Source organism: Hyperolius riggenbachi, chromosome 2 (genome assembly GCF_040937935.1).
Source record: "Hyperolius riggenbachi isolate aHypRig1 chromosome 2, aHypRig1.pri, whole genome shotgun sequence".
Classification (NCBI taxonomy): Eukaryota; Metazoa; Chordata; class Amphibia; order Anura; family Hyperoliidae; genus Hyperolius; species Hyperolius riggenbachi.
In genome coordinates this window covers 226387308-226604520 of record NC_090647.1, presented here as the reverse complement: position 1 = coordinate 226604520, position 217213 = coordinate 226387308, and the positions used below count along the sequence as shown (strand labels likewise).

At 44.1% G+C, this 217213-nt stretch overlaps 2 protein-coding genes across 6 annotated transcripts; one reads left to right on the top strand and one right to left on the bottom strand.

The window, feature by feature from the left end:
* Positions 1–22465: 22465 nt before the first annotated feature.
* Positions 22466–152417, top strand: LOC137546166 (sodium/hydrogen exchanger 2-like). The gene is made up of 12 exons (XM_068268247.1): positions 22466–22908; positions 54401–54864; positions 116365–116615; positions 129324–129541; positions 133067–133272; positions 135550–135639; positions 138283–138353; positions 140969–141127; positions 144420–144516; positions 145305–145439; positions 147875–147965; positions 151746–152417. The coding sequence occupies exons 1-12, from the start codon at positions 22680–22682 to the stop codon at positions 152105–152107; spliced, it is 2373 nt and encodes a 790-aa protein (XP_068124348.1). The 5' UTR covers positions 22466–22679; the 3' UTR covers positions 152108–152417.
* A 30960-nt stretch (positions 152418–183377) lies between these two features.
* MFSD9 (major facilitator superfamily domain containing 9) lies at positions 183378–203848 on the bottom strand. Of its 5 annotated transcripts, none has more exons than XM_068268242.1 (6): positions 203708–203848; positions 195538–195625; positions 192266–192309; positions 190184–190313; positions 189660–189869; positions 183378–188167 (listed from the first exon to the last, which is right to left on the bottom strand). In XM_068268242.1, the coding sequence occupies exons 1-6, from the start codon at positions 203777–203779 to the stop codon at positions 187377–187379; spliced, it is 1335 nt and encodes a 444-aa protein (XP_068124343.1). In that variant the 5' UTR covers positions 203780–203848; the 3' UTR covers positions 183378–187376. The 5 variants fall into 5 exon arrangements, with proteins under 5 accessions (XP_068124343.1, XP_068124344.1, XP_068124347.1 ...); XM_068268243.1 differs by lacking the exon at positions 203708–203848 and adding an exon at positions 197614–197661; XM_068268246.1 differs by lacking the exon at positions 203708–203848 and adding an exon at positions 197610–197630.
* Positions 203849–217213: the final 13365 nt, after the last annotated feature.

Genomic DNA, 217213 nt, shown 5'->3' with positions numbered 1-217213 from the left:
AGTCTAGTATTGACTAGCATGTGTACCTAGCTTAAAACATTTAACCTAGGCCATATCAGATTATAATGAGGGTTGCTGGGTGGTTTGTGAACTAACTGTATGATTGCAGCTGCATGCAGCATCTGCAGCAATTAAATAAATAACGGACTGCCTGGGTATATAGGAAAAAAATCTCAGTGAGTGTCTATTTGAGACTGAAATCAAACAGTCACTAAATGATACTACTAATTTACTACTATTTCAGCAACCCCTACTATGCTTCAATATAATCCAGGCCCACAACTGTTCACCGCACAAGAGCAAACAATATTAAATCAATCAAGTTGTCAGAAAAAAATGTGTTGTTTAACTTATATACATTTTCTTCTTTTTCATGTCAGAAAGTGCAAGGGTCACTTTAAATTTAACCTCCCTGGCGTTTAGTCCATAATAGTCATGGTCATGAAAAAGAAGATCAAAGCGGTATGGCCTAGGTTAAACGTTTTAAGCTAGGTACACATGCTAGTCAATACTAGACTGAGGCTGCCCATTAGGACAGCCTCAGTCAAGAAACTAGCTTATATACTGCACAGTTTTCGCCAGAAAGTGTCTAAAGAGTCTGTATTCTGCATTCATGCATGCAGTTATCAACATACTGTACTTCAACTGCATCACACATTTCAGTAACAAGTGTATGCACGTCCTTAATCCTTTAGTAATATTAAACCACAATCACTCTAATCAAGATACAAATAGTCATAGTGCAGTGGAAAGAGCTTGTGTTTAGCTGACCAGTCCATGACGTAGTGGTCAGGTAAATATATTTACAAAGCTTTGATATGATCATGAAATGAGGAAATGTTCTACCACTCTCATTATGCCTATCTAACATGCCATTGCTCATTAAGTGAAACTCAAACAGGTTTTTCTAGATATGTTGCAGATTGAAATATCTGTACTTTCAACGTAGTTAAAGTATACTGAGCACCTGGGTGCTACGAAGTGCAAAAAAGTTTGCAAATCTCTCTCTAAGGGCTGGTGCACACTGCAAGAGCTTTTCTAAGCACTTTGTGATTTTAAAAGCTCTTGGTAATGTTATCCTATGTGTGTGTTCACACACTGGAGCGATGTGATTTTGAAAAAAATCCCGCATAGCATTGCATTAGCGAGAGATTTTCAAAATCACTAGTGCTTAAAAAGCTTTTGCAATGTGCACCAGCCCTAAGGGAGGTGTGTTAATTGTGTGGGCTTTTGCGGGCAGCGTGCATTTACTCACCTATGGGGGGGGGGGGGGGGGCTGCTCCATAGCCCCTGTCTATATGAAATTCTCCGTCTTCTGTGTCTCTGAGCCAAAGATTCCCACAAGGTAGTCCAGAGTCCCTTGCTTTTGCATTGCATGCAGAGGGCGCATGATGCATGCCGGAAGATGTACAGTAGTTCATTGATGTGGTAACTCCCAGCCAGGAGATGTATTCACATTAATGGAAACTACATCTCCCGGCATGCATCAGGTTTCCTCAGCATAACCCACTACACAAAGAATTGAATGTGTACATTAAACACCAAGTGAAAACCTGACATATCTGGCTAAGCAAATTTGGCCTAATTGGCTATTCATGAGGCAGTGCTCATGCAAATATGCATTCGCTTTCGCATGCCAACTTATGCAGGGTCAAAAACCAATGCCGCAAAGCGGTCGCCCTGCGGGAATTAGTTCATGCTGCAACAGCACTATCCAGGAGCGCCACGGGGAGGCTTCCCAATGCCCCCATACAACCGGGGGGACCGCGAGGTCCCAGGCGCTCTCACTGCCTGGGAACCACAGCGGCACCCCGGAGGGGGAGGCTGGGTGGCGCAGGCGACCCCCCTTCCCCCCCTCCTCAGCATGAATCAGATAAGAAGGACACCAGAGGTGCCCTGATAAAAAGGGTGGTGCCATAGAGATAAATGAAAATTACCGCCATTAGTGGGTATGATCAGTAAAAAGGGTGCCAGCCAGAGCCCAATAAAATAGCAGGCGGTATGGTTACAAATAGCTTGTAGCCAAACTTTGCATATCGACAAACCACGGCACTGTTTTTACCGGTCATAGCTGTGAATTGCGGCCATTTACTTTAAACTCTGTAGTGGGTATAGCGGCGCCCACTGTGTAAAGGTATCAATATGTTACTATCAACATTACCCAGTGCCCTTTTTAACAGGCGCCTTTTTAAAATGTATTTTCCCCAACATGCATTGCGCTGACCAGAGACTCAGGGAATCATCACAAAACCTGTGTTTTTTAGGCACAGGGACTTATCAAATGGAGGCCTCCATATAGATGGGAGGCAACTGAGCAGCCCTCCGTATTCAAGTAAACACCTGCTGCACCCTAAAAATAGGGTAATGATGGCTGCATTTGCTATATGAGGGTAATGATGGCTGCACTTGTTATATGAGGGTAATGATGGATGCACCTGTTACATGAGGGTAATGATGGCTGCACCTGTTACATGAGGGTAATGATGCATGAGGATAACGATGTCTGCACTTGCTATATGAGGGTAATTATGGTTGCACTTGCTATATGAGGGTAATGATGGCTGCACTTGTTATATGAAGGTAATGATGGATGCACCTGTTACATGAGGGTAATGATGGCTGCACCTGTTACATGAGGGTAATGATGGCTGCACTTGTTATATGAGGGTAATGATGGATGCACCTGTTACATGAGGGTAACGATGCATGAGGATAACGATGTCTGCACTTGCTATATGAGGGTAATGATGGTTGCACTTGCTATATGAGGGTAATGATGGCTGCACTTGTTATATGATGATGATGATGATGGCTGCACTTTCTATATGAGGGTAATAATGGCTTAATTTACCATAAAAGAGGTGGTGTGGGGAGTAATGGTTGCATGTTTATTTCATTTGTCATTTGGGCTAACAACTGCTGCATTGTTATTTGATTGAGGGCCCTTTCATACTCACTGTGCTGCATCACGGTACTCTCCCCGTGCCACAGCCCATCGCAGTGGCCATGAAAGCCTATGAGACAGGTCACAGTACCCGTGGTGCGACTCAGTGGAAGCGACCTGCCCAACACAGAAGCTTGCAGAGCATTGCTGAGAGGTGCAGGTCATACCAAGCAATGCACAACTCCATTAGTATTATTATTATTATTATTATAATCCCATGACTCCATGGGAGTCAATGACATTGAGAACAATTTGATCACTGTATTTGTTATTTCAGGGTGATCAGGCTTATACCAACACCCAGAGCAGGGACAAGGTCCTCCAGCACCCAAGGCTGAGACACCAAAGTGCGCCCCTCCACCCTTCCCACCCCAGCTGCCACTCACTGATTGCTGTTAGACTAAGAGGGCCACAGGGCCCACAACCTCCCCAACACCTTAATCTCTAGTTATCTGGCTTGCAGTCACTGCTATGTATCCCCTTTTCTTATTTCTCTCTGCTTCATACACAATTAGGAATGACAGCTGAATGAATTGTGCGCTCCCTCCTACACTGCGCCCTGAGGCTGGAGCCTCTCCAGCCTATGCCTCGGCCCGGCCCTGCCAACACCAAAATATGCTGCTCAACTGCTATTTATTTGCATATGCTGGTGTTGTTCTTTACAATTAGCTTCTTTGCCACCAGCGCTTGCAACTGCAATACGCACACATTTATTTATAACAAGTGCCTGGCCTACAAATCTGAGAACAAGTCCTGCCCAACCTACATCTCTGAGCTCGTCCACAGATATATACTTGCCCGTCACCTCCGGTTCTCCAATGATCTCCCCACACATTTCTTACTCCCATGCCCGCCTACAGAACTTCTCAAGAGCCGCTCCCACCCTATGAAACTACCCCCCGCCCCTCAGACTCGCTCCTTCCTTCAACACCTTCAAGCAAGCCCTCAAAACACATTTCTTTAAAATAGCCTACCTTTCATCTACTACACTTTAACTCTCTCAGTTGAGAGCACCTTTTCCACAGCCCTACCCTATGTGTTACTCCCCCACCCTTGAGATTGCATGCCTTTGGCATGATGTTATAACCCCGGCTATGACACCCTTCCCAATGACTAACTCGGACTTGAATTGCTGCTGGGTCTCTGTAAAATCACATGATCGTGCATTTTATACCCGGTTTGCATGGACGACCTTGTGCTATGTTGTTAAACTGTTTGCTACCTCTCTGTCTGTCACCTCTTGTTTACACTGTATATATCCCTATTTATGGTCCAGTGCTGTGTAATATGTTGGTGCTTTATAAATACATTAAATACTATAACGTCTTCATAGGTTTCTGTAACCAGACTACAGTAATAATATGTTGGGCACAAGAAACATATGTACAAGACATTTTCAATATACTATATGTACAATTTAACAACCAAAGAAATGTGAGAGGATCCCGAAGGCCTCGTTCACATCTGCTGCGCTGAAAAACGTGTTAAAGCGCATGGTAAAAAACGCATGCGCTTGTGCGCGCTCTAGTCCGCGTTTCTATGCGTTGCGCTGCGCTTCTTTAAAGCACGTTTTGCTTACTGTAGCAGCAGCAGTTGTCAATAAAACTTTGTTTTTGTATGTAAATGTATTTTTTTCTCCAATTAGGGGTAAAAAACGCATGCGCTTCTATGCGCTTGTACGCGCTTCTATGCGCTAAAAAAGCGGACCCATTCACTTGCATTGCTGTGCGCTTTACAGCTCAGCGCACAGAAATGCATGCAACCCTACGTTTCTGTAACGCTGCTCAGCGCAGCGCATAGATGTGAACCAGCTACATTTAGTTACATGGGAAAATCAATACCTTGCTGATCGCACAGGGCAGTGCGCTGTGGAAAGCGCACAGAAACGGCCCTGATGTGAACGAGGCCGAAAACCTAATCATTTTCAGGATTCCTCCAAGGAATAAAAGGCTGCTCTAGTTTCCCTCCATTGCAGCTTGACACATTCCAAAACTAAAGCATCACTGCCATCTAGTGTCCAAAATAGAGAAGGCAGCTGTTTTGGAACGTCTGTTTTACTGTAGTGATCATACAAGTATTTTCAGAGCACTGGGAGTGTTTTATATTTTTATATGTAAAACTCTATGTTTTGCTGGAATTGGATATTACATTTTTGTATGTTGCAGTTTTTTTGTATGTCCATATTGGTAAGTATAACCAGTTTATCATATTTTCCTTTTTTGGTAAATGAAAAATCTTTTTTTTCTGGGATATACAAATTATTATACCAATGTTCTATAAATTGATGGCAATAACATATGAGAATTGTCCAGAAAGTTAGTTTTTCAAAAAAAATTAAGAAATTAAGGAAATGTTTTATTTATGTCACACTGTATCTTCAAGCATGTATCATATTTTTTAGAAGGTTTTTAGTCTTTTTGTTATAGTAACAGCACACGCCTCTTCTATGGGTTAAAGGTATGGGGGGGGGGGGGGGGGGGCTTCATGTTACTGGTTTTCTGCATTCACTTGACAAGCAGTGCAAGGAAGTGAAAAGGTTGACTTGACAGCTACACGTTAAATTACACAGAAAAGATACCTCACATGGCAGACACAAGCAAATGTCTGTTACTCTCTGGACTACCCTTGTTTATTAACTTTCTGTCAAAGGAAGATAATAGCATATCATGACCTTGATTTACAAAGAATACAGGATACTGGCAAGCCTGTGTGATTGAGAAATCCTACATTTGGTTCTTATAAAATTGGGTGGAAAATGTTTTAATCAGTTTATAGTCAGGATTGCTCAGAGGTTAGTAAAATAGCAGTCAGGGAAGTAAAGACAGGATCTGCAGTGAAAACTTTTCATAATATATTCAGGATTCAGGACTACACAAATTCACTGGAAAAATGTTGCACTATACATGTAGCAAGTGTTTAATCTTTTTTTTGACTGTCATTCTACTAACCTTTTAGCAATCCTCGCTATGATATGAAGTCATATGACACAGCAGATCAGAGTTGTCAATATTTTGCCACCTGATAGCATATAATTGTGAAAGAATACAGTTTGGTTTAATGCATCACTGCACTGTCTCCTCACTGCTCACCATTATTAAATCATAGCCCATATTCCTAACACAAAGTGGATTGGGTGTGTGAGCAGCCTGGAGCAAAAGATACAAGAGAAAAAACGGGAGCCCAATTGTGAAATATGTCCAAGTTACACAATTTGTGGAAAGAATTAGGCAAAAGGTCTACTCACAAAGGTGGGTTGCTAGGGGCAACCGACTACTGACAGCAGGTGGAGACAATCAAATCTGTTGATCATCATAGAGGTAGTATGATTGGCCAATCATTGGCCAATCAAAATTGAAGGTACAGCCAAAGAGATTAGCAGTGCTGCCAGGCAACCAGTATTGTTTAAAAGGAAATACCGTAAATATGGCAGCCTTCATATCCCTCTCAGTGTGTACTTTAATGCAGTGGCTGCAGGCCCGTTTCTAGGGCCGTGCGGCCGCACTGAGCGCTGAGGGAGGGTGGGCGCTGTATATGTTAGATTAGGTGGGTGCCCCCCAGTATAGGTTAGATAGTTAGCTGCCACCCAGTATAGGTTAGATTAGGTAGGTGCCCCCCAGTATAGGCTAGATAGGTTGCTGCCACCCAGTATAGGTTAAATTAGGTAGCTGAACCCAGTATAGGTGAGGTAGGTACGTAGGTAGGTTGGTAGCCCCCCCCCCCCATAATGGAGGGGGGAGCCACAGCCGCAGGGAGGGCAGCCCGACCTCTCCCTCCTTTCCTCTCCCCGGGCCACCCTCCGTGTCCCCCCCTCAGATGCAGAGTGATTGCAGCAGAAAGCGCTGTATACAACTCACCTCCCTCCGTTCCAATTGCCGATCACTCGCTGCCGGTCTCCTCCTCGGCATAGCCGCTGATACACATACTGCTTCCTGCTAAACAGGAAGCAGCGTGTGTATGCTGGCTATCCAGAGCCGGAGTCCAGCGGCAAGGGGGGGCAGCTACCTATCTAACCTACACTGGGGGCAGCTACCTATCTAACCTACACTGGGGGCAGCTACCTAATCTAACCTATACTGGGGGCAGCTACCTATCTAACCTATACTGGGGGGCTCCTACCTAATCTAACCTATACTGGGGGGCAGCTACCTATCTAACCTATACTGAGGGCACCTACCTAATCTAACCTATACTAGGGGCACCTACTTATCTAACCTGTATTGGGGGCACCTACCTACCTAGCTAGCCTATACTGGTGGCAACTATACTGGCTACCTATATTGGAGGCACCTACCTAACTAACATATACCGGGGGCACCTACCTATCTAACCTGTGCTGGGGGCAACTATTCTGGCTACCTATATTAGAGGCACCCACCTAACTAACCTGTACTGGGGGCACCTACCTATCTAACTTATACTGGGGGCACCTTCCTATCTAACCTATACTGGGGGCAACTATACCTGCTATCTATACTGGAGGCACCTACCTGGCTAACCTATACTGGGTGCAACTATACTGAGGCACCTAAGCCTGGCTACCTATACTGGGGGGACCTATAGCTGGCTACCTATACTGGAGCACCTATTCCTGGCTACCTATACTGATTGCAACTAGACCTGGCTTACCTATACTGCGGGCACCAATACCAGGCTCTGCGGGGGGAGGGGCAATTTTTACACCCTCGCCCTGGGTGCATTTTAGCCTAGAAACTGCCCTGAGTACATTACCTGGAATTACATATAGGATACTTTTTATCTCCATAACCCATAAGAGGGCAGAGACAAATACAAATTTCACTGGGAAAATGTAAACTGCAGCCATTCTTACACTGTTTATGGTTGGGTTCTCAAACTTTGCACAGTTGGTCACTGGGTGACTGGGATTCATATTTAGAAAAGTGGGTGGAGCCTACAAAAGCCAATCAAAATTCACCTATTGATTTTCAAGGGGAATATTTAATTGCTGCCATTCTTGCACTGTCAATGGCACAAGCCTCAAACCTGGTACAGTTGGTCATTGGGTGACTAGGGTTCAAATTCAGAAAAGGGGATGGAGCCACGGCCAATCAGATTTATTTAATTTCAATGCAAATTATTGATGTCAAAGACTGCAGAGCTCACAAACTAGATCATTGAGTAATTGAGCAATTATGTGTTAGGGTTAGAAAAAGGGGGCGGAGCCAACACCAGCCAAATACATACCCAGGCAACACCGGGCCATAAGCTAGTAATATATATATATATATATATATATATATAGAGAGAGAGAGAGAGAGAGAGAGAGAGAGAGAGAGAGAGAGAGAGAGAGAGAGAGAGAGAGATTAGCAATGACATAATCTGCAGTGCTTTACAGAGTATTTAGATATGACTCTAAGTAGTAGTAAAATTTGTTTGAAATCAAGCTAGATACCGTATATACTCGGAGATTCGGAGATAAGTTGACTTTGTGTATAAGTCAACCCCAGTATTTGACCCTTTTAAGCTGGCTTAACAGAAGGAGGCACAGGGAGACAGAAGGAGGCACAGGGGGACAGAAGGAGGCACAGGGAGACAGAAGGAGGCACAGGGGGACAGAAGGAGGTACAGGGGGACAGAGGTGGCAGAAAGGGACACAGTGCCGGCTGCCTGCAACTTACCCCATCGGGATGCAGCAGAAGCAGCTGATAGAACACCTGGGGGGCGGAGCTGGCACTCCAGGCAATAGGTTTGATTTGAATATAAGGCGACCCCTATGTTTTGCCTTAGTGAATTAGACCTAAATTTTTGACTTATAGCCGAGCATATACGGTATGTGTGCTTCATTTCATAAAATTTTTTTTGCAGTCTGTTTCTTTGTATTATTACTTATGTAACTGGGTGAGAGTCTCGCCCTATTTAAGGGGCTGTACTGTACTTCCTAATGTTAGTTCTTCCTTCCTGATGCCCTATCCTGTATGCCTGTTAATAGCTATTTAGAAAGGTGTGTGTGTGTGGTGGTGGGTGGTGGCATACTCTTCTTCTCCTCGAGGTGTGGCTCAGTAGCAGCAGTGACTGCGTTGCCATTACCAGTAGCTACAGCTAGACGACATATATTTTAATGGATTCGATTGGAGCAGTAATTAGCCGCTAGCACTAATGAATAGTTGTTGTGACCAGGTGATAGTGCACTGGTTTACTCAAACCAGCTAATTGCTATGCTTAGTTGGTACGACTGTGACTAGTTGTTCTAAGGGCTCGCTCACACTAGAGGCATTTTTGGCCAAATTTAAGCAATCGTGGAGGTTTTTTCTAAAACGCCCTGAAAGCGGCTACACCATGCTTCTGTATGGTGTAGTTTAAATTGGAGCTTTCCATCCGCGTTCCGCTAAGAAAAGCGATGCATGGGCCATTTTTTAGGCTATTTTGCCTCAATGGAAGGTATAGGAAAAACGCAAACATTCACAAAATCGCTTTGTGCAGAGATTGCATTTGCATTTTTAAGAATACATACATTGTATTTATTCTTTTCCGGATCAAAGAGTTCACTTCCTGACTGACGTCAGGAAGTGAAAAATCACAATTGCTTTACAAAAACGTGTCAAAAAACGCCAAACGCGCACGGACCCGCGGACGGAACGCAATGTGAACAAGGTCTCAGTGCCTCTATTTACACATGGTTGTATTGTAAGCACAGCAAAAGGGAGGTCAACAGGTATACATACACCATGGCTTCGGCACAGTAATTTTTTTTTTTAAATAAAAAATGCTATTAATTTGTTTTTTAATGGATAATGGTCTCTGTTATGCCTCACACTGCTCCTCATGCAGGATTCACTCAGAATCTATCAAACTAATCAAAGCATTAGAGTAATGCTTTAAGTAAAAGTAAAGGCTTATAAGTAAACACTAACCTCCAAGATGTTGATTGGGCACTAATACAACACTTTGTTTTGTGATAAAACCCACTTCTTCGCGTCAGTTTTGGAAAAAGACGCAGCACCCGTGCTGATGCCAATTCACATCTGAAATGCTATAGCTATATGGCAAGGCTATGGTGATTCGGATGTGATCTGTGGAAATCTTCAGCATGCATAGCTTTTTTCTCCCAAATGCAATTCGGATGCAGCCTACTGATTACGAATTCTGCATGCAGCGAGAATAACACAGAGATGTGAACAGTCCCATAAAATTATGGGCAGTGAGTTCACATGCAGAATTATTCACTGGTGCAATGTGAACTAGCCTAAGGCCTGGAACCCACCAGCAGTGCTTTTCTAAGCTTTTTCTGAGGACTTGTGATTTGAAAAGCTCTTGCTAATGTAATGCTACGGGTGTGATCCCACTTGAGCTATGTGATTTTATAAAAATCCCACATAGTATTGCATTAGCAAGAGCTTTTCTAATCTCTAGCGCTTAGAAAAGGCTGCTACTGGGTTTGAGCCCTTAGGCTGGATTTCTAGTGGTGCATTAAAATGTGTGTGAACTGCAATGAAGACTGGACATAGATGTTAATTCAGAGCCTGCATGCGTAGAATAACGTGATCCATTACAATGCAGAGATGTGAATAGAATTGTATGGGCAGTGAGTTTATATGCAGAATTATTCTGCAACACAACTGAGCACTGTGAACTATCCCTGAGGCTGGGTTCATATATGACATAGCGTGAAAAAGTAGCATTTTAGGATGGTGCGTTTGCGAATCTCTGTTGCATTTTTATTGCATTTTTGGTGTGTTTTGCATTTGCCTTTGTTGCCATAGACTTTCAATAAGTGCGTTTTGGCAGCCATACTGCATAATATGCAACACTACCAGCATTTGCGAAACACATACTGTAAAAACGCAGTGCAACGCAGCTTCTTCTGCATCCCATAGACTAACATTGCTGCATAAAAAGCAGCATTTTACACTACGCTAGCGTTTCTGCTATGTGTGCACCCAGCCTGAGCCTGGAACCCACTAGCAGTGCTTTTTTAAGCGCTTGCGATTTGACTCCTGCTAATGTAATGCTATGGGCGTGATCCTACCTGAGGGATGAGATTAGCAAGCTCTTTTCAGATGACAAGAGCTTAGAAAAGCGCTGCTAGTGGGTCCCAGGCCTCAGAGCTAGAGCCCTGACACACCAAACAACATTTTTGGAGTTGTTTTCATTTAAAAAAAAGGCCTCCATTGACTTACATTAAAATCGCGGTAAAATCACATTTTTAAAAAAAATCGCAATCGACGCAATTTTGCAGCGATTGTACCACGGTTTTACTGAAAATCAATGGAGGCATTTTTAAAAAAACAAACAAACCGACCCCAAAAACGCTATTTGGTGTGACAGGGCCCTTAGAGCAGAGGTCCTCAAACTAAGGCCCGCGGGCCGAATGTGGCCCCTGATGCTTTTTTACCGGCCCTCCACACACAGTCAGCTACATCTTTAAATATTGGTGGTCCGCATACAGAATTGTTGCTGGCACCACCTATCCACATGGAAGCAAGAAAACAGAAATTTGCTGGTTTCTAATCACATTCCACATCAGGTGACACTGCTATCCAACTGGACTGCAGGTTGTCACCTGGGTATGCTTCACTGCCTGGCCCGCAAAGACTTCTACATCATTTTATGTATACTCTGGCTCCCCAGCAGTCTGAAGTATGTTGACCCGGCCCTCGACCCAAAACGTTTGGGGACCCCTGCCTTAGAGGATCCATGTTTTTTCTCTCTCTCTTTTTAGGTCTTTTTTTTTCAATCTGCAAGTTAATAAGGCAAAGGGCTGAGCCCCCTCCAAAAATAATAATTTCCCCAGGTGAAGGAGTGGTTGAAAGCAAACCTGTCAAGAGCTGAGGAAAATAGAGACTCATTATACTTTGAGAAAACGCACAACCAGTAAGCTTATGCAGATCACCCTAAATTGGTTTGTAATTAGCAGTTTCACTTTCATTCATGAATTAAATATAAAAGATAAGAAATATAATAAAGAGAACAGACTGTAAAGTTCTATAGGCGAGGCTCTCTGCCTAATAAGATAGAGCAATACTAATTAGGTTCATTTATGATATCTGTGCATGATCTGGCCCAGCCACAACAGTACCTGCCTACTATTATTTCCTCATTTTATCTCCCTTGCCAAATGACACAGGCTTTATGTGATCACATGAGGTAAAGCAACTCTAGTATGGTGCCTTTCCAAACACTATTATTATTATTAAGTATTTATATAGCGCCGACATCTTCCGCAGCACTGTATATAGTATATATTGTCTTGTCACTAACTGTCCCTCAGAGGAGCTCACAATCTAGTCCCTACCATAGTCATATGTCCTATGTGTATGTATCATGTAGTGTATGTGTTGTAGTCTAGGGCCAATTTTAGGGTGAAGTCAATTAACTTATCTGTATGTTTTTGGGATGTGGGAGGAAACCGGACTGCCCGGAGGAAACCCACACAGACACGGGGAGAACATACAAACTCCTTGCAGATGTTGACCTGGCTGGGATTCGAACCGGGGACCCAGCAGTGCAAGGCGAGAGTGCTAACCACTATGCCACCGTGCTGCCCACTAAGGCCCAGTGCACACCAAAAACCTCTAGAAGATCCGCAAAACGCTAGAGGTTTTTAAGGGAAAATTTCAGAGCGATTCTAGGCATTTTTTCTAAACATGCCTAGCGTTTTCTGGAGCGTTTTTGTGTAGCAGATGTCATATATTATTACAGTAAAGCTGTTACTGAACAGCTACTGTAACAAAAACCCTGGAAACCCGCTCTGATCGAGCGTTTTTCAGAGCGGTTTTCCACTTTCCTATCCTTTAACATTGAGTCAGAAATCCAAAAAATGCTGCGGCCCGGGAGTTTGCATTTCTGAAAAAAACTATCCGCTCTGTTGTGCACCATCCCATTCACTTTCATTAGCCAAGCGTTTTTCCCCCTGCAAGCGTTTTAAAAAAGGCTCCAAAACCGCTCTGGTGTGCACCAGCCCTAAAACAGAAGGGCAGAAGTTGTTACTGCAGTTAAAGTGACATAGGCCTCGATTCATAAAGCATTACCGCATTCTGTAATATTGAAAACAGCTGACTTTACTGAGCACTTAGGAAAATGTCAATCCATAAAGGCTGTTACAGCATGGCAAGCAGAAATTACTGAGCAGTGAGGTAACTTATCGACTTGTGTGGTAAATACATCAAAAATGTCAGCAAATGTCAGTAAATGTCAATTCATAAAGGATAGATCATGCAGTAAAAGCCTGACATTTTACTGGCACCTCTGGTGTGGCGAAATGAGCGCGGAGACTGTGCGATACTGTGGGGAGCCAGAGTGACTCAGATGATAAGAGAGAGATAAGCTATGACTAAAAGGAGCAAAAGCCAATAGAAACAGCCCCTGTCTCCTGCACGTCGGGATGATGCATTTTGATTGGATCCATAGGCTTCTCCGGCGGGTCTAGGTTTCTACCCCCAGGCAGTGTGCAGAGAGACGGAACAAAAGCGATTCCCCTGCCTTTAATCGCTTAGGTTCCTGTTTGAAGATGCAGAGTAGCTACCGGGGAACTCACCTAAGCATGGCACGTGTAATGTCTCCTGGAAGTTCATCTAAGCTGTCCCACTAGTTCTGCCGAAGCTGCCAAGGGACTTTTTTAATTGTTTTTAATGTTTAGTTGGCTATGAATAAAGATTCTTTCATTTTGATCCTATTGTCTCAGGCTTCAGTCTTTTTTAATTGTTGCTTTATAGCTATTTACTTATGATTAATGAGGGGGATCTCTGTTCTTTCATGCTTTTTAGTCTGTATAGTTGGAAACCGATGACCTCTTTCCCCCTGCTTATTTAACCTATTTAGGTATTTAAGGTAATTATTGTTGCCTGAGTATGTCTGCTCGTTTGTTTTTGTGCTAGCAAGTAATTTTTTGACCGGAAACAAGATAAGTGTTTCCCAACAGATAATAAGATGATGTACAAGAGGCATTATTGAGTGAGGACCTGCGGCTGCGCATTGTGGCTGCTCACAAGTCAGGAAAGGGCAACAAGGCCATTTCTAAATGTTTTCACGTTACAGTGGCTACAGTGCAAAGTATTATTAAAAAAATACAAGATGTTCCTCACTGTTGAAAATGTCAGAGGACGTGGTTGGAAGCCATTTGGCATTAAAAAGGAGAAGCCTTCAACCTGTGGCGTAGCTAAGAAGCTGTGGGCCCCAGTGCAAGTTTTGCATTGGCGCCCCCCAAGCTCTCTAAACATAACAATTGATACGACACACCAAAACAAAACCAATCAAGGACAACCACTGTGTCAGAGGTGCAAGAAAGGGATGGGAAACAGTGTGTTAATGATCACTGCTATTCTAATCATCTATAGACGTGAATATTATCAGCATAGGACCAATAAAGAGCTAATACTGTGGTTGAGGGTGGGCCTCTCGGGGCCCCTCTATCCCAAGGGCCCCCGATGCAGTGGCTACCTCTGCACCCCCATTGCTACGCCCCTGCCTTCAACCCAAAGAACACCATCCCCACTGTCAAATTTGGTGGTGGGAACCTAATGCTTTGGTGGTATTTAATAGCCAATGGACCAGGGAACCTAATCACAGTAAATGGTACCATGAAAAAAAAACAATACATGAGGATTCTCAATGACAACATCAGGCAGTCTGCAGAGAAACTTGGCCTTGGGCACCAGTGGACATTTCAGCATGACAATGACCCAAAACACACAGCAAGAGTGGTGAAGAAATGGTTAGCAGACAACATCATTAACGTTTTGGAGTGGCCCAGTCAGAGTCCTGACTTGAATCCAATTGAAAATCGGTAGAGGGAGCTAAAAATTGGGGTGTGGCAAGAAGACTCTCCTACCTGAAAGATTTGGAGCTCATTGCTAAAGATGAATGGGCAAAAATACCTGTGGAGACAGGCAAAAAGCTGGTCTGCAATTATAGGAAGCGTTAGATTGCTGTAATAGCCAATAAAGGCTTTTCTATTGATTATTAAGAAGGATATGAATAAAAGTAACTTTAAATCAAAATGTTCTGGGGGTATGAATAATTATGGGCATCACTGTATATAGTAAAAGCCACACTCAGTTACAAGGAGAACTATTTACTCGATATTCCAGACAGATGATGATATGTGGTGCAAAAGTACCAGACTGTCTAAAGAGGAGCTGTCAGCCATACTATCTCAGACAAAAAAAAACAAACCAAGAAGTTTTAAATCAGGATGATACCATTTATTGGCTAACTAAAAAGAATAAGAATAAGCAAGCTTTCGGCTTTGCAGCCTTCGTCTGGCTTATATATAAGTAGATAAATACTTGCTTTACTTACATAACATATGTATTGCACTGTCCATGTTTTGATTTTAGTGATTTTTCTATAGTAAATAAAAGAGAAAATCCTTTTTAGGATTCTCCATATTAACTGTGTCTATCTTGAAGCCAATCCTGATGGCATTTCCTCCCTTACTCTCCTCTGCCTGATTGTGTGTGCATTGTCCGCCCTCCTCCCAGTCTTCAGGCTCTCCCACCCAGTTCTGCAATAGAAAGTACATTGTCTCAGCATGAGAAATATTGGCCAATCAGAGAGGAACAGAGATGTGGGAGGGGAAAACAGGAGTGGAAGGGGCTTCAGCCAATCAGGCTGCATTAGTTAAGTCTGAGGGGAAAGTAAAGAAGCAAAAAAAGACAACCCTGCATGCCCTGCAACCAGGCATGGGCTTAAATTCGGATTCGGGTGATCCGGATAGTTACTATCCGGATTTCACCCAGTAATGCTGTGCGGGCTGGGCGGGGGGTCAAGCTTACCTATCTGACGTCTTCTTCGCTCGTCCCTCGGCACCTCCCACGATGCGTTCCAATCCGCCGTCACGTGACTACAAACACTTCCTCCTTCAACCCGGAAGGAGGAAGTGTTTGTAGTCACGTGAACGCATCGTGGGAGGCGCCGAGGGACGAGCGAAGAAGACGTCAGATAGGTAAGCTTGACTCCCCCCCCCCCCCCCCCACCGCCCAGCCCGCACAGCATTACTGGGTAAAATCCGGATAGTAACTATCCGTGCCTGCCCATGCCTGCCTGCAACTTTCTCTGTGCAGCAATGTACCAAATAAGAGTCAGGTAAACTGGGGAATGAGCATTTATCAACAAGAAAAGTAATAGTGACTTTTGGATTGCCTGGTTAGCATCCGTAGTACTTTACTAGCAGGGATGCGCAATGGATGAATTCTGAATAGTTTTTATTAGGAATTCATCCAGGTAATTAGCACACCTGAGCCGGGCATGGAGGGGGGGGGTCGTGGGAGGGTTAAACTTACCCAGGAGCCTTCTGCTTTAATCCGTCCCACAGCGCATCCCACGCTGCGTTCCAATTTATGTTCACGTGACAACTGCACTTCCTTCTTCAACCTGAAAGGAGGAAGTGCGGTAGTCACGTGACCGTAAATTGGAACGCAGCGTGGGACGCGCCGTGGGACGGATTAAAGCAGAAGGCTCCTGGGTAAGTTTAACCCTCCCGCGCACCCCTAGGTTTAGTGGACAAAAACCAGGGGAAAAAATATATACTAAACCTTGTGTATCTTGTGGAGTATGCCCCCTTTGTACCTCATGCCCCCTTGTACCTCTTGTGTCTCCCTGTGTCCTCATCTATGCCCCTTTGTGTCCCTGTGTCCTCCTCTTCATGGGCACAGTATAGGGAATCCCCAACATTGTGGCGGGTTGGAGGTTCATATTGGCAGGCGTTCACACGTCAACAGCTCCCTGCATTTGGACTATAAGACGCAGTGACTTTTTCCCCACTTTTGGGGATAAAAAGTGCATCTTATAGTCCAAAAAATACAGTAGATATATTTATTTGAATGTTATTTTAGAATTATGGGGCTGTATTGGCTACAGCAGTAGTGTATTGACTACAACAGTAATGTACTGGCTACAAACTGTTGTATAACTCATGAATGCATTGCTTACTTCATTTGAACCTTGCTTGAACTTGCAACAAAAGCCAATATGTACCATTAACTTTAATGTTGCTGTTGTGAACTGTGCAATGATATTAAATTGCATCTAGAATATCCTAAGGAATCCTCACCAGTTTAATAACCTCTTTATTTTCCTGAGGTGCAAAAGTACTTCTTAGGTACTCAGGTATATCACTGCCTTGGGCTTGTGCAATGCGATCCTAATTATCACAGTTATACCTGGCATTGCACTACATGGTGCTTACAAAACAGGATAATAAAATGAATATGACTATTGGGGCATCTCACGTGCATTATGCTTTATTGAAGTTTTATTTTAGGTTTAGTATTGAGCAAACATGTTTGTAAAGCATCCAGAACAACCGCGTCATTTACTAACTACATTGTATGTCATTTTGTTGGACTCGATTCAATAACCTTGTCTAAAAGCATTACATTATTCACTATATGCACAGCCTGTAACTAGGGTAGACTGGACGCTTCTATGTAAAAAGTGCTCCCAGGAAATTTGGACGCACGGTGAAGCCGGTAGTAGAATATTGGCAATGTTAATGATATTCCACTATTGGGTGCTGCACAGAGATGGATTAAGATGTAATTGGGTCCCAGGCAAGATAATAGATTTGGGGCCCCCTTGTGGTCCTTTTACCAAGCTTAAGTGGAGAGAGGCCCCTTGACACCCACTAGGCCCCCAATCACCTGCCTAAGTTGCCTTGTGGATGATCCTGCTCTGGTGCTGCATAATTACGATACCTAACCTTAGTATCACACTAACCCTCCCTTTATCCACTCCTAACACTATCCTACTGCTATTCAAGCCTAACACTAACCTACACCTGCTTACGCCTAACACTAACCTACCTGTATCTAAGCCTAACACTAATCTCCCTTGCCTCCTCCTAACGCTAATCTACCACTATCTAAGCCTAACACTAACATACCCTACTTACTCCTAACACTAATGTACACCTACACACTCACACCTGGTAACTTACCCTGCCACCCCTATCTCCCCCACAATCCCCGTTACATGGCACTTTGGCTATATACGGTGACTCTGACGTCCAAATTATCCAGTGAGCACTGCTATAGCTGCAGTCTGTATTGTGGTCTATGGGGCCTAAGTTTCCAAACTGCCACATGTGCCCAAATTTCCTGTATGTAAACAGAACGCCGGGACATTCATTATTACTATTATTATTATGTATTTATATAGAGCTCAAGCTGCTCATAAGAAATGACAATGCAAGGTGATTGGACAAGGAGAGAGACAACTACGTTCCTTAATACGTACATATTAATAAGGTGCTAATAATTCTACAAATTCTACACAAATTATTGAAGATATAATACTCGCTCACATGTCTTATGTGATACACCTTTCCTCTATGCTTGAAAATAAAAACAGACCCTGCTGTCTAATGATTGAACAATGCAAGCGGCACAAGTCACAAATAAAATCCACTGGGGAACAAAAAAATCCCACCACTCTGCCATGTCCTATATAGAGATGGCTCGAACGGCTCGCACACGAACTTATTCGCGCGAACTTCGGAGGTTCGCGTTCATGGTGAACCGCAAACTATATGCGAGTTCGACCCGCCCCTATATTACATCATTAGGGTCAACTTTGACCCTCTACATCACAGTCAGCAGACACAGGGTAGCCAAGCAGGCTACACTCCCTCCTGGAGCCCCCCCCCCCCTTATAAATCGCAGGCAGCGTCAGCCTTTTCACTCACTCGTGTGGCTGCAGTAATTAGAGAGGGGAGAGAACCTGCTGACATAAGGAAAGCTTAGTTAGGCTCTTGTGTTAGGCTTGTTAGCTTGCTCCTTGCTGATACTTATTGCTAAAAAGCACTCCTCATCCTCAACAGCTCTTTTGAGAGCTAATGTTGTTCTTGTGATCTATTTTTGTGTGTGTCCCACAGACACTTGTGTTGCATATACAGCCCTGTCAGTTAGTCGCAACTGCTGGACCTTGGCCCCTTGGTAATTCCTACTGTGCCACTGCCAGGCCCAGAACATTCAGTGACTACCTGTGTGTGTGACAGCTGCACATTTGTAATACCAATCCCTGCATACCTGTTCAGTAGTGCACCTACCTACGTGGCCGCAAGCTGTGTTATATTATATACCAGTCAGTCACTGCACCTGTTCACGGTACCTGTGTGTGTGACAGCTGCACATTTGTAATACCAATCACTGCATACCTACCTGCTCAGTGCACCTACCTATGTGAGCGTACGCAGTGTTAAATACCACCAGTCACTGCACCTGTTCACGGTACCTGTGTGTGTCTGCATACGGGCATAAGCATCCGCATACACTACGCTTCGTACTATGCGTAATTGCGTATTTTATTTAAGTTAAAATTTTAAAGTAATGTAAAAAAAAAAAACAGCTCTGAATCATAGGCATAAATAGAGCTTTTCACTTTTAGGGCTCTTTCACAGTGCAACATTAAAGTTGTTCATTATTAAATACTTTAACACAGAGCAACGCACAGCAATGAAAAGTCTGTGCGACATTCACAGTGCACACATTGCGTTAGTGTGTAATGTGTAGCGTTATTAAAAAGTGCTGCATGCTGTGCGTTTAGTAATGAATCTGCTGCAACTTGTGTTGCACATGCTCAGTAATATATTTTTTCCTTTTTGAAAATGTGCTGCATGCGCCATTTTTGTTCCATAGTAAATACATGTTCTAACGTGCGACTTTAACGTTGCACTGTAAGTGTATATGCATTGGGTTAGGGCCGCGTTGTGCGATCTTAACGTCGCATCAAACGCAACATCCTACTGTGTAAGTAGCCTAAGGGTCCTTTCCCACTGCATTATTTGCCTGCTGTTGGAACGGACAATATAATTGCATCATGAATGCAATTATATTTCAATGGTATGTTCACATTGGCGCATCAGCGGTGTGGTGCAACGGTTTCTGGTGGGAGTAGGCGCAGCATGCCATGCATTTACCGGACAGTGTGAGTATTTACATTGGCAGTGAAGCATAATTAAATGTACTGTACTGTATGTTTCACTGTATCCGTCACATTGCATTACGTACAATGCGACTTTTCCTCACCGTTGCAATCCTAGCGCAACACAACGTGCATATTGTGTAAGCTGCTTAAACTTGGGAATGCTAATCGACGATTTATAAAGCAGCAATCAGCTGACTGCTTCTTTACGATCGGTAGAAAATTGGCGGTTTCTGTATTCTGCAAACAGGCAAATCATTTGTAACTAATGATGATTAGTTAGTGATTGTTATATATAAATAGAGTGGACTGTAGATCTCCAAAAAATGCATTTGTAGAGAAATAACATCATTCATCTGGCGAAATGCTGACCACCATCTGTGCCTTCTCACACTATTTACATCCCATTGTAGATTGTTTTCCAGAACTTGTACGTCTGTTCTCGTCTTTCTCTGAAATCTTAAATTGAACAGCATTCTGCCCCTTACTTCAAAATTATGTGTGCACTCGTAATTATAATGTATTCCGCTGCATCCAAACATTGAAAACAAAATGCGTAAAATTGTGTGAGGGAAAACACCTTAGCAATAGATCATGATTGACTCCACATAAAAAAGCCAATATTCCCTAAAAAGCATAGCAAGCTGCATTTGTATTCAAGGGCGGTGTGGTGAAATTTTTTGCAACTTTATCAGATTTTGCAACCGGTTGCATTTATTTATAGGTATAGCTATCAGAAAGTGCAACCTAACCATTGCCTTTAACCTATCTGTATCAGAAAATGCAACCCAACCAAACCCTATTCTCACACAGAACCCTCCCCTCTTGCTCAACTAATAACCCCCCTGGAGGGAACAATCCCCCCTCTTGCTCAACTAATAACCCCCCCCCCCCCCCCCCAGGGAACAATCCCCCTTCTAGCTCAACTAATAACCCCCCCTGGAGGGAACAATCCCCCTTCTAGCTAAATGGGATCTGTGGTTGCAAAAATTTACAGGCGTGTTAACAGAGAGGAGCCACGCCTACACAGTCATACACTGTCCTCTATGGCAAGTTGCAAAATATGATAGGTAGCAAAATTTTTCACTACAGCGGTCCACCCATGAAGCCACCTAAATGACGTGCGTCCTAAATCCGCCCACCTCCCACCCCAGCCGCCGCTCATTTACCTTGTAAATCGGCGGCCGTCTCCTCCATACAGTCCTTGGTTCCCTTTGCCTTTCTATTACTAGACTTCAGACTCGCGGTGACTTGCAGCGCTGCAGTGATCTGAGGTCTATTAGTAGCGGGGGGGGGGGGGGGGGGGGACCAGGGACAGTGTGGAGGAGGTAGCCGCCGACTCGTAAGGTAAATAAGCAGCGGGCTGGGAGGGGGGGATAGTTTGGCTATCTACTGGGGACACCTACCTGGCTGACCTATACTGGGGGCAACTATACTGTCTACCTATACAAAGGGCAAATATACTGGCTACCTATACTGGGGGCAACTATACTGGCTACCTATGCTGGAGGCAACTATACTGGCTACCTATGCTGGGGGCAACTATACTGGCGGTAACTATACCTGGCTACCTGTACTGGGGTAAAGATATCTGGCTATCTATACTGTGGGCAAATATACCTTGCTACCTATACTGTGGGTAACTATACCTGGCTGTGTATACTGGGGGCAACTTTACCTGGCTACCTATACTGGGGCACGTATACCTGGCTACCTATACTGGGAGAACCTATACCTGGCTAACCTATAATGTGGGCAACTATACCTGGCTACCTATACTGGGGGCAACTATACCTGGCTACCTATCCTTGGGGCAACTATACCTGGCTACCTATAATGGGGGCACCTATACCTGGCTAGCCTATACTGTGGGCAACTATACCTGGCTACCTATACTGGGGCACATAAGTCTACTTATACTGGGGGCACCTAAACCTGGCTAACCAATACCGGGGGCAACTATACCTGGCTACCTATCCTTGGGGCAACTATACCTGGCTAACCTATATTGTGGGCAACTATACCTGGCTAACCTATACTGGGGGCACCTATACCTGGCTACCTATACTGGGGGCACTTATACCTGGCTACCTATACTGGGGGCATCTATACCTGGCTTCCTATACAGGGGCCACCTATACCTGGGCATCTACCTATATTGAGGATTTTTTTTCATATTGCAGCTATAATGTGTGGTGCAAATTGTCAAGTGTTGTGTGATCATTCCAATTACAGGTTGCAACATTTTTCATTACACCTGCTGTCCTGTTTGTATTTGATTTTTTGTTTTTTTGCTGTGCAAAATGTACTACATTGTAAAGTACATGACCAGCCCTGCAATTTATAGTGTGAATAATAAATAAAATGTGTAGATCTACATGATGTTTTTCATAAGAATAATTATCCCAGATGCAGGTTTTGCTGATTGCAAAGGATTAGACAGTGGTTGTGTGCTCCTGTATGAAATACAGTGTCTGTGCTTGAATGGAACGGAGAACTCAGAATAACCTAGAGCAGAATAGCTGGCACAGGCTGAGGACATGCAGGCAGAGTGGAAGCCACTGACACCAGAGCCTGAATCTCCCTGGAAGGAGGAGTGCAGGGCTGACTCAGGAATCGGATTAGTAGGCGGCTCCTGCACAAGGCACCTGTTCTCTTGCTGTGACTCGGGAGACAAGGCAGGAAGTCAAAAGGTCTCTAGAATCCGAGAGTGACAGAGAAAGTGACTCTGGCTGCAATGCGATGCCTGCTACAGCATGACAGTAAGGTGGAAAGGTACAGCCTGCACGACCTTCCGCTGGATCTACACTATTATACAGGGCAGATCTTTCTGTAACTCCATACGAGGGACTCAAGCATGATGCACCTTACTTCCAGGACTAGGCTGTACAGCCTGATGATCTGCCTTGCCGCTTTCTCATCCATAGTCTCCTCTTCTCTATCCAGCAGTAACACGGAGCCTCATAGTACCACTCATGTCACTCCTACTGAAACACGTCTGTCAGTCTTCACCCTGGACTACCCACATGTCCAAATTCCCTTTGAGATCACACTTTGGATCTTGTTGGCTTCTCTGGCTAAAATTGGTGAGTAGTTTTGAATTATAAGCAATACATTGTTCAAGATTTATTCAACCAAGATATTCGTTTCTCAGATCAATATGATATTATACAACCTTGCACCACGTGATATTGATTCGATTTTAGCAGACATCTGGATAAATATGGATTAAGGTTCACAATTTGGTGAACAATCATTTACAAACCATTGTTTGTATGAACGTTTGGAAATTATCGTTTGGGACGGCTAATGGACGAAAATCTCCTAACCATTCCGATCAGATTAATACAATCAATCCAATTTTTGGATCAATCCCATCAATTTGATCAGAATGATTAAAGGTAGCCATACACTTATAGATTTACAGCAGATTCGACCATCAGATAGATTTATGTCAGATGTCTAATCTGACAGGAATCTGATGGGTGCCACACACTAGGAACAGATTTCCAATAGATTTCTGAATGAAATCTATTGAAAATCAATCTAGATGCATTATTGGACCATTAGATCCAATTCAACTCTATGGGCCATCAATTTGCTGCCAGCAGCAGATCGACCTAGATTTTCCATCATGTCAGATAGATCAAATCCATCGAAATCGTCCGCAAATTGATCGATGTATTGGCCCCTTAAGAGATTTTTGTCTGTTAGTGGTCCCAAACGTTTATTTCCGATCGTTCGTAGGAATAATCCTTATTAAACGATTGATCAAAAAATTGTATCGTTAGTGGCCACCTTCAGGATGCCGCCACCATCATTAGCTTTGTGCCTCTCAATGCAGTTGAAGGTTAAGGGTGCCCCTTAATGGTACATTTGTTGCCTTACATCTTACCAAATCAGTAGAAGGGTAAACTGGGTGAATATACTTTGAATGGATACGGAAGTCCCTCATTTTATGTACAAGGGGTAAGATTGTACAATCAATATTGTATCATTAATTGGCACCTTGAGCAGACGTTGATGGTATACCTCTCACTCCCCCATCCTGTGTCCCATTTGTAAAAGCACAGCCTTTCATCTAGGTGTTTGTTTGGTGCAATGATTCATTGAATTGAATGTCAGATCTATTTAAAACATTGCATAGTGTATGCGCACCTATAGAAAAAAATGCCTGTCCCCATTCACGTTTTGTTATAAGAGACATAATGCGCCATCTACAAAGGTGCTTGTGTAGAAGATTATCAGGAGAAGATTATCAGGAGTGACACAGCTTGTGGATGTGCGTTCCAGTTTAGCAGCAAACCAGCTGAGTACTGCTGTATAATAATAATATGTTATGTCATGTTTAATTTTAGCCGGTACACATGGGTTACATTGACACAACTTGTGAGACTAGCTTCAGGTGCAGCCGTGCAATCAACGAGTACACAGCAGTATATACAGTATGTTGTCATCATGAAAATGTCTGGCTCATGCATGCTCTTCTTACCAAGATAGGAGTGCCCACGGGGGCAGTTTGCCATGACGTTTATCTTAGTAGAATCAGTGTCTATACCTAATGTATTGCTATATTATGCTATAATACGTTGCAAGTTTAGGTTCATCTTTTAAATGTAAAGTGGAACTCCAGCTAAATTTTTTTAGCTTCTGGGTGGGGAAGGATTTGAATGTCAGGTTTTTAGTATTGTCTGTATTCGGTGAAGGGGGGAGGTCCCCTCATTTATTTATTATTTATTTATAAAGCACCAACATATTACGCAGCGCCTTATTTCCTGTCCAGATACAACAGGAAGTAAAAGGAAATCCAGTGACTGTTGTCACTGGAACAAGCTGCATCTGAGCAGCCATGCTTCACTCTCTGTCACTTCCTACTGTTTACAGTTCATTTAAGGGGGGCTCCACAGCTTCCCCTTTTTTTCCTCATACATAACTCTCAGTGCAAGGCTGCCAGACTATGATCACTTCTACCCAGAGAGAGCAAGCACAAATGGAAGGTGTGGGACAGTGAGAGCAGCATCAGGCATGAGAGCAGAATATGGGACCCTGGTGGGCATTACATCACTTTAGCTTGGCTACTCTCAAGTCTCTCAGTGGCAACAGCAGCCAGACACAGAGCAATCCAGGAGGAACCATCAGGCCCAGATCTACCTCACTGGAGCCTATAGGCACAGATGCCCTGGTTTTGCCCTCCATGAACCTACAACCACCCACCAAACTGCACCGCAAGTGTGCTGGCTACTTCTCCCCTTGCCTGTCATAGGTAGCTACAGGTGCCCCTTAGCATTAGGTAGCCAGAGGTACCCTCAATATTAAGTAGCTAAAGGTGCCCCCAAGTATTAGATAAACAGAGGAACCTCAGTATTAAGTAGCTAGAGGTGACCCTGACAAAAGGGAGATACCATCAGCGGAATGTTGAGAGCAGAGTGAGCAACCTCTCAGGACTCTGCATAGGAAAGGAGGCAGAAAGGCACATGGGGAGCTGAGTGAGCAGCCTTTCCATCATCAGGCACCTGTAGGCACGCGCCTACAGTGCCTAATAGTAAATCTGGCCCTGGGAACCACAGAGGTATTTTGCCTTTATTAGGTAAGCATGTGGGGCTTTTCTCTAGGTTTGCTACATTTTACTTGTAATCATGCTATTAAAGTTTGCCATACACTAATACAGTGATGTGAAAAACTACTTCCTGATTTCTTATTCTTTTGCATGTTTGTCACACTTAAATGTTTCTGCTCATCAAAAACCGGTAACTATTAGTCAAAGATAACATAATTGAACACAAACTGCAGTTTTAAATGATGGTTTTTATTATTTAGTGAGAAAAAAACCTCAAAACCTACATGGTCCTGTGTGAAAAAGAAATTGCCACCTGAACCTAATACTGTAACTGGTTGGGCCACCCTTAGCAGCAATAACTGCAATCAAGCGTTTGCGATAACTTGCAACGAGTCTTTTACAGCGCTCTGGAGCAATTTTGGCCCACTCATCTTTGCAGAATTGTTGTAATTCAGCTTTATTTGAGGGTTTTCTAGCATGAACCGCCTTTTTAAGGTCATGCCACAACATCTCAATAGGATTCAGGTCAGGACTTTGACTAGGCCACTCCAAAGTCTTCATTTTTGTTTTTCTTCAGCCATTCAGAGGTGTATTTGCTGGCGTGTTTTGGGTCATTGTCCTGCTGCAGCACCCATGATCGCTTCAGCTTGAGTTGACGAACAGATGGCCGGACATTCTCCTTCAGGATTTTTTTGTAGACAGTAGAATTCATGGTTCCATCTATCACAGCAAGCCTTCCAGGTCCTAAAGCAGCAAAACAACCCCAGACCATCACACTACCACCACCATATTTTACTGTTGGTATGATGTTCTTTTGCTGAAATGCTGTGTTACTTCTACGCCAGATGTAACGGGACACGCACCTTCCAAAAAGTTCAACTTTTGTCTCGTCGGTCCACAAGGTATTTTCCCAAAAGTCTTGGCAATCATTGAGATGTTTTTTTTAGCAAAATTGAGACGAGCCTTAATGTTCTTTTTGCTTAAAAGTGGTTTGCGCCTTGGATATCTGCCATGCAGGCCGTTTTTGCCCAGTCTCTTTCTTATGGTGGAGTCGTGAACACTGACCTCAATTCAGGCAAGTGAGGCTTGCAGTTCTTTAGATGCTGTCCTGGGGTCTTTTGTGGCCTCTCGGATGAGATTTCTTTGCGCTCTTGGGGTAATTTTGGTCGGCCAGCCAACCCTGGGAAGGTTCATCACTGTTCTATGTTTTTGCCATTTGTGGATAATGGCTCTCACTGTGGTTCGCTGAAGTCCCAAAGCTTTAGAAATGGCTTTATAACCTTTACCAGACTAATAGATCTCAATTACTTTTGTTCTCATTTGTTCCTGAATTTCTTTGGATCTTGGCATGATGTCTAGCTTTTGAGGTGCTTTTGGTCTACTTCTCTGTGTCAGATAGCTCCTATTTAAGTGATTTCTTGATTGAAACAGGTGTGGCAGTAATCAGGCCTGAGGGTGACTGACTACAGAAATTGAACTCAGGTGTGATAAACCACAGTTAAGTTATTTTTTTAACAAGGGGGCAATCACTTTTTCACACAGGGCAATGTAGATTTGGAGTTTTTTTTCTCACTAAATAATAAAAACCATCATTTAAAACTGCATTTTGTGTTCAATTATGTTATCTTTGACTAATAGTTAACGGTTTTTGATGAGCAGAAACATTTAAGTGTGACAAACATGCAAAAGAAAAAGAAATCAGGAAGGGGGCAAATAGTTTTTCACATCACTGTAGATGGCCATTAGATTTGACCATCAGATAGATCCCTCTCAGACCAAGTCTGATCTGAGAGGGATTGAATCTTTCAACACACTGTACACTAATTTTCAGATCTGTGGAGGCACGCACTGCCTGCCGGGCACCCTAGGTCTCCACTATGTACTTCTCCACCCAGCCCTCCCTTCGCTGGCGTATGTTTTTTCTCCATTGCCACCAGGCACTCCTCCCTGTCTCATCTCACCATTGCTTGTGCCCCGTGACAAACACTAGAGGCCCAGTGGCACGTACCTTACTAGTATTTGTCACACAGGCGATGGAGAGAAGAGCCAGGGAGGAGCGCCTGGCGGCAATGGAGAGAAGACACGCACCGGCAGACAGCTGGTTGTAAGCTCTGCTGCCAACCAGGGCCGGATTTACCATAAGGCACCGTAGGCTTGTGCCTACAGGCGCCTGATGATTGAGGGGCGGCTCACTTCCCTCTCTTAACGCCTCCCTCCTTCCCTATCCAGAGTCCTGATGAGAGTGTAAATGAGAGGTTACTCACCCTGCTCTCAGCATTCCACTGACGAGATCTCCCTTCAGTCAGGGACACCTCTAGCTACGCAATACTGAGAGTACTTCTGGCTACCTATTCAATTCAATTCACTTTATTGTCATTGTGTAACACAACGAAATTACTTTTCTTGACAACCCCACGGTGCATATAGGGAACATAGTGATAGTAACAAGGAAGAGAAGAAATTATACAAGTATGCCAGGCATTACAGATGTTTAAACAATTTGTACACAGTGTTAATTATTTCAGAGAGGATTCAGAGTTCATCAAGTTTATGGCGGATGGGAAAAAGCTGTCTTTCAGTCTGCTTGTGTGTGTGCGGATTGATCTAAAACGTTTACCTGATGGAAGGAGCTCAAACAAGGCATTTCCAGGGTGAGTGTTGTCTTTGATAATGTTTTGGCCCTTCTCACGCTGCGAGTTTTATACAAAAGTTCCAGTGATGGTAGTTCAGTGCCAATAATGGCTTCTGCTGTTTTAACAACTCGCTGCAGGGCGTCTCTAGCAGCGTTGGTGCAGCTGTTGTACCAGGCCGTCATGCAATTGGTCAGAACGCTTTCTATAGTGCATCTGTAGAAATTAACCAGCAGCTTCTGTGGGAGGTTAGCGCTCCTTAGTTTTCTCAGAAAGTAGAGACGTTGTTGTGCTTTGCCAGTTAGAGCTAAAGCATTGTCAGCCCAGGACAGGTTCTCTGCGATGGTGACTCCCAAAAATTTGAAGCTGGAAACTCTCTCCACAGCCTCTGCATTGATCATTAGCGGTAGGTGAGTGGTCTTTTTGGTGGTCCTAAAGTCCAGAATAATTTTTTTGGTCTTCTTTGTATTTAATAACAGGTTGTTAATGTCGCACCATGCAGTCAGGTTCCTAACTTCTTCACTGTATGCAGCTTCCTCATTATACCTAATACTAAAGGGCACCTGTACCTACCTATGACAGGCAAGGGAAGTAAGGGAGAAGTACCAGCTGGGACAGCCAGCACACTTGTGGTGTAGTTTAATGGGGGGTTTGTAGGTTCATGGAGGGCGATGTCTAAGGTCCTAGGACATCAGTGCCTATAGGCTCCTGTCAGGTAAATCCGGGCCTGCTGCCAACACTGCAAGTCGGTCATCTCAAAATCAAATGCCTCTACCGCTGCACTCCTGACCTGCCACTGATCCAGCGAAATCTTCAGTCTGGTGCGATCAACCAAGGCATTGATTTCTAGCAGATTCAGTCAGAGTGAATGCATCTGCTGGATAGTGATGGGAAAAATCATTCAGTGTATAGCCATCTTTACTTTTCAATAAGGGCAAGTAAGCGATATGAGTACACCATACACCAGGGAAGCCATATGGGGGAGTGAGGGGGACAGCACTAGACACCTAAGAACTGAATAAGGAAGTGAGGGGGCCACTAGAAACAAGGGAAATATATAGGGGAGGGAGGGAACCTCCGTATTACCTTAAAGCACACCTGAACTGACATGTGACATGGGGCAAATCCACAAAAAATGTACTTGTGCACACAGAAAAGTTTATTGACATTCATGCAAACTGTGTATCAGGCATTGCGTAAATAGTAAACATGCACTATACAAGCTGCTACAAGCTGTATTATACAAGCTGCTTACATGTTATGCACATAACGCTGTTTGCATAAACACCAGTAAATTTTTCTGTGTGTGAATGACAGTTTAACCATTGGTTCCGGAATCGGCCCCCCAGTCATTTCAGTTTAGTTTGGCCCGTTTTACACTTGCATAGGTCCATTCCCGGATCGGATAGTGTACATACGAAGGGATGTGAATGGATCCAATGTTAACCTATGGAACCGTTCACATGCCTACGTTTGAACGGATCCGTTTCCGCACGATTCGCTGAATGGACAACAATTTTGCTGCAGCACCTATTTTTCCATACCGCTGACCCCAGTGGACCGGAACATGAAGCCCTGCATTGGGGGCAATGAGGGAATGGAACGTTTCTCCACACTAGTGAAGAAAAGGACCATTAAGGGCAAAATCCACTGGAGGTGGGGGTCTAGGGGGATGTAGGGACGCAACCCGGAAGTAGAAAGCATGGTAGTCACATGACATGATGTAGGACGCAGTACAAAGTGAAAGAAGACGGAAGCCTGGAACCCTCCCTCACCCGCCTGGCTGCTGCATCCTCCCCTCACCTGATGGGCTGCTGTGGTAACTAAGTGAAAACGGATCCAATCGACTGGTAATCAGATCAGTTTTCACAGATTCGTTTGCCAGTGTGAACCAAGTTTTACGGATCCGGTGAAGCAGAAACCGGATCCATTTTACCGGATCCGTTTGGCTGAAAATGCCAGTGTGAAACGCTTCTACCAGCTTGCCTGTGTTCATGTTCTATTCTTTACACTGATAGAGTTGATAGAACAGTGTGGTTTTCTATGCAAATGAGGCAGACCAATAGCATCTAATGGGGCTCTCCTGGATTGCAAATAGAAGACAATTTATTATTTAGTATTTATATAGCGCCGACATATTATGCAGCGCTGTACAATGTATATATATATATATCTTGTCACTAACTGTCCCTCAAAGGAGCTCACAATCTATTCCCTACCATTGCCATATGTCTATATTATGTAGTGTAAGTACTGTAGTCTAGGGCCAATTTTAGGGGGAGCCAATTAACTTATCCGTATGTTTTTGGAATGTGGGAGGAAAACGGAGTACCCGGAGGAAACCCACGCAGACACGGAGAGAACATACAAACTCTTTGCAAATAGTGCCCTGGCTGGGATTCGAACCAGGGACCCAGCGCTGCAAGGCGAGAGAGCTAACCACTACGCCACCGTGCTGCCCGATGCACTAAGACTCCTGATAAGGACCTATTGCAGAAAATTCAAATGGTAATTATGTCCCCTAATGCTGGATCCACACAATGCAATTTTTCGGCCAATTTACCTGGCCGATCGATCATATCCAGCATGTCTGATCTGAGAATCGAACGATTTTTTTAGTGATTTTATGACCGATTTCCATTCGTTTCGGACATGCTGGAAATAATCAGCCAGGTAAATTGGGCGAAAAATTGTATGGTGTGGATCCAGCATAATGCTGGGCATACACAGCTCGATACCCCCTTATCAATCGAGCCGCTGATGGCTCGATTGATAATATCCGCCATGTCCGATCACCGCGGGGATCGATTCCGCGCTCCATTCCCGCAGGCGGACAATAGCGCGAATCGAACGGGTGATAAGAAGCGCCGGCGGGGACGAGCAGGAATCGATCCGCGCGCAAGCAGCTCAAGTCAATCCAACAGTTGGATTGATTTGAGCTGTGTCTTATCAGTCGTTGGCCGCCTCTTATCAGTGATAACGCCTTGTCGTTTGCAAGTCTTTTACTAGACAAAAGTTGTCCTACTTCTTCAAGTTGTTAAAGATAACCTAAAGTAAAAAAAAAAAAATGAGATCAACTCACCTGGGGCTTCCCTCAGCCCCCTGCAGACGATCGGTGCCCTCGCAGCTCCGCTCCGATGGCCCAGGACCCGCCGGCGATGATTTCCGGTTTCGCCGTCACCGGCCGACAGGCATGGGAACGCGAGTGATTGTTTGCGTTCCCAGCCTGTATATCGCCCCCTATGCTGCTATTGCGGCCAGGAGCAATAGTATGGCTGACAGGTAATCTTTAATTACAGTTAGAGACAGGTTTTGAGTTTTATAATGCACAAAAATTACCAAGCTTGCGTTATATACCATGCAAAGCATATAGACATGTAAACCCTGCTGTTATCTTGTTTTCATTTGCACTGAAATCTTCTGTTAATTAATAGTAGTTGGTCGTGTGATCCAAGATGCAGGTAAGCAAGAGGGGAAAAATCCTTTTTACAGCAATCCTTCCGTTCAGCACAATGGAAATGTTTGCTGGCAGGTATTTAGCCATAAATAATTGAGAAGTACTTTTATGCAAGTCAACAATAGCAAAAAAAAAAAATTAAAAAGGCCTGTAATTGCATTCATTTGGCAGTTCCCCGGATGTCAGATCATTAGTGAAATGTTGCCATTCCGAAAATATTTCAGATTGTGCTTCGGCAGGAAATCTGTATATTTTAGTCCTGTGATCACACATATAACACTTGAAGAAAGCATTCAGCAAGAAGTGTTTTCCTACACATTATACAAAACAAACTCAACAGTGAAAAAAGTCTAACTCCATAGGATATCACATGAGAACTGGGATGCAGGTAATACATTTTTTAAATCTGATAATTACACTTACTTCTTGGCTAAGGCGGAACAATTACTCTTCCGTCTTGGCCTTGAAAAATGTATAATTATTTTATTTTACTGTATGTGTGTCAACTGTATTCCAATTCTTACGTGATACCTGTAACGATTGGTGTTGGCACGCAGAGAGAATCTGATTATTGGTGATCTGCAGTATCACCAAGAATGCAGATATATACCCGTTTATTGATGATCTGCAGAATCACAGATAATACAGATATATTACTAACCTCTGGACACCTTTTGGTATGTGAGTGTTTGGTGCAACAGTAGTACTTTGAGCAATGCACATGCAGTGCTGGAATACTGCTCGGGAAGGCACAGGAACCTTTCAGCAGCCTGAGGCTCTCCAAGGGGAGGAGTCAGGCTGGAGGTAGGAAGGACCAGGGAGGGAGTGACACCCGAAGGTGGATGTCACTATCTGGTCTGGAGACTATCTCTTAAGGGGAGAAATAGCTCTCGAGGTCGGGCACGCCTGGTCGGTAACACACTAACAGATAAAGTACAAAGACAGAAGGCTGATTCGGTATCCAAGGCAAGCAGGGTCTGGCAACGGTATATCAGATATGCGAGGTACCGAATCAGAAGACAGAGGAGTAGTCAGAAAAGCAATAAGTCATAACAGATCTCAAACAATGCCTAGTCTGAGTGCGAGGTCCTTGATCTCAGCACCCTGGAACTAGTCTGAATAATAACACAGATTAACAGTACAAGAAAACTGGCTAAGTGTGAATTCCCAGGTCCACCTGGTTCTAACACACTGTAGGATCTGACTAAAGGTCTGAGTGCTTCCACGCAGTGATCGCAACGGCAGACAACCAGCAACTGACAAGCAAGCTGTATATATAGTTGCAGGACTCTGCCGCCCCGCCCGAACCACTCAGCCAATCAGGAGTCCAGCAGGAATCAGCTGATCATCCTGATCAGCTGACACATCTCCTGCTGGCATAAAGGTCCTGACTTCTGGCGCGCGCGTGCGTAGCCCTAAACCTGTGTGAACTAACAGGCTCAGCCACACTAGCTGCAGCCCTGCTGCGTGCAAACCGCCGCGCTGGACGCGGAATCAGCCGCCTGACTGTTGTTGCATGCGGCGGCTTTTCCGCGTTCCGCTCTGCCGCCAGACACACGCTTCCGCGTGCAAATCGCTGCACTGGACGCGGAATCAGCCGCCTGCTCAGTAATACTCGCGGCGGCTTTTCCGCGATCTCTCACAGTACCCCCCGAGGAGTGGACTCCGGACATCTCCTGCCAGGCTTCTCAGGATGTAAGTTATGAAACTCCTTTTTCAACTCCTCTGCGTGCAAACGAGCTAAGTCCAGCATGCAGAAAAAGAGGCTTTGCACATCCCTAAGTAAAACTTTTTGATTTATTTGAAAAAGATTAAAAGGCATACATTACAAATCCCAAAGGTATAATGGAGAGAGGTACAGGCAGGTGGGGAGTTCGACAGCCATTTCGCGCCGTCACAACTGCGTGCATGCGACATTCTGGCACCCAAGTTCTCTCCTCAATGCTATACCCTTTCCGATGCACTAAATACTGCACGGAGTTCTGCACAAGCCGGGAGCCTAGAATCTTCTCAAATTCATACTCAGGTTGGTTATCAATCAACACAGGGGGGGGGGGGGGGGCGGAATCCACGTGCACTGCCGGCTTGAGCAAGGACACATGGAATGATCTCACACCTCGCATGCTGGTAGGGAGATCGATGGCATAAGTGACATCATTGATTTTCCTGATCACAGGAAACAGACCCACAAATCTGGGACCTAACTTGGGAGACAGTTGCTTCAGAGCCAAATGTCGTGTGGACACCCAAACCAAGTCACCTGGAAGGAATTCCCATTCTATGGAACGTCTCTTATCAGCCTGTTTCTTCTGACTCTGAAAAGCCCTCCTCAGATTTTGTTCTACCATTCCCCAAATCTGCTTCAAGGATCTCTACCAATCTTCCAGGGCTGGAAACGGGGTGGCAGCCACTGGTAATGGGGTGAACTTAGGTGACCTTCCTGTTACCACCTGTAATGGAGAAAAACCTGAGGAGGAGCTCTTCAAGTTGTTGTGTGCAAATTCTGCAAATGGCAGGAATTTGACCCAGTCAGTTTGAACGTCTGCCACATAACATCTCAGAAACTGTTCCAGAGACTGATTGCTTCTCTCGGTCTGGCCATCGGTCTGTGGGTGGTAGCCTGATGAGAAAGATAGCTCCATGTCTAACTGATGGCAGAATGCCCTCCAAAATTTTGAAACAAATTGAACTCCCCGATCTGACACTATATTTTCCGGAATACCATGCAGCCGGAAAATATGTTGGATGAAGAGCTCAGCCAATTCCTGAGCCGAGGGGAGTCCTTTCAAGGGGACAAAATGGGCCATCTTGCTAAAACGATCGACTACCACCCAAATGACCGTCATGCCCTCAGACCTGGGGAGTTCGCCCACAAAATCCATGGACAGATGGGTCCATGGTTCACTCGGGACTCGCAATGATTGCATTGTCCCAACAGGTGCCTGACGGGAGGGTTTGCTCCTAGCACACACTGCACATTCTCTTACATATTCCTTGCAGTCAGTTGCCAATGACGGCCACCAGGCACATCTCGCAACGAGGTCCTGAGTTCTGGTGGCCCCAGGATGCACAGCATTCTTGTGGGAATGGAACAACTGCAGTATTTGTAAACGAAAAGGCAATGGTACAAACATGACCCCTTCAGGCTTTCCCTCAGGTACATCCTGTTGGAACGGACTCAACGTTTTTGTCCAGTCCCTCCAGGTCTCAGTGGCGGCTAGAACCACTTTCTGAGGAAGAATGGTTTCTGGGTCTGAGGGCTGTGCTGTCTCGGGTTCAAAGCATCTGGACAAAGCATCAGCTTTGGTGTTCTTACTACCAGGGGTATACGTGATTACAAATCTGAATCTTGAGAAAAATAATGACCACCGGGCCTGTCGGGGGCTAAGTCTCTTAGCGCCCTCAATGTACTCCAAATTCTTGTGGTCAGTATAGACAGTAATGGTGTGTTCTGCACCCTCTAGCCAATGTCGCCATTCCTCAAAGGCCAACTTAATGGCTAGAAGTTCCCTATTGCCTATATTGTAGTTCTTCTCTGCGGGTGAAAACCTACGTGAAAAATAGGAACAGGGGTGTAACTTTCCTTGCAACCCAGAACGCTGAGACAGCACAGCCCCTACCCCTACCTCTGAGGCATCTACCTCCACGATAAAGGGGAAGGTTGTGTCGACATGTCTCAAAATGGGTGCAGTACAGAACAATTTCTTTAGAGTGGAGAAAGCAGCATGGGCCTCAGGGGACCAGTGGTGAGTATCTGCCCCTTTCTTTGTGAGACTGGTGAGAGGAGAGATAACCGTGGAGTACCCCTTTATGAACCTCCTATAGTAGTTAGCGAACCCCAGGAACCTCTGGAGAGCCTTCAATCCCACAGGTTGAGGCCACTCCAAAACAGCTGAAACCTTTCCTGGGCCCATAGAGAGGCCAGAGGTTGAAATTATGTACCCCAGAAAGGCAACAGAGGTCACTTCGAAAATGCATTTTTCCAGCTTAGCGTACAGCATGTTTTGTCTCAACTTCCATAACACAAACTTAACATGATTTCTGTGGTCTGAGAGGTTGGACGAAAAGATTAGTATGTCGTCTAGGTATACTAAGACGAATTTGCCCAACACCTCTCTAAAGACTTTGTTAATCAGCTCTTGAAAGACAGCCGGGGCATTACACAACCCGAAGGGCATCACTAGGTACTCGTAGTGCCCGTCGGGAGTGTTAAAGGCCGTCTTCCATTCATCACCGTCCCTGATCCGCACAAGGTTGTAAGCACCCCTCAAATCCAGTTTGGAGAAAATCTTAGCATTGGTGACTTGAGTAAATAAATCATCTATTAAAGGCAAAGGATAGCGATTTTTTACTGTAATTTTATTTAGACCCCGATAATCAATGCAGGGCCGTAGGCCTCCATCTTTCTTTTTCACAAAAAAGAACCCTGCCCCTGCCGGGGATCGAGAAGGGCGAATAAAACCTTTAGCTAAGTTTTCTCGGATGTACTCCTGCATAGCCAACTTCTCTGGCCCAGATAAATTATAGAGATGACCTCTAGGGGGCATACAACCCGACCTAAGATCAATGGGGCAATCAAAGGGACGGTGTGGAGGAAGTTTATCTGCTGACTTGGGACAGAACAGGTCTGCAAATTCTGAATACTGATCTGGTAATTCCTCCATGTGAATCTTGGTTTTACCAAAGGTTACTTTCGCTAGACAATGATGATAGCAATGGGCAGACCAGCTCGTTAGCTGACCCGTAGCCCAATTGATCTGAGGCGAGTGTATTTGTAACCATGGCATGCCAAGAATGATCGTGGCGGTTGCCATTCGTAACACAAAAAATGATAAACTTTCTTTATGCAACACCCCTATTGTGACCCCCAAGTCTGGGGTCTGAGAAAGAGGGTGATTACTCTGCAGAGAGGAATCGTCCACCGCAGTGACCCGAATCTGTTGTTTTAGTGGAGAGATCGTAATCCCCAATTTCTTAGCAAATTCATAATCCATAAAATTAGCTGCTGAGCCAGAATCTATGAAGGCCTCAGTAGTCTCAGTCTTATCCTGCCAGGATATAGTGCAAGGGAGAAGGAAACGTTTATCATCTAGAAGTAATGACTGCGCGCCTAGGATATTACCTCCGACTACACCCAGGCGGCAGCGTTTCCCAACTTTTTGGGACAATTCTGCACTTTATGACCCCCCTCTGCACAGTACAGACAGGGCTGCTCTGTTTATCTGCGTCTCCGCTCCACCCGAGACAATCTTGACCGACCAATTTGCATTGGTTCCGGTGGAGGTGAAGCAGGTGGAGGTGGAACAGAAGGAGACGCTGCAAAGGTCAAGTATCTCATATTGTTCCTACCCCGAGTCTGTCTTTGGTATCGTACACGACGATCGATTCTGATGGCCAATGAAATGGCCTCATCGAGGGATTTGGGCTCAGGATGGCTCAACATCAACTCTGAGACCGCGTCTGACAGCCCTGATAAAAAACAGTCTAATAATGCAAATGAGTCCCATCTAGCTGAAACTGCCCATTTTCTGAACTCAGCTGCGTAATTTTCAACCGGATCTCTGCCCTGCAGCAATGTCTTGAGCTTCCGCTCTGTGGTCGAGGAAATATCTGGATCATCGTAAATTATGGCCATAGCTTCAAAGAACGCCTCAACAGACACTAACGCGCCATCACCTGGCTGAAGACTATATGCCCAAGTCTGGGAATCTCCTGATAATAGTGCCTTGATAAACGTAATTCTCTGAGCTACAGTTCCTGAAGTACTAGGTCTAAACTCAAAGTATGACAACACTCGGTTTTTAAAGTTTCGAAAGTCAGATCTGTGACCAGAAAACCTTTCAGGTACAGACATACGTATGTCTGTGCTAGGAGGAGATCGCACGGTATCCACAGCCGTCTGATAAACTTGTACAGTCCCAGATAAAGCGTTGATTTGAGTCTGGTGACTGTCTAGCACTCGGATGAAAGTTTCCACCAAGGTGGTGAGTGCATTAAGACGGCTGTGAAGTGCGTCCATTTGGGTTTGGTCTGCCATTCTGTAACGATTGGTGTCAGCACGCAGAGAGAATCTGATTATTGGTGATCTGCAGTATCACCAAGAATGCAGATATATACCCGATTATTGATGATCTGCAGAATCACAGATAATACAGATATATTGCTAACCTCTGGACACCTTTTGGTATGTGAGTTTTTGGTGCAACAGTAGTACTTTGAGCAATGCACATGCAGTGCTGGAATACTGCTCGGGAAGGCACAGGAACCTTTCAGCAGCCTGAGGCTCTCCAAGGGGAGGAGTCAGGCTGGAGGTAGGAAGGACCAGGGAGGGAGTGACACCCGAAGGTGGATGTCACTATCTGGTCTGGAGACTATCTCTTAAGGGGAGAAATAGCTCTCGAGGTCGGGCACGCCTGGTCAGTAACACACTGGCAGATAAAGTACAAAGACAGAAGGCTGATTCGGTATCCAAGGCAAGCAGGGTCTGGCAACGGTATATCAGATATGCGAGGTACCGAATCAGAAGACAGAGGAGTAGTCAGAAAAGCAATAAGTCATAACAGATATCAAACAATGCCTAGTCTGAGTGCGAGGTCCTTGGTCTCAGCACCCTGGAACTAGTCTGAATAATAACACAGATTAACAGTACACGAAAACTGGCTAAGTGTGAATTCCCAGGTCCACCTGGTTCTAACACACTGTAGGATCTGACTAAAGGTCTGAGTGCTTCCACGTAGTGATCGCAACGGCAGACAACCAGCAACTGACAAGCAAGCTGTATATATAGTTGCAGGACTCTGCCGCCCCGCCCGAACCACTCAGCCAATCAGGAGTCCAGCAGGAATCAGCTGATCATCCTGATCAGCTGACACATCTCCTGCTGGCATAAAGGTCCTGACTTCTGGCGCGCGCGTGCGTAGCCCTAAACCTGTGTGAACTAACAGGCTCAGCCACACCAGCTGCACGCTGCTGCGTGCAAACCGCCGCACTGGACGCGGAATCAGCCGCCTGCTCAGTAATACTCGCGGCGGCTTTTCCGCGATTTCTCACAATACCCAATAAACTTTTGGAGTTTTATACTTTTTCACTGTTCCTATAAACACCATTGATGATTTTGATATCTGTTTTGTACATTTTATTCGGAGGTGGAGCTATTTTTTTTCATATATTGTATCTTGCTCATTTGCAACAGCAAGGTTCTCTGCTAAGATCTGTCAGTCTTCCATATATTTACCTATGCATGTCTACGACAGTCTTGACGGGCAGTTAAGGATAATCACAAGTTAGAATAATTACTTTTCATCCTACAATGCCGGTCCCATGGTTTGTTGTTGTTACACAATCCTAGTGACAGAACCACTTTTGTCCTGGAATTTACAGGAAGGCTTGTTTTCAGAGCTGGCAGGTGTCATACTACCTCATTCATTAAGTCGCCATAATGCTGGCCATGGACGCATAGATAGTAATGCAATATTTCATTTCAAAATGATTGTAAAAAAAATGTAAAAGGTTAGCTCGAATGTTTTAAAATGATTTATTAAATTAATTTAGGTGAAGTTTTCTGTCCTTTGACACTGAACCCTCTGGCAGCCTCCAGCTATGCATTTTCTTTACTGAAAACTCAGACACAGTTCTGTGTAAAAGTCCTTATTAAAGCGGGATTGTCACCATAAAAATCAAAATTTCAACAGCAACTGGTCTGAGTGTATTAAGTGATAAAGATGCGAATCCTGCATTCAAAACTTTCAAAACTTATTCTGCTGTTATGATTTGGAGTTATCACATACTTAACCACCCTGGCGTTCTGATTAAATCGCCAGGGTGGCTGCGGGAGGGTTTTTTTTAAATAAAAAAAAAACTATTTCATGCAGCCAACTGAAAGTTGGCTGCATGAAAGCCCACTAGAGGGCGCTCCGGAGGCGATCTTCCGATCGCCTCCGGCGCCCAGAATAAACAAGGAAGGCCGCAATGAGCGGCCTTCCTTGTTTTGCTTATATCGTCGCCATAGCGACGAGCGGAGTGACGTCATCGACGTCAGCCGACGTCCTGACGTCAGCCGCCTCCGATCCAGCCCTTAGCGCTGGCCGGAACTTTTTGTTCCGGCTACGCTGGGCTCAGGCGGCTGGGGGGACCCTCTTTCGCCGCTGCTCGCGGCGAATCGCCGCAGAGCGGCGGCGATCAGGCAGCACACGCGGCTGGCAAAGTGCCGGCTGCGTGTGCTGCTTTTTATTTCATTAAAATCGGCCCAGCAGGGCCTGAGCGGCAGCCGCTGGCGGTGTTGGACGAGCTGAGCTCGCCCAGACCGCTCAGCTGGTTAAGGAGCACTGGCCCTTTAGTAGTCAGTGCCAAACAGTTGCATGCTGGGGGTTATTTTATCTATAATGTATTCCTCCTCTTCCATTTATTTCCCTGCCTAGCTGCTTATCTGAAACACAATCCACTGCTCACTTGTGTTTACAAGCACGGCTGAGGTGACTCAGCGATTGGAGGAGAAAAGAAAAAAGAGTAAAGGGCAGAAATAACATCAGGATTTAGTCTAAACTGTGGGCAAAAGACATGGTTCCCACCAGGAACATAATTTTCTTCATTTACTATATAACATTCACTGAAATCAAAATGTGGACAGTATAATACATGTGTTATGTAAGCAGATCAAGTATTTATCTACTTATATATGTGTTTTTTCCCCCTGGCATAGTATGGCTAATCCTACTGCTTTAACCACTTAAGCCCAACTGGATGAGATTTCTCGTCCAGTTGGGCTGCGCGCACTCCCGCAGGTCGCGCGCGCGCCCGCGGGCCCCCCCGTGCACGCCCCCGCTGCTGGCCGCTAGCCCACCGATCAGTGAAAGGGATTATAAATCCCTTTCGCTGATCGGACCCCCCCCCCCCCCCCCCCCCCCGGAGAAAAGCCGACAGCGTCTCTTCAGACGCTGCGGCTTTTCTGAGCTCTGGTCTCCTTTCTTCTGCCTGGGAGCGAGATCGATCGCTCCCAGGACTTTTTGATTCTGGCCATCTTGTGGCCAAATAGCAAATTACACCTTAAAAAAAAAGTTTTAAGAATAAACCTATAAATATATAAAAAAAAAACCTGTTTACCTTCCACACCAAAAAATACCCACATACAAGTTTAAATTAAAAAAAAAAAAAATTACAATAATAAAAAAAAAAAAAAACATAAATAGTTACTTAAGGGTCTGAACTTTTTAAATATTCATGTCAAAGGAGTATATCAATATGATTTAATAAATTATGGGCTTCTAAACAGTGATGGACGCAAAACGGAAAAAATGCACCTTTATTTCCAAATAAAATATTGTCGCCATATATTGTGATAGGGACATAATTTTAACGGTGAAATACCCGGGGCATATGGGCAAATACAATACGTGAGTTTTAATTATGGAGGCATGTATTATTTTAAAACTATAATGGCTGAAAACTGAGAAATAATGAATTTTTTCCATTTTTTTCTTATTCTTCCTGTTAAAATGCATTTACAGTAAAGTGGCTCTTAGCAAAATATACCACCCACAGAAAGCCTAATTGGTGGCGGAAAAAACAAGATATAGATCAATTAATTGTAATGAGTAGTGATAAAGTTATTGGCAAATGAATGGGGGGTGAAAGTTGCTCGGATGTAAAAAAATTTCAACCCTTCGGGCTTAAGTGGTTAATGATGCAATTTTATGAAGAAACCGTGTAAATAATAAAAATGAAAAGCAAGATGCTATAGCAGAAGACAGACTTTTTCGGAAGCAATTTGTTTTAGAAAATGTTATTCATTTTTACTATTGTCTGATTTGGATTGGTCTTATCACTTAGATCAGATTGCTAATTACTGAGTCATGACTAGGTGGTGGACAACTTGTGTGCTAATGCAGTTCTAATTTCATATTGAGTAGGTGTGATGGGAATTTCTGCCACAATGACTGCATCTGCACATGTATGGGCCCAGCATTTAGGAGTGCTGATCGTATCAGTGTGATCACATATGAGCATTATCTATGTGGGAATATGCACAAGAGCAGCTCAGAATTTGTATTCAATTCAAAAAACATATTAATGAAAATGTGTTTTTATGCTCTAGTGGGTACCCTTAACTTTTACTAGTGGGAGCACATATTGTGCTTGTACTCACTTTTTACTACGGTAATTTCTTTGTGGGGTAAGGGTTTTTCAAGCCCATTCTTTTGAACAGGGGCTCAAAAGTATAACTGGGTATCAGTTTGGCCAGCTCAATGCCATTTCATACTAGGAGAGGCAACAGTAAGGCCCCGTTCACATCACAAATGCAGATGGCCATGCGTGCGGAACGCAACGCATGCCAACGCACGCCATCCGCGTTTGTGTGCGTTGCGTGGCTGATCCCATCACTGAAAAGTGAATGGGACAGCCACGCGTTTTTGCTAAAAATGCATGCAGCATGCGTTCCCGGACTGCACAGGTCCGGAACGCATGCAGTGTGAACATCAGACAGTGCACTCTATGCACTGTCTGATGTCGTGCGTGTCGGCCACCTGCACGCGTTTCCAAAACGCGGCTGGAAACGTGTGCAGTGTGAACGTACCCTCACTCTTTCTCCAAGTCAGAGGTTTAAAACAATAGTCAAAACTTCATATCTGTGCCAATAGATTACAACTACTAAGAAGAGATTCCTGTTTAAAAAACAGGAACTCAACCCACTTTCGCTTATCATGTGATTGTGTCACCATTTATTGTTTGATGTAGGAGAGGAGATAAGGTTGTATTTCCTAAGCAGACGTGAAGATAGGCAGGTACACTGATTATAATCAGCAGGGTGTTTTTGTTTTGCTTTGCATTCTCCTGACTGAGCTGGATATGACATAAACATGCAACATGGCAGCCTTCTTTATTCAGTGGACTGAATGGGAATGGGCTGTGTGAGAAGGCGTAGAATTACAATACTTTGAGACAAAGGCAAGTAGGAAAATTATGTGGGCAATAAGAACAGATTTTTTTGTATGTCATTCCAGACTTTAAAATACACCTGAAGCCTTAAAGAGGAACTCCAGTGAAAATAATGTAATAAAAAAGTCCTTCATTTTTACAATACTTATTTATAAATGATTTAGTCAATATTTGCCCTTTGTAAAATCTTTCCTCTCCCTGATTTACATTCTGATATTTATCATGTGGTGGCATTTTTACTGCTGACAGGTGTGTCAGTGTAAGGAAATGATGCTTGCTTTTTTTGAAGTTGGAAACAGCTGTAAACAGCTGTTATAATCCACAATGTAACAAGGCTCCCACAGTGTGATCATCCATACAGAGCCCCCTGATGATCTGTTTGTGAAAATGTGAAAAGGAAAAGATTTCTAATGGGAAAGGGGGTATCAGCTACTGATAGGGATGCTTTGGTTACGGTTTCTGTTTAAAATGATAAATTTACATACTTACCTCAGCAGTAGGAAGCTGTCACGGACGATTGCGGGGACGCAGGCGCGTCCTGGAACCGCCCGTGAAGAAAAGAACGATCGCACTCGATTCCTGCATCGATTGCGCTTCAGATCAATAGAACCAAGATTTGATGTGTAGTATTCCTCTGCCTAGGAACAGCTGGGGGATCTGTCTTAGCTGAAGTGACAGCCTGGGGGGAAGGTGTTAATTAGCTTGGACATATTCCCTGTGGAAGGCACAATTTCCCTTTTGGTTCTGGGAACCAGGTGACACTTAGCTGATCTCATGGAGATGTTAATTAACCAAAGGATGCCTAGGTGCAGCCAAGCAGGCTACGAATCCATGGGAGGTCTTGACACTTTGCTCCCTAGTAAAGATCAAAGGAAAGTCAGCTGTTAGCAGCTAGAACACAACCTCAGTCTCATGGCATAATCCATAACTTCCCAGATCTGTCATATTTCTGGGGTTCCTGAGATGGCAGCTTCGCCAAACGTGGGGGAAGTGTAGCATGAGCCCCGGTGCTGGTTCTGAGGAAGTTTCAGAACATTCTGAGGTAAGGACTGCCAGTTAGGCAGTTTGAAAATGCCCTGATGATACCACAGGGGTCCCACCCCTCATGTCTGGGATCAGGGCGCTGGGTAAATCGAGACAGACCTGAAAATGTTAATAAATCTGCCCTGACCTGTACGGTTCTGTGAGATAGAGCCCATATATGGGTAGATATGATTTCTAGCCCCAGTACAAGGGGAGGGCTCATCTCATCTTTGAAGGGGGTGTATGGCTCCCCGCCCTCACTCCCTCCTACTGAAGCAGGGGCATAAGAATGGCTGAGGACCCAAACTCAGTGTCCTCCACACTGAACCATCTTGCACTCATCAGATGCCAGCTTGAGGATATGCTGGCATCCACCTGGTCTGAACTCTGAACTCTGAACTCAAATTGAAAACCCAGAACTCTGTTTTCCCACAAAAAGGACATCTTTCCAGGAACTAAGTATTTTTCTCCCTTCTTTTATTTTTTATACTGGCTATTACTGTTTTAATAATTGTTGATTTTAATAATTGTCTGTATATATTAATTATTTATATTGCTGTGAATAAAAGACTTCCTCCAAGTCATTCACTGTCTGCTACCCTGCTTATCAGCACACACAGAACTGATCCCGGGTCTCTGAAGATACGCTACTGTTTGTTTGTTGTTGGCTAGACAGAATATCGTGTGTTTAACCGTTTTATCCGCAGGATTAGTCAGTCAGTTAGTGGGCCCCACGGTCCCATGATAACCGCGGTGGTGGCAGTTTACTCTGAACCAGTGGGTGAAGTGGTAATCACCCGTGTCTCACAGGCTCCCTTCTGAGTTGTCTGCGGCTAATTCTTAACGGTTCCTGCGCATTGACTGCGACCAGAGTTCGCACGATCTGTGCGCTGGCACCGTTTAGAAGGCTAAGTGCGGTCAGCCACTAGGGCTCTTGTGACAGAAGCCTTTGGACATCCTTGCAGCCCACCAATCCAGGACATGGACCCTCATTACTGTGTTTTCCAGCCAAGTGCATCCTTATTGGGCATGCATGAGTAAGGTCTGCGCATGCCCAGTAGAATGAAGTGCTCATGCATAGAAGACAAAAGTCATGCACGAGCAGCTTCATTCTACTGGGTGGAGCTTACTCGTATATGTCCAGTATGGGTGTGCTCCTCCACAGCCGGAAGCACAACTGAAAGAAACATTTGTTTACCTGAGGTAAGTTTATTGCTACAGGTGTACTTTAACGCCTGTGTGATTAAATCTGTACTTTTAAAGTATTCCTGAACTGAAAAAGAAAATGTTCATCAAATTCCTAGTAAACAGCTGACACCATAAGATTCCAGCTGTGCCACAACCCTCCTTGTTCCTGTATTACATTTCCACAGTCTCTAACTCACATATGCTAATTTAGAAACACTGGGGGAGATTTATCAATGCATTACTGACAGTGTTTTCTTCTTAATCTGTTCTAACCAGCAAGAAGAACAGTTCTGCATGATAGTAAGAACCTTCTTAAATCCTAGGTAATAGTGGCAATTTAGCATGAATTTCTAGAGCTGCACTACAGTTAAGAAAAGTGCAAATCCATCCCTAAACTGGCACAGATTAAGAAGTGTTTGATAGCAGTTCTACAGATGTAGAACTGCAAGCTAGACATGATTGCAGAGTGCAGGCTAGACATGATTTGTGATGTGCTCCTCCCCCCTGCTGAATTCCGCCTCAGAGCCTGCTGCTCTCAATAGAGCAGGTGTGTTGATTACCTCAGCAACAGCAATTCTCCTCACACACTGCACTGTCTGAGAGACCTTCCTAGCTCCTCCTATTTTACAACAGTTTTAGAAGGAATCTGCACTATCTAATGATTTCTTAAGATGCCTCAGACAGTTGTGTATGGATTTCTAAAAACCTACCAATATTTTGTCTCAGACACTCTTGATAAATCTGGCCCACTGGCCCTTCCTGTCCACCCCTGTACCACTTAAGTATGGGGTGCCCCAGGGCTCAATACTCTCTCCTCTGCTTTTCACGATTTACATGTTACCGCTTGGAAAACGAATCCAAAAACATGGCCTGACATACCACTGCTATGCGGACGACACCCAACTTTATCTTTCCTTCAAGCCTGGTGTGACAGACCCAACTCTAACTATAAACGTCTGCTTACGTGAACTACAGCAATGGATGAATGACAACTGGCTGAAACTGAATGTAAACAAAACTGAAGTCCTTCTGATCGGAGGGCAGTGCATGACAACAAAACAACTTAACGTACAGTCTTCACCACTGGGAATAGGAGGCACAGTTCTACGCAGCTCTGATCATGTGCGTAGCCTGGGAGTTCTAATTGATGGGGATTTAAACTTCAGAACTCAAATCTCTGCTGTGGTGAAATCATCCTATTTTCACCTGAAGAACATTGCAAAAATCAAGCACCTCATCCCCGAGAAGATCTGCCAACCTTAGTCCATGCCTTCATCACATCCCGTTGGACTACTGTAATGCTCTCTACACTGGCCTTCCAAAAAAGGTCTTGTACCACCTACAGCTGATACAGAATACTGCTGCCAGACTGCTAACCAACCAACCCCGTCACTACCACATAATACCAGTCCTGCACTCCCTTCACCGGCTACCTATAGAATGGAGGGTCCTATTCAAGATCGGCCTACTGACATTTAAATCCCTGAATAATCAGGGGCCTGGATACATGAAAGATATGTTGCAGCTGCATAGCAATCCCCGCATTCTCAGATCCACAGGTTCTAATAATCTAGTCATACCCAGAGTCCACTTAGAAACTTGTGGTCCCAGAGCCTTCTGTCATGCTGCCCCTACGTTTTGGAACTCCTTACCTCAGCAGATCAGGACAGCTCCATCCCTGGACGTGTTTAAATCCAGACTGAAAACCCACCTGTTCAGTTTGGCATTTGCAATAATATAACTTTTGTTGTGTGAATACTTCATCCTATATACTGAATCTGAGAGAGCCTAAGCGCTTTGAGTCCTATGGGAGAAAAGCGCTATAGAAATGTTATTGTATTGTATTGTAAGTTTTCTATATAATTCATGACCCCCCATGATCATGCACCAGCAGATAACTAGAAAGAGCTTGATTACGCATAACTAGTGTCACACTCGGATATCACTGCCACCTCCTCCTCATCAACATCAGCATCACCAGATTGAAGCTCACAGTAAGTACCAGGAATTGGCACACCCATTTACTCAATGTCCTTTCTTCCCTGCAGCATGGGAGGTAGAGGAGGAAGATGCAGTATATAGAGGTAGTTAAGTGAGCCAGCTGTTTTTTTCTTCATAGTCAGATGGGGCCTTAGCTGTGTGGTTTCCCATAACTGCTTGGATTGTGACTGTGTGGGTTAACACTGTGTGCATTGCATAACGTGTGCATTAGTAGTTACAGCTATTAAAATAAAAGCAACAGTACTGTTCAGTGTTTTCTGAAATATACTTGCAATAATATAATAAATCCCACTGACATCTGAAAGAAAGGATAATAATGCTGATGATTGCTTTACAAAATAGCTCCATATTGAAGCCCCTGGCTAACACAAAGTCAGCCTGTTGTAAGTTCTAAATATTCTTCAAAAAAAGACAAGCTCCTCATTTACCACATCAGATATAATCCTCCTTCCCCCTCCAAATCATCCTAGCTGGCTAAATGTGGGTATACACGATACAAGCAATATGTTTGAACTTCCCATTCTTCAATTAAAAAAGTTTGGTCGTGTACAAAAACTGAATGTGTTAATTTTTTTTCGATCAATAAAATCTAAGTTTATAAACCCAACCATTTTTGGGGGAAGTTTTTGATCAAACATGAGTGTGATACATTGGTCAGTTTTTTTTAAAAATTACAATCAACTGGAAAAATCGATCGTAATTCTTAAGCCAAAAAGTGTATAAAACATTGTATTGTGTGGCATCCTTTATACAGATTGTCAATGAGATGCTAATACTGTAATTTGTATTTTAATGCAAATGTTATGTTAATTGTACATGTAATGTAGCTTTGAACTAGCACATTAATATTTTGATTGGTCTAAATCCAACGAAAATACATTTGTATAAAATGAATATAAGATTTGCATCAGCTGAAATTATTAACACCTCATTGACCATCTGTACTTGTGAACTGTGTTCTCAGTAGTAGGGATGTTCTTCTGAGTAGCTACCTACTCGTAGCTACTCGGAATTGAAAAGTTAATTACAGCAGCTGTAGGTGAGGGACACTTACCCATGCTGCTGTCTGTTGTAATGCGTTCCAATCGCATCGCACGTTGTGTTCCAAGATGCATTCCAGTCACTCCTTCAACCCGGAATGGGGAAGTGTAGTGACGTGGAACGTGACTTGGAATGCAATGTACGATGTGATTGCAGCGCTTTGGAACAGACGGCAGCATGGGTAATTTTCCCTCACCCGCCCCCACAGCCAGAGCTGGATAAAGACCACACAGGGCCCCAATAAATTTAGGCCCCACCCCCCCTCCTCAGCCACCCTGTTGAAAGGATGTCCCCCCAGTATAGGTGGCCGGATGTCTATGCAGTATAGGTAGTTGGATGTCCCCCTACTATAGGTAGTAGCCAGATGTCCACCCAGAATAGATAGCAAGACAATCCCCCAGTATAGGTAGCCAGATGTTCCCCCACTATAGGTAGCAAAGTGATCCCCCTCCACCATAGGTAGCCAGATGACCCCCCCGTATATTTAGCCAGCTGTCGACCCCCAGTATAGGTAGCCAGATGTCCCCCCACCCAGGCAGCTTGCTATATTTCCACAGTATAGGTAGCCAGATACCCCCTCAGTATGGATAGCCAGACAACCCCCCCCAGTAGAGGTAACCAGATCCAAATTTCTCCCAGCCAGTGTCTCACAGGTGGGTCACATGATAAGAAACCCTAGCTGTCGCTATGGAGAACAGACAATAAAAAGCACTGAGGAGAATCTGCAACAAAGATGTGGCACAGGAACTTGGAGAGGTAATAGACACTTTACTCCTCTCTACTCACACTCTGCGAATTGCATCTTGTTTGCTGTTGGGTAATGCCACAACGTGTCAAACTAACAAGATTCACGTCTGAGCATGGCTGTGTCCACGCTCAGGTATAGCTCGGGTGATAAAACTAAGGCTAATTAGCTCAGCAATGACAGGAACCAATGGTAAACATCACAAACAGAACTCTAGACTAGGAGCACACTTGTCTGTGTTTTCTGCACAGGAAAACTGAGAACCAATGTAAATCAATGGTGGGGCCAGTGCACACTTCAAGGTGTTTTTCCTTTACAGAAAAAAAAACCTGACAGCAGTGAAGCACAGTGTGGATTTTCTATATCAATTAAAGTAGCTTCTGTGAAAAGTTTTGCCACGTACAGACACATGGTGTGTAAAAAACGCATGCAGAAAAGCGCACACAGAAAACAGACAAGTGGTTCTCCCAGCCAAAGGCTTTTTAGCAGAGCAGTTTGTCTAAATGACGATGCCATCATGGAAGAAACGTTAACTTAAGATGTACCTGAAGCCTTCCTGGCTAGCAAGTAGCTTCTGCTGTTTGAACACTGGACAGATATCAAACAGATAACATTAGTCTGTCTGACTACTAGCTAAACTATGGTGAGGGGGGAGGATGCAGGAGGGAGAAAAACGCTGTCTGTATGTGTCTTATCTGTGTTACAGAGAGCTTTCCTACAGACTTTCTTTTTAACTGACCATAAAGAGTTACTTGAACAAATGCAATAAATGTTTATTGGGGTGGCCGGGGCCCCTGACCTTTCACTAGATCAAAGCACTTGCCTCTGTTGCCTGGTGGATAATCCGGCTCTGCCCACAGCTGCTGTAATTAACATTTCGATTCCGAGTAGCTATGAGTAGGTAACTACTCAGAAGAGCATCACTACTCAGTAGCAAAACTCCGTGAGGATAATTTACTAAGCTTAAAGGGAACCTGAAGTGAAAGGGCTATAGAGGCTGCCATATTTATTTCCTTTTAAACAAGACCAGTTTCCTAGCAAACCTGCTGATCATTCTGGCATCAGTAGTTTCTGAATCACACACCCGAAACAAGCATGTAGAAAATCTTGTCAGATTTTTGTCAGAAACATCTGATGTGCATGCTTGTTGAGGGTATATGGCTAAAAGTATTAGAGAAGAGTAAGAGCAGGACTGCCAGGCAACTGGTATTGTTTAAAATCAAATAAATATGTCCGCTTCCAAATCCCTCTCACGTAAGATTCCCTTTAAAGTGGTATGAAATTCAGCATTTCTTATTCACTCTAAGGGCTGGTGCACACCGAGCGGCTTTTTCAGCGTTTCTGCAGCCGCTTGCGGCTGCGGATCCGCTTGGTCAATGTATCTCAATGGGGTGGTGCACACCAGAGCGGGAGGCATTTTGCAGAAACGAAAAATGCCTGGGTGAGGCATTTTTTGGATTTCGGATGCGTTTCTGCCTCAATGTTAAGTATAGGAAAAACGCAAACCGCTCTAAAAAACGGCACTTCAGAGCGGTTTTACAGGCGTTTTTGTTACAGAAGCTGTTCAGTAACAGCTTTACTGTAACAATATATGAAATCTACTATACTGAAAACCGCAGCAGCAATCCGCAAAACGCTAGCAAAACGCCATAGAAAAATAAAAAAAGCGTTTCAAAATCTGCTAGCATTTTGCGGATCTGCTAGCGGTTTTTGGTGTGCACCGGCCCTAAAAGATTTTGTAGCAGAACAGCATTCAAACAGTTAAACACAGCACTTGCTTCTTCAGTGGATAGCTTGGTGCCCTATCGGAGGAGGTGATAACATTATATTTTGTTTACATTTCCTTTGTCTGCTACAAATAGTAAACATTAGCAAAGTGCTGAAACTGAGCTCTCTCTCTGCTTCTGTTATGTGTGCAGCTGATCACTAGATAGATTTTAATATATAAATATGGCAGCTATGCGATCAAATGCAATGGCAGCTTTCAGAGCAGATAAACTGTACTTTGGGACCTTGTAATGTGTAAACAGACAATATTACTTGTGCACAAAAGCAAACATGGTAACTGTATGTGTAATAAAAAGTAGGAAAACACATTAGAATTCAATGTTATGTCTGAGTTTTATCCCACTTTAAAGACTGCAACTTGTGATCATTCAACCCATTACATCAATGATCACAAGGTAGGATGTGTCTAATGAAACACTAGCTCCCTTGCTTCTGGAGAAAACCCACACTTTTCCACTGAGGCAATAAACACAGAATAACCTGAACAATGAGAGGATATACATTCCAGTAAATGGATGTTGGCATTCTGGCACAATCCCACAATTCAGTTACTGTGCCTTTATTCCTATTTATATCCTTAATTTAATTAAAACACTGCAATGATATTTCCTATTCCATTTGTGAAGCTTTTATCGTGTCACAGAGGCAGGATAAGTAATTTACTTGGAATGAAGAGAAAGGTATCTCCTGTAGGATACCAGCAGTAGAGAAAAGCCTGCTGTGCATAGAAGGGTGTTTTGAGAGGTCTGCACTATTTTTTAGGACCGCCTCTTGAAGCTGCAGTATGATGCTGTGGGGTATACAGGCTGGTGTCTGCATAGAAGAGGCAGTAGCTGCATCCCTAGCCACGAGCGCTGTTAAAACAGCGCAGGAGATTTGGGCGCAGCCGGCACTACTATAGACCGTAATAGGAATTACGGCTATAGTGGCGAACAGTGAGTAACTGTCAGCGCTGCAAGTTACTTTTAAAACACTGTAATTCGGCCAGCAGCAATAGCTGGCAGCCAAATTACATTATTCCCCACATCCACGTGGACTGAAGCCTATGACAGCCGATCACAGTGATTGGCTGGCGGGGGGAGGGAGGGATAAAAAAAAATAAAACAAAAATAGGCATATTTATTAGAAAATAAAACAAATATTTCCCCCCCAAAAATAAACATCCTGGGAGCGATCAGACCCTACCAACAGAAAGCTCTGTTCGTGGGCAGAAAAGGAGAGGGGGATTCACTTATGTGCTGAGTTGTGCGGCCTGCTGCGAAGCCTTAAAGCTGCAGTGGCCCAATTTGTGAAAAATAGCCTGTTCTTTAGAGGGGTTTAAGCACGTGGTCCTTAAAGAGACACTGAAGCGAAAAAAAAAATTATGATATTATGATTTGTATGTGTAGTACAGCTAAGAAATAAAACATTAAGATCAGACACATCAGTCTAATTGTTTTTAGTACAGGAAGAGTTAAGAAACTCCAGTTGTTATCTCTATGCAAAAAAGCCATTAAGCTCTACGACTTTCAAAGTCGTGGAGAGGGCTGTTATCTGACTTTTATTATTTCAACTGTTTTCTTTTTCTCTGCCAGAGGAGAGGTCATTAGTTCACAGACTGCTCTGAAAGAATCATTTTGAATGCTGAGTGTTGTGTAATCTGCACATATTAGAGAATGATGCAATGTTAGAAAAAACACTATATACCTGAAAATAAAAATATAAGAATATTTTCTTTGCTGCTAATCTTCTAGTAATTATTCATAGTACACAACCAATTCATTATATCATATATTTTTTTCGCTTCAGTGTCTCTTTAAGGGGTTAAACCTCACCAATCATATGAAACCCAAGCAAACATGAGAAGAACATACAGAAGCCATGTAGACAGTGTTCTTAGCTGGGAGGAAAGTCAGGATGGTATAACTTCAAGATCAGAGTACTGACCATACACAACATTGTTCATTGAACCAGTGCCAAACTTCATGCAGTGTAATTCCACTGTAAATATTGTATTATTGGAAATACTGGATTACTGTAGATAAATACCTTGAACTTAGGTTTGAGCTTTCATTATACTGAACACTGTGATGAGATGGCATTGCAACTCTTTAGTATGAGAAAACATCACATTCCTCCAGATTTCTTAAATAGGCCCTACCACTGCATTCATATGGACATAGCTGCTCTGTGAGTTATTCATTTGCTGGGATTCCATTCCAGAGCTTACGTTCTCCACCGTTCAGTTTCCACTTTAATGCAAAGTTAACAGTAACTAAGGTCAGGCACCATTTTAAGGAAGCTCCTGCCATATATTGGTTAATTTGTAACCCTTTATGACTATAACAAGTAGATTTCAGTGAAACTGTTGGCTCCTATGTCGAAAATGTAACAACATTTGAACTTTGCCTGAAACTCTAATTGGTTCTAATTACCAAATTAAGGTGTATGGTCAGACAGGTTTGTGTATATTATTAAATGGCATATGTCGTTTATCGTTAGCTATATTTTCCAGCAATTATCTTAGTGTCACAAAATAAACATTATTAATTCTGCATACTGACATGTTGAGTTTGAGTTGAGTTTGTGTTGGATAATTGCAAGTCTGAGCATCATCTCTTTGTAAAGCAGTCTTGTAACAAATCCAGACAGACAGTATAAACTGAGCAATGGATAGAAAAATGAGTACCAACAGTCTATTATTGAACATTTGTTTACATGTAACTAATAGTGATGATCATGTCTAATTGTCTATGCGAACTAATAAAGAGGCATGTGATCAATTTCATCAGGTGATAGATTTATAAGACTCTCATTTACTGGGCATGATCATGTGACAAAACAGGAAGCAATCACAACCAATCAGAGCTCTACAAATTTATTGACCGATCAAGCTGCTTCTCTGTCAGGTTTAATGTTATTGGGGGAGAGCCAATACAACTATTAGTACTTATTTTAGGATGTGGGAGGAAACTGAAGGAGAATCCAAACAGAAGCATAACCAAAGATTACCCAGTGTGTAGTTTAATAGTCAGGCCTGGATTTACATCACAGCAGCCTATAGGTACAGATGTCCTGGCACCCTACACTTTGCCCTCCATGAACCTACAAACCCCCACCAAACTGCACTGCAAGTGTGCTGACTGGTCCAGCTGTCACTTCTCCCTTACTCCCCTTGCCTGTCATAGGTAGCTACAGGTGTCCCATGGTATTAGGTAGCCAGAAGTATCCTCACTATTAAGTAGCTAGAAGTGCTCCCAAGAACTAGGTAGCTAGAGGAACCTCAGTATTAAGTAGCTAGAGATGCCCCTGGCTGAAGGGAGATTGTGTCAGTGGAATGCTGAGAGCACGGTGAGTAACCTCTCATTTTCACTCTGTTAGGGACTCTGCATAGGGAAGGAGGCGCTCGGGGAGGGTAGTGAGCCGCCTTTCCATCATCAGGCGCCTGTAGGCACGTACCTACAGTGTCTTATGGTAAATCCAGCCCTGCAAATAGTGTAGGAACTCCCTGTAATCATGGCAATGCATTGCCATCTACTAGACCCACACAGAGAATAAACTCGGGGGATCAACAACTGTCACATTATTATCTGGGAACTCTTCTTCGTATGAAATGTCTGTCTTCTACATAAGCTAAAAAACAGCAGAAATCTCCAAACATAGTGGGGCTTTAAAACTATTCTTATTGTGGGAGGAGGAGGAGGAGCAAACTATTTCAATACCACTGCAAGGCAGAAGTTCTGACTGCACTGCAGAGATGGATTAAGATGTAATGGGGCCCTGGGCAAGGTAGTAGATTTGAGGCCCCCATGTAGTCCCTTTTGGTAAGCTGAAGTGGAGAGAGGTCAAAGAAGGTGACAGGTGGGCCCCTTGGCACCCGCTAGGCCCCAATCACCTGCCTAGGTTGCATGATGGATGATCCTGCTCTGCTGCACTGCTTACTTAGCACTTGCAATCATTTCAAGCTACTGCAAACTTCCTAGCAACGAGGAGACCGCTGGAGTGAAGGTGCCCATAGACATGATCATTTGTTCAGCTGAAATGACTGAAATCGGCTGTGTCAGATAACCATCTTTTGTTTTTTACTTCAGGTTTACCTTACATTCTACTTATAAGATACAATAACTGATGCCCAAATGTTATCCGTGAAAAGAATTGAGTATCTAGTTTGTTGCAATTTAACACTTCTTTTGATGGATATATTTCAATCCATTTTTTTTCTTTTTGTCTCATGCAGGTTTCCATCTGTACCACAGGCTGCCCACCATAGTCCCAGAAAGCTGCCTCCTTATTTTGGTTGGACTGCTTCTTGGTGGTATTATTTTTGCAGTTAATGAGAAGTCTCCTCCCGCTATGAAGACAGATGTCTTTTTTTTGTATCTGCTCCCTCCAATTGTGCTTGATGCGGGATACTTTCTCCCCACACGCCCCTTCTTTGACAACGTCGGGACGATATTTTGGTACGCCGTGGTGGGCACGCTATGGAATGCTGTTGGAATCGGGATATCGCTCTTTGGCATTTGTCAGATAGAAGCATTTGGGCTACTAAACATTTCATTGCTGCAATGCCTGCTCTTTGGCAGCTTGATCTCAGCTGTAGACCCAGTAGCCGTTCTTGCCGTTTTCGAAAATATCCACGTCAATGAACAACTGTATGTTATAGTATTTGGGGAATCGTTATTGAATGATGCTGTCACTGTGGTGAGTATACCAATCTTCAGTATCACATTTTTACTTTTTACAATGATCCGAAAGACTATTTCAGAGAAAGTCTCATATTTATTTTAGCATTAGCGCTAGGGAATGAATGGCTGAGCACAAATAATGGTGCTTTCACGAGAAGGACATTAGCTATTCCCAAGGCTGAGGGTTGTGCCAAAATGTATCAGTTAAATATCACAGCACTTGCCCGTTCCAGATGGTTAGGTCTTCAATGTATGTTTCTTTCTTGCTGTAAGAAGGTTTGTACTCACATGCAACTTTTCCGCATGACCGTCCACATGGCCAAGCGATTGCACGACTTGTACTTTCCACCCACCAAGCAACTGAATGACTAGCTCATTTACATACTGTACATGCAAGCAAAATGATGGACTGCACAATATGGCCGCATTCAAAACAAGTACAACTCTTTGGAATGACATGTACCTACGCAGCCAACTGCATGATATCAGCCCAATAGTCGCAGGGGCCAATACGCCTGTTGGTTCGGCAAACCGCCTGTTATCAGTCGCTTGTCTAGTCGTTTATCATACATTCATATGCCCAACTATAGGCCAACAGACCAAGTTTGGATAATAGTTTGGCGGAAAAGTTGCACGTGTGTATGAACCTTAAGCTTGCCATTTTTTCCTTAACCCTTTCTGGACCAGCACCCTCTGCCCCCTTAACCACTTAAGGACTGCAGTCATAAAACCCCTTAAGGACCAGAGCCTTTTTTTCCATTCAGACCACTGCAGCTTTCACGGTTTATTGCTCAGTCATACAACCTACCACCTAAATGAATTTTACCTCCTTTTCTTGTCACTAATACAGCTTTCTTTTGGTGCTATTTGATTGCTGCTGCGAGTTTTACTTTTTATTATAGTCATCAAAAAAGACATGAATTTTGTCAAAAAAATGACTTTTTTAACTTTCTGTGCTGACATTTTTCAAATAAAGTAAAATTTCCTATACATTTGAGCGCGAAAGTTATTCTGCTACATGTCTTTGATAAAAAAAAAACCATTCAGTGTATATTTATTGGATTGGGCAAAAGTTATAGCGTTTACAAACTATGGTGCCAAAAGTGAATTTTCCCATTTTCAAGCATCTCTGACTTTTCTGCGCACCTGTCAGGTTTCATGAGGGGCTAAAATTCCAGGATAGTACAAATACCCCCCAAATGACCCCATTTTGGAAAGAAGACATCCCAAAGTATTCAGTGAGAGGCATGGTGAGTTCATAGAAGATTTTATTTTTTGTCACAAGTTAGCGGAAAATGACACTTTGTGACAAAAAAGAAAAAAAAAAAAAAGTTTCCATTTCTTCTAACTTGCGACAAAAAAAAATGAAATCTGCCACGGACTCACTGTGCTCCTCTCTGAATACCTTGAAGTGTCTACTTTCCAAAATGGGGTCATTTGTGGGGTGTGTTCACTGTCCTGGCATGTTGGGGGGTGCCTAATTGTAGGCACCCCTGTAAAGCCTAAAGATGCTCATTGGACTTTGGGCCCCTTAGTGCAGTTAGGCTGCAAAAAAGTGCCACACATGTGGTATTGCCGTACTCAGGAGAAGTAGTATAATGTGTTTTGGGGTGTATTTTTACACATACCCATGCTGGGTGGGAGAAATATCTCCGTAAATGACAATTGTTTTATTTTTTTTACACACAATTGTCTATTTATAGAGATATTTCTCCCACTCAGCATGGGTATGTGGAAAAATACACCCCAAAACACATTATACTACTTCTCCTGAGTACGGCGATACCACATGTGTGGCACTTTTTTGCACCCTAACTGCGCTAAGGGGCCCAAAGTTCAATGAGTACCTTTAGGATTTCACAGGTCATTTTGAGAAATTTCGTTTCAAGACTACTCCCCACGGTTTAGGGCCCCTAAAATGCCAGGACAGTATAGGAAGCCCACAAATTACCCCATTTTAGAAAGAAGACACCCCAAGGTATTCCGTTAGGAGGATGGTGAGTTCATAGAAGATTTTTTTTTTTTTGTCACAAGTTAGCGGAAATTGATTTTAATTGTTTTTTTTCACAAAGTGTCATTTTCCGCTAACTTGTGACAAAAAATAAAATCTTCTATGAACTCACCATACTCCTAACGGAATACCTTGGGGTGTCTTCTTTCTAAAATGGGGTCATTTGTGGGGTTCCTATACTGCCCTGGCATTTTAGGGGCCCTAAACCGTGAGGAGTAGTCTTGAAACCAAATGTCGCAAAATGACCTGTGAAATCCTAAAGGTACTCATTGGACTTTGGGCCCCTTAGCGCACTTAGGGTGCAAAAAAGTGCCACACATGTGGTACCGCCGTACTCAGGAGAAGTAGTATAATGTGTTTTGGGGTGTATTTTTACACATACCCATGCTGGGTGGGAGAAATATCTCTGTAAATGACAATTATTTGATTTTTTTTACACACAATTGTCCATTTACAGAGAGATTTCTCCCACCCAGCATCCGTATGTATAAAAATACACCCCAAAACACATTATACTACTTCTTCTGAGTACGGTGATACCACATGTGTGACACTTTTTTGCAACCTAGGTGCGCTAAGGGGCCTAACGTCCTATTCACAGGTAATTTTGAGGCATTTGGATTCTAGACTACTCCTCACGGTTTAGGGCCCCTAAAATGCCAGGGCAGTATAGGAACCCCACAAGTGACCCCATTTTAGAAAGAAGACACCCCAAGGTATTCTGTTAGGAGTATGGTGAGTTCATAGAAGATTTTTTTTTTGTCACAAGTTAGCGGAAAATGACACTTTGTGAAAAAAAAACAATACATATCAATTTCCGCTAACTTGTGACAAAAAAATAAAATCTTCTATGAACTCACCATACTCCTAACGGAATACCTTGGGGTGTCTTCTTTCTAGAATGGGGTCATTTGTGGGGTTCCAATACTGCCCTGGCATTTTAGGGGCCCTAAACCGTGAGGAGTAGTCTTGAACCCAAATGTCTCAAAATGACCTGTGAAATCCTAAAGGTACTCATTGGACTTTGGGCCCCTTAGCACAGTTAGGCTGCAAAAAAGTGTCACACATGTGGTATCGCCGTACTCAGAAGAAGTAGTATAATGTGTTTTGTGGTGTATTTTTACATATAACCATGCTGGGTGGGAGAAATATCTCTGTAAATGACACATTTTTGATTTTTTTTTACACACAATTGTCCATTTACAGAGAGATTTCTCCCACCCAGCATGGGTATGTGTAAAAATACACCACAAAACACATTATACTACTTCTCCTGAGTATGGCGATACTACATGTGTGACACTTTTTTGCAGCCTAGGTGCGCTAAGGGGCCCAACGTCCTATTCACAGGTCATTTTGAGGCATTTGTTTTCTAGACTACTCCTCACGGTTTAGGGCCCCTAAAATGCCAGGGCAGAATAGGAACCCCACAAGTGACCCCATTTTAGAAAGAAGACACCCCAAGGTATTCCGTTAGGGGTATGGTGAGTTCATAGAAGATTTTCACAAGTTAGTGAAAAATGACACTTTGTGAAAAAAACAATAAAAATCCAATTTCCGCTAACTTTTGACAAAAAATAAAATCTTCTATGAACTCATCATACACCTAACAGAATACCTTGGGGTGTCTTCTTTCTAAAATGGGGTCACTTGTGGGGTTCCTATACTGCCCTGGCATTTTACGGGCCCAAAACTGTGAGTAGTCTGGAAACCAAATTTCTCAAAATGACTGTTCAGGGGTATAAACATCTGCAAATTTTGATGACAGGTGGTCTATGAGGGGGCAAATTTTGTGGAAACGGTCATAAGCAGGGTGGCCTCTTAGATGACAGGATGTATTGGGCCTGATCTGATGGATAGGAGTGCTAGGGGGGTGACAGGAGGTGATTGATGGGTGTCTCAGGGGGCGGTTAGAGGGGAAAATAGATGCAATCAATGCACTGGGGAGGTGATCGGAAGGGGGTCTGAGGGGGATCTGAGGGTTTGGCCGAGTGATCAGGAGCCCACACGGGGCAAATTAGGGCCTGATCTGATGGGTAGGTGTGCTAGGGGGTGACAGGAGGTGATTGATGGGTGTCTCAAGGTGTGATTAGAGGGGGGAAATAGATGCAAGCAATGCACTAGCGAGGTGATCAGGACTGGGGTCTGAGGGCGTTCTGAGGTGTGGGCGGGTGATTGGGTGCCCGCAAGGGGCAGATTAGGGTCTAATCTGATGGGTAACAGTGACAGGTGGTGATAGGGGGTGATTGATGGGTGATTGATGGGTAATTAGTGGGTGTTTAGAGGAGATAACAGATGTAAACACTGCACTTGGGAGGTGATCTGATGTCGGATCTGCGGGCGATCTATTGGTGTGGGTGGGTGATCAGATTGCCCGCAAGGGGCAGGTTAGGGGCTGATTGATGGGTGGCAGTGACAGGGGGTGATTGATGGGTGGCAGTGACAGGGGGTGATTGATGGGTGATTGGCAGGTGATCAGTGGGTTATTACAGGGAATAACAGATGTAAATATTGCACTGGCGAATTGATAAGGGGGGGTCTGAGGGCAATCTGAGCGTGTGGGCGGGTGATTGGGTGCCCGCAAGGGGCAGATTAGGGTCTAATCTGATGGGTAACAGTGACAGGTGGTGATAGGGGGTGATTGATGGGTAATTAGTGGGTGTTTAGAGGAGAGAATAGATGTAAACACTGCGCTTGGGAGGTGATCTAATGTCGGATCTGCGGGCGATCTGTTGGTGTGGGTGGGTGATCAGATTGCCCGCAAGTGGCAGGTTAGGGGGTGATTGATGGGTGGCAGTGACAGGGGGTGATTGATGGGTGGCAGTGACAGGGGGTGATTGACAGGTGATCAGTGGGTTATTACAGGGAAGAACGGATGTAAATAATGCACTGGCGAATCGATAAGGGGGGGTTTGAGGGCAATCTGAGCGTGTGGGCGGGTGATTGGGTGCCCGCAAGGGTCTAATCTGATGGGTAACAGTGACAGGTGGTGATAGGGGGTGATTGATGGGTAATTAGTGGGTGTTTAGAGGAGAGAATAGATGTAAACAATGGATTTGGGAGGTGATCTGATGTCGGATCTGCGGGTGATCTATTGGTGTGGGTGGGTGATCAGATTGCCCGCAAGGGGCAGGTTAGGGGCTGATTGATGGGTGGCAGTGACAGGGGGTGATTGACGGGTGATTGACAGGTGATTGACAGGTGATTGACAGGTGATCAGGGGGGATAGATGCATACAGTACACAGGGGGGGGAGGGTCTGGGGAGAATCTGAGGGGTGGGGGGGTGATCAGGAGGGAGCAGGGGGCAGTTTAGGGACTAAAAAAAAAATAGCGTTGACAGATAGTGACAGGGAGTGATTGATGGGTGATTAGGGGGGTGATTGTGTGCAAACAGTGGTCTGGGGGGTGGGCAGTGGGGGGTTTGAGGGGTGCTGTGGGTGATCAGGGGGCAGGAGGGGGAAGATCAGTGTGTTTGGGTGCAGACTAGGGTGGCTGCAGCCTGCCCTGGTGGTCCCTCGGACACTGGGACCACCAGGGCAGGAGGCAGCCTGTATAATACACTTTGTAAACATTACAAAGCGTATTATACACTTCCTATCCGGCGATCGTCGGGTTAACAACCCGCCGGCGCTTCCGATTGGCCGGCGGGTTGACGGCGCGGGTGGGCGGAGCCTATTGCCGGCGGATGCGTGCGCATCCCAGCGCGCGATCCCTGGCCAAAGAGTGCCCCAGGACCTGACGCCATTCTGCGTTACGTGGTCCTGGGGCTGCCACTTTGCCGCCGCCAATATGAAGTAGGCGGTCGGCAAGTGGTTAAGGACCAGAGGGTGCTGGTCCCGTAAATCGCCGCTTCCCGACGAATCGCCGCAATGATCCGCCGCTCCCGACGAACACGCCGCTCTGTCCCCGCCGCAGGCTGCTCTCTCTGCCGTCGCTATGACGGCAGAGCTCTGTGCGCCGGTTAGGAGCCGCTTACATTGGCTCCTGACCCTGTCACTCCATGTAAGCCAATGAGAGCGGCTTACATGAATGACAGGGCCAGGAGCCAATGAAACCGGCTCCTGCCCGGCTCACAGTGCTCTGCCGTCATAGAGGCGGCAGGGCAGCAACGAGCGGCGGGGGCAGAGCGGACCGAGCGGCGGAGACGGGCAGGGGCGTGCGGTCAATGGGACGTAGAGTTTACGTCCGGTCAGGACCGCAGCGCCCCCTGCCCGACGTAGATTCGCACTTGCTCGGTCCGCAGGTAGTTAAGCTTGCCACTGAAGAAGTAAGTGCTGTGTTTAACTGTTTGAATGCTGTTCTGCTACCAGTGTTTTTTCTGGTAGTACCTTTTTTTGCTGTAAAGAATCTTATAGAGCAAAGAAGAAATGCTGAGTTCTATACCACTTAAAGAGGAACTCCAGTGAAAATAATTTAATATAAAAAGGTGCTTAATTTTTACAATAATTATGTATACATGATTTAGTCAGAGTTTGCTCATTGTAAAATCTTTCCTCTCCCAGATTCACATTCTGACATGTATTACATGGTGACATTGTTACTGTGGGCAGATTATGTAGCTGTTCTGGCTTTAACAGACAGCTATAAACAGCCATTTCCTGTGTGTGTCATTGTTACATTGTGGCAGTTTGCCCAGAGTACCGTATGGTACCAGAGCCTCTTGTGGGAGGGGTTTCAGCACAAAATCAGTCATACAGCGCCCCCTGATGGTCTGTTTGTGAAAATCATTATATTTTTCATGTAAAAGTGGGTATCAGCTACTGATTGGGATAAAGTTCAATTCTTGGTCGGAGTTTCTCTTTAAAGTCTTTATTTTGCATGCAGCCTGGCTTTGCTTGGAAAGGCAGAGCCAGCTAGCATTGGGCTCTTCTGCTGATGAATAACAGCCCATGTGTTTCTTGAAGTAAACCTGTAGGGAAAAAAACTTTTAAAGGGCAGATAACTAAGTAGTGGTAAGCCTCTGGATAGTCTGGATCTGATCCTCCTTGACCCCTCCGCTGCTGGCCAGAACCTTGTTTACCTCTGTGGCTGCGCTCTCATCCAAGTACGAGCACGGCAGTGCTGCTCAGGTCCCAGTAGCTGCATGAAGGATAAAGCCATGAATGAGTGGCTTTGTGCTACAGCACAGTTGCAAAACCTAGTGACGTCTGCGCAGTACAGCCATGCTTATACTCGGACAGGAGCATGACCACGAGCAACATATTTGATAATTTTGTTGAGTATGTTTTAAAGGGAGACAGTGCTGCAACACTGGGGCGTAAGGAGATTGGGGAAACTTGGAGGCAAATATTTTTTATTTTTTTTTACTTCAGGTAAACTTTAACATTGGTAGTACCTTGCAGGAGGAACTGAAAGAAATAGCCTGACTTTCACGCTGTTTGTCACTTTTATTCCCAGTGCAAATCTAGACATGGGGGCTGAAATCTTAACACTCATCTTCAGGCTAGGTGCACACTTAGCAGGAACGCTAGCGTTGCGAAAAGCACTGAGTTTTTGAAGCTAATGGAAGTCTATGAGCCGCAGGAAAAAACACATATAAAAACGCTGGTTTTGTTGTATGATATTCATAAATGCAGCAAAAACGCAAATAATGAAAGTCAACAGGAACGCAATGGTATGCGTTTTTCATGCGTTTCCCATGCATTTTTATATACGTTTTTTCCCCCAAAATATATATATTTTTTTGCTGTATTTCCGCTTCCTGTTCTCTTCCTAGTGATTTGCATAAATGGAAATATAAAAATGCATGGAAAACGCATGGAAAACGCATACAAAACGCATATGCATTTTGTATATGCAAACGCATTAAAAGGCACGCCAGTTTGAAAACGCATCACAAGCGCACAAAAATGCAGTAGAAACGCACAAAAAACGCACACAACATTAACATAAAACATGACATAAAACGCAGCCTTTCACGTTATGTTATGTGTGCGCCCAGCCTCAGGTGTTCAGCAGTGAAATGCACCCTATTAAATCCCTGACAAGAAAACCCCCCTGGTGTTGCTGTCATTGGCCATATTATAGCTGAATATGGCATCCAAACCAAAGGTCTCTCAATGACCTGCTTCAGACTGTCTTTGAGTTTCTCATTCAGATCACAATTTTGAGTTCTCCATAGAAATTTCTGTAAAGGCAATTTATATACTGTTTATGAATGAATCAATCTCTACCAATTTCAATCACAGTTTGCATTGTTATTATTATAGTCTCAACTACAGTTCTGTTATTGCTAAGGGGACTTTTAATATCTCCATCACTTTTGCAAGTTCATCCATACAAATAATCAGATGTTTGGTATTGGAGTGAGCCAACTGTAAAGTTTAATTAGCACTGACTCAATTGCGCATTTAAGGCCCTTATGCACACCCATATCATCGTGTCTGTCCAAAAAAGGGCAAGATTAATAATTCAGCCTTCAGTATGAATTGATTGCAGCATCAGTACATCAGTTGTCTTTCAACCCAATACACACTACAATATATGCTAATTATCTAATCTTTTGACAGCGATCAGATACGAAGTTGGATAGTCATAATAATATTTTTGTTTGCATGACACATTTTTTTACAATAAGAAAGAACTTGTACTTTACCCGTGTCTAGATGTGTAAGAGTCTGGAATCAACTAGTCTGTTTATGACATGATGCAGGTGATGTCAGATCTTGAGTGCAGCTTCACAGATCAGTTACCTTAAAGTCATTCAGGAAGTCAGGCTGATAGCCTGTTCATTCTGCGGACATAACAATCAACATCAAGATCCAACATTGCGGTTCTTGTGATGCCGATCGTGGTGTCAATGGAAAACACAGTTTTTGCCTATTTAGACATTTTGGCTTCAATTCATCAAAGGGTGTTCGATAACAAAACCCCAGTCGTTAAAATACCGCATTCGGTATTTTACACTTCACTGTGCTAATTCATCAATATTTTCCCATGTGTGGTAGAGGTTCGTTAAGTTACTGAACTACTAGGCTTCAATTCATCAAAGGCTGTTCGATAACAGCAGAGTGGTGCAGAGCAGCTTGGAATGTCCCTGTGTTGTTACAAGCTGGTAACAATAGAAGGCATCCAGACATCCCTTTAGATGTAAAGGTGTTATAGTTACTGTTATTTATGCCGCCTCTGCTGCTCTGAATCTGTCGATCAGTCTCTTAACATTATTTATTTATTTGCCACAACGTAGATGAACTTCCTGGAGACATTACAAATGCCATGCTTGGTGATTTCACCACCAGCATCTTTGCATTATCAAACAGGGCCTGAAAGGGTTACACCACCGAAGGGAATCTGGGGATATCTTTTGTCCTGTTCTCTCTGCTCACTGCCTGGGGGGTCTGAAAGCTTGTGTGGAGAAGCCTGTGTGACCTATCAGCAGCACTTGCAGGAGAACAGGGGCTGTTTCTATTGGCTGCCTGCTCCTGCTAATCATGAAAACATTCACACAGAAGGCTTTTGAAGCCTGTAACAACAGGGGAGAGCTTGAGATAAACACTGAATGTGTTAGCGAATGTGGGAACCTTGATGAATTAACATTTGTTGAGCACATGTCGGTAATTTATCTCATTGCTGTGTCATTTCAGCTTCTCATTCGGTAACAGCTTTGATGAATTAACATTTTCTAAAGTTCTCCGTTAAGTCAGCTGTTTTCAGCATTACCGAATGCGGTAATGCTTGATGAATTGAAGCCTTTGTCTAATCGAATGTCTAATTGAATTGGGCAAAATGAAAAACCTGTGTTGTGTGTGGCCAGCTTTAGGCAAATCCACATCTTAAAGGAGTTATCAGGGAAAAAAAGTCAAAATTAGCTTTACTCACCTGGGGCTTTCTGACAGACAGCGCAGCTGCAGTAAGGCCGACCCCGCGGCCTGAATGCCGAGAACAGAGACCAGGACAGCAGCGGGGGCGGAGCGGTCGGCGTGGGACAGTCGGCTGCAAGGGGCTGGAGAAAGCCCCAGGTGAGTAAAGCTAATTTTGCCTTTTCTTCCCTGATACCTCCTTTAAGGAGAGGCTTAAAGTGAACCAGAGATGAAGCACCCTCATGCATTTTATCATATATATCAGTGGGAATGCTCAGTCGGGGATTTTATCAGGGCTGATAACAGGCAGGCTGAGCAGTGAAGGGTGAAACAAAAAGCAGGGCAGGTGTTTTCTGTAATGTTCCCACTGATATATATGGTAAAATACATGATGGTGCTTCATCTCTGGTTCACTTTAAGATGCATACAGACATACAAATTACTGTCTCCTGCAGTGGTCAGGACTCCATTTTACATGCTAGCGATACATTCTGTTGCTATGGAAGGCAGAAGAGAAGGTCGGCCTGCACTTGAGCGGGACAATTTGTCTGAACTTGATATAATGCACCTTTGCTTGTATTACGTACCCATGTTTGTTCTTTACTTTGTATAGTACTAGGAAAAAGAAGGATGCTATACAAAGTAATAAAAAAAAATATTAAAGTAGAAGCTTAGGACCTTTTAGTTTTCTCAAAATGTACAGAATTTTGTTAATTATTAAGTCTAATTTGGTTGTCAAAAATGTGCTTTTTACTTTACATACAAATGATGGAAAAACCTTTTGTGCTTAGCAAATACAATTGTACACTGTGTGCCTAAACATACTAATTAGCATATTTTCTTAACTCATGATCTATCTAGTGTATGATTATTATGGTAATAATATTAATGATTTATACAGCAATTCAATCTCACTACAATCTTCTTTGGCACTGTACAAAGTATACAAAGTGACAATCACTGGCAGACAGACAATGTATGCAACATAAATGTGGCAATAACTATATCAGTGTTTAACAAAGCCAATGGCAATTACAAAAACAAAGGGGGAAGAATCCTGCCTTTGTGAGATTAACATCTAAAGGGATAGGAAGGAAAAAATAAAGACAATGAATTAGCTGTATATCTGGAGGACTGGAAGTTCCAGTATCAGATCCTGCAAAATGCAGAACTTGGCTGCTGGGTGGGTTACATGTATATGCTTGTCTGAAGAGGTGGCTTGTAAGAGATGGAGGATGGATTCACTTAAAATGGACCTGACCTCTTGCACAGGAAACAATGAAAACACAAATTAATCCACCCTGTATGTATTTAGAGAGTTTAGTCTGTCTAATTCTCCCTCATCTGTGACTAAACACAACTGTAATTTGATCTCTCAGCTGTGTCAGCACAGGAATATTGGCAATCCTGAGCAGCTACTTTGTACAAATAAGATGTTAACCATATGTCTGCTTCCATGAAAGCAGGAAGTAGACACACTGCAAATTTAGTGCAGGATTTGTATCAGTTGTATCAGTTGCAACAAATAAATGTTTTTTTTCTATAAAGGTTATTATGCTGCTGTTTATCTTTTAGAGCAAAGAGGAAATTCTGAGTTCAGGTCCCCTTTAACTGCAGTAAGCAGAATAACATGCGCAAAGTCTTACCAGACGATGAGTAGAGCAGAATGCAGTACATTGCATGCAATGCATTACGCTCTACTCATCATGCGTAAGACTTCTGCTTACCGCAGTTTAGTGAATATACCTCAGAAAGTGATACTTGTGTTTTGTAAGGGACTTCAAGAGGAGGACAGAAGCTCATAAGAAGTGCTGCATATGGGAATGTGGGAAGGTAAATCTTGTGGTTGTGGTTGTGTGCACATCAGACGTATTGGTTGGGTTAGTAGAAAGTGGAAATCAGGGTGGCGTTATATGGCAGAGATAGATTGTGGAATAATACGCTATAGCATTATTGAATTTATGATTGTAGTGATAGTGATTTAGTTACTGAGTAGAGAGTCAACAGATGTCAAGGAGTTTCACAGGTCAGAAATGGGTGTTGTCCATGCAGTGTATAGACAACAAATACATACTACAGCAGACCATAAAGATTATGAAAAAGAAATATATTTCCTTTATAATTCACACTACAGCAAAATCCGGACATTGTATTGAAACCAATATGCCTAACACATACCTTCTTAATGATTACATCCTTATTATATATTGTCATGGCTGTTCCTACTGTTTGTCACACATAGAGATGAGCGTAATGACGTAATTACGATTTCGCGAAATTTCGCGTAATTAGTGTAATTACGATTATGGCCGTAAGTACATAATCGTAATGAAGAAGGATTTCGCGAAATTTCGCGTAAGCGTAATTTTCGCGTACTTTTCGCATTACAATGGGTATTTGTTCATGCCGTAATTTCACATTAAACGCTACCGTAATTTCGCGTTAAACCGTAACGCTCCGTATAATATAAAAAAGCCGCCGACTTTAAGGGTTAATAGGAAAGCCCCCTTAAATGCTAAGAGCCTCAAATTTGGAGAATATATTAAGGAGATCAGAAGGAATAAGAGGAAATTTTTTTTTTTCAAAAAGACCTTATAGTTTTTGAGAAAATCGATGTTAAAGTTTCAAAGTAAAAATGTATACATTTAAAAACCCGCCGACTTTAACGGTTAATAGCAAAGCCTGCTTAAAGTTTAGGAACACCAAATTCCTAGGGTATATTAAGGGGATCAGTGGGAATAAGAGAAAAATTTTTTTTTTCAAAAAGACCTTATAGTTTTTGAGAAAATCGATTTTTAAGTTTCAAGGGCAAATATGTCTTTTAAATGCGGAAAATGTCAGTTTTTTTTGCACAGGTAACAATAGTGTATTATTTTCATAGATTCCCCCAAGTGGGAAGAGTTTTACTTACTTCGTTCTGAGTGTGGGAAATATAAAAAAAAAACGACGTGGGGTCCCCCCTCCCAGACCTCTTTAACCCCTTGTCCCCCATGCAGGCTGGGATAGCCAGAATGCGGAGCACCGGCCGCGTGGGGCTCCGCACCCTGACTATACCAGCCCGCATGGTCCATGGATTGGGGTGTCTCGGAAGGGGAGGGGCAGCCAAGCTTTCCCCTCCCCCTCCGAGCCCTTGTCCAATCCAAGGACAAGGGGCTCTTCTCCACCTCCGATGGGCGGTGGAGGTGGAGGCCGCGATTTCCTGGGAGGAGGGTTCATGGTGGAATCTGGGAGTCCCCTTTAAAAAGGGTCCCCCAGATGCCCACCCCCCCTCCCAGGAGAAATGAGTATAGAGGTACTTGTACCCCTTACCCATTTCCTTTAAGAGTTAAAAGTAAATAAACACACAAACACTTAGAAAAAGTATTTTAATTGAACAAAAAACATAACCACGAAAAAAATCCTTTAATATTCTTAATTAACCATTAATACTTACCTGTCCCTTTAAATAAATGATCCCTCGAAATAGCCTCGGAAATGTTCTATCAGTTACAATGTAACAAAGTTATTACAATGTAACAACTTTGTTACATTGTAACTACGCCGCACCCGACGTCACTCACCGCTCAGCCGCCGCATACGCGTCTGCGCTGCACGGACCCGACAGAGCTCTGAGCTATATAGCTCAGAGCTCTGAGAAGCATCTTTGAATTTGGGCTCCAAGGAGCCCCATTGGTCCTTAGCAGACCAATGGGGTTCCTTCTGATTTGAAGATCGCCCCTAAATTCCCCCTGCGCTCTGGGAGACCTCATAAATCACAGCCGCGCTGTGCGGCTGTGTTTACCTTTATAACGTCGGTCTCCGCTCTCCCCCGCCTCCTGCATCGCTCCGGTCCCTGCCCGCGTCCCTTCCCTTCCCACTGATTGGAGGGAAGGGACGTGGGCGGGGACCGGAGCTTTGCAGGAGGCGGGGGGGGGGAGAGCGGAGACCGACGTTATGAAGGTAAACACAGCCGCACAGCGCGGCTGTGATTTATGAGGTCTCCCAGAGCGCAGGGGGAATTTAGGGGCGATCTAAATAGCAACAGAGGCTGGGCTCTATAGGCAGACCCAGCCTCTGTATGGGGATTTCGTTGTGAGAACCCCACCTCGGGTTCTCTTTAAAGGGAATCTGAAGTGAAAATAAACCAAAGATATAATAGTTTGTATGTGTAGTACAGCTAAGAAATAGAACATTAGTAGCACAGATATGAGTCTCGTATTGTTTCCAGTACAGGAAAAGTTAAGTAACTTCACTTGTTATCTGTGTAAAAAAGATTCTGGGAGCTTTCCGACTAATTTAGTCAGAGAGCAGTGCTCTTTTTTGAAGCACTTATCTCAACCTTCTCTCACTGTTTCTTGTTTAATTAAGATTTTTCTGCCCAGAAGTTCAAAGGGCCTTTAGCTCTGCTTGGTTTCATCATTTTAAAATACAGAGTGTGATTTATAAACTGCAAATATTAGAGAATGATGCAATGTTATAGAAAACAGCTATATAACTGAAAATAAAGATATGGGAGCCTTTTGTTTGCTACTTACGCTCTATTAATTATCTGTACTACACATACAATGCATTATATCATGCGTTTTTTTCTGTATATCTGTAATTACTGACTTGTATGAATTATACAGATCTTGTGGCTAGTTAGATGAACGTTAGTCACTGGTTATATGTAAGTTGCCCCAGAATAAGCATAGCTAAGAATTTCAGTAAACAAGCGGATGCTTTAGCAATCCTGGTGTCATGGCTCCCACAAAGAGGTGTCTGATGACCTTAGAAAAAGACATGTTGATGCCAGAAATGCTGGGAAAGGTTACAAGACCATCTCTAAAGAGTTTGGACTCCTTTGATCAAAAGGCAGACTTTGTACAAATGGAAGAAATTTAAGACCGTTGTTACTTTGCCAGGAAGTGGCAACTCTCTTGTTATAGTCAGGGACAAAGACCCACAGTAATGTTTAAGCAACTGAAGGCCTATGTCACTTTAGCAATATTGATTTTCATGAGCCAACAATCAGCAGAACACATAACCAAATACAACAAATTTTGTTTCATTTATTCAACTAGATTTTCTTAATCTGCTTTTATGACTCATTTGAAAATCATGATGTTTTAGGTCACATTCATAAATAAGAAACAGAAATATGCAAAAATATACATTTTAAAGGGTTCACAAACTTTTAAGCACTGCTGTATTATGCAGTGGATATACTGTATGTATACTTAAATTTGTAGTATTTTTCCACAATTGTGCATGATATATTGTATAGAAAATGTAAACTGTTTCTATAGTAGTGCAATGCAAACTCAGTTAATAACCATGGCACTGTGCATTAGAAAGGTGCTGCAGCTTGTCCACAGACTGTGAACTGTGTAGTTAAATATTACCACTACTTTGCATGTCATTTCTTTCATACAGTATTTGTCCAGTAAGATATGTATGCCAAGAATGCTGAAGCACTACTAATTGTAAATATGTACATATCTAGTAGAAAGGAAGTAAAGAGGGAAATTCACTGCTAATGATTTAAAGTGAAAATGAGGTTAAAATACACTGATGAGATGAACAATTGTATTTATCCTCCTACTTCTAAAAATTCCTTTTTCTTTAGCTATACCATGGTTTTATTTTATATTTAAACATTGACAAAGTAGATTCAATGTTTTGTTGTCTCTGCTCAGTGGCAGTCTATTAAGTGTCTCTAAATGAAAATACAACTATTGACTTTTTTTTAACTTCCTCTGCTCTCAGAAGTTACATTCTGCCAGTAAAACTTTATGGCTGTTATTTGCTTGTCAGTGATGTTTACTATATTCCCAACAAGGTATCGACAAGAAAAAAGCTGTCACTTCCATGCCAAGAAATTAACTCTTTCAGGCAACAAAATAAAACAAGTAAAACAGCCTGGTTATTAATATGTTTTGCACTGTACTTACACCTGTTTATCTCATCATGTCATACGTCGCCTTGGGTAAATTTTAAAGGCGAATATACCTGTTTTATTCTTCATTTTACTTACTTCTGAGAAATAACTATACAAGTCAGCCAGGAATCATTTTTGGACACCTGAAAAGCATACATAGTAGAAGGACTCATGGAAATTTGGGTGCAGGGAGAAGCCAAAAGACGTTGCTCCCTGATCTAGGTAATCTCAGGCTTTATAACAAATACATTACCCTAATGATTGCCTAATTTCTTCCTTTGTGCATGTAATTTGGTGTTCAGCACTTGCTGGCATCTGAGATACAGTGTTGTTTTTTTTTTTTTTGCAATTTTGGGTTCTGGCTATTGGGGGATCCTACTTTTACACAGTGAGTGCTACTTTAGCCCAAATTGCTGCCGCAGTGCGGTGCCCAAGTTAGCTGTCTCGCCTGCAAATGCTGCAAGTGCTGGCTAGAGTCAGGGAAAGGTAATACAGCAGTCTGTATCAGGATAGTAGATGATAAACAGTACCAGGAAGGGGAAGTATAGTAAAGGATTAATGGGTCATGTTTGTGATAGTGAAGGGTTAATATGTGAACCGAAAACCAAAGAGCATATACAAAAAAATAGTGACGTGGATGACACCATAAAAGTATACATAGACATCCATATAGCCAAATAAAACAATGCACTTGGTGAAGATACAAACAAGTTAATTAGGGACTTATCCCTCAAAATACTAAAAACTATTAAAATCAAAGGAAGGGGGTGCGGTGCTGACGACAATAAATATATTGTACTGCCCAAATAATGGCAAAACACTGAGCATTGTAGATATATTAGGGATCAATAAACACCTATATAAAACAATAAAACATATGCATGCACTACTGCGGGAACATACAATAATGTAATGACGTCATAGCAGCAAATGCTAGTCAGTGAACTCCCACAGCTAGCAAAGATAAAGTGTTGTGCAAATGCAAGATAATGGTAATTCATTATTACTGATATTAATTGGCAGCACGGTGGCGTAGTGGTTAGCGCTCTCGCCTTGCAGCACTGAGTCCCCGGTTCGAATCCCAGCCAGGTCAACATCTGCAAGGAGTTTGTATGTTCTCCCCGTGTCTGTGGGTTTCCTCCGGGTACTCAGGTTTCCTCCCACATCCCAAAAACATACGGATAGGTTAATTGGCTCCTCCCTAAATTGGCCCTAGACTGCAACTCATACAATACATACATAGACATAGGACTATGGTAGGGAATTAGATTGTGAGCTCCTCTGAGGGACAGTTAGTGACAAGACGATATACTCTGTACAGCGCTGTGGAAAATGTTGGCGCTATATAAATGCTAAATAATAATAATAATAATATGTGACATGTGCAGTGACGTATTGATACTCATCAATGTGCCCAATTGTTTTACAGCAAAACACATTTTACTTCATGAGAGGTTACTATCTGAGCCTCGATCCCTAGAACCTGGGCTGGGAATAATTGTACATGGAACTGGTTAGATGATTAGATCTGATTTCTGTAGAATCAACACCTGACCTGTTTTCACAACATGTTCCCAAACCTATGAATACACTTGTTTTTCAAACTACTTAAACCGTCAACAGAACAGACAAGCAATATTTGTACCCACAACATATCACAAGAAAAAAAGAACTTTTACTATTGTCATATTAGAAAATAGCCATGATATAGGAGATATTGTCATGATATAGTGCCAGCATCTTTCACAGTGCTGTGCATTGTATAAAACAGACAATAGTGGGCAGCATAGATACATGAGTAAGTTCAACACATTGTACAATCAGGACAACCAGCGCACATGTACAAATACATATAATTGATGTGTAGTTTGAGACATAATCAATACTGGTACATTTAGAAAATACAAAAGAAACAGGAAACACTAGGGGGAGGTCCATGCCCTTACAAGCTTACAATCTAGTGTGTAGTGGGTGGAGACATCAGGAGAGGAGACAAGGGTTTAGCGGATGCGGCAGTAACCTTCTAATTCTAGTTATAACAAAGTAAAAGCTTGTTTGAAGAAGTGCATTTGAAAGGTCCATTTGAAGATTTTCAGGCTTGGAAAATGATGTACAGGCTGTGGAAGAGAGTTCCAAGGGAGAAGTAAAACTCATGAGAAGTCCTGGATGTGAGAGTGAAAGGATGTTACCAAGCTGGAGGACAACAGGGAGGAGCAAAGGTTCGGGGAGGGATTGTATCTGGGGAATAATGAAGACATTATGGAAAGGATAGATTGTGTAGAGCTATTTTTATAATGGTGTTAGGTGTTCGAACTGGATCCTCTGTGTGATTGGCAGTCAACTGAGGGATTGGCAGAGAGGAGCCGGAGGAGAGGTGGATGATATGAGCAGTAAGAGTTCAATAGGAACTGGAGAGGTGCCAGTCTGTTTCTGGTGCACAGCAGACTAAGGTGTTACATTTGTCAACATGGATAAACATTTTTAGTAGCCTTTTTTATGAAGAAGGGATAAATTCTGGAGATATTTTAGAGATGGAATTAGCGGGAGATTGTTAATGCAGTAATACGTGGTTTGCGCAGAGTCCAGAATTACATCCAGACAGCGAGCATTAGGATTTGAGGTTATTGGGATACTCTCTACATTCCTTCATGGTAAGAAGGTGTCCTGAATTTGCTTTCCACCTCCAGCATATGCTTTCAACCAGCAGCTGATCCCCTAGGCATGGAACACGTGTTTTTCTGCATGCGTTTTCTGCACACCATGTGTATTTTTTTATGCAGAAAAACGCCCGCCGTTTTTTACAGCAGCTAATATAATTTATATAGAAAACTGACAAAATGTGCAGAATTATCCTGCAGGATGTCAGGGTTTTTTTTCTGCAAGTGTAAATGCATTAAGTGTGAACTAGCCCGTTGATTTACATGAGTTCTCCGTTTTTCTGTGCAGAAAATGTGCACGACAACAGACAAGTCCCTGCCTAAAGGTGGCCATACACTGGTCGATTTGCCATCAGATTCGACCAACAGATAGATCCCTCTCTGATCGAATCTGATCAGAGAGGGATCGTATGGCTGCCTTTACTGCAAACAGATTGTGAATCGATTTCAGCATGATGGTGCTGCTGCTGCTCCCCCCACCGCATACATTACCTGCTCCGGCCGGGGCGAGTCCCCCTCTGTCCCCGCTGCTCCTTCTCCTGCTGGGCTCCGGGTTCCGGCTGGCTTCACTTCTTTCTGTCCGGGGAAGTTTAAACAGTAGAGGGGGCTTTACTGTTTAAACTTCCTGTTCGGACAGGAAGAAGTGAAGCCTGCTGGACGGAGCAGCTGTGACAGTGGGGATACGCAGCGGCCGGATCAGGTAATGTATTGCCGCTGTATTGCGTCGGCCGTCGGGCATTCGAACGCCGCTAACGACTATGCTGTATTTGTAAGGCTGTTTAATACATTGGTTAGAAAAGCAAAACCCCCATACACATGCGTACAATAGTTCTTTTCACTGATCTTTTGTTTTTAACAAGTTCCCATGGGCTTTTGTATGTATTGAGCGGTTGGCTGCACTTGGACATGCTGTGACTTGTGCAGTACTGATCGATATTTACCAGCATATCCAATCGTCTAGTGAACAAAGGAGTAATCATTTATTGAATATTTATGATTGCCTGGTATGTATCAGAATTCACACCTGATCAGCAGACGAGTGTTGGGTGATCAGGAGTAGATATTGGTTGGTGTGTACACAGCCTTACATGTCCATCCTCATCTTTTCACTTATTATTGGCTAAGGAGTGTCCAAGCCATTCCTTGATTTCAATTCAGCTTACGTCAGTCCATTCAGTGGCTATTTGAAGTGGGTGAGAGAGCAGCTAGACAGGGAGAGTGAAGGTGTGAGAAGCAGGAAGGAAGAAAAGGAGAAATATTAAACAGTTATATACCGTAGTTAAATTTTGTTATAGTAAACTCTGATAAAGCAACCCTCTGGTTCCCAGTCCCAGCAAATGTGTCTGTATCAATATACAATGTATGACAATTCTGATATAGTAAACTACTTTTCATGGTCCCTTGGAGTTTACTATAAAGGGATTCTACTGTACTGTACTGTACTGTCATTGTTTTATACAGTGGGATGCGAAAGTTTGGGCAACCTTGTTAATTGTCATTATTTTCCTGTATAAATCGTTGGTTGTTACGATAAAAAAAAGTCAGTTAAATATATCATATAGGAGACACTCACAGTGATATTTTAGAAGTGAAATGGAGTTTATTGGACTTACAGAAAGTGTGCAAGAATTGTTTAAACAAAATTAGGCAGGTGCATACATTTGGGCACCACAAAAATCAAATGAAATCAATATTTAGCAGATCCTCCTTTTGCAGAAATTACAGCCTCTAAAGCAGGGGTCTCAAACTCGCGGCCCGCAGGCCATTTGCGGCCCTCGATACAATATTTTGTGGCCCTCGCCGGCAAAAGCTTCCTTATAGTTCGCTTCAGTGCTCCCAAGTAATCCGCCGCATCCCCGCCGCTAAACGAGGGCTGCAAAGCCCCCAAATCGCCCGGGGGACAATCCGCCGGCATTTCCTGGAAGGGGCAGGGCTTTCAGCTTCAGCTCTGCCCCTCCTGACGTCAATTGCCGCACGGATCGCCGCCTCTCCCTGCCCTTCTCTGTGAAGGAAGAGTGAGAGGGGCAGGCAGAGGCGGTGATGCGCCGCGATTGTGAAATTCCTTATGTGGCCCAGCCTCATCCTGACTTTGCCTCCTGCGGCCCCCAGGTAAATTGAGTTTGAGACCCCTGCTCTAAAGTCTAAACGCTTCCTGTAGGTTCCAATGAGAGTCTGGATTCTGGTTGAAGGTATTTTGGACCATTCCTCTTTACAAAACATCTCTAGTTCATTCAGGTTTGATGGCTTCCGAGCATGGACAGTTCTCTTTAACTCACATCACAGATTTTTAATTATATTCTGGTCTCGGGACTGAGATGGCCATTCCAGAATGTTGTACTTGTACCTCTGCATGAATGCCTTAGTGGATTTTGAGCAGTGTTAAAGAGACACTGAAGCGAGTAAAAAACTCGCTTCTTCTCTTATATTCAGCAGGGGCATGTGTGCCCCTGCTAAACCGTCACTATCCCGCCGCACAACGGGGGTCCCTTACCCCTCAATACCCCACCTGCAAAATCTACGACCAACTTGGTCGTAGATTTTGCTGCTCCTAGAGGCAGGGCTACTGGCTGCAGCCCTGCCTCACAGCGCCGTCTATCAGCGGCGCATTGCCGCCTCTCCCCCGCCCCTCTCAGTGAAGGAAGACTGAGAGGGGCGGGGGAGAGGCGGAGATACGCGCTGACAGACGCGCATGGGGCAGGGCTGCAGCGGTTAGCCCTGCCTCAATGCGGAGGAGATCCCCGGCGAGGACGGAGGGGATTTGGGGGGTAAGGGACCCCCGTTGTGCGGCGCGATACCAGCGGTTTAGCAGGGGCACACATGCCTATGCTGAATATAAGAGAAGAAGCGAGTTTTATACTCGCTTCAGATTCTCTTAAAGAGCATGACTATAGCTAACAACCAGCAAGCAGGATGTCACCTTTTTAGTGATACACAGTGTGTAACAATTACCTTTGTTAGAACCAGCAATATTGTATGATTGCATCATGCCTCCCAACTTTTGGAGGCAGGAAAAAAGGGACACTATGGAAGACACCGTGGGTAAACCCAAATGTACATGAACCTACTAGTGGGGAACCCCCTCTAGTCTGAATGGATCTTTTGTTTAACATAGGATGCATCAAGTTTCAACATGTCCATTGTCCTTTGTTCCATGAATCAGAACCCACATTTACGTGAATTATCCTGGTTTAAGCACCAGAAACATTTCCTATACAGTATGTACAGTATATATTGCTGTATAGTGGTATGTAGCACTAACCCCCCAGTGATGTGACAGCCTAGGCTTTTTAGATCTGTGGAATTTACCTCCTAGAGCATTCTGGGAAACCAGGTATATTTTCTACTTGCTTCAAAACCTCAGTAAACAAACATTCCGCAGAGTTGTAGCTGACAGAACTAAAGATGTCACTATCTGTTAAAAAATTCAGAATTAGGGCAAGGAAAGATTTTACAATGGATAAACACTGACTGAAAAATGTATAAATGAATAATGTAAAAAAATAAGGATTTTTATTCATTACGTTGTTTTTAGTACAGCTCTTCTAAGCTCCTATGTGTTGAATGCACAAGAGCAGCAAAATCAAAAGGAAAAAGAAAACCAAATAAAATGACCTTCTTGTGCACTTATATTTTGGTGGAAATATAACACAATGGATTCTGGTCTATTTTCACTTACTATTGAATTCAATGCTGAATGTAAATAAACTTTTTTGATGTAAGAAAACACAAGTATGACTTTTTATCTTGGCATGTTTTAATTGAAAGTCCAGCAAGTTACAGTACATCCCAGCAGTCCATCGTAATCCTTTCTGGTCTCCAGCGGTGCTCACTTCCTCCCTAACCCCTTGTCCTCAGCATTCCTGTAGTGCTGCATTATTGGTACCGCATGGCAAATCATGCAATCTTACATCAAACTGTGTCTGAGCGGAAAAGCTTGAAAGACATATCATTTTATATACATTCATTTATGTTTTCTCTAATGGTTAGCAGTGTGTGCTGTTCTGTGAAGAGGGGAGGAGGGACAGCAAACACACAAGCAGTATCCTGTGGTGCAAAAAGAAAAAGACAATGCACTTATTTTTGGCTGATTGTTTTTTTACACAACATTGTGGGGTTGCTGTACACATGCCAGAACGTCCCAAAATGATCCTCCTATTTACCGTTAGAACTGCAGTATGCACACAATTGTTTTGCTTATCAGTTCATTTCACTTCTGATTCTCTTCAAAGCAGACCTGAACTGAGAACTTCATTTCTGCTCTAAAAGATACTCAACGACATAATAACCTTTAAAGAAAAAAAATGTCTTTGTTACAGCGGATACAAATTCTGAAATAAATCTGCACAGTTTCTACTTCCTGCTTCCATAGAAGCAGACATATTGTTAACATTCTGTGCTTTCAAATGAGCTTATCTGCCATGGCAGTCAGGTGACACAGGGGAGAGATCAAATTAGAACTTGTGATTAGACACAAATGAGGGGACTTAGACAGGCTAAACTATCAAAATACATACAGGGTGCATTTCTCTGTTTTCCTTCTGTCCTGGGCAAGAGTTCAGGTCCACTTTAAATATGCTCTATATACCTTATGCAGAGAGGTGGAAAAAAACTTGAAAATGACTATTTACTTTGATTACATTATTATTACTTTATTATTATTCATTTTTACAGTGCTGACATTTTCTGAAGCAGTTCACAGGGTTTATAGAATGATAGATGTCATGTATTTATGTATTAATGTGATTTATTTTGATAAAACTTAAAGTGGCATGGTAACAGTGACTGTAAACTGGCTGCCTATTCTGTGTCTCTATACAGGCCAGCATGATACTAGTTCCTGTATCTAGGTAAAAGATCCCAGTAACCAGTCCTGGCTGCTCCACACTGAAACTAAAAAGAAGTTTCTTTTGGCTGTCATCAGCTTTTCCTGCTTGGTTAATTATCTTGTTTAATTGCCAGATAACAGTACTGGAGCAATCTTGCTTTTGCTATGTGTAGATTTTAATAAGGCTACTTGCTGGTCTTAATAAATACATTGTGTGTGTAGAAACACGACTCAAATCACTGTAATTGCATAGTGTAGTCTGTTCCTGAGCCACAGCTAATTGTGTTTCTTCCAGGTGACCTAGTAAATATCATACAAAGGAGTATGCACAGTCAAGGCTGTTACCTGACACTAAGGAATTACAGTTCTCTGACTGGTTAATGTAGATAAGGCACTGACTGAAACTGCCTAATGTTTGGCACACATGCTTGACTAAAGCCGGCTGAGGCCACCAATAACGGCCGCCTCAGCCGATAATCAGGCATGTGTACAGAGGCGCCTGATCCCCCACCCGCAATGTGCAAGCGATCCGGCTGGCAGATACACTCACCACTAACGACTGCCATTTCCTTTGTGCATGCGGCTCCCCTGCCCACCAAATCATGTCACGCAGGCATCGCTCTGTCGTCCCTCAGCATAGCAACAGTACGTTTTGTTAGCTACACAGCTGACTCATGGTGGTGCAGCCCGGCCAAGCGATGTCATTTAAGAGGACATCCATCAAAGGTGTGTATGCACCTTAAAGGGGCACTACAGCGAAAAATTGTAAAATTTAAAATATGTGCAAACATAGACAAATAAGAAGTACGGTACATTTTTTCCAGAGTAAAATGAGCAATAAATTACTTTTCTCCTATGTTGCTTTCAATTACAGTAGGCAGTAGAAATCTGACAGAAGCGACAGGTTTTGGACTAGTCCATCTCTTCATAGCGGATTCTCAGCAAGGCTTTTATTCTTTATAAAGATATTCCCTAAAAAGGATTCATACAAAGATGCAGGCCGGCTTCCCTGCTCCCTACACTGTTTTTTGGCAGTTGGACAGAGTAACTGCCATTCACTAAATGCTTTTAAAAATAAATATATCCCTGACAATCCCCTATAAAGAGATGGACTAGTCCAAAACCTGTCACTTCTGTCAGATTTCTACAACCTACTGTAAGTGACAGCAACATAGTAGAAAAGTAATTTATGGCTCATTTTACTCTGGAAAAAAAGTACTTCTTATTTGTATATATTTGTACATATTTTACATTTTACAGTTTTTCACTGTAGTGCCCTTTAAGTGAAACATAGGTTGCCATTGTTAATATTCTAATAAAAGCCAGAGCTAGTTCACTGTTATGTTGGTCATCAATCAGTGACACTGAACAAGTATGCAGGGAAAGTGTACTGATTTCACTGGCTAAGTGTTTGCCTATATATTTTCTTATGAGCAGGAGTGTAACAGTATCTCCTACATCACAATCACAATTGCGGTAAAAGGGGGCAGGAGCCAGGGGAGCCCACCCCACTACTCCCCACTTGTCCCACAGACCTCACTTCAGTGCTCCTCTGGTAGCCACCATCCAACCCCAATATGTAGAGCAGTGGAACACAGTATTTTGCCTGCTCCAGCATTGCATCTGCTCGCCTTTTGACCCATTTTGTTTTAGTCCAACCTGTAATTGTAATGCTTCTTAACCCTTTCTAGACCAGCATCCTCTGCCCCCTTAAGGACCAGAGGGTGCTGGTCCCGTAAATCGCCGCTTCCCGACGAATCGCCGCAATGATCCGCCGCTCCCGACGAACATGCCGCTCTGTCCCCGCCGCAGGCTGCTCTCTCTGCCGTCGCTATGACGGCAGAGCGCTGTGCGCCGGTCAGGAGCCGCTTTCATTGGCTCCTGACCCTGTCACTCCATGTAAGCCAATGAGAGCGTCTTACATGAATGACAGGGCCAGGAGCCAATGAAAACGGCTCCTGGCCGGCTCACAGTGCTCTGCCGTCATAGAGGCGGCAGGGCAGCAACGAGCGGCTGGGGCAGAGCGGAACAAGCGGCGGAGACGGGCAGGGGCGCGCGGTCAATGGGACGTAGAGTTTACGTCCTGTCAGGACCGCAGCGCCCCCTGCCCGACGTACATTCGCACTCGCTCGGTCCGAAAGTAGTTAATCTTGTTTTTTATGTGATGGATCTACACAAAAAAAGTCTAAGTTGGTGAACTGAAATGAGAAAAATATATATAAAATGAATTTTGCCATTAAAGGAGTCATCAGGGAAAAAAGGATAAAATAAGTGGTACTTACGGGGGGCTTCCTCCAGCCCCAAGCTCCCAGCATGTCCCTCGCCGCAGCTCTCCCTGCAGTCGTTCGCCGCAGGTCCGTCCCGGTCCCCAGTGATGACGTCAGAGCGACCTCCAGGTCGACCTGTACTGCGCCTGCGCGAGCGGCGCTGTCAATGGGTCGGAGCGGAGTGCGCAGGCGCAGAACTACTGCACCTGCGCAGTCCGCTCGGCCCCATGTGGCGGTGATTGACAGCGCCGCTCGCGCAGGTGCAGTACAGGCCGACCTGGAGGTCGCTCTGACGTCATCACTGGGGACCGGGATGGACCTGTGGCGAACAGCTGCAGGGAGAGCTGGGAGCTTGGGGCTGGAGGAAGCCCACGGTAAGAACCACTTATTTTATCCTTTTTCCCCTGATGACTCCTTTAAGCCCCTAAAAAGGCCTGGTGCAACTAATTAGCTTCTAAAGTTCAAGGCTGGATTTATACTTTATGTGCCCCGGGGGCAAAGTATATTGTGACTACCCTCTCTTGCAGCAGCGGCCCTCCCATTTCATATGCAGACTGCTCTTCCATGTGTATCATCCATGTACACGAGCCCCTTTATTTCATGAACAGCTACCTTGAGCATCAGTTTTCCCTTTTCATGTGCTGCTCCCCACTTCCATCCTCCTCCTTAATATGTAGTGACCTCTCTTTCATTTCCAGGTGCCTCCTTGGGCTACAGCCGCCCAAGGCTAGGGTCTTTGTGGCCTTTCCACAAATCTGTCCTGCAAAAGTTACATAATTAGTGAAATGAAGTCCACCTGCGTGCAATCTAAATGTCTTATGATCTGTCAGTATAAACACACCATTTCAGAAATGAGGCTTCAACACCACTTAGCAAGAGGCATCACACCATGATGACCAAGTAGCTCTCCAAACAAGTCAGAGAAAAAGTTGTTGTGGAGTAGTCAAGGTTGGGGTCAGGGGCGTAACTAGAAATCACTGGGCCCCCCTGCGAATATTTGGATGGGGCCCCCCCCCCATAGGTGCCAAATAATCGTAATGGGGCAGCGTTTCACTGTAAATTAATTGTAAAGTGGGCAGCATTTTACCAGACAATCGTAATGTGGGCCAGAAAATCGTAATGTGGGCAGAGTTCACCAGAAAATCGTAATGTGGGCCTTTAGAAAATCATAATGTGGGCAGAGTTCACCAGAAAATCGTAATGTGGGCAGAGTTCACCAGAAAATCGTAATGTGAGCACCAGTCACCAGAAAATCGTAACGTGAGCAGCAGTCACCAGAAAATTGTAACGTGGACAGCATTCACCAGACAATCGTAATGTGGGCAGCGTTCACCAGAATATCGTAATGTGGGATAGAAAATCGTAATGTGGGCAGAGTTCACCAGAAAATCGTAATGTGGGCAGCGTTCACCAGAAAATTGTAACATGGACAGCATTCACCAGACAATCGTAACGTGGGCAGTGTTCACCAGAAAATCGTAATGTGGGCCAGAAAATCGTAATGTGGGCAGCGTTCACCAGAAAATCGTAACGTGGACAGCATTCACCAGACAATCGTAACGTGGGCAGTGTTCACCAGAAAATCATAATGTGGGCCAGAAATTCGTAATGTGGGCAGAGTTCACCAGAAAATCGCAATGTGGGCAGCAGTCACCAGAAAATCGCCATGTGGGCAGCAGTCACCAGAAAATCGCAATGTGGGCATCAGTCACCAGAAAATCCTAATGTGGGCAGCAGTCACCAGAATATCGTAATGTGGGCAGCAGTCACCAGAAAATCCTAATGTGGGCAGCAGACACCAGAAAATCCTAATGTGGGCAGCAGTCACCAGAAAATCCTTATGTGGGCAGCAGTCACCAGAAAATCGCAATGTGGGCAGCAGTCACCAGAAAATCGCAATGTGGGCAGCAGTCACCAGAAAATTGCAATGTGGGCAGCAGTGACCAGAAAATCGTAATGTGGGCAGCAGACACCTGAAAATCGTAATGTGGGCAGCAGACCCCTGAAAATCGTAATGTGAGCAGCAGACACCTGAAAATCGTAATGTGGGCAGCAGACACCTGAAAATCGTAATGTGGGCAGCAGACACCTGAAAATCGTAATGTGGGCAGCAGACACCTGAAAATCGCAATGTGGCAGCAGTGACCAGAAAATCGCAATGTGGGCAGCAGTGACCAGAAAATCGTAATGTGGGCAGCAGACACCTGAAAATCGCAATGTGGGCAGCAGACACCTGAAAATCGCAATGTGGGCAGCAGACACCAGAAAATCGTAATGTGGGCAGCAGACACCAGAAAATCGTAATGTGGGCAGCAGACACCAGAAAATCGCAATGTGGGCAGCAGACACCAGAAAATCGCAATGTGGGCAGCAGACACCTGAAAATCGTAATGTGGGCAGCAGACACCTGAAAATCGTAATGTGGGCAGCAGACACCTGAAAATCGTAATGTGGGCAGCAGACACCTGAAAATCACAATGTAGGTAGCAGACACTAGAAAAAAAAATGCACCTGTGAAAAAAAAACAATTCACTTACCTGACAGAAGTCTTCTCCTCTCCCGGCATCTGGCTCGCAGCTCCCCGAGTCCTCCTGCAGCACATCTCCCGCGCTGACAGGCAGAGTGCAGGGCTATGGCAAGATGGCTGCCGAAGCCCTGTAATAGAGACACAAATAGTCTCCAGTGCAGGGCTTCTTCGGCTGCCATCTTGCCGTAGCCCTGCTCTGCCTGCCGGAGACTATGCAGGCTGCTGGAGCGGGGCAGCGGGGAATGAACTGGCGCAGCGTCTATTAGACGCTGCGGCCAGTTGAGCACCTTGCTGGGGGGTCCAGAGCAGCGCTCCCCCCACGCACAGTGAGCGGGCCCCAGAGCAGCCCCGGGTCCCCCTGCGGCTGAGGGGGTCACATCCCCGGTAGGTACGCCGGTGGTTGGGGTATAAAAAAATATCCAAAGCTTTGAATATCCCTTGAAGCACCATCAAATCCATCATCTTCAAATGGAAAGAACATGGTATCACAACAAATCTGCCAAGAGAGGGCCACCCACCAAAACTCACAGGAAGGAGGACATTAATCAGACAGAAAGCATAGAGACCAAAGGTAATCATGCAGGAATTGCAGAGTTCCTCACCAGAAACTAAAGTATCTATCCATAGGACCATAATAAGCCATATACTCTATAGAGCTGGGCTTTATGGAAGATTGGCCAGAAAAAAAAGCCATTGCTTAGTGAAAAAAATAAGAAGGCACATTCTAAATTTGCCAAAAGGCATGTGGGCAACTCCCTTTCCTGCTTGTGAGCATGTTGTTTCTGCATGGACTGCTGAGTCCACAATATCACAGATTGTCAGTTGTATCATGGTGCACAGCTGACTTTATATATATTGCGTGCATCTGAGGAAGCGGCTCTTGGCCGTGAAACACATGTCAGGTTGTCCTGTTTGTAAATTGGACTTCTGCGCTGTGCCTGCATTTTGTATCTGGAAATATGAACACTATGCAAAAATAAAGAGTGATACTGTTATCTCACTTTGTCTTTGGTTCAATATAAAACTCCCAGTGTGTGGACTTTATTGTTACGTATATGTTTTATGTTTACTTGTGTGTTATGTAGTTACTTGTGACCTAAGCTCGTTTGAAAACGAGCTCTAGGTCTGTCACCAACACATGCGCAATGTGCGCGCGCAGCCGTTAGCTGCACGCGCAACCGCCAAGCGCGCGCACACACGCCCACCTGCTCGGCCCGCCCGCCTGCCCTGCGTCCTGTCCCAGCGGCTGTCAGTGCTTGACATGCGCAGTAGCGCAAAAGCACTGACACTGGGACAGACGCAGGGACACTTGTACTATATACATAGATGCCCCTGCTTATACAAACTAATTCCCTGGCTGTAATGTTGATTACTATCAATGACACTGAATAAATATTCAGGTAAGTATGCTGATTTCATTGAATGCTGAATCACTAACTTATAAATGACTAATGCTGGGAATACTCGGGTCGATTCTGCGTCCGATTGTTTTGCCCGCTCGATTCTCTTATCTTCCGCTTATCGTTTTTCAATTTACTTCAATGACAAATCAAGCGTCAAAACGATCGAACGGTGATCGGACATGTCGGAAATTTTCTATCTAACCATCTTATCAGCTCAGAATCGACCCGTGTATTCCCAGCATAAAGCAAAAAATCAGCAAGATAGCCAGGAAACTAGCATTGTTTAGAACGGAGTCAGTATTAGAGGTGGAAGATTTGTAACATCTGTCAGAATTATGACCCTAATTTGTCCTCATTGGGAAGATTTCCCCTCCTTCCTGTCAAAGTGATAGGTGTCAGAGGGACTGGAAACAAGGGGAAAGCTTTTCAGTTAGGCTACATACAGAGTATGGAATAATTATATATATATCCTCTCAATTTCTGTCCTAAATATATCACAGAGTTACATATTATCTTTCTTAACTGCACTGTAATTATTTTGTCTTCCATTCAAACCTTCAATTATATGAATTTGTAATCCTGTTAATTTTGTTTGTCCTCTGTGTCTGATTGAGATGTTTGAAGTAGCCTTGTTGCACTGCAACTCTCTTTCCAACTCTTATGTTGGGAATACATGGCTTGATTCTGAGCCATTTAGATGGCTCGACATGACAGATAATTTCTGACACGTCTGATCTCCTGCCCAATCGTTTCTCCGCTTGATTCCGCATTGAGGACAATGCAAAAAGATAAGAAAAACAAGTGTAAGAATCGCCTGCGGAATCGAGCAGAGAATAGATCGAGCGGGAGAATCGAGCAGCAAAATCGAGCCATGTATGACCAGCATAAGGGCTTGATCATTAAGCTAAAGCAGCTCACCTTAATGTGAAGGAGAGCACGCCTTACATAGCAGCGCTCGCTGCTATGTAAGTAGCGTGCCTTTCTTAGTTACGCACGCTGCTTACATAGCAACCTGTGTAGCTTTAACCACTTGAGGACCTAGGGCTTTCTACCCCTTAAGGACCGGCCACTTTTTTTCCATTCAGACCACTGCAGCTTTCACGGTTTATTGCTCGCTCATACAACCTACCACCTAAATGAATTTTGGCTCCTTTTCTTGTCACTAATAAAGCTTTCTTTTGATGCTATTTGATTGCTCCTGCGATTTTTACTTTTTATTATATTCATCAAAAAAGACATGAATTTTGGCAAAAAAATGATTTTTTTAACTTTCTGTGCTGACATTTTTCAAATAAAGTAAAATTTCTGTATACATGCAGCGCGAAAAATGTGGACAAACATGTTTTTGATTAAAAAAAACCCATTCAGTGTATATTTATTGGTTTGGGTAAAAGTTATAGCGTTTACAAACTATGGTGCCAAAAGTGAATTTTCCCATTTTCAAGCATCTCTGACTTTTCTGACCCCCTGTCATGTTTCATGAGGGGCTAGAATTCCAGGATAGTATAAATACCCCCCAAATGACCCCATTTTGGAAAGAAGACATCCCAAAGTATTCACTGAGAGGCATAGTGAGTTCATAGAAGATATTATTTTTTGTCACAAGTAAGCGGAAAATGACACTTTGTGAGAGAAAAAAAAAAAAAAAAAGTTTCCATTTCTTCTAACTTGCGACAAAAAAAAATGAAATCTGCCACGGACTCACCATGCCCCTCTCTGAATACCTTGAAGGGTCTACTTTCCAAAATGGGATCATTTGTGGGGTGTGTTTACTGTCCTGACATTTTGGGGGGTGCTAAATTGTAAGCACCCCTGTAAAGCCTAAAGGTGCTCATTGGACTTTGGACCCCTTAGCGCAGTTAGGCTGCAAAAAAGTGCCACACATGTGGTATTGCCGTACTCAGGAGAAGTAGTATAATGTGTTTTGGGGTGTATTTTTACACATACCCATGCTGGGTGGGAGAAATATCTCTGTAAATGACAATTTGTTAATTTTTTTTACACACAATTGTCCATTTACAGAGATATTTCTCCCACTCAGCATGGGTATGTGTAAAAATACACCACAAAACACATTATACTACTTCTCCTGAGTACGGCGATACCACATGTGTGGCACTTTTTTGCACCCTAACTGCGCTAAAGGGCCCAAAGTCCAATGAGTACCTTTAGGATTTCACAGGTCATTTTGAGAAATTTCGTTTCAAGACTACTCCTCACGGTTTAGGGCCCCTAAAATGCCAGGGCAGTATAGGAACCCCACAAATGACCCCATTTTAGAAAGAAGACACCCCAAGGTATTCCGTTAGTAGTATGGCGAGTTCATAGAAGATTTTATTTTTTGTCACAAGTTAGCGGAAAATGACACTTTGTGAAAAAACACAATTAAAATCAATTTCCGCTAACTTTTGACAAAAAATAAAATCTTCTATGAACTCACCATACTCCTAACGGAATACCTTGGGGTGTCTTCTTTCTAAAATGGGGTCATTTGTGGGGTTCCTATACTGCCCTGGCATTTTAGGGGCCCTAAACCATGAGGAGTAGTCTTGAAACGAAATTTCTCAAAATGACCTGTGAAATCCTAAAGGTACTCATTGGACTTTGGGCCCTTTAGCGCAGTTAGGGTGCAAAAAAGTGCCACACATGTGGTATCGCCATACTCGGGAGAAGTAGTACAATGTGTTTTGGGGTGTATTTTTACACATACCCATGCTGGGTGGGAGAAATACCTCTGTAAATGGACAATTGTGTGTAAAAAAATCAAAAGATTGTCATTTACAGAGGTATTTCTCCCACCCAGCATGGGTATGTGTAAAAATACACCCCAAAACACATTGTACTACTTCTCCCGAGTACGGCGATACCACATGTGTGGCACTTTTTTGCACCCTAACTGCACTAAGGGGCCCAAAGTCCAATGAGTACCTTTAGGATTTCACAGGTCATTTTTGTTTCAAGACTACTCCTCACGGTTTAGGGCCCCTAAAATGCCAGGGCAGTATAGGAACCCCACTAATGACCCCATTTTAGAAAGAAGACACCCCAAGGTATTCCGTTAGGAGTATGGTGAGTTCATAGAAGTTTTTATTTTTTTGTCACAAGTTAGCGGAAATTGATTTTAATAGTTTTTTTTCACAAAGTGTCATTTTCCGCTAACTTGTGACAAAAAATAAAATCTTCTATGAACTCACCATACTCCGTACGGAATACCTTTGGGTGTCTTCTTTCTAGAATGGGGTCATTTGTGGGGTTCCTATACTGCCCTGGCATTTTAGGGGCCCTAAACCGTGAGGAGTAGTCTTAAAACCAAATGTCGCAAAATGACCTGTGAAATCCTAAAGGTACTCATTGGACTTTGGGCCCCTTAGCGTACTTAGGGTGTAAAACAGTGCCACACATGTGGTACCGCTGTACTCAGGAGAAGTAGTATAATGCGTTTTGGGGTGTATTTTTACACATACCCATGCTAAGTGGGAGAAATATCTCTGTAAATGACAATTGTTTGATTTTTTTACACACAATTGTCCATTTACATAGAAATTTCTCCCACCCAGCATGGGTATGTGTAAAAATACACCCCAAAACACATTATACTACTTTTCCTGAGTACGGCGGTACCACATGTGTGACACTTTTTTGCAGCCTAGGTGCGCTAAGGGGCCCAACGTCCTATTCACAGGTCATTTTGAAGCATTTGTTTTCTAGACTACTCCTCGCGGTTTAGGGCCCCTAAAATGCCAGGGCAGTATAGGAACCCCACAAGTGACCCCATTTTAGAAAGAAGACACCCCAAGGTATTCCGTTAGGTGTATGGCGAGTTCATAGAAGATTTTATTTTTTGTCACAAGTTAGTGAAAAATGACACTTTGTGAAAAAAAACCAATAAAAATTAATTTCCGCTAACTTTTGACAAAAAATTAAATCTTCTATGAACTCGTCATACACCTAACATAATACCTTGGGGTGTCTTTTTTTTCTAAAATGGGGTCACTTGTGGGGTTCCTATACCGCCCTGGCATTTTACAGGCCCAAAACCGTGAGTAGTCTGGAAACCAAATGTCTCAAAATGACTGTTCAGGGGTATAAGCATCTGCAAATTTTGATGACAGGTGGTCTATGAGGGGGCGAATTTTGTGGAACCGGTCATAAGCAGGGTGGCCTTTTAGATGACAGGTTGTATTGGGCCTGATCTGATGGATAGGAGTGCTAGGGGGGTGACAGGAGGTGATTGATGGGTGTCTCAGGGGGTGGTTAGAGGGGAAAATAGATGCAATCCATGCACTGGGGAGGTGATCGGAAGGGGGTCTGAGGGTTTGGCCGAGTGATCAGGAGCCCACACGGGGCAAATTGGGACCTGATCTGATGGGTAGGTGTGCTAGGGGGTGACAGGAGGTGATTGATGGGTGTCTCAAGGTGTGATTAGAGGGGGGAATGGATGCAAGCAATGCACTGGCGAGGTGATCAGGGCTGGGGTCTGAGGGCATTCTGAGGGTGTGGGCGGGTGATTGAGTGCCCTAGGGGCAGATAGGGGTCTAATCTGATAGGTAGCAGTGACAGGGGGTGATTGATGGGTAATTAGTGGGTGTTTAGGGTAGAGAATAGATGGAAACACTGCGCTTGGGTGGTGATCTGATGTCGGATCTGCGGGCGATCTATTGGTGTGGGTGGGTGATCAGTTTGCCCGCAAGGGGCAGGTTAGGGGCTGATTGATGGGTGGCAGTGACAGCGGGTGATTGATGGGTGGCAGTGACAGGGGGTGATTGATGGGTGGCAGTGACAGGGGGTGATTGATGGGTGATTGATAGGTGATTGACAGGTAATCAGTGGGTTATTACAGGGGAGAACAGATGTAAATATTGCACTGGCGAATTGATAAGGGGGGGTCTGAGGGCAATCTGAGCGTGTAGGCGGTCGATTGGGTGCCCGCAAGGGGCAGATTAGGGTCTGATCTGATAGGTAACAGTGACAGGTGGTGATAGGGAGTGATTGATGGGTGATTGATGGGTAATTAGTGGGTGTTTAGAGGAGAGAATAGATGGAAACACTGCGCTTGGGTGGTGATCTGATGTCGGATCTGCGGGCGATCTATTGGTGTGGGTGGGTGATCAGATTGCCCGCAAGGGGCAGGTTAGGGGCTGATTGTTGGGTGGCAGTGACAGGGGGTGATTGATGGGTGATAGGTGATTGGCAGGTGATTGACAGGTGATCAGTGGGTTATTACAGGGAAGGACAGATGTAATTAATGCACTGGCGAATTGATAAGGGGGGGGGGGGGTCTGAGGGCAATCTGAGCGTGTGGGCGGGTGATTGGGTGCCTGCAAGGGGCAGATTAGGGTCTGATCTGATAGGTAACAGTGACAGGTGGTGATAGGGGGTGATTGATGGGTAATTAGTGGGTGTTTAGAGAAGATAACAGATGTAAACGATACATTTGGGAGGTAATCTGACGGCGGGTTTGCGGGCGATCTAATGGTGTGGGTGGGTGATCAGATTGCCCGCAAGGGGCAGGTTAGGGGCTGATTGATGGGTGGCAGTGACAGGGGGTGACAGGGGGTGATTGATGGGTGATAGGTGATTGGCAGGTGATTGACAGGTGATCAGTGGGTTATTACAGGGAAGAACAGATGTAATTAATGCACTGGTGAATTGATAAGGGGGGGTCAGAGGGCAATCTGAGCGTGTGGGCGGGTGATTGGGTGCCCGCAAGGGGCAGATTAGGGTCTGATCTGATAGGTAACAGTGACAGGTGGTGATAGGGGGTGATTGATGGGTAATTAGTGGGTGTTTAGAGAAGATAACAGATGTAAATGATACATTTGGGAGGTAATCTGACGGCGGGTTTGCGGGCGATCTAATGGTGTGGGTGGGTGATCAGATTGCCCGCAAGGGGCAGGTTAGGGGCTGATTGATGGGTGGCAGTGACAGGGGGTGACAGGGGGTGATTGATGGGTGATAGGTGATTGGCAGGTGATTGACAGGTGATCAGTGGGTTATTACAGGGAAGAACAGATGTAATTAATGCACTGGTGAATTGATAAGGGGGGGTCAGAGGGCAATCTGAGCGTGTGGGCGGGTGATTGGGTGCCCGCAAGGGGCAGATTAGGGTCTGATCTGATAGGTAACAGTGACAGGTGGTGATAGGGGGTGATTGATGGGTAATTAGTGGGTGTTTAGAGAAGATAACAGATGTAAACCATACATTTGGGAGGTAATCTGACGGCGGGTTTGCGGGCGATCTAATGGTGTGGGTGGGTGATCAGATTGCCCGCAAGGGGCAGGTTAGGGGCTGATTGATGGGTGGCAGTGACAGGGGGTGACAGGGGGTGATTGATGGGTGATAGGTGATTGGCAGGTGATTGACAGGTGATCAGTGGGTTATTACAGGGAAGAACAGATGTAATTAATGCACTGGTGAATTGATAAGGGGGGGTCAGAGGGCAATCTGAGCGTGTGGGCGGGTGATTGGGTGCCCGCAAGGGGCAGATTAGGGTCTGATCCGATAGGTAAAAGTGACAAGTGGTGATAGGGGGTGATTGATGGGTGATTGATGGGTAATTAGTGGGTGTTTAGAGGAGAGAATAGATGTAAACAATGGATTTGGGAGGTGATCTGATGTCGGATCTGTGGGCGATCTATTGGTGTGGGGGGGTGATCAGATTGCCCGCAAGGGGCAGGTTAGGGGCTGATTGATGGGTGGCAGTGACAGGGGGTGATTGACGGGTGATTGATGGGTGATTGACGGGTGATTGACAGGTGATTGACAGGTGATTGACAGGTGATCAGGGGGATAGATGCATACAGTAAACAGGGGGGGGTGGTCTGGGGGGGGGGGGGTCTGGGGAGAATCTGAGGGGTGGGGGGTGATCAGGAGGGGGCAGGGAGCAGGGGGGGGGGATAAAAAAAAAATAGCGTTGACAGATAGTGACAGGGAGTGATTGATGGGTGATTAGGGGGGTGATTGGGTGCAAACAGGGGTCTGGGGGGTGGGCAGGGGGGGGGTCTGATGGGTGCTGTGGGCGATCTGGGGCAGGGGGGGGAGAAATCAGTGTGCTTGGGTGCAGACTAGGGTGGCTGCAGCCTGCCCTGGTGGTCCCTCGGACACTGGGACCACCAGGGCAGGAGGCAGCCTGTATAATACACTTTGTAAACATTACAAAGTGTATTATACACTTTGTATGCGGCGATCGCGGGGTTAACATCCCGCCGGCGCTTCCGTATAGCCGGCGGGATGTTGCGGCGAGCGAGCGGTGACAGGCGCCGGCGGAGGATCGCGTCACGGATGACGCGATCGCTCCGCCCATGCCCTTAAATGGACCGCCGCCTCTGTGGGTGAGGCCGTCCTGCAGGGCTCCACTTCCCCGCCGCCCCTGTGTAGTGGGCGGTCGGGAAGTGGTTAAATGTGGGTGTTCCTGTGAAGTATCGTGACTGCTTTAGCAGCACAGCTTAATGAATCATGCCCTTAATAATTTGCTACCGGTATTAAACTGGTGGAAGCAAAGTTATATCATCTTTCAAAGAAGTCATGTGGAGGCTGATTACCTAGAGAAAACATTGGAAACTGCTGTCCTTTACCTCAGTATGGTGAGAGACATATGGAGGCTTCAATGTTTATTTCTTTTTAACCCTTTGGGGACCAGCTGCCTAACCCCCTTTGAGGACCAGGCCATTTTACATAAAGGGGGAGGGCGCATTTGGGGGGTCAGACAGTCGGATCCCTGGTAGGGCTAGCTGGGCATGGTGTCCCCAGTGTGTCCACGTGTCCCCAGTATTGTCAGCAGCCTTTACTCACTTCCCAGACTATAGCGATGAGCAGCTCTAGCCCCCTCCACTCTGGCCAGCATCCTCGCACACACTGCCGTTAAGTTTCAGGTCGCGGCTTGATGACGTCAACAAGCCGGGACCCGACACTTATGTCAAAGCGAGCAAGGATGCCGGCTAGAGTGGATGGGAGCAACGATTGCCGGGGAAACGTAGTGATCACGTGATTAGGAGCCAATGGCGATGGCTCGTGATCACTGAGGGGAGATGTCAGGTGTCATATGAGAGCTTAATCTTCCCTCTTGGGTGCGCACGATCGATTTGGGTGCGAAAATGGCAGGTGGCGTAAATCCTACGCCACATCAGGCTTAGACAGCCACATGAGCAGTGTAGGATTTACGCTCAGCGGTCCCTAAAAGGTTAGACAATGCACATTGCCTTGCAGACCTGCTGATTCACTTCATCTAATACATTTAGCCATCGAACCTGAACAAGCATGCAGATCAGGTGTGTTTGACAAAAATCTTACAAGATTAGCCATATGCTTGTTTCAGTTGTGTGATTCAGACACTATTGCAGCTAAAGAGATCAGCTGGAATACCAGGCAACTGCTATTGTTTAAAAGGAAATAAATATATGTAGTAAAATATAAATAACTAAATTCCTTATACCTTCTCGCTTCAGGTTCCCTTTAAAGTTGCTAATTAGAATTCTAACATTGCATGATAGGGTGTTTTTGAGATAGGTGCTATTATATGGGGCGCCTCTAGCCATTTTGTCACTCCAGGGTCACTGTACACCTCCCCGTGGTGCCCCCCATGAAAATAATCTTAATGCAGCTGTGTTTCACCAGAAAATAATGGTAATGCAGCAATGTTTCACCAGAAAACAATCATAGTGCAGCAATGTTTCACCAGAAAATAGTGGTAATGTTGGCAGCATTTCACCAGAAAATAATGGTAATGCGGCAATGTTTCACCAGAAAATAATGGTAATGCAGTAATGTTTGACCAGAAAATAATCGTACTGTGGGCAGAATTTCACCAGAAAATAACTGTAATGCAGCAATGCTCCTTTCCCCAATAACCTCGTAGCCCAGGTGCTGCAATTGTAAAAGAAAAAAAAAACATTTACTCACCTGCAGAAGACTCCTCTCCCGGCGCGCAGCTGCCCGATCATCTTCACAACTCCTGCACTGACACTGCAGAGCAGGGCTAAGTGAAGATGGCACCCGAAGCTCTGTACTGGAGACACAAATAGTCTCCAGTGCAGGGCTTCGGACACCATCTTCCTGTAGCCCTGCTCTGCCTACCAGAAACCACAAACTCCTGCAGGCTGAGGTGAACTGTGTGCTGTGGCCAGTTCACCACCTGGGGGTCACATAATCTGGCCTCCCCTGCCCCCCCTCGCACAGCGATCCAAGCGGCCGCCTGGTCGGCCTGTGCATCTTGCGCCCCTGGCTATTATTATGTAGTTGAAATGCCAAGTACTAAAGATAATGGAGGGTCTGTATACTTCAGTTAACAGTACGGGTTAGGCGTAGAATAAAGGGTAAGGTTTGGGTAAAGGGAACTGTGATGATCTGCTCGGCTGCCTGTGCAGGCAGGCAGTTTTTTGGCCATTGTTTGGGTTTGCATGCTGCAGGACTCTGGAAAGAAGAACTTCTGTCAGTTTTGCAGCTTGTGCTTGCTGAGGAATTTGCATACGTTGTCATGCAAATTGCCTGGCCACATTCATTGGAGACGTGTAATATAAGTACTATGTGTTTCCCACAATGCTTGGCTGTTCATAAGGAGTCTTCCTGTGAAACACTCTGGAGAGTGTCAGCCATGCTCTTTGTTTGAAGATCAGCTTAGAGTAATTCCTGGAAACTGTGCTAGGCAGGTTCCCTAGTGCAGTTAGGATTGTGTATCTGTTTTGTTTGTCTGTTGCGATTGTCATGTCCCAACGGTGGTCGACAGGAAATCGTTCTGATCTCTGTTCTTGGAGTATAGCTGGTGCAGCGGTTGCTACCAGCTATCTCTTCTGTTCTGTCTCACTTGGATCGCACTAGCATCCTGCGCTAGCGCTGTGGATCCTTCTGTTCTGTCTCCTTGGATCACGCTAGCCACTTTCCGCTAGTGCTGTGGATCCTTCTGTTCTGTCTTCCTGGATCGCACTCGCCTTGCGCTAGTGCTGTGGATCCTTCTGTTCTGCCTTCCTGGATCGCACTCGCCGTGCGCTTGTGCTGTGGATCCTTCTGGTCTGCTACTCTGTTCTGTCTGCCTGGATCGCACTCGCTTCGCGCTAGTGCTGTGGATCCTTCTGTTCTGTCTACCTGGATCGCACTGGCATCCTGCGCTAGTGCTGTGGATCCTTCTGTTCTGTCTTCCTGGATCGCGCTAGCCACTTTCGCTAGTGCTGTGGATCCTGTCTCTCGCTTGTCCCTGTTTTCGTGTGTCTGTCTTGTCTGCTACGAGCGCTTGCTGGAGGCTCGGTGAGGTAACCGTTAAGCAAGCGTTCGCGTCCTCTGTTTCATGTTTGTCTGTCAATGGTTAGTTAGGCGTGCTTGTCTCTATTGTGCTTATCACGTGGAGACCGCGCATAACCGCGTGCACTGTTGCGAATGAGTGCGGTGTTCGCGGTTAGCTAGCGTTTGTTATTTTCCATATCTCCTCATAGTATGGTTTGCTGTGCCTTTGCTATCCTCGTATTCTGTTCTGATATGCCTTGTGTCACTTCTGGCAATCGCCGTTCTTGCGGTTGCGTTTCTGTTTCGTATCTGCTGTTTTGTGTGCGCGGTCGCGGGGTGGCGACTAGATTGGCGCACACACATACAACCTGTCCCTTTGCTCGTTCTCATTCGCAATCGCTTCTCTTGCGATTGCGTTCTGCGCTTCGTACAATTCCTGTCTGGCATTTGTGGAGGTACAGAGGATTGGTTCCCCAGCGCCATCTGCCGACAGGAATTTCCCTCTACGGGTGCGTAGCACCTTTTGCTGGGTGCCTGCAAATATACGCTTGTGCAGGATTTCCGCCGTATCAGCGCACGCGTTGTGCGCTGCTCACAGAGAAAGTTCCACAATCGTTACAGGAACTTAGCTTTCGTTGTTAAGATTAGGTCAGAAGGTTAAGACTAAATATCAGAAAGGGGGTAATATTGGAGGGGAATTCGAATATGTGTCAGGAAGGAGTTAACTTTTAGGGTTGTGATTAGGGTTTTGGTGTCAGGAAGGAGTTTACATTAGGTGGGGTGGTTAGGGTTAGGTGGATTGGTGATGGTTAAACAATTGGTGGAAGCAGCTGATTCTTTTTAATCAATACAATTCCAAAGTATGTAGATCAGATGGTAAAAAAATTTTTATGCCTCTTTACGATTAAATGAATAATGCATGCTTATTACTTACAAATATCCCAACATTTATGACAGCATATTTATCTCAATAGAGAAGTAACTGAGAGGCAAACTATACATCCATATACAGTATGAACATGCATACAGTCATGAGAAAAAGAAATTACGCTTTCTTTTAATTCTTAGGTTTTCAAAATCAGAACTTATGAATAATCACCTGGTCAAAAGCAGGTCCCAAAACTTTTTAAATTGAGCCTCGGCTGCAAGCATTTAACACATTCCACTTGTAGCACTGACTCCCACAGGAGCTGCTGTAAGAGTTGGGTTCTCCTACTGTCCCCAGTGATGACCCGTCCTGTGAAAGGACCCTTTAATACTCCGACACACCAATAACTATAAGGTGTTTTATTAGGGGCAGACAAGATGCCCTGTGAGAAGGGTGTGGGCAAATAGGATTCACAATGGTATAGGGGTACAATGGCATCAGATAAAAGCAACAGCTTAGTGACAATGGGTTAGTGAAGCAGAAACAGCAGTTCAATAGTGCAACAGTCATAAATAGAGTTTGTTCCCCTGTCCACCCGTGAAGAGACGCTGCCCCTTAATGCACTGGGTGAGAGAGAGACAGACTGCTGTACAATTCTTTACAATCAAACAGGCAAACAGTTATATGCAATTCACACAAATAGCAGAGGAGGTGCAACTAGCTACTGCACTTAGCTAAAACATTTCAAACCCTGACTAACCACTGGCCAGTGGTGAAACTGCTATAAAGTCTGCTAGCGATGGGGCCCATTCAAGTTAAAGTTGGAGCGCTCAGACCTTCAAGAGAAGGTATTTGTAATCCACATGGCACGACCAGCTCTCCAAAGGACTCCGAGCTGAGAGGGGCAGGGGCCCCTTCTCGCTTGCCAGGCAAAAGCACAATTAAACCCAAAGTACTGTGGCCACAGGCCCCTCACCCATCTAGTCGCTGCAGCAAGAAACCCTCAGGAATGGCTTGTCCTCTGGGCTGGGTGAGATGATTCCTCCTGTCTGGTCGCTGGTGGCTTGTTTCGAATCCAACTCCTGCGATCCTGGCTTAATCGCCTCAATTGGAGCCTGATTGTACTCCTCCTTCTGCCCTGGTCCGTTCCTCTGAACCACACGAAGATCCTTTACGCAGAGGCTGGTCCAGAGAGATCTACATCTCCCCAGCTTCTTTCCTTTTGTCCCCCTGTCCTTTGTTCTCTCTCTTCCCTTCCCCCATCACCCCCCTTTGTCCACTTCCTTTAGCTCTGAAAGAGGGGTCAGGTTTCCATCGTGTGGTGGGTATAAATATTGCAGTCTCAATCCACTGATGTTACACTCTCCCCCCACTGAAAGTCTTTGGTCCCCAAAGAACAAAGTTTTAACTACAAATTAACTTAATACCTACATGTAACTAGGTAACTGAAGCTATCCTGAGTTGTGGGCAGTGGGACTTCCCACCATGGTGTGTCGGGTACAGGGCAGGAGGTATCACACACTGGTACAGTGGTCTGATGGACTTGTGTCTCAGTAGATCTGCAGACGGTGGTGATGGCTTCTTCAGAACTGTTTCCTCTGGAGTCATATGTCAACCTCAGGGGAGGTTTGATCTGTCGCTTGGTTCTCTGCTCCATAGGCTCTAGGGGTTCTCTGGCAGGGAATTCAGTTACAACCTCTCTCGCGGGGGATTCTGTTACAATCTCCCGAGGTGGCATTGATGAGGTCTCAGCAATAGTTTGGGTCTCTCCTTCCTCTTCAGGCTCAGTGGGTACCTGTTCTGGCCCCTCCTCAACCTGGGCCCGTGGTATGAATTCTTGTGCATCAGCTCTTAATGGCCTAGAGTAGGTGTCCTCTATAGGCGGTGTGGAAACAATGGGGTCAAACCGCCACAGCCATTCCATCTCCAGGTCCTCTTCCTCGTCATCCTCTTCTTCCTCTGCAGTAGAAGGCAATTGTGACCGAGTTACTGGGGTTCGTTTAGGCAGAGATGGTTCACGTGGAGGGGGCACCCGCACTGTTTCATTCAGTGGTAGAAGGTGATTGCGGTGCCAAGTCTTCAAGGGCCCTGTCTTCCCCTCTGGACGGAGCTGATACACTGGAAGGCCGGGCAACCGTGCACAAACAATGTATGGCTGTGAGCTCCACCGGTCAGCTAACTTCTGCTTCCCATGAAGGCCCAGGTTCCTCAATAACACCCGGTCACCCGGTTGTAAGTCATGGACCCGAACCCTCAGATCATATCTTCTCTTGTTTTGCTGTTCACGAATATTGGAAGCACTTTGGTCCTTTTCATAGGCAGTTTTCAGGTTCCTCCGAAGTCGGTCAACATAGCCTTTATGAGATGCAGCTGAAGTCCCATCAGTGGAGATGCCAAAGGCAAGATCCACTGGTAGTCGAGCTTCTCTCCCAAACATTAGCATGTAAGGTGAATATCCTGTTGTATCATGCTTTGTGCTGTTGTATGCATGGACCACTGCTGAGACATATTTACTCCAGTGCTGCTTCTTTTCAGAGGTAAGTGTCCCTAACATATTCAAAAGTGTGCGATTGAACCGCTCGGGTTGCGGATCGCCCTGGGGGTGGTAAGGAGTAGTCCGTGACTTTTGCACCCCCAGCACTTGCAATAACTCTTTGATGAGTTTACTCTCAAAGTCTCGACCTTGGTCTGAATGAAGCTGCTGCAGTAGACCATAATGGACAAAGAACTTCTCTACTAGGACTTTTGCTACTGTGGAAGCTTTTTGGTCCCTTGTGGGGAAAGCTTGGGCGTATCGGGTGAAGTGATCAGTCACCACTAAGATACTTCCTTGTCCGCTCATATCTGGTTCCAGGCACAGGAAATCCATGCATACCAACTCCATGGGGCCTTGGCTCTGTAGGTGGCCCATTGGGGCAGATCTAGTGGGCAAGGTCTTTCGCTGTATACACCGCAGACATGAGTGACAGTAGCTTTCTATTTCAGCTCTCATACAGGGCCAGTAGAATCTATCTTTGACTAGGCCGAGAGTCCTCTCTGCTCCCAAATGACCATGGTCATCATGCAAGGCCACTAGTATTGTCTCTCTGTGTTTTTCAGGAAGGAATAACTGCCACTTTTCTTCCAGATCATCAACAGGAGCTCTACGGTAGACCAGTCCATCTCGGAGCTGTAGCCGATTCCATTCTCTGTAAACCATCTTGGCCTTCTCAACAGATTCAGTTTGCAGGAGCTCTGGTCGTTGGCTTTCTAGGGCCTCCAGGGTCAGTCGGCAGAGGGGATCTTCTGACTAGTCCTGCTTCAGATCGTTTTTTCTGAGGATGGGCAAGCTCCCATCCTTCAATTGGGTCAGGTTGCAGTAGAGTTTGGGGACCCCTTTTGTACTGACTCCAACAACTTCAGCCCCTGTCACTCCTCTGACCCAATGTTCTGCCCCCTGGCACAAGGCTTGTATCCCTTCTGGGGTCAGCTGAGTCCAGTCTCTTTCCGAAGCTCCAGTGTTATGAGGCCTTCTGTACAGGGCATCAGCATCTCTGTTCCCCACTCCTGGTCGATACTTCAAGCTGAAGCGGAACTCAGCCAGTGCAGCTAGCCATCTGTGTCCTGTAGCATCTAACTTAGCAGTAGTGAGGATGTAGGTGAGTGGGTTGTTGTCTGTCTTGACTACAAACTCAGCCCCATACAGGTAGTCCCTGAGCTTGTCTACTACTGCCCATTTAAGAGCCAAGAACTCCAGCTTGTGGGTAGGATAGTTCTTGTCAGATGGGGAGAGACTCCGACTCACATAAGCAACAGGTCTTAGATGCCGTTCATGCTCTTGGTACAGCACTCCACCGAGCCCTTCTCTACTAGCATCCACATGCAGTTCATAAGGAAGAGTAGGATCAGCATAGGCTAGGACTGGGGCATGGGTTAGACTCCACTTCAGCTGCTGAAATGCTTCCTCACAACGATCGAACCACTCTTCCTGTATTGACTCTTGAGGTCTTCTGGGCCCTTTAGCTGATTGAGCCTTGTCTGAAAGTTTCGAGTGACTTTCCTCACCTTCATTCTTTAAGAGCTCAGTAAGGGGTTGGGCCATCTTGGCAAAACCCTCCACAAATCTTCGGTAATAGGAGCAAAACCCCAGGAATGATCTCAATCCGGCTACATCTTGTGGTCTAGGCCAATTGAACACAGCTTCCAGCTTCTTGGGGTCTGTGGCCACGCCTTCAGCTGAGACTACATGCCCCAGATAGGTGACAGACGGTTGGCAAAACTGGCACTTCTCAAGGGACAGTTTCAGTCCTTCTTCCTGAAGTCGACTCAGTACTTTCTCCAGCCTTTGCTCATGCTCCTCCAGTGTTCTTCCAAAGACAATCACGTCATCCAGATACACCAAGACTTCTAGCAGATGCATGTCTCCCACTGTGCGCTCCATCAGCCTCTGGAAGGTTGCAGGCGCTCCTGAAAGACCTTGAGGCATTCTTTCAAATTCGTAGAACCCCAAAGGGCAGATAAAAGCGGTCTTCTCTTTGTCATCGGGGTGCATGGGAATTTGGTAATACCCACTGCGCAAATCCAGTACACTGAACCACTTAGCTCCTGTTAGGCAATGTAGAGCATCTTCTATTCGTGGGGTTGTGTACTGATCTGGGATGGTACGACGGTTAAGAGTGCGATAGTCTATGCACATTCGGATGGAACCATCCTTCTTCCGAACCACCACTATGGGAGAGGCATAGGGACTTCGGGATTCACGGATCACTCCAGCTCTCTTCAACTCTGCAATCTGTTCCCTCAAATCTTCCAAATCCCCAAATGGAATCCGACGAGATCTCTCTCTGAAAGGCTTGTCTTCCTGTAGGCGTATGCGATGTTGAGTACTTTTCGCACACCCAACATCAAATTCACTCTTGGAGAATAACTCTTGCCGTTTCAGAAGCAGGGCTTGAATCCTGCTCTTCCATTCTGGAGATATCGGGGAGTCTGCTGGGTAGAAGCAGTCTACAGGGATTCCATCTTCAGCTCCCCCCACTGAAAGGGATGGCGAAATTGGGGTGACTGAGCCCACCTGTCCAAGAAGCATCCGGGCTTTAATCCTCACTGGGGAGTCAGTGGTGTTACAAACACTGACGGAGATCTTTCCTTGAGCCTTCTGTAGTGCCTTTGTTGGGATCACTTCAGGGATCAACTCTATCTCGGGGGCTGTCTTCTCTCCAGGGATGGTTTCTAGCAGGACATGCGGTCCCGGCAGATCCCAGCTCAGTCTTACTGAAGCCTGAAGGCATGCCACTTCCCCTGGTTGCAGCAGTTTCTCCTTCTTCCCCAATCGCCACAATCTTCCTACTCCGTCGGCTGGAGCCCTCTGTTCTTGGACTAAACGTTGGTAGACTGGATGAAGCATGGGGTGCACACCTTCTGGTGGTAGATCATAGCAGGAGGCTATGGGGGACAAGATTCGTCTTATCAGGTCTGTATTAGTCCCCACAATTAAAGAACTTCTCACTGAACCTGGGGGTCGAGAACATACAATGGCCAAGGTGTCAAAGGTTCCCGGTTGCCCAACAACCAGTGGGTCAAAGGTCAACTTGATCTGCAGATACCCATCATAGGGGAGCTGCTCGGTTCCAATTCCCCAGATCTCTAGGTCTTTTAATTCTCGCAGGGGCAGGTGCTGCAGATACTTATCATAGAAGTCCCGATATAATAAAGTCACTTGTGCACCCGAGTCAAGTAACGCTCTTGTGAAGATGCCCTCTATTTGAACAGGCACCACTGGAGAGGGGCCCACTAAGTTAGCAGGGATTTGCCCAGAAGGAGGTGTACTTGTAGGCCTGGCTGGTTGAGCTTGTACTCCTTTTGGCCTCCTGTTACGCTCTAAGCGATGCTCCTGGTGGCCTTTCTCACATTGATGTGTATTTCTCCCCTGTACACTGGGGCCCATTGCTGAGGGAGGCGTATTTGACTGTCTCTTAGGAATCCGGTGCAATGTCCTACTCAAGGGTTCCTGTACGATTTCCCAGTCAGCCTTTTGATGCGGGCTGGAGCTGTCTGAAGCAAGTGGGCTCCCGGCTTGCTCCTTCACCGGGGCCCTCTGAAGTTTTCCGCTGGCTTGGTAGGTAAAAGATCCTGTAGTGCCTGGCGCACTTCCTCTGTTAAGGTCCGAGAGTGCCGGGGTTTAGGGCATTGGGCTCGGTAATGTCCAGTTTGCCCACAATTAAAGCACTCTACTCCGGCTGAATATCTTCTACTCTTTATTCCTCTGGATAGCGGTGAGCCCTCTGGGGTAGGGTGTGCAATAGCTCTCTGCAGATCAGCCATGGACTGTTGCATCCCTGCCTGAGTCTCTATCACTTGCATCATTGACCTCTGAATCTCAGTAAAAGCTTGTTGTAAAGTGGAATTTGACTGCACCATCTGGGTTATCGCCTGAGTGAGCGCCTCAGCAGTAGAAGGGGTCTTACTGTCCATCTCTCCCGGAGCTTCCAAGGGGGTTCGTGCTAAGTACACAGATGCACTACCACTACTTCGCCCAGAACCAGCAGAGGTGGTCATTTTCTGGGACTTAGCGGACAACAGTGTGTCTTCCTCTCGAATGGCCTTAATCAGTTTTGAGTAGGTGAAAAGGTCACTTCGGTCTCTCATTTGAATTTTCAGCATTATAGGGTCTAAAGGTTGGGCACCTTTTAGGATCTGAGTCAATAAAGCCTCACTCGCATTGTCTTGTGCCATCCCTTTTTTTTGGATTACTTGGTGTAGGATCTTGTCCAGGCGAGTGACAAAGGTGGATAGGCGTTCTCCTTCCTCTTGGTAGGTATGTCCAAACCGATGTATCAAGTCAGCACAACTTTCTATTTGCCCAAAAACTTCACGAAGGGCATCCAGACACTCTGTGGCAGTGCAACCTGGCTGGTCTCTTTTAAGATTCCGGACAACATCTGAAGCAGGGGCACGTAGACTCTCTACAATCCTCTGTCGCTTGACTGTATCTGAGACCTCCCACTCATCTAAGGCCTGTGCAGCCTGGTCTATCCAGGTCTCAAAGTCATCTTCCCCGGATGGGACAGGTATCTGCCCAGAACAAACCCTCAGTTTTCTGTACCCATAACTGATAGGTTGGAATTAATTTGTCACTAAATTTTCCATCAGTTTTCCCATATCAGTGTAGAAGGAAGCGGGTGGATATCCTGGGGTAGTGGGCATAGAGTCAGCAGAGGCTGAGCAGACCTCTCTTTTACTTGGGGGCATTTCACTGGAACTGTCTGAGTGGTTGGTTGAGGGACTTGGTCGGATCAACTGAACTTTGATTTCATCCGTTAGCTGTAAGATTGTGTTCCGGAAGCAAGTGGGAAGGCCTTTTTTCACTTCTAGCAGGGCATATGTGTGAGAGATCTCCGGATCCGTCCGTGTGTCTAAGACGAACACCCGACGATCAAGTGCTAGGGCTGTGATAGCTTTATCTATTTGATTCTCTGTCCATCCATCAGCAGGTATATCCATCACCACACTGAAAGGTAGTCTACCATTTTCTTCTTCACACCAGCGGGCAGCAGTGACTGGGTCCATTTTGCTGGCCTGGCTCGTTGTTCCTAGCGCAGTCATCACTCTAGGGGCTAGGTTAGAATCCCGGACGAGCACCCCACGTGTAGCACTGACTCCCACAGGAGCTGCTGTAAGAGTTGGGTTCTCCTACTGTCCCCAGTGATGACCCGTCCTGTGAAAGGACCCTTTAATACTCCGACACACCAATAACTATAAGGGGTTTTATTAGGGGCAGACAAGATGCCCTGTGAGAAGGGTGTGGGCAAATAGGATTCACAATGGTATAGGGGTACAATGGCATCAGATAAAAGCAACAGCTTAGTGACAATGGGTTAGTGAAGCAGAAACAGCAGTTCAATAGTGCAACAGTCATAAATAGAGTTTGTTCCCCTGTCCACCCGTGAAGAGACGCTGCCCCTTAATGCACTGGGTGAGAGAGAGACAGACTGCTGTACAATTCTTTACAATCAAACAGGCAAACAGTTATATGCAATTCACACAAATAGCAGAGGAGGTGCAACTAGCTACTGCACTTAGCTAAAACATTTCAAACCCTGACTAACCACTGGCCAGTGGTGAAACTGCTATAAAGTCTGCTAGCGATGGGGCCCATTCAAGTTAAAGTTGGAGCGCTCAGACCTTCAAGAGAAGGTATTTGTAATCCACATGGCACGACCAGCTCTCCAAAGGACTCCGAGCTGAGAGGGGCAGGGGCCCCTTCTCGCTTGCCAGGCAAAAGCACAATTAAACCCAAAGTACTGTGGCCACAGGCCCCTCACCCATCTAGTCGCTGCAGCAAGAAACCCTCAGGAATGGCTTGTCCTCTGGGCTGGGTGAGATGATTCCTCCTGTCTGGTCGCTGGTGGCTTGTTTCGGATCCAACTCCTGCGATCCTGGCTTAATCGCCTCAATTGGAGCCTGATTGTACTCCTCCTTCTGCCCTGGTCCGTTCCTCTGAACCACACGAAGATCCTTTACGCAGAGGCTGGTCCAGAGAGATCTACATCTCTCCAGCTTCTTTCCTTTTGTCCCCCTGTCCTTTGTTCTCTCTCTTCCCTTCCCCCATCACCCCCCTTTGTCCACTTCCTTTAGCTCTGAAAGAGGAGTCAGGTTTCCATCGTGTGGTGGGTATAAATATTGCAGTCTCAATCCACTGATGTTACACACTTATAATTTATTCAACAGAAATGGAATCAAAATGGAAAAAAAAAACAAGTACACCCCATGATTCAGTCGATTGTAAAACCACTTTTAATACAATAACTCAAAGTAATCATTTTCTGGATGATTTTATCAGTTTCACATTCTTGTGGAGGAATTCATGCATACTCTTCTTTACAGCATTAAGCCAGTTTATTGAGGTTTGTAGGCATTTCTTATGCACAGCTCTTTGAATGTCTCAGTTGGGTTGAGGTCTGTACTTTGACTGGGTAATTGTAAATTTCAATACCACCACTGTGGTAAGATGTTTTATGCTGACAGAAATCTTGTGGTTTTGGATATACCTTTGCAAACCTTAGCCATGACGCCATGTTATTTTTAGAAAGAAGAGGCTTTCTCCTGGCAGTCCTTGCAAACAAGGCGCACTTGTTCAATCTTTCTAATTGACTTATCATGAACTTTAATGTTTATCATGCTAGCTGAGGTCTTTAGAGTCTGAGACAGTTATTGGGTTTTCTACAATCTCCATGAGCACTGCAAAGTTTGATCTTGGGGCGATTTTGTTTAAGGCTGCTTTCACAGTAAGGCCTCGTTCACATCATACGCGCTTCCGTGCGGATATGGAAGCGCGTATGATGTGCTGAAAAGCAGGAACTCCAGAAGGACATAGACTGCCCTTCTACCGTTCACATCTACTGCACTGAGCAGCAGTACGATGCGCTGGGAAGCGCTTGCATACTGATGTCTACATTTTGCCCGGAAGCGCAGAGCTGATCCCATCACTGTCATGGGATCAGCAGCGGGCAGCGGCACAGATGGCGTGCGATCAGATGCGCTGCGCTCGGATCGCACGGCCATCTGCGTTGGTAGATGTGAACGAGGCCTAAGACGTTACAGGCGCACATTAGTGCAGCCTGTAACGCAGCCCACCGCACAGCAATGAAAAATCAATGGGCTGTTCACAGTGCCCACGTTGCGTTACATTGTAACGCAGCACGTTCAAACAAAGTGCTGCATGCTGTGCGTTATACGTTAGACTGTTTGCACATGCTCAGTAATGTTGGAGGAGGAGGTCTCCCCTCCTCCTCCGCAGCCAGCCACATGGCTAATTAATATTCACTGCACTCTGTGACGTGCAGTGTTTACTTCCTGAAGCGGCCGCTCTGTGCGGCGATTGGCCGGCAGGACCACGTGATGCGGATCACGGCACAAAAAAGGCCCACCAAGAGCTGCATAACGCGGCTCTTGGTAGCGTCCTCCTACAACACCTACAACACCACCAGGTGTTGCGCTAGGGGCACGTTATGCGACCTATAATGTCCCCTAAAACGCAACGTCCTGGTGGGAAAGAAGCCTTAATGTTTACTTTTACATATAGATATTGGCAATTGTAGTGAATGTTTTCCACTCTTGAATAATCATTTTCACAGTTGAATGATGGAATTTTGCTAGAAAATGGCCTTCCCATATTGATAGGCAGAAATAAGTTCAATGCTCCAGACCAGCAAACTGTCAAAACTTCTACTTTTGGGGCCTATTCATTACACACAGTGCATGCAAGAATTATTTTGCTCTAAACACACGCAATTTGGCTTTGCAGAAAGCATTAAACTTGCTACAGCCATCTGACCACTGAGTGTATTGATACAAGTTTGAGCTTTATAACACTGTAAATAAGTTTGTTAATACCGGTAACACTGTTTCAGGTGTGGGCAATGTTAGAATGCCATGTGAGTTTATATTGGTCATGGCTGGCCACTCAATCTTCATGGTTATTAAGGGGCTAAAAAGACTTAGGGGAGGGGGTATACTTTTTTTAAGGACACCTTAAGTGAGGGGGATATGGAGGCTGCCATATTAATCTTTTTTTAAACAATGCCAGTTGCCTGGCGTCCTGCTTATATTTCATGCATCAGTAATATCTGAATCGCACACCTGAAATAAGACTAATCCAGTCAGATTTCAGTCAAACACCTGATCTGCCTACTTGTCTAGGGTCTGTAACTAAAAATATTAGATGCAGAGGATCAGCAGGACAGCCAGGCAACTTGCATTGTTTAAAAGGGAATACATATGGCAGCCTCCATATCCTTCTTACTTCATGTGTGCTTTAAAAATACTAAGAGAAAAAAAATTAAATCTGCAATCAGGATTTTTTTTTTCTAATTCTGGACTGCTTACATACTGCTTAATATGAGTCCCAGAGTAATAAACACTGCGGTAGTGAAAAAAAAACTTAAACACGTTTCTAAAGGTGTCTGAGTCCTTTCTGGACACACACAGGCACATTGATGTGACAAATATCTGTCAGAAAACAGAAAGTGATGTGGAGTACCATGTAGTACTGCGTCAGGTCAATACTGGAGAAGTTACCATCAGTACAGAGGAAAGGAGTGGATCAGTAAAGTAAATATGCAGTGATGCTTGCCTATGATAACCTCAAACATGGTGTGGTGTGATATGGATCTGCCGGAGTGTGACCAGCATTAATTCATGTTAGACCACAAGTGTACAGGAAGTGTGAAGAATATGCTCCATGGCTGCACACTTGTGATGCCCAAACAACATACATATTGTTTTCCCGCGCATTTTGTACATGAGTCTGCGTTGCAATGTGCATGATTTGCCAAAGCAGCTAGTGATTGTAAGAGATAACATGCGCACTGTGGGGAAAAATGCTGCAGAAGTCCTATTAGATGTGAATGAACCCATTGATTTACATGAGCTGTAAGATAAACTGAAGAAAGTGAAAATGCAGGCGAAGTGCTTAGGTGTGAACCCAGCCTTGCTAAGCATTACTGCTTTCTGTGACCTTTGCACTCCCAATAAATAGAGATGGCCCGAACTGTTCGCCGGCAAACTTCCGGGGTTCGCAATCGCGTAGAACCCCAAACTTTTCCGGAAGTTCGATTCGCCCCCATAGTGCATCATTAGGGTCACATTTTACCCTCTACATCATAGTCAGCAGGCACATTGTAGCCAATCGGGCTACACTCCCTCCTGGAGCCCCACCCCCCTTATAAAAGGCAGGCAGTGTCAGGCATTGGACTCACTTGTGTGCCTGCAGTAATTAGAGAAGGGAGAGCTGCTGCTGCTGCTGCAGAGAGAGATATAGGGAAAGCTTAGTTAGGCTCTTGTAGGCTTGTTAGCTTGCTCCTGGGTGATTGTTATTGCTAAAAAAGCACCCCTCAACAGCTCTTTTGAGAGCTAATCTTGTTCTTGTGAACTATTTTTTTTTGTGTGTGTGTGTCCCACAGACACTTGTGTTGCATAGACAGCTTTGGTAATTCCTACTGTGCCACTGCCAGGCCCAGCACATTCAGTGACTACCTGTGTGTGTGACAGGCAGCTGCACATTTGTAATCCCAATCACTGCACCTGATCACTGTTCAGTGCACCTACCTACCTATACCTACGTGAGCGCACGCATTGTTAATACCACCAGTCATTGCACCTGTTCTCGGTACCTGTGTGTGTGACAGGTGCACATTTGTAATTCCAATCACTGCAGTGCATAACTGTAACCTGTTCAGTGCACCTATGTGAGCGCAAGCAGTGTAATATACCACCAGTCATTGCAGCTGTTCACGGTACCTGTGTGTGACAGGTGCACATTTGTAATTCCAATCACTGCACCTGTTCACTGTTCAGTGCACCTACCTACCTACCTACATGAGCGCAAGCAGTGTAATATACCACCAGTCATTGCAACTGTTCACAGTACATGTGTGTGACAGGTGCACATTTGTAATACCAATCCCTGCATGCCTGTTCACTGCACCTGTGTGACCGCACGCTGTTTAGTATACCAGTCCGTGCATACCTGTTAACTGCACCTGTGTGACAGCTGCACATTGTATTGTAATACCAGTCCCTGCATACCTGTTCACTGCACCTGTGTGACCGAACGCTGTTTAGTATACCAGTCTGTGCATACCTGTTAACTGCACCTGTGTGACAGCTGCACATTGTATTGTAATAACAGTCACTGCTACCTGTTCACTGCACCTGTGTGACTGCATGCTGTTTAGTATACCAGTCCGTGCATACCTGTTAACTGCACCTGTGTGACAGTTGCACATTGTAATGTAATACCAGTCACTGCTACCTTTCACTGCACCTGTGTGACTGCAAATTGTATTAGTCAAGTCAATGCATACCTTTCACTTCATCCCCCTGATATGGACAAAACAGGTAGAGGCAAAGGCAGGGGCAGATCCAGAGGCAGGCCACCCTGCACGTCTGTTCAAGGTCGTGCTGACGTGATTTCGTGTGGCCCTGGCCCAAAGTACAGTGCTCAGAAGAAGGCACGTCCCATCAACTCCCAAGATTGTCAGGACGTGGTTGACTATTTAACACAGTACACCTCATCTTCCGCATCCACCAGCGCTACTCCAAGTACCACATCTGCTACATTTGACACTTCGCAGGAGTTATTTGGTAGGGAAATCACTGATTCACAGCCATTATTGTTACAACAAGATGAAGGCGCTAAGCAAGTTACACCACCTCATATGTCTGAGTTAGGCGACACTATAGACGTAAGGTGTGAGGAGGAGGATGATGAAGTACCTGCTGTTGGTGCAGTTTGGGAGGTGTCTGATACAAGCGAAGCTTTGGAGGATGATTATGATGATGATACTGCCATGGATGCCATGTGGGATCCTAAGAGACACGATGACCAAGGGGACAGTTCAGAGGGGGAGTCAGAGAGGAGTAGGAGGAGACGAGTTGCTGAAAGAAGCAGGGGGAGCTCATCATCAGAAACAGCTGGTGGCAGTGTCCGGCGCTATGTATTGCCACCTATGTACAGCCAGCCAACATGCCCTTCAACGTCAGCTGCTGACGCCACCATAGTGCTCACACTCCAGGGTGCCTCAGCGGTGTGGACATTTATTAGTGTGTATTCCAAAGATCAGAGCAATGACATCTGTACTCTCTGCCACCAAAAATTGAGCCGTGGAAAGGCCAACACCCATGTAGTGACAACTGCCTTACGAAGGCACATAGAGAAAAGGCACAAACTGCAATGGGAAGACCACCTGAGCAAAAGCAGCACACAAAAGCAAAGCCACCCTCCTTCTCCTCTTCTTCCTTCAGGTGCATCATCTTCCTCAGCCGCTTTCTCCCTTGCACCTTCACAATCACAGTCAACCTCCTCCACTCCGCCTCTCACCTTGAGCGGTTCCTGCTCCTCTGCCCACAGCAGCAGCCAGGTGTCCGTGAGGGCAATCTTTGAGCGGAAGAAGCCAATGTTTGCCAGTCACCCCCTTGCCCGGCGTCTCACAGCTGGCTTGGTGGAACTGTTATCCCGCCAGCTGTTACCATACCAGCTGGTGGATTCTGAGGCCTTCCGAAAATTTGTGGCCATTGGGACACCGCAGTGGAAGATACCAGGCCGCAATTATTTCTCCAAAAAGGCGATACCCAAACTGTACCATGAAGTTGAGAGGCAAGTGGTGTCATCTCTGGCACACAGCGTTGGGTCAAGGGTCCATCTGACCACGGATGCCTGGTCTGCCAAGCACGGTCAGGGCAGGTACATTACTTACACAGCCCATTGGGTCAACCTGGTGACCACTGGCAAGCTGGGAGTACGTGGCTGTGCAGCGGACCTAGTGACACCTCCATGGCTTGCAGGCAGGCCTGCTGCCACCTCCTCTCCTCCTGCTACATCCTCTTCACTGTCATCCTCCTCCTCCTCCTTGGCTGAGTGGCAGTTCAACTCTACTGGTGCTGCAATCTCCTCCCCAGCTACACAGCCCCAGCTCCCCAGGGCCTATGCTGCATGCCAGGTACAACGGTGTCACACCATCTTAGACATGTCTTGCCTCAAAGCGGAGAGTCACACTGGAGCAGCTCTCCTGGCTGCTCTGAACAAACAGGTGGATCAGTGGCTGACCCCGCACCAACTGGAGATCGTCAACGTGGTGTGTGACAACAGCAGCAATCTCATTTCGGCTTTGAATTTGGGAAAGTTGACACATGTACCCTGCATGGCACATGTGCTCAATCTAGTAATTCAGAGATTTGTGTCTAAGTACCCAGGCTTACAGGACATCCTAAAGCAGTCCAGGAAGGTGTGTGGGCATTTCAGGCGGTCTTACACGGCCATGGCATGCTTTGCCGATATTCAGCGGAGAAACAACACACCGTTGAGATGCTTGATTTGCGATAGCCCGACTCCCTGAAATTCGACCTTCCTGATGTTCGACCGCCTGCTACAACAGGGGAAAGCCGTCAAACAGTATCTCTACAACTACAGTCAAAGGACACAGTCTGGGGAGATGGGGATGTTCTGGCCGAAGTACTGGACACTGATGCAAAATGCCTGCAGGCTCATGCGGCCATTTGAGGAGGTGACAAACCTGGTGAGTCGCAGTGAAGGCACCATCAGCAACTTGAGGCCATATGCCTTCTTCCTGGAGCGTGCAGTGCGAAGAGTGGTGGATCGAGCTCTGGAGGAGCGTGAACAGGAACAGGAGGAAGAGTTGTGGGATCAATTCTTAGCAGGAGCAGATGATTCCTCAACACCTGCGGCAGCACAGAGGGGGGAGGAGGAGGAAGAGTCGTGTGGGGAAGAGGAGTCAGATGATGAGGAAGGTTATGTTTTGGAGTAGGAGGATGAGGCAGAAGAACAACCGCAGCATGTGTCGCAGGGGGCTTGTGCTGCTCAACTCTCCCGTGGTATTGTTCGTGGCTGGGGGAGGAGGAGAACTTAGCTGACATCACTGAGGGAGAGCAAGAGGAGATGGATAGTACGTCTGCATCCAACTTTGTGCAGATGGCGTCTTTCATGCTGTCCAGCCTGTTGAGGGTCCCCTGTATAAAAAAAACTCAAGGGGAATGAGCTGTACTGGGTGGCCACGCTACTAGACCCTCGGTATAGCCACAAAGTGGCGGAGATGTTTCCAAATCACCAGAAGGCAGAAAGGATGCAGCACTTGCAGAACAAGCTGGCAACTATGCTTTACAATGCGTTTAAGGGTGATGTCACAGCACAACGCAATAAAGGTACCACTGCCAGGAATCCTTCTCCCATGTCGACGCAGGCAAGAACAGGACGCTCCAGCGATCTTATAGTGATGTCAGACATGCGGACATTCTTTAGTCCAACGCCTCGCCATAGCGCTTCCGAATCCACCCTCCACCAATGCCTGGACCGGCAGGTAGCCGACTATCTAGCCTTAAGTGTGGATGTAGACACTGTGAGCAGGGATGAACCCTTGGACTACTGGGTGCACAGGCTTGACCTGTGGCCAGAACTGTCACAATTTGCCATCCAACTTCTGTCTTGCCCTACCTCAAGCGTCCTGTCAGAAAGGACCTTCAGCGCAGCTGGAGGCATTGTCACTGAGAAGAGAAGTCTCCTAAGTCAAAAAAGTGTTCAGTGCCTCACCTTTTATCAAAATGAATGAGGCATGGATCCCGGAGGGCTACTGCCCGCCCGAAGACTTAAGTCAGTCCCCGCACACAGCATCTCTGCCTGCACGCCATGTGACTGCCTGCCCCATGACTAAGTCGCTCCCCACACAGCATCTCTGCCTACAGGCCGCTTGACTGCCTTCTCCACCATCACCAACAGGGTCCAGGACTTCAGGCGGATTCCTGAATTTTTAAGGCCTCTGCTAGCAGCGGCTGCTATAATAATTTTTCTGGTGCGTGTACATGCCTGCCTAATTTTTCTGGCTGCACTGCAGCTGCAACAACAAAACAAAAGGCATGTACATGTGTCAATTCCCTTTCGTGATTGTTACCTTGCTGCGGTGAAGGGGCTTGCGTATCACAATGAAGCAATGACTGACGGCTATATGAGTGTCTCGGGGGGATGGCACACCAAAGATAATAAGGTCATTGCTTTATTGTGGACAGATCAAATTCGATCAGCTGAACAGTCACTGTTGTTCTGTCATTGAGCTACCTCAGCCTGGCGACCATATGGGCTTGAAAACCGCTATCGCCTGCACTTTTGCAATGGTGCGCACCAGTCCAGCACGGCCATCACAACACAAACAGCTGTTTGTGGTGCGTTACACAGTGAGTTTGGTGTGTCAGTGTGAAGCAGTACTCTAATTACACTCCCTGATTGATGTATACACATGTACGATGTTTTAAAGCACTTTAGGCCTCCAATTTAGCATGCAAACTGATTTCTGCCCTTAAAACGCTGCTTTTTCGTCCAATCCAGATTTTTCCCCGGGACTTTTGGCATGTATCCCACTCCCCCATACAAAAACTCAGATGTTAGACCCCTTGAAACATCTTTTCCATCACTTTTGTGGCCAGCATAAATGTTTCTAGTTTTCAAAGTTCGCCTACTCATTGAAGTCTATTGCGGTTCGCAAAAGTTCGCATGTTCGCGAACGTTTGCGGAAGTTCACGAACCGAAAATCGGAGGTTTGGGCCATCTCTGCCTATAAACACAGCTATGTGTTTTTTCATTTTTGTTTCTAAGCAGTTGAACTGAAGCACTGCTATAGTCTCAGGTTTTCTAGTCTTGGACGGCTGAGAAATGACACAATGGAGTGCTTGTTCTTTGCTTTGAAAGGACTGATTCCTACAGATAAGTCTTTTTATTCCAGTAGACCTACTAATATAGTTCATGTCCTAATAATTAGTGTAGTGAATGCTGTGTCTGCGCTTCTTTAAACCTGGCTATTACTACAGTGTTTTTCCACGCCAGTTATACACGACCTGTAGGGATAGACAGTAAAATACAAATAATTTTGAGTTGATGCAAATTGTATGGAACTTGAAAATGGACTAGTCAAATGCAGCAGCTGTTGTACCTGAGTGGCCCATTTCTAACTGTATAAATTTGCATAAAGTTACCATTAAGTCAACATTATTAGCATCTTATTCCGCATCCCTAAACCACCTGCCATACACTACATAGTACATTACAATATAACTTTATATTAGCGTCTCATTAATGTGATTTAGCTACCACAGTTGGAATCCACAAACCTTTGATGGCACAGAGAGAAAATATTTCTGTGAAGGTAAAATTAATGATAATCAACCAAGCAACTTACACTTTAAGTATAGCAAAGGAGAAATTTGCTGACATGTTTACACAGACACAGGCTTACGGAAAAAATCTGTAAATGATTTTGAATCAACAGCTTTTAGCTTTTTTTTTTAGTAGGATCCAGTATGAAAACTGCGCTGTAGTTGTGCTGGTAGTCAGACTCAGAAATCCCCTCTAGAGTTGTGTGTCTGCCAAAGTCAGAATCTCTTGTGTAGTACAATGGGCGTGGACATAATTCTGGTGCCCCAGCTTTAGCTCAGCTGTGGCTGTTATGCAGGCCACTGCAAGCTAACAGCATTTATAATGATGTGTGTTTATTTTCTCTTTAATACATCTTTATAATGTGCTTCGGTCTCTATACATTAGAAAAATCTTTGCAACAACATCAACAGTGGCCACGTCTCAACGTCCTAAGGGAAAAATCGCCACAATTAGCACAGTGAATGAATGATAAGCATAGTGAAAGTGGAAGTAAGTCTATTAACTCATTCCACTACATTCTCAAACAGAAGATTTTTTTCCTAGCTACCTTTTTTTGTAGCTAATTTGCTGGAGCAGAGATAGGTTTTCATGATATCATTTTGGCAGCTATGGAATGCACTTATTTTACTCCATTAAACTTCTTTCAGAAAGTTGTACATCTTCCTATAAATGCAACTTCTTTTGGACCTAAAGCCTTGTGCACATGCTAGAGGGTTCTTGGCCAAGGCAGCTGGTTAGGGCCACCTCTGGGGAGAACATAGCATGTGTACAGTGGCCCTGACGTGTCTCCAAGAGATCTGGAGTGCCGTATCATTCTCAGGCCAAGCCTACTGCCCTCCTCCCCACCCCAGCTTCTCAATGGCGCTCCATCATGTGCCGTGGTGTTGTCCCTCATCCCCCTCCATAGCAACAGAATGTATTGCTAGCCTGTAGACTAGCAATCTGTCTTACAGTACTCCAATCCTTAGCAGGATCTAGTCTCCAACAGTGTGGATCACATTGATTGTACGTGTGTATGCACCTTTATTGTTACGGCAGAATAAGACTTAAGGGGCCATATGCAATTCACTTTTTTTCACCTGAGTTTTCTCCTAGGAGATCATTTTTCATATTCAATTTAAAATATATTTTTTAGCACTTTGTAATGGATAAAGTACCAAAAAGTAGGTGAAGGAATTACTGCCAATATTATTCTGAATATTTATTTTCTTGCTGGTGGCTTAAAATGCATTTTATTGACAAGTTTGAAAATATCACCTAGGGGAAAACTCAGGTGAAAAAGTGAATTGCATACGGGCCTAGGTCGCAGAAATATGTCTACTGTTAAATAATAGTATGGTGGTAATTGAGATAAATCATTTAACTCAGCTGTTCTAAAGTGCATATCATAACATACAGACTTTATGACAGGTACAAGGTTAATAATACACTAAAACTGCCAGATGTGATCATTAAATATTAATAAATCACCAGACCCTATAATCTAAAATTAGTTATTTGTAAGGCTCAATTTAACAAAGTAATTCTTCAATGTCGATTACACAGAGTAGAATGAAGGTGTGAGGTCATTAAAATGTTTGAAGTTTTCCAACAGAAATCGATAAACATTAAGGATTTTCAAAATATTCACCCTGCTTGAAAATTTTTGTCAACAAGGAAAAGAGGTGTTCAGAGACTGGTCGGAATCCTGAACTGCTGATTACGTAACCCTCAGTTAATTAATGTACACAGTTTACCAATTTGCAATTTAACTGAACTAATTGTAAGCCATTAGGGATTTGTATTAAAGCTGACCCAAACCAAACATTTTGTCAGCACATGTGTTTGTCAGCAGCTACCCTCCCTCACAGGATCGTCTTCTATGTGAAATATCACACAAGCTGAGATCACTTCCCCTGTGACATCATCCGTAGCAGCCTGTGTTTTGTTTTTGTTTTTTATCTCCTCCACCAGTCTGCTGGATTCTGTCCTGGCAATATGAGAGGAAGGGAGGGGTTCCTTCAATAAATGTAAAATATTTTATATTTGTCATCATGCAGCTGAAAAAAGGCTATTTATTTTTATACGTTAGAAAATGTCTTTTATTTCTGAAATCTTGTATTTAATTTGAGTCCACTTCAACCCCATTCCCACTTCTTGGTCAGTAGACATTTGCATACTACTCAACATTTGTGTTGATCTCTAGAAAACAGGCAAGAAAACTTTATGACCAGATGTACCAGTATCCTACTTGTCAGGATGGTTGAACTTGCGGGTACAGTCTGACCACCCCTATTCCAGGTGCATGCATCCGCAAACAGATTATGTCTTCAGCTGACTTGTGCATGGAAGGGAACATGAAAGCTTTATGAGCCCACCATGGTAATGCTCATATAAAAAGTCAGCACTCTTTTGTTGCCCACTGTAGCTATTTTTGGTTATGTGTGTAGGTCAGTTACTGTTCATAAACTTGAAGGGTTGCCTGCTCCTCTGTCAAGCAGATGGTTCAGGCTCCTGGACTAAAGCCTGAGGGCAACATAATAAATACCATGAGTACCTGCAGCCTAATATGGCTGTCTGCAAGTTAATGGGAAATTCCACATTTTTCTGTTCAGAAATGTGCTTTCAGTCCATCTCTTTAGTTTAAGGATCGCTAGTAAACAATACTTAAGCTTTTTTGTTTTATGTTTAATATGCAAATACAACACAACCATCCCACTGCCTTTTAAAAAACCTGGAAGTCAGGAGTTTTTTGGCAGTCAATGGATTAGTTCAGGTGTTGAACATGACCTGAGCAGCTAATTACTCCTGCAGCAAACTGGAAGTTTCTGGGCAGTCTGTTGTTAACAGTGTTTCAAACAGAGTAAAGATCAGACAAACCAACAAAAGTTGATTCAGGTGATACCTTTAATGACTTAGTGCATGTGATTCCTCATTGAAATCACTGGCTACTGTAAAAACCGCATGCGTTAAAACACACATATGGTGCAGCAAAATGCTTTGTCTGTGGTTCCCGCAAAGCAGCCGCAAGTGTGATCCCTTTCCTGAGTGTTGTTTTACATTGCATTTTCTACTGACATGAACCCAGTAAGATGAAATCTGAGTACTTTTGGAGGCTCCTGTACTTAGCCCATATTTATTCCTTTTTTCAGTGCTTTGGTTGTGAAACCTGTCTGTGTGTGCTTGTATTAGTAAGACATACATATGGTTACTGAAAATACAGTTTATACAACTAGATAATTTTTGGCAATTATATGTTCCTGTTTTTTTGTCATCAAAGGATTCATTCCGCCACCCATAAAGATGTGTGTGAGGAGCCTGCTACAAATTCATTCATGCAATATTACATATGTCTTTTTCTGTTTTTAGGTGTTGTATAATTTATTCAAGTCATTCTGTGAGATGAAGACGATTGAGTTGGTGGATGCCTTTTCTGGAATGGGTAACTTCTTCCTGGTGGGAATAGGAGGAGTTTTAATAGGAATCATTTTTGGACTTGTAGCTGCCTTCACCACCCGCTTCACACGAAACATCCGAGTCATCGAGCCTCTCTTTGTGTTCCTCTACAGTTACTTGTCATATTTAACTGCAGAAATGTTCCACCTTTCAGGCATTATGGCGTGAGTAACTCCACTTTTATTAATGCAGTTTTATTGTTTTGCCTGATCTTAAAGTGAACCTGTCATTGTCGCATAACCTGTTGGATAACTCAAAAGACTTCTGCAGAAAGAGAATAATTGTCTGATTTATAGAGCTTAATGTAATCTGCTGAAGGACTGCAGTCTACAATTTTAGCTTAGCATGTCTGTTATGGTTCATCGCCAGTCCGAATGCAAACAGTCACAATGTGCAGAGACTGTGAAGGGCAACAGCTTTCTGCACATGGCACATGTCGCTTGTACTGCTTATTGAAGAAATGTGGTCCTGCAGTGAGATGCATGGCAAAGTGCTTTACAGAAAAAAAAATGATTAGGTGCTACTTAGCCTATATAACTCATTCACCCATCATGTAGGTTGGTTGGTGGTTGGTTAAGAAAGTGAGTGGGGGATCCACTCCTTTTACTAATACCAACCCAATGGCCTCGATTCATAAAGCATTACCGCATGCGTTATCGCTCAAGCGGTAAATTACCGCATGGTATGTTGTTGATAGTGGATTCATAAAATGTAACGCATGTTTTACGCATGTTTTACCGCATGCGGTAATAGTGCAGTAATAGTGCGGTAATGAAAACGTTGTTTGTGTCGGTAAAGTGAATGAAGTGTATTCATGAAAAAAAAAGGGGGGAGTAAGGAAGCGATAAATAACAGCTTGTTATCGCCAACAAAGATCTGGCGAGTTTGCTCTACACAGTAGCATTTTAGGTGACAAATGGAGCCCTTGCAGCTTAATGTTATGGAATTTTTAAGGATACAGAGGAGGAAGGGTGCTTGTAATATCACCCAGGTTTTTAGAAATCGCACAGAGTTAGATAAATTATAAGAATTATATATATATATATATATATATATATATATATATATATATATATATATATATATATAATTTATAATTAATAAGTCACGTGTGTCTAAAACTGCCCACTTCTACCCAGCATGCACCTTGTCATTAGGAAGGCAAACTACCGCACTCAGCAAATTATACCGACAGCTTTCCGCACCACACCACACACTTACCGCACACTTACCGACTGCTATCGCAATCACCTCGCACTCAGAATTTTTTTTTAATGAATTCACTGCAAAAACCCTCATTTACCGCTAGCGGTAATTTCCCGCCCTTCTCTGAACTACCGCTTTCACTTTTATGAATCGAGGCCAATGTCTTTTAACATTAGGGAGTATCATGCAAAGGGGGGTGGCACTCTTCTTTTCACAGCATTAAGTTAGAACTATTTTCTGAAGAAAAACATGCAGATATAAATCATACACCACCATCAGGAAATATCACTTATTTAGAACAGAGAGGAACACAGAGAGAATACAGGAAATAACAATGCCATAGAGATTATTGCAGCACTTTTCATTTTACAGTGACATCTTGTGGTTGCTTTACTATACTGCAGTCTAGATTATTCTGTTGATGCTGCCAACACTCCCTACCTCTATGTTCCCAAAAAAATAAAGGTGGGGAGTTGGAGTAATACAATGAGGGCACCACCAAATAGCTACCTCACACTGAGGCAAATATGTAGTGAGGTGCTTTCAGCGAACCCCAATGGTGTTGTAATAGCTTATTTTTTTCTGTTGATAGTTCAATGATTTTGGAAGGGCACCTTCATGGTGTTCCTAGAAGTCTGCTGTCCACTTATCTGAAGAATACTGTCATGTTGATTGAAGTTTACCTTCTCTGATGTCATCTCAGCTTGTTTGTAGTGAAGAGACACTGCCAGCAGAGGCTATCTTCTTTTAGCGCTGGTGCTCACTTTTAAAGTATAACTTAGTGTAATGATAATGATACAGCCAAATGATGGCAGTGGGGACATTCATAGCACGGTGGCATAGTGGTTAGTGCTCTCGCCTTGCAGCGCTGGGTCCTTTGGTTTGAATCCCAGCCAGGTCAACATCTGCAAGGAGTTTGTATGTTCTTCCCGTGTCTCTATGGATTTCCTCCAGGCACTCTGGTTTCCTCCCACATCCCAAAAACATACAGATAAGTTAATTGGCTTTTCCCTAAAAACTGGCCCTAGACTATGATACATCACATGCACTACACAATACATACAGTACATAGACATAGGACTATGGTAAGGACTAGACTGTGAGCCCCTCCAAGGGACAGTTAGTGACAAGACAATATATACTCTGTACAGCGCTGCGTAGTATGTCAACGCTATATAAATACTTAACTGAATAAATTCATATAAGGTAGCTGATAAGGCACTAGAGAACGCTGTTTACCATAAACAGGAGCCTCATTGGAAAGATTGCCTATCTACAGTACTAACATAAAATAAAGAGGTGTTGGATCAAGAGCTGTCCCAAAGAGTAAATAAAAAAATAAAAAATAAAATAAAATGATGTTGTTTATGGAAAAGTTTGAAAAATAAGAAAGATATCTGGGGAAAACCTATTTACTGATTTGCCAAAGTAGGGGTGGCTATTTGTATGCACTCAAATTAAGGAGTTCATCATATGGCACCATTATCCTATTACATATTAATGTAATGCTTATGCTTGCAGACATGGATTTTATAAACATTTTTCCTGACAAAAAGTATGTATTAGTATGATAGTAAGGATCTGATCTTTGACTGTAAATGACTGGGAAGTGGCTTAGTTCTGGAAGGGTTGGATAAAAGGCTCTCTGGTTGCACAAGTTTAATCTGAAGATTAGTTTGGTTATTATAACTGCTAGTTGTGACACGGACAAGATAGATTCATATTTATAAAAAGCCCACCAAGTACTAATGTACCCACCTTCAATCACTTGTGAAAATGCTCTTTGTTAATGTACATACTAACATACTATGGCTATCCCAGTCAATCTGAAGCTGTATTTCTGAAGTAGGGACTGACAGTAATGACAAGCTATCATTCAGTAGGGAGGCCTGTTTCAGACTACAGATCAATTGGTCTCCCTCACCTCTGCATTCCCATGTGACTAAAAGGGTGTGCATTAGACTGATGGCGTGAGAGTAAGCAGCTAGAGGTCGCTGGGGAGGAGATGAGGATTTATGAATGGGTGCAGCATTTATTTTCTGTTTTATTTTGCAGAAAATATGCATATCTAACAATTCACTTACTTTTAGTTCTCCTCTTTTAAAAATCTGATCACTACTTTTCGGCCTCATTTCCACAGCCAGCTGAAGGCGGTGAATTGGCCGCCCGACAGCTGCATCTGTTCAAAGGCTGGGTACTTGGTAGAACTCGTGGCCACCGTGCTCTAATTGACCTAAACTAGAGAGCCATGACTCCATTTAAGTGAATGGAGTAGTGAAATGTGAGCTGCAATTGTTGCTTCTCACAAAAAAAAAGTGCCACCTTTATAAATATGAAGATATGAAAATAGGTGTTATTTCTGCAGCGAATGTTTCTTTTTGGTGTAAATTGGCCGTGTGCTTTTATAAATAGGTGTTTATAAAAAGCAAACATAGGGACTGCACCTGCACAGTGTTTTCTCCCCAAAATTTTAAGCACCACCCTTTTTGTATTACATGTTTTTTTCCAGTGAGAAAAAGCCTTGTCAACATATACTGTGACAGCTTGTTACAATATCATTTTAACCACTTGAGGACTGCAGTGTTAAACCCCCCTAAAGACCAGCCTGTGTTTTCACTAATTGGCCACTGCAGCTTCATAGGCTTCAGCTTCACACGGCTGGCCCCAGTATAGCGCTGCTGCCGATCGCATTGCTGTACATGTAAATAGACGGCAATTACGCCGTCTAACAGTCTGAACGCGGCTCCGCCCCCCGAGAAGGAGATGCGCGTGCAGCCTGTGCACGATCTCCTTCAGTAACCGGCTCAAGGACCTGATGCCAATTGGCGTTAGGCGGTCCTGGGGCTGCCGCCGCGGCCACCCAGTTGGCGTGGAGCGGTCGTTGAGTAGTTAAAGGACAACTGAACGGAGAGGGATAAGGAAGCTGCCATATTTTTTTTTACGCAATACCAGTTGCCTGGCAGTCCTTCTGATCCTCTGCCTCTAATACTTTTAGCCATAGACCCCTGAACAAGCATATGCAGATCAGGTGTTTCTGACATGATTGTCAGATCTGACAAGATTAGCTGCATGCTTGTTTTTGGTGTTCTACAGATACGAATGCAGCCAAACTAATCAGCAGGGCTGCCAGGCAACTGGTATTGTTTAAAAGGAAATAAATATGGCAGTCTCCATATCCATTTGACTACAGTTGTACTTTAAACCATAGTTGTTACTGGCTAGACAGAGCACTAGATGACTCAGATGCCTGTGACTGATAAAACAGACTGTGATGGCTATTGATTCTGATCGATTTGAACTTTTAAACTTTGCAGTTACTATACGGAAGAGATGCTAATTACTTTACCTCTTCACCTCAGAGCAACATACCTTTATTCATCAAGCCAACCACTTGAAGTACATATGTGGGTGATCAGCACCTGTTGATCTGTGTTATATACAGATTAAATAATTTTATACTAAGCTTAGGTGATTCTTAAAGGACAACTGACCTGACCAGGATATGGAGGCTTTCATATTTATTTACTTTTTAACCATTGCGCATCCAGACCTTGTTTCCCCCTTATGGACCAGAACAGTTTTGTCATTTTAGCTATGTCCCTATTTAATCAGCTTTATCCCTGCTGATGGCGCCTAAATGATCTATATTTCATTTTTTCAAGACAAACTAGACTTTCATTAGGTTGTATTTTGTCCCAAAAAGAATTTAGTTTTCTACGCATTTTAACTGGAAAAAAAAATATTTTTAATGGTAAAAATTAGGAATAAAAGGCACTAATAAGGGGGTTAATTAATAATATTATTATGTAGAAAGTGTGTCCTAAAATTGGGCGTGGTCTAAAAATTGGGGTGGTTAAAAAGTATATTTTTTTTGTAATTGGTTATACTGCATGACCATTATTACAATTTACCCAATTACATTTCCCCATTTGACCCGTGGCCCCACCTCCCTTAAAGAGGAACTGTCGCGAAAATCTTAAAATTTAAAACACATACAAATAAGAAGTACATTTCTCCCTGAGCAAAATGCGCCATAAATTACTTTTCTCCTATGTTGCTGTCACTTAAAGTAAGTAGTACAAATCTGACATTACTGACAGATTTTGGACTAGTCCATCTCTTCATGGGGGATTCTGATTGGCTGGCGGGGGGAGGGAGGAAGATAGGGAGCAGGGGGATGCAAATAAAAAAAATGCTATTTTTATTAAAAAACAAATGAAATAAGTATTTATATTAAAACAAAAATAAACAATGTGTGGGCGATTAGACCCCATCAACAGAGAGCTCTGTTGGTGGGGGGAAAAGGGGGGAGGGCAAATCACTTGTGTGCTGTGTTGTGCAGCGCTGCAGCTTGGCCTTAAAGCTGCAGTGGCCAATTAGTGAAAACACAGGCTGGTCTTTAGGGGGGTTTAACACTGCGGTCCTCAAGTGGTTAAAATGATATTGTAACATGCTGTTACAGTGGCTTGCAAAGGTATTCGGCCCCCTTAAAGTTTTCCACATTGTGTCACATTACTGCCACAAACATGAATCAATTTTATTGGAATTCCACATGAAAGACCAACACAAAGTGGTGTACATGTGAGAAGTGGAATGAAAATCATACATGATTCCAAACATTTTTTTTACAAATAAATAACTGCAAAGTGGGGTGTGCGTAATTATTATGCCCCCTTTGGTCTGAGTGCAGTCAGTTGCTCATAGACATTGCCTGATGGGTGCTAATGACTAAATAGAGTGCACCTGTGTGCAATCTAATGTCAGTACAAATACAGCTGCTCTGCGATGGCCTCAGAGGTTGGGAGCAACAACACCATGAAATCCAAAGAACACACAAGACAGGTCAGGGATAAAGTTATTGAGAAATTTAAAGCAGGCTTAGGCTACAAAAAGATTTCCAAAGCCTTGAACATCCCACGGAGCACTGTTCAAGCGATCATTCAGAAATGGAAGGAGTATGGAACAACTGTAAACCTACCAAGACAAGGCCGTCCACCTAAACTCACAGGCCGAACAAGGAGAGCGCTGATTAGATATGCAGTCAAGAGGCCCATGGTGACTCTGGACGAGCTACAGAGATCTACAGCTCAGCTTTCTGCAGTGCACAACTATTAGTTGTGCACTGCAGAAAGTTGGCCTTTATGGAAGAGTGGCAAGAAGAAAGCCATTGTTAACAGAAAAGCATAAGAAGTCCCGTTTTCATTTTGCCACAAGCCTTGTGGGGGACACAGCAAACATGTGGAAGAAGGTACTTTGGTCAGATGAGACCAAAATGGAACTTTTTGGCCAAAATGCAAAACGCTATGTGTGGCGGAAAACTAACACTGCACATCTTTCTGAACACACATCCCCACTGTCAAATATGGTGGTGGCATCATTTTGCTCTGGGGGTGCTTCTCTTCAGCAGGGACAGGGAAGTTGGTCAGAGTTGATGGGAAGATGGATGGAGCCAAATACAGGGCAATCTTGGAAGAAAACCTCTTGAGTCTGCAAAAGACTTGAGACTGGGGTGGAGGTTCAACTTCCAGCAGGACAATGACCCTAAACATAATGCCAGGGCAACAATGGAATGGTTTAAAACAAAACATATCCATGTGTTAGAATGGCCGAGTCAAAGTCCAGATCTAAATCCAATCGAGAATCTGTGGCAAGATATGAAAACTGCTGTTCACAAACGCTGTCCATCTAATCTGACTGAGCTGGAGCTGTTTTGCAAAGAATGGGCAAGGATTTCAGTCTCTAGATGTACAAAGCTGGTAGAGACATACCCTAAAAGACTGGCAGCTGTAATTGTAGCAGAAAGGTGGTTCTACAAAGTATTGACTCAGGGGGCTGAATAATTATGCACACCCCACTTTGCAGTTATTTATTTTTAAAAAAATGTTTAGAATCCTGTATGATTTTCGTTCCACTTCTCACATGTACACCACTTTGTATTAGTCTTTCACGTGGAATTCCAATAAAATTGATTCATGTTTGTTGCAGTAATATGACAAAATGTGGAAAACTTCAAGGGGGCCGAATACTTTTGCAAGCCACTGTAAATAATCTATAAACAGTTTTTTTCAAGACAAACTAGGCTTTCATTGGGGGGTATTTTGTACTAAGAAAATAGTTGTTTTCTATTCATTTTAATGGGAAAAAGAGGAAAAAAATTAAAAATGCATGATTTCTCAGTTTTTATCGGTTCCAGCTTAAAAATAAAAAGTGCTACTGTCATAGAAACCATGCCACTTGTATTATGTCCCCTAGAATAGATAGCCAGATGTGTCACCAGTATCAGCCCCCCCAGGATAGTCAGATATGTCCCCAATATAAGCCCCACCAGTATAGTCAGATGTGTTCCCTGCATTTGCCACCCCCAGCATAGATCGTCAGATGCGCCCCAAAGAATAGTGCCCCTAATTATAGCCAGATGTGCCCCTGGGATCAGCATTCCCCCATTTTAGCCAGATATGCCCCCAGGATTAGCACCGGCCCCCCATCATAGCCAAATGTGCCCCCGGTATTAGATTATTCCCCCCCCCCCAGGGTATCCAGATGTGCCTTACTATTAGACACTCCCCCCCCCCAGTTAGCTAGATGTCCCCCAGTGATCTTAACATCCCCCCTTTTACAAACTCCCTCCCCTTCCCCAGGATCGATAGTCAGATGCCCCCCCCCCCCCAATCAGGCAGCCCCCTCTGTGCATAAATAGTTTAAAAAATCCTCCAGCAAGCAGCCTCACTCACCTTACCTCATTCCTGCGACGATCCTGAAGCCCGAGCCTCCGATCCCTGCTCTGCAATCAGCCCCGCTATGCCGAATATCTGGTCTCGGCTTGATGACGTCATCAAGCTGGGACCGGATATTCGGCATAGCGGGGCTGACTGCAGAGCGGGGACGGAGGCTCGGGCTTCAGGATAGTCGCAGGAACGAGGTAAGGTGAGTGAGGATGCTTGCTGGAGGATTTTTTTTTATGATTTCTGCACAGAGGGGGACAGATGAAGGATCGCTGCAGTTGACTACTGCAGCGATAGTTCATGGGAGGGGGGTGGACTAATTGGCTATAAGGGAACATGTTCCCTTTCACCAAATAGTAATGCAGCTGACAGTGCCGGGGGGTGCGCTCTGAAGCGCACCCGATCCTGCACAGCAGGGCTGCAAACAAGTCAGTATATCTACGTCATTGTGGCTTGGAGGGTGCCACAGCTGACGTAGATATACTGTAGCAGTGGAGGAAGTGGTTAAGATTTTCACGACAGTTCCTTTTTAAAACTATTTCCCTGGTAGTCTAGTTTAACATCCTGTGTTACACAGACATACCTATGATTACTCTGGTGTCTACTCAGGTCACTACTCAGTGCCTCTGCTGGCTTTACAGTTAAATGGCCATGTCAGCTGTGAGATGGGAGTGATTACTACACCAGAGAGCTTTCAGGCAAGATTAAAGAGAACCGAGGTGGCATTTTCAAATTTTAATAGGACAGAGAGGTATGTCCTGTGCACAATGACATGCCTCTGGGTCATTGTGCTGTAGCTGCCAGTCCCCCCCCCACGGGCTCTGCTGTCCCCCCAGCAAAATACCACCGGGGGGGGGGGGCAAAGGAGGGTTCTGGGGGCTGCAGCACAAGGACACTGAGGTCGGGCCGAGGTCGGCAGCAGATCAGATTGGCAAGGTACAGAATCGAGAGGCAGAAAGAGTAATCAAAGGTTCAGGCAAAGAGTTATACACATAAATATACAATATGTTTTTCCTAGTCTAAGTGTGAATCCCCAGGGTCCTGCCGGATCAAACACACACGGATCTGACTAAGGTCTGAGAGCTTTCTCTGCAAAGTTTCAGCAACAGCAGAACATGAGCCACTGACAGCTCAGGCCTTAAATACAAGCAGGACATTCACAAGTTCCACCCAGCGGACTCCAGCCAATCGGCGGCGAGAGCCAGCCCACTGCTGTCAGCTGACCGGCAGGTCAGCTGACCCGCCTCCTCAAAGCATAAAGGTCATGTCTCCTGGTGCGCGCGTGTGCTGCTCTGATGCACCCTGGAGAGACCTGTTCTACCGGAAGGAAATGGCTGAGATGATGCGGCGAGATCCGCGGTGACGTCAGACGCGGGAGCGGCGGCCGCACCGCTCCCCGCTGCAGAGGTAACCACATCAATCCTGACAACTGTTTTCTATATAGCTAAGTGTAAACGGGGTGGAACCGACTGTACTATTTTTTATCTGTTTTTGATGAAAGTTTGACCTGCCCAGTAACTCCCCTCTTCCTGCATGAGTAATTAGCTGCACTGAGCAGGAAGCATTGCAACTCTTCACAAATCACCTGTAGTTATTATGACAACTCATTTTAGTTAATAATCCCCTGGCAAAGATGAAGCTGTCTCTGCAGATACAACAAAAGTAAGAAATCGGAAATAATCTCTGGAGTATTCCTTGTAATGTATAGATATGTATGTAGTAGATTTTCATCTTTTTTTAATCAGTTAAATTGGAATTTTTATTTTTTCAACATAGCAAACGGAAAGAAATGTCACCCCAAGCCCCATGCAAGTAGCGAGTAATAAAATGGCTCAATGTCTGCTAATACATGTCTTATCTGCTAAGCATGAAGATTTTATTACTTTTTTCCAAGTGCCCTAATCAGTTTTTATTGCCACTGTGTCTACAATGGGGAATCATTCACTGGGCAGGGAGAAAGTGTTGGAAGTCAGATCAGAGATAGAACTCCTGTAACTGGTAGATAACAGTAAGAGATCAAACTGTTTGCTAGATGCACTGGTTGCATATTATCAGTAACAAGACATGTTACAAATTATAGTTCAGATATACTGGTTAGCAGTTAACTAGTTGTTTTAATGGAGATAGTCAAGATCTGTTAAACGGGCCTTTTTCATGGGGTTAAAGAAACAAATGATATATAATCACTTAAAATGAAGTCATACATGACACCTGAGCTGCAAAGAATTAGAGGCTGATTGCCGTAAAAATTACTTTAATTCACTTAATTTTACACGCTTCTCCTTTAATCTGACAAACCTGATTCACAAATGCTTGACAGAGAAAGGACTTAGCTGTCAATTGCCTCTATAATACAATAAGGAAGAGTCACTTTGATTCATACCTTGCAGAGTGAAATCACCATCATGGGAATTAGACTGCAAATTCCAACACCTTCCTAGACTTCTAGCTTGCTATATATAGTTAACCTATGAATAGCCTTCAGTTGTTGGAGGTAGCCACATCATCCATATGAATATGAGGAGAACAAATAATGTTCTATAGTTAAATTACATTTGCCCATGGCTTAGCTCACCAATGGGGATACATATATTTTTAGTGCAGTTTCATTTGGGCACCTGATGTCACTGATAGTGTGGGCAGCATGGTGACATAGTGGTTAGCGCTCTTGCCTTGCAGCGTTGGGTCCCTGATTTCGAATCCCAGCCAAGTCAATATATGCAAGGAGTTTGTATGTTTTCTCTGTGTCTGTGTGGGTTTCCTCCGGGCCCTCCGGTTTCCTCCCACATCACAAAAACATACAGATAAGTTAATTGGCTTCCCTCTAAAAATTGGCCCTAGACTATGATACATACATTACACAATACAGACATATGGCTATGGTAGGGATTAGAATGTGAGCTCCTCCGAGGGACAGTTACTAACACGACTATATATACTCTGTAAAGCGCTGTGGAAGATGTCGGCGCTATATAAATTCTAAATAATAATAATAGTTACAATAATAATCATCACAAGACTGAGAAAAAAATCTATATCCAAGGTAAACAACACAAAGGCAGTATAACATAAACCAAAGACAAAAACCAGATGCCAATGTATTTATAATGAAAAGCATACACCTCTCATGTCCATAGGTAATCACATTTTATTGAAGTAAATGCTGACAACCAATAAAAAACAGTTAAACCAGATACAAATCTGTTTTTTTAAAATCTGTTTTTTATTGCTTTTTATTGGTTGTCAGCATTTAACATTTGATTACTTATGTCTTTACTGATAGTTACAATGTCAGTTATAGTTGTGTTTTTCTACTATTAGCTTTGCAATAGTTTTTTTAATCTGATTTTTCAGTGGTCCTCCCCCATCAATTGGCTATCCCCATCTCCTTCCTGATACCTAACCCTGAGACCTAACCCTAATCCACACCCCATGTAAATCCCCATCCTGATGCCAAATCCTAAATCCTCATAAATTAATCACTTTCTGGGAACCTAACTAAACTCTTACCCCATTAGTAAGGACCTTCCTGACACCTAAAACTAACTTCCTAACCCTACCATGAAATGTAACCTCCCTATAGTTTATACCCTAACACCATGCCTACTGAAATAATGCCTGCCCTCTGAATCCTAACCACTACTCTTCTGTTGTCTTAGTTCCCAGTTGTATAATTTGGATGCTAGTTATGATAGCCAAGCACAGGCTCAACATGTGGTGCTAATAGTGTGATGGGTGCTGCTCCCCTGCTGTTAGTACCATTGATATTGCTGTGCACTGCCTGCGCATGGCACATTTACCTGCCTTTTGTGTATCAGGCCCTTGTTGAGATATTGTACCCCTCAATTATTTGAAGTATATGTGCAAAGTACAGTAGCAACATAGGAGGATGTACATTCTAAAACAGTACTTATGGAATCATAAAACAACTTTTAATCAGTTAATGAAAGCATTACATATATAACAAGTTTTTTGGGACAGGAAAAATTAAAAAAGCATATGCATCCTGGTGTTATAACGTGTGTCAAGCATTGCCGACATACGTTCAACAGCTAAGGGCAGACCACTCACAAAAAAGGGTATTTCTCTCCATGAACGTGCGATTAAGGCACAGTAAATCCCGTCTTGGACAATATAAGTAAATCCAACCACATTAGACAGCCAACAAGATCAGTTCTGGAAGTCAGTACCATACAATCAAACTGAAAGGAATACATATGGATGAGCCGATAATGAGTGGCCAGAAACCACCCTGCTGTAGATTCAAATACTTGTACAATATAGTGAGCTTCATATAAAAAGTCCTTAAAAGTCTCTGGTTAATATACAGAGCTTTTTTCTTTGTAGATCCACCACAGATTTTTTAGATATAACAAAACATATAAATAAAACAGGACATAGTGCCACCTGTTTGTAATTTAAATTTCAGGGGCTTCCACCGAGTGTGCACCCACAAATGGGTTAAGTAAGGGACCACTGTAAGTGATCATCATGCTAGAGCATGGTGAAGGCTGGTGATCCCTCACTTAACCCACGAGTGGTTGTCATGTCATGTATGACATGTCCAATGAACGGATACAGTGTGAACAAGGTTTCCATGCACATTGACATCACATCCGTTGTACCGTTCATAGTAGGAATCCATGCCGATGTGAACATAGAGTGATTGAGGTTGCTGATGCACTAAGAATTGTTAGTGTGACTAGTCTTGCAAATGTATAAGATTACTTACACTGGGCTGTCTTCAGCTACCTCAATTCATTAGTCTTTTTTTTATCCAGTTTCATTCCTTGTGTACAGCTTTGTTTAAGTATATCTGAAAATATTGATACTGCAATGAAGGCAAAGGGTATATGAAAATTGTACTTCGTGCCATCCTTTGTTGATGGCTACTAGCATGTTTTTAGGCTTGTACTGAACTCATCAAGCATCTCTTTCTTTCAGTATTACAACGTGTGCTATGTCTATGAATAAGTATGTGGAAGAAAACGTATCACAGAAATCTTACACTACTATCAAATATTTCATGAAGATGCTGAGCAGTGTCAGTGAAACCTTGATCTTTATCTTCATGGGTGTGTCCACTGTTGGAAAAGACCATGAATGGAACTGGGCCTTTGTCTGCTTCACATTGTTCTTCTGCTTGCTATGGCGTGCAATGGGTATGTTGACTTGGCATTATAATATACTACAAACACAATGCAGCGCAGTGCATGTTATGCTATTGATCTAAAGCCAGCCTTTTCATTATTACGAGCCTCAGATAGATCTCTCTTATCGAATCAGTTTAGAGAGGGGTCTATTGCTGCCACACATCTGCACACAGATTTCAAGTAGATTTTTAGCATGAAATCTATTGGAAATCTATGGAGCCATCTCTGCCTACCAGGTCCCCCAGGGCTCCCCCATCTATGGCTCACCTGTCAGCTGGCTTGCCTCCTCCTGTGTCCTGCATCTTTCTCAATTGCCGGGAGCACCTGTACCCTATGACCCTGCCCCATCTACTGATGTCATGTACATGCGGCAGGATCACAGGTTATGGTGCCCCCAGCGGCAATTAAGAAATACGGGACACAGGAAGAGGCACAACGGCAAACTGGTGAGCCTGCAACACTCTGCACAGCCATGAGGGTACACATTTTACATAGGGGGAGACTGGCCAGGGGTGTTGCAGGCCAGGGGTGACTCTGTTGGGTCCATTGTTCCTCATGAAATTGAATGTTGCTACTGCCACGCTCTCTGCTGAGTTCCCTTTCAGTATATATGAACACCAGCTAAGACACACAGCAAAGAAAAAAATGTGCTAATTTTAAAAATGCTTTGGGAAACTTTTGCAGTGTAAAAAGTTTACCTAGACAGATTTATTTTTTGTTGAATGTGGAGAGTGGTCTGAAAGTCAGCATTTCTACTTTGCTTTAAAAGATTCCTTACAGCTTTAAATGTACTATCCCAGAAAAAAAAATTGTAGCAGAACATCACTGAAATTGTTAAACACAGCAATTAGTCCTGCTATGCATAGGCTATTCAGTTTCAAATTTTCATCCAGACTGGAAATAATAATCTTTGCTTTTATTCCAATGTTGATACATTTGTGTGCAACAAGTAAAAAGCACTGTCTGAGAAGCTGTCTCTGCTTCAGGCACACACACAGTTCAGAACAGCTTATTAGAAGATTTTAATATATATTAAAAATCAGCTGGAATAAAATGCAATGGCGCCTTTCAGGGCAAGATAAACTACACTTTGGAAACTTGTAATTTGTAGACAGACAATATTACTTGTGCACAAAAGCAAATATGATAACTGTCTGAGTAATAAAAAGTAGGAAAAACCTTTTTATTGAATGTTATGTCAGAGTTTCAGACCACTTTAAGTATATCCAGGTCAATCTGGTAGGGACTAGTGTTTTTCAGTTTTAGAAACAAAATGCATGGTCAGTTTTTCAAATGCCGGTGAATCAGGCCAAGGCCTGATTATATGAAGAACATGCAGGTCACATAGGCCTAGAATCAGGCCTGAATGAAAAACAGGATTATTGAATCACTGTACTAGATATTAAATATACTTAGTTGCTTATTAAAATATTTTATATGTTGGAGAGTTTATTTATAAAGTCATATGTTTGCATTGTAACTTTTATCATAGCTCGTAATAGTTTCTATGGAATCCAAATTTTGAAGTGCACTTTAACCTATTTTGGTTCCTGGACGTAGTTTCTACGTCCAGGAACCATGCGCGCTACCGCGGCCGATCGTGCGCGTGCACGCGCACTCCCGGCCGCGGATTCGGTAGCCAAGGAATCAATTAATCGGGCTATGGAGCCCGATCACTGATTCCTCTCCCCCGCTGAAAAAGCGACAGCTTCTCTCGGAAGCTGTGCTTTTTCTGGCCGTCTCCTTCCCGATGCGTCACTCTAAGCGCGTGCTACGCTTAGAGTGACGCCATGTAAAAAAAAACTTATGGCCGCCATCTTGTGGCCAAAAAGTAATACTACACCTGAAAAAAAAAAAAGAAAGAATTAACACACATTTACATTATAAATCTATTGTTTACCTCCCACCCTCCCAAAAGTACCCAAATAAAATGTTTAGTATAAAAAAAACAAAACATGTAAATAAAAAAAAAAAAACATGTAAATATTTACCTAAGGGTCTAAACTTTTTAAATATCAATGTAAAGATGAAATATTTCTATATTTTTTTTATTTTAAACTTGTAAATAGTGATAGATGCAAAATGGAAAAAATGCACCTTTATTTTCAAATAAAATATTGTCGCCATACATTGTGATAGGGACATAATTTTAACGGTGTAATAACCGGGACATATGGACAAATACAATACGCGAGTTTTAATTATGGAGGCATGTATTATTTTAAAACTATAATGGCTGAAAACTGAGAAATAATGAATTTTTCCATTTTTTTCTTATTCTTCCTGTTAAAATGCATTTACAGTAAAGTGGCTCTTAGCAAAATGTACCCCCCAAAGAAAGCCTAATTGGTGGTGGAAAAAACAAGATATAGATCAGTGCATTGTGATAAGTAGTGATAAAGTTATAGGCTAATGAATGGGAGGTGAACATTTCTCACGTGAAAACGACGGAACCTGAATGGGTTAAACACATATATACCGTATTTTTCGGACTATAAGACGCTCCTGACCATAAGAAGCACCTAGGTTTAAAGGACAAAATCTAGGGAAAAAATATATATACTAAACTTGGTGCATCCATGGTGAAGAAGCATCTTTTGGATTATGCTCCCTTTGTACCTCATGCCCCCTTGTACCCCTTCTGTCTCCCTGTGTCCTCCTCTGTCCCCCTTGTGGCCTCCTGTGTCCTCCTTGTGTCTTCCTTTATGCCCCTTTGTGACCCCCTGAATCCTCCTTTGCATGGGCACAGTACAGGGAGTCCCTGACATTGTGGCGGCTTGGAGGTTCGTTTTGGCAGGCATTCACAAGTCAGGAACTCCCTGCATTTGGACTATAAGACGCAGTAACTTCTCCCCCCCCCCCCCCCCTCCACACACACACGCACACACACACTTTTGGGGGAGAAAAAGTGAGTCTTATAGTCCAAAAAAATACAGTAAATGCCGTAAAACGCCATTGCTGATATGCTGAGTGCACAATAACTGCACAGAGTCTGTGCCATTAAAGGGACACTTGAGTCAAACAAAAAAAATGAGTTTTACTCACCTGGGGCTTCCAATAGCCCCCTGCAGCTGTCCGGTGCCCTCGCCGTCTCCCTCCGATCCTCCTGGCCCCGCCGGCAGCCACTTCCTGTTTCGGTGAAAGGAGCTGACAGGCTGGGGACGCGAGTGATTCTTCGCGTTCCTGGCCACAATAGCGCCATCTATGCTGCTATAGCATATATCATATACCATTTAGCAGCATAAAGGGTGCTAATGTGTCTGGGAACGCGAAGAATCACTCGCGTCCCCAGCCTGTCAGCTCCTGTCACCGAAACAGGAAGTGGCTGCCGGCGGGGCCAGGAGGATCAGAAGGAGACGGCGAGGGTACCGGACAGCTGCAGGGGGCTATTGGAAGCCCTAGGTGAGTAAAACTCATTTTTTTTGTTTGACTTAAGTGTCCCTTTAAGTCTCAAAATGCTGTCTCTGACAAAACAATGTATACTGGTGATGTCTTTCAGTGCTTTTCAAAGTCTTATGAGATTTTTGTTTTTAGGTGTGTTTGTTCTGACTCAGATCATCAACCGATTCCGTACAATAACATTAACTATGAAGGACCAGTTCATCATTGCCTATGGAGGACTCCGAGGGGCAATATGTTTTTCACTGGTGTTTCTTCTGCCTAACTCACCTGCATTCCCAAGGAAGAACCTTTTCATTACGGCAGCAATTGTGGTCATCTTTTTCACAGTATTTCTGCAGGTGAGATTGGAATGTTTTAGTTAAAGAAACAAAAATAAGGGCTTTAAAGGACACATCCGAGCTGCGCGAAAATAAAAAAATCCACTTACCTGGGGCTTCCTTCCAGTCCCTGCCAGCCGTTCTGTGCCTCACTGCAGCTCCACTCACCACTGGTGGTCCGGGGTCCCCTCCGGTGCAGGATGTCCATTGCACCTGTGCAAGCGGCTCTCACAGTCATGCTGATATTATCCGGACTGTACTGCGCAGGCGCAGTAGTTCTGCACCTGCGCTGTACAGTCCGGATGAAGTTAGCGCAACCCGGGAGCTGACCCGGAAGCCGAACTGGCGAGGTCGGCTTCTCCACAGGAAGGGAACTGGAGCCACCGGAGCTGTGGCGAGGGCACAGGTTGGATGCAGGGGGCTGGAAGAAGCCCCAGGGAAGGGGATTTTTTATTTTTAAAGTGCTCAGACCTTCCCTTTAAGGATATAATTGTAAGGATGTTCAACAATACTGGAGGTCTTGCATTTGCAAATTGCAATATTCTTCTTCAGCTGTTGGGCAAATGTAGGTGAATACTAGTATTGTAGCTCTTTGAACATTCATTAAATCAGTTCTGTCCATGAGCCCTATGTCTAAAATCATGAATATCTGATAATTGTTAGACAAGTTTAATATTTGTAACCCCTTTTGGCTGTAAATAGTAACTGAGATATGAATCTGCTGGTTCACACTGCAAGAGTTTTTTTTAAGTGCTAGTGATTTGAAAAGCTCTGGGGGATTTTCATAAAATCACATTGCTCAGGTTGGAACACAAAAATAGCATTACAAGAGCTTTTCAAGTGTGAACCAGCCCTAAGGGCTCAAACCCACTAGATGCCTTTTCTAAGCGCTAGAGATTTGAAAAAGCTCTTGCTAATGCAATGCTGTGGGGGATTTTTATAAAATCGCATTGCACAAGTGGCATCACACCCATAGCATTACATTAGCAAGAGCTTTTTAAATCACAAAGCACTCAGAAAAGCACTCCTAGTGGGTTTCTGGCCTAAGACCTGGTGGATCTCCTGCCTTCTTATCAGTCCCTATATTCTCTATTGCAGTGTTCACCCTATGTCGCGTGTCTCCGCTCAGCCAAGTTAGGGCAAACAATCTAAGTCAGTGGCACACCTTCTAACAACAATAGTGGGTGCTTGGTCATGAGTGTTTGTTAACGTAATTAATATAATAACTTAATGTTTAAAAATATTAAATTATAGATTATTTAGTCAGTGTTTGCCCATTGCAAAATCTTTCATCAAACCGATTTACATTCTGAAATTTATAACTGGTGGTGACATCTTTAGTCATGCCAGGTGATCTGTACGGAATGTTGCTGAGAGTTCTATGCACAGAGGGAATATTGCTTGCTTGGCAGTTGGAAAAAGCTGTTATTTCCCAGGCTGCCAATGGCGTCTCTGATGGTAATAAGAGGGCATATGGCAGTGCTCACACATCTAAGATGTGATGCTGCACAGTTGTGAAGCAATCCGACTGTCCTGGCTCAAGAAGTTGGACGGTTGTTTGAGCCTTTTTTCAGAACTGCAGAAACGCAGGCTAGGTAAGTCCCTTATATAAACTCTTTTAGATACACTAGAAATATGTATTTTATTTTCTTCCCATTTTATATTCCACCTGACCAGCTTTAATTGCATCATCCAGGTTTCATGCTTAGCAATATCGGCTGCATACTTATCGTTGTCATCATCTGGCAGTTGCCCAGCTGAAATTCCCAGCACTTTAAAAGTTAGCCATTAGATTTACATAGATTTTACATATAGGAAGTGAACTTTCAAAGAGCTTGAAGGACACCTTTAATAGTTTACTGAATTGCTTACTGAACAGACTGGCTCACCTAAGCTTATACCAGTAAGCACCACACCGATGCACAAAGCAGCTGACAGGTGGTGAATTCATTGCCTTTATCCTTTGATTTGACAGGGCTGTTAGGTCTGGAACCCACTAGCACCACTTTTCTAAGCGCTAGTGATTTGCATAGTTCTTGTTAATGCAATGCTATGGGTGATTTTATAAAATCACATCACTCAAGTGGGATCTCAACCATAGCATTACATTAGCACGACCTTTTCAAACTACAAGTGCTTAGAAATGGCTTAGTAACATACTGCTAGTGGGTTCCAGTCCTTCCTCATTTTATAACTTTGCTCATTACTGGTATAAAAATAGCTCCCTTCACAATATGCTATTTTTAGTTCTAATGAAAGAAAGACTGAATAAGACATGTGTTTGTTTATCTCTTTTAGGGTATTACTATACGTCCACTTGTGGAATTTTTAAATGTGAAGAAAGCAAATAAAAAGCAGCAGATGATCAGTGATGAAATCCATAGCCGGGTATTTCCATTATTGTTTTTCAATAGCTTTATTTATTGTGAACATTTACTTCTTGAAAGTGGTGCAGATTGTATTTGTAGTGATTTACGATACTGTGGAAATTGAGGTAAGGAGTGGATCTCTCCAGAGGTCTTTGAAAACCAAGCCCTTCTTAGTGAGATCTGGCAGCTGGCACCCTACTTGCCATTTCTGGTGACCTAAAGCCCATCAAAAACCCAGATTTGAACAAGGCAACTTCTGAAAGCAGTTATGCACATAAAAGGCCATTTGATCCGGTTTTCAGAGTGCACACAATGTGCTGAATGAAAGGACACTGTTTTTTTCAGGCAAATCGCGGCACTCTCTTTCCACTGCTTGCGTTGCAATGTGATTCTAGTTGAAACACTATGCCATTCAGCAGCATCTTTGCTGTGACTGTCATTCACATTTCAAATACAAAAGTCATTTTTAGGTTCAGAACAGAACACAATAATTAGTTTAAAAGTCTTTACTGTACCTGTTTTCATATGGACTCGACACACAGTACTGTGCCTGTTCTGATATGGACTGGGCACACAGTACTGTGCCTATTCTGATATGGACTGGACACACACTACTGTGCCTGTTCTGATATGAACTGGACACACAGTACTGTGCCTGTTCTGATATGAACTGGACACACAGTACTGTGCCTGTTCTGATATGGACTGGACACACAGTACTGTGCCTGTTCTGATATGGACTGGACACACAGTACTGTGCCTGTTCTGATATGGACTGGACACACGGTACTGTGCCTGTTCTGATATGGACTGAACACACAGTACTGTGCCTGTTCTGATATGGACTGGACACACAGTACTGTGCATATTCTGATATGGTCTGGGCACACAGTACTGTGCCTGTTCTGATATGGACTGGACACACAGTACTGTGCCTGTTCTGATATGGACTGGGCACACAGTACTGTGCCTATTCTGATATGGACTGGACACACAGTACTGTGCCTGTTCTGATATGAACTGGACACACAGTACTGTGCCTGTTCTGATATGGACTGGACACACAGTACTGTGCCTGTTCTGATATGAACTGGACACACAGTACTGTGCCTGTTCTGATATGGACTGGATACACAGTACTGTGCCTGTTCTGATATGGACTGGACACACGGTACTGTGCCTGTTCTGATATGGACTGGACACACGGTACTGTGCCTGTTCTGATATGGACTGAACACACAGTACTGTGCCTGTTCTGATATGGACTGGACACACAGTACTGTGCCTGTTCTGATATGGACTGGACACACAGTACTGTGCCTGTTCTGAAATGGACTGGACACACGGTACTGTGCCTGTTCTGATATGGACTGGACACACAGTACTGTGCCTGTTCTGATATGGACTGGACACACGGTACTGTGCCTGTTCTGATATGGACTGGACACACAGTACTGTGCCTGTTCTGATATGGACTGGACACACGGTACTGTGCCTATTCTGATATGGACTGGACACACAGTACTGTGCCTGTTCTGATATGGACTGGACACACAGTACTGTGCCTATTCTGATATGGACTGGACACACACTACTGTGCCTGTTCTGATATGGACTGGACACACGGTACTGTGCATATTCTGATATGGTCTGGGCACACAGTACTGTGCCTGTTCTGATATGGACTGAACACACAGTACTGTGCCTGTTCTGATATGGTCTGGGCACACAGTACTGTGCCTGTTCTGATATGGACTGGACACACAGTACTGTGCCTGTTCTGATATGGACTGGGCACACAGTACTGTGCCTATTCTGATATGGACTGGACACACAGTACTGTGCCTGTTCTGATATGGACTGGACACACAGTACTGTGCCTGTTCTGATATGGACTGGACACACGGTACTGTGCCTGTTCTGATATGAACTGGACACACAGTACTGTGCCTGTTCTGATATGGACTGAACACACAGTACTGTGCCTGTTCTGATATGGACTGGACACACAGTACTGTGCCTGTTCTGATATGGTCTGGGCACACAGTACTGTGCCTGTTCTGATATGGACTGGACACACAGTACTGTGCCTGTTCTGATATGGACTGGGCACACAGTACTGTGCCTATTCTGATATGGACTGGACACACAGTACTGTGCCTGTTCTGATATGGACTGGACACACAGTACTGTGCCTGTTCTGATATGGACTGGACACACAGTACTGTGCCTGTTCTGATATGAACTGGACACACAGTACTGTGCCTGTTCTGATATGGACTGGACACACAGTACTGTGCCTGTTCTGATATGAACTGGACACACAGTACTGTGCCTGTTCTGATATGGACTGGACACACGGTACTGTGCCTGTTCTGATATGGACTGAACACACAGTACTGTGCCTGTTCTGATATGGACTGGACACACAGTACTGTGCCTGTTCTGATATGGACTGGACACACAGTACTGTGCCTGTTCTGATATGGACTGGATAAATCAACATTAAAGGTGAATACTATAGGAAATGTATGGATGTTATAAAGTTATTTTGATGACAATAAAGTTTGTGATATTTTTAAAATAAGCCAAGAAAGGTGTCGACAGAGCTGTCCAACTAATGTGCATATTTATTAATCATATATGCTTATTTTATTTACAGTTTTTGGATCATGTAAAAGCAGGCATTGAGGACGTATGTGGCCACTGGGGACACAACTACTGTAAAGACAAGTAGGTTCAGTCTTAAAACGTCATATCACAGTATTTCACTAAGTTTTTATACTTTGGTTCATTGTATGTTGAAATATTTTTCCCAATACTTAAAGGGTCCATATAGTGAAAAACTGCAAAATGTAAGTCATGTGTACTTATAAATGTAAGATGTACATCTGTTCCAAAGTACATGCACTATACACGTTTTACTTCCTATGTAACTGTAATTTACAGTAGGTAATACAGTCTGCCAACTCTGGACCTATTACAGATAAGACTTTGGACTGGTCCATCTCCTCATGGAGGATTCTCAGGATTTCTTTTATTTTCAAAAACACTCCTTTAATGGAAGTGGCAATAAAGGAGTGCACATGAGTAGACAGGGTAACTCATCTTTTCATAGGATTTTTGCAGTGGGTGCTTTTGAAAAATAAAATTTGGGTATCCCCCATGAGGAAATGGATTAATCCAAAACCTCGCAGAAAGGGGTCCAGAGCTGTGAGATTAAAATACGTACTGTGAAGGTGCGTACACATGCACTACGGAAGCCAACGACGAGTCCGTCAGACCCTCCTGCTGGGCGGACTTTCAGCCGACAGTAGTGCGTGTGTATAAGGCTTAAGTGACAGCTACACAGGAAGTAAAACATTTTCAGTGCATTTACTCTGGGAAAAGTGTATCTAAAGTTTGTTTTTTCTCCATAGTGCCATTTTAAGCAGTAAAGTGATTGTAATAATAACATCCTAGTTAGGGTATAGCATATTGTTTATGGTGCTTCCTACATAGCAGGCTCATCTCATATTTATTTCAAATACAGTGTAACTCTTACTCTGTCATTTACATTTTCTTACATTGTATTATTGTACAGTTATTGCAATATATTTATATAGTACCAATACATTGCTGCTTTGCTTTACAAAGAACAACAGTATGGATCATTAAGAAACTCTTATGGCCCATACTCACGGGTTACAATTGTCGCCGCAACACGCGGCGCGCGCGTGTTGCGGCGACAGGTCGCCCGTGAGTATGCGGCGTTGCACGCGCGCGCACCCCGAACTGTCGCCCGTCGCTGATGTCGGCAGGCGATTGAAACTTTCAATCGCCTGGCAACAGTCGCCGCCGCAACTCCGCCGCAACTGTCGCTAGTCCGCGTGAGTACGCGGACTAGCGACAGCAACATAATAACAAATAGACAGCGCTTCCGGCGGGGGGAGGGGCAACAGCGACAGCTTCCGCCGCATCAGTTGCCAGGTCCCTCCGCCGTGTGTATGCGGAAGGACCTGGCGACGAGCTGTCGCTGGCCTGTCGCGCACACGCTCCCGTGTGCAAGCGACAGGCAGTTTAGTTGCCCGTGAGTATGGGCCATTAGAAGGTCTCACCTTCCCCATAAGTGTCAGAAGACAATTTTTGAGGGATGCCAATCAGCCTAATAAAAGCAGGGTCGTAATCTAGGCTGGAAGCCTCCTCCCACCCATGCTAAAATAAACATGCCCCCAAGTGTGGCCTGCTTGTGACCCCTAGGCCCTCCTTAAAGTGGACCTGAACTCTTGCACGGGACAAAAGGAAAATGTAGAGAAATGCAGCCTGTATGTATTTAGAGACTTTAGCCTGTTTAATTCCCCCTCATTTGTGTCTAATCACAGGTTGTAATTTGATCCTCCCCTGTGTCACATGACTGCCTATGGCAGATAAGCAGATAAGCCCATTTGAAAGCACAGACTGTAAACAATATGTCTGCTTTCATGAATCAGGAATTCGAAACTGTGCAGATGTATTGCAGGATTTGTATCAGCTGTAACTAAGAAATGTTTTGTTTTTAAAGGTTATTATGCTGTTGTGTATCTTTTAGAGCAGAGAGGAGTTCAGGTACGCTTTAATGAGAGCAGTGCAGAGTGCATATACGTTGTGGCGACTCTGCTCTCTCCTCACTCTGCAGTGTGTCAGCATGCACCAGCATTCAGCAGTAAGGGCCCAATGTTATGTGATCTGCATCGTGGCCTTGTGGAGGAACGCTAATGCATGTTACTGCACTGCAGAGTGAAGAGGAGGGAACTGAGCCTCGGCAACCTAAGTATATGCACTCTGCTCTGCATAAAGGATGTGTAGGGGAGTGTGATGGCCACCTTAGCCCCTCCCCCTTTCTCTGTGGACGTGGGGGCTATTATCTCTTGTTGTCAACATTGGTTAGCACCAGTGGCGTAGCTAGAGATTATGGGACCCCATAGAAAAACCTCAGATGTAGGCACCCTTGAGCAATGCCACCTGCCCTTACCCTACAGATATGAGTTAATTGGCAATTTAAATTCTTGCAGTGCATAAAGTCCATGGGCACTAAGGGTGATGGAACACAAAAAAGTTAATAGTGAATATATCAAGTATCACTTTGACCCCACTCTGCTCCAGGGCCCCATAGCAGCTGCTATGGCTATTGCTACGCCCCTGGTTAGCACCTTCTTTTTGTCGGCCAACAATTACATTTAGATCAGATTTGCTGTTTCTGCAGTATGATGAGTGATGACTATCTGGACAACAGTCTGTTATTTCTTATTTGCTAGTCATGTAACTAAATCAATAAATATAAGTATTTGGTATGATCTCAAATATTGACTTAAGAGTTTTGTCGCTTATAGGTTTAAACAATTTGATGCAAAGTTTCTGCGCAGACTACTGGTACGAGAACATGAGCCAAAATCAAGCATTGTCTCTTTATACAAAAAGCTGGAAATAAAGCAAGCAATTGAGATGGCAGAATCTGGGCTGAGCAGAGACCCATCTTTATCCTCACTTTGGTGAGTACTGCACGTTGGGAATCAGGAAAATAGCACACTGGGTGCTTCTTGTTTTTCTGTATCCAACGGTCTGTATTGATTCATAAAGCACTTACATCAGTCTACAGGGGATTCCACCAGCTTTTTGATGCTGTGAAGAGTGTTGGAGGCTAATGAGATTGTAACACTCTGTGAAAATTATCCTGAGATTCTTTTTCTATGAGCTCTTGGAAACACACACTGTGCAGTAGATATGTATTTTTCTCTAAACGTTTATTCTGATAGTAAAGAAAAGCGCAATTAGGATTTGTAGCGTCTGAAATAGATACTTCTCTATTTCTTTTTACATTAGCCAATACAGTGGCTTGCAAAAGTATTCGGCCCCCTTGAAGTTTTCCACATTTTGTCACATTACTGCCACAAACGTGAATCAATTTTATTGGAATTCCACGTGAAAGACCAACACAAAGTGGTGTACATGTGAGAAGTGGAACGAAAATCATACATGATTCCAAACATTTTTTTACAAATCAATAACTGCAAAGTGGGGTGTGCGTAATTATTCAGCCCCCTTTGGTCTGAGTGCGGTCAGTTGCCCATAGACATTGCCTGATGAGTGCTAATGACTAAATAGAGTGCACCTGTGTGTAATCTAATGTCAGTACAAATACAGCTGCTCTGTGACGGCCTCAGAGGTTGTCTAAGAGAATATTGGGAGCAACAACACCATAAAGTCCAAAGAACACACCAGACAGGTCAGGGATAAAGTTATTGAGAAATTTAAAGCAGGCTTAGGCTACAAAAAGATTTCCAAAGCCTTGAATATCCCACGGAGCACTGTTCAAGCGATCATTCAGCAATGGAAGGAGTATGGCACAACTGTAAACCTACAAGACAAGGCCGTCCACCTAAACTCACAGGCCGAACAAGAAGAGTGCTGATCAGAAATGCAGTCAAGAGGCCCATGGTGACTCTGGATGAGCTGCAGAGATCTACAGCTCAGGTGGGGGAATCTGTCCATAGGACAACTATTAGTCGTGCACTGCACAAAGTTGGCCTGTATGGAAGAGTGGCAAGAAGAAAGCAATTGTGAACAGAAAAGCATAGGAAATTCTGTTTGCAGTTTGCCACAAGTCATGTGGGGGACACAGCAAACATGTGGAAGAAGGTGCTCTGGTCAGATGAGACCAAAATGGAACTTTTTGGCCAAAATGCAAAACGCTATGTGTGGCGGTAAACTAACACTGCACATCACTCAGAACACACCATCCCCACAGTCAAATATGGTGGTGGCAGCATCATGCTCTGGGGGTGCTTCTCTTCAGCAGGGACAGGGAAGTTGGTCAGAGTTGATGGGAAGATGTATGGAGCCAAATACAGGGCAATCTTGAAAGAAAACCTCTTGGAGTCTGCAAAAGATTTGAGACTGGGGCGGAGGTTCACCTTCCAGCAGGACAACGACCCTAAACATAAAGCCAGGGCAACAATGGAATGGTTTAAAACTAAACATATCCAAGTGTTAGAATGGCCCAATCAAAGTCCAGATCTAAATCCAATCGAGAATCTGTGGCAAGATCTGAAAACTGCTGTTCACAAACGCTGTCCATTTAATCTGACTGAGCTGGAGCTGTTTTGCAAAGAAGAATGGGCAAGGATTTCAGTCTCTAGATGTGCAAAGCTGGTAGAGACATACCCTAAAAGACTGGCAGCTGTAATTGCAGCAAAAGGTGGTTCTACAATTTATTGACTCGGGGCTGAATAATTACGCACACCCCACTTTGCAGTTAATGATTTGTAACAAATGTTTGGAATCATGTATGATTTTCGATCCACTTCTCACGTGTACAACACTTTGTATTGGTCTTTCACGTGGAATTCCAATAAAATTGATTCATGTTTGTGGCAGTAATGTGACAAAATGGGGAAAACTTCAAGGGGGCCGATTACTTTTGCAAGCCACTGTAAATGGTACCATCCTGATTCAAGACTACCTTCTCTAGAATACGTCACTGTTAGGTAAATCGCAAGTCATATCTGACTTGCTGACACACACAATTATGTAAAGCTAGAGATACAGATTGCAGAGTGTGCCCTATTTAAAGAGCTACAAAACAAACAAAAGAGCGCTCTGGGGAACAAAAAGTGCAATCAACCACTGTCCCACCCAGGACTGGTCTCACCTGGAAAATATTGGCTGTCTAGTGTAGTCCAGCCAAATCAAGCGTTGTCCCTTTTAAACAAGAAAAAAATACATATATCCAGGCACATCGCCTCTAGTTAGGACATTTAATAACTTATTAAGGAAAGGGAGGTCCCTTTTAAACAGACCGGTGACCAGGCTCTCCAGGTGGTGTCCGGCGAAGGAATCTCCATGGGAACTGGTCTGCGACAATCCTGGTAAGCAGAGGTGGTGGCGGTATAGACAGCTGAAGGACGGGGGGCAGGACGCTCACTCTTCCCTGCATGTCAGGACAGCGGGAGAGTGTCGTCCGCTCCCGATACACGTGCCGCTCACCTGATGCAGAAACGCAATTGATAAACATGATAAACATGAGAAGGTGTACAACACTCACTGAAACAATGTGCAGCAATTTTAGAACAATGCTCTTCAACTTAAAAGTGCACAGATTTTGGAGATTGAGGCCCTGTTTACAGTGGTCAGTTGCGTGGCAGAATAATTCTGCATGTCAACTCATTGCCCATATAATTCTATGGGGAGACTATGGAGACTGGACATAAAGTTTAATGCAAAGCCTGCATGCAGCAACGCAATCCATTACAACAGAATACTGTGAAAAGCCCCATAGCATTGTATGGGCAGTGAGTTGTCATGCAAAATTATTCTGCAACGCAACTGACCACTGTGAACTAGGCCTCAATCTACAATTCAAAATCTTGTTAAAAGTGACCACACATGATCCAATAAAATGATCCGATTTTAAGGCAATTTGATAAAACAATCGAATTTCCTGAAAAATTGAAAGCTTTTTTTTTTATTCGAACAAGAAATCCGATCAGATTTCCTGTTTTTATTCAATAAAAGTTGATAGGAGGCGTTGGATTTTTCTGGTCAATTTTTATGAAAATGCAATGGTGTGTGGTAGATTGACAATTTATTAATATATACATCCAAGCAATTTCTTCTGAGTCTTCAATCATTCTTTGAGGAGTGTAATGTGAAAATTGCTCTGGTCCTGAAGGGGATAAAACCTGTGGTCCTGAAGTAGTTAAACAAGTGTTTGGATTTATTTATGTGTCAGCAATTTAATCCAAGAATAGTAATCAGTGCATTTATTTCTATCTTCTAAACCAGTACATATGAACAAAATAAAGTAAAACCACTTTCTCCAAATGAAGTAAGTGAGATGCGAGATGTGCTATCCAAGAACCTTTACCAGATACGTCAGCGGGTAAGACTTCTTTTTATGTAAGCCTGTCTAGATATTAATGTTTAGCTCTAGACACAGTCAAACAGAAGATAACTTTTACTAATATTCTACATTTGCATTTGTCACAATCAAAACGACATAGTAGCTGTAAGAACAACAAACCAAGGTACCTAAAAAGACAATAAATAATTAAAATCCATTTAAAAAGAAGGCAAGTGATGTTTCATGAATTTATTTTCAGTCAGAGCAAAGCACAGTGGTCAATTGTGCTGTCCTTTGATTGAAAATACATTTATGAAAAATTGTTCCATTTGCCTACCAGATGGTAAGCCAACACTGACCGTCCTTTTAAATTGATTCTTATTATTGTATTGTCTTTTTGGGACTGTTTGTTGTTCTCCCTATGTTCAGTCCCCATTGTTTGTTGAATTTTATTATTTTTCACATCATTTTTATTTTTCTGGAGCCACGACCTCAACACCAAGGTCGAGTGGGACAGTACTTCCCAACATGTTTAAAATGGTGGTTTCTGGCTTAAGCAACCTGGATCTTGGAGTATTTACTTATCAAATTCTGTTTATCTACCATTTATACTAAACATACTGCACCCGATTGGGGCCCATGGTGTTCCTGTATTCTTTTTCTTTGTGTTTCCTTACATAGCAGGTGTGTCAAGAACTCATTACACTTCCTCACAGGGTAGAAAAGATTATTGAGTAGTACATTGCTAATTATTTTTTAGCTATTACATCATTAATTGGTAGACTGGATGTCTTTTAGGTGTGTAAAACATCTGTTGCTTGTTGCAGACACTCTCTTACAATAGGCATAGTCTTGCAAGTGGGACCATGGAAAAACAAGCCAAAGAAATCCTGATCCGCCGAAGGCACAGCATGAGAGAGAGCCTGAAGAAGCACAACAGTCTCCTGACAAGGAACAAAACGGTAGCCAATTTATTTCAGTTTCTGTTGTCCGCATTCCTTGTGTAGAATTTCTTTGTAGCAAGCAAAAACTGCTTAGCAGAAATGTCTGAACAGTTATACATGAGCAGATTTAACCTCTTACGAACATAGGAACAGTATTGCTAGTAAGGTTGATGCATTTACTTGTCAGTTTGCATGGCCTGCGATATAGTTGCACAGAATGCAAGTTAAAAGTTGTACTAAAAGCGTGGCCCACAATATGTGGTTTGTCTTGCAAAATACTTTCTTTGTTTTTGGGATGTGGGAGAAAACCTGAGTGCCCGGAGGAAACCAACGCAGACACAGAGAGAACATAAAAACTTGCAGATGTAGATAGTACCCTGGCTGGAATTTAAATTGGGGACCCAGCGCTGCAAAGCGAGAGTGCTACAAACTTACTACCGTGCTGCCCAACAATATAATTGCATCGAAACATGATACAATTATATTAAAAAGACGCTTCCAAAGAGTTGCATTTGCTGTGTGACGATTTCCATCGGAATAACATGCAGCATGCTGGCTGACGTTCTCGGTAATGGTTGCGGTGTAAGCATAAGTTGCATCTGCAATGTGAGATGGGGCTTTACATCACTGTTGCGTAGCGATCCTATTTTTCAGACTCCCGACAATTTCTATGTAGGGCTGATATTACATGCAGCTATGTTTATCTCATTAGGTCACATGTCACGTCAGGTAAGCTTTAGGCTTCTTTTTCATGAGGCTGAAGGCATAGCCCACCATGGACTTGCATCTGAACACGGCTGCCATTTTTGGCTGCTGGGTAACACCACTGTGTGTCAAACATGATGATGATTTCTAATAAAAGTTTATGCTGAAATCTGTTGGAAATCTGTCGGCAGTCTGTTGGCAGGCATTAGATCCCTCTCTGACCAGTACAGTATCTAGTCACCCTGAGATTCTTTTGGTCCATTGTCAAGCTGCATACACTTATAAAAAATACATAATCCTGCATCAACGTGGAATTATTTGCATCTCACTGACCATCACTAATAGGACACATCAGCACCAGCGTTTTTTTAAGTTTTGTTGGATTGTAATTTATAACCAATGACGGGCACAGCTTTAGTAAGCAAGCCCAATTATGTTTATCCACAGTTTAGGTAAAGGCGGGTAAACAACTGCAATTTACCATATATACTCGACTATAAGTCGAGAAATTTAGGTCTGATCTACTTTTGTGAAGTAGGGGGGTCGACTTATACTCGCATCAGACCTAAATTTCTGACTTGCAGCTGAGTATCAAGAGTCCCCTCTACTCTGCATCTGCTGCATTCTGCCCCCCTAGTGCTGCCAGCCAGTCAGATCGTATCCCCTGCTCTAATAAAATTTTTGGTTGCCACAATGTCCCTCCCCCCTCCCTGCAGGAGAATGGACTAACCCCTGCTCATTACATATGCCTTCAGGCAGCGGCTGAGAATGTTGACCTCCGCTCAGCACGTGATCCTCCGTAGCTGCGGGGGTAGGAGCTGCTCACTGTGCCTCACTCATTGTACCTGATAGCTGAGATGACTAACGAAGCTCTATCCCCAGCACACGTTCTATAAACAGCACTGACACTTCAGAGAGAGTGGCTATTAGACAGGCTGTGCTTATGACAGTGATGCGGGGGGCGGAGCTTAAATCGCCGGTGTTTTGTTAACAAAAAGCTGCTTGCATCAGGGACAGCTGGCGAAGACAATGATCGGTGGCTGGAATGGAGGGATTCAGAGCGGCTCTTACCCCCATTGCGGAGGTAAGAGCCGCTCTAAATCTCTCCGTTCCAGCCACCAATCATTGTCCATTCCTGTACATGTATACCTGATGTCCACAAACTGGATGTCATCGTACATGAGCACCTATTGTTGTTTTCCCTGCACAGCTCACTTTTGCTCATTAACTTCTTTTCATAGTGCCATACAGGCAGCTCACAGAAATGTAAGGGATTGGTCAACCAAAATACGGTAACCACGAAGAGCCGTTTAGGGCAGCAAGTGTTGCAGGTTTTTACTGAGCCTGTGGCATCTGTGTAATGCTTGGTACACACAATGCATTTTTTCTGCCAATTTTCCTTTGATTGATTTTTTTATTCGTTTTTCCGCTTGATTGTCTTATGTTTTCTTATCAATTTCAATTCACTTCTATGAGAAATCGAGCAACAAAACGATCGAAAGTAATATCGGTCATGACGGAAGTTATCTATCGAATGCATCTATCGAACGCAAAAATGTATTGTGTGTACCTAGCATTATTCTGCTATATGTGCTGTACCTGCATCTTATGAGGAACAAGTAGTGCCAATCTTAGTTGGAATAACACTTTGTTTTAACAGTCTTGTTTACTCAGTATGGCTGATGAACATTGCTTGTATGCTGATTGTTGAAAAACAAGTTTAACAATACTGTTGACTTTATTCTTAGCTTCCTGCTCATCAAGCTCGATTTCTGTCACTTCCGGGACACACAAAGTTGTCTGACAGACCAAAAGGAAAAGCTGCAGCTTCTTTTCGAGGTGAGACACTTATTAAGTTAAATAGAAGCATATATATTTGTCTTATATGTTTTAAAACTTAAAACCATCAATCGTAATAGCAAAGTCCAGAAAAAGGTTAGCACACCACTTTCTCAAATGCAAGCTCTGTTTATTCTATCAGCAGACACAGTGGCGTAACTACAATTCATGGGGCTCCCCAATGTTCACCCCTTTCCTTGCCTCCTCTTGGTGCTCTTCACGGCCTTGGAATCCATCTCACAAGGGTCATAAAACAAGTGCGGTCATCAAAATCTTCACACCCTGTGAAGAAACGCGGAAAAGCCGCCGCATGGACGCAAGATAAGGTGGTTGTTTCCGCGTCTGTCATAGAGGAACGCGGAGAAACCGCCGCGTCTGACGCGGCGGTTTGTACGCTTAGGCCTGCCTCTCACAGTAAGGTGGGACGCGGAGAAAACGCCGCACGCTCGGACAGCGTGGTGGCGGATTCCGCATCCCATATGGCTACTACATTACAACACATGACTGGTGTGGCTGGGACCAATAGTCCACACTGGTTCAGGAGGACGCATGTGCGCGCAGAGAGGCATGGCTTTTATGGCAGTCAGAAGAAGGTCAGCTGACCAGGCCGGTCAGCTGACACTTGCAGCATCTTTCATTGGTCCAGCAATTAAGGGAGGTGATGGAGAGCACTGAAGTATATATACTGGATGCTGGTCATTCTCTGGTTGTCTGGCGTTGCGATCACTTAGTGGTAGCACTCAGACCTGTCTGTATCTGTGTTCTAGCATAGTTTCCAAAGGTGTTGACGGCCAAGGATCTTACACCTTAGAGTTAGGAAATTATACTGTATTATTTGTTATGACCTTCTGCCTGCCTGATTATTCCTTTTGATCTCTGATTCTGTACCTTGCTATTTCTGATAGCCTGTTGCCAAACTCTGCCTGTTCCTGGACTCTGTATCCGCCTCCTGATTCTGTACCCTGCTATTCTGATACTCCGTTGGCGTACCCTGCCTGTTCATTGGATTCCGTATCTGTCTCCCGAATCTGTACCTTATCTGTCTGTGTGTTAACGACCTGGCTTGCCCGACCTCGAGAACTAGCCTTACTGTTAGAGGCAGTTCCCAGATCTGTTAGTGACACTCCCTCACACTCTGTCCTTCCTCTCTCTGCTTAGCTCCTCCCCCGGGAGAGTCTAGGCCACGGAAGGTACTTACTTCTGTGTGAACTCAAAGTATTACTGTTGCATTAACACTCACTCGTTGCTCAGGTGTCCAGAGGTTAGAATATATATCTGATTATCGGTGATACAGCAGATCATCAATAATCGGGTATATTCTGCATTGTTGGTGATACTGCAGTTCACCGGTAATCAGACCCTCTCTGTGTTACACCGATCGTTACACACCCATAGCAAGTGTAGCCACAAAAACACCGGATCTGAAGTACAGTACCCTGTATTGGAGGAAAGGAAGGTTAGTAGTTAGGGCCCGTACAGCTCTGGGCCCTCCTGCAATCGCAGGAGCTGCTGCCCTCTAGTTACACCCTTGGACAGACAATTGATTCAGGCCATGAAGGGTCCCCTTCATCAAAGCATAATGTAGACAAGATCTTGACTATGTTATGCTTCCAAAAACATAAGGAAAAAAGAAGGGGTCGGCACTAGATACAAGACTTGGCAGTTCCCAAGGGTTAATATATGCAACACGTGGGTCACAAGAGACTCAAGATCCCTATTCCCAGGGGTAACAGGTGACTCACTGTGCCTCCGGATTGTTAGACATCCAATATATCAATAGAGAGACAAAAGCATCTGGACACCAGTAGAGTAGCGATGAAAAACACCAATTTATTTCATCCCCAAATGATACAGATAAGGTGTATGGGGGCTAACAGCCGTTCCGTGAGGGTTGCTTGCTTCCTCAGAGACCAGACAACACCTGTATCTTGTGTCAGTATCTTGCCTCTTATCATGCCATTGACAGACAATACTTAACTTCCACACATCCATTTAGATACCATACCAGTTTGTATTTAGCAATTTTTTGAATGTATCTTCAGCTAATCCAAGATGATTTTCCTTCTTACCTTAATATAGACAGAACAAAAGTTAATTTGATTTGGATAAACTGGTCCACTCAGCACTGTCATTTTTTATGCACTGTGATGATCTAATATGAGGGCATTCATACTTATGTACACAGCACTGATATGGAGAAACTCTGGTAGGGAGAAAAGATTTATTCTCATTGCTATGTCTTATAATAAGATGCCCCTGTCTGCAACATGGTCACAGTGAAAATGTGTAACAATGGAGTTTAAATCTGTTATCCTTATCAAAGTGCCTGATGAAAGACAAACACATTTTCTGTGGTCAGGGCCAGATTTCTGGCAAGGCCACATAGGCCATGGCCTAGGGCATTAGAAATTTAGGGGTGGCTCAGGGAAGGGCAGTAAAGCTGTTCTATGCAGCCATCCCTATCTACAAGGACAGCTTTAACATTTGAACTCTCTGTCCTGTACTTATCATCCCTGCAAGACATGTAAGCTCTATCCTGAAGGTACTGTACACATCAGCCTAACTCACATGGTGACACAATAAATGGGTCCATCATTAACGAGATGGCAAACATAACTTAAAAGTTCTTAATGAGACACTTAAGTCAGAAAAAAAAATGAGTTTTACTCACCTGGGGCTTCTACCAGCCCCCTGCAGCAGTCCTGTGCCCTCGCAGCCACTCACTAATCCTCTGGTCCCCCACTGCCAACTAGTTTAGTTTTTGCCGGCAGGCCCGTCAGGACTGGCCACGCGTAGCTTTTTCCGCATTCCTGACTGTAATTAGCGCTATTGCGGACTGCAACGCGTACAAAAATACGCGTTGCCGCATTACGAACGCATAGATATGCGGCAACGCATATTTTTTTAGGTGTTGCGGTCCGCAATAGCGTTAATTACAGTCGGGAATGCGGAAAAAGCTACACGTGGCCAGTCCTGACGGGCCTGTCGGCAAAAATGAAACTAGCTGGCAGCAGGGGACCAGAGGATTAGTGGCTGCGAGGGCACAGGACTGCTGCAGGGGGCTGGTAGAAGCCCCAGGTGAGTAAAACTCATTTTTTTTCCTGACTTAAGGTTCACTTTAAGGAAAACATAACCTATAATTTATATGCGTATTACTAAAATAGCTATTGTCTGTGAAACCAATGATGGAAAATAAGGAGAATTCTCATTGGGGCACACAGATATCAACCATACAGACGGTATAGTTGGCCTAGGGCGGTAAAAAGTACAAATCCGGCCCTGTCTGTGGTACCTAATAAGATCAATAAAATGTTTGTGTGAGTATGACATTTTCACTTGATCGATCGTTTCAGATTAGATCAGAGAGGGATCTATCAGATGGTTGATCTGATGGCCATCGAGTATTGTATTACTGTTGGTACACACCATGCAATTTCTCGTCAGATAGATGGGTCGAATCAATTATTTCCGACAAGTCTGATCTGATTTCCAATCATTTTTCTGAATGATTTTGTATAGAAGTGATCATAAAAATGATCATAAAAACAATTAGAAATCAGATAGGACCTGTCGGAAATAACCAATTCAACCCATCTATCTGTCTGGAAATTGCATGGTGTGTACCAGGCAAAAGATGCATTAGTAAATATAGTGATTTCATTAACAAATTTTATCTCTGAAATGTAAATATTGTTACACAGAAATACATATCAGCAGTACACTGTGTTAATTTGTCATATAACTTTTGCTATGAATATAAACATGTTTTGCAATATACAGTAGGTGACAGTGACTCCGAGGGTGGCACCTCCAGCCAAGAGTTGAACTTCTACCCTAGGGCCAGACATATCTTGCACGATGAGAAGCAGAAGCGTGGTCCATTAAACAGTAGGGTGGAATGGACAGATGAAAAGTTGAATGGTAAGACTCAGGAATCCAGTTCAGCAGACACATTACCTCATCAAAGAGGACCCTGGGAACCATTGCTACCTAAATCAAGGTTTGGAACCTTGAGGGAGGACGGAGGTGCATTTGATGAAGACACACCACTTCCACCGCCAAGAACCAGACATTCTTTAGAGGCTGAAAACCAAAAAAGGAGCCATAGGGAAAGTCGGCCTGACCCTCGATCTCCAAAATAGTAAAAAAGTGCAGGCATGAAGAAGCTTTCTTACAGAAAATATGTACTTTAAAGTTTTGCCATATATATTTTTATAATTCAGCTGGTCTGTTGAACACAATGCACTTTCGGATGTCTTGAAGATCTAGTGCTACACAAAACACTAAAGACTTGTGCCACTGTGAAACTGGATATCTGTGTGGAGTTTGATTAGTGGACCCAGTAGATTGGTCTAAAATAATGCCAGATTAGTTGTTTACCTTATTTAAAACTTCTTTTTGAAACAGTTCTACAATGTATGGAAATTTCTAATTAAAATTTTAACTGATGAACATGTGTACTGTAAGAATTCAAAGACTGATCGGGTTTATCATTTTAACAACATACGCTCTGGTGATTTTACCAGGTGGTGGCGCAAGTTCAAAGAATCTTTATTTTTTTCCAATAGAGCTGCATCAGGATATATACATTGTTACTCAAAGTACACCAAAAATACCCCAAATCTTTCTATATAGATTCATATGAAGGTATATGATTATTTGGTTCTTTTGGTAAGGATAAGGATGCTGTCATCTGCAGTCCTGATGTGATTGATTGTGATACAGAGACCAGAGACATGCATAGCACATTTCCTCTTACACATATGTATAGTACGAAAAAGATTTATTATATATTGCAAAGATTTAGGATCCATTCACATTGCATTTGTTGCATTTTGTCCCAATGGACAATATAGTATCCCGACCAGACAATATAGTATCCCAACAAGATCCAACTATGTTTCTATGGTAAGTTCACATCAGATGCAGTGTGGGGGGTTCCCTCAACTTAATGCACAGTTTACCAGGTAACATGCATGTGTACATACTTTCAGTATATTGTATGTTTCACTTTATGCATTGCATTGCACTTCTAATGTGAAATGTGACTTTTCTCCACCATTGTACTACAATCTTTTCGGAAGACAACGTGTATAGTGTGAAAAGACCCCTACTGGCACATTTGTCCTGAAACGTCTACTGTTTGAAGCAAACATATGCACGCTAAGGAGGGAAGAAGATGAGTGCATTCAATGGGGGTGATTTACTAAGTGAGAAGTGAATAGAAGAGTAATGAAGTCTTTCCTTTAAACAGACAATTAGATTCAGGTTAGGTTCACAGTGGGACATTGCGGTGCGACTTTATGGGGGCACCTTAACACATAAAGTCGCACTGCAATAGTAAATCTATGGAACCTTCACAATGCATGCAGTGCGCTGAGATTCAGCATGCTACAGTATCCCAATGCACTGCAATTAATACAACACTGTATAAAGCATGCATTAACAGAGAATCAAAATAGATTTTATTCACCAAGTACAGAGTATGGTACAAGAAATTATTTTTAACACATAATACAGCAGACTTGCGTATGCAGAGCACGCATACTGTACATAAGTACATATACAATGCTATATGGATACACATAAACGCATGGGGGGGGGGGGGGGGGATAGTGTACATAGTTTGGTTAACACAGCATTTAGGGCAAAAAAACAAGGGGAATGAAGAGACCTAGAGGTCCTGGTGGGGATGGACCTGATTCGGTGACCCTATGGAAGTAGATTTAGGTTGTGGTTGGCGGGTTGGAATGGGTCATTTGCAATCTTATCTGCTCTGGATTGCAGTCTGAAAGGGTATAGGAGGTCCAGGAGTGGGAGGCAGTGAAGCATACTTTTCGTTGATTGTATGCTTCACTGTATGCCACCTAAAGGTCGCTTAATGCGCAGTGTGACTTTTTCGTTCCATCCCTGTTATACAGGTAATGCAACGCAACGTCCCACTGTGAACCTAGCCTCAGCAGATTAATGAAAGAAAGAAAATTCATCACCTATGGCTGGATGTTTAACATGGACTCAAGTGTAATTCTCTGCACATTAACTTTAGTAAATCCCTCCAGAGAGTTATTCTCCTGAAACAAGAATGTTCTTATGAGTCAGGGAATAGCTGGATCTATCACAGGCATCTCTTGGCATTCTTTTACTTTGTTCACAAATTCCAATGAAGTAATTTGACTTTTAGTTATTGACACACGTGCATCAAAGCAGACGTAAACTATAAGATCTGGGTTCACTTGCTTTACGTGAAGGAAGAATGAATCATTACCTGTATATAAAATGTGTGATCAAAGTGTGAATAGAAACATGTAGTGCAAGGCTTATAAAGAAAAATATATAAATATTTAATTGTAATAAACATGATACAAGAGTGCTTGTAGTGACTATGTCAGGACTGTGCATGGGTAAGAATCGGAATCCTCACTGTTAAAGTGAATGTATAGTATTGTGATTTTTTTCATATACTTTTTTTAGTCTTAGCAGTAAAAAATAAAATAAAAATAAAAGCATATATTTTTTTAAATCTAGAAATATTGAAAATGTGATATTTGTTTACAGCATCAACTGGTAGTTTATATAGAAAGCTTTGTAAGTACAAAAAAACGATGTTTTACTGTAGTGACTAAAAAATAGTCAAGTTCCATATACCGTATTTTTCGCCGTATACAACGCTATGGAATATAGGACGCACCTAGGTTCAGAGGCCAAAAACCAAGGGGAAAAAAAAGAAAACTAAACCTGGTGGATCCATATTTCAGGAGCACCTTGTACATGACCTCCCCCAAATGGTGTCCTCCTGTGTCCTGCTGTCTGCCTCCACTGTCCTGCTGTCTGCCCCCATTCGTCCTGCTGTCTGCCCCATGTGTCTACTGTCTGCCCCCATGTGTCTGCTGTCTGCCCCATGTGACTGCAGTCTGCCCCCATGTGTCTGCTGTCTGCCCCATGTGACTGCTGTCTGCCCCCATGTGACTGCTGTCTGCCCCAGGTGTCTGCCCCACGTGTCTGCTGTCTGCTCCCATGTTTCTGCTGTCTGCCTCTATGTGTGTGCTTTCTGCCCCATGTGTCTGCTGTCTGCCCCATATGACCTCTGATCTCGTGCTGCCTCCCCGCTTGCCTCTACCCCCTCCTCCTGGTGTCCTTGGGTCCCCCCGTGTGGGAATAGGCAGCAGCTTACCTCCTCCATCTTGCCTGCGGCGATTGAAGACATCCCGCTTCTGTGGGCGGCTTCCTCTAGTGCTGGCTTGACACGTCATCAATGATGCGTCATTAGAAGCCGGCACTAGAGGAAGCCGCGGGCAAGATGGAGGAGGTAAGCTGCTACCGCTGCCGCTTCTCACACAGGGGGACCCAGCATCACGAGAAGGGGGTAGAGGCAAGCGGGGGGGGGGGGAGCAGATGGCCACAGCAGGACGCACAGGCAGGGAATCCTCGATAACGGTGGGTCGCGATTCATATCGCCGGGCATTCGTAAGTCGGAGATTCCCTGCCTTTGCTGTATAAGACGCAGGGACTTTTTCTCCCCATTCTTATACAGCGAAAAATACGGTAGAACAAATGGCTATAGTTATCAATCATCAAGGCTAGAGATTTAGCTTTGTAAATCACTCCAGCCATACACGTTATTTTTTCTTGCAGATTCAGTTGCTATTGGAAGACTATTCACTATTAAAGGGAACTTGAAGCGAGGGGTATATGGAGGCTGCCATACTTATTTCCTTTTAAACAATACCAGTTGCCTGGCAGTCCTGATGATCTTTATTTCATCTTTAGTGTCTGAATCACACACCTGAAGCTACAAGTACAGTATGTAGCTAAACCAGTCAGAGCACCTGATCTGCATCCTTGTTCAGGGTCTATGGCCAGAAGTATTATGCTGGGCATACACGTGTCGACCCGGCAGCTCGATTAGCCGCCGGATCGACTCCCGCCGCGGGGACCCCGCGGCCATCCGGATCGATTCTCGCTCGAGCAGGGAATCGGACCTGTCGGATATTATCAATCGAGCCATCAGCGGCTCGATTGATAAGGGAAAAATGAATAGTGTATGCCCAGCATTAGAGGCAAAGGACAGCCAGGCGATGTGCATTGTTTAAAAATAAATAAATATGTCAAAGGATCATTAAGGATAAACTGGAGGAGGAGTACACTCCAAAGAAAGCAAGTGTGCTAACTAAATTATAAACATATAAATTTTATTGTTACATTCCATAAATAAATATGTCAGCCTCCACATAGCAAATAACTGTGCTAAAACTGTGCGTTCCTTTTAAATTGTTTTCATAATTACGTTTATCAGTTAAGCACAACTGATGGTTCCTTTTATAACCTCTTGAATCAGAATCAGATGTTTTTCGCTAATTGTGGCGGGTGCCGCACTCAAAGTTATTTGTGGTACACATTGGCGTTGGACATAGCAATTACAAACATTGGAGAAAAACAGTCATAGTGCAAAGATACATAAAATACAGACAGATTAAAGAAAAAACAAGCATTCATGCAAAACATGCAGATATAGGGGCCTATTTAGCATTAAACAGTAGTGCGAGGCGACCTTGAGGCCATGCAAAGGAGTGGAGGACATGCAGAGTGAGGGGCCCTAGTTAAGAAGGAGCACTGCTTGGAGGAAAAAGGAGTTCCTGTGCCTTGAAGTTTTGGTGTGAATAGTTCTGTAGCGTCGACCTGAGCGCATGCGGTTGAAAAAGCGACTGCCAGGGTGGCGGGGGTCTTGTGCAATCCTGTTTGCCCTGGTTCTAAGCCTGGATGCGTGAAGGAGGTCCAGTGGTGGCAGGGGTGTCCCAGTGATTCTTTCTGCGGCATTGATTACTCTTTGTAGTTTGTACTTGTCGCTTGCGGTAGCGCCTGCGCACCATACGATGATAGAGGAGCAAAGGAATCCTGACTCTCTGCATTCCCAGCTTGGGATTAAGTTGTCTGAACTTTTTTTATTATTTTGGGCTCATTATTAAAACATGGACCTAAAAAGCCTCTACATATCACAGAGATGATTGAACACAGTTTTTTTTTTTTTTGACGTGAAACTGTACCTGCTCGTGTCCGAGAAGTGCACTGCTACCAAGGGCGTAACAATAGACCCTGCAAGGTATGCCCCCGCAGGGGGGCCCAGAAGCCACAGGGCGCCCCGTGGGGGAAAAAGTTTTGAGAGACTGACAAGCAACTAAAGGCATGGAGAGAAAACGTATTCTACTCTCGTACCATTGTTATGTTGACTGCATGTGTCTACCACACAGATAAGGAATCATACACACTTTGGAATTTGTACACTGTCCCTGCTCCCTAGGGTTCGTAAAAAAACATCCGTCTCACACTGCAGCAGTTCTGATGACTTCATGTACAATGCTACAAACAAAGGAGTCACAGTAGGAAAAAAAGTTGTAGACCTTCCCTCAGAAGAGATTCCTAGATTCTTATCACACACAGGCTAGTGACCTCAGGGTGTCTGATTACTGGACACAGTGGAATGGGAAAGATTGATGTCTGAGTATCACTGCCTCATTGAGAGCTTGTTGTCTCACACTGAGTCCAAGATCCTGTAATAAGAGCATCAATCAGTGACATTCTGAATGTTTTGCCAAAGTTACCGTGAATAGTATATCTTATGTTCAGCATGTCATTGTTGTTCCCCCATATTGCATGTGCTCTTATGTAGTAAAATAATATGGCTGTGTGTGTATATGTGTATGTATGTACTGGAAGCAGAGCTGCGACAAGTCCTTGTCAGCTGCAAGGGGCTGGAGGAAGCCCCGTAGATCAGGGGGTAGCATAGAATGCTTGACATTTCCTTTAAGTCTAAGTGTTTTTCTCTGCATGGGGAAAACACATTGGCCCTCAGTTTTCCTGTGCAGAAAGCGAGGGGGAGTGGGGGGGGGCTCTTCCAAAGTTTCGCAGGGGGGCCCAGTGATGTTTAGTTATGCCCCTGATAGAGAGGGTGCATTTACCTGGATGGCGCTCCACTCTCCTAATGCTTCCTGCTTCACAGATGGAACTGGTGCGAATGAGGAAGTGTCGGGAGGATGGAGTGCTGCACCAAGAGAATGTCATCCAGGAAAGTGAACGCTCTCTGCAGTGGCCCACTTCTCAGACATGAGTCTGTACAATTTCACAAATCTCACAAAACTGTGCTCTGTCATCCTTAGTGTTGACCAAAATACATAAAAAGTAAAATAGACAACCAAAGTTGTCTCCTTCCAGCCAGCACACAGCCAAAAAGTAAAAAGACTATACAGTTACAGCACACCTGAAGTGAGAAGATATGCAGGCTGCCATATGTATTTCCTTTGAGGTTGCATTTACAGTCGGATGGTGCGGTTCAATGCAACGTTATAGTCACAACGTGTCTGCCTTAAGAGGTAACGCACTGCAAGCAGTGAGTTACCACAACGCAACATTTTCAATGCGACTTTAATGCCGCACTGTGAACTGTATTGCGGCGTTAGCATCGCAGTGCGGTAAGCTGCGTTATAAGTCTTTATAACACAGCTCCGCAATGTGGCACTGTGAATGCGACCTTAAACAGTGCCTGGGTGTCCTGTTGATCCCTTGCCTTTAATACTTGTAGCCATAAACTCTGATCAAGCATGCAGATCAGGTGCTCTGACTGAAGTCTGACTGGACTGTCTGTATGCTTGTTTCAGAAACTACTGACAAGAAAGATCAGCAGAAAGCCAGGCAACTGATATTGTTTAAAAGGTAATAAATGTGGCAGCCCCCATATCCCTCTCAGTTCAGGAGTGCTTTAAATAATATGACAAATGCACGTCCCAACCAGGAGAAAAACTACAATTGCATAAATTTAGCAGTACTTTTTCATGCAGTGGATACAATGGGGTAGGGATCTTCTGTTTTGGCTTTCGTTGTTCCCTTTGACTTCCTGTTCTCTCTGACCCTGTCACTGAAAGAAGGGAACATAGACATAAACATCATACACCACACTGGCAAAATATTTTTATTGCTTCCTGTGTTTTCTGTGCTGAGATTTTGTATCAGCTTTTGTTCTTGGTAAGTGTATCACTGAGGCAGGGAGGTGTGAGAATCTCTGGGGGACATTTATCAAGAGTGTCTGAGACAAAATATTGGTAGGTTTTTAGAAATTCATGCAGAACTGTCTCAGGCATCTTATGAACTGACTAGATAGTGTAGTTTCCTTCTAAAACTGTTGTAAAATAGGAGGAGCTAGGAAGATCTCTCAGACAGTGCAGTGTGTGAGGGAAATTGCTGTTGCTGATGTAACCAATACATCTGCTGTGTTGCATCAATACCCAGCACTGGAAGGACAGAACAGCACAGAACAGCTTCACAGGACACCTGGCAGCAGGGGGGAGGAGCACTTCACAAATCATGCCTAGCCTGCACTGCTGCACTATCTGTAGAACTGCTATTAGGCATTTCTTAATCTGCAGCAGTTTAGAGATGGATTTGCACTTTTCTTAACTGTGTATGTTCTAGAAATTCATGCTAAACTGCCACAATAATGTAGGATTTAAGAAATTTCTTATTATCATGCAGAACAATCCACCTGCTGGTTAGAACTGTTTAAGAAGAAAAAAACTCGGTAATGCTTTGATAAATCTGCCCCAGACACGCTTGATAAATGTCCCCCACTAAAACAATAAACCTTCAAAATGTTTTTAAAGTAGAAAACAAAGCATAAAAATACCTACACATATCACCTTAATAATCCATAGGAAATTATAGCGCCACCACTTTCAGAAAGTGCATCCACAAATGAAAAAAAGTATATCAAAAAGACCTTTACACATAAAACGTACCCTTCTGTAAAAAAACACAAGTAATGTCACCTTCAATCACAGCACAAGCTTTTCACCAAACTGATGGGCCTTTATACAAAGCATTAATGCAAAGAGATTGCCAGTAACGTTACTGTGCATTATTTATGCATTTATATTTGAATTGTAACTTCATTAATAATACACAAGTCATTTTTTCAGTTTAACGTTGTTAAAAATGATCTTTCCATTTCAGCTTGTTATCAGTTATGTATTTCTAATATTGCCAAGCAGTTCACTCCTTTACAACCATAGTAGTTTTATAGTGTGTACTATACAGAACGCTCTCAGATCCCTGTCTCTCTACACATGTGCAGTATTTAGGTGCACAGAGTAGAAAGTGATGTTTTGGCTTTCTCAGGTTTCCATGAACAATAAAGTGCCTCCTTGACAAAGGGGTTCTTTGAGACCCCTGAAATGTTGGAAATTCCAGGGATTGTTCTATGAAGTTTATGAATAGGAGTGCTTGCTAGTTCTACATTCTTTACTTATTGTTTGGCATGACAAAACCAGCTGTAAGCACCTATAACCTGGCATATAGCGCAGTACAAGTATCCTCAGATAGGCCTGGTGCACACCAAAAACCGCTAGCAGATCCGCAAAATGCTAGCAGATTTTGAAACGCTTTTTCTTATTTTTCTGCAGCGTTTCAGCTAGCGTTTTGCGGTTTTGTGTAGCGGTTTTGGTATAGTAGATTTCATGTATTGTTACAGTAAAGCTGTTACTGAACAGCTACTGTAACAAAAAACGCCTGCAAAACCGCTCTGAAGTGCCGTTTTTCAGAGCGGTTTGCGGTTTTCCTATACTTAACATTGAGGCAGAAACGCATCCGCAATCCAAAATCTGCAGCAGCCCAGGAGTATGCGTTTCTGCAAAACGCCTCCCGCTCTGGTGTGCACCAGCCTATTGAAATACATTACCCTAGCGGATCCGCACCCGCAAGCAGATCGCAAACCGCAGCGGAAACGCTCCGGTGTGCACTAGGCCATAGTGTGGGGCCTTAATCCTAACCACTTGACCTCCAAGGGTTTTTAAAAATAATGAAAATGTATTTCATTTTTCAATGGGAAGGTGTATAATAGGGTATTTGGATGTGGTTTTACTTTTTGGCCACAAGATGGAGATACAGAGTTAATGTGTTCTAAAAATAGAAACAGAAGCAAGTGTTTATTATTTGTTTTTATTTGTGTAAACACAGGAGCGTAGATACTCTATCTGGTGGTGGTAAAGTAAAGTGGTAAAGAAAATCTGTAATGAAAAAACATCCCCTGAGGGAAACTCACCTCGGGCGGAGGAAGCCTCCGGATCCTATTGAGACTTCCCCCGTCCTCCTCGGTCCCACGGTGGCGGCGAAAATCCTCCCGAAGCGGCGGCGATGTAAATATATACCTCCGTGGCTCCAGCGCAGGCGCAGTATCGGCTCTTCCCAGGGAGATAGGCGGAAATAGCTGATCTCCATCGGGCCGCTCTACTGCTCAGGCGCAAGTCTCCTGCACAGTAGAGCGGATCCAACGGAGATCGGCTATTTCCGCCTACCTCTGTCATAAGAGCCGCAACAGCGCCCCCGCTGGAGCCTGGAAAGGTAAATATTACACAGGCTGTCGGATTTGTCACGCCGGCTTTGAAGAGCTGCAGCGAGACCCCCGTGGGACAGAGGAGGACGGGGGAAGCCTCATTAGGATCCTGAGGCTTCCCCCTCCCGAGGTGAGTACCCCCCAGGGGACGTTTTTCTCGTTACAGTGTCTCTTTAAAGGACAACTGAACTAAGAGGAATATGGAGGCTACCATGTTTATTTCCTATTAAGCAATACCACTTGCCTGGCAGCCCTACTGATCCTCTGCCTCTAATACCTTTAGCCATAGACCCTGAACAAGCATGCAGCATATCAGGTGTATCTGATCTGACATTATTGTCAGATCTGACAAGATTAGCTGCATGCTTGTTTCTGGTGTTATTCAGACACTACTGCAGCCACATAGATCAGTAGGGCTGTCAGGCAACTGCAGCCCAGTTTCTATGGGCGTGCGATATGTGCAATCGCCCGGGGCGCTGGATTGTTGCGGCCTGAGGGGGGCACTGTGGCGGTGGGAGCGGGTATAATAGTAATAACTCACCTTCGTTCAGCAGAATAGCTGATCCCACGCTGCTTCAATGTACTGCCTTTCCCGCCATCTGTCTCAGTAACAGCGCCCCCTGTGATGATGTTCCGCATGTCAACACAGGGGGCGCTGTTACTGAGACAGATGTCGGGAAAGGAAGTACATTGAAGCAGCGTGGGATCGGCTATTCTGCTGAACGAAGGTGAGTTATTACTATTATACCTGCTCCCACCACCGCTACAGCACCTACCTACCTAATCTATACTGCAGCACCCACCTACCTACCTAATCTATACTGCAGCACCTACCTACCTACCTACCTAATCAATCTATACTGCAGCACCTACCTACCTACTCTATACTGCAGCACCTACCTACCTAATCTATACTGCAGTACCTACCTACCTAACATACTGCAGCACCTACCTACCTAACCTATACTGCAGCACCTACCTACCTACCTAATCTATACTGCAGCACCTACCTACCTAATCTATACTGCAGCACCTACCTACCTACCTAATCTATACTGCAGCACCTACCTACCTACCTACCTAACCTATACTGCAGCACCTACCTACCTACCTAACCTATACTGCAGCACCTACCTACCTAACCTATACTGCAGCACCTACCTACCTAATGTATACTGCAGCACCTACCGACCTACCTACCTAATCTATACTGCAGCACCTACCTACCTAATCTATACTGCAGCACCTACCTACCTACCTAATCTATACTGCAGCACCTACCTACCTACCTAACCTATACTGCAGCACCTACCTACCTAATCTATACTGCAGCACCTACCTACCTACCTAACCTATACTGCAGCACCTACCTACCTAACCTATACTGCAGCACCTACCTACCTAATGTATACTGCGGCACCGACCGACCTACCTACCTAATCTATACTGCAGCACCTACCTACGTAACCTGTACTGCAGCACCTACTTACCTAATCTATACTGCAGCACCTACCTACCTAACCTGTACTGCAGCACCTACCTACCTAATCTATACTGCAGTCACCTACCTATCTAAGCTATACTGCAGCCCCTACCTACTTACCTAATCTATACTGCAGCACCTACCTACCTACCTAACCTATACTGCAGCACCTACCTACCTACCTAATTTATACTGCAGCACCTACCTACCTAATCTATACTGCAGCACCTACCTACCTAATCTATACTGCAGCACCTGCCTACCTACCTAATCTGTACTGCAGCACCTACCTACCTAATCTATACTGCAGCACCTACCTACCTACTTAATCTGTACTGCAGCACCTACCTAATCTATACTGCAGCACCTACCTAACCTACACTGCAGTCACTTACCTACCTAACCTATACTGCAGTCACTTACCTACCTAACCTATACAGCAGTTACTTACCTACCTAACCTATACTGCAATCACTTACCTACCTAACCTATACAGCAGTCACTTACCTACCTAACCTATACTGCAGTCACCTACCTATCTAAGCTATACTGCAGGCACCTACCTTTCTAACCTATACTGGCACCTACCTATCTAAGCTATACTGCAGTCACCTTCCTAATAAGCTATACTGAAATCACTTACCTACCTAACCTATACAACAGTCACTTACCTTCCTAACCTATACAGCAGTCACTTACCTACCTAACCTATACAGCAGGCACCTACTTATCTAAGCTATACTGCAATCACTTACCTACCTAACCTATACTGCAGTCACCTACCTATCTAAGCTATACTGCAATTACTTACCTACCTTACCTATACCGCAGTCACTTACATACCTAACCTATACTGCAGTCACCTACCTAACCTATACTGGCACCTACCTATCTAAGCTGTACAGCAGTCACTTTCCTACCTAACCTATACTGCAGTCACCTACCTATCTAACCTATACTGGCACCTACCTATCTAACCTATACAGCAGTCACTTACCTACCTAAACTATACTGCAGTCACCTACCTATATAACTTATACTGCAGTCACCTACCTATCTAACCTATACTGGCACCTACCTATCTAACCTATACTGCAGTCACTTACCTACCTAAACTATACTGCAGTCACCTACCTATATAACTTATACTGCAGTCACCTACCTATCTAACCTATACTGCAGTCACTTACCTACCTAACCTATGCAGCAGACACCTACCTATCTAACCTATACTGCAGGCACCTAGCTAATTAACACATACTGGTGGCACCTACGTAGCTAACCTATACTGTGGGCACCTATACCTGGCTCCACGGTGGGGGCGATTTTTACACCCTCGCCCTGGGTGAAATTTAGCCTAGAAACTGCCCTGGGCAACTGGTATTGTTAAAAAGGAAACAAATATGGCAGCCTCCATATCACTCTCACATTGGGTGCATTTTCATGTGTGTCAGGATCAGCCTTTCAAAGAGCTTCATGATATTGAATGTCATGTAGTCGTTGATATCTGCAACTCATTGCATTGGTGCATGTAGGCACGGTCTTCTGCTTGATACAGTTTAGTGCATAAACCCCATTGAGAGCTGTGTTCTTTTATTCCTGTCAGTAAAGTTACAATTCTAAATGTCCATTATTCCGGTAAGTGGGTTGATTAAAAATGCAGTTTTATCTGCTTTCCTCATGCAATGGCCCTGTTATTTGGTGAACCTTTCTTCTTTTGGATAATGCATGAAAAAGAAGTTTATTTATAGATCTTGTGTAACCACTGTTGTGTAGTATTTATTATATGAGTGTTTAGCTCCATCTGCTGCACTGCTTAATATTTTGTCTTCACAGCTGTGTAAAACGGAAGTATGCCATCTGTTTAAAAGGGCGTTACATTAGCACCTTATACCTCACTCACCGTGGAGCAGTTTGCAAAAACAAACAACGCTCTACTTATAATAGTGCAACATCTTTCTGCGATGAAAGAGCAGTAATTCGATGAGCTGCAATGTTTCTCTTTTTGTTCCTAGGCTCCCATTGGCTCTTCAGGGTTAAGTTACATCAGACAGTGACATTGTGTCCCCCATTAAAGAAACTACTGTAAATGTTGGCCAAGAGCTGCCGGAGGTTCAGCTCCCCGAGTATTCTATTCTCAAGCTCTTAAAGTGATCCTGAGCCGAAGCTCGGGATCAAAATCGGCTACATACTTTAAAAGAGGGAAGCCCCAGGATACTATTGAGGCTTCCCTCGCCCACTGTTGCTGAGTACCACCCCCCTCCACATCACGGCTGTGCAGTTCTTCTTCCTGAAACGGGCCACTTAGTAGCCACATGAGCCCGCCCACGCTTGCACAGTACCACGGTGCTTGTGGCTCCGGAGTATTGCGCATATGCGGATGGGCTGGGTAAGCTATTGCGTGGCCACGCTAGAGGAAGAAGAGCTGCGTGGCCCCGATAGGATTCATTGTCACTAATCTTCTTGGGGGGGGGGGGGGGGGGGGGCATGCTCAGGGACGGGGAACAGCACAGCAGGGAGGGAAGCCTCGATAGGATCCTGAGGCTTCCCTCTTTTTAGGTAAGTATCTAATTTTGTACCCGAACTTAGGGTCCCATAGACAAGAATAGCATTTGCCACTTATTAACAAATCTATTGCATGAGGATGTGTTACAGTGATGTGCCTAATCACTCACATATTTATAAAAAGACTGTCAGTAATTTTAAATATTTGAAGTGATATGTTGCATTTCTAACACTCCTTCATAAATAGGTCACTCAGGGTATGTCACATTTAGAAAATTACTAAAGTTAAAAGACAAATGAAGTGAGAGGGATATGGAGGCTGCAATATTTATTTCCTTTTAAGCAATACCAGTTGCCTGGCTGTCCTGCTGATCCTCTGCCTCTAATACTTTCAGCCATAAACCCTGAACAAGCATGCAGATAAGGTGTTTGACAAGATTAGCTGCATGCTTGTTTCTGGTGTTATTCAGACACTACTGCAGCCACATAGATCAGCAGGGCTGCCAGGCAACATGAATTGTTTAAATGGAAATAAATATGTCAGCCTCTATATTCTTCTCACTACAGTTGACCTTTAAATACCTCTAGATTCCTCTAGATTGTAAGCCTTTGGGCAGGGTCCTCCTCCTTTTGTGTCCTATCTGATCATGCACCTCCATTACTGTGAACCCATGCTATGCATCAGAGTGAATTCAACTAGCCTAATCTCCATGCTCCCATCCAGTGACTAAGCAGTACTGGCTGGTGCACATCAGAGGGGTTCTGAAGCGTTTTTTAAAACACTTTCAGGGGGAAAACCACTTGGCTAATGAAAGTGAATGGGGTGGTGCACACCAGAGCGGCTCGTTTTTCCCCCAAACGCAAACTCGGGTCCTGCAGCATTTTTTAGATTTCTGAGGTTTCTGCCTCGAAGTTAAGTAAAGGAAAGTGGAAAACTGCTCTGAAAAACTCTAGATCAGAGCGGTTTGCCAGGCATTTTTTGTTACAGTAGCTGTTCAGTAACAGCTTTACTGTAACAATACATGACATCTGCTAAACGTAAACGTCCCAAAAAACACTAGGCGTGTTTAGAAGACCTCTCTAAACTTGCCTAGAATCGCTCTGAAATCTGCTTCAAAAACCTCTAGCATTTTGCAGATCTAAAGACTGGGCCTACCTTATTATTATTATTATTTATTGTATTTATATAGCGCCAACACATTACGCAGCGCTGTACAATAGATAAAAGGGTTAGCATACAAGGTGGGACATACAGGAAACTCACAACAAAACAAGATCATGCAAATGATTTGATAATTCAGTGTCATAGGTCAAAATAGAGACTGTTCTAGTCCACAAGAGGGGTGATTGTCAGTAAGATTGCATAATCAGGCTGGAAACACTAAGGGAGATGGCCCTGCCAGAGGCTTACAATCTAAAGGGTGGGGGTGGAGACAATAGGTGTATCTGTTGAGAGGGTGTCTAACAGAAAATATTATGGTGCTGGTGTAGGGGGGTATGCGAGCATGAAAGGGTGAGTCTTGAGAGCTTGTGTGAAGGTATTACCTGGTACTCATACTGTGCTGCGTGATCTGGTTTGCATGTATTCCTGTATTGTCATATTGCTGTATGTCACCCCTAAATATTGTCTGTAAGCTAAACTAATGTCCAGCGCTGCGTGATAGGTTGGCACTTTATAAATACAATAAATAAAACAAAAATTAAATACCGGCCTAATTGTGTACAATTGGCAGATTCAGATATATATATATGTTACGGCCAGAACCCGAAGTGTGGCCACTTCGTGTTCTGGCCGGCCACTTCGGGTTCTGGCCGGCTAATGTGCGAAGTGGCCGCAGCGCAGCGGCCAATGTTAGAAATGTTATGTTTATGCCGTCTCGCTGCGGCCAAATTGATGACAACTTGCTTAATTGAATTTGTCGCCGGCTTTCGCACTGCCTCTCCCCCCCCCCGCCTCTCTCCTCTCCCCCCCGCCCCCCCGCCTCTCTCCTCTCCCTGCCTCCTATACAATATACGGAGCAGCCGGGGACGAGAGTCGTTCGTCGCGGCAGGGGAATCCTTCCGTTCTTGCAGAGTGGGTGCTGGCAGAAGCAATGTCTGCAGCCTCCCCGCTCTGCTGCCCATGCCGCGACGAATGACTCTCCGGCTGCATGTCCCCGCCGGCTGCTACTTACTGTATGGGAGGCGGGGAGAGGAGAGAGGCGGGGGGGGGGGGGGGGGAGGAGAGAGGCAGTGCGAAAGCCAGCGGCTTCATCTATTACATTGCCGCCAGCTATATTTCATTAAATTAAGCAAGGTTGTCATAAATTTGGCCGCAGCGAGACGGCGTAAACATAACATTTCTAACATTGGCCGCTGCGCTGCGGCCACTTCGCACATTGGCCGACCAGAGCCCGAAGTGGCTGGCCAGAATGCGAAGTGGCCACACTACGGGTTCTGGCCGTAACATATAGATAGATAGTTAGTAAACTGGTCTTGGCAACTACTTTCCTTTTCCCACTGCTCTCAGGATTAGAAGTGTGGGATGGGTAGAAACCTACTATTGGGTTCATGAAACTGGTATTTAGGGCTGGTTCAAACTACAAGCCAGGTGTGTAACTACAAATCATGGGGCACACCAGCAGAACTTTGGTGGTACCCCCCAGGGTTCACACATTTTCTCTTGCCTACCCCTCTTGACCCTCACAGCTTCGGGGCCCATATTGCAAGGGCCATAAAATAAGTGTGGACATAGTAATCTTCACACATTACATGTCTAGCTACAAAAACACTTGAACTGAAGGATGGACCTCTTTATCGGAGAGAGTGAAGTAGTAGTTGGGGCCCCCTTACAGCTCTGGGCCCCCCTGCAGTCGCAGTGGCTGCTCCCCTGTAGTTACACCACAGCTACAAGCCCATTTCTTAGTGACAGTAAATTGAAAAGCACTTTGCTAATGTAATTTATACCAGTTAAAAGAAATCACATGCTTCTGTCTGAGATAGAGAGTGCCATGGAAGCGCCACAGCATTTCTCTGAAAGGAAGTGGGGCTACGTACCAGTGCACATGAAGCTCGGGGGGTTGAGATAGAGGAAGTAAACCCAACAAGTGATTAAAGCTTTCTCTGATAAGATCGATGTTTATTTTACACTGAATTATCTCTTTAACTACCGAACGACCAGGTCCACTGCAGCAGCCCCAGGACTGCCTAGCGCCAATTGGCGTCAAGTCCTGAAGCTGTGGTTTCCCAGGGAACGGCCAACACGCACACCTGTCTGTGAACCTTGTTGCATTGTGGGAAATAGCGGTTTACAGCTGTTTCCAACTGCCAAAAACTGCAAGCAGCAGCTACATTACCTGCCAGCAGTAAAAATATCACCATGTGATAAATGTCAGAATGTAAATCAGGGATTTAAGAGATTTTACAATGGCAAACACTGACTAAATCATTTATACATAAGTATTGTAAAAATGAAGCACTTTTTTATTACATTATTTTCACTGGCGTTCCTCTTTAAGTGCTTGAACTGCTGCTTTTGTCACATGACACCGGGAAGAAGACACAGGAGTACTGCAGCATGGAGTAAAGACACCGGACACGGAAGGAGGTACGGCGGCAGGACGGGTGATAGTAATAGCTTTGCTACCATCACTCGCCCTCAAGTCTTTTGCAAGTTGAATGCTGCTAGCAACGCTCTCCCAACCCACTGCCAATCAAACTTTTACATCCTGTACAATCAACCAAATTGCTTGATTTCAAGCAGATTTGATCACGGCATCGAACTTACCAGATATCAATGGGTAAAATGGTCTAGTGTATGGTCACTTTGACTCTCAGATTGGTATAATGCCATTCACATTCTTACTGCATGATATCAAGGTAGCAATGTTTGCTGAGATATGTCTGTGACGTCTGCTTTCCTCAGTGAATCTAATGCTGTTAGTTAACTAGTGTCACACCCTGCAAATCTCTATAAGCAACTATTCATGCAGAATATTCATGAGCTAAAACTAATGGTATAAACTAATCTGTTCCCGTACTTGCCTTCTGAGAAAAGCCACCTGAGGATAATGAACATTTGTGAACAGCTTGTTTACACGTCATCTGTCTATTTATAGGTAACAATGAAGTGTCTCTATTTTTCATTAATTAGTTTCAGTTGTTATTGGCACTACATCATTTCATGCATCCACCCATCTACAGTATGATTGTGATTTTATCTTTTTTCATAATTCTTTTTAAAGCTCATCTCCAGGCACTAATGTTGTCATTGTTTACCTAAGGTGTGTACACACGCACAAGTGCTATCGCCTGCAGGATATGGGACTCGATCCCACGGGTAGGCATAGGATCATGAGTTGTTATGAGTCCCTAAGGACTCGAATTTATGGTTTAAACGAGGCTTAATTCCCTCAGATGTGTGGCTGGATCTGAAGGGGTTAGTTACCCATAAGTCTGTGGTCCTCCCTGCGCTCCAAACAGCTGGCATGCATCCTATTGGACGCGTTGCAAGCCTCACTATGTGCACTTCCTCCTTCAAGCCGGGGTAGCCGCCGGAGGCTGTGTACAGAGTATAGCGCGCAGCGGGCGTTTCTACATACCTTCCGGGGAATCCCGACGTCAGCCGTCATTCTTCCTGCTGGTGAGATCGCCATGACGACAGCCGGCAATTTCACTTTAGAGTTCCAGCGCCACCCGGAGGATGGAGGCATAACTGCATAACTGGAGCTAGAGAGGTGAGTGTTTGAAAAACTGCTGCAGATCTCCCTGGCAGCATGATTGTTTCCAGGTTTTAGGGTCTGAAAGGGTGCAAAAAAATTGCACCACTTTTAGACCCTAAAATCTGGAAAGAATCATAATTCCAAGGGGGTTAACTAAACTATAATTCATGCGAAATGCAAATAAAAAGACTTGAAAGCAATTGTGTCTCTCTTTGCTGCATTACTGTTTGTGTTGCTGTTGGAAATACCCTTTATTTTTCATGGTAATATTTACAATAATTTGAACAGACAGTGAGAAGAAATCACTGTAGTGGGAGAGAAAAAAACAGCAAAGAAGTTTCAACTTTTTACATTCTTTCCAAAAGAATAAAACTTTAGGCTGTCAATTAGTCATATCTACAGTATTATAGATAAACTACATTTGCTTTGGTTAGTTTACAGTATATGCCAAAAGAAAGGCAGCAGCACCATCTTCTGGATGTCATTATGTATTACATGGTACATCATTCTTTCAAGGACTATTATTGTTTCAAAAATCACTTCCTGGGAAGGACTTACAGATGTTCTGTTGTAATAAATGCATCTTAATGACATTTATATTTACAAAAAAAAAAAAAATGTATGTACCCCTCTGTGTAATGTCCTAATGTATATAAGCTGTGCATTCTAGCATCTAACAACATATACTGTTATATACTGTATCTGGTTTGGCCTTTTTGTATATGTTGATTGGTTTGTCATTTGGCCATAATAGTTTGTTCCAATTCAGTTTAGTCCAGCTCTCCTCTAAAGGTTGCTACTTACCACATTATGTACAAAATATTTTGACATTTTAGGTGTGTCCCTATTGATTCAGAAATAACTTAATCTGTACTTACAGCATAACACTTTTCTTGTTTTTCAGACAAATTAGATTTTTTTGGGTGATTTCTTTTTCTAGAAATTTATTTTCTAGGCATGTGCACAGCAAAACTAAGCATGAAAAATGACAAATACACTCAGTTTTCACCTACAACAATTTCAAAATAAATAATGCCAAACATTAAAAAAAAAAACTTTCCCTGCACTATAGCAGCGAGAGGAGAATGATTTACCTACACTAACAATTAAATTCGCGAGTGTGAACAGCTTTAATCGTATCCACGATATTTATAATGTATGCATAGCAGTTTTACTTCTTTCCTTTTGTATTCCTATATTCTTTGTTCACATAAGGCATGTATGTACTACAAGATATGTTTCAAGCTTTTGCCACTTTGTATATCCTTACCTTGTAGGTCCCAAACAAAACAAAACAAAACAAAAACTTAGTTCAAACTCCTGAAGTACTCACAATTTCCATATTTTTTGTAGCCTAAACCTCTAGTAAATACCAGTTATGTATCTGGATGATACAATATCATTTTAAAGTACCCTAGTGCAGAAACAATATTTAATGCACTGAGTGGCCTAAAATTATGAAGACCTCTAATTTGAAAGTAAACCAGTCCAATAGTGACGCAACGATGCAGAAATGCTTGTATGAGGAATGCTCGGCTCCGGACAACTTATCAAGAAGAGCTGGTGCTAGCATCTCTTAAAAGTTTTGCGCCCGACAGGATCTTGGGTGTTTAGAGAGTGGCTATTACTAAGGAGTGATTATGAGGCTCCGATACGCGTGAGCTGATTTGTATGTCCAGCACTTTCATTTTCCAATAAAAGTCCGCCTTATGCCAGAAGAAGCGGATATTTCTCCTTTTCTTTCACAGTGTTCACAAGGCATTGGCTGCCCGTGGTCCTGCTCCTGGCTAAATAGGTGGTGTGGCGAGCTGTGTTCATCTCCATTACTAGTTTAGAGAATGGCACAAAAATCTGAATTGTGTGCGCTCTTGCACACAATGTTTATGCATAACACTATAGGAGAATTGTGTGCAAATGTATGCAAAATACTTTATTCAAATTCATTATTATACTTGCAGATCATGCGCCCCAATATTGACACTATCCCTTTAAAACCATAGTACATGACACGTGTGCAAAACCTGCTATACCAAAATTCACAGCTGCTAAAGCTTATCATAGACCTTATGAGGCTGGTTTCACAGTGGGACGTTACAGGCGCACGTTAGAGCAGCCTGTAACGCACCCCACCGCAATGAAAAAATCAATGGGCTGTTCACAGTGCCCACGTTGCGTTACATAGTAACGTACTGCATGCAGTACTTTCTAAGCGGCAGAGCCGCGTTAGACTGCTTGCACATGCTCAGTAACGTTGGGGAGGAGCGGAGAGCGGCCAGGCACATGGCTAATTAATATTTACTGCACTCAGTGATGTGCAGTGTTTACTTCCTGAAGCGGCCGCTCTGTGCAGCGATTGGCCTGCGGGACCACGTGATGCCGCATGCGCACAAGAGTACGCATCACGCCATCACGGACGCCAGAGTGAGCTGCACAACGCGGCTCACTCTGACGTCCAAAGCAGGGAGCACCAGGCATTGTGTTAGGGGCACGTTATGAGACCATAACGTCCCCTAAAACGCAACGTCCTGGTGTGTAAGTAGCCTAAACCTACTTTCACTCAGGCCTAGTGCACACCGAGCAGTTTTTGGAGCAATCCGCCTGGAAAAACGCTTGACTAATGTATTGCAATGGGATGGTGCACACTGGCGGTTTGAGGTTTTTGCCAAGCCGCAAATGCACCTCCTGCTGCGCGTTTGCGGTTTTCGGAAGCGTTTCGTCCTCAATGTAAAGTATAGGAAAACCGCAAACCGCTCTGAAAAACGCTAGATCAGAGCGGTTTGCCAGGCATTTTTGTTACAGAAGCTGTTCTGTAACAGCTTTTACTGTAACAATATGTGTAATCTGCTACACAAAAACGCACCCAAAACCGCTAGGTATGTTTAGAAAACCTCTCTAAACATACCTAGAATCGCTCTGAAATCAGCTCCCAAAACAGCTACCGTATTGCGGATCTGCTAGCGGTTTTAGTGTGCACTGGGCCTCAGAGCATATGCCACCTCAGGCTTATTTCTAATGTGAATATAAAGTGCACTTATGTCCAAGCCTGGACTTGTATAGAGTCCTTTTGATGTTGATTAACACCCCCACTCATAGAGTGTTTCATGAACACCTTACGTCCTGCTACTCAGCGGTTCACCACTGTCAATATGACTTCCTTCGGGCAAATTCTAGATGGTGTGGAAGCCCCAACAATGTTCAGACAATTCTCACATAGGACTCCATTCCACTTATGCAGTCTGCAATATTAAATAGAATGTGCTAAAGGTCAACATACTAAAACATTAACTACTGCTCCTTCCATTTCAAAAACACTTTCAGAATTTGTCAGTTTCACAAAATGTGAGTTCATGCTTTAATCATATCCCATCTTGATTACTGGAACACCCTACTCTGCATTCTAACTAAAAATAGACTGGCACAAGGGCCGACCTTCGGTTTCACAATACACTAAGGGCCCTTTTCCATTTGCGAATGTCAGCCGATGCAGCTATGCAACACATCTGCCACCCATTCGCGTCACCCGATGCAGAAGTGGATAGGTAGAGGAGGAGACGGGATGCAGCCGTGTGAGAATCTGCAGCATGCTGCAGATTCAGGGATTGCTCCGCACCACATAACCAGCATGCAATGGAAACTGTTCCATTGTCGTGCATTAGTTTAAGTTCAGCCATGGTGCAATTCATCTATGTAGCCACATTGCACTCCATGTAATGGAAATGGCTCAAAGCAAAAGTAGACCTTGATGCCCCCCCCATTTATGACCTTTACGCTGGGTCATTAAATGATGCAGATGAACGACAGGAAACAAGCATAGGAGCATATTCACTAAATACATGGATGGGATAAATGGGGGCCTACTGAGGTTGCTTGGGGGGGGGGGGGGATGAGTGAGGGTGCTGAGGGGTGGGGGAAAGAGGGTTGCCATCCTCAGGCGGGATTTAAGATGGCTTTTTGACACCAGATAACCCCACTGCGCATCAAACATGACACAAGTGGTGTTACCAAGCCCAACCAATTAGCTGCATTGCAGCTGAAAGGTGCTTTGGCCAGCAGCTTTGGCTGTACTGCCTATCAAATGAGAGGTCCAGTCGCCTATGGAAAAAGATGCCAATGGGCATCAGAAGAACACATACAATCATTATACATCCCCTGGCTTTGGGCTGTTACATATAGAGATAAAGATTAAAGCTACAATGGACCAAAAAGCCCTCAAACTAAAATGCTATGGAAAACAAAAGTTTTTTCTTAAAACAAAGTATTTGCAATAATTCAGGTTGGAGTTAGCTCCGAGGTTTCTCCCAGTACATTACTGCTAAAATATGCCATTGTTGTCCATGTAAGCTAAACACACCTACAGAACCACTGGAATACAATGATGGGTCAGCCTTTTAGTATTTCAGACTGTTTTGGATTGATTAAACCTCATCAGTGCATGGCATGGATTAATGTGGCTCTATGGAGTAGGACTTGAAACACCCAGAGTTACATCCTTTAATGTAATTGGCAATGGTATAAAACATTGAAGCTGGTATACCTAAATTTAGAACCAAAGGAAAAAAAAAAATCACAACTCTAAACACACCTCAGAATTTTATTACAAAGCAAACATAACATACATTGTAGTGCACATTTTAAATCTGAATTGCAACAGTCCACAGAAACAGACAAAATGCTCAATCTAATATACTTACAGAGTTTTGTAAACATCTTTCATATAATAAATACTATCAGTGCATGTAAAAGCAAAAGGATTCACAGACCAGGTGGAGTAGATGAAAAACCGGTAAACTTTATTGACAACTCCAAATATGTAAGACAATACATCCGAAGGTTCAACTGATGCATATCGGGCTTAGAATCTGCCCTTAGTCATAATGCTTAGAATCTGCCCTTAGTCATAATGCTAAGAAGCTGCTTTTGGTCCACTGACTTGACTTAAATCAACCAACTGGCTGAATATTTCTGTAGGATTCTGATAGAAAGAGCTACTTTCTACTAGGGTTACAGGCCCTGTCAGTTCCATAAACCCACTCTGAAGTCAAAGGAGAATTCTCATTCCTGGTCATTCTTCACAAACATGAAATGAGTAAAGAGTACAAAAGTAGGAGTGAGAGCACAAACTAGGAAATCACCTTTATAGATGTTAATTCCTGATACAGTATACAAGAAGCCGTTAAATCCATTTCTATACGCACTTAAGGGGGCCATACACTGATCGATTTGCCATCAGATTCGACCAACAGATAGATCCACTCTGATTGAATCTGATCAGAGAAGGATCGTATGGCCACCTTTACTGCAGATTGTGAATTGATTTTAGCCTGAAACCCCCCAACCCCCCTGCATACATTACCTGTTCTGGACGGCGCGAGACCAGGCTGTCTTCTCCGCTGTGGCTACTGAACTTCCTGTCCAGGGGAAGTACTTCCTGCCGGGACAGGAAGTTCTGTGTAGCTCTGGAGCCTGAAGCGGAGAAGAAGACCAGGGGACTCGCGCCGGCCGAAGCAGGTAATGTATTACCGCTGTATTGCGTCGGTCGTCGGGCATTCGAACGCTGCCAACGACGCACTCCCGACCCCCCGGCGACCGAAAAACAACGTCCGCACGGATAGGTCGACGGGAACGATCGATTTCGGACGGAAATCGATCATTCTGTCAGCGGTGTGCGTGGCGATTTCACAGCGGTTTCGATCCCTGTGATCGAAACGGCTGTATATCGGCAGGAAAATCGTTAGGTGTATGGGCCCCTTTAAGTGCGTTTTTACTTGAACATGACTTTCCTGTCATAAAATTGTTTTAATATAAGTTAATTATGTAGTTAAATACCATGCTTCTCAGATCCAGTCTAGCTCAATTTCACAGCTGCAGCTTTGGTAATGACATCAAAGCCTAAACAGCAGCACAGACATTGCATGACAGGAATACTTACTCATCCACCCACTCTGTCACCCACAGTGGACAGCTCAAGAGTTCTTTTGCAAACCAAAAGCTGCACCTACAGTCTCCTCACAATTCACATTCTGGACCTATGTTTGTGTGCAGAGGAGCATTTCAGAAGAAATGGCTTTCTTTTACAATTGGCTTTGTCTATAAGGCTCTGGGCCTTCTCCACCCTCTAACCTCTTCAGCTACCTCTGCTTTGGCCTCGCATGGTATAGAACGGTGATCAGCTATTCTGGCTCTTCCTTCCCACTGGAATAGGAAGTGGGCCGCTGTAGTTCCTTTTCCCATTGAAATTACAGTAGTTATACTGAACAGAATGGATCCCTGGTTGTTGTCAAAACTCCTCCCCATAGCATCATCACTTGCTTCTATAACTGGAGGTAAACCTGGGAGAGGTACACGCTGGTCTTTCCTTGTTAACACAGAGCCAATCACCCGATTCCACCTACCTCCTCATTTTCCTGCATAGATACTAACAACTCTGTGACCAGTGCAGTTACATAAGAGTCTAATTAACCTGTTTTTGTTGTTTTTTTTAATTGCAGGCAGGGTAGAGTCATGAGATATACACAAATTTTACAAAAACACTGGCAAAGTGTAGGAATGGTTACATGCTCTATAACATACTGGTCCAAGAGGAACATGGTAGTAAAATGATGGCATTGTAGAGGTGGAGCTGCAGTACCAGCCACAACCTCTTAGCAGTAGTAACACTTAATGAAATGCTAGTAATTCTGATTTGCGAGCAAATTAAATACAAACTGTATACAGCTTGGAATTTGGGCCAATGAAATGCACTTCTAATCTTAATAATTTTATCATAAAAACATTTGTACAGCGCTTTTCTCTTGTTGGATGCAAAGTACAGGGGTAGGAAGTCTTGCCCAAAGACTCCTTAACGAATAGATCTTCATTAGCCCAAATTACATAGAATTTACATTCAATTTTAAAGTGACTCTGTAACAAAAATTACAACGTTTTTTCTACCATCCTACAAGTTCCTAAACCTATTCTTATGTATTCTGGCTTACTGTAGCTCTTTCTACTATAACCATCTCTGTAATAAATCAATGTATCTTTCCCCTGTCAGACTTGTCGGCCTGTGTCTGGAAGGCTGCCAAGTTCTTCAGTGTTGAACTGTTCCTCTATGCACACTCAAGTGTGTGTTTTATTTACATAAGCCAGCAGCTTCTCTGCTATCTTATCAGTGATAGAAGAGAGCTGGATAAAAATCCTCCTGTGGAGGCTGTGAAAGGAGCTGGTCTGTCACATACTGAGGAATTAACGACATAGGTAGAGCTGTCTGCAGGAAGCCTGTAATGTTCAGTGCATGAGAGAAGCTGGGGACTGAAGGTAAACACACACAAGTGATCTCTTGAGATTCAGAAGTAAGGCTGTATACAGCCTGCTTGTGTATGGATGTATTTTCTATGTGTGGACATGCTGTACATCAACCTACTTCCTGTTTTGGTGGCCATTTTGTTTGTTTATAAACAAACTTTTTAAAACTGTTTTTGACTACTTTTAATGCGGCGGGGAGCGGTGAAATTGTGACAGAGGGTAATAGGAGATGTCCCCTAACACACTGGTATGTTTACTTTTGTGCGATTTTAACAATACAGATTCTCTTTAAGGCTCGCCAAAATTATGAACATCTTTTCTCAGCAGCAGCAGGAGATGGGTGGAGTCAGGTGATGAATGTGTGCTGAGAAGGGAGAGCTGCTCACTACATGACAAACACACTATTCCGGGTGCTGACAGCTTTCCTCAATGGATCTTGGGTGACCTCACTGGCTTTTCCAAAGGGAATTTCTCTGGAGCAAATGTATCAAATATAAGTATTGGCATGATCCCTAATTCACATAAATAAATTATCTGGGACAATAAGCAGGGCTTTAAACATTTTTTTATGTTGTGACTTTGAAATATACTATTCTGCTTGGTGTGTTTGCTTGAGATTAAAAATGGACCAATCAAAATGCAGTTGCTGTTGTCTTGGCTTGGACCAACTTTAAGCTGCATACAAACAAACAAAATTTGCTAATCAATCAACAGCCTGAAGGAGCAATGCTGCAGCAAGTAAATAAACTTAACCTTAAAGGGATACTGTAGGGGGGTCAGGGGAAAATGAGCTGAACTTACCCGGGGCTTCTAATGGTCCCCTGCAGACATCCTGTGCCCGCACAGCCACTCCCCGATGCTCCGGCCCCGCCTCCAGTTCACTTCTGGAATTTCTGACTTTAAAGTCAGAAAACCACTGCGCCTGCGTTGCCGTGTCCTCGCTCCCGCCGATGTCACCAGGAGTGTATAGCAGAAGCCCAGTATGGTCTGTGTCTGCGCAGTACACTCCTGGTGACATCAGCGGGAGCGAGGACACAGCCGTGCAGGCGCAGTGGTTTTCTGACTTTAAAGTCAGAAATTTCAGAAGTGAACCGGAGGCGGGGCCGGAGCATCGGTGAGTGGCTGCGCCAACACAGGATGTCTGCGGGGGACCATTAGAAGCCCCGGGTAAGTTCAACTCATTTTCCCCTGACCCCCCTACAGTATCCCTTTAACGTACATGAAAAGTTTATTAAAAAACCTTTACCCTGGTTAGCGGACTGTTTATATTCACATAGTCTGCTCACAGGGATTTGCTATGGAGATACACAGTGTGATATATATTAGTCTGGTTTCACTTGCTGTTGCCTGTATATACAAATTTGTCATCAGATCTGTGTCCCTGTGGGGGTCTTTGCTGATCCCCCCCACAATGGTATTGTGGAGTGTAGCTATCCCACAGAAGTATTGATCAATTAGATATATCAGGCTTACAGTGATTATCAGTACTTATACCCACTTTCAGTTTCTCCTATTGGCCAATTGTCCTGCAGCCAATCTATACACATGTCAATACATGGATCCCCATAGGGGAAATAGATGCCTTCATGGAAGGAAGCTGGATTGGGAAGTTATCACCATGAGAGAGAGTGTGGACAGTAGAATACAAATGCCTATACAGTGTTACTCAACAATTGTTTCGCCTCATAAACGAGGCGTCGTCAGGAGTTTGTGATACACAACATATACAATATATACAAGTGAACCCTCCACCCAACCAATAGAGATTCCCCCAGCAACCCGCTCAAGTCAGAGCTGAGTATCAGGATATGCGGATTGCTTAAATAGCATTCTTTGTATCCGCCCACACCACATGTTGCCTCCCCTCCCGTTTATGCCTATACAGTTTGCGTCCTCACCTTAAGCACCATATCTAGCGGTGCTCTGTATGCGTTAGACCATCTATTTAAGCAATCCGCATATCCTGATACTCAGCTCTGACTTGAGCGGGTTGCTGGGGGAATCTCTATTGGTTGGGTGGAGGGTTCACTTGTATATATTGTATATGTTGTGTATCACAAACTCCTGACGACGCCTCGTTTATGAGGCGAAACAATTGTTGAGTAACACTGTATAGGCATTTGTATTCTACTGTCCACACTCTCTCATGGTGATAACTTCCCAATCCAGCTTCCTTCCATGAAGGCATCTATTTCCCCTATGGGGATCCATGTATTGACATGTGTATAGGTTGGCTGCAGGACAATTGGCCAATAGGAGAAACTGACAGTGGGTATAAGTACTGATAATCACTGTAAGCCTGATATATCCAATTGATCAATACTTCTGTCGGATAGCTACACTCCACAATACCATTGTGGGGGGGATCAACAAAGACCCCCACAGGGACACAGATCTGACGACAAATTTGTATATACAGGCAACAGCAAGTGAAACCAGACTAATATATATCACACTGTGTATATCCATAGCAAATCCCTGTGAGCAGACTATGTGAATATAAACAGTCCGCTAACCAGGGTAAAGGTTTTTTAATAAACTTTTCATGTACGTTAAGGTTAAGTTCATTTACTTGCTGCAGCATTGCTCCTTCAGGCTGTTAAATTGATTAGCAAATTTTGTTTGTTTGTATGCAGCTTAAAGTTGGTCCAAGCCAAGACAACAGCAACTGCATTTTGATTGGTCCATTTTTAATCTCAAGCAAACACACCAAGCAGAATAGTATATTTCAAAGTCACAACATAAAAAAAATGTTTAAACAGTCCGCTAACCAGGGTAAAGGTTTTTTAATAAACTTTTCATGTACGTTAAGGTTAAGCCTAGTTGGCAAAGTGAGATATAGTATTTACCTGTACAAGTAATTGGGCAGTGAGATTTAGCAAGTAAATAAACTCAGCTCACAGTACATACGGCTGAGAGAGGACAGGCGCACATAACGGGATCAGATAGAAGGGCGGCCTGTGGGAGGAGCCATCGGTAGATGACAGAATAATTGTACTTTATAAGTACACTAATTCTTCTAATGCTGGGTACACACGATGCAATTTCCCGCCCGAGAGGTGGGAATCAGGCTACTATTTCGACATGTCAGATCAGCTTCCGATCTATAAGGTGATCCGATTGTGTGCACTTATAATTGGAAAAACAATTGCTTTATCAATCGGGTACACTTTGGACATGTACACATGATGCAACTTCCCGTCCAATCACTACATCGTGTGTACCCAGCATGAGGAAAGTATTGCATTAAAGGCAAGATCACTAAAATGACTGAACAATTCTGAAACTTTAAATATTCTCTACCATAAAAAATAATACATTCCATATACATAAATAACTTCATACACTTTTGCAATACATTCAGCTTTTTTTTCTTTCTTTCTTTCCCAGTTTTTGTGCATTGCAGAAAAATATTTTCACACTAACATCTACAGTATACTGAGCAGCCAACAGGATTTCTAGCTGTAAAGGAAAGCTTCACTTTGGATAACATATTTAATGTGAAAGCTATAGAACTAATGTTATAAAAGCTATTTTGTAACTTAAAGTGAACCCAGTACATTTTTACAATAAAGTTTGATACACTTAAGCAAAGGGAAGCCTCTGGATCCTCTATAGGCTTCCCACATCCTCCACGAGAGCACCAACACTGCCTGGAACAATCTGACAGTTTGCGGCTGCTCCTCTTAGTGCATGAGCGTGGCCATACTGCACCTGCGTGAGCATCGCCGCGTCTGCGCAGTAGCATGGAGCCCCTTGAGCGGCATTGTTTTACGGCACAGGCCCAGCCGTACTTGCAGCTGCAGTACAGCCATGCTCGTACATGGCGGTAAGCGTGACCGCAAGATATCCAACAAGCTCTTACTGGATAAGTTCAGAGGGACCATTTGGCAACAGTGGGGGCAAGCAGCAGAAGGGAAGCCTTTGGACAATCTAGAGGCTTCTCTCTACCAAGGTAACTTTAAAGCCCAGTTCATGAGACAAAGACGTTTTGGATAATGTGGTTACGTTTTTAGAACTCCATCTAGATTCTTATTCCAATCAGATGTCCCCATCTGAGAGAATTTCCAATACATCCTGGTCAGACAGGAAGAACAACATCCGAGTCAACAACAAATGTTATTTTTCTGTAGAGAGGAAACTAATTAAAATACCTCAATAGTTGTTACTGCCATCCTCCTCCAGTCCGTAGGAAGACCATTTTTCTTAGAAAAGCCACAAAAATCCATGACTATCCCAGAAAGTGAGGGCAAATATTTCATATAAGGACAAAAAGTATAAAAACTGCACCCTGCAGAAACAGAGACAACAGGAGGCCAAATGGTGCAGTATGTCACAGTACCAGATGTAAAAATATGCGGATGAATTATACTCACAAAGGTGGGTTGCAGAAGGGCGACCGACCACTAGAAGCAGGTGGAGATGTATAACCCCGACTACACTCGGGTGACCAGACAGACCTGGTGATGGTCGCACTCTTAAAAAAAAAGCAAACCTCAAATGACCTAAATTGATCAAAGAGGGTTGATCCCTCTCCGAAAGGAGGGTGAAGGCAAAGGATAAAGGGGAAAGAGGCGCCCAGAGAAGATAAAATGTGTTAAATAAAATGAAAAAAAGTGAGGTGGCTTACCTCAATGAAGACAAATTCACGTATAAATAGAATTGTATTGCACTGGCAACGCGTTTCGTTCCTCAGGCCAAATAGCAGTGCCTAATGGTGCTTGTAGCCACAAATAATGTACTTCTAGTTTCAACAGAAAGCAATGCCCCCCACTCCATAGAATCGGGTTAGCATATTTACATTTCAGTTTACAGTGTGTTTTTCTAAAATGACCAAAACATTCATAACTCTTATCTGTCTGCTCTCCTAATTAGCACTGTTGTACCTACAGAAATCTGCACAAATGATATCATCCCTAGGAACCATGCTTGGGTTTACTGCAGAGCAACAATGCAGGAAACACTACTAACGCAATTCCAGGGCATGCTAGTTTCTCTTTTTCCAGCACTAGAACTGACCTTGTGACCACAGCAGACTTATAGCACCTGCTAAACGTCACGTTATGATTTTCTTGAACGATCTACGTCAAAGAAGCAATAAACGTTTGTGCTCTGAGTTGTTTATTTTTTGCAACTCATCAAAATGCACTATGGTGCTACTGCTATAACAAAGCATTTTACATATGTGTTACCGTTATTATTGGTCTGATTATGGATACAACTTTGACAAAAATCACATTTGTAGGTGCAGAATCATCCATGGCACAAGTTGAGTTTCCCAACTGAGGATGAAACTGCAAGGCTCATGCGATTATGTCTAGTCCTACATTAGAGCAGCACGATCCGAACAGTAAATTCCTATTTGTAATTAGCCAAAAGAAATAAAATTGAGGTTAATTGGTTGATAAGTTTTAAAATCATTAAATTAAATATACCCTAAGGGCCCTTTTACACTTAATCAGTTGCTCTCAGTTATAGCTGAAAGAAAACAGATTTTCAAAGTAAATTCCCATGTTTTCCTATGGCATAGTTCACACTTAGCGCGTTTTTACTGAAATCTTTTTCACAATGCACTGCTATGAAAAAAAAAACACGTAGTAACGCGTACTAACTCACACTAACGCACACCAACTGCTTAAAGGGACACTTAAGTCAAACAATAAAAATGAGTTTTACTCACCTAGGGCTTCCAATAGCCCCCTGCAGCTGTCCGGTGCCCTCGCCGTCTCCCTCCGATACTCCTGGCCCCGCCGGCAGCCACTTCCTGTTTCGTTGACAGGAGCTGACAGGCTGGGGACGCAAGTGATTCTTCGCGTTACCAGACACATTAGCACCCTCTATGCTGCTATATGGTATATGATATATGCTATAGCAGCATAGATGGCGCTATTGTGGCCAGGAACGCGAAGAATCACTCGCGTCCCCAGCCTGTCAGATCCTGTCACCGAAACAGGAAGTGGCTGCCGGCGGGGCCAGGAGGATCGGAGGGAGACGGCGAGGGCACCGGACAGCTGCAGGGGGCTATTGGAAGCCCCAGGTGAGTAAAACTCATTTTTTTTTTTTACTTAAGTGTCCCTTTAACCTTTTCAGCCGCGCGGACGTGAGCTTCACGTCCGCAGCGGCAAGTGCTAGAGCCGCAGGGACGTGCTAGTCACGTCCCTGCAGTTTGGGTGGTCTGCAGGCAATCGTGCGGGCAGATGCCCGCGATCGCGCTGCTGCTGCTAGCAGAGGGGATTGGCTGCAGGGGACAAAAGTCCCCTGTGCCAATCCGAGCATGTCCGCCGAGAATAAACACTGTTTTTGTTCAAAAACAGTGTTAATTCTGTAAATGGAGCCGCCGCGCTATCTCCCGCCGCGATTTCCGCCGCCCGATCGTTAAATTTATGAATGGAAACAATGTTTCCATTCATAACTTCCCCGCCGCTGCTGTGATCGGAGGCTTCCGATGGAAGCCTACGTCACTTCCCTGGTTACAATGTAGTGATACATTGTATCCCCATTAGCGTACATTGTACGCTAATGGGATTTTTGCTCAGTAGGGACATCTTGTGGCCAAATAGTATAACACACCTACTAACTTTGGGGAATACAAATAAATGGTTATGTCAAGAGGACATAAAAATTAATAAATATTGAGCTAAAAATTAGTGATGGATGTAAAACTGAAAAAGTGCACCTTTATTTTTAAATAAAATATTGTCACCATACATTAAACTAGGGGTATAATTTTAACATTTAAATAACGAAGACAAATGGCCAAATAAAATGGGTGGATTTTAGTTATGGTAGCATTAATTATTTTAAAACTGTAATGGCTGAAAACTGAAAACTAATGCATTTTTTTTAATTTTTTTATTATTATTCCCATTATAATACAGTTAGATGAAAATAATTCTTAGCATAATTTACCACCCAAAGAAAGCCTAATTGTTGGTGGAAAAAACAAGGTATAGATCATTTTGCTGTGATAAGTACTGATAAAGCTATTGGGGAATGAAAGGGAGAAGCGCTGACAGGTGAAAATTCCTCTCGTCCATAAGGTGAAAAATCCCCGCGGGCTGAAATGGTTAAGTGTAAATGGGCCCTTACATGCTCTGGTTATTTGCATAACCTTATATATCACCATATTCTGCTACAGATACATAACAGAGATAAATAACATTCATAAAAATACATATCTAGACAGGGATTACAATTCTGCAGGAGTACTATAGCAAGGGTCAGGACAATACTGCCCAGTGGAATGTCTTTTCAGCATACAGTGTGCTCCTCTGTAACAATATTAAGATGCAAGTGTACTCATATTTACACACACACAAACCACTTGCAATTAATACAATACAACAACATTTCTATAGCGCTTTTCTCCCATAGGACTCCAAGCGCTTAGGCTCTCTCAGATTCAGTAGCTGGTAGTGGGATAAAGTATTCACATAACAAAAGTTATATTTCTGCAAATGCCAAACTGAACAGGTGGGTTTTCAGTCTGGTTTTAAACACATCCAGGGATGGAGCGGTCCTTATCTGCTGAGGTAAGGAGTACAAAACGTAGCAGCAATTCAACTACTTATTTGCAAAAAGAAAAAAAAAATTGAAGCTGGAATGTTAACTTTTTTGAAGGACATTCCCTAGAGATTTCAAAGTAGCACTTAACATTAACAACTGCTTGGAATCCTTCCTTCCACTAAATCACAGGTGCCGAACTCCAGTACTCAAGAGCCATATCCATGCCAGTGTTTAGGATGGAACGAGAAATGGAGAAATGTTCTACACCTTTCCCAATTCAGTCTAATCAATTAATGTGAGGTGTGCCAGAAACGTGTGAGGACTTTGGCTCTTGAGGACTGGAGTTTGATATCCCTGCACTAGAGGTTGCAGATGGTAAATAGATTACCAGCTGGGATCTCAGCTCCATGGGCAGAGCTACAGAAGGGAGAGAACAGCACGAGACAGATCTATGAAGTTATTTGCTTGTTTTCAGCCTCAAACATATGAGTATACCTTTTATATTTGTATTACATTTTTACACTATGAGGAGTTCATCTAGTCATTAGGTGATGTGTGACAAGTGATGCAAGGTTATACTCAAGAGTTGCCTATTTATCTGGGGGATTCAAGGAAGTTGCTGAGTGCAGTGTGCAGTCTTACAACTTGGAAAGCAAACAACAAGGTGATAGGCCACTGGTGCGGAGGTGGAGGGCTTTGCTTTAATGGTGGATGTCCTTAGTGTCATATATAAACGCTAATGCTGACTGCCACTTGGCAGTCTCACAAGAGGGTGATCTGCAAAAGGGAAGGATTAAGTTGGATCATCTGACATTGGACATGCATGAGCACAGTTTCCCAAGGAAAGCTACATACCAGCTGGGAACTGTTGTGGCTCTCATTCACAATAGTACTACTCAGCCAATACATTTACCAACTGCAACTTCTAGTTTCAGGAAAGGAGGAGGAGCTATTTTACAGCATTAATCCTGCTGATAGCTGATCCGCAAGGTTTTATAAAAAGTGAATATAGTGATCTCCCATTTTTTTTTAGACACAAAAGACTACCAGTAATTAGAATCAGTGTCCTCACAAGGGCATCTAACCTTTAGGGAAGCTTATGTAGTAATCTGTAATAGCATATTATATTAACAGTAACCTTCAACAGCCTTAGCTTGAAGTTTGTGGTCTTCTAAAATGTGCAGATCTTATTTCAAGTTTATCATGCTTTGTAGCTCTATTCATTTCTGCTGATTTACATTCATGTGAAAGAGAGCATTGTACAAAGACAGCGTAATTATACACAATAAAGCTATGATTAGATCATAATTTAAAAATAGACATTTATCAGATCTTTTGTCTGTTACAGAGATCTGGCTTCTGCATGACTGCAGAGGACATAGGTGCAGTGGTCTAATAGTGCCAAGTGCAGCGACGTGCTTCATCCCTCTCATGGATGGATAAAACAGAAATCTTGTACAGTACATCGTGGAATCCGCCAACACTGACTTTCAAGATTGCAGCTGCCGCCAGCACTGATGTATTCTAGCTAATGACAGCGATTTTCTTCATGCAAAAATGTTACCAGTTTTACACATACAAAGTTTATAATAACCTTGAGGCCGGTTTCAGAATGCGGGGCCGCTAGTACACTGTAATTCCCTTCTGGTCGACAGAAACAGGAAGTGATGCTCACTTGCGCTCACGTCCTGTTTAGAAAATTCAGAAAGTGTATTGTAAAAATACGCTTCCATTAAATTTTTTAAACACCCTGCGTCGCCATAGACTTAAATGACTTTAGGTCCGCTCCAGGTCGTCGCAGAGGTCGTGTGGCAATGTAGATATGTGCTTGTGGTAGATCGGCGACTTCCGGCGTACCGCACGCTGTATGAAAACACCCATAGGCTTTATTGGCATAGCGGTGAGGTGTGGTAAAATGACCCACCGTACCAGTGTGAAAGGCCCCTGAGTCTTTACTGTTTTTGTCGAAAAGTCAGTGTATTACCAGCCAGCAAATGTGATGGTTATATGGTTGCAGAAGACACGGGTGAGCTGCACTCAAGGAAATATGCAACGAGGGTGCAAGGATCCAACCCTGGTACCACAGGATCCCAATAGCATAAAAATTAGAGATGTACCCAGCACAATCCTCCAATAAAAGCAATCTCTATTTATTTATCATATAAAAAAATCACCACGTAGAGTCCATATTAAAAAGAAGCTGTCTGGCAGCTACAGCCCGCTGTTTCAGGTAGTGCCCTTTTACGAGCCACCCAGTAACTCAATGATTGCAGTTTTTTATATGATGAATAAATAAGGAGATTACTTTTGTACTGGATACATCTCTACTTTTATGGCTTAACAGGGCAGATGCTCCAGTTAGTGCTTTTATAATTTGAGATATAAATATAAGACACAAAATGCTGACTTCATTTGCATAGTCTGCAATAAACAGGTATGGCTTTTAGGGATACCAAATATTTTAACCTAAAGAACTCAATAGGAAACATGTATGGTAGGGGTGGCTACTAATTGGGCTTTAGATTATACCTCTGATTTTCTTCTCAACAGGTACATTATCAATCTGCTTTAAGCTTACTGTGCGTAGAACAACTGTAGCGTGATCTACTTTTATACATCAGGAATATGGATGCTAATGCCAACACAGCACCCAGCTGCGGAGGTCCACAAGGACTGTATTCTTGTGCTATTCCTGAAATAAGGGGTACCAATATGCGCCCCACTGATGTCACCGACTGCCCCACTCCTATAAGTGTGCCACTGCCATGCCGAGCCCCAAGAGTAAGTTCAAGATCCACAATACAAGTCCTACCAATGTTGGTGGAGAAGGCCAAGAAAGTTGACGACAGAATTACAATCCACATTTTAGGCGCCACTGAATACAAGAGGACGGAGAAGAATGTGACGACACTTGAATGCAACAACATGGTGTAAGTATTGTACTGATAAAGTCTAGAAAGTGGTCCCAGTGAGAATCCAGCAAGAGCTCCAAGTGTGCTGCCATAACTTATCAGAAAACCAGTCATCCTGGGACTCATATGGAATCTTTCTTCCATTGCCAAAGCAAAGTTGCTGTAATACAACATTACGGATATTGCCATAATCAGACGGACTAAAAAGATGTCCCACATCTCAGAGAAAGCCACGCCTGTAACCTTCTTAAAAACAGAATGTATTTGCCTCCAAAATGTCGGGGCAGCATTATTTGACATCTTCCCGTTGGCCTCCTGCAAGGTATGTGGCTGCACATCAGATTTTTGTGCTTCGCCTTTCTGTGAGCTCATATTTCTATCAGAGGGTGCAGGGCTTGGTGGCATTTCCTCTGTCTGTGGCATAATCCATACAAGGCCTGGAAAAAATCAACAAAATATACAAACAATTAAATCATAGTATCATTTTACTGATTAATATATATGAACACTTGTTAAAAAAATTGTTTATCTAGTCCCCACTACTTTGCAGACGAATATCACAATTTTACCAAAATTAAAGTAAAACTACACCCAAAATCATCATGTGAAAACCATTGTTGGGGGCAGAATCTCATGTTGCACATAGGAAAACAATGCAGGTTTGTAATTCCTCCTCCACTCCAGATTTTCAATTACTTCTCCTGTGTGGTAAGATAAATACCTCTCAGGCCCAGTGCACACCAAAAACCTCTAGCAGATCTGCAAAACGGTAGAGGATTTTTGAAGCAGAATTTCAGAGCGAGTCTAGGCATGTTTAGAGAGGTTTTCTAAACATGCCTAGCGTTTTTGTGTAGCAGATTTCATATATTGTTACAGAAAAGCTGTTACTCAACAGCTACTGTAACAAAAACGCCTGGAAAACCGCTCTGATCTAGAGTTTTTCAGAGCGGTTTCAGCTTTTCCTATACTTTACATTGAGGCAGACCGCATCTGCAAACCGCAAAAAATGCCGCAGGAGCCACATTTGCGGTTTGCTAAAAACCTCAAACCACGGGTGTGCACCATCCCATTGAGATATATCAGCCAAGCATTTTCATCGGTGGCAGCGGTTTTGGAAACACTACCAAAAGCGCTTGGTGTGCACCAGGCCTCACACCTGCTGTTTCAAACCACCTGTGGCCATTATTGGGTAGGTCTGGGGAAATGAAGGGAAGCTTAGTTCAGGGGATTACACTTATACACTCAGGCTAGGGTTAGTTAGAAGTTTATACAATAGTAAAACGCACACTAGAAGTCAGATATGTTCCAAAGGTCTACTAAAAGGAGATAAATCATATACAATAAATGCCAGGAACAAAGATGGACTTGGATTATATATACTGGATTATGACATATAGTATCAATATGGAAATGGACAGCGACCGCAGAAGCAACTGAAGAACAGTAACCAATTTAAAACTCTATAATATACATGTATAATAAGCAAATAAATAAAAACATGATGCATTAAAGCGGACCTGAACTCAGAATCTCCTCTCCGCTCTAAAAGATACCCAACAGCATAATAACCTTTAAAGAAAAACATTTCTTTGTTACAGCTGATACAAATCCTGCAATAAATCTGCAGTGAGTCTACTTCCTGCTTTCATTTAAGCAGACATTGGGTTAACACCCTGTGTTTACAAATTAGCTGCTCTGCCATAGGAGATCCCTGAGCTGACACAGCTGAAGAGATGAAATTACAGTGGTTAATAGTCACAGATGAGGGGGAATTAGACAGGGTAAACTCTCTAAATACATACAGGGTGCATTTCTCTGTATTCCTTCTGTCCTATGCAAGAGTTCAGGTCTACTTTAAAATATATAGGACAATAAACAAGCGACTTGATGCTCACCCCTGCTGTCAATGCTCTGAACGTATGTACATACCTGCATTTATAAGAAACATGCCGGTGCAGACAAGGGAGGTTATATAAAAACCTCCATGCAGTTCTGCAAGGTAACCACCAACAACTGGACCCAGGATAAACCCCATACTTGAAGCTGCATTAAACCTTCCCATCACATGAGGGCGCTCTTTTTCAGATGCAAGGTCAGATAGGAATGCTTTTGAAATGGAAAGTGAATGTTTAAAAATTCCTGTAACAAAGTAAACATTGTTTTACCGCATGTAACTGCTTAGATATCAGTTTATTAGCTGAATCAATTATTTAGTATCATCAAGCAAACTAACTAGCATTTTAAATGCTACTGGCAATCAGAGTAAATCTAAACAGCAAGTTTCCAAAGACACTTGAACACCTGAAGTGAGGGGGATATGAAGGCTGCCATATTTATTTCCTTTTAAATAATGCAGATGGCATGGCTGTCCTGCTGATCCTCTGCCTCTATAACTTTAAGCCATAGACCCTAAACAAGCTTGCAGATGGTCACAAATAATAAGACCTACTTACCAACAGGAATTCTTGCAATGGCATACATATAAATGTTGATAGACACACCAAGAAGCCCATAGCCAATTGCACTGATTAGAATACAGGCAATTAGCGAATATCTTCTTCCAACAATATCACTCCAGCTTCCCTGCAGAAACACACAAAAAACAAAACAAAAATCAAAATAGAAACAAATGGCCGCGCTCAAAGTTCATAACCTTAAGGGAATACAGGAAATACTATCACCATCCATGAGTCCTTTAACTCCAATTAGAGATCAGGAAATCGGGACAACGAACACTCCAGGAACCGTATACCTTCCTCCAGTCCGAACCATCATACATGTAAAAGAGAAGAGTACATCATAGCGCGATCAGCTTAACAGGCAATCCCCTCCACCTTTCTAGTGCCACAATCCACCTCCACCGTGCTTTTCTCCGTGCTGGGACACACTCCCCCCATGTGCCCGCACTCACCTAACTGGCCTCCAATCTCTCCGGAGGTAGGATTCTATCGCGTATGGGGGTTGCTCTGATATGCGTTGATCCGTTAGTCACTACAACTAAAACAGCCTCATATAGTGTAAAATCATTTAATATGCAATTAAAAAAGACTGGAAATGCACTCACAGATGTCAGAGGTTTTAAGCGTTTTGTACACAATGTGTCAGCGAGTCCCGGGTGCTGCTTCCACACGCGTTGCCTCAAATCCCCCGCGTCCTCCGAGCTGCCTCCACTGCCGGTCACGTGGGACGTAGCTCCGCCCTACGCGTTCGTCAATAATGACTCATCAGGGGCTAACGTATCCTCACCGTACCGGCCATTAAATTCAGTGTTCCACCCCGCCGGTGGTGGAACACTGAATTTAATGGCCGGTACGGTGAGGATACGTTAGCCCCTGATGAGTCATTAACTAAACGTGTAGGGCGGAGCTACGTCCCACGTGATCGGCAGTGGAGGCAGCTCGGAGGACGCGGGGGATTTGAGGCAACGCGTGTGGAAGCAGCACCCGGGACTCGCTGACACATTGTGTACAAAACGCTTAAAACCTCTGACATCTGTGAGTGCATTTCCAGTCTTTTAATTGCATATTAAAATGGTTTTACACTATATGAGGCTGTTTTAGTTGTAGTGACTAACGGATCAACGCATATCAGAGCAACCCCCATACGCGATAGAATCCTACCTCCGGAGAGATTGGAGGCCAGTTAGGTGAGTGCGGGCACATGGGGGGAGTGTGTCCCAGCACGGAGAGAAGCACGGTGGAGGTGGATTGTGGCACTAGAAAGGTGGAGGGGACTGCCTGTTAAGCTGATCGCGCTATGATCCACTCTTCTCTTTTACATGCATGATGGTTCGGACTGGAGGAAGGTATACGGTTCCTGGAGTGTTCGTTGTCCAGATTTCCTGATCTCTAATTGGAGTTAAAGGACTCGTGGATGGTGACAGTATTTCCTGTATTCCCTTCAGGTTATGAACTTTGAGCGCGGCCATTTGTTTCTATTTTGACTATTTCACGTATACTGGTGGTTGTGGCCAGCGCACCATATTGTTGCAAATTTTCCATTAGCGCTTGTTTGTTTTGATTTTTGTTTTAAAATACAAGAAAACACTGTAATTTCAGGTTCAAAGCTTTTCAGTGAATAAGTCCTAGAACATTTTATAGGACCCCAAAACATAGAAGACCAAAACACATCACCCATGACTACAGATATTCAGGTAATAAAGCAATCAAGTAGAACGTGTCCTCAATCTCCTTCCTCCAAAAAAAATCCCTCCTACTCACCTTCCTCCAAAAAATCCCTCCTACTCACATGTGTGTGAACCAGTGAGATGATTATTGAGGGAGGCAATCATGATGGGAATTAGGGGGTGGGGAGTCTCTGCTATCTGCTGCGGAGGGAAGGCAAGCTAGGAGCCAACAATAAAAAATTCCTCAAATTGGGTTTTAATTACATAGGATTATTTTAAACAAGCTGGCAACATGACAGATGCATTTTATCTGGTAAAGCACTGCATAGGCTGCACATAGTGGTGACATAGTTTAGACAGTGAAGACATTTACAGTGCCCTACTAACTAGAGTGACATTGCAAACTCACCACTATGGAACTGGAGAAGAGCTGCAGGATGCCATAGCAGGAGCCTACAGTAAAAAAAAAACAGGAAGCTGAATTATTGCAACATACAAGCTTGTGCTTAGTGAACAAGGATATAATAATAAACCTTAACAGTCAGGTATATGCATTCTAAGGGCAATCTGCTATATAGGGTACAGCAGTAGACTAGCTATAATAGTTTCTGACTGCTTCCGGGTGGAATTATGCAACAATTTACTAACAAACCTGCTGAAGGCAGTAAAACCTCAGAAACACCCCCTCAAACTAAACTGGAACTAAAACACAGTTATTTATAACTCTACTATGCATGATATTAATAAAAGAAAGGGAAGTGGGAAAAGTGGTCTAGGAGCTCGACAGCAGGCAACTCTGGGGAATGAAGCACTAAATATTGTTCTGTCTTCAAACCCCGCCTCCTCCATCAGAGAATAACACATGTGAGCAGCTTTCATACTCAGACACTTCTATTAGATTACTACTGTGGTCCAGATTTTAATTTGTGGATATTTCTCTTCCTACCCCTGTGAATCACACACAGCAGGATAAAAATTATTTTTTAGTGATCTTGAACAAAAGAAAATCTGAAGTTGTTGCTGCAGTCTGCGTTCATGATTTCACGCAGTTCTCTGAGAAGGGGAAGTGGGGAGAGGCCTCCATAAAGCAGGGATAGCTGGTGCACACCAGAGCGGTTCTGAAGCGTTTTTTAAAACGCTTGCAGGGGGAAAACCACTTGGCTAATGAAAGTGAATGGGATGGTGCACACCAGAGTGGGTTGTTTTTTCCACAAACGCAAACTCAGGGGCTGCAGCATTTTTTAGATTTCTGAGACGTTTCTGCCTCAATGTGAAAGTATAGGAAAGTGGAAAACCGCTCTGAAAAACGCTAGATCAGAGCGGTGTTCCAGGCGTTTTTGTTACAGAATCTGTTCAGTAACAGCTTTACTGTAACAATATATGAAATCTGCTACACAAAAACACTCCAAAAAACGCTAGGCATGTTTAGAAAACCTCTCTAAACATGCCTAGAATCGTTTGAAATCTGCTTCAAAAACCTCTAGCGTTTTGCGGATCTTCTAGAGGTTTTTGGTGTGCACTGGGCCAAACAGCAGTAAAAGCTTGACACATTCCAATTACCTTACTCCAAAAGAGGAGTGCTGGAGTTGCACTTAAAGAGGAACTTTAACACAGGTTTAAACTTCAGCCCATTAAGTAGCAGCTACCCCCTTTCCCATGAGAAATCTTTACCTTTTCTAGAATAGCTCATTAAGGACGTCTGTATGGCTGATATTGTGGTGACAACTAGACATATAGCATTTGCAGAAAATTAGCAATGTCATATTTCAGAATCTCTGCTGTATTCTATAAACACCTGTGGACTGTAGGTCGCTACAGAAATATTACCTAGCAATGCACAACCTACTACCTATGCAACACAGCGGCAGGCATCTACGTGGAGAAGTACAGGATAAGCAGCACAAGCACAGCTGAGGTGGAAACACCAAACTATATCAAGGGGAAAAATACTAAAACTTGGAGAAGACATAAACCAATGCTTGTGCAGTTACAGTTGGGTTAGAAAAGCTTTAATAGTCTATTAAGTTGGGGTATAGGTAGACTATGGAGAGAGGAATAGTGATATATGTGGGGTGGGAGTACTAGGTCAGGAATGGTATCTCACATTGGGCAGGATGATTATGGCTAGGTTAAAAAGTACTTCCAGCATAATAGACTGATCCCGACATGTAAGGCTCTGTCTTAAAGCAGATCTGAAGATTGTTAAAAAAAAAAAAAAAAAAAAAAAAAATTAACTTACCTGGGGATTCTGCCAGCCCCTGCAGCTGTCCTGTGCCTGCGCATACCTGGAACGATCCTCTGGTCCTCCGCTGATCACTTTCTCTTTCGCCGGTTGCCTCCACTGCACCTGTGCAGGCGCAGTAGAGATTTTTCTCATACTGCCCCTGCACAGGACGCTCCCAGTCAGGCGCAGTGGCAGACGACTTGTAAGTCGGTAATGAAGAAACTGAGCCATGGCGGGGGACCGGAGTATCTTTTAGTACCAGAGCGGAACAGGACGGCTGCAGGAGGCTGGAAGAAGCCCCAGGTAAGTGAATCTCTTTTTAAGCAATCTTCAGGTCCGCTTTAATGCTGCAGGAATGCAGGGAAGGGGTTGGGGCTGTTCGAGGTTACTTACCTTATTGGCTGTAATTCATGGGACAGGTGAGCTTTCCGCCTCCCACTCTCTCTTTAAAGGAGCTGTGGCGGGTTTTTTTAAAAAAAGTTTTCTGAAGCTCTGGCCACCCCCACCTGTGTTGCCACAGCCCACCCCCAGCTTGCCAGCCGTGGCCTAATTGGTGGCTACCAAGCTGGAGCATCCTGCAGCATTAAAGGAAAGCAGAGACTATAAAAAAAAAAAAAAAAGTTTTATATATACCTAGGGCTTCCTCCAGCCCCATGCACACAGATCGCTCCCACGCCGCCATCCTCAGCCTCCTGCATCGCTGGTACTGGGTCCCGTAACTTCAGCCAGTCTGGGAGCAATCCATGCACATGGGGCTGGAGGAAGCCCCAGGTATGTATAAAACGTATTTTTTATAGTCTCTGGTACCGACGCATGCGCAGACTTGCCACCGTGAAGTGGTCGGCGTAATGACGCATTGCGTCATTACCCAGGAAGAGCCGGCCGACACCAGGCCCGGGTGTCGCCGATAATGGGGGACCGGCGGAGGCGAGCCAGGAGGACGCCGCGGGACCTCGCCGCCTATGGTGAGCTGGAAGAAGCCCCAGGTAAGTGTATTCTTTTAAATTCAGGCACTCCTCGGAGTCCCTTTAAGACAGAGCCTTTTATGACAGGCACTGTTCATAAATTGCAATGACAGGTCCAGTGCCCAGATCACATACTGTAAACATTCCTGCATATGGTAGTTGAAAACTTTATTATCCCCCCAAACAAGTGACTATGTATGGAGGCACCACAACGGACACAAAACAGCAAGCAACGGGGATGCTGTGCATTACATTGTACACATAGCTATCGGAGTTGGATAATGTGGACAAAGCCTAAAAGAGGAGTTTTGTAGTTCAACCCTACTTCTGGTAGTGGTATTGCTCTCAGTCTAGAAATTACTGTCCTTATAACAGGATCACCAAAATGTGAACATACACCAATTCCCCATTGGTTTGTCAAACATCTGTTGCAGGCTGTCTCCAGTTGGATTCTTTGACTGGGTAGACAAGAGTCTGGATCTAAATTCATACCTATTATACCAGCTACTGTTGGACTGGCTCCAAGTGACTTCATGTGATGATTGAGTAATGGCACAATCATACTCACGCCGAAGAGGTCCTGCAATGCAAAAGACAGATTGTAAAAAGTTCCCACTGCAGGTGCTGCAGATGGCTACTACCGTATGTCCACCATTTCACTAATCTTTTAACAATGTGTGGTACACACAAAAGAGAACACGGTTTCAAACCTTCACCATTCAACAGCAGAAAAAAGTACGGTATACAACTCAGGTTTGCTGGATCACACAGGATTTCCTCTGCTCACCAACCTTAAAGGGGCACTACAGCGAAAAACTGTAAAATTTAAAATGTGCAAACATATACAAATAAGAAGTACATTTTTTCCAGAGTAAAATGAGCCATAAATTACCTTTCTCCTATGTTGCTCTCACTTACAGTAGGTAGTAAAAATCTGACAGAAGCGACAGGTTTTGGACTAGTCCATCTCTCTATAGGGGATTCTCAGGCATATATTTATTTTCAAAAGCGCTTAGTGAATGGCAGTTGCTCTGTCCAACTGCAAAAAAAAAAACTGTGTAGTGATCAGGGAAGCTGGCCAGCATCATTGTTTAAATCATTTTTTGGGAATTCCTTTATAGAATAAAAGCCTTGCTGAGAATCCCCTATGAAGAGATGGACTAATCCAAAACCTGTCACTTCTGTCAGATTTCTACTGCCTGCTGTAAGTGACAGCAACATAGGAGAAAAGTAATTTATGGCTCATTTTACGCTTGAAAAAATGTACTTCTTATTTGTATATGTTTGCACATATTTTACATTTTCCAATTTTTCGCTGTAGTGCCCCTTTAATCAGGGCCTCAGTGACAAAGCTTGAAATTTACCCTCCTTGATGAACTGATGCCAAATTAATCACTTTAAGGCCTGGAACCCAACTAGCAGTACGTTACTAAGCTCTTGTCATTTTCTTACTAATGTAATGCTATGGGTGTGATCCCACTTGTGCAATGTTATTTTATAAAAATCCCCCATGGCATTGCATTAGCAAGAGCTTTTCAAATCCATTAGCACTTAGAAGAGGCTGCTGGTGTGTTTCAGCCCTAAAAGTGAATGGTTAGGCCCCCATGTATCAGTCATCTGTAGAACAGAATTCCAGCAGTTGTGGGTAGATAGATTTGGTCTGTGCTCCACCTCCTTGCAGTCTGAACAACATGATGATCCTTAAGGTGTTCACACACACCATACAATTTTCATGAAATCTAACAGTACAATTTTTGGTACTTATCCGTTAGCCGGGCGCATCCGGCAGGTGGCGCTGTTGATGTTAATTCCAATCATATAATTACTTCACGTAAACCTGTGAATGTAAACGCCGGATGCGCCCAGCTTAAACAGATCAAGCCGCCGGCTTGCTTCGTGAGTGTCTCGCTCTCCTCCCCCTCTCTCGTATGAGCCTTGGGGAGGGGACATGCGTGTCCCCCCAGAGTCGTTCGTCGCGGCATTGCGACGAACGACTCTGGGGGGGACACGCATGTCCCCTCCCCAGTGTTTTATAGGAGAGAGGGCAAGAGGGGGAGAAGAGCGAGACACGAAGCAAGCCGGCGGCTTGATCTGTTTAAGCCAGGCACATCCGGCGTTTACATTCACAGGTTTACGTGAAGTAATTATGATTGGAATTAACATCAACAGCGCCACCTGCTGGATGCGCCCGGCTAACGGATAAGTACCCAATTTTTATACAATCTTACCAACATCCATGTAGTATAACAGCATTTGGTGATTGATTGTACAGCCAGATAGCATGAAAATTGTATGGTGTGTGGCCACCTTAAGGCCTCTTTTCTACGATTTGTGTGCTCAGCAAGCAGCTACCAGGCAGGAGTGAGCAGTTACCAGGCCGCAGCAAGCCGTTGCGAGAGTTTGAGAAGCATTTCACTGCCAATCAACTGCCCGTGGAAAAGAAGCCCAAAACATGCAGCATCAGTAGGTCCACTCATATAATCTGCTGCTTACTCCTTCAGCTAGGCTGCTTCACCTCGCACAACCATATTATTAAAACAGAATTTTAGTTGACAATTCATCACACACAATTTGCTGAGGCCTCTTTTCCATGGGTAGTTGATAGGCAGTACTCAAACTCTCACAACTGCTTACTGCTGCCTGGCAACTGCTTGCTGAGCACACAGTTCAACTGCCTGTGGAAAAGAGGCCTTGCTTATAATATCAGAGGCAGAACCACCAACTATAAAAAAAAAAAAAAAAAAAAAAAAAAAAAAAAATTGCATGCAGATGATGACTGAGGAACCTTTATCATACACTCTGCCTTCCAGCATCCTCCTGAATCACAGACAGGAGTTTGTAAGGTTACGGGAGACTTTGAGGGGATACAGACTGTAACACGGTGATAATAAGGGATAATAATACAATGTATGGGCAGCACAGAGACGTAGTTATTAGCACTCTCTCCTTGCAGCACCGGGTCCCTGGTTCGAATCCAAGCCCGGGCACTATCTGCACAGAGTTTGTATGTTCTCCCCATGTCTGCGTGGGTTTCCTCCGGGCACTCTGATTTTCTCCCAAAAACATACAATAAGTTGAATGTCTTCCCCTTAACCTATGGTACACACTACACGATATAGGCATATTTATTTATTTATACAGCGCCAACATATTACACAGCACTGGACATTTGTTAAGGTTACAGCATTTATAAAGTGCCAACATATTACGCAGCGCAGGACATTGACTATTGTAGGGATCCGATTGTGAGCCCCACTGATGGATAGAGATAGAGATATATATATATATTTTTTTTTTCCCCCTTCTCTTGATAAGAAATGTTTAATTCTCCTTTTGTAGCTTTTGCACTTGTAGTGTCAGATATCTCATATTAAAATAGCAAATAGCATCAGTGCAAGGTCATTCCTGCATACATTATATGTCAAAGCTACAACAAATACCTGAGCTACAAATACCTGAGCTGGATTTGTGCCCTCCAGACTACACATGCTACTTTCCATGAATAAGCAGTACAGGCTAAATATGCTTTGTCCCCTTTAGTGCCCTTCAAACCAGAAAATGTTAATGACATGAGACCACACACAGCTTCAGTAAACCATGGCTGTACGTTATGAATTAACGGCCAGTCCACATGGGCTTCCAGGAGCGTCTTACTTAGCCAATGCTTGACTTTTTTCCAACCGAGCAGAAAGGCATTTGGCATTGGTTCCCATCTTTCCGTTGCTGTTTGAGCCGCAGAACACTACCGAAGAATTGTTACCAACTGCTACATACAAACCATTGCTGGTAAACGCATTGAGATAAGCGCTACCATTTATCTCAATGAGGGCGTTGGTTAATCCCAGCTGTAAGCATACCCAAACCCTGACAGGTGGCCTGATACAAACCTCTCATTTACCTCACACTACACCAGTGTCATCAGGAAACAAAATGGAGGCAGTATAGGTGACTAAGCATAAGAATGCATTCTTCTATGAACTAAGACCCCGGCTTTTAACCTCCCTGGCGGTTAATTTATTTTTGAAAATGGGCAAAAAACGTGTTTTTTTTTATTTATTTTTTTTTGTTTCATGTAAAGCTACCAGAGTGGTAGCTACATGAAACACCACTAGAGGGCGCATGTGGCCCTCTAGTGCGATCGTCGCCGGCATCAATAGCAAACAGAGGAACGCGTATATAACGCGTTCCCCTGTTTGGCTTCTCCTGTCGCCATGGCGACGATCGGCATGACGTCATGGACGTCAGCCGACGTCCTGAGCACTCGATCCAGCCCATAGCGCTGCCTGGAACTCATTGATCCGGGCAGCGCAGGGCTCTGGCGGCGGGGGGGGGGGCCCTCTTCAGCCGCTGCGTGCGGGCGATCGCCGCAGAGCGGCGGCGATCGAGCTGTGCGCGCGGCTAGCAAAGTGCTGGCTGCGCGCACAGCACTTTGAATGGGGCGAATCGCCCCAGCAGACCCTGAGAAATCCTCCTGCGCGGCATAGCCCGAGCTCAGCTCGGGCTTACCGCTAGGGAGGTTAACTTAGCTGTAGGGATAACAGTTGTGCCTGGATGAGTGAATCTGTGAATGCATTTGTTTGAACATTTGCATGCGAGAGTGCGAAGGGTTAAGAGATTTTTGCTGTTTTCTAGCCACCCCCCCTTCAGCACCTCCCTTTCCTTAATAACTTATTTAATGTCCTAACTAGAGGCGATGTGCCTGGATATATGTATTTTTTTTCTTGTTACTGACCCCTGTGGCTAGGGTCTATTTCAGTGCACTCCCTCCTTCCCCTGTATGTGTTTGTCAGCATGCACACAGCTTATGCTGGTGTATGTGCATGATGCACATGGACACATAACGTTAGCTCCCTTGTGCGATTGGTAAGATGCACTGTCTGTCCCAGGAGAGGACATCAGGATGTGTGCTCCTAATCCATTGATAGGTTTGATGCAATGAATGTGTTTGCATGTCTGCACTATGCATGTTACAGGGCCAGAGTTAGGACACCTATGTTTACCTGGGTACTTCTGCGCAGTATAGGTGACTAGGGCTATCATTCATAAAGCATTTCCGCATGCGGAAATGCTTAAAACAGCTGACTTTACCGAACACTCGGCAAAGTCAGCATTCATTTCCGCATGAAAAAATTACACTACCGAGCAGAGTGATAAATCACCGCCTTGTGCGGTGATTATCGGAACAAATGTAGCAAAATGTTAATTCATTAAGATCACCGCAAGCGGTGTGAGGTCGGGAAGTACCGCTCACTCTGATGTGGCGATAACAATGTAAGTAAATGGAGACACACAGACCTCCCAGGCAGCTGCAGCAGAGCGGAACACGGAGAAATGTATCAACTCTGCAGCTTCAGTGTCTCCGCAAGCCAACCGCCAGCCTAGTTCGGGGAATCTCCGCACTGCTATTGCACATGGATACATTTTTATGAATGCCCACCCAGAAGTCTAAAATACCGGCAGCGGTGTTTTCCCGCATTGATTCCCCTTACCAACAGCTCCTTTATGAATGATAGCCTAAGCATAAGAATGCATTCTTCTGTGAACTAAGGCCCCATACACACATCAGACCATAGTCTTTTGAAAATGAATGATCACAGACCAATCTTACCACCCTTCATGTAGTATGAGAGCCATACTCTACACAGTCTTTTCTATGGAGCTGAACTCCACATCAGAAAAAAATCTTTGCAAGATGCTGCACACACAGATGCTGCACAGACACAAAAGATCAGTATCTGCAAAAGATCTGTTCCTGCCAAAAATCCATTCCTGCAAATTGCAATGATAGTCTATGAGATCTGCAGATCATCATACACACATGATTTAACTGACATTCATCTGCAGATCAAGCAATCATCTGCAGATCTGAAAATCCATCCTGGTGGATCTGATCTGCAGATGAATGTCAGTTAAATCATGTGTGTATGATGATCTGCAGATCTCATAGACTATCATTGCAATTTGCAGGAATGGATTTTTGGCAGGAACAGATCTTTTGCAGCTACAGATCTTTTGTGTCTGTACAGCATCTGTGTGTGCAGCATCTTGCAATGATTTTTTCTGATGGGGAGTTAAAGGATACCACAACTGACATGTGGCATAATGAGATAGACATGGGTATGTACAGTGCCTAGCACACAAATAACTATGCTGTGTTCCTTTTTTTCTTTCTCTGCCTGAAAGAGGTAAATATCAGGTATGTAAGTGGCTGACTCAGTCCTGACTCAGACAGGAAGTGACTACAGTGTGACCCTCACTGATAAGAAATTCCCCCTTTTTTATCTCTTTCTTGCTCTCAGAAGCCATTTTCTGCTAGGAAAGTGTTTTATAGTTGGAATTTCTTATCAGTGAAGGTCACACTGTAGTCACTTCCTGTCTGAGTCAGGACTGAGTCAGCCACTTACATACCTGATATTTACCTCTTTCAGGCAGAGAAAGAAAAAAAGGAACACAGCATAGTTATTTGTGTGCTAGGCACTATACATGCCCATGTCTATCTCATTATGCCACATGTCAGTTGTGGTATCCTTTAACCACTTGCCGACCAGTGGATTTTACACTGATCGGTGCTGCGTGGGCTCTACAGCCCGCAGCACCGATCAGGAGTCCAGCAGGGCGATCAGACTACCCCCCTTTTTTCCCCACTAGGGGGATGTCCTGCTGGGGGGGTCTGATCGCCGCCGGCCATCTGCGTTTTGCGGGGGGGGGGGGGGGCTTCTCAAAGCCCCCCTCCGCAGCCATTTCTGCCCTCCCGCTCCTTACCTCCCTCCCTCCCTCTCTCCGTAATGCGCAGGACGGAGTTCCGTCCTGCGCATTGTAGGATAGGCTTCAGCCTATCATATGCCGGCGATCCCCGGCCAATCAGAGGCCGGGGATCGCCGATCTGCCTGACGGCGCTGCTGCGCAGCAGCGCCGTATGATGTAAACAGCGGGGATTTCTTCCCCGCCTGTTTACATTTCGCCGGAGAGCTGCGATCGGCGGCTCTCCAGGTGTTCACGGAGACACCCTCCGTGAACTGACATGGAAAGGCCGCTCGATCGAGCGGCCGTTTCCATGGTAACCCGCAGACGACCAGTTTACGCCAATCGGCGTTAGCTGGTCGTCAAGAGGTTAAGCTCCATAGAAAAGACTGGGAAGGTATGGCTCTCATACTACATGAAGGGTGGTAAGATTGGTCTGTGATCTTTCATTTTCCAAAGACTATAGTCTGATGTGTGTATGTGGCCTTAGACCCTGGCTTTTAATTTAGCTGTAGGGATAACAGTTGTGCCTGGATGAGTGAATCTGTGAATGCATTTGTTTGAACATTTGCATGCGAGAGTGCGAAGGGTTAAGAGATTTAGGCATTAGGGCAACTTCTGAATGTGAATGCAGACAGGGAAATGCAGCCTACTGAAAATCTTTAGGCTGCCTTCCGAATTTGTAATGTAATTACGAAAAAAAAAAAAAAAAGTGGTTAGCAACAAAATACCAGATCAGAATCAGAAGTCAGTCAGAATAGTTTTATTTCGCCAAGCATGACTGGGTCATGCTCGGAATTGGGTTTGGCCCAATACATAGCTCCAAGAGGTGCATAGGCAGAAAGCAGGGAAGAGCATTACAATACAGTAGGGACATGGCAGTAAAAAACATCGTACTCAAAAACATATTGCACTCAAGGAAAGAGGAAATGTATGTACACAAATATACATTCAGAAGTATACATTCAGCGGCCGCATGCATATTTCCAGTGTGCTGCTGGAGTCTGGCCAGGGTGCAGGGACAAAGTCCAGTCAGTTAGGGGTGGTGGCAGGTTGCTTCAAGAAACGTATTTAATTCCAGTCCGCTACTGTGTCGGTGGTAAGGCACAGGTAGAGGGCAGGAGAATGCTAAGGGAGTTCAGGAGGCTGACGGCTGCAGGGAAGAAGGAGTTCTTGTGTCTGGTGGTCTTATGCAAATCCCACAGGCCTCTTTCACATTACCAAACGCGTGCACAAACCGATTTCATGCACGCGTTAATGACCTGTGACGTGACGTCGGGAAGCTGCGCTGCTGATTAGCAGCAGGAATTCTAAAATCACCCAAAGTGAAACCGCTGGCGCTGGGCGTTACGAAGCTCCCTAATGCGTTACAACATAACGCTCTGGAACGCTTCATCTAATGTGAAAGTTAGCATAAAAGTCAAATAGACTTTCATGTTACCTTTCTAAACGCTGCCTAGGAGAGATTCGGGTCAGCTCCTAGTGTGTACGAGCCCATGGAAATTGGAATTTGATCTCAAGGCGACAGTTTGGGGAAAGGGGGGTTGTACAAAAATGTCACACCAGTGAAAAAGCCTGTCACCTGAAAATATATAATTTGAAAAGTGAAATGCCAAAAGCCTCATACACATGTACAAAACCGTTTTCGAGGTGGGCTCAGGTGGGAGAGAGTGTGTTATGCTGGAGGCTCCTGTATACACCAACGTTTCAGGTGCCTGTGCATCCATACATATATATTGCTCTGCATCCAGTACACAGTAGGAATCGAATAACACTTGCAGAGGTCTGAACTGCATGCAACTGATGACAAATAAATAATACACCACATATAACATCACCCTAACCATAAAACATGGCAGTGATAAATAGAAACACCCAGGAAATCAAACTTGGCTGTGCGTCCTTCCCTCACATCACTCACCAGAAAGCCTACCACGTGCAGACATTGCTGCAAGATCCGCCCATTCGGCGCACTGGTTACAGCTGTCCCCATTATCCATCATCTGTCAACCGAGCCTCATATCAGCTCAGCTGCACCGGATCAGCTGCCGCAACTCAGCAAGCAAGGAGACGCCGGAAACTGCCAGGTCAGCCTGCGCATGCGCATCTGGAGCTGGTTGGCAGTGGCACAGGCTTGCATTGACGTATGGATGTGGGAGTTCTCCGTCCCGGTGTAAACCGGATCCTGGATCAGGGATGTATTCGAGACTTCCTGGTGCTGCGACTTAGTAAAAAACTACTTACACTGAACCGAGAAAAACTCTGTTTTTACTTGCTTATACGTATGGGGGACTGTTTCCAATGTGATGCTCAGAGATCAAATCATATTGATGCTATGATGTTAATTATACAGCAGCATGACGTGATAACAGGGACTCATATCAAACTATGGCCCTTATTTAGTTCACTTTTTCTCGTAAGTTTTCTCCATTGTAATATTTTCACACCTTATCAATAAGTTATTTTAAAACCATGAAAAATGATCTCCCAAGAGAAAACATACAAAAAGTGACTTTCATATGGGCCAATGGCTCTTTACATGAATGAAACTCAGGATGTGATGATCTCTCATGCTAGTCTAATTGAGGTGACTTAAAGGACAACTGAAGTGAGAGGAATATTGAGGCTGCCATATTTATTTCCTTTTAAGCAATACCAGTTACCTGGCTGCCCTGCTGATCCTCTGCCTCTAATACGTTTAGCCATAGACCCTGAACAAGCATGCAGCAGATAGGGTGTTTCTGACATTATTGTCAGACCTGATGTGGTGGTGTGATTCAGACACTACTGCAGCCAAATAGATGACCAGGACAGCCAGGCAACTGATATTGTTTAAAAGGAAATAAATATGGCAGCCTCCATATTCTTCTCACTTCAGGTGTCCTTTAAAGGAAACCTAAAGTCACCTTAAAGGAGTTATCCGGGCTATATAAAGAAAATAAACGCTACTTACCGGGGGCTTCCTCCAGCCCCAAGCTCCCAGGACCTCCCTCGCCGCATCTCTGCGCGCAGCCGTTCGCCTGAGCTCCGTCCCAGTCCCCGGCGATGACGTCAGAGCGACCTCCAGGTCGCTCTGTACTGCGCCTGCGCGAGCAGGAGTTCTGCGCCTGCTCAGTCCGCTCCGGCCCACGTGGCGGTGATTGACCTGGAGGTCGCTCTGACGGAGCTCCGGCGAACGGCTGCGTGCAGAGGTGCGGCGAGGGAGGTCTTGGTAGCTTGGGGCTGGAGGAAGCCCCCCGGTAAGTAGCGTTTATTTTCTTTATATAGCCCGGATAACTCCTTTAAAGGCTTTGTTCACATTTAAAATCGCAAACGCCAGTGTTTTGCAATTTTGTGAGTTATTTTTTTTTATCCCCCTCACGGCGCTTACCTGATCGCTCCGATTTTGTGTACAACGCTTTTCAAAGTGCTTTTACAGAGCGATTCTATTTTTTCACTTCCTGACGCAAGTCAGGAAGTGAACTCTTTGACCCTGAAAAGAATAAATACAATGTATTTATTCGTAAAAGCGATTTTGTGAGCGTTTTGCGCTTTTCCTATACCTTCCATTTTAGCAAAAACACCCTAAAAATGGTATATGCAACACTTTCCTGAGCGGAAAGCAGACGAAACGTGCTGATATGAACTATCCCATTAGGACTCATTGCACTAGCGATTTTAGGGCGTTTTTAAAAAATCACCAGCGCTCAAAAAACCTGCCCTAGGTGGGAACGAGCCTAAAAAGAGTTTAACTTGCCAGGGGCTTGTAGCAGCCCCCTGCAGCTGTCCTGTGCCCAAGCAGTCACAGATCCTCCAGTCCCCCGCCGCAAACTAGTTTTGTTTTCGCCGACTCACTACGTGGCCACACGTATCCTTTGCGTTCTCATCCACAATAGCGTCCTGCACCTACGCTATTGCAGACGGAAACGTAAAGGATAGGTGAGGCCAGGGCTGCACAGTGGCTTGGCATAAACAAAACTAGCTGGCGGCAGGGCACCAGAGGATCCGTGAGTGACTGCGTGGACACAGGACGGTGGTAAAAGCCCCAGGTAAGTGAAACTTTTTTTTTTAGTTGTCTTTAGACACACTTTAATAGACAAATGCCCTTCCAGCTGCTGCTCCCTGCAGTAAATAAAGACAGCAAAGTGCCCAAGGAGTGTGCACATACATAGACCACTAATATTCCCTCTAAAGTATGTCACTGGCTTAAAGGAACACTATCAAACCAAGTGTTCTAAAATGACAATGTACAAATAATGTCTAATTAGCTGTGTAAACATTTTCCAACTTTTCATGTTAATTATCAGAGGCAAAAGCTTTAATTCATTGTGTGTAGGATGTAGCTCTATTGGGACAAATCATTCTCAAAAGGGTTGTTGTTTCAGTGCACAGTCATTGTTGTTTTTTGCATATAGGGCTACAGAGTATTTTTCTCTGAAATCAAAAAAAGTATGAAAAGCTGTGGTGTCACAGACAATTACAAATGTTTATAACAAGTTACATTTCCTCTGCTCTCGTCAGACACTTCAGTCAGAGACACAGGACACAGGCAGCTCAGTTTTCTCTCACACACAGGTTTAACAGATGCACTGTGAGGGAATTCCCCCTCCCCTCATGGCTCACTCTGGTCAGATTAGAGCAGACTGCCATCAGTTTAGAGTAAAATGAATTTAATACAGTAAACAAAAGAGATAAGCTAGTGAATTGTATACATCATTATTTACCAGCACTTCCGGAACTCTCTCAATCCCAGGTTAAAAAAAACCCGTTAATCAATAGTGTTCCTTTAAACACAATGCCACCAACTGAATGCATACTTGTTGTCAGGAGTCTGCTGGTGAGTTGGGCGCAGAGCGAGCTGAATGATGGCTTTCCCTGCTGCTGCTAAACTCCCTGGCGGCGTTAAATACTAGATGTAATTCGGGGTCTGCCAATCGCTGGTGTTGCTATGACGGCACCTAGCTTCGGCGCTTAGCGCTGTGCACCGAAGTTAGCTGCTTTGAACTGAATAGGTTTAGTAAAGTTGTGAGCAGAGACTGTAGCCAGAGTGAGTGCTGTGCCTGAAGCTCAGCGGCCAAAGGGCTTAACTTTGTGAAATTAAAAAATCAGATACTTGCTTTGGGAGGGGGAAGCCTGTGGATCCTAATGAGGCTCCTTTGTCCTCCTTAATGCGCGTACACATGCCTGATACTGATGACCCGTCGTTTGAAGGAATCAGGTGTGTGTCTGCGCCTTTAGCAGAGACTATCTAGCGCTGGCTCCCCCAGAGCAACCAAAACAATATCAAGACCCAACAGTGCTTGTTGCCAGCTCAAGCAGACACACCGGCGGCTTTCCCTCGTGGTTTGACAGATATAGCCCAGCCCAATTCTCTACTGCGCATGCTCGATGCATCTGCCCCTGTGCAGAAGGGTGGACCTGATTGGGCTCGGCTATTTCCGGCAGAGCCTGAGGGGAAAACCACTACTGTGCCTGCGTGCACTGACGAGAGTCGCTGACAAGCGGGTTTTTGGGGGATCCAGCACTGGATCCCCACTGCTGAGGAGCACAGGGGAAGCCTGTTTAGGATCCAGAGGCTTCCCCCTCATAAGGTAAGTACCTCCTAGGCACACTTTTTTTCCCTTCAGGTACACTTGAAAGCAAACCTAAACTGGAAATAGAACCCTAAATAAACATACACACGTCACACCAACCTCCCGTGTATTTTGATTATTCTCCTCTCCCTCGTCCTGTTTGTCCATCGTGACCAATGGAATTTTCCTTACTCCATTTTAAAAATGGCAATGACCCCCGAACAGCTTCTAGGTCAGCACTCCATTAACCAATAATATCGCTTGAGCCACAGGGAAACATTACTTTGCACATCAGTTCTCCTTTCAGTTATAACCTACAGCAACTGATATAGTAAAAAAAGGGCCCTAATGCTTTCAGCTTCCTGAGAGACAAGTCTGACAAGACAGTGTCAGAGCTGGAAGAAATCTGTTGTTAAAAGAAAATGGTGATCTTCTGACTGGGAGGAACTGACAGCAAGGTAAGTATGTAATATTCATTTGCAGGTACATGTTTTTATTTTAAATCATTTTACACTGTTCAAATTCGCTTTAAAGGGACCCTGAAAACAAAAAATAAATGGAATCTGGAATTACCTGGGGTTTAATCCAGCCCCCTGTAGCCCGTGAGATCCTTCGATGTCCTCTGGGTCCCCTCCGTGGTCACGCTGGCGGCTCCGTTAACATGGAGACTTCGTCTGAAGTCACGCATGGGGGGCCATCTGCGCACACAGCGCATCACCGTGCCGGCAACCGTAAGCGCCCTGCGCATTCATGGTTCTTGAAATACTTAACCGCGTACGGGCGGACAGGCCGCGCATGCATGACTACAGCAGAAGTTGCCGGGTTAACGAAGCTGCCAGCGGGACAACGGAGGGGACCCAGAGGACACTGAGGGACCACGCAGCCTACGGGGGACTGGAGGAAACCCCAGGGAAGTCCAGATTCAGTTTATTTTCTCTGTTTAGGGTCCCTTTAAGGCAGATCCTGAAGCCCTCTTGTGTCATTTTAGAATTTCATTGTTGGGCACTTTGATTTTAGCAGCGGCATATTTGCTGCGATTTATTGCAGGGAGCGGCATTTGGAACAGAAGTTGTCTATGAAGTTTCCTAGTGGTTCCCCTCAACTAGACTAGCTCTGCTATAGCTGCGTACACACACCTGCACACATGAGGAATGTCGTGTACAAGGATCAGGGCCGGGGGCTTTTCTGTTGCTATGAAGGGGGGAGGAGGGAAGACTTTATGGTGTATAATGCAGCAGCTTACAGCAGGAGAGGTAAGGAGGAGAACAATGCGCTTTACTGAGACAGTCTGCCAATCTGGATCTCTTGAAAATTCACCCATCAGATTGTAAGTCTCGGCCAAGAACCCTCTATCATGTCTATTATTTATTGTATTTATAAAAGCACCAATATATTATGCAGCGCTGGTCAATAAAGTACAAGGCTTAAATTGAACCAGAGACGAAAAGGAAAGATATTGTATACATACCTGGAGCTTCCTCCAGCCCCGCCCGCCTGGATTGCTCCCACGGCGCTGCCCGCAGCTATGAGAACCAGGTCCCCGCACTGCCGTCAGTTGGAGCCAGTCTAGTGTAAGAGAAGTGCGCTGTTTGCATATCTCTCCAGCAGCCCCTGGAGAAATACATAGAGCGCGCACTTCTCCTGCGTAGGCTGGCTCCGATGATGTCAGTGATGGGACCCGGTTCTCGTAGCTGCGGGCAGGTATGTATATATATATTTTTTTTTTTTTTACTTTCCCCGTCTCTGGTTTCCTTCAAGGTGATCTACAGAGCAAAAAAAAAAAAAAAAAAATGATCAAACAAACCTCCCCTGATGCTGGAAATACACGGCTCAATTCTTCTGAACCATTTAAATGGCTCAATAGATAATTTCCGACATGTCTGATCTTGTGCCCAAACGTTTCGCCGCTCGATTCTGCATGGAGGACAATGGGACAAGATAAGAAAAACGAGCAGAAGGTAAGATAATCGCCAGCAGAATCGAGCAGGCAAAACGATCGGGCACGGAATCGAGCAGCAAAATTGAGCCGTGTATGCCCAGCATTGTAAATAGTGTGGGTTGTTGTAGGGGCAGCAAGCATTTAGGCTGCTTTCCCACCAGGATGTTGCGTTTAGGGGACATTATAGGTCGCATAACATGCCCCTAACGCAACGCCTGGTGGTGCTGGAGGAGGACGCTACCAAGAGCTGCGTTATGCAGCTCTTGGTGCGCCTTTTTTGGGCTATAGACTGCGGAGACCATGTGATCCGCATCACGTGGACCCGGCAGCCAATCACGTGGACCCGCCAGCCAATCGCTGCACAGAGCGGTGCTCCAGGAAGTAAACACTGCACGTCACACCGTGCAGTGAATATTAATTAGCCATGTGGCTGGCCGAGGAGGAGGAGGGGAGACCACCTCCTCCAACAGTACTGAGCATGTGCAAACAGTCTAACGCGGCTTAGCCGCTTATAGCGTACAGCACGCAGCACTTTAACTTGACGTGCTGCGTTACAATGTGAACAGCCAATTGACTTTTCATTACTGTGCAGTGGGCGGCGTTACAGGCTGCACTAACGTGCGCCTGTATCGTCTAACTGTGAAAGCAGCCTAAATTGTCTCAGTCCCCCTCCTTCTGTATGTGGGCCTTCATCTTGCCCATCCCAACCGCAGCCGCCGCAGTTTTATGCTGGGTACACACGATGCGGTTTTTCGGTCGATTTTCTGTCCGATCGATTCCCGATTCGATTCTGTTATCTTTTCTTATCTATTTCCATTCACTTCTATGAGAAATCGAGCAGAAAAACGAACGATCGAAAATAAGATCGGACATGTTGGAAATGATCTATCGAACCATCTTTCTGCCACAAACTTGTATGGTGTGTACCTAGCATTAAGTGTATGTGGTGATATTGCGCAGTCCTGGATGCCGAAATGCATATCGGGAGATAAAGTCCATTAATGTGATTACATCTCCTGACCGTGAGACGTAATCACATTAATAGACTACATCTCCTGGTATACATTGCTGCATCTAGGCCGTGTGGCATAACTGTGGGCACGTTGAAGTGTGTTAGCTGATGGTGCAGGTGCTCAGTAAATGATTTCCATTGGTTTTTGCAAACCAATTGGAGCCTGAGGCATCTGATTGGGCTCTGGTATTGGTATAGTGGCACATTTCTACAGTGCAGAGGACCCGAGCGGTGGTGCCAGCAGCGTGGAGGACCCAAATGGATGGCAGCAGGTACTGAGCTGGTGGTGACAGAACAGAACTGGGTGAAAACCTGATGCCAAGAGTAGAGGCTCTCCTGCAAAAGTAGAGATGTGCAATGTAAAAACTTGTTCATTGCTAGTTAATGCAAATGTAAGTAAATATCACATACATAGAAATCCAGAGCTTTACTAATATTAATTAACAAAAAGACCAAAAATTTCCCTTTAAAATGAACCTGACGTGTGAGACATATGGAAGCTGTCCTCTCTTTTCTGAAAGATACACAACAGCATAATAACCTTTAAAGAAAACCATTTCTTTGTTACAGCTGATATGAATCTTGCAATACATCTGCAGTGTGTCTACTTCCTGCTTTGATGAGAGCAGACATATTGTTAACATTCTGTGCTTTCAAATGAGCTTATCTGCCATGGCAGTCAACTGTCAACAAGGGCTTGATTCACAAAGCGGTGCAAACTGTTAGCACGCTGGTGAAAAGCCCCTTACTACGCCTAAACTCAGTTTAGGCATGATAAGTTTAGGCAAGATAAATTTAGGCATGATAACTATAGCACCAACTTGGTTAGCACCACAGTGCACAGCTGATCAAAAGTTTTGCGCTAGCAAAGTCTGGTGCGCATAGAGTTTAATGGTGCTGCTTTGCGCGCGGGACTTTGCGATCTAAACTTATCACGCCTAAACTTATCATGCCTAAACTATTATCATGCCTAAACTGAGTTTAGGCATGATAAGGGGCTTTTCACCGGCGTGGTGCAATGGTTATCACGCCTAAAGTCTTTTAGGCGTGATAACTGGGTTATCACCGCTTTGTGAATCGAGCCCCAAATTACAACTTGTGATTAGACACAAATGAGGGGGAATTAGACAGACTAAACTCTTTAAATATATACAGGGTGAATTTCTTTATGTTTTCCTTCTGTTCTGCGCATGCGTTGAGGTCCACTTTAAACAATACCAGTTGCCTGGCAGTCCTGCTGATCTTTCTGGTTAGTAGGGTTTAACTCGCACACCTGAAACAAGCATGCAGCTAATCTTGCCAGGTTTGCAGGACAGCCAGGCAATGTGCATTATATAAAAGGAAATAAACATGTCAACCTCCATATCCCTCTCACCTTGGGTTCCCTTTAACACCACAGAACACTTGTCGCTGGTCCTCTTTCACCCTTTTAAGAAAGTATTCTTTTGATCTGGCTGTCCTTCAGTCAACTCACTCAAGATTTACTGCTGTCAGTGCTCCATGGCCTTGCCAGCAGTAACTCTAATGTTACAACATTTTAGAAAGGCAGTTGCACAGAAAAGGAACAGAGGAGCTAGCTGACTCAGTAAAAAGACTTTGGCATTAAAGGGCAGGTCGGAGTAAGAAAAAAAAGATCTACTTACCCGGGGCTTCCTCCAGCCTCTAGCAGCATATCTGTCCCTCAGAAGGAAATGGCAGCGCTTCCAAACAGACGCTGCACCTGAATTGACTACCTGCACAGGTATGCAGAGCTCAAATAACGGGCAGATTACACACCTTGCATTCAAAACAGGTACAGTAAAGGGGGGCGTTAGCTTCAGCATAAGTTGTGCACAAATTATCCCTAATAGACTCTCCAACGGCGGTGACGTGCCCCATAGGAGAGAAACTAACCACTAATCTAGCAGTGAAACATATAAAACACTGAAGCATGTTCAAACAATGAAAATTGTCCAAAAAAAAAGGTTAAAACCTCAAACTAATGTAACAGTGAAACATATTCAGCAGTGAAACATATCCAACAGTGAACCCTAGCTAGTCTAAAATTAAAATCATAATCCTTACCTGGTGCAGCTAGCCATAAATGGTATACACATTTGTTCAGAAGACAGCAAGCAATGGGCAGCGCTCACAGGCTGCAAGTGAAGTGAAAGCTCCAGAGATATGCCCAGCCCCTTGGGGCTAAATACACACCTTGAATACAAATCAGATGCAAATTATGTGCTAACACTAATCTAAATTCTAAAATTTGAATGCAAGCTGACACCCCTGGAGGCAGCTAGCCTGAAGTATACTTAAGTTTTGTACAGCAGAAGGAAATGGCAGCGCTTCCAAACAGACGCTGCACCTGAATTGACTACCTGCATAGGTATGCAGAGCTCAGATAACGGGCAGATTACACACCTTGCATTCAAAACAGGTACAGTAAAGGGGGGCGTTAGCTTCAGCATAAGTTGTGCACAAATTATCCCTAATAGACTCTCCAACGGCGGTGACGTGCCCCATAGGAGAGAAACTAACCACTAATCTAGCAGTGAAACATAAAAAAGTGTTTTTTATATGTTTCACTGCTAGATTAGTGGTTAGTTTCTCTCCTATGGGGCACGTCACCGCCGTTGGAGAGTCTATTAGGGATAATTTGTGCACAACTTATGCTGAAGCTAACGCCCCCCTTTACTGTACCTGTTTTGAATGCAAGGTGTGTAATCTGCCCGTTATTTGAGCTCTGCATACCTGTGCAGGTAGTCAATTCAGGTGCAGCGTCTGTTTGGAAGCGCTGCCATTTCCTTCTGCTGTACAAAACTTAAGTATACTTCAGGCTAGCTGCCTCCAGGGGTGTCAGCTTGCATTCAAATTTTAGAATTTAGATTAGTGTTAGCACATAATTTGCATCTGATTTGTATTCAAGGTGTGTATTTAGCCCCAAGGGGCTGGGCATATCTCTGCATATCTGTCCCTCGTCGCAGCTCGGGTGTCCCAGGGGTCCCCTCCGATGCAGATGCCGTTTAGTGAGCCGCGGCCGTGTCTCGGTCACGCTCCAGTGGCCAGAAGTGTTCTGTGCAGGCGCAGTGGTTTTGCGCCTGCGCAGAACGCTCCAGGCCACGCGATCGCAAGCGGCTCAGCTGTGTCGAGGGACAGATAGGCTGCCAGGGGCTGGAGAAAGCCCTGGGTAAGTAAATCTTTTGTTTTGTTTTTTATGTCCTTTAAAGTGACACTTAAGCCTGTCATAATAATCAGTGACAGGCCTGTGCAGGGCGCTATTGCGGATGGGAATGGGTAGAAGGAGATGCGTGGTCAGGCCTACGCAGGCGCAGTAAGCCTGTCGGCCGAAAACAAGACTAGCTAGCGGCGTGGGACAGGAGGATCCGCGAGTGACTGCGAGTGCACGAGACGGCTGCAGGAAGCTGGTAGAAGCCCCAGGTGAGTAAAACTGATTTCTTATGACATGCTTAACCACTTGAGGACCACAGTGGTAAACCCCCCTAAAGATCAGGCCAATTTTAACTAAAATGGCCACTGCAGCTTTAAGGCCAAGCTGCAGGGCCGCACAACACAGCACATAATTCATATGTACCGGTATTTAAAAGGATGAGGTGGCAACCCTACTGTGCATACATATGTCTGTCTCATCATGTCACATGTCACTTCGGTTGGCCTTTAAGGATCCATTTAAGCAGGCATGTACCCACTTCATGACTTTTTATGCAATTTTTCCAACATTGTTTTGTGTGATGAGCGATCATTTCTTGCTATATGGGTATGTGCGTGAGATTAACTGAATGACTTTTTGCAATGTGCGGTAATTACGACTGTCATTGGCGGATTGGATCTTTAAGATCCCTGAGGACTCCCACGCAAAGTGCAGCGGTCCTTTGGTCTCCAGTGTGCACCCTTGTGTGCTGCCGTGTGTTCCTGCTGGTTGGAAGATGGATCGGGGAATGCTCATTCCTCAGGAGGCGTTGCTGTAAGGTTCCCCGATCCATCTTCCGGTGTCTTCAGGTGAGTATTCAGCTTAAGCCAGAGGTGGATGCAAATTGTATGCAGCTTGGAATTGGGCTAATCAAATGCACTTCCTGCTCATTCTGATTGGCCTAATATAAAAGCTGAATACAATTATCATTACGCTTGCATGCAAGCCAGAATATTTTCATCTCATTGACCATCTGTACCCTGTATCACTGTATTACCACTAGAAAAGAGGACAAATAAGTACGAATACTTAAGGACGGTTTTACACTTGTTTTTTGTGTCGTGCTGCATCGCACCGCGACACAGAGAACCTCACTCATATGACCCTGTAGCAGAGTGTGCTGACAAGGTCATATGCATAGCGCCACCCCCGCTCAGCGACGTACTCCCTTCTAGGCAGAGAGTGTGTCATTGGGATTCCCGTCAGTCCTCACATGCACGCCACACTGTGCTCTGTTGTGTACACTATGGGCCTGATTCACAAAGCGGTGCTAACAGTTAGCACCCTGGTGAAAAGCCCTTTATCACGCCTAAACTCAGTCATCACGCCTAAACTCAGTTTAGGCATGATAAGTTTAGGTGTGATAAGTTTAGGTGTGATAAGTTTAGGCATGATAAGTTTAGGTGTGATAAGTTTAGGCATGATAAGTTTAAGCACCAACTGCGTTAGCACCGCAGTGCACAGCTGATCAAAAGTTTTGCGCTAGCAAAGTCTGGTGCACTTCGCAAAGAGTTTAATGGTGCTGCTTTGCGTGCGGGACTTTGCACGCTATCTACACTTATCTAAACTTAGCATGCCTAAACTTATCACACCTAAACTTATCACACCTAAACTTATCACGCCTAAACTGGCTTTTCACCAGTGTGGTGCAAAGGTTATCACGCCTAAAGTCTTTTAGGCGTGATAACTGAGTTATCACCGCTTTGTGATTCAGGCCCTATGTGTGTCACCTATAGACTTCCATTACCCAAGCACTGTGCTCCATAGACTTTCATTGCTTTTGCGGCCCCTTTGCGGTAAAATAGGGTAATGCAAGTGTAAAAGGCGCCTAAAGCGAACTAAAATAAAAGAAAAGATACTTACCTGAGAAGAAGGAAGCATCTGGATCCTCCAGGGGCTTCCCTTGCCCTCCTGGAGGCCACCGCCACTGCCTGGGACCCTCTTTTAATTCACAACTGTGCTACAATTTGTGTGCAAGCATAGCTGTGCCTGTGGAGAGGCATGGAGCCGCTCAGTATGCCCACGTTTGTACATGGCGGGTAACGAGGCCACGATAACTTATCCAACCAGGTCTGTGGAGTTGGTACAAAAAATCATCCGACGCCTCAGTTTATGAAACCTCCAAAATTGCTCCGACTCCTTAGTCTAATTTTTACAAAGGCTATGGATTTGGTTCAAAAATCATCCGACTCCAACTCCTCAATTTATTGAAACCACCGACTCTGACTCCAGGTACCCAAAATTGGTCCGACTCCTTGGGCTCGATTCACAAAGCGGTGCTAACCCAGTTAGAGACTTTAGGCATGATAACCATTGCACCACGCTGGTGAAAAGCCAGTTTAGGTGTGATAAGTTTAGGCATGATAAGTTAAGGTGTGATAAGTTTAGGCATGATAAGTTTAGATAAGTTTAGATCGCTTGCAAAGTCCCGCACGCAAAGCAGCGCCATTAAACTTTGTACGAAGTGCACCAGACTTTGCTAGCGTAAAACTTTTGATCGGCTGTGCACTGCGGTGCTAACCCAGTTGGCGCTTAAACTTATCACGCCTAAACTTATCACACCTAAACTTATCATGCCTAAACTTATCACACCTAAACTTATCACACCTAAACTTATCATGCCTAAACTTAGTTTAGGCATGATAAAGGACTTTTCACCGGCGTGCTAACTGTTAGCACCGCTTTGTGAATCAAGCCCCTTGACTCCGACTCCACAGCCCTATATCCAACAAGCTTTTGTCACGTAGGTTCTAGGAGTCTGCGTGCTACAACAGTGGTCTCCAGGAGGATGTGGGAAGCCTCTGCAGGATCCATTCTTTTTAGGTAAGTATGTTTTCTTGCATGTGGCATCTAGGGCTGGCTACCGCCGGCTCAGATGCACGAGCAGTGGTCGCTATAAGTGCTGAATGCTTGCACTCGGCTGCAAGTGCCTGCACAGAAACAGGAACGGCTGACAGTAATGTGTGCTACTCTCAGCCTTTTGAGTGAAAGAGCCCAAAGCCTAGCTGTATCTTCACAGCTCCTCCTTTAGCACTGCACATGGGTGTTGATGGGACGGGGAGGAGTTGCACAGTTTTCATCTATGCAGCCATTCCATTGATATTACCTTTGAAAAAGTGAAGAGTTAGGGACCTTTCACATGTGCAGCTGAGTAGAGGAGTTTACCGCCTGTCAGTTGCTCTCCTGCTCCAGCCGGGTGCTTATTAGCGCTCGGTACCGACGCTGTACAGGCGGCTCCCCCACGGAGTGAGATCTGACCCCACATGTTGCAATCTTTTGCCGCCCAGTAACACCACCACTTGTCAACGGCGCTTGACACGTGGTGTTACAACTGCTGTAATTTGGCTGCATTTACATTGCACCCGAATTGCATTGGTGTCCATCTGAAAGGGGCCTTATGTTCCTTTCACACTGCATCCATCTCAGTGTGGTACAACGGACAATATAATCACAACGCAATGTAATTATTGTGCAATGATGCTTTCACGTTGGCATGATAGCAGTGTGATGCGACAGATTCTGTTGGAATAACGCTCAGCATGCTGTGGGTTAACGGACTACAGGTTGCGGTGTCAGCATATGTCTATGGAATGTATACATTGCATCGCACTGGTAATGCACAAGGTGACTTTTCATCAAGGTTGCATTGCGATCCTTTTTTCACTATGCGCAACAGAGTGTATATAGTGTGAAAAGCGCTTAAAACAGAGGAAGGCTGCATTCTGCAATATAAC

Bases quoted from the DNA above. Each gene is read 5' to 3' on its own strand.
- MFSD9 (XM_068268242.1), bottom strand. From the start codon at position 203,779: ATGGGGACAGCTGTAACCAGTGCGCCGAATGGGCGGATCTTGCAGCAA. The intron at 189,870-190,183 runs GTAAGTAGGTCT...ACTTTGTTACAG, and splicing joins CATTGCAAGAATTCCTGTTG to GAATTTTTAAACATTCACTT. The intron at 188,168-189,659 runs GTATGTACATAC...GATTTTTTCCAG, and splicing joins CATGTTTCTTATAAATGCAG to GCCTTGTATGGATTATGCCA.
- LOC137546166 (XM_068268247.1), top strand. From the start codon at position 22,680: ATGATGCACCTTACTTCCAGGACTAGGCTGTACAGCCTGATGATCTGC. The intron at 116,616-129,323 runs GTGAGTAACTCC...TCTTTCTTTCAG, and splicing joins CACCTTTCAGGCATTATGGC to TATTACAACGTGTGCTATGT. The intron at 138,354-140,968 runs GTAGGTTCAGTC...TGTCGCTTATAG, and splicing joins CACAACTACTGTAAAGACAA to GTTTAAACAATTTGATGCAA.